Source organism: Symphalangus syndactylus, chromosome 3 (assembly GCF_028878055.3).
Source record: "Symphalangus syndactylus isolate Jambi chromosome 3, NHGRI_mSymSyn1-v2.1_pri, whole genome shotgun sequence".
NCBI lineage: Eukaryota > Metazoa > Chordata > Mammalia > Primates > Hylobatidae > Symphalangus > Symphalangus syndactylus.
In genome coordinates this window covers 8,690,307-8,895,634 of record NC_072425.2, presented here as the reverse complement: position 1 = coordinate 8,895,634, position 205,328 = coordinate 8,690,307, and the positions used below count along the sequence as shown (strand labels likewise).

At 56.6% G+C, this 205,328-nt stretch overlaps 4 protein-coding genes and 1 long non-coding RNA gene across 14 annotated transcripts; 1 reads left to right on the top strand and 4 right to left on the bottom strand.

The window, feature by feature from the left end:
• Positions 1 to 9,389: 9,389 nt before the first annotated feature.
• On the bottom strand, positions 9,390 to 38,444 carry UBAC1 (UBA domain containing 1). 2 transcript variants are annotated; one of them, XM_055270401.2, is made up of 10 exons: positions 38,098 to 38,441; positions 32,400 to 32,520; positions 30,767 to 30,840; positions 24,898 to 25,005; positions 23,381 to 23,483; positions 23,006 to 23,114; positions 22,178 to 22,373; positions 16,852 to 16,938; positions 14,368 to 14,506; positions 9,390 to 9,936 (listed from the first exon to the last, which is right to left on the bottom strand). In XM_055270401.2, exons 1-10 carry the CDS (start codon positions 38,233 to 38,235, stop codon positions 9,821 to 9,823), a joined length of 1,191 nt encoding a protein of 396 aa, XP_055126376.1. In that variant the 5' UTR covers positions 38,236 to 38,441; the 3' UTR covers positions 9,390 to 9,820. The 2 variants fall into 2 exon arrangements, with proteins under 2 accessions (XP_055126376.1, XP_063492838.1); XM_063636768.1 differs by lacking the exon at positions 9,390 to 9,936 and having other exon boundaries at positions 14,373 to 14,506; positions 16,835 to 16,938; positions 38,098 to 38,444.
• A 40,955-nt stretch (positions 38,445 to 79,399) lies between these two features.
• Positions 79,400 to 164,820, bottom strand: NACC2 (NACC family member 2). Of its 6 annotated transcripts, XM_055270400.2 has the most exons (7): positions 164,681 to 164,820; positions 122,271 to 122,695; positions 121,757 to 121,913; positions 89,415 to 89,579; positions 87,008 to 87,113; positions 86,345 to 86,442; positions 79,400 to 85,172 (listed from the first exon to the last, which is right to left on the bottom strand). In XM_055270400.2, the coding sequence occupies exons 2-7, from the start codon at positions 122,634 to 122,636 to the stop codon at positions 84,664 to 84,666; spliced, it is 1,401 nt and encodes a 466-aa protein (XP_055126375.1). In that variant the 5' UTR covers positions 122,637 to 122,695; positions 164,681 to 164,820; the 3' UTR covers positions 79,400 to 84,663. The 6 variants fall into 6 exon arrangements, with proteins under 6 accessions (XP_055126375.1, XP_055126372.1, XP_055126373.1 ...); XM_055270397.2 differs by having other exon boundaries at positions 121,757 to 122,695; XM_055270398.2 differs by lacking the exon at positions 164,681 to 164,820 and adding an exon at positions 123,835 to 123,942 and having other exon boundaries at positions 121,757 to 122,695.
• Positions 164,821 to 175,874: 11,054 nt separating this feature from the next.
• LOC134736276 (uncharacterized) lies at positions 175,875 to 178,229 on the bottom strand. The gene has a single exon (XM_063636769.1). The coding sequence runs from the start codon at positions 178,098 to 178,100 to the stop codon at positions 177,303 to 177,305; it is 798 nt and encodes a 265-aa protein (XP_063492839.1). The 5' UTR covers positions 178,101 to 178,229; the 3' UTR covers positions 175,875 to 177,302.
• Positions 178,230 to 184,176: 5,947 nt separating this feature from the next.
• Positions 184,177 to 193,385, bottom strand: TMEM250 (transmembrane protein 250). Of its 4 annotated transcripts, XR_008656450.2 has the most exons (3): positions 188,070 to 188,461; positions 185,044 to 186,587; positions 184,177 to 184,539 (listed from the first exon to the last, which is right to left on the bottom strand). XR_008656450.2 is itself a non-coding variant. In XM_055270394.2 (2 exons), the coding sequence occupies exon 2, from the start codon at positions 186,470 to 186,472 to the stop codon at positions 186,053 to 186,055; it is 420 nt and encodes a 139-aa protein (XP_055126369.1). In that variant the 5' UTR covers positions 186,473 to 186,587; positions 193,137 to 193,385; the 3' UTR covers positions 184,177 to 186,052. The 4 variants fall into 4 exon arrangements, 3 of the variants coding, with proteins under 3 accessions (XP_055126369.1, XP_055126367.1, XP_055126368.1); XM_055270394.2 differs by lacking the exon at positions 188,070 to 188,461 and adding an exon at positions 193,137 to 193,385 and having other exon boundaries at positions 184,177 to 186,587; XM_055270392.2 differs by having other exon boundaries at positions 184,177 to 186,587.
• LOC134736277 (uncharacterized) lies at positions 188,602 to 189,950 on the top strand. The gene is made up of 2 exons (XR_010120179.1): positions 188,602 to 188,803; positions 189,732 to 189,950. It is a non-coding gene; the product is annotated as an uncharacterized lncRNA (long non-coding RNA).
• Positions 193,386 to 205,328: the final 11,943 nt, after the last annotated feature.

Here is a 205,328-nt window from a genome sequence, read left to right as displayed (position 1 = left end):
GGATAGTCTCCATCTCCTGACCTTGTGATCTGCCCGCCTCGGCCTCCCAAAGTGATGGGATTACAGGCGTGAGCCACTGCACCCGGCCAACTTTTTTTTATTTTTGTAAAGGTAATTTCAACATATTACCACTTCTCCTAATAATAGTGTTTTAACAAATATTAGGCAGTTTCATTTTTGCTTTGAGTTGTGCTTTTAAAAGTACTAAATTAGGTCGCTGGAGATCAAAACATTTACCATTTAGCAGGCAGGGCCTGTCCAGAGCGCCAGTCGGGAAAACGGGCTAAACAGCTGGCTTTAGGACTTCCCTCGTTCCCTCCTCTCCCTCCAGTCCTGGGGACGGAGGTCTGGCGTGGGGGTCAGGGTGGCCTCCGCCCACTCCTGCATGGGAGTGCTGCACAGCCCACTCCCCTGCGACCCCCAGGCTGGGCTCCAGGAGTCAGCGGGGAGCCCCAGGTGGGGGATCTCCACGCCCCAGCCCTTCCAGGTCAGGCTAGTTACCTCCCGCGGCGCAGCATGCATCCCTGTCTCCACTGACTTGCAAGGCTAAAAATGTGCAGAACCCAAACCAAAATGTGCCTGCCCATTATGTTTAAGATACCACTGTTACAGATGTATTACTGTCTGGCACGGTGGCTCACACCTGTAATTCCAGCACTTTGGGAGGCTGAGGCGGGCGGATCACGAGGTCAGGAGATCGAGACCAACATGGTGAAACACCCCCACCCCGTCTCTACTAAAAATACAAAAATTGGCCGGGTGCGGTGGCTCACACCTGTAATCCCAGCACTTTGGGAGGCCGAGGCAGGTGGATCACGAGGTCAGGAGATCGAGACCATCCTGGCTAACACAGTGAAACCCCATCTCCGCTGAAAATACAAAAAATTAGCCGGGTGTGGTGGCCAGCACCTGTAGTCCCAGCTACTCAGGAGGCTGAGGCAGGATAATGGTGGGAACCCAGGAGGCGGAGCTTGCAGTGAGCAGAGATCGCGCCACTGCACTCCAAGCTGTGCAACAGAGTGAGACCTCCATCACAAAAAAAAAAAAAATTAGCTGGGCATGGTGGCGCATGCCTGTAATCTCACCTACTCAGGCGGCTGAGGCAGGAGAATCGCTTGAACCCGGGTGGCAGAGGTTGCGGTGAGCCGAGATCACGCCATTGCACTCTAGCCTGGGTGACAGAACAAGAGACTCTGTCTCAAAAAACAAACAAACAGAAAAAACAAATGTATTACCATATGGAAATTATTTTATGACAAAACATGCATATTGGTTTGCTTCAATAAACCGTTCTGACTCTAACAGTACTTCAGGCCCAGCATGGAAATTTTGAAAAATCACAGATGATAAAAAACATGAGACTAGCTTGGGTCTCAAGTTTTTCTTCCTTGGAGTTTTGGTTTTTCATGAACTTTCTGGGAAATGAAATTTAGTAGTTTGGGGGCATCGATTTAGTTCATAGAGGATGTAAAACGGAGGGATTGGGTTCGACACCTTAAAAATCACAAAAGTTACAGCTGGAAAGAGTTGGAGGCAATTTTTTTTATTTTTTTGTATTGAGGTGAAACTCACATAAACTCAGCCATGTTAAGGTGGACAATTCAGTGTCCTTTGATTCATTCCCGACGCGTCGCAACCACCACCTCCATCTAGTTCCAGAACATTGTCATACCCCCAGAAGGAAACGCCCTCCCATCAGCACTCACTCCCCATTCCTCCCTCCCCCAGCCCCTGGCAACCACCCATCTTTGTGTCTCTATGGATTCGCCTGTTGTGGACGTTTCATAGAAATGAAATCAAGACAACATGTGGACCTTCGTGCCTGGCTTGTCCTGCTCAGCATGATGCCTTCAAGGTTCGTGCGTGTCGCCGCATCGGGACTCACCTCCTCGCGTGCAGAACACCCCGTTGTCTGAGCAACCACACGTGGCCCCCTCACTCCTCCACCAACGGGCTTCGTGTTGTCGCCACCTCTTGGCTGCTGTGAACCCCTTTGACTTTTTGAACTAACTTTCAGATTCACTCTTGTAGTTTCAAGGTGTGAAACACCAAGCCATGTCGAATCTACAGAGGGTGAAAGAAACCCGCAGGCTCAGGAATTGCACAACCAGTGGCCTGGCGGCTGCAGGTCCCCCGTGCTGGGGGTCTTGACTGTGATGCTTTCCCAGGTACTCACTTGTGTCAGCAGCCTCCAACCTGTGAACCTCAAACACACAGCCTGGTGCATGTCAGGTACAGCCCAGTAGAGCTGTTCTTTTTTGGGGGGGTGGGGGATGGAGTTTCACTCTTGTTGCCCAGGCTGGAGTGCAATGGCGTGATCTCGGCTCACTGCAACTTCCGTCTCCCAGGTTTAAGCAATTAATGATGAGAGCAGCCGCATCATGGATGTGGTGGGGACAGCCTGGATAGGAGGGAAGCAGCCAGAGCATCAGCTGTCTGTGAGGGTCACCTTGGCCCCGGACTCACTCCTGGGTAGGGCCTGTGGGGTCAGATCCCCTCCCTCAGCATGGAAAGGATGCATGGGGTCCGACCGCCTCCATCCTAGGACTGAGTTTGGAGGCCTCAGTGCTTGGCTAGCAAGAGCAGCCACCTGGGGACACGGTGATTAATTCAGCATCAGAATGCAAGCGTGGGAGTTTCCAGGAACACTGAGGTTCAGGTCTGGGGGCGGAAGAGAAAAGCAGCTCATTCTCAAAAAGCACTGAGAGGCTGGGCCCTGTGGCTCATGCCTGTAATCCCAGTGCTTTGGGAGACTGAGGCAGGATTGCTTGAGGCCAGACGTTCAAGACCAGCATGGTCAACACACCAAGACCCCGTCTCTAGAGAACATTTAAAAACTAGCTGTGCACAGTGGTGCATACCTGCAGTCCCGGCTACCCTGGAGGCTGAGGCGGGAGGATTGCTTGAGCCCAGGAGTTCTGGGCTGCAATGAGCCGTGATGGCTCCACTGCACTCCAGCCTGGGTGACAGAACGAGACCTCATCTCTAAAGTAAATACATAAAACCTAAAAACAACGGCCGGTTGTGGTGGCTCACGCCTATAATCCCAGCACTTTGGGAGGCTGAGGTGGGCAGATCATGAGATGAGGAGTTCGCGACCAGCCTGGCCAACATGGTGAAACTCCGTCACTACTAAAAATAAAAAAATTAGCTGGGTGTGGTGGTGGGTGCCTGTAGTCCCAGCTACTCAGGAGGCTGAGGCAGGAGAATGGCGTGAACCCAGGACGTGGAAGTTGCAATGAGCCGAGATCCTGCCACTGCACTCCAGCCTGGGCGACAGAGCGAGACTCCTCCTCAAAAAAAAAAAAAAAAAACCAGGAGAGCCCTGCAGGCCCCTCCTTAGGCTGGCCTTAGAGGTCTTCAGTGGCCTGAGGGTGCAAGGAACTGCGGGACGTGCTGATTGGGGCAGCCCCCAATGAGCCTGCAGCCACAGGCTCCTCCAGGACTCGAGCACTGGGGCCGCACAGAGAGCCCTTTCTCTCCTGGGCAGGCCAGGCGGGGATCCCCCAGCGCCCTAACTTGCTCTGTGACCACGGCAATGTGGCCTTGGGGATGTGCCTTGCCTCTCTGGTTTCCAGTGCAGGACTCAGGGCTGGCCACCTGAGAAGCATCTCTAGGACATTCCGAAGCCTGGAACAGAGACAGCATTGTGGCCCTGCTCTGGAAGGCTGCGTGGAAGCCAAGAAGTTGTCCTGGCCTGTCCTGGAGGTGCCTTTGGCCTTGCTTCCTGTCCTTGTCCCCAGGGGCTGCACCCATCCTACTGCCTCCGTCAGCAGTGCCAGCCTGGTCCCAGGCACCCTGGAGCTGCTCCATCCCCATCGGGGGCCAAGAGCTGCCGGTCCACACCAGAGGCCCCGGTCACAGGAGCCACGGGACAGCCGGAAGGGAAGCCAGGAGGCCTTGTTTGGGGAGCTGGGCACATGCCTGGCCTCCCCGTGATGCTCCCCTGGGTGACACACGCACACACACATGCACGCCTGCGCATGCACACAGAGCGCACACGCACACACACGTACGCCTGCGCATGCAGAGCACACATACACACCTGTGCATGCACACAGAGCACACACGCACACCACCCCACCACACACACACCTCAAAAACCACATACAGGCGACGCCACAGCTAGAGTACACCACAGCCCCGTAGCCGCCACCCCTGCCCTCTGGGCGAGTCCGCTTCCGAGCTCACTTCGAGGAGGATCTTTCTGGTGACAGCGGTGGTGCTGTGGGTGGGAAGGCCCCAGGCTCTGGGGCCAAGGCCCCACCTGACCACACCTCCTGCTCTGTGGCACCTGTGTCCCCCCACCCCCCAGCCCGAGTAAAATCGTTTCTCTAGACTCTGCGGCTGGGCCCTGGAAGTCAGGCTTGCCCCAACCTGCCACGGCAGTGCCTGCTGTGGCGGAGCCTGGACGCCGGGTCTCCTGTCTCCATCCATCTCCACTGAAGGACAGGGGGTGCAGGTCCCAGAGCTTTTGTCAGGACTCTGCCAGCTTGCAGAGCCGCTGCGGCCACAGGGCTCATGGTCCCATGCCTGCTCCACCACGGCCCTCAGCAGTGGCCCTGACCCCTGGCTGTGGCCCTGGTGCTCGAGGCTCACACCAGGGCAGGAGCGTGCTCTTGGGTGTCGGTGGGGTCCACTCTGACAGGGACCTGGAAGGGCCCTCACAAGTCTGGGATCCAGGCCCTTGTCATTCAGGAGCCCACGAGGGGTCAGCCAGGTCTCCAGAGGGGAAGGGGACGTGCCTGGGCTGTGCAGTCCACAGCCTCTGGGTGAAGCAGAGACCAGCCCAGGATGGGGCCCACAGTTCTCGGGAGCCCGGGAGGTGGCACTGGGAGGGTGGGCATCCCCACCCACCCACCCCAGAGAGGCCAAGCGCAGGGCAGGAGTGGTGCCACACGGCCCAGGGGGTGCGTGGCTGCTGAGAGGAAGAGCGCAGTTGCCTCAGGGAGGCTGGGCACGATGCAGGGCGGATAGAGACCCCACTGCTGGGGGAGAGCCAGGCTCATGCCCCGCTGGCGCCAGAGCCTGCCCACAGCCCAGGGAGTGCCTGGGAGGCATGGGATGACCACACCTGGGGCCCTACACAGGCTGGGACTCATTTTGAGCCCCTAAGGACAGGTTGCGGGTGAAGGGAGCCCCTCTTGGGAATGTGGAGAAGAGAGTGGGGCACCTGCTGGCCAAAGAAAGCCCTGGGCCCACGCCCAGTTGTATGGGCAGTGACAGTTGGGGAAAGGGCACTCAGCCACGCTCCCCGGCGACTGCTGGGTGATGATCAGCCCAACCGCAGGCCCTGGCCCTGCCAGCCCTGGGCTTAGGCTGAACCCGTCAAAAAGGCCCTGCCTGGCCTCGGAGATCCCACCGCGCCCTGCAGGGTATGAGGCTGGCAGGCCCTTGAGGACCAAGCCAGGAGACATCCCTGGTGGAGACTGGATCCCAGGAAAGTGCCGGGGGCGGGGGAGGGGGGTGCACTGGCAGGGTCCCCTGCAGGGAGCCAGCTCTTGGGAGCCCAGAATGCAGGCACCACCTCCCGCCACCCCACAGGGGGCTCCCACAGGCTCCCTCGTGTGCCAGGCCAGCGAGCCTGCCTGGGAGTGGGGCAAGGGTGGACCTCACTTAAGTGCAGCTGTTCAAGGGGAGACTGTCAGGCGGGAAACCAGAGCGAGCTCTGAGAGAACCTCAAAGAGCCACTCACTGCCTCGGACCCCCGCCCCCAGCCCTGCCCAGTCTGCTGCATCCAAACCCTTGTCCCCCAGAGCCACACGGCTGTGTTCTCTGTCTGGGAGTCAGTCCCCAGCCAGGCACCAGGCATCCTCACCTGGAGGCAGCTGTGCCTCCTAAGCCTCGGTTGGGAACAGAAAGCTGCTTGCAGGTGCCACACCCGACTCCCAGCCCTAACCAGAGAAAGAGCCCCTAGGTGGGCGGGGGCACCGCCGGGCACATGCTGTCTCTGGGCGGTGCTTGCATGGTTAGGACACTCGGCCACATCTGCACATGGGGTTCCTTCTTACCAGCCTGCGCTGGGCCCAGAATGCCGACCGTGCCCTTCCTCTGGCTGAGGCTGTGCCCAGCACATGAATGCTCTGCCCACCCCACACCCTGCAAATGGCAGCTCATCCTCCTGCCTTCCCGTGGGACCGAGCACACCTCCAAGGGCAGCGAAGGGCATGGGGCGAACCCCACGGCTGGGCTGAGGCTGACTCAGGCAGGCCCCACCTGCTCTCTGGATCACCGAGGCCCCTGAGGGTGCTGTCCCCCACCCCCAGCAGGAATGTCCTCTGGGATTCAGGCTCCTGCGGTCTATGGCTCCCACACTCCCTGTCCCGGCCCCACCTCCCACCCGCCTGTTCCAGCCAGTGTTTTCCAAGTGCCTCCACGACCAGCCAGCCCTGAAACAGGACAGAGCAGGGCCCTGACCTCGAGAAGGATGCGGGCCGGTGGACCCCCAGCCTCTCCCACATCCGGTACCTCCTGGAGCCCCCCAGTCCCCAACAGCTGACAGTGAGCCCCACTCCCACCTTCAGACTCCTCACCCGGGGTCCCACCGCCATACCATCTCGCTGCAGTGGCCCAAATGGCTGGGCCACCTCTCTCTATGCCTGGGGGGAGGAATCCCCTGCTTGTGTGGACGGCACCTACAGTCGGCACAGCAATGTCCTGAGCACACGATCTCAGGGGAAGTCACCCCTCCAGCGGCTGACCCACGCTGTCCTGGAATCTCAGCGTGATCCCACTCCACAAAGAAACACGTGTGTCATCGCCGAGCTCGGCCACCGGAGCAGGGGGGAACGCTGGCCAAGTGAGCGATCTAACTCCCTCCACCTTCCCTGGCACACACGCGACCTGCCTCAGCGTCACACCCTGGTCTAGAGCCCTGAGCATGGCCATGGGGGCCTGCCCAGGGGTCCTGCTCCATGGGACCCCAAAAGAAGAAAAACGGCTTAGCAGAAGCTCACAATGACACAGATGGCCCTTATCTCAACAGAACGACGTGCACCGACACATCTGTGTGGAGGCCAGTGTCCCCGACCCAGCACCCACGCCCCCCAGCGCCGGGCAGCCTGGCCCAATGGGCTGAGAAGCCACTTGGCCCTCAGCAGCTGGAACACAACTGCGCTCAGAGCCAGGCTCAGGCAGCTGCCTGCCCCCTAGTTCATGGGCCACTGTAGCAAAGGCACACGCGGACAGCGGCGTTACTGGTCATGGAACTGAAGTCCACGGAAAGGAAGAATTTCTAGAGTTTGCCGGCCATTTCATTTCACCTTCTAAGATACAACCTCAGCCCTAAAATACGCGTGCCGGACACAGGCTGTGTTCACAGGGATGGTCCCTCACCCATGTGTGTGCCGATGGCCTGGCCCAGAGAAGCGGCAGGACTGCGACCAGGCCCAGAGCGCTCCCCACCGCCCCCAGCAGCCGGTGCAGGAGCAGAAACCACATTCACCAGGGCAGCTGTGACGTGCTCCAGAACCCACCTGCGCACGGCCCGCAGCCCCTGGGAAGGCCTCGGCGGCACGTGGTGTTTATTCACTCGGAACTCCACAACTGCATGCAAACTGCGACCAGGTTAAAATGCGGATCCACGCTCACCAGAGGGCAGGGCTGGGTGAGAACGCGCATCCCCGCCAGGGCCTCCGGGGGCTGAAAGGCGGGTGCGGCAGAACACGGGGCTAGCGGAGGAGGCGCACCTGGAGAAGCTGCACGTGCAGGACCAGCCAACGGGAGCGAACTCAGCATCTCCGAGGAAAGGCACCGGCACACGCTTCCCTCCTCATGGCCACATCAGGCAGGTGTTGGTGTGGCCCCTTGCCCACCTCGTGGACGCTCAGGCCACAGCAAGATGAGCCGGGCAGCCAGCGAACCCGTGGAAAGCACGGCTCCACAGCCCGCAGTACCGGGAGTCGCCCTGAGGACACACCTGTCCAGAGGTTCCTCGGAAGGAATTTCCCAACCTCGACTCTTAAACCCGCTGAGGAGAACGTTCTCTTCCGACTCGCAAGTTTGCCAAAAGAGGATGGCAGGCAAGGGGGGCACTGTGGCTGGCTAGACCCTGCTGGCGTGGGGCGGGCCAAGGGCCTGTGGCCTGGCAGCAGGGTAGGGGACAGGCATCTTTCTTTTTTGAGACACGGTCTCAAAAAAAAAAAAAAAAAAAAGAAGTGAGATTCGCTACTTTTTTTTTTTTGAGATGGAGTCTCGCTCTGTCACCCAGGCTGGAGTGCAGTGGCGCGATCTCGGCTCATTGCAAGCTCTGCCTCCCGGGTTCACGCCATTCTCCTGCCTCAGCCTCCCGAGTAGCTGGGACTACAGGCGCCCGCCACCATACCTGGCTAATTTTTTGTATTTTTAGTAGAGACGGGGTTTCACCATGTTAGCCAGGATGGTCTGGATCTCCTGACCTCGTGATCCGCCTGCCTCGGCCTCCCAAAGTGCTGGGATTACAGGTGTGAGCCACTGCGCCCGGCCGAGATTCATTACTTTTGAAAAGCATTTTTAATATTTCTGCCCAAAGAGTTTAAATTAACTTTAGTTTTACATCTAAACCTCAAAAACAATGAAAAGACCTAGATGTGTGGAGAGAAACATTTTCCGAAAACATTCTTACTCAGCTAAAATGCAACTAGAGTTCAGCTAAGGTTCCCACACCAGTGGGCAGGGAAGGGAAGGAGAGGGGCTGGTTCAGAAGAGAAGTTCAAAACAAACAGCTCGGAGCTGACTGCTTCCAACAACAATAATGAGCAGAGTTCACAAAAAACAAAATTCATTTTCTCGGCCGGGCGCGGTGGCTCAAGCCTGTAATCCCAGCACTTTGGGAGGCCGAGGCGGGCAGATCATAAGGTCAGGAGATCGCGACCTTCCTGGCTAACACGGTGAAACCCCGTCTCTACTAAAAATACAAAAAATCAGCCGGGCGTGGTGGCGGGCGCCTGTAGACCCAGCTACTCAGGAGGCTGAGGCAGGAGAATGGCGTGAACCCCGGAGGCGGAGCTTGCAGTGAGCCGAGATCACGCCACTGCACTCCAGCCTGGGCAACAGAGCGAGACTCTGTCTTGGAAAAAAAAAAAAAAAAAAAAAAATGCATTTTCTCATTTTAAGACACAGGTCATGTTTTTTAAAACGAAAAAAAAGGAGGAAGAGGCCAAAGGTAGGTGGGGGCTGCCGTGCTTGGGCCCGGGACCTGTGTCCCGGGAATACGGGCTGAGCTCCAGTCCCTTATACCCAATACAACACGAGGCTCTGCCAACCAAACATGGCCACAAGGCCTCCCACGTGCTGTGGTGGCCCCGGCGCCCACCCCGGGTCAGAGCAGCCAGCACGGAGCCGCGGGGATGCAGACTCTCAGGGACGCACGGGTTTCCCGTGCGGCACCAAGACAAGACCAAGACAGGAAATAGGAAAAGGGACTTTATTAAAGAAAAGCCATCTGTGAGTAACTAGTTAAATTAGCATGCTTGACATTAACACTCTGGGTTGAAACCTACCTCCGTCAAATAACAAGTGGACTCTCCAAGCAAATGTCTACGGGGCAATTCAAGCAGCAACTCGAGAGCCCAGAGGAGCACTGGAGAGGAGGCCATCACTCCACTTCCCAGTGCGACAACCACTTTTTTGTAAACACCTGTCAGATGCTAAAAATACAGCCTTGCACACTACCGTCACCGGAGTTTATAGCAATAGATCAGAGAGCGGGGGCAGCTGCGGCACCTCTAACAGTCCAGGGCTGAGGCGCTGAAGGTGAGTTTCCAGGTGAGGTCCACTCTGCATGGTCTCAGGCCGCGCCAGGGGGCTGCTGTGGCCTGACAGCCGAGTGGAACGGCGCCACCTATGTGCGATTTAGTGTCTGGAAGATTCTAGAGATCTGCAGCATGACAGGCCCCGTTTCTGGATCATTCATCCACTGGGTGCTGTTCAGCGGGTTCTCCAGCATGTCTTCAAATGCTGCAAGGAAAACAGAGCCAGCCTGAGTGCCCACGCCCCCACTCAGCCCACAGGCACAGGTGTGACTTTCCTCTTCGGCAGCTTCCTAATGAAGAGGGTGCGTCTCCAATACAAAGGCCACACAGAGCTCACTGCTAAATGTGCACTCTCAGGCTGAAACCCACCCAACTCCATCGGAGGCGCCCATCAAATCAGATCTGATCACAGAGAATCATGCACTCAATTCTGGCAGGTAGGCAGTGTGCCTGTGCGTGCTCATGGCACCCCCACTCTGGGCAGCTGTCTGGCAGCCGCCAGGGCTCAAAAATCATCTTCCCCAACAACTCCACTTCCAATCCCACCCCGAGAAGGTCAGCAGATGCAGAAAGGACACACACAGACACTGTTGCAAAGTTAACAACAAACTGGAAAAACATAATGCTCAGCCTTCAGAAAATTACTTCTTTAAAAAGCCAGCACATTAAAAATGCAACACAGCACTTCTTCAAAATGAAAACTTGGGTTTTAACAGCTTTACAAAACTCTGCCTCAAACAGGTGGCTTTTAGCAAACAGCTCTCCGCTCCACCCACTGTGAAGGAGCATGCGTTCTGCCGGCTGCCAGCCCCTCTGCCAAGATGGATGGCTCCATGCTGACCTGACACACACGGACGCGCTTCAACATAAGTGGCCTCAGGTCTACAGGCTCCAGGGACAGTGCTCACTACAGAGCTCACAGCCATTCACTGCCCAGTAGCCCGTGGCTTGAGCGCAGAGCTCAAAGTGAACCCGACTTGGCTCTGTTCGTCATTGGACAACCCCCAGGCCCTAAAACAATCCTCTGGTGTTCTGATTAAAAGTCTCCAAAAAACGCTTTAAAATCTCAGAAAAAGCCGGGCACGGTGGCTCACACCTGTAATCCCAGCACTTTGGGAGGCGGAGGCAGGTGGATCACAAGGTCAGGAGATCGAGACCATCCTGGCTAATACGGTGAAACCCCATCTCTACTAAAAATATAAAAAATTAGCCGGGCATGGTGGGAGGCGCCTATAGTCCCAGCTACTCGGGAGACTGAGGAAAGAGAATAGCGTGAACCCGGGAGGCGGAGCTGGCAGTGAGCCGAGATCATGCCACTGCACTCCAGCCTGGGCAACAAAGCGAGACTCCGTCTCAAAAAATAAAAATAAAAATAAAAATAAAAATAAAAATCTCAGAAAAAGACCCAGAAAGAACAAACTATAAGGTACGAAACAGCTGTTTCACACACAGGGCAGGGAACTTAATTTCCCATTTCCTCTCAATAAACAGCAAAATAAATTCTGGAAGGATGAAAGAGTTGAACAAAAAGATAAAGAGTTAAATATGAAAAACCACACAGATGATTATTTATCTGAGGAAGGACTTTCCTTTTTGAATTTAATTTTTTTTTTTTTTGAGACAGCGACTTGCTTTGTTGCCCAGGCTGGAGTGCAGTGGAGTGATCATGGCTCACTGCAGCCTTGAACTCCCAGACTCAATGATCCTCCCACTTCAGTCCCCCGAGTAACAGGGACTACAGGCACGTGTGCCATCACTCCTGGCTGATTTTGTTTTTTTGTTTGTTTGCTTTTTTTAGTAGAGAGGAGGTCCTGCTATGTTACCCAGGCTGGTCTTGATCTTGAACTCCTGAGCTCAAGCAATCCTCTTGCCTCAACCTCCCAAAGTGCTACGATTACAGGCATGAGCCACCATGCCCAACCTGAGGAAGGACTGCCTTCTGTATATCCTAACTTCTGTATGTCAGAAAGTGCCACACAAAATTAGAGAGCAAAAACAGTTTACAAAACGCAACAAAGGCAGATGTGCCTAACATCCAAGAAGCTATTAAGGAGGCTCTAGAATTAATATTGCAATTGAAAAACAGATGTGCCGGGCGCAATGGCTCTTGCCTATAATCCCAGCACTCTAGAAGGCAGAGGTGGGAGGCTTGCTTGAAGCCAGGAGTTCAAGACTAGCCTGAGCAAAAAAAACGAGACCCCATCTCAACAACAACAAAAAAATTAGCTGGGCATGGTCGTGTGTGCCTGTAGTCATAACTACCCATGAGGATGACTTGAGCCCAGGAGGTCAAGGCTGCAGTGAGCTGTGATTGCACCACTGCACTCCAGCCTGGGTGACAGAGCAAGATCCTGTCTCCATAAAAAGAAAGAAAACAAATAGATGACATGCATAGACAATATGTAAAAGAAGAAATGCAATGGCCAAAGAAAGGTATTCAACATTGCTAATAACCAAAAGGAATACAAGTTAAAATAATGGAGGTCTTGTCTATGATACGGAGGTGGGCAAGTGTGTGTGCTGGGGGCAGACCTTGCATGGACAGTGGTGCCATCACTGCACTCTAGCCTGGGTGACAGAGAAAGAGCCTATTTCTATTAGGGAAAAAAAAAAAAAGAAAAAGTTATTGGACAGACCCCAAGGCAGCACACACTAACATCCTAAGGTATACAAACAGCTGGAGAGCTAGGAGGAATATGCTTTCAGTGTGAAATGAGTCACTAAGAATAAAAATAAACTCACAAAAGTCCATTCTCAAGTTTTAGAATTTGAGTACAAAGAAGATCCCTACCTCACACCACACACATACTTCTAGGTAGATTATGGACTTAAATAAGAGAAACTTTTAACATTTTTGGAAAAAAATTAAAAAAAGGAAAACGTGTTTCTGACTTTGGGATAGGAGGGTTTTCTTTTTTCTTTTTTTTTTTTTTTTTGAGGTGGAGTCTTGCTCTGTCGCCAAGGCTGGAGTGCAGTGGCGCCATCTCAGCTCACTGCAAACTCCGCCCCCCAGGTTTAAGCAATTCTCTGCCTCAGCTCTGGAGTAGCTGGGATTACAGGTACATACCACCACGCCCAACTAATTTTTTGTATTTTTAGTAGAGACAGGGTTTCACCATCTTGGCCAGGCTGGTCTTGAACTCCTGACCTCGTGATCCACCTGCCTCGGCCTCCCAAAGTGCTGGGATTACAGGCGTGAGCCACCACGCCCAGCCATGGAGGGTTTTCTTTAAAGGTTCACATCCTAAAATGAAAACAGACACACTGAAGGACATCAAAACACGGGATTCTGCCCATCAGCGTGAGGAAATAAGCCAGAAACTGAACAACGGCATCTGCAACACAAATAATGGGAAAAGGGTCAGCATCCAGGAGGTGAGGACCTTTCTGAATGAATAAAAAAGCAATCCAAGAGAAAAGCAGGCCAAACACTGAGCAGAAGGTCTCTCACGGCCGAGGTTCTACAGGCGGCCAATATGCTTCTGAAAGAAGGCCAGCCTTCAAGATCAGGGCACGGCCATCACAGCACCAGAGACACTTCCAGCCTGCTAGGGTGGCAAAGGCCCTCCCAACATCCAGGAACTCAGCTCCTGGGGACCAACAGGTCTGTAATCCCAGCACTTTGGGAGGCTGAGGCAGGTAGATCACGAGGTCAGGAGTTCGAGACCAGCCTGGCCAACATGGTGGAAGCCGTCTCTACTAAAATACGAAAAATTAGCCAGGCATGGTAGTGCACACCTGTAATCCCAGGTACTCAGGAGGCTGAGGCAGGAGAATTGCTTGAACCCGGGAGGCAGAGGCTGCAGTGAGCCGAGATCGTGCCATTGCACTCCAGCCTGGGTGACAAGGCGAGACTCTGTCTCAAAAAAAAAAAGGACATCAGGAGTGGCACCACATACAGACAACCCAACGAGCGCTGGGTTCCCGGTGCCTTCCATCAACAAAATACTCCACAAGCCCCACAGAGAACGCAGTCAGTCACAGAGGCCTGCTTAAAACCTGATTCTACTTACACAAAGGCAGCAACAAATGAGATTGTTTGAGGAGACACAAATACGGCAAAACTCTACAGGGAAGCAGAGAGGTAAGCTGCGGCCACAGCGACGGCCACACTGGAGGGAGGGATGAGGTGCGCAGAAGAGGGGCACCCCAGGCCCAGAGCTGAATGGTACATAGGTGGCTATTAGTTTTATTCTTCTTTAAAGTTATAACATCATATACACTTTTGTATGTAGGTATCTCATAATAAAAGTAAACAATTGCCATCAAAGACCCTGACGAGTAGTAAGAGCAAAAGCCCAAAGCACACCTTGTCCTCCATGAGTTCCTAAGCTACTGGCACAGTCTCCACCCCGCTGGCCCTCGGAACGCCACTGGCACTGGTTTTCTGAAGCCTGTGTCAGAGTCATCATGCAGGAGACAGTCACACCACGATCAGAACCTGAACTGCAGGCCCCACAGTGACGTAGCAGAGCTACACCCGCAGGATGCCAACCTGCATGGCAGGACATGCTGCCAGCACACGGCGATCCTCAGCACTGGATTCTCCGTGTAACCTCTGCAGCATCTACACGTCCTGCAAGGGAACCAGCCAGCCTCCCCGACCCGCGACTTAGCGTAAAGAAGGCGCACATACCTAGCAATGTTTTCGGGTTGGTCAGGCCCAGCTGCACCACCGGGTTATCCAGGATGGCCTGAAAGAGAGGACTGTCGGGGTCGATGCCCTTGTCCAGCTCCTCCGGAGAGGGCTTCCGGTCCCCCAGCAGCCACTCGCACTGCAAAGCCAAGAGCACCAATGCCACCGTTAGCGCCTTCAGTGCCTCCGCAAGACGCCACCAGCAGCAGGCATGACAGCTCCCGCACCTTTCTGTGAGTTCCTGTTGAGCCCCCAAGGCTGATCTCACTGGAAGGGACCCTACCATGAAGACAAACTCAGTCTGGATTCACTGCTGTGCACATCAGACCAGGCCAGAGAAGGAAGAGCTAGTCTGCTTTTCTCTGCAGACCCTGGCGTTGCAGAGATCACTGACTGCTGCCGCTTGCTGGGTTACCTGAGCCAGCATGGCCCACCCAGGAGTGTTGGGAAGGTAATAACAAATGTACCAAGTGCCCAGCTTGCCTGTGGTCCTGCCATGGGCAGTCAGTAGTGCTGGAGCCATGAGGACACAGGCTCCCCATCTCTGTCTTGGAGGTGTGAGCCACCAACTCCACTGGCATGGGGGATGGTGGGGGGGGTGTGGGCCACCACAGGGCCCTCCCCAGGCACAGCTCCATCAGCCCAGCTGGCACACGGGCATAGGATGGGAATCATTCTTAAGAGTCAGTTTAGGCCGGGCGCGGTGGCTCACGCTTGTAATCCCAGCACTTTGGGAGGCCGAGGCGGGCGGATCACGAGGTCAGGAGATCGAGACCACGGTGAAACCCTGTCTCTACTGAAAAATACAAAAAATTAGCCGGGCGTGTTGGCGGGCACCTGTAGTCCCAGCTACTGGGAGAGGCTGAGGCAGGAGAATGGCGTGAACCCGGGAGGAGGAGCTTGCAGTGAGCCGAGATCGCGCCACTGCACTCCAGCCTGGGTGACAGAGCGAGACTCCGTCTCAAAAAAAAAAAAAAAAAAAAAAAAAAAAAAGAGTCAGTTTAATCAGAAAAATGGGCTGAGTGTGGTGGCTCATGCATGTAATCCCAGCACTATGGAAGCCAAAGCAGGAGGATCAATTGAAGCCAGGAGTTCAAGATCAGCCTGGGCAACAAAGGCAGCTCTCGTCTCTAAAAAACTAATCTAGCCAGGCATGGTGGTGCATGCCTGTGGTCCCAGCTACTCAGGAGGCTGAGGCAGGAGGATCACTTGGGCCCAGGAGGTCGAGGCTACAGTGAGTGTGATCACACCGGTGCACTCCAGCCTGGGGGACAGAGTGAGACCCTGACTCCAAAAAAATTAAAAAAAAAAAAAACAACAACAACAAATTACCCATCCATAAAATATGTACATATAAGGCACCCTTCTAAAAAGACAAAGCCTAGAATTCTGTATTTTTAAATTTTTATACTGTTTGAGCCATCTATCTTATTGTCTCACTTCAAGAGCCACATAGCCGGCTGCATGTCAAAGTAGGCAAACACACGGCCCCCACCATGCACGGGGCACTCATGGGTGAGGCTCCCAACACTCACCACAGCCCGACACACACTCACCACAGCCCGACACACACTCACCACAGCCCGACACACACTCACCACAGCCTGACACTCACTCACCGCAGCCCGACACTCACTGCAGCCCGACACTCACTCACCGCAGCCCGACACTCACTGCAGCCCGACACTCACTCACCGCAGCCCGACACTCACTGCAGCCCGACACTCACTCACCGCAGCCCGACACTCACTGCAGCCTGACACTCACTCACCGCAGCCCGACACTCACTGCAGCCCGACACTCACTCACCGCAGCCCGACACTCACTGCAGCCCGACACTCACTCACTGCAGCCCGACACTCACTCACCGCAGCCCGACACTCACTGCAGCCCGACACTCACTCACCGCAGCCCGACACTCACTGCAGCCCGACACTCACTCACCGCAGCCCGACACTCACTGCGGCCCGACACTCACTCACCGCAGCCCGACACTCACTGCGGCCCGACACTCACTCACCGCAGCCCGACACTCACTGCGGCCCGACACTCACTCACCGCAGCCCGACACTCACTGCGGCCCGACACTCACTCACCGCAGCCCGACACTCACTGCGGCCCGACACTCACTCACCGCAGCCCGACACTCACTGCGGCCCGACACTCACTCACCGCAGCCCGACACTCACTGCAGCCCGACACTCACTCACCGCAGCCCGACACTCACTCACCGCAGCCCGACACTCACTGCGGCCCGACACTCACTCACCGCAGCCTGACACTCACTGCAGCCCGACACTCACTCACCGCAGCCCAACACTCACCGCAGCCCGACACTCACTCACCGCAGCCCGACACTCACTCACCGCAGCCCGACACTCACTCACCGCAGCCCGACACTCACTCACCGCAGCCCGACACTCACTCACTGCAGCCCGACACTCACTCACCGCAGCCCGACACTCACTGCAGCCCGACACTCACTGCAGCGTTCTGCTGGTTGTTGTTCACTCTGAGGGCGTCTATCACCTCCTTCTCGTCGAACCCCATCTCCATCAGGGAAATGACGGCCTAGAGGACAGCACAGCCGTTAGCTCGCTGGAGGCGGCAGGAGGCCAAGGAACCAGCGCCCTGCGTGCAGAGAGGGGCCCCGCTCCCCGGCGCCCTAGCGGAGGGTGCTCCCAACAGCACTGCAGATGCTGTCCGTCCACGTTCTGTCCGCACAGCTCTGGTGAAACAGATCTTGGTTTTCAGCATCCTAAAGCCGCGGAAGCGCAGGGATAACTGTGGTTGGCAGAGCCGGGGGGCAGTGCAGCTCCCAGGCTTGTCTTCAGGGAGCCACAGGTTGTGACAGAAACGCATCACTTATGTGGCCACGAGGCAGTCAGGCCAACTTCAGACCCTTTCAGGTTTGTCCCGATGACTGTGTGGATAAGACTGTCTCGGCAGCCACTGCAGGTTTACCCCAGAGGGCCTTGTTACCCAAGAAGCAGTGGCATTAGAGAAAGGCCACGTCAGTAAGTGCAATCTCAATGGAAACAAAAATGCCATTGTAATCTGTGAAAAAAGGTTTTATTTAGATTTTATCTTAGAAAAAAAAATCCTAGGGCTGGGCGCGGTGGCTCACGCCTGTAATCCCCACACTTTGGGAGGCCGAGGCAGGTGGATCACGAGGTCAAGAGATGGAGACCATCCTGGCTAACACGGTGAAACCCCATCTCTACGAAAAATACAAAAAATTAGCTGGGCATGGCGGTGGGCACCTGTGGTCCCAGTTACTTGGGAGGCTGAGGCAGGAGAATGGCACGAACCCGGGAGGAGGAGCTTGCAGTGAGCCAAGATTGCACCACTGCACTCCAGCCTGGGCAACAGAGTGAGACTCCGTCTCAAAAAAAAAAAAAAAAAAATCCTAAAATTAATTTTTTAACTTTTAATATTGAACAAAACTTAAGCTACAACTAAACATATGCTAATTCGTTTTTGAGGAAGGACGTACATTTTCTGGACACAATTCATGTAAGAAGATAATACATCCTCTACTCTGGAGATTTATAACACGGTGTTTAAACGGGTCTAATTTGAAAAAATATAAATAAATAAGATGAAGCCTTCATCAAAATTTCAAGGGCCTCTCCTAATCCCTGAAAGGTCAGATCCCACTCTCTTGAAGCCCCCAGAGTCCTCTCCTTCTTTGGCAGTTTTCCGGCCACCATAAGGCAGTCTAGGGGTGCCAGCCCCACACAGCTCCCAGCACCACCCAGCACCCCGTGGACCGTGCACGTCCACAGCCAGTCTGGACTGCACTGTCAGATGCTTCCAAGAGAACCTGGCAGAAAAAGACTTCAGCTGGGGTGGAGCTCAGGAAGGATGCTGGCTGGAGCTAAACTGTGTGTATGATCAGGTCAAAGGTCCCGGCCGGGAGCAGTGGCTCACGCTTGTAATCCCGGCACTTTGGGAGGCTGGGGCGGGAGGATCACTTGAGGTCAGGAGTTTAAGACCAGCCTGGCCAACATGGGAAAACCCCGTCTCTACTAAAAATACAAAAAGTAGCTGGGCATGGTGGCAGGCGCCTGTAATCCCAGCTACTTGGGAGGCTGAGGCAGGAGAATCGCTTGAACCTGGGAAGTGGAGGCTGCAGTGAGCCGAGATCGCACCACTGTACTCCAGCCTGGGCAACACAGCGAGATTCCATCTCAAAAAAGAAAAAAACTCCGTATCTTCTATTTATGGTCCATCACAATTGCCTTCCTGAGCCACATCCTAATCCAGGAGCTCCAACAATGAACTCTGGAAGAACCCACCGTACAATATTTTGATATCAAAGTCATACAGAATAGCCTGGAATCTACTGAATTCAAGGATAGGATGCCCTTCTCACTAGCTTCAATAGGAAGCACTGTCCCTCATTTCTACCTCAGCCCAGGAAATGATGCCCCATTACTCCTGAGGCAACACCTGGCAGCCCCCACCCTCCCTCCCAGCCCATGGGGGCAAAGACTTGCTTGTGGGCAAGCAATGGGAGAGGGGCCTTGCACTCACAGGCTGCAGGACCTTGGGCCCTGCCAGTTCTGCCCCCAGACAGCAGGCATCCTGTCCACCAGTGAGAAGGGAGGGGCAGCAGGAAATCTGTTTTGGCTCAAGTCAGAGCTCTCCAATCCTTTCTCGGTAACGAAGCTAATATCTCCATCCCTACTGGACGACTGCCTGATCTCATGACTCGTACAGAAACCAAAGGCTAGCAGGACTGATGGGCTGGCCCCTCAAGCCTTGACCACCTTGTGATGATTTTCATCAAAGAAGACATTCTACGGAATGTTCTGACACAGAGAGATGACAGGAGGGAACGGCAATGGGGAAGATCGTAGGAAAACGAGCATGTTAAGAGTGTTAAGAATGAGCATCTATATTTAACAAAAAGGCTTAAGATGGCAAGAAAGAATATGACTAACAACCTCTAAGAGACTGTGCAGGACCTCAACACAGGAGAGTGCAAAGTCCAACCTCAGTGCACAAGGGACCCAGCTGGAGAGTGACCACTCCACTCAGACAGGCTTCCAGGATCCGATGTGAACTTGGCTCCCTAGGAGACAAGCACAACGAGACAAACTTCCTGCTAAACCTAGAAATGCTAGATGAAAATAAAACAAAAATGCTTTTAGGTTGGGCACAATGGCTCATGCCTGTAATTCCAGCACTTTGGAAGGCCAAGGCAGGAGGATCACTTGAGGACAGGAGTTCAAGAACAGCCTGGACAACACAGGGAGATCCTTATCTGTACAAAATTTAAAAAAAATTAAAAATTAGCCCAGGGTGGTGGTGCGTGCCTGTAAGAGCTACCCAGGAGGCTGAAGTAGCATCATTTGAGCCCAGGAGGTCAAGGCTGCAGTGAGCCATGATTGTACCACCACACTCCAGACTGGGTGACAGAGTGAAACTGTCTCAAAAAAAGAGAAACTTTTAAATGCATAGCTAAACTCACAAGAAAGGGATATCCACAAGTGATAAAAACCAAGAAGGAAGAGACAGAAAGCTAGCCCTGTGAGAGAGTGTGCGCAGGGGCTGCCCTGGGAGGGCGGGGTCTGATGTCTACACACAGACAGAACGTGCGCCTTGGGCCCATGGGAGGTAGGGACTGGGAACTGAGACACTTACTTAAAACCAGGACCCTGAAAAGATGGGAAGATAGACTAGAAAAGCATTTGTCTCAATGGGATCTAACTAAAGAGCTTCTGCACAGCAAAAGAAACTACCCTCAGAGTGAACAGACAACCTACAGAAGGGAACATTTTTGCAATCTATTCACCTGACAAAGATCTAATATCCAGAATCTACATGGAATAAACAAATTTACAAGGAAAAAACAACCCCATTAAAAAGTGGGCAAAGGACATGATCAGACACTTCTCAAAAGAAGACAGTTGGCCGGGCATGGTGGCTCACACCTGTAATCCCAGCACTTTGGGAGGCCGAGGCAGGCAGATCGCTTGAGGTCAGGAGTTTGAGACCAGCCTGGCCAACATGGTGAAACCCTGTCTCCACTAAAAATACAAAAATTAGCTGGGCGTGGTGGGTGTGTGCCTGTAGTCCCAGCTACTCAGGAGGCTGAGGCAGGAAGAATCCAGCCTGGGTGACAGAGCAAGGCTCAACATCACTGATCATTAGAGAAATGCAAATCAAAACCGCAATGAGATACCATCTCATGCCAATCAGAATGATGATTATTAAAAAGTCAAGAAACAACAGCTGCTGGTGAGGCTGTGGAGAAATAGGAACGCTTTTACATTGTTGGTGGGAATGTAAATTAGTTCAACCATTGTGGAAGACGTGGTGATTCCTCAAAGACCCAGAAACAGAAATACCATTTGACCCTGCAACTCCATTACTGGGTATATATCCAAAGGAACAGAAATCATTCTATTACAAAGATACGTGCACACATATGTTCACTGCAGCACTATTCACAATAGCAAAGACATAGAATCAACTCAAATGCCCACAGATAAGAAAAGAAACTGGATAGACTGAATAAAGAAAATGTGGGACATATACACCACGGAATACTATGCAGCCATAAAAAGGAACAAGATCACGTCCTTTGCAGGGTCATGGATGAAGCTGGAAGCCATTGTCCTCGGCAAACTAACACAGGAACAAAAAACCAAGCCCCTCATGTTCTCACTTATAAGTGGGAGCTGAAAAATGAGAACACATGGACACAGGGAAGGGAACATCACACACTGGGGCCCATCGGGGGGTCTGTGGGAGGGAAAGCATCATGAAAAATAGCTCATGCATGCTGGACTTCATACCTAGGTGATGGGCTGACACGTGCAGCAAACCACCATGGCACATATTTGCCTATGTAACAAACCTGCACATCCTGCATATGTATCCCAGAACTTTACATTACATCAAATTTTAAAAGAAACAAAGAAAAGCATTTGTCTCCACGGAACCCTGTGCAAGGAAGACCTGAGCTGCAAAGCCTAGGGTTACACTGCAGGACATGGCGGGGCAGGGGCCCCACTCATCACCGACAGAAGCAAACTCAGAATCACCCCAGGTGGATGTCTACAGCCTGGCCACATGGAACTCCATGGAAAACACGAGCTCCGCAGGTGAGGCCACAGCACAGTGTCACACACCCCAAGGAAACGATCAGTGCCACATGTGAGACGAGAGCATGCAGATGGAGCAGATCTGCCATCTGAGCATGTCAGAGACAGACAGAAACCTCCAAGGAGGAAGTAAAACCTGAATCAAAGAACAGGAAAAAGAAGCAAGAACGGGGAGATGAGGCGCGGGCAAGGAAGGTCCACACACACAGGCGCAGGGACCCTTCAGCCCTGCAGACTGTGCCATGGAGGCGGCTGGCAGCCTGAGCAGCCCCTCGCTCACGGACACCCCCCACGGCAAATGACCCTCCCAGTCTCTGGGCAGGGCCCCCACCCCGCAGAGAGGCCGCCAAACAGGGGCGGCTTGTGGATGAGTGGTCAGCAGGAACTGTAAAATATCAAGTTTTTCAAAAGGTGACGAACGTGGCAACACAGAGGAAACTGGGGCGCCTGGATTCAAGCCAGGACAACCTACAGGTGTGCTCAGAAACTCGGGCCACGGTCCCCAGGCCCACCGCCCCCAGGCTCGCCATTTCCCAGGCCCGCCTGTAAACCCCTTCCCCAGCTTCTCTCTCTCCTGGGACAGGAGCCGGCTCAGCCCAAGGGCAGCCACGCAGCCCCAGCTTCCTTTCCATGGCGCCACCTCAAGGGAAGACACGGCGACTCTGCCTGGAGATAGGTCTAGTAACACATACCCGAGCATCAGCCCGAAACTCCCTTTTCCTCCGGATCTTCTTGAAGATTTCCGTTAGCTCATCTCTGGCCTCCTCATCGGTGGCGGCTGCTGTGGCCCCCTCGGCCCCTGGGGGAGCTTGGCCTGGAAGAGGCGTGTCTATGGTTGGGTCTTCTGCGTGTTCAATTAGCCACTCCATGGCCTGAGGCACCGACATGCTGCAAGGCAAGAGACTCTTTCCAACACTCCAGACTAACGGACCAGGGCCTTCACCTCCTGTCCATTCCCAAGAGCCTCTGCTATGGTAGTGACTTCTCCAGCATCAGCTGGTGACCCTTGTAACAAGAACCTGAATGAACACAGGGGCGACTGAAGCTCTGGTCCTTGCCTCAGACTACCTTGAGACCCTGGGCAGAAACAGAAGCCCATGTCTAAGGAGAGGCAAGCGGACCCAGAGGTCTCTGCTGAGGGCTTAGATAGGGAGCACGGGGAACTGCCCCCGGCTGCCCCTGGATCTCGGATCATTCATTTTAGATCTGAACACAGAAGCAGGGCAAGTAACTCACATGGGAATCCTGAGAAGACTGTTAGAGGCCGTGTCCCTGCTATGAACGGGATTCACCTTGAGTTCTCATACAACGGCCCAAAGAGAATTTACACAGACTGTTCTGTCACATTCACCCCAAAAACACTTTGGAGGCACATATTTAAGGTACCTCTTCAAAACCCCACACGTTAGAAATGATTCAGTCAAAGAGTTTAGGGTAGGAGGATGTCACCCACGGTGGGAGCCCCCCCAAGACCAGGCCCCACATGTCCCCGGAAAGGGAAGGAGGTGGCCCCCACGCACTGGTTCAGCTGAAGGGCCTTGGTGGCTCTGTTCTCCGGAAAGCCCATCTCCGTGAGCTGCCGCAGGGCGGCCTCGTCCACACGCTCATCCTCGTCCTCGTCCAGCATTGCTGCAGGGAGACGACAGGGCCATGAGGGCTCCAGCCTCAGGCTCAAGGGCCTTATCTGAGCACAAACATTTGCAGCAATTATCTGTCTGAGCGCTGCCTGCCGGCCCTCAGGCGTATCAACAGGAGTTGCCAGTGAGGCAGGCCCCAGGCCCTCATCAGCGCTTCCATAAAGCACTGAGCTTCCGGTCAGTGCGTGGAGCTGCAGACGCTCCCCAAGGCCGGCAGTGAACCGCGCCTGGAATGCAAGCATCGGGGTTGACTCATACCATTCGCCTTCTTAAACAATTCCACCGCATCTGGGTTCAGCGCTAACAGCTTCTGCGCCACCTCGATGAGAGACACCAGTATCTTCCGGAGTTCTGTCTGGAACTGTGGTGAAAAAAAGGAGATCAATTCTCTAAATGTCCAGCAAACCTACTTGGATCTATGACTTGCTCCCCTGTCCTAGAACTCTGATTCTGAGAGTCGCGATGACGCTGCTTTCCTGCAAGACAGCAGGAGCAGCTGAGGGCAAGGCAGGGGAGTGGCAGGGCCAAGGGCCTCCCTGCAGGTGGGAGTGAAGCCAGTGGAAAGGGACAGGAATGCCTGGTGATGGTCGCTCAGTGCTGGCCTGATACTCAGCCTGTGCCCAGTGAGGAAACCGTCGGCCCAGCTGGCACAGGTGCAGGGCAAGCTGAAGACCCTCTCTGGCTTCACTGAAGAAAACAGAATCATCTGAGGCTCCACGCCCACGAGTCTGCCAGCCCCCGGTGGAGGCATGGCTGCCACACAGCATCTGCAGCAGCCATCACTGTCCTCCCCAGGCAAGAGGGGCCGTGGGATGGACCGGAGATGCCCTCCAGAACACCTCCTGGCTACAGGGCCTAGAGGTCAGGCATCAGCTGTCCCTACTCTCACACAAGTGTGAGCCTTGGTGTAGACACCACACTAGACAAATACCTCTGAGCTGGACACACACAGGATGGGAGACACACATGCTGGCTGCTGGGGAAAAGCCACCATGCCCTGGTCAGCACAGAACTCTCTGGAAGAGACCCCAAGAGGTTCATTCCTAAAATGAAACAGGGCTTATGGCAGTGCCCTTAGGTCGGACTGGCATCGGATGAAGTTGGAAGCCAGCCGTCCTCCCACCCTGGCACAGCACGTGCCTCCCCTGCCTGCTGTGGCATCCACGTGAGCACTGCAAACACTTTTCTTTTTTAACTCAGAATGTTCTGACCCAAAATAACTCACGGGTTTTTTTTTTTTTTCTTGAGACGGAGTTTCGCTCTTGCTGCCCAGGCTAGAGTACAATGATGCGATCTCGGCTCACTGCAACCTCTGCCTCCCGGGTTCAAGTGATTCTCCTGTCTCAGCCTCCTGAATAGCTGGGATTACAGGTGCCTGCCACTACGCCCAGCTGATTTTTAGTATTTTTAGTAGAGATGGAGTTTCATCACGTTGGCCAGGCTGGTCTCGAACTTCTGACCTCAGATGATCCACCCGCTTCGGGTGCAGAATTCTATCTAAACGGTTTTGCCAAACTCAGGGCCGGGCTGACGTTTTCCCAGGGATATCTATCTTTTCAGTCCTGCCTTCAGATGGCTTTCCAACTCTTACTTGGAAATAATTTTTGATTTACAGAAAAAATGCAAAATAGTGCAGTGCTATAGACCCACCCACCGGCTTCCCCACACACTCCCAGAGAATCTCCTCTTGCTGCCCCGCCCCACGGGAACCCCCCCACGGCAATCCCCTACACGGGGACCCCATGCGCCCGCCGCCGCTCTGGGCTGACACTCACGTCTCTCATGTTGGTCTGGACCGCGGCCCGGTCCATGTTGTAGGAGGGCAGGTTGGCGGTGGCCCGGACTATGGCCTCTTTATCTGGAGCTTTCTGGTCTTGTTTTTTCTACACAGAAAAGGAATCAGAAAGTCCGAGACAAACGTAAGAGCAGCAAAAAGATGATGAAAACTGAATCAGCAGAGCTCTGCCCAGGAAAGACTCCATCTCCTTTAGGAGCCAGAGGTGTAAACTCCTTGATGAGCTGGGGGAGCCTGGAGAATTCTGTGCAAGGCCCAGGGACAGCAAACGTGTCCTCAGCCTCTGCTCCGCCGTAAATAAGAGTGAAGCAGTAGGTGAGGGGCAGAGCAAGAGCAAGGGTCATAGAATGACAACCACACGGGGGCTGTGGCAGGGCTGGGGCAAGGGAGGCGACTCCAGAAGAACCACCCAGGCTGCAGCTGAGCCCTGAGGCCAAAACCACGAACTCATCTCTGCTCCTTCTGGGAAGCTCCTGACGGGCAGTTATGGCAGTAGAAACTCACGAGAACAAAAGTGATGGGAGAGAGACAGAACCGGAAGAGTGACAGCACATTCTCAGAAGACAGCAGAGGACGAGGATGGAGGCATCAGTGGAGCTACAAAGGCTCAGGCCAAGAGCAGAGCATGGACACAAGACCATTCCAGCCTCCTAGAACTGCATCAGTGGCAGGGGACAGGGAGTGAGCCTCAGGAGCTAGCGCTCCACCCCCCGCCACCCTGCCCTGTGCTCCCCTGCCATCCAGTCCTGCCGGCAGCTCCCAGAGAGCTGGGCTTGAGACCCCGGGCCAGGAGCCCTAGGCTCATGAGAGAGAAAGCAGCACCCCCAGCACCCTCAACAGGGAGACCCAGCAGCAGGGGAGCGGGGCAGACACAGCCAAGAGGTGGAAGGGGGCAAAATGGCAGGGTCTGCACCCAAAGGGCAGTGCCCCAGCCAGCCACCCAGTCCCAAAGCGCTGCTAACAAGATCCAGGGCCTCTGGAAGATGGCACATGCCTGCAATCCCAGCACTTTGCAAGGCCGAGGTGGGTGAATTACTTGAGGTCAGGAGTTCGAGACCAGCATGGCCAACATGGTGAAACACCATCTCTACTAAAAATACAAAAATAAGCCCGGTGTCCTCGTGCACACCTGTAATCCCAGCTACCCGGGAGGCTGAGGCAGGAGAATCGCTTGAACCTGGGAGGTGAGCTGAGATCACACCACTGCACTCAAGCCTGGGTGAGTGACAGTGAGACTCCGTCTCAAAAAAAAAGAAGAGGAACAACAGAAAGCAACACAAAGTGAGGAGCCAGCAGGGAAGAGGATAGTGCTTATGAGCCAGGACACACGGCCCGCAGAGGAACACACCGGAATGCTAGAAGACATCATCTGAGGAGGAGAACCGGCTTAGGAATTTAAACATGTTACAGCCAGATCAAAAAGGCTACAGAACGTTTAGAGGATAACGTCAAGGAATCCCTCAGAAAACAGGCCTACCAGTCAACTCATAAGAGTTACAGAAAGAGAAAAGAAAACAAGGAGATCAAAAAACCAATTCAGGACATTTTTCAGGACTAAATTTCCCAGAACTCAAACATCTGCATCTCCAGAGTCAATGTGCCGGGCATAGCAAAGAGAAAAAGACCTGCAGCAGAGACACCATGGAATATTCCAGAACACTAAAGCACAGCAGATGGCAGAAGGTTCCAGAAGGAGCAGAGGAAGGGGAGGCGGCTGGTGCAGGGAGGAACGGCTCAGAGCTGCCTTGCATACCGCACACGGCTGGCGCCCCCTCTACAGCTCCTGCGCTGGAATACAAGGCCTCAAGATGGTTTCCCCTCCCGGGCACTAGAGGAAGTCAGGCTCCACCAGACCAAGGGACAGATCGAGAAGAACAAGACACCTGGTCCTGCGGCAGGCAGAACTCGAGGACGGCCGCATGCTCCCCGGGCCTGGCAGTTGCCCGTGCGTGGCTGCAGAGCATGAGCAGGACACATTCCACTCTGGGGTCAGGTTATATCACGCAGCACAGCCGACTCTGGGGAAAGAGCATGATCCTTGGTGGGCCTCACCTAATCAGGCAGGTCCTTAAAAGGGATGGGTCTCTTTCTGGAAAGAGAGATTCAACACTTCAGAAATCCCGTTGCTGGCTCTGAAGGAGGAGGAGGCTGTGTGGGTAGGAATGCGGACCGTGCCCAGGCCCTGAGAGCAGCCCCCAGCAGCCCCCAGCTGGCCACCAGCAAGAAAATGGGTCGGAACTGGACTCGCCAACCGCCGGAAGACCTCAGAAGCAGAATCTTTCCCAGCCTTGGAAAGGAAAGCAGCCCTTCAGCACCCTGAACGCAGCCCTTCAGCACCCTGATTTCAGCTCGAGACCCTGAGCACGGAAACCAGCTGAGCTCACCCAGCCAGACTTCTGCCCTACAGAACTGCGAGCTACAAGCCAAGTGCTGTTTTAAGCGGCTACGTGTGTGGCAATTTGTTAGGTGGCAACGGAAAACTCGCATAGACTTAGCAAACTCTAACACAGGAAAGAGGCAGGAAAGCCAGGCTGTGCAGCAGGCCTGGAAGGCAGCGACTCAGACAGATGCGCAGGCCAGAGGGATGTGGAGGGAGGGAACGCCCCAGTGACCTAACATCTGTGACCATGTTTCCAGAAGCTTTATTGGCTCTGTGGAAGAGCATGAAAAAATCAGCGATAAGCCTATAAGAAACTCAACAAGCAAACGAAAGGAAGAGGCAAATATTAATTCCAGGAAAAATACAGTTGTGTAAGAAGGATGGATAATCTTAATCAATTTTGCTCACAGCTGAAAACTACACTTCAATTATACTAGTAATGAAAACCCTGAGATCTTCAACATTATGATCTAACCCTCAAGGGAGGAGAGAGGGAGGTACTGTAGCCTCTTCATTAAGAAGTCAGTAGAGACTAAAGCTGGTCATTCAAGGAATAATAATATACACATATGATTTCTAAATCAGGAAGAGAACTGTTAAAGATAACAAGAGTTATGAGTGGTTGGGCCGGGCACGGTGATTCACGCCTGTAATCCCAACACTTGGGGAGACCAAGGTGAACAGACCACCTGAGCCCAGGGGTTCAAGACCAGCCTGGGCAACATGGTGAGACTCCATGTCTACAAAAAATACAAAAATTAGTCAGGGGTGGTGGCACACACCTATAGTACCAGCTGCTTTACTCCTGGTGCTGAGGGAGAAGGATCGCTTAAGCCCAGGAGACAGAGGTGGCAGTGAGGTGAGATCGTACCACACACTCCAGCCTGGTGTGCACTGCCTGGCTTGTGCCAACAGGCCCAACTAATGTTTTATATTTTTTGTAGAGACAGGGTTTCATCATGCTGCCCAGGCTGGTCTCAAATTCCTGGGCTCAAGTGATCCTCCCACTTCAGCCTCCCAAAGTGCTGGGACTACAGGGGTGGGCCACCGCACCCAGCAAAGACTACTAATTTTTATTAAAAGATTTGTAGTATTATTTGACCTTTTAAAAACATACGTCACTTTGACTTAAAAATTAATTCATAAATACAAAAATTAGCTGGATGTGGTGGCACACACCTGCGGTCCCAGCTACTCAGGAGGCTGAGGCAGAAGGACTGCTTGAGCCCAGGAGGTCAAGGTTGCAGTGAGTTATGATTGTACCACTGCACTGTGGCCTGGGCAACAGAGTGAGATCCTGTCTCTAAAACAAAAACAAAAACTAAATTAAAAATTAATTTAGGCCAGGAGCAATGGCTCATGCCTATAATCCTAGCACTTTGGGAGGCCGAGGCAGGTGGATCACCTGAGGTCAGGAGTTCGAGACCAGCCTGGCCAACACGGTGAAACCCCGTCTCTACTAAAAATACAAAAAATTAGCTGGGCGTGGTGGCATGCACCTGTAATCCCAGCTACTTGGGAGGCTGAGGCAGGAGAATCGTTTGAACCTGGAAGGCAGAGGTTTCAGTGAGCCGAGATCGCGCCACTGCACTCTAGCTTGGGTAACAAGAGCGAAACTCTGTCTCAATAATAATAATAATAATAATTAATTCATAAAAATATGAATTGACATCTTACAATGTTTCGGTTTGCAAATATTTGAAGAGAAAAGGTAAGCTCCTCAGGTTAGCTCCAAGCTACCCACCCAAGAGGCTGTGGGGCAATGGCTGTATGGTCAGACCCTGCTGTTTATATTATTTACAGGCCTGTAAGTCTGAACACCAACCGTCAAACTGTAATCTGAGAACTGTGAATGCTGCCTGCAGCAGTTCCCAGAAACAGGCCTGACTCGGGGACAGGCAGAGGCAGGCCCAGATCTGTCCACTGCAGATGGGTGGGGCGGCAGCCTGTGTGTCACTCATGCGTGGCCAGGTGTGACTGAAGATAAGGAGGGGACCCAAGCCCAGGGCGCTCTTCCTGGGGACCCGTGGTCCCAGATGAAACCCAAAAATAGCTTATGCACTACCAGGCATGAGCCTAGCCCAGAAGAGTTTGACCCGCTCTTTCTCTGGGGTGAACACTCTCCTTAGCCTCGCAAAGCACAAGCAAGAACCTCTACCCTTGAGATGAGTAATGCAAAGACAGCAGAGGAAAAGTGGCTGCCCTTCTAGCCAGCAGGCTCCATGCTGGGCGCGGGCGCGGGCCCTGCTGTGGGGTAGGACACACACTTGCAGAACGCATCTTCCTCTGCTTAGTGAGCTTCCCAAAGCATGAGCTTCTGGGGCAGCCAGTAAACACCACACTGCACGGCGTTCCTAAGGTACACACACAAGTGGACTGCACAGACCATGAATCAGTAACATGTGAGTGAATGTAAACACCAATGACATCCAGTTCTGTTTTGCAAGAAATAGACAAGGCGGGCAGAACTCAGCCTCTCTCAGCATTAACAGTGCAGGCTGAGTATCCCTCATCTGAAATGCCTGGGACCACAACTGTTTCGGATTTCGGGTTTTTTCAGATTTGGGAATATTTGCATTCCAAATAATAAACTCAAAAAGCACCAATGAGCACTTCTATTAAGTGTCATTTCGGCACTCAAAAAGTTTCAGACTGCAGTGCATTTCCGCGTTTGGATTTTTGGATGGGGATGCTGAGCCTGTGCGGTGCGAGGCGGAGCTTGTTACGAGTGCTCCCTCACCGGCCGCTCTCTGCATGCGCAGCCCTTATTCTGTGTGGTGGTTGGTTACCCACTTTCCTCCGTTTTTCTGTCAGGACTGACTTGGCTGCTTGGGAAGAGGAGGGAACGGGAGCACACGCAGGTGAAGGTGCACAGCAGTGCGGGAGTGAACCGTCACGCAGGACATGTCCCTACTCTCCTCTCTGTCTCAGAAAACTCAGAGGCAGGTTTTCTGTGCTGGTCCCGTGAGCAGGGACCAGGACTGACATGGATTAAACAGGCTCTGCTGGGAGAGAGAACCCCTTATAACCACATCTACGGTAAATGGCGAATGTGTGGGTTGGTGAACAACTAGTATAGAGAACTTCTTTTTAATTCTTTTTTTTTTAAGTTTTTATTTAATTTTGAGATGGAGTCTCACTCTGTCGCCAGGCTGGAGTGCAGTGGCACGATCTCGGCTCACTGCAACCTCCGCCTCCCAGGTTCAAGAGATTCTCCTGCCTCAGCCTCCTGAGTAGCTGGGATTACAGGCATGCGCCACCAGGCCCAGCTAATTTTTTTTGTATTTTTAGTAGAGACGGGGTTTCACCATATTGGCTAGGATGGTCCTGATCTCTTGACCTCGTAATCCACCCGCCTCAGCCTCCCAAAGTGCTGGGATTACAGGCATGAGCCACCGTGCCCAGCCTATAATTCTTAAATGTAGACTTCCACCAATCAAGGTCCCCAAGTGCAAACTTTGAAATTTACCTTTTCTTCTGCTGAGACATCAGCCATCTTGGGAAGTGGTGATGGAGCACGCTTTTTTATCAATAATAGGACATCTAGAAAAAACAACACGTATATCCATCACACTGGTTATCGTTTCATATCCACAGAATGGCATAAAGGGTGCTGGATGCCCTGAGAACAGAATGGCAGGGGTTCGGCTGGGCGTGGTGGCTCCTGTCTGTAATCCTAGCACTTTGGGAGGCTGAGGCGGACGAATCACCTGAGGTCAGGCGTTCAAGACCCACCTGGCCAACATGGTGAAACCCCGTCTCTACTAAAAATACAAAAATTAGCCAGGCGTGGTGGTGCACGCCTGTAATACCAGCTACTCGGGAGGCTGAGGCAGGAGAATCACTTGAACTCGGGAGGCGGAGATTGCAGTGAACCGAGATTGTACCACTGCACTCCAGCCTGGGCAACAGAGCAAGACTTCATCTTAAAAAAAAAAAAAAAAAAAAAAGAAGAGGAGCAGGGCTTCAGCTGGGTGCAGTGGCTCACTCCTGTAATCCCAGCACTCTGAGAGAACGAGGCAGGTGGATCACTTGAGCCCAGCAGTTCAAGACAAGCCTGGACAACACGGCGAGACCCCATCTCTAGGAAAATACAAAAAATAGTTGCGCATGGTGGCACATGCCCGTAGTCCCAGCCACTTGGGAGACTGAGGTGGGAGGATTGCTTGAGCCCAGGAGGTCAAGGCAGCGGTGAGCCTGACTGTACCTCTGCACTCCAGCCTGGGTGACTGAGCGACACCCTGTCTCAAAAGAGGACCAGGCTTGGTGCCCCCCTAAACCAAGCATCTACACCAGCCTTCCCTCACTTTTGCATGATGTCTGCATGGCCCTAGCTGAGGTACAAGCTCCCAGGCCTGGCACGAACCCCCAGGTGACCCGTGGCCCAGGAGGCGTGCACGGCACTGCCCCAATAATTGTGCAAAGAATTGGTGACAATCCTGCAAAGGGCATTTTAACCGGCTCAGTTCTGAGAAAGTCTGTGAGGCTGGAGAGTTTAGTCTTAACCCTCAGAGGTCAAAACCTGAGATGTGGCTCATCCTCAGCCCACGACGGTGGCCATCCCCCACTGGCTTGGAGCTTGATGGTCATCCCAGTGGGTATCTGTTAGCAATACTTCCAGGATTTTCAAAACAGCTTACTTCAAGGAATTCCATAATTAAACGCATTATTTGAATGACACAGACAAAACTGATGTCTGCTCTTCAAGTGCCTCCAGACACAAAACCATAAGCAATTAAATGGATGTGTGTGTCTAACATTGCACTGGAATGCCAACAACAATCACCACAATGAAGGTGAAACCTGCAGAACCCCTGGAGTCTCTGGCTTTGCTCTGAAACAGAACTAAAAGCGAAATTCACCTTTGGCTTCTCAAATGTCTGCTGCTTGTTCAATTTCAATTTCTGCTGTTTTTCACAAATATTCTATAATGGAACTCTTTTTAATAAAGGAAAAACAGAATGCTTTTAGTCGATCTCGTTTTTGTGCTCGTGTCCAACTCAGAACACTGACTCCTGTGGGTGGACCACCCCCTCCTGGCTCCAGCGCCCCCAGCAGCGCACGATGCCTGATGCCAACCCGCCCGCCCACAGTAGCCTTACCTTGGTCCTGGATATTCTCTTCCAGGATGGTCCTAGCATCACTCAGCACCCTCTCTGAGGCAGCGTGGATTAATTTATGATGGGTTATACTTTTGGGATCTTCTAAGCTCCCATGAGCACACTGGGGAAAAATAGATATTTCAAGATAGAAAATAAGTAAATCGTAATTCTGATAATATAGGACCTGGCATCCCAAGCCACACCAGGAATTTACTGGGTTTTCTTACGAGCTAAGAAATTACACCATGGATGAAATTAAAGAATTCCCACTAACGGTAGATGCCAAATGAAGCATCATAGCGCCAGATCCCCTGGGCCAGTGAGCTGATCCCCAGCCCACGGAGTACTCCTGAAACAAGCTCCCAGCTCTGATATACCACACCCTACTGACAATTCGCAGCCACCAGAATTGCTTCTTTGGTCTAGAAAGATCTGGAAAATAATTTTAGATGAAAATAGCAGATCCATTGTTTCCTGATGACCTAAAGATCTACCTAAGTTTTGGGCAATTGTTTTTCTTTTTTCCACAGACACATGAAAGGGGCCAGAAAGGCTGCCCAGAAAGAAGACTGGCTTGCAGACAGCCCGAGATTGGGATAAGAGGAGCGCTTGGCATGATTGCTCTCAGCTTGGCCAGCTCACTAAGCAACAGCCACGTTGCAGCCCAAGATTGGGATAAGAGGGCCACTTAGCATGACTGCTGTCGGTGTGGCCCAGCTCACGAAGCAACAGCCATGCTGCACCCTGGGCTGCTCAAAGGTGGACCAATGGTCATGCAGGCACCAGGGCCCTGGAAACCCTGCAACACCAGGGCAGGGAACGGGAGGCAACACATGGGCAGCAGTGAGGAGATCCCCCTCACACACACCACAGCCACCTCCGACCAGCGCTCACGGGGGACCTGGGAAGCCATCTTGACAGCTACTGACTGCAAACTCCAAGAGGAAGTTGGAGCAGATGGCCGTGACCCCTTCCAACCCCGCCATTACGAAGACCTCACAGCCAGCTGCTGGCAGGGGTAGATCCTGCTCCTCAATTCAGCCAGCATCCTCTCTGCAAAACAGCGCACAGCTGTCCCTGACTCATGCACATGGCACTGGCTTGCGGGAGTCCTGCTTTCCTTTGGACATGGGGGCTACGCGTGTTGGCTCACCATTTTGTGAAGAACGGCAAACACTGATGGTGCTGTGTGATGAAGACCAAGGTCGGCACATGTGCCTGCATGTTCGTGCCCAAGTTGGTCCAGAGCTCCACGACTCCACCCTATTATCTGCCTCAGCACCACACGGCCCGACACACCCAGCACAGCACACCACACCACAGCACACCACAGCACAGCACAGCACACCACACCAAATGGTGCCCACCTAACCAAATATGGCGCCTCCCCAGCCGGAATCGTGGGGTGAGAGGAGAGGGGCTGCGCTTCTGTGTTTCACAAAATACCCACGTTCCGCAGCCTGGCCTGAAAGCCTTTCAGAACTCAGAGCTGGGCGGAGAGGAGGCTATTTTCTTGCTCTTACAGATCCCCTGAGGTTAGATGGTAGAATTACCTGAAGATCAGAAAAGGATGAAACCCTCACTGGGCACTTTCTAAACCTGGTAGCGGGCTCAGCCTGTGCGTCAGGAGCATGGCCCAGCCTGGAGCGGGGCCGGGGCACCACCCCAGGACAGGCCGTCCTCGGACGTCTCAGGTGGCTGGGCAGACGCCCCGCTGTCAGCTCACTTTCCACCTCCCTTTGCTGCCACAGAGGCTCTGAAACACCCAGCACACACAACTGCTTGCTGGGAAAGAAAATCTAAGCACACACTTCACCTCTCAACACTGGCATTTTAAGAGTAACTGGAATTTTCTGTTGCTCCCAAGACTGAAAACGGTTTTGAAAAAGGGATTGACGGCCTCAGGGGCTGTCACTCCTTCACACAAAACTGGCCAGGCTGAGGGGATGTTGGGGGGACGCAGCTACAGGGAAGACACACTCCTGCCATTTACGACAGGGCAGAGAACCCCTCAAGTGCCTCTGGATTTGACAATGGCTCTGCTCCCTGAAATACTGGGGGTGCTTCTTCATGATCCTAAAGTTTGCAGACTAGTTCATTTGTCAAGTTCAGAATACAGACTATGAAATGCAATTTTCCAAAATAATTCTCATACTGATTCCCAAAAAACCCATAGTCCATGTGTCACCAGCACACCAGGAACAACACGGAAGCACTAGGACGACCATGTCACTCTGCTTCTTTGTTCTCGGCAGAAGCTGGGGTACGGCAGCAAAAAAGCCCCAACCAAGGCCGCTGGAGTAGGGAGGCCCTCACACCCCCAACCCACTACATCCTGCTCCTCCCCAGAAGAGTACTGACTTCGTTTCTGCTTGTACCTGATGCAATCTGTTATCTGAGGACCCATCTTCGTGCGATCTAGGAAATGGAAAATTTAACAGCTATACTAGCAGGTACTGTGTTCTATTCTGGCAATTTCATGAGCTCCCTTTTTTTTTTTTTAAAGACAGGGTCTCATTCTGTCACCCAGGCTGGAGTGCAGTGGCGTGATCTCCACTTATTGCAACCTCCGCTTCCCAGGTTCAAGTGATTCTTGTGCCTCAGCCTCCTGAGTAGGTGGGATTACAGGAGTCCACTACCATGCCAGGCTATTTTTTACATTTTTAGTAGAGAAGGGGTATTGCCATGTGGGTCAGGCTGGAATTTCATGAATGTTTATGACACATACCAAAAACTCTACTGCACCACAGGTATGATTTTCTTTTTCTTTTTTTTTTTTTTTTTTTGAGACAGGGTCTCGCTCTGTCGCCCAGGCTGGAGTGCAGTGGCTTGATCTCGGCTCACTGCAAGCTCCGCCTCCCAGGTTCACGCCATTCTCCTGTCTCAGCCTCCCAAGTAGCTGGGACTACAGGCGACCGCCACCATGCCCGGTGAATTTTTTTGTATTTTTAGGAGAGATGGGGTTTCACCGTGTTAGCCAGAATGGTCTCGATCTCCTGACCTTGTGATCTGCCTGTCTTGGCCTCCCAAAGTGCTGGGATTACAGGCATGAGCCACCGTGCCCAGCCAGGTATAATTTTCTTAAACTAATTAACTACCTGTTGTACAAGACAGGTTCCTCTGCCCCCTTCTCCACTCCAGGGCAATGGAAGCTACAGGCCACCACGGTGATCCCAATTTGCATAAAACAGAAAAGGGAAAGGCAACAGCAAGAGTTGTGATCATAAAACCCCTCCTTGATTCAGGAGTGCACACCCAGGAGCACAGCGGGGAGAAGCCAACATCATTCCCCTCCAGGCAGATGGAAAAGAGGAAGGAAAAATCATGCCAGCGTCAGCACGCACTGGGGACCTGGCGAGGAGGAACGAAGCTAAAACAGACACCAGACCTCACTGCCTACAGCAGGATGACATCCAGGGACCGGCTTCCAGAGAGACATTCAAATACACAACTTGAGGATTCTCTTTTCTGACTAATGCATTCTGGCCCTGCCTGCAGAACCACGCTGGGATGTGGTGGTGGGGAGCCTTTCTGACGCTCAGCTCTAGAGTCCTGAAATTTATGTCGGCTCTTGTGGTGTGAAAATCCCCTGCTAGTCAGATCCTCCACACCTGTGGAAACCGCAGAGTGGAATACAGTCTCAATTTAAAGTAGAATGACAAAAAAAATCCCAAATGATACATCTCAACACCAAATGGAATAATATATATCAGGAATATAATAATTAGCATCACATCGGAACTGGCTGCCTAAGTGACCCCCAGTACTCCTGAAATTCATAAGTAAGTATCTGTGGATCAAACAGCTCTCATTTCCTATTTCCTTTCATAAAAGAATGTCATGATGGCCATGTACGTCGCACCCTGAGTTAAACTAAACGCTGTGGCAACGCAGGGGACATCCCATGTCGATGCAGTGTGGGGTCCACAGGATATTTTTATCTATTCCATTAACCCACAAGTTTGTTTTGGTGCCACTCTGAGCCTGGCCCCTGAGGAGCTTCTGTACTGGCTCAGGGAGGACACAGCACCTCAGAGAAGTTTGTGGTTTTTTTGTCTCTTTTTTTTTTTTTTTTTTTCTGAGATGGAGTCTTGCTCTGTCGCCAGGCTGGAGTGCAGTGGCGCGATCTCATCTCACTGCAACCTCCGCCTCCCGGGTTCAAGCGATTCCCCTGCCTCAGCCTCCCAAGTAGCTGGGATTACAGGCGCACACCACCAGGCCCGGCTAATTTTTTGTATTTTAGTTGAGACAGGGTTTCACCATGTTGGCCAAGATGGTCTTAATCTCCTGACTTCATGATCCGCCCACCTCGGCCTCCCAAAGTGCTGGGATTACAAGTGTGAGCCACCGTGCCCGGCCCAGAGAAGTTTTTTAAAACACACCCAACTAGACAAGCAACAACACCTGGCTCAAACAGCCTGGATGCCCATGGAGTTACCGGCACTGGAGCTTAGTGCTGCCCCGATGGTTGTTCAGACGGTGAAATCATGCGGACTGAGGCAGAAGAAAAGCAAGAAAGCAGCCAAAACATACCGGCCCTTGAACGCAGGAGGCTCAGCCCCCTCCTTGGTGTGAATCCTGAGGCCAGCACCTCCCAGTTATTCACAGCCACTGCGTTCCAGAAGGGGGCTTGCCAAGCTTGCCTCTGACAGTTCCAGAACTCCACAGAACCATGCTCCCAAAAGCAACTCGAAAGTACTCTATGCGAGCAGCTGCTATGGTAAGAACTGAAGTTTATCCTCAGAGACCACACTTAGCTGAAGTCTAACGCGCTCAACCTGTCAACACAGATATGTAACTTATCACGTGGAGTTGCCACTAGAAAGCTGCAGCCTCCTTCAGCCTAAATTCTGCCAAGCCCTCAGATCATGTCAAGTATAGACAGGAGGTCAGTCTGACACACGGACAGGCTTCTTAGTTGACCTTACTGAGTCCTTTCGAGAACTAGTTCCAAAAATCAGCAACCTAAGGAACTAAATACACAGGAGTATTTCAGGTGAATAAACTTTAAACAGTGTCTCAGCGAGGAGACCCTACTCCTGGGCCTTCCCTCTTGACCAATTTTACCTCTGCAGAAAAGCAGGGGCGCAGGGCCTTGTCCCGCAGCGGCACTATTTCAGGGACTCCAGCTAAAAGGCACAGTGGCCTGGGGCCAGCCAGGAAAAGAGCTCCAAGCAGCCGGCTCTGCGGGAAGGGGAGAGGAAGGAGAAGGGGCCTCTTAATGAAGGAGCCTACGTTAATTCTCAGCTCTCAGAGATGCTGCTGAAAAAAGCCTCACCCCAACAGCAAAAAGGTACAACTGCTGGAAAGTCATGAGGCCCTGCTCCGTCGGCGATTTCACTCTCCGGGCCCCGGTTTCCCGATCTGCCCTTACCTCCCTGCGTAGTTGCAGAGTTAACCGAGAGGCTGGCGTGTACAGGGCTCGGCCGGGCGGCTGGCACCGGGCGAGCGCTTAGTGACCGGTGTCCGCCGGCCGGCCGGCCAGGCCCGGGACGAGCGTCCAGAGATGTGGGATCCGAAAGGGGGAGAGCCGGGCAAAAGGGCAGGAGGCGCTGCCTCCACCCCCGGAGGAGAGGGCCTGGGAGCTGCAGACTGGGCGGCGGAACCCAGGTCGGGGCGGTTCGGGGACTGAGGCGGGGTCCGCAGTCGGAGGGGTCCGGGGCGGGTGTTGGGGGCAGGGGACGGGGCCCGGCCTTACGTGCTTGAGGCAGCTCTCCTTCAGCTTCTCCACCGAGGTGTCCTCGGTGGCCTCCTCCAGCCATTCGGCGCCGTCGGACGCGCAGATGTGCAGCCGCAGCACCTTGCCCGCGAAGATCTTCTCCTCCTGCACGAACATCCCGCCGCCGCCGCAGGGGTCTGCGCCCGCCGCCCGGGCCCCTGAAGGTCACCGGGCAGGCAGGCGGGGCGGGGGCGGGGCCAGACCGCCCGCGCTCTCCTTAGCTGGGCCGCCGCCGCCCCGCCCCGGCTCCCGTCGGCCCGGCCGCCGTCACTTGCCCCGGCCTGAGCGGTCGCCTCGCTCCCGCCGCCGCAGCCGCCGGGGGCGCGCTGTAGCCGCCGCACCGGAAGTGCGTCACGGGCGCGCCTGGCGCATGCCGGGAGATGTGGTTCTCGGACAGGCGCCTCGCTCCCGCCGCCGGGGGCGCGCTGTGGCTACCGTAAAGGCAGTGCGTCACGGGCGCGCCCGGAGCATGCCGGGAGCTGTAGTTCTCCGGTCGCTTCGTTCCTCCCCCACACCATTTTGCACACACGTCCTCATTTTTCTCCTATGATAATTCCAACCTCGTCCAGATTCCATGTGTCCAGTTCAGCACTTACTAAAATTACCTGGAGATCCTGAACTTAATTACATCCGCAAAAACCCTTCTCCCCAAATAAGCTCCCACTACAGTTCCAGGGTTGGGACACAGATGTTGTTCAGCAGGGCCAACAATCAGCCACCAGAGAGGCTTCGGGCCCGACCCCCGGGGACAGCTGGAGCCCAGCAGGGGCTCCTCAGTGGCAGGCAGTTCTCACCCTGCCGGAGTCGTCGGCCTCTGCCGTTCTGATGCTGTCCTTTTTGGACAAGGGCTTATGATCCTCCTCCCTCATTGTATATATCAGAAGTGGCTTCTTGCGTCTTGCGCAGCCAAAGCACTCAGGCCGGCCTGGCCTGGCCTGGCCCCTCACCCTCCATCCTGAGTCTCAGTGAAGCCCCTCCCTCCCTCACCCCTGGGTTGCTCACGGCCACGCCAGCGCTCCTGCTTCTCTCCCTACCTCGAAGCCTGTGCCAACCCAGCCCATTCCTCAGAGCCCGTTCCTCAGGCTCAGGCCCTCCTCCTCCAGGAAGCCCGCCTTGGCTGCACCTCCTCTGGGACACCACTCGGCACACCAAGTGTGTCAGCCAGGAGCCTGGAAGTTGCTGGAAGCCGCCTCCCTATTGGTGGCAGCTCTGCCCCAGGCTGAGGTCAGCTGGCAGTACCTCCCCCCAGCCCCTGAACACAGGAGAGGAACAGCAAGTACCAGAGAGGTCTGGGGGGAGTCCCTCTCCAGTGGCCAGGCTGTCCTGAGGCCTCCCCGGCCCCACTCTGTGGGACTCCCTGGGGTGAGGGGCCAGCATGAAGGGAAGATCCCAGAGTCAAATGGTCCAGTCTGGCATCCACACTCTGTCTCTTCCCAGTCGAAAGGCCTAGGCAGGTCCTTTCCTTTCCCTTCCTTTTTCCTTTCCTTTCCTCCCTCCCTTTCTTTCTTTCTTTTTTCTTACAGAGTTTTACTCTGTCACCAAGGCTGGAGTGCAGTGGCGCGATCTCAGCTCATTACAACCTCTGCCTCTTGGGTTCAAGTGATTCTCACGTCTAGGCCTCCTGAGTAGCTGCGATTACAGGTGCCGCCCGCACACCCTGCTAGTTTTTGTATTTTTAGTAGAGACAGGGTTTCGCCATGTTGGCCAGGTTGGTATCAAACTCCTGACCTCGTGTGGTCCACCCGCCTTGGCCTCCCAAAGTGCTGGGATTACAGGCAGGAGCCACCGCGCCCGGCCGGTTCTTTTCTTTCTGAGTCTCCGTTTCCCTTTCCAGGAGGGTTAGGCTTTGGTGTGGACATGGAGACACGACCCAGAGCCCCCTCTGAAAGAGGACTTGCTGCCCCCATCCCTCAGCCTCAGCCTCGGAGGCCACCTTTGAGGTCACACCCCTCCCTGCATGGCAGAGCTGAGTGGGGTGGCAAGACCCAGCCATTTCAGAGGGTCTCCCGGCAGGGAGCCCTCCCCCAGGCCCTCCGCCCCTGCTCCCCGCCCCCCGGCTGGCCAAGGCCTGCATGAAGGTTCAGCTTCTCCCTGTGCCCAACGCTGCCTTCCTGGGCTGACCCAGCAGGTGTGGTCCCCAGTGCACCCCAAACTCCATCTCAGCCTCTGCTTCCAGGGAAGCCGCCAGGCAGGACCCCCTTGGTGCATTGGTCCATTGTGTCTTTAGTGCCTACTGTGTGCTGGGTGCTGCTTTAGGCCTGGGGGTGCAGCAGGAAGAAGATAGAGGAGGCTTCCCGTCTGGTGGAGGGTGAGCCCTGTGCTCCCAGGGTGGGGGAGGGGCCGCTTCGGGGGCCTCTTAGTCGCAGCAACAGACCCTAGCTCTGACCAGTTCAGGCAGAAAAGGAATTCACGGAGGGGTTTCTGGGGCGCTCTCAGAACCTCCTGTGGCCAGGAGGACCAGGCTGGGCCCTAAGACCATGCTGCAGAGGGGTCTCCAGGAGAGCCCACCTCCATGGCCACGCCGGGCACCCTACCCCAGCCCCAACCACAGCTACAGGAGTAGGCGCCGAGGCGGCGGTGTCAGCCCTCGGAACTCCCTGCAGTTCTCAGGAAGGGGCAGGCCAGGTGCGTTCTCCTGGAGCTGCCTGCCAGCTGCCCCTGCCTCATTTGGTCTGGGCGTAGCTGCCCAAGGCCCTGCAGGGAGTCAGCGAGGGCCCAGGGGACAGATTCCCTACGTCTGCAGGGACAGAGCCAGTCCTGGCCTGAGGCCTGGAGTGAGGCCTCCCCAGCCTGCCCTGGCTCCTGCCGTGGCCCTGAGAGTTCCCTGGAGGAGCCCCAGCTGCCCTGGGTGGTGGCAGCTAAGGACATGGCCGTCCTGCCCACGGTCTCCCCAACCCCTGCCTCGACTCAGCTCCCTGGGCAGATGTGGCCAGAGCCCCCAGCCCCCATATGGTGTCAGCACCTGGCTGGGCAGGCCAAGCAGTGTCTCCTGGCAAAGGGGGCTCCAAGTGTGACTGAGGTGGATGGAGTGTGCCGCTCTCATTCACTGCACCCCCGGGTGGCCTGGACCCAACCGGAAACTCAACAAGCAGCAGCCTGGCCGTGGTGCCTCAAGCCAGCCACTAGAGGGTGCAGGTGAACTGTCAGCCTGCCTGGAGGGGCGAGGTGGTGGGGGTGAGTGTGCAGGCGTGTGTGTGTGTGTGTGTGTGTCCGTGCGCGCACGTGCACACGCCTGTGTGTGGCCGTGTATGCATGTGTGCATATGTGTGCAGTGTATATGTGCCATGTGTATGCGTGCATGTGTCCGTGTGTGCATGCATGTGCGTGTGCATGTGTGCCATGTATGCATATGTGTGCATGTTCATGTGTGCGGGAGGGTGTGTGCGCCTGTGTGTGGGCGTGTGGTGTGCATGTGTGCACTGTGCATATGTGCTGTGTGTGTGCGTGCATGTGTCTGTGCATGCGTGTGTGTGCCCTGTATGCATATGTGTGCATGTTTATGTGTGGGGGTGTGTACATGTTGCTGTGTATGTATGTATGGGTGCACGTGTGCCCGTGTGTGTGAATGACTCAGGGCCTCGGGGCCTGGGATTGCCACTTCTGATCCACAAACCCTGCAGGGGGCCATGCCAAAGCCTGGGCTGGGAGCAGGAGCTGGCCTGCAGGGGTGGGGGATGCGTGGAACTCTGAGGACCCAGATAGCTCAGGCCAGCACCCCCAGAGAGGGGCACTGGAAATGGGCCGTAAAGGATGACTAAGAGTTCTCTAGGCAGCAGGAGGGAGGAGGTTGGAGGGGTGGCGCTGAGGCGTTCTGGATCCCAGGCCCCTATGGGTGTGCTGGGGAACCCAGCTTGAAAAGCACAGCTCTGGTTCAACCCCCTGCAGCAGGAGACGCTCAGGTGCAGAGAGAGGAGTGGATGAGCATCTAGTCACTGGTCCTGCTCACTGAAAAAGCAGCATCAGGCCCCACACAGTCAGTCCCTGGGGACTCCAGGGTTCTCGGGACATGGGTCCCCCACCCTGCCCACAAGCCCTCCCTCCGTTGCTCTCCAGCAGCCCCCGAAAGGGACAGCCACTGTAGGAGGGTCCTGGGGCTGCAGGAACAAGGCCCTGCAAACCAGGGTTCTTAAAACAATAGAAACGCATCCTCCCATTTGCAGGTCAGAAGTCCTAAGCCAAGGCCCTGGCTGGCTGGCTCCTTTCGAGGCTCTGAAGGGGGAGGTCTGTCCCAGCTTTCATGGCACTCCCTGGCCTGTGGTCGCATCACTCCAATCCCAGCCTCTGTCCTACATGGCCTCTTCTCTGTGTCCTCTTCTTATACAGATACCAGTCGTTGACTTCAGGGTCCACTCTAAATCCAGGACGATCTCATCTTGAGATTCTTAACTAATGATATTTGCAAAGACTCTGCTTCCAAATAAAGCCACATTCAGAGGCTACAGGTAGACATGAGTTTTGGGGCCCCTACTCAACTCACTGCACCAACGAAGAGGTTATGGGCATTCGCTAGGGCAGGGCATGTCCTCGTCACCCTGCCCTGCCTCAACAGCCCCTCCCCATCCTTGCCCAGGGCAGGCCAAACCCATCTTCACCAGACAAGTCTCCCATGAGCTTTGGCCTCGGCCTCTCAGCCAAGGTCTCAGGCCTCGTGACTTCAGAGGGGGGTCAGTTCCGAGTGTCCCAGCATGCAGAATGGGAATGGGATCAGGGGGCTGGGGGGCAGGAAGGTGGCTACACCCCCACCCTCTAGGAGCCAAGGCATTGGGAGCTTGTGAAATATGAGTGATCCCAAGGTTAATTAATTATTACAGGGGCCCTGCAAACAGGAAAGTATTAATCACCCGTTTCCTCAGACTGACAGGTGCATTTCCCTAAATTCCTTGGCTGCTGACTTAACCGAATGATAATCTTCCTGCTGCTGCCATTTCCCATGAAGTCACAGCTCATGAATATTCTAGCATCGCAATTTGCTTTTTAAAAGGACGGACTTATTATTTCTTTTTCTTTTTTTTTTTTTTTTTTTTTTTTTTTGAGACGGAGTCTCGCTCTGTCGCCCAGGCTGGAGTGCAGTGGCGCGATCTCGGCTCACTGCAAGCTCCGCCTCCCGGGTTCACGCCATTCTCCTGCCTCAGCCTCTCCGAGTAGCTGGGACTACAGGCGCCCGCCACCACGCCCGGCTAATTTTTTTGTATTTTTAGTAGAGACGGGGTTTCACCGTGGTCTCGATCTCCTGACCTCGTGATCCGCCCGCCTCGGCCTCCCAAAGTGCTGGGATTACAAGCGTGAGCCACCGCGCCCGGCCTATTATTTCATTTTTAAGTTTGCTGTCATGAATAGTAATTTTCCAGCCCCTAAATAATGAAATGGCGGTGACCACTCTGGCCAGCCGGGACCCAGGAACTCAATGACACAACAGGGCTAGTCCCTGCCATGTGGGGGACAGGGGATGCCAGGTCGCCCTGCACCAGTTTCCAACTGCAGTCAGCCCATGGAAACAGTAGTTAATGGGTGGCCCTCCGCTTGGCTCTTAACAGTTTATAAGCTGGTCCCCCTCCAGTTCCTATGTCTTTGCAGCCACTCTGCTCATTGGGCCACAGCAGTTTTGCCATAGGTAACTGAGGTTGGGAAGTGTAGCCATGGAGTCAGACAGATGCCAAGTTCAAATCCTGACACTGCTGTTTGCCTGCTGTGTGATCTTGAGCAAATCACTTAACTTCTCTGGGCCTTGATGTCCTCATCTGTACGATGGAATTGCAAACCAGGATGGGACCCCACGCTCACCCAGTGCCAGGGCTGGTGTTTCTTCACCGTCTCTGCTGCCTCGGATCTGGAGAGACCAAGGACCAGGCCCCACTGTCCTGAAGTTTAGATATTCTATTTTGATGGAGCAGAAATGATGGCACTGAGGGCTGGACTGAGGAACAGCCACTACAGCTTCCCTGGGAGCAGCTTCCAGGGTGGTTTCTATTACTTAATGCAATTCCAGGCTCTCCCAAGTTCCCAGGAAGCCGTGGCAGCTCACTGCACACGTTTAAGTGGAAAATCTGATTTCACAACTCCTTTCCATAACTACTCGTGTAAGGAGGAGCTCCCCCTGGCCCCCTTTCCAGAGATGGGTGGTGGCAAGTGGGAAGGGCCCTCCTCATGCCATCCCTCCTCTGGGACTTGGCACCATCACCATGGCTGGCCTCCCTGTGCCCTGGCTGTTGCCAGAGGGAGCTTCCCTCCTGAAACCCCAAAGGCTCCCAGAATGTCAGCCCCTCAGGATGGGAGCACCTCCCCAGCTGGTCCCCAAGAAGACTGGCTCCGGGTCACTGTGGGCTTCCATGCTTTTTGCACCCACGAAGCTTCTCCCCAGGCATCTACAGCCCAGCCCCTTCAGCCCGGCCCTCTCCCCTTCCCCCATCACCTGGCAGGAAGCCCCCACCAGGCTTGAGTTAGGACCCCCGTGTCGTGGTCCCCCACATGCAGGTCCTCTGGGATCAGTGCATTGAGCACCCCAGATCCCCTTGTCTACCTCTGCCCTTTCTTGCCCCTGACAGAACAAGCCCAGGTCTTACCATTTCCCGCACTGCGCTTGCCTGGGTGCAGGTAACAGCTCTGCCTGCGTTTGCGCTGGATTGCTCTGAGTGAGTGAATGAATGAATGAACTCCTATCGGAGGGGCCAGTGATGCAGGTTTCCCCTGAAAATGATACGTGTTTATGGGGTGTGAGCCACTCACACATGGCTCTGTGAATTATGTTTTTATTTGCACGGCCTCCATCACAACTCACTTTTCAGAGCAATGGTAAGAAATGTGACTTTGACCCGTAGGGACCCACAGGGCCACTCCCAGCAACCAGGGTATTGTCATGCAGGTCCCGGGGTTGGGGTAAACCTCCAGCATGCAATTAGTTGATAGCACTGTGTGAACGTAAAGCATCGGCAACCCTTGGGTGAACACTGTTGACTCAGGACCGGGTTTTACTGTAACCGGATGTCTTTACCATCCCTGGGAATCGTGTCACAGAGTCTGAGCGGGCCTACTTTCCGGAAGGCTGCGTGCTCTGGGCTGAAATGGCATTCGTGGAACTTGCAGTAATTTGTCACAGGGGCCAGGTGGGTGGAGGATGCTGGGGGGCAGGGCTGTCTCACACGAGTGATGTTTGGCATCCTAGTTCCCGGGCACTAAACGCCAATAGCACAACTCCTGGCCTCCCTGTGACAAGAACAACAACAGACTCTCCTAGAGGGGAGGGGATGACATCACCCCAGCTGAGAATTTGGTACCAGGAGGTTGCAGGCCAGAGGCATTCAAGAAAAGAAAAGAAACTGGAGCTTCTGTCCTCCCTGTGCTGGCTTCGCCTGGGCCCTTCCTGCTGTGGCTGGGCTGGGAAACCCTGGGCCCCAGAAAGCCCTCGTGGGGTGGGGTTAAGAGGTCCAGAGAGGGCAGGAGCTTTCTCAAGGCCATCAGGGTAGGCAGTGCAGAGCAGGGTGGGACTTGGGCCTCCGAAGCCCCTTCTGGGGCACTGTTGCCTGCTGGGACCTTTCACTGCATCCCTCCCTCTCTTCTGGGCTGGGGCACTCCTCAAGTGCACAGCCTCCGGGAGGAATGTCCGCCTGGCCAGGGGAGTGCTACGAGCATCAGGCCAGAGGGGCAGGGTTCTAGGAAGTCTCCCCAAGCACCTTCCCTGCTTCAGCCAGAGGAAAAGAGCAGGCAGAGAGCTCACAGAGTGTCCCAGGACCTCCTGCTCCTGCACCCAGGTCCAGAGGCACCGCCCAGGCAATCCAGGTGTGGCGGTGTCTCTCTCCAAGGTGCTGAAACGTCCCTTGCCTGGCCACCCTCCTGGCTGGAGTCCTTTCAGCCACAGGCCACTGTGCGTTCCTGTCTCACCAACACTCCCCCGACATGCCAGGGCCCTTCACCAACACTCCTCACCATCCACATCTTTTTATTTAAAAATTCTAGTAAAATACGCATAACATAAAGTTTACCATTTTAACCAGTTTTTAAGTGCGTAGTTCATTGATTTATTTACCTACTTTTTTTTCTTTTTAGATGGAGTCTCACTCTGTCGCCCAGGCTGGAGTGCAGTGGCGCGATCTCGGCTCATTACAACCTCTGCCTCTTGGGTTCAAGCGAAATTCTGTCCCCATTAACACTGACTCTCCATTCCTCCCAGTCCCTGGCACCCACCTTTCTACTTTCGGTCTGTATGTAATTGACTACTCTAGGGACCTTATGTAAATGGAAGCATATAGTGTTTGTTCTTTTGCAACTGGTTGATGTCACTTAGCACAACGTGCTCAAGGTTCATCATCCACATTGTAGCCTGTGTCAGAATTTCCTTCTTTTTTTTTTTTTTTTTTTTTTTTGGTGGAGTCTCACTTTGTCGCCCAGGCTGGAGTGCAGTGGCACGATCTCAGCTCACTGTAACCTCCACCTCCCGGGTTCAAGTGATTCTCCTGCCTTGGCCTCCTGAGTAGCTGGGATTACAGGCGTGCGCCACCATGCCTGGCTAGTTTTTGTATTTTTAGTAGAGATGGGGTTTCACCACGTTGATAAGGCTGGTCTCGAACTCCTGACCTCGTGATCCGCCCGCCTCGGCCTCCCAAAGTGCTGGGATTACAGGCATGAGCCACCGTGCCCGGCCAATTTCCTTCCTTTTTTTTTTTTTTTTTTGAGACGGAGTCTCGCTCTGTCGCCCAGGCCGGAGTGCAGTGGCGCAATCTCGGCTCACTGCAAGCTCCACCTCCCGGGTTCACGCCATTCTCCTGCCTCAGCCTCTCCGAGTAGCTGGGACTACAGGCGCCCAGCTAATTTTTTTGTATTTTTAGTAGAGACGGGGTTTCACCGTGGTCTCGATCTCCTGACCTCGTGATCCACCCACCTCAGCCTCCCAAAGTGCTGGGATTACAGGCGTGAGCCACCGCGCCCGGCCCTTCCTTTTTAAGGCTGAGTAATATTCCATTGTATGAGTGGGCCACAGTGGTTTATCCACTTATCTATCGATGGACACCTGGGTTGCTTCCATCTCTTGGCCATTGTGGCTGCTGCTATGAACACGAGCGTGCAAATATTTCTTCAGGTCCCTGGTTTCAATTCTTTTGGGTGTAGACCCAGCAGTGGAACTGCTGGACTATACGGTAATTCTATCTTGAATTTTGTTGTTGTTGTTGTTGTTGTTACTTTCTGGTTTGGGTCGTGCACCGTCTTAACTGGTGCATCATCACCTTCTTTTCTGACTGCGTTTGCTTTGCTTCGCTTTGTGTTTTTGCAGTGGGAGCTGCTAGAGGCAGGCAGGATGGTGGTGGAGAGCACAGTTTTGGAGCCAAACAGAGCTGGACCCAAAGCGTTGCCTCACCGCTCAGCCACACGTGACCTGAGACCGTCCTCAGAGGGAAGGAGGAAATGCATGTGGGGCGTGCAGCACAGGACAGACGGAAACACAGGGCAGCTGTTTTCATCGTCCTCGTGGCAGGCAGGACTTTGTGTTGAAGGGAAGACTTTAACGCGGAGGGCTGTGCACACAGGTGACTGTCCCACCTGGCTCACTCAGGGGAGGCGGTGGCTGCTACCTGTAGAGGCTTCTCTTTTCCTCTCCTGCTTGTCAGCTAAGCCGCAGGAGGCCCACCGTCTGCGGTGATGATCTAATGCTTCCAGTTCTGTGATAATGGCCTCTGAAGATGCACAAAATAGCTGATGTTTGGGCGCCCCCGATGCAGGAAGCATTCGGCACCATTTCTGGGAACACGAGACATTTAAGTGACTTCCTTGCTGAATATTTCATGATTCACATTAATGGCTTTCTGGTGTTTTTCATAACAAAACTGTCCACATGATGATGGGTTAAAGTGTGGTTATTCCACCCACTCTCGCTGTAAAACACCATCCCCCAGCGCCAGTCCCTGCGGTCCTCCTGCTGGCCCTGTCTCCCCAAGGGCCCACCTCCTCCTAAATGAGGCTCCCTTCCTCTGGCACAGGTGTTACCCATGCACCCGGCAGGCACCTGCGTGCAGTAAGGGCTCCGACATGGGGATGGAGGCATTTGTGACAGCTCCGTGCCACAGGGGAGGACCAAGGCCGGGGACCTGCCACACCAGCCAGCCTGCAAAGTGGCCTGGGGTCTGGGGCTGGAGGGACCCTCCCAAGCCCTGGTCCAGACGTCCTGGTTTTTGAAGCACATGACTTGCACATATCATGACCTTGACGGGTTTGTTTGTGTTTGTTTGTTTGCTTGTTTGTTTGCTTGCTTTTTGAGATGGAGTCTCGATCTGTCGCCAGGCTGGAGTGCAATGGCGCCATCTCGGCTCACTGCAGCCTCTGCCTTCCAGGTTAAAGTAATTCTCCTGCCTCGGCCTCTCAAGTAGCTGGGATTACAGGTGCACATCACCGTGCCTGGCTAATTTTTGTATTTTTAGTAGAGACAAGGTTTCGTCATGTTGGCCATGCTGGTCTCGAACTCGTGACCTCAGGTGATCTGCCCTCCCATCCTTTGCCTCCCAAAGTGCTGGGATTACATGTGTGAGCCACCGCGCCTGGCTGACTGTGACAGTTTTGAGAATTGCTGCTCAGGTGTTTGTCAGGCGTCCCTCAATTGGGCTCTGTCTTTGGTGTTCCTCACGGTTGGACTGGGTGATGGGTTTGGCAGGAAGAGCATGGAGGTGACACACCCTCCCATCCCATCATGTCCACATGAAAGCCTCCCACCACACCGCATGGGGGGACGCCGTCAGCACGGCCTTCACTGCCAGTGTTGACCTCGGTCACCTGGCTGAGGAGGGTTTGCTGGTATTTGCTCTGTCATCAGTGACCGCCCCCCAATACTGTCGTCTCTGGAAGATGCCACTAAGAACAGGCCACACTTCAGGGATGGGGACTCAGGTCCACTTCATTGGGGGGCATCTACATACATTATTTGGAATTCCGCATGAGAGATGCGTCCATTATCTCCCACTACTTGCTTATTTAATCTTTAATTTACAGCAGAACGGACGCATGTGTCCTTATGTTACACGGTGGGTTGTGACCTGGGGTTATGCTATTTTGTCACTCAAGTTGTCCCAGCATTGGCCACCGGGAGCTCTTTCAGGTTGGCTCCTGGGTCCAACAGGTTGACATAATCCCATCTGTGTTTCCCTCCAAGAAATTTTTAAATACATATTTCTAAAATTTTTAATTGTGGTCGAGAGCACATAACATGAAATTTACCTTTTTTTTTTTGAGGAGCAGTCTCACTCTGTTGCTCATGCTGCAGTGCAGCAGTGCGATCTCGGCTCACCGCAACCTCCGCCTCCCAGGTTCAAGCGATTCTCCTGCCTCAGCCTCCTGAGTAGCTGGGATCACAGGCGCATGCCACCATGTCCAGCTAATTTTTGTATTCTTAGTAGAGATGGGGTTTCACCAGGTTGGCCGGGCTGGTCTCGTACTCCTGAACTCAGGTGATCTGCCCACCTCGGCCTCCCAAAGCGCTGGGTTTACAGGCATGAGCCACCATACTCAGCCCATCTTCACCATTCTCAGGCACACACTTCAGCAGCATTAAGCACACTCACACTGCTGTGCAAGCATCCCCATCATCCATCTCCAGAACTTCCCATCTTGCAAAACAAAAACTCTGTCCCCATGAAACACTAACTCCCTGTTCCCTGTTCCCACTTCCCGGCCCCTGGCACCCAGCATTCTACTTTCTGTCGCTAGGGACTTGATGACCCTAGGGACCTCAAATACAGTATTTGTCCTTTTGACAGGCTCCCTTCCCTTAGCATAACGTCTTCCAGGTTCATCCATGGACCTTGGAGTATTGTGTAGGCTGGAGTGTGTGCCAGAATTTCCTACCTTTTTAAAGCTGAATGCCCCCACGAATTCTTTTTTTTTTTTTTTTTTTTTGAGACAGAGTCTCGCTCTGTCGCCCGGGCTGGAGTGCAGTGGCGCAATCTCGGCTCACTGCAAGCTCCGCCTCCCGGGTTCACGCCATTCTCCTGCCTCAGCCTCCGAGTAGCTGGGACTACAGGCGCCCGCCACCGCGCCCGGCTAATTTTTTGTATTTTTTACAAAAAATACAAAAAAATACGAATTCTTAAATAGTGTGATAATAAGTAATATCTATTCCATCTTTGTCCAGGATTCCTGGCACAGATTCCTAAAACCCTTGGAATCCCTGAGTGACAAGCTTACCTTTGGGATGCTGATGAGATGGCTGGTGGCTCGGAGCCCCTAGACAGCTTCAGGGTGGGGGTGGTGCCCTGAAGGACCAACCGCTGGTTAGAGGGTTAAGATCTTCAACCCCACCCTCTGACCCTGGGGAGGGGGAAGGGACTTGAGGTTGAGTCAGCGCCTGGTGGTTGATGGTTTGATCGGTCATGCCTATTTAATAGAACCTCCATAAAGGCCCCTAAATGATGGGGTCCAGGGAGCTTCCGGACTGATGAGCACATCCAGGTGCTAGGAGCGCATGCCCAGAGAGGACCCGGAGGCCCTGGCCACCCCACACCTCACCCTGGACATCTCTTCCATCTGGCTGCTTCGGAGCTGAGCCTTTGTAATAAACTGGGAGCAGTAAGTAAACTGTTTCCTGAGTTTTGTGAGTCATTCTAGCAAATGAGGAGGAGGTTGTGGGAACCCTCGATTTATAGCCAGTCGGTCAGAAGCAGCGGTGGCCCCAACGGGGGACTGGCAGCTGAGGTGAGGGCAGTCCTGTGGGACTGAGCCTGCCTTTGGGGTCTGCACAAACTCTGGGTAGTTGGTGTCGGCATTGAACTGAGTTGTTGAACACCCCGTTTGTGTCTACTGGAGAATTGGTTGGTGTGGAAAATCCACACATTTGGTGTCAGGGTGTGGTGGTGTACAAACACCCCTGCAGCACTTTTATGGAGCACCCCAGAGCCTGCTGGTTCCCGGGAAGTCACCACTAGAGAGGCAGAGGGCAGCAGATGGTGGCAGATGCAGGCACAGGGGCTTCCTACCCAACCCCCGCTCCCCTGTGCAGCCAGCTGGGCCGGGAGGGCGAGGTCCTCCTTGGCTGGAGTATTTCTCTGCACACAGCTGTCATCAGCTCAGTACGATGTCACTGAGAGCTGAGAGAACCTGGGCCCCGGGATGAGGAGGGGTCGCAGAGAGATCGTACGACATCACTGAGAGCTGGGAGAACCTGGGCCCCGGGATGAGGAGGGGTCGCAGAGAGATCGTACGACATCACTGAGAGCTGGGAGAACCTGGGCCCCGGGATGAGGAGGGGTCGCAGAGAGATCGTACGACATCACTGAGAGCTGGGAGAACCTGGGCCCCGGGATGAGGAGGGGTCGCAGAGAGATCTTGCACCTTCTCCCTGGTGCAGGGTGGGGGTGGTGGGCAAAGGTGGGACACAGCAGTGGGGAAACCAGCCAGCCAGGGCCCAGCTCACAGGCTCTGGGGCCTCCATCCCAGCCTCGGGCCCCTCTCACTCTGCAATGGGTTGGCGCCCAGCCCCCATGGTGCCTTAGAGCCTCTGAATATTCCGTAAGTCAAGTTGTAAAATCATAAAAACCAGAACTATCGTGCAGTGCAGGCTGGACTCGAAGAACACAAAATTCACCCTTTCATGGAATGCATAGCCTTTCTGGAGGGTCCTCACCTGTGCCGGCTGCTGGCCCTTCTCGGAAAACATTTGCTGACTACCTGAGAGCAGCCCTGGGACACCCCCATCCTCCTAGGGGTACCCCCCAGACCCCCCCACCAGCAGCCCTGGGACACCCCCATTCCCCCTCAGCAACCCTGGGACACCTCCCTAGACCTCCACCCCCAGCAGCCCTGGGACACCCCCAGGCACCCCCACCAGCAGCCCTGGGGCACCCCCAATTCCCCCTCAGCAGCCCTTGGATGCCCCCTTAGACCTCCACCCCCAGCAGCCCTGGGACACCCCCAGAACCCCCCACCAGCAGCCCTGGGACACCCCCCCTAGACCTTCACCCTCAGCAGCTCTGGGACACCCTGCCTGGCACACCCTCCAGAACCCCTCAGCAGCCCTGGGACACCCCCCATCCCCCTCTCAGCCCTAGGACATCCCCCATCCACCCCCCTCAGCAGCCTGGACACCCCCCATCCCCCCCTCAGCAGCCCTGGGACACCCTCAATCCCCCCTCAGCAGCTCTGGGACAGCCCCCATCACCCCCTCAGCAGCCCTGGGACAGCCCCCATCCCCCCCTCAGCAGCCCTGGGACAGCCCCCATCCCCCCCTCAGCAGCCCTGGGACAGCCCCCATCCCCCCCTCAGCAGCCCTGGGACAGCCCCCATCCCCCCCTCAGCAGCCCTGGGACAGCCCCCATCCCCTCCTCAGCAGCCCTGGGACACCCTCAATCCCCCGTCAGCAGCCCTGAGGCAGCCCCCATCCCCCGCTCAGTAGCCCTGGACACCCTATTAGGGCCACAGCTTCTCTAACTCCCCAGGGGCTCTCCTCTCAGACCCCAGCGACCCCAGGTGAGGGCCTGGGGGTAAGTCCAGGTGTTGGGCCTCCCCGTGTCTACCTCACTCTCTGTGCTTCTCCAGGCATCAGCCCCTCTGCAGGGTCAGGGGACAGGAGCCAGCGGAGGCAGAACCCTGGGCCAGGAGTCAGTTCCCCATCCCAACGCACTGGGCACCGGGGGGCAAACTGCTGTCTCTACCTAGACTCCATCTCCTGTCTATCAACCAGGACTAGCCCTTTGCGGGCTTCCAGCTCCAGCCTGGCACCGGCTTGCGGTTGTCAGGACAGACACCTCCGAGCCTGAGGGCAGAGGCTCCGGGTGGCTCTGGGTGGGGGGGTGCATGGGGCAGGGTGTGGCAGCTGGGGGCCCTGCCACACGTCACTGAACTCTAGCAGAGGGAGGCCAGGAAGCCCAGACACCAGAACCACCCCAGAGCCCTTTGAAGGCATGACAATCGGGGAGGAAAATGAGTCCCCAGACACGGGGGCAGAGCCGAGCTGCCGGGAACCAGCAACAGCAGCGTGGCCAGGGAGGCTGCCAGCCAAGCCCAGGAAACGGGACCCGGTGGGGGCAGCAGCCAGGCAGAGAGCATGGGCCCCTCCCAGGGCCCTCACCCCACTGCCCCGGGGGACGCGGCTGCAGGGAGGAGGAGAGGGGGTGGCCTTCCTTCCTCAGCCAGACCCTGCCAGAGCCTCCCCCACCCCCTTCCCCTGTTCCCTGTCCCCTCCTCTCTCCCACCAGAAGGCTGGCCTGGCATAAGGACACCATTTAATTGTTGGAAACAGGAGTGTGGAATATGAACTACGAGGACACTGGGTTTCAATCTGGCTGCAGGATCCAGGCACACAGCGCTTCGAGCCCGGTCCCCATCTGTGGCATGGGCCTCCTGTTAGGGCGTCTGGGAGAACCTAGACCCTGGGGGCCGGCAGGGACTCAGCTGCAGGCGGTAGTGGCCTGTCCCAACCTTGGGCCATGTGGAGGGCAGTCCTGGGTCTGCAGACCACCCCAGGCAGGGGTAGACATACCTGCCCTTCCTCCAGGGACGCCCAGGGAGGCCCAGTGCCCAGGGAATACCCATGGCTGAACCAGCGTAGCCGGAGCCTCCCAGCAGGCAATGCAGGACCACGGCCCTCACTGCCTCCTCCTCCGGCCCCAAAGCCCAGCTAGTGATGGGGGTCATCCCCATCTGCCTCTCCACGGCTGGCCCCCGTGCTGAGTTCGCGGCCGGCCCCCGTGCTGAGGCTACGCAGGCCTGGCCCAGGAGGGTGGACGTTCCCTTTGTGTTTTTTTGAGACGGAGTCTTGTTCTGTCGCCCAGGCTGGAGTGCAGTGGTGTGATCCCTCACTGCAACCTCTGCCTCCCGGGTTCAAGCGATTCTTCTGCCTCAGCCTCCAGAGTAGCTGGGATTACAGGCTTCTGCCACCACATCCGGCTAATATTTTGTGTATTTTTAGTAGAGATGGGGTTTCGCTGTTGGCCAGGCTGGCCTCCAACTCCTGGCCTCAAGTGATCCGCCTGCCCAGGCTCCCAAAGTGCTGGGATTATAGGGGTAAGCCCCCGCATCAGGCCAGGGTGGGTGTTTCCATCTGCGTTTGTGGATGAGGACTGTCCCGGTCACGCAGTTCCCGTGTCATGGAGGCAGGACGCACACCCGGGTCCCGTACCCCTCTTTAGACAGCATATGGGGCAACCGAGCAAGGCTGGGAAGAGGAGTGGGCTGCAGACTCGGGGAGGGTGCTGGGGGGCGTCCCTAGAGCTGTGGGTGGCCTCACTCCCACAGTGGCTGCAGCACCCGCCCACCTGGCTGTGCTGGCCACTGGGACCCCGCCTCTGGTTGGCAGCACAAGCTCTAGGTAGTCACCACTCCTGCTAAGAGATGGGGAAACTGAGGCTCAGAGAAGGCTGCTGACTGGCTGTGCTGGGTGGTTCCTGGAAATTAATCGGCTCCCTCCTCCCACCTCTACTCCTACCCCCATCCCTCCAGCAAGACCAGAACTTTCCTGAGGAGTAGGGTCTGAGAGGTGCCCCTCAGTCAGCTGACTTTGCTGTGCAGGGCCCCGCAGCACAGTTTTGGGGCTCAGGTTGGGGGTGGTCCTTGAGCCTAGTGCCTCACTCCCACTCCTCCTCTGGCCTCTCCCCTCCCCCCATGGCCAGGCTGGCATCAGCGGCCTGGGCACCACGGCTGGGCCTGGACACACGAGCTGCATTCAGATCTGGTCCCTGACGAGGAGGCGGCGGGAACACAGCGTTCTCTTGGTGCCTGGCCAGACAGCCTGGCCCCTACCCTCCTCCACTCAGGCACTTTCAGCAGTGACAGCGGAGTCTCAGGCCCTGCCCACTCCCAGACACACACTGTCCGCAGCCCAGGGCCCGTGGGTGCCCCCTGCCAGCCTGAGGGACAGTGACACAGGTGAGGGAGGTAATGGGGGAGCCCTGCTGTCCTGGGTGAGGGGGCAAGGACCCCACAGGAGCCAGGCCTGGCCACCACTCGCCCCAGGCCGGAAAACCAGGACGCGACCCTCCCCCACCCTGCTCGCAGGTTGTCGCAGGACACGTGTCCATGCCCATGCGCTGGGAAGGGTCTGGCGGTGCTCCTCTCAGCGCAGGTCCCGAGGAGCTACAGGCACGACGCTGCCTTGAGAACTCCCCACAGCCTGCTCCTTCCCAGCCTCAGCTCCTGAGGCTCCTCCGAGGACCGCCGGCCTTCCACGGCACAGCCCTGCCACGAAGCCTCCCCATGTCTTGCCTCCAGGATCACCTGGCCGAGATGGACCTAGGGCGTCCTTCTAGGGCCGAGGTCATGGCCACATAGCCCCCAGCCAGGAGAGATGACGCCCCCTCCCAGAGGCCAGCAAGGTGGACATGGAGACCCCACTCTGTAGGAGAAAACAGTGTGGATGAGGGTCAGAGCTCGTCCAGGGTCACCAAACCTAGGACGCCAGAGTCAGGATCTGACCCAACTCTCCAGCAGGTGCCTGACCATGGGTTCAGCTGTCCCACCTCTGTGAGGATTCGGGGAGCAGGAGGAGAGAGTCCCTGAAGTGAGGAGACAGTGGGGCCTTGTCATTGAAAGGGCAGGCAGGTGGTGAGAGCCAGTGATGGGAGCATGGCCTGGACTGGCCAGGAAGCGATAGGCCAGGGGAGTGGAGGTAATGGGGCCCACGGATAACAGGGCGTCTTCTCCAGGGCCTCATTTAGTCCCAGACCAAGTTTATACATCATTTCTCCTATTGACAATTGATCAGCCACCCAGGGATGCCTCAGGGCCACCAGCACAGATGGCCGTCAGCTGGGAGGAGCTGGGGGTCCTGGGGGTCTGCACTATTGTGCTGTCATCTCAGAGCCGGAACAGCCAGGGAAGTGAAAAGAAAGATATTTGGGGGCACAGCTGGCTGCCACCGCCCGCTAAGGTGGGTCTACGGCAGGGGCAGGACAGAGAAAGTTCCAGCAAGAAGCAGAACCCCACTGTTGGCCCCAGCCTGCCCCTCACCCACCTGTCCCCCATCTCGGTGAGGACAGCAGGCGTGTTCTGCCACCTTGTTCCTGCCTCTGTCCCGGCTGACCCTCCCCCCTGCTGTAGGCGGGCCCCACGTCACACCTGGTGGCCTCTTGCTGCTCCGTGGCCTCTGAGGCCCCAGGCACACTCTGGGTCCTGTCCGGCCCTCCCCTCTCCTGCGCTCCAGGGGACCCCTCCCTGCCCAGAGGCCAAGGGGGCTGCGTTTCCCAGCTGGCGCCCGAGAGTGGCGCCCGAGTAGTAATTCCTAATTAAATAGAACACAAAACGGGATCGTCTAGCGATTAGCCAAACCGATTGGATTTTGAAGAACAAATATCCCGTTAGCACCACTTCTGCCGAGTCCACATGGCCATGAAGCAGAGACATACGGGAGCTCGGTAATGAATATGGAAACCTTCTTTTCTGGTATTGCTCACTCATAAATGAAGCCGCTTTATGGAGCACAAGCAGAGGGAAAATGACTGCGCCCAGCCTGATTTATCTGCTCAGACGCTTTGTAGTGCTTCAGATTAATAAAAATATTTAATAAAGAATCAAGATGGTTTATCTGTAATGCAAAGAGAATCACATTGCCTATGTTTTTATTACTGAAAAATTGGAAGCAGGAAGAAATAATGATATAAGCTATTGTATAAATGACAAAAATACCCATTCTGGTTATGTGCTTTGCGCTACAATCCCGCGCCGCCCTATAAACATAATCTATTCGCGTGCCTCTTTCAGCTGATTCCAGAGCCTGCTCTGCACTGTGGAGTTTAATATCACCCTGTTCTCAACTGCACAGGGAAGTGATTAAATAAGAAATAAATTCGGCTGTCATTGCATTTAAAATCAAATCAAGGATCATTTGTTACTCCAAATGAAGCAGTTCTCCTTCCCTGCCCGTAAGTGGGCTGCTGTTCGCTGAACCATTTAGGAATGTATATATAGTAAACTCGCCGCATAATGGCTTGTACTCTGATATGGTCTTTATGGAGCTGCCGCTCCGAGTGCCGGGAGCGCCCATAAGCAGCACATGGCTTTTTAAATTTAAAGTTATAGGTACGAGACTTCGCAGTCCATCCGAGTCTTATTGGAGGGGGCCCATGTGAGATGTGGGGGTCACTTCCCGGGACCCCTCCCCCTGCACCCCTGCTCAGCTACAACCAGCCCTCCTGTCCTCAGAGGAGGACAGGGGAGGGGAAGGAGCCAAGTCCGGTCCTCAGTGATGCACCCCTAACCCCAACCCTACCCTAAAGGGCAGGAGGGGCCAGGAAGCCGCTCAGAGGCAGGAACTGGAGGAGAGGGCTCTGCTGGGCTCCGTGGTGGGTGGGGAGTGCTGGGAGATGGGCTGGCACAACGGGCCCCATCCTGTGCATCCTCCTTATCTAGAGTTACCGTCTCCAGGCTCAGGCGCCCCCCGTGCCTGGCAGTGGCCGAGAAACAGAGAGGGGCTGGAGGGGACAAGGAAGCAGAGCAAGTCAACCTGGGGAATTGCCTGGAGGGCATCGTGGGCAGCTGTGTGAGGGGCCAGCCCAGTTGCTGGGCTAGCTTGAGGGCGGCGGGGAGCTGTTCCGTCATGCCCGTGTCCCCATCTATTTTTTGTTTTTTGAAAAAAAACAAGGCTATTTTTTGTTGGAAAGTCTCCTAAAATTCACCTCCCAGTGCCCTGCCTTATCTGGGAGAGCCTGGGAGTTAGTCTGGGAGAGCTTCCTGGAGGTGGCATCGGCCTCCTCTCCCTGCCTTTTCCCCCCTTCTACCAGAAGGAAGGCCACAAGCTGCCATCCGCCACTGGCCCCTGGCCTGGCCTTTCTGGCCAGGGCTCCCATACCCGCCACTGTGTCCCGGGCGTGCGGCCTTGCTGACGCTGTCCCCTCCCCCAGCTGCTGAACTCGGGTGGGTCAGTATCAAGCTTCAAGCTTCTTGACCCCTGTGAAGCGCTCTGCTCACGTGTTGGTTGGGACTCGGCTGAACATGAGGCAGCGGAGGCAATCAGAAAGGACGCACTGAGGGCTGCGCTTACCCCCATCTCTCTTTCCCTGGGGTAGGCCCCTTCCTCCTGCTCCTCCTGGATGCTGGCACCTGCGCAGGCCTCTGCCATGACTCCAGAGCCAACCCATGCTCAAAATCTCCACGTGCTGCCCCCAGCTGGCCTGGGCGCTGGGCCTTCCCCTTTCCCAGGTCCAGAGAACGGGTCTGAAAGCCTGTGGGGGCCAACAGCAGCCTGTCCCCCACCCCGCACCTCCAGCCCGGCTGTCCTCCTCATCCTGCGTTCCCCGGGCCTGATGTGGAGCTGGACACGGCCCGAATGTCCCTGTGTCCCTGCGCTGGCGTCAGGTCTGAAATGCCATCGATGCTTCAGGCTCTCGTGTCCGTGTGGCCTGCAGGACACTTCTTCTAAAGTGGACCAAGAGCCATTCACTCATGCCAAGGGGTGTTTGAGAACGGAGCCAAGTGCAGAGCCTGCAGGAGCGGTGCTGGGGGGTGAGGGGCGCCAAGGGCTGTGGCCAGGCCCCTGCAGCCTCCCTGTCTGCCCTGGGGCCCCCTCAGCTTTGTCCCCTGCCACAGCCAGTGCCAGCAGCAGGCAAGACTGGAGGGGGCCTAGAGGACCCTGACCTGCCCCACTCTCAGGTGGGGAGGTTGAGGCCCAGTGCGGGGAAGGAGCTCTGGCTTCAGGGTGAGATGGGCGGGGCAGGAATGCTGGCCCTGCCCAGCGTGAGCTTGAGCAAAACACCCCACCCTAAACCGTTGCTTCCTTCCGCGGAAAATGAGGGTGTCCATGGCACCCGCCTCGAGGGGTTCCTGGGAGGATGCACCCAGGGCTAGCCTGGGGGCACACGGTGGGGGGTTGGTGCACACACAGGCACTTGGCTCTGACAAGCCTGGAGCAGTGCAGGGGTGCCGTGCCGGGTCCTCAGCACCGGCTCCCAGGCAGCCAGGGACTCCCCAGAGCTCCCTGGTCACCAACCCAGGCTTGATGGAGGCCCTGGCCTCACCTCTGACCCCTGACCCCAGGCTGCATCAAGCCCCACATTTGACTGGAATTTCGCCTGCATCTTTGGCCACATACTCACAGGAGGGTCCAAGCAGCCCACCCTTTCGGACAACCTGGCCAGTGCCTCTGGTGGTCCCGCCCTCCACTGCCATTCCCGGGGCACCTGGGCCCCTGCCCCTCCCCTGGCTGGAGACCTGGGGGTGGAGCCCCTCTGTCCAGGCCCAGCAAGCTGGGATCCCATCCGGCCGGCGTCCACACTGCCTCTGCCAAGTACCTTACAGTTAATGTCATCACCGTGTACACAGCCCGCTGTGTTACAGTGTGTAATATAAACTCAAAAATTAATTGTCTCACCTTCAAAAGCATCTTTAACTGCTCCTGAAAGGAAATATAGCTAAAGCCATAATTTTAATGTCAATTCTTATTAGAAGGTCACGTTTGACCAAATTCTTTTGTTAGCTCATGATTTTGCATTTTCTCCTCCTTAGAAAAAAAATCTCCTTTATCTGCTTTAGCTCTGATTTTAAAAATGCCCGAAGGGGCTGGGTGCGGTGGCTCACGCCTGTAATCCCAGCACTTTGAGAGGCCGAGGTAGGTGGATCACCTGAGGTCAGGAGTTCAGGACCAGCCCAGCTAACATAACAAAACCCCGTCTCTACTAAAAATACAAAAATTAGCTAGGTATGGTGGCACGCACCTGTAATCCCAGCTACTCGGGAAGCCGAGGCAGGAGAATCACTTGAACCTGGGAGGCAGAGGTTGCAGTGAGCTGATATTGTGCCACTGCACTCCAGTGTGAGCAGCAGAGTGAGACTCTGTCTCAAAAAATAATAATAAATAAATAAATAAATAAATAATAAATAAATATGCCCAAAGGAAAATTAAACAGTCCTATCCCCACCCAGTCTTACGTCTGCAGGTGCCAAGCGTGGTTGCAGGATGACCTTGGGTCACTCTGGGATGTAAGGGTTTTCCAGACTCCACGCCGGGTTCCGGCACTGGCCGCCGTGAGCTCAGGCCCCTGTGGTCACAGGCCAGCTGTCAGAGGATCCTTGGTCCCAAGGGAAACTGTGTGGCGTTGCAGAAGGGGGTGCCCCTCTTTCTGCTGTTGGGGACCATAAGCCAGAGGGGACCCCCTCCTCCAGCGTGGGTCCCCCTTGGAGCCCACAGGATCCTGAGGCATGACCCCTAGGTGATCTCTGCCAGGAGCAGCCCCCGTCCTTGGCCCTCGCCCATCCTCTGGCCTCTGGGGTCGGGTGGAGCTCGGGGCCTTGGTGCAGGGGGGCTGGGGTTGCGCATCCTCCAGGACCTGAGCGTCTGCTGGATTTTTCTCAAATGATGAGCATGCCCCTCCCTGGGTGGGGAGTCTCCCTGGGTTGGGAGTGTGTGGCCAGCTTTGGAATTCCCAGAGTCCCTCGGAGCCTCAGGGGCTGCTCCCCAGGGACCCGACTCACAAACCAGGTGTCCCAGGAGGCGACTCCAGGGCACTGCTCGCTGGGAGCAGGTAGGGCCCAGACAGCCAAGAGGTGATGCAGGGACCAGTGAGGTGGCCCCACCCTCATAGTGACAGGCCTGGTGGGGCCCGCTTGGGCCGGGGGCTCCTGGAGGCAGGCTGGCAGGCTGCTGGCTCTACCACCGTTCAGCAGAACCTCATGCGTAAGAAGTAGGGGAAGGCATGGGATCATCATCCCCTCCTGATAAAGAAGCTTAGCCACAAGTGAGACTCTTAAGAGGAGATGCCTGGAGACACCTTTATAGTCTTAATATGTTCCCATGTGTGCATGTGTGTGGGCGCATGTGTCTGTGTGTGTAGGCGCATTGGGGTACGAGAGTGAACACGGCACCCGGGAGCCTTCCGCATCTGCTCACAGTCTCAGCCTGAGGCAGCCAGGCCAGGCTTGCTGGAAAACAAGCCCCGGGGTCGGACCAAGCAGCTGCCCCTCCTCGCACTCTGCCTGGCAGCCCCCAAGGCAGTGGGAGAGTCCCAGAGCTACCTCCAAGTCCCCAGAGTGTTTGGTAAGAAAGCAGAGGCCCAGGGTCCCTAGCCTGAGGCGTGGAGCTGGGCCCCTTCCTCTGGGCCCCTGGGGGAGGTGGGCGCACCGTGTTGCCCTGGCAGCTCTGTCCCAGTGGCTCGCAGGCCCCTCCCTTCAGCAGGTTGATTTTCAGTGCCCAGAGAACAACAAATCACTCTCTGACAATAATGGGGATGAACAGACACTTAATTATGAGGCCACGAGACAGCGCGATTATTAATTTTAAATTGTGCAACCCAGTCCTGAAGGCTGAGCCTGGAGTGCTATCCCAGGGGCTCACGGGAGCCTGGGAGCCACAGGGCTGGCCGGGGCTCAGAGACTCAGCTGGGCACTGGACTTGGGGGGCACAGAGCCCTGAGACTGGGGGACTCCTGGGTGGCCCCCACTTCCCCGTCCTCACAGCAGAAGGCCCAGGGAGGCGGCTCTGCAGAGCCTGGCGTGGTCCGGGCTGCAGGCTACCTCCCGCAGGTTGACGGGGGTGTGGGTGGGGCCAGGACTCTCGACCCCCCCCAGAGGCTGCTCTGCCAACGTGTTCCAGGGCTGATGAGGGTGTGACTGTGCCAGATCCTCACATCCACTGGGGGCCTATTCTGGCAGAGTGGGCCCATGCGGGGGTGGCCTAACCCTTCCCAAAGCAGTGGCAGGGGGCTTTACTCTCTGCCTGGCTGGGACCTAGGCCTACGACCACTCTCCTAGCCAGAGTAGGTGTTGGTGGACAGTGTCTGCCGGGCAAGGAGGGCACCTCAGAGGAGCTGCAGGGACCCCTGGAGGGGATCCCAAAGGCAGATAAGATCCCAGGTCCCTGGAAAGCCAAGACCAGACACGCAGCATCAGCTCCTGTATAGAAGCTCAAGGTGGAAACCTTGGCCGCCGGTGCAGGGCTGACCTTGAAAGGTGATAGGGTGGCTGGTCCCCAAGGCTCGGTGACACTCATGTTCCTTTCTACGGCTCCTCAACTCTTCCCAAATTTGCCATCTCCTAAAGTTCTTTCATCTCTAGCCACGGGGGTTCCAGATTTCCTCCGGGTCTATGGGGACTCAGCGGCTGCAGAGTCAGCTGTGGGGGGTGGCATGGAGGACACAGCCCTGGACAGAATGGGGACACAACAGGGCCTGGAGCCCTGGGGGAGGCTGCAAGGCTGAGCGCATCCAGGGACAGACTCCCGGCTGGCTCCTGTGGGAGGCGGGCGAGCAGCCCGGTGCCAGGCCAGGCAGCTTGTGCGACCGACTGCGCAGCAAGCTGTCGGTGCTGGTGGCACTTGGCAGGCGGCGGCGGGAAGGGGATGTTTGCAGACTGCCGCCGACAGCTTCCCGGCTGAAACCTCCCCGGTTAGACTACCCAGAAGTGAGCAGTGCCCGCGGGCGGGTCTTGGAGGAGCGAGAGGCGGCAGAGGGGCTGCTGGGGCTGTTGGGCCCTTCTGGGGCCTCCCACCGGGCCTGTCCCCCCCCACCCCCCGCGCCCTCCGCTGTGGGCCTGGCCTGGGGCCTGGATCCAAGCCAGCACCCCCACACCCTGCAGGCTCCTGGATTCCGGTCTCTGGGGCAGAGCACCAGGGGAGAATTTGAGGGAGGGCTCTGTGGGGAGGGGGCCTCGGACCCCTGTGATGGGAAGCCCCTTCTTTTTCTGTTATCCCAGGTGGGCTGCAGGGCTGAGGTGGGCAGAACCCCCCCCGCCGTCCATTTTGGGTAAATTCCTTCCCCAGGAGCTGTGGGAGCATCTGCAGGCAAAGACAGGGCAGGCTTGCGGTGGTGGCGTTGCCATTTGTCACTGTTACTGTTTTTTAATTCAGGAAGCACATGCACAAAGCATGCATGGAGCTGTTTCGTGGAGCAGACAGCGCCCCCGGGCACCTCTGGGGGTCGCACAGGGAGCAGGGAGCCAGCCTTGGCCCCTGCAGGTGCAGCAGCTCCCCGACCTGCCTTCCCCACGCCCTCCCCTCTCCACACCCCCCTTTAACCCCTCCCCTCCTGCCCTTTCCCTCCCCTCTCCATGCCCCTCTTTAACCCCTCCCCTCCCGCCCTTTCCCTCCCTCTCCACGCCCCTCCCCTCCCTCTCCACGCCCCTCTTTAACCCCTCCCCCTCCCTTTCCCTCCCCCCCTCCACACCACCCTTTAACTCCCCCCTCCCTTTCCCTCCCCTCTCCCCGCCCCTCTTTAACCCCTCCCCTCCCGCCCTTTCCTTCCCCTCTCTCCCCATCCCTCCTCTCCTCTCCCGTCTTGAAGTCAGACAGTCACATCACAGCCCCATCCTGTTTGATATCCCCAAGAACCCAGAGATGCCATGTACAGACCCCTGCCCTCCTCCCTCGTCCTACCAGTTTCAGGGTGCCCCTATATGTGGGGCCCTCTCTGCCGTGTGCCTCTAGCTGGAAGCAGAGGCCCCAGCAGCTTCCCCAGGCTCCCGTGGCAGGGCACAGACCTCAGCCCTGGGATCCACCTGGGGGTAGAGGCAGGGCCACTGGCACCTCCCAGGGCTTCAGCCCATCCTCCGTGGTGGCCTGCGCCGTGAGTCTGGCGGGGTCTGGCCATGCAGGTCCCTCTGTTCTGGGCGTTCTGGGCCTCCTTCTCCTGTCTCTCCCGTGACTCCATGGGCTGCCCACCATTCCCTGAGAAAAGCAGGCAGAGGTGGCTCCTGCCACTGTCACCAGAAGCCAAGTTTTCAGGCCAGCACCGCCCTCCCCCCCTTAGGAACCAGGAAATGGAGGCTCTGAGAGCCAGTGGCATCCAGCCCTTGGGCTGTGATGGGCAGGGGAGCAGGGGCAGCTTGATGCTCAACCCAGGGGGACGGCAGGGCAGACGCAGTCCTGAGCCCCTGTGTGCAAAGCAAGTGGGGGACACCAATCTAAACACACGAGTTCAGGCCATGGTGGCTCACGCCTGTAATCCCAGCACTTTGGGAGGCTGAGGTGGGCATATCGCTTGAGCTCAGGAGTTCGAGACCAGCCCAGGAAACACGGTGAGACCCCCCCATCTCTGCCAAAAATTAAAAAAAAAATTGGCCGGGTGTGGTGGTGCACACTTGTGGTCCCAGCTACTTAGGAGGCTGAGGTGGGAGAATCGCTTGAGTCCCAGAGAGGGAGGTTGGAGTGAGCTGGGAGATCAAGCCACTGCACTCCTGCCTCGGCGACAGAGCAAGACCGGTCTGGAAAAATAAAATACAAACACGAGTTCTTGGAAAACCAGGATGAGGGCTGTGAACAAGGACATTGTTGGAGTTGCGAGTGTGTTGTCACGTGAACAAGAGGCACCACTCGCCCTGTCCGAAGAGGCTCCCTGCTGGGGCGGCCACGACAAAAGGGAAGGTGTTCTCAGCAGAGGGGTCAGGGTGGCCAAGGCCGCATGGCAGAGACGAGGCAGAGGACCAGACAGGATGGAGCGGGGGTCTGGCGGGGAACAGAGCTGGGGGTCTTGAGCAAGGGGAGACCCCATGGGGTAAGGGAAGCTCTCCAGAAAAGCACAGAACACCCACCTAAGCTTCTATTTTAAATAAACAATGATTTTTTAAAATAGAAATATGCCCCCAAATTGGATGGGTCATATACTAGAGATTGATTTGTTGTTAGTATGAAATGAGAATTTCACAGGGTGTTAAGTATTTTTATGTGTTCCCTGTGGCCACCCTACCCAGAGGGTGAGGGACAGACCCTTGGAGCTCAACTGGCCACAGGGGAGACCCCTGCCACGGCTCACCCCTGCCCTGGGGGTCCTGATGTTCTCACCTAGGGCAGCCACCTCCCTCTGGGATCTCCCAGCTCTTTCATCCCAAGGTCCTTTCTTGGAGGTGACAAAGAGGGGCAGAGGAAAGTGCTGAGCCTGGCCCCATGCCAGGGCCCCCTTCCTGGATGAAGGCAGGGCTTTACCTTGGTTGACCCGGCTCCCAGGTGGCAGGTGGCCCCTGGCTAGACGCTCTGCAGGCCCCTGACACTTCCAGCACCCCAGCCTCCTGCCCAGGCTAGGGGTGTTCCTGCCTTGCTGGGCACCTGCAGGGCCCTGGGCTAGGCACAGAGAGGCCATGGGGCTCCCGGGGCAGCCCAGCCCTCGACCAGGCCACCCGCCCGCGCTGAGGCCTCTCTGCTCCCCGGAGCAGATGATAAATGTCTGCCAAGCAGTGATTACAAACAGCGCAGCTGCCGGTTACAGGAAGTGTGGCCGGGCGGGCGTGGCTCTGCCAGGGGTTGCGAGCACTCAGGCTTCGTCCGGTCTGGAGACTTGACTGCCCCCCTTCTTTTTCTGGAGGGACAAAAAGACCAGATTTATAGTGGCCATAAGAAATCGTCCGAGCACTTGGCAGCTTCCAGCCCCTGGTCTGAGGGGAAGTTGGGGCGGTGGGGGCTGAGATGGGCTGGCCTGCGGGGAGTGGGGGCTGGCCAGCTCCCGGAATCCCCCTTCCCGAGAGGCTGCTCCACCCACCAGGAGCACAGGGAGGCTGCTGCTGGGGGAGGGGCTGTGGCCGGGAAGTGCCCCCGCCCCCTTTCCCCACTGCCCTCGCTCAGCGAGGCTTTTCTCCTGGGAGAGACGGAAGAAGCCCCGACCAGCCAGGACAGGCTGGGGACAACCTTGAGGCCCGGGATGTCCAGCGGCAGCAGGCTCCCCTCCCGGGCCAGCCTCTGCCCTGCAGATGGGTGTCCCCTCTCCCAGCCCGGTCCTGTGAGAGTGGCCTGGGCCACATGGCTTCTTCCCTCTGAGCCTTGGTTTCCTTTCCTGCAAAATGGACAAAACGGGCGACTTCCGGTGGATTCCAGAGCATCTGCCGGGCCGCCGAGGATAGCTCCCGGCCGTGGGGGGCTCACCCCGCAGGAGCCGCTGTGATGTTCTGCCCCTCACTGGCCTCCTGGGCCCTGAGGAAGGAACGGAGGGGCAGGCTCTGGAGCTTGAGGGTGTGGGCTTCGGGGGCTTTGGGTAGACAAGCTGCCACTTCTCCCCACGCCTTCAGTGGAGATCCCAGCCATCGGAGCTGTAGGTGATCAGACTCCAATATTCAAAAATAATCGGTGGGCCTGAATTTCCATACAATAACTGTCTTATTAAATCTGAATTTAATGTGTATTCGGAATCCTTAATTTAAAGTGTTACTGCGCCCACCATCTGCTCCACTCTCTAAATACAAAAGCAGCCAGCACATAACTCAGTGCGGCAGCGGAAAAGCGCGGTCCCGGGAGCAGCGCGCGCCGCTACTGCTGCTGCGGGTCTGCCTGGCCTGGCCGGCTCTCCGAGGGCAGCAGCGACCCAGGCACTGCAGAGCCAGGCGGGAGAGGTGTCTGCTCCTGACCCAGCCTTCAAGGCTGCAGGAGCTCCGTGGCTGCCTGGCCCTCCTCCCCTCCCGGTGGGGCTCTGGCAGGCCTGGGCTCTGAGCATCCTCCCAGGGTTCAGGCCATGCCCGCCCTCCCCTCCTGTGTCCTGGACACCCTGCAGAGCCTGCTCCCGGCCATCTCCAGCACGAAGACTTCCCCTGCCGCCCTGACCACTGCCCTCTCCCTCTTCCCTGATCTGACGTGAGCCGGGCCGCTAGGTGACCCCCTGGGGTTCCTTTCCTGTGAACTCACTGGTACCTATGGCTGCCTCTGCAGAGGCCACCCGCCCTGGACCCTGGACTCCTAGCCGCCAGCCCTGGGTGCTTAGAGAAATGCTCTGAGCCAAAATTGCTTCCCCAGGCGTCAGTACGGCCTGGGACAGCTCCCTTGCCTTCTCTCTGTAAGGGGGCGCGGGGCTGCAAGGGGCTGGGAGGGGTCAGCCCAGCATCTTTGGTAGCTTGAAAGGGCAGGGGTCTGCGGGCTCTGCAGCCGTCTCCTCTCTGCCTGCTGGCTGGCCTCCACCCTCCACCTTCTGTGGCCCCTCCTGGCCAAGACCACCCCTGGCTTGGAAGGGAGGGCAGGTGGCCCTGCCCGAAGCCAGAGTACCCAGGGACAGCCCCTCCTCCACCAGGGAGCCCTCGGCCTTGGGCCAGCCCCTGTCACCCCAGCTCCTCCCTGTGACTAGTAATAACGTCTCGTGGGTTGGACTCCCAGTCCAGGCCAACCCCTCACCATGCCACCCTCTGCAGGATGAAGTCAGATCCCCGGGAGGGGCCAGTGTTGCCCCCAGAGCCTCTTCACCACCGAGGCGAATGGAGTGGGGGCAGAGCCACGTCTCCACGTCTCATCCCTGTGCCCAGGCCGCTGGGGGCGCAACTGTGCAAGGAGCCCACCACTCACCTGCCCATGTGCAAGCCCTGGGCATGCCAGACCCCACTCACGGCCAGCCCTGTGAAGGCACCCGGCCCAGCTGAGCCCCACAGACCCCACTCACGGCCAGCTCTGTGAGGGCACCCAGCCCAGCTGAGCCCCCCAGACCCCACTCACGGCCAGCCCTGTGAAGGCACCCGGCCCAGCTGAGCCCCACAGACCCCACTCACGGCCAGCCCTGTGAAGGCACCCGGCCCAGCTGAGCACCCCAGACCCCACTCACGGCCAGCCCTGTGAGGGCACCCGGCCCAGCTGAGTGCCCCTACAACACCAGCTCCTCACACAGGACAGTGGCGGGTGGAAGGCACAGCTGCACTGACCTGATTCAGATTCCCATCTCAGCTCCACCACTCATTAGCTGTGAGGTGGCTTCTTTTTTAGCTTTTTAAAAATTGTGGTAAAATACACAAAACACATGTTACCATTTTAACCAGCGCAAACTGTATAATTCAGTGGCATTAAGTACATTCATAATGCTATTGTGCAACTAACACCATTATCTAGTTCCAGAACCTTCTCCCACAAAGGAAACCCCGACCCCATTCAGCAGCCACCCCCACACCTCCCTGGCCGCCACCCCCAGGTCCTGGCCACCCCCCTCCACCGTCTGTCTCCACAGAGATGCCTGCTCGGGTCTTTCATATCAATGGAGTCGGGTAACACGCGCCTCTGCGGCTGCCTTCCCTCGCTTAGCAGAGTCTTTTTTTTTCTTTTCTTTTCTATTATTATTACACTTTAAGTTCTAGGGTACATGGGCACAACGTGCAGGTTTGTTACGTATATATACATGTTCCATGTTGGTGTGCTGCACCCTTAACAGAGTCTTTCCAAGGGTCATCCGCGCTGTGGCTGTGAATATTTGTGCACATGTTGTGCCAGGAGGGAGCGGCCGGGTCACGTGGTGATTCTGTGTTTAACTTTTTTTTTTTTTTTTTTTTTTTTTTTGAGACGGAGTCTCACTCTGTTGCCCAGGCTGGAGTTCAGCGGCACCATCTCTGCTCACTGCAATCTCTGCCTCCCAGGTTCACGCCATTCTCCTGCCTCAGCCTCCCGAGTAGCTGGGACTACAGGCGCCCGCCACCACGCCCCGCTAATTTGTTGTATTTTTAGTAGAGATGGAGTTTCACCGTGTTAGTCAGGATGGTCTCGATCTCCTGACCTTGTGATCCACCAGCCTCGGCCTCCCAAAGTGCTGGGATTACAGGCGTGAGCCGCTGCGCCCTGTGTTTAACTTTTTAAGACCCGTTTCTGCTGGGTGTGAGTGTGCCATTTCACATCCTCTCTGACATAAGATTTTGAGCCTCTGGAAGCCACAATGTTCCCGTCTGCTAAATGGGAATCATAATCTCTCTGCAGCACTTGAGGAAGCGATGGGAGAGGATGGGGTCTGCTTTGCCAAGGGTGTGCACCACGGCTCTGTCACCATGGTGACCCACGAGCCTGGCCTTTGGAGGAAGCCCCAGGCCTGTTCCACCATCTGCACATGCTGACGCCAGGTGAGCTGTGGAACTGAACAGAACCAAAGGGACTCCGTTGGAACAGCTGAGGGCACTTCCAGCCCTGAGGCTCTGCTGAGCTGTCGCCAGCCCATGCTGGGCGGTCACGCCTGTCTCATCTTTGCAGCAGCTGATCTGGCCTGATGCTCCAGGTGTGGATGCTTTGTTCGTGGCTCGGCCCATGGAAACCATGAAAACTGGAGGTCCTGTGTGGGGCATCTGCAACGTACCAGCCACGGAGCTCGGGGCACACAGTAGCTTCTCAGTAAATACTGAATGGACACATGGTTTCCAATTTCCGTGACACATCTGTAAGATGGCAATCGTTACCCTATTTTACAAAATCTTAGACAAGTTAAGTGACTCTGAAAGTCCCCCGGCCAGGAGATGGAGCTGGGACCTGGTCTCAGGCTCACCTGGCTCCTGACTGCTAGGCCGCTGTGCACATGTGTGCAGGTTGCTACTGCATATGGACACTCAGCTGAAGGGGAGGAAGGGGCGAGTCTCTAGTCCCCATCCTTTCTCCCTCCCCGCCGTCACGTGCCAGGCACTGCCTCTGCCCAGGGGCTCCTTGTTGTGATCGTAACAGAAGGCCGAGTGGCCTGGTGGGTCCCGGGCCCATTCCGTGCTGCTGGCTCACCCTCCACACAGCAACACCATGGGCACCATTTCCACGGGCACCATTTGCTTCTGTTGCGTGACAAAGGTTGGGCCGGAGAGAGGCCTGCGTCCCTGACCAGAGCCCATGAGGGAGGAAGCAGCACAGGACGGCACCAGGCTCTGTGTGGGGTTCAGGCCGTGGGCTCAGGCCCTCCATGTTCTGGCTTCCAGCGCAGGAGGAACAGAAGGGGACCCTGCGGTGGTCAGTCCTCTCTTGCCAACCCGGGAGGTGGTCATCGTCCCATACAGAGAAGGAGACTGAGGCTCAGGGTGGCCAGGACGTAAGCCCAGGTCCCTTGCCCTTCACGGCCCTCTCCACTCGACCGGCCCATCTGGGGTAATTGTGGTGTTTGGATCCACCTCTTTCTCGGTTTTTGGCACAGAATCCCCCAGCGAAACCCTTCAGGGAGCCTAGCGTGTGTGTCGGGCAGCTGAGCTTCCGCCTGTCCTGAGCAAAGCCCGCCTGACCCCATGTTTCCCAGGGTGTCCTACACACAGGCACTGCCGCGTGCTTTGTAAAAACGGCCACTTTGAGCCCCCTTACCTTGCTGGTAGGCACCAGCATTATGCCATTTTACAGATGTGAACACCGAGGCCGAGAGGAGCTGAGCTACACCCCAAGGCCAAATGGGGAGCACCCCAGGGGCCCCCACACCTCCCAGCCCGAGGCCCGGGCCAGCGCCTCCCTGGGCACAGCCGTGCAGCCTCCCCGTCCCTCAGGCTCCTCTCTGCAGCGTTTCCCCGGGAAGTTGTGCGTATTTTTATAGAGCTGGTTCTCCGCCCGGATCGCAGCCGCGGTCCTAGCAGTAATTGACTGCTCTCTAATCAAATTGATTTCCATTCCAATGAGTCCCGCCGTCCTCACCATTCCAGGAAAGCTGTTTTAGCAGGCGGAGCTCGGTACAAATGCACCATCAAACTGCAGAACGCAGAGCGCACCGCAGTCCTCTCTGCCACCCAGTGACAGCTAAATGGCCTGAGGGCTTAGGCCTGGCCACTCACGGATGCATTCCCACTCAGGAGGGGCACACAGCCTGGGCTCATCTGCATCTGATGGGAGGGCTTGGTGCGTACTCGGAGTGGGTCAGTGATGGGATTTATTTCCCATCGAGTCCCACCGGAGCCTCACCTGTCCCCACTCTGCTGGGGCTGGCCCGGCCGTTGCCTTCCATTCCTGCAGTCCCGGCTGCTCCTCTCAGCTGTGGCCCAGCATGGAGCTGGCCGGCTCTTCCTCTTGCACGCTCCAGCCTGGGACTGAAGGCCCTGGAGTTTCCACATGGGCTGACCCGAGTCGGCTCCGTCTAGGCTGTTTCTGGGTCTGCCTGGACCTCTGCCTTGGGGGCACGAGAAGGTGGGGGGGTGGTCCCGAGGCTGTGATCGCCCAGGGCCCTGTGGTTCCTGGCGCCTGTGTGGAGGGACAGACCCGAAGCCCATCAGGGCTGGCAGGGACATTCATACTCAGCCTACTTCAGGTGGGTGAGGAGACGGGTGGCCTGCCCAGGGCCCCAGGCCCCCTGCTGCCCAGCTCCTGGCCCGGCCCCACCACCTGCACTCTCACGTGGTGCTCCCAGAAGCCGGAGCAACTTAGGGGGGTGCCTTGTGCAGGTGGGGGACCTCCTGGGACTATCCAGGCCTTCCTGGGTGACACCTGTGGGCGGAATGATGGGAGTCTCTGGGTGTCTCCTCCTCTGTCCCATCAGAGGGAGCCTGAGTTTTAAAGGCAATGCAGCAGTCCCTCAAAGCTTCCTGACTGACCACCGTGGTTCCCAAGCCAGGGACTCCGACGGGAGGTGACCCCCATTCCTCCTCCTCTGGGTGCAAGGAGCTGGAGCCTGGTGGGCTGGGCACACAGAGAACCAGGAGGAGCAGGAGGAGCCTCCGTGGGTTCCCCTGGCGCTGTCAGGAACCAAGGCTACCAGCCCTGCTGCTCCAGGGAGGCACAGGCGCCTCTGGGTCGGCTCCAGAATCCTGCCAGCCCCTCTGTGCTCAGGCCTGGGGGCCTCTTTCTGCCACAGCCACTGTTATGATGGAGGAGGGACACTGTCATCAGCTTCCTGCCCCCTGGCCAGCACCTGGGCTAGGTTGGCACTGGAGGTGCGCTCACACGCCAGGTGAGATGCCAGCCGGGAGTAGGGCTCCCCGGCCTCACTCACAAAAAGCGTGGGACGCCCCTGCCGGCCCTCGGCTGTGGCTGCCAGTTCTCACAGCCTCAAGACTCTGATTCCAGAAACTGAAGCCAGAACAGACAGGTGCTGCCCAGGGACCTGCCCCAGCCCTGGGACCTGTGTCATGGGCCCCGTGTCCCTTCTGATGCAGAATCCAGTCACCAAGCTCCGACTCTGTGGTCATGCCTGGCTGTTCTGGGGCGAGCAGACTGCTGGTGCCCCGCAAGGCCTCTGCAGCGTCTGTTGGTGACTTGGCCTCTGGTGACACTGAGATGGGCCTAGAGCAGCCCCTCCCCCCGGCAGTGGGACCCTCTCTCTTTCCACCCCTCCACTGCGGGCAGCTCTGGGTGGATGGAAAATGGTTTTATTTTTATATTTTTTGATGGAGTCTTACTCTGTGGCCAAAGGCTGGAGTGCGGTGGTATGATCTTGGGTTACTATAGCCTCCTCCTCCCGGTTGCCTAACCATGCCCAGCTAATTTTGTATTTTTGGTAGAGATGGGGTTTCACCATGGCTGGTCTCAAACTCCTGACCTCAAGTGATTCGCCCGCCTCGGCCTCCCAAAGTGCTGGGATTACAGGCGTGAGCCACTGGCGGGGAAATGGTTTTAGTGCAAATACCATAAGCAAGGCAGAGGCTGGGAGGCAGTGAGGCCCACACTGTCAGCAGCCAGGCAGGGGCGGCCCAGCCATGCCCCAGGGAGGGGTGTTCCCTAGAGGAAGGGCCCCAGGGTGCTTTATCCTCCCCTGCTCAGCAATCTGACCAGCCAAGGCTTCCAGAACCCCATTATCAGCAGACCCAGATCTCAGGCACCAGCGTCAAAGAGAAAAACGCAAGCGAGTATATCTGGCATGTCGGAGGAGGGTACAAGATGAGTGGATATAAAAACACCGAACTTTAGGCCGGGCACGGTGGCTCACATCTGTAATCCCAGCACTTTGGGAGGCCAAGCGAGCAGATCACCTGAGGTCAGGAGTTCGAGACCAGCCTGGCCAACGTGGTGAAACCCCATCTCTACTAAAAATACAAAAATTAGCTGAGTGTGGTGGCGGGCGCCTGTAATCCCAGCTACTTGGGAGGCTGAGGTGGGAGAATCACTTGAACCTGGGAGGCGGAGGTTGCAATGTGCCGAAATCATGCCACTGCACTCCAGCCTGGGTGAAAGAGCGGAACTCTTGTCTCAAATAAATAAATAAATACATACATACACACATACATAAATACATAAATAAATAAAAAGAGAAACTCGGAACTTCTCTTGGGCCAATGCCCACCCCACAGCAATGTGACAGCCCCAGGGGCCCAGTGAGCTGGGAAGGCCTGCAGGCCCAGGACAGGGCTCCGTGGTGAGCAAGGAGAAGCGTGCACGTGGCTGGGACAGGCACAGGATGGCTGTGGACGTGCGAGTGTGACTGCTGACTGAGATTTGCTACCATACAGGTCAGAGGAAGATGTTTTTTTAACACTCATCCATCTGGTACAAAGGGAAACCATTCGTAAGCCCCGGTGTTGGTAAGGGGGCGGCATACGGGCACATCTCCGGCGAGGACCTCGGATGCCTCTCAGGCGGGCCATGAGGACACCTCCACCCCGGTGTTCCCATGAGCCCAGCAAAGGGAAGCTGAGCAAAGATGCACGGAGCACCCCGATCTGGACGAGGCCTGCAGACCACAAAGCCGGATGCAGCGAGTGTTGCGTGAGGCCGTCCGCACCTGGGTCCGTGTAGTCTCTGCACACGAGTGTGTGCTGTATGAGGAAAAAGCCAGGTCTCTCCACCAGAGAGTGTGGGCCATCCTCTCTGGGCAGGAGGGATGCCCTTATGGCCTCACTCTGTGTGGCCAGAATGTTGAATGCACAGTCCAGGCCCACGCCAGACCCCCAGAGCCAGATCTGCGCACTAACGAGATGCCCAGCGGGTTGGCAGCACAGTAAATGTGAGGAGCCTGATGCAGTTCATGCCCTTGGCTGAACATGTGGGGAAACTGAGGCACCGAACCGGGCGATCTCATGAAAAGGTGGCATCAGACGGGTGTTCCAGTGTTGTTTGGGCATGGTTTTTGCTGCATGGGGCTGCTCCCACAAAAAAGGGGGGCTGCTTGGTCAAAGCTTCAGCAGTGGGGAGGGAAAGGAGTGGGGTGGGCAGCAGTGAGGCCCCTGGGGGAAGGGGCAGGATTCTGAGGGCATCAACTGGGCAGGGCTGGCATGGGAGACAGGTGCAGGCCCCTGCTGGGGAAGTGATGGGTTTCAGGGGGTGGGGGGCTCCCTGCCCTGGTCGGGGGGGCCTGGGGTCAACCCTTCCTCCAAGCTCGTCCGACTCAGGCTACCGGGGAAAGACCCATGGCAGAGGCTTCCAGAAAGAGATGGACTTGGGTCCTCCCTCAGCTACTTGTTTAGAGCAATGAGCCTCCATCTCTCTCAGACTCACTCCCAGCCCCCAGCCCTGGCCGGGTCGCCTAGCCCTCGTCAGCAAGAACCTGGCTTCAGCTTCTAAAGGAGACCTGAAGGCTGACCGGCGTGGCCCGTTCATGGACACTGGCCCCTCCTGGGTGCGGGAGCTGCCTCAGGGTTGCAGTCAGGTTGGCTCGGCTGAGGGCGCCTCTGCTTAATCCTCTCCTCTCCTGCAGGCCCTGAGTGAACCCAAAGCCACTGCTGGGAAACACAGAACGTGCCGGGAAAGGCCTCCCTCTGCAGCTGCTCCTGGCCTCCCTGCACGGGGCCTGAGGCTTGTCACAGGCCACGAGCCACGAGCCACAATCCCTGCCCCACCTGGTCCTCCCGGCAGCCTTTCCTGGGGGACTGGTTTCTCTTCCCCACCCTGTCTTTAAATATATCCACGTACTATATATGTTTTTGTGTTTTGTTTTGTTTTGTTTTGTTTTGTTTGAGACGGAGTCTTGCTCTGTCACCCAGGCTGGAGTGCAGTGGCATGATCTCGGCTCGCTGCAATCTCCGCCTCCTGGGTTCAAGTGATTCTCTTGCCTCAGCCTCCCGAGTAGCTGGGATTGCAGGTGCGTACCACCACGCCCAGCTAATTTTTGTATTTTTAGTAGAGACGGGGTTTCACCATGTTAGCCAGGCTGGTCTCGAACTACTGACCTCAGGTGATCTGCCTGCCTCAGCCTCCCAAAGTGCTGGGATTACAGGCGTGAGCCACCGTGTCCAGCTATATACATATGTTCTAAATCCACCATTTTAGCCATTTTTCAGTGCATGACTCAGTGGCACTGAGCACAGTCACCTTGTCGTGGACCCATCACCCTCCATCTGCAGAAGCCTCCATCTTCCCCAACTGAAGCTCTGCCCCCATGAAACACTGGATCCTGCACCCACAGCCCAGCCCCTCCATCCTACATCCTGTCTCTGTGATTTTGCTGACTGGGTACCTCACAAAGTGGACCCTTGCAGGAGGGAGTTGTCAGCCTGGCTTCTCTCACCAAGCCTCCTTCCCTTGGGGTGCATCCCTGTTTTAGGGCGCATCGTGCTGTACTTGGTGGATGGACCTTGTTTGTGGGTTGTCATCCGTTCATGGGCTCTGGGCGGCTGCACCTCTGGGCAGTGGGGAGGGGCGCTGCCGTGACTGTGGTGTCCTGCAGGGTTTTTGGGGCCACCCAAGTGCTTCTCCCCAGGGACCCCCATCCGGCAGAACTCTACCTGCCCGGCTGCAGCCAGGCTGGTCTGAGGGCGCCCCAGGAAGGATTCTTTGCCTTCAGGATGGCCAGACTGAGCCCAGTGCCCACCCCAGCTCTGGTGCTGACTCCCTCACAAGTGTCCTGAGCTTCCACTGGCCACTGTGCAGGCTCCTGCCACTGCTACTGTCAACCTTCCCAAAGAGCCACCTCCATGTCACCCTGTTCCCTGAGGAACAGGGCCAAACAGCCCAATCTGCCCCTCCTTGGAGAGCAGAGGAAGCCCCTCGTGGTGCGGGTGGGGCGAGGTGAAGGGACAGGTGGCACCTCAATGTGTGGGTGTGGTAGGAAGGAGACCTCAACCCTGTGCTGGGATCCCAGTTCCAGGGCCACCCCTGGGCTGAGGCGCCTGGAAAGACACGTCCCCTCTCACCAGCTCACAGGCCCCAAGCCCAACCTTGAACCAGGTCTTGTCTGTCCCAGAGTCCCTTCGTCACTGGGAAGTGCCTGGTCTCCAGGAAGGGTTCTGGCCGACTGATGAGGGACATGGGACAGCCGGGGAAACAGGGCCCGGTGGGCAGCCAGAGCTGCGGACATTCCTGGGCTGCTGGAGCCTCCCAGCTGGAGGGGAGGGAGGAGCGGGGATGAAGACACGTGCCCAGGGCCTCTGAGGCCGTCCGTCCCTCTGTCCCTCTGTCCCTCCGTCCCTCCATCCCTCTGTCCCTCTGTCCGTCCGTCTGTCCCTCTGTCCCTCCGTCCCTCTGCCTCCTGACTGTCCCGTGTGACCCTCCCTCCCTCCCTCCCGAGTGCAGCCCACAGCGGGGCAGCAGCTGCTTCCTTGAGAGGGAGCCTAGGTTTGCCCTCAAGAGGACTCCAGGAAGAGGGGCTGAGGGGAGTGAAGGTGGGCGTCATGGAACTGGCTCCTCAAGGCCTTGGCTTGGAAGGAGGGAGGGCACCCTGAAGCTCCCGTGCGAGGGAGAGCTGCCTCCTGGTGCCAGCGCAGGCACCCAATGCTGGTGCTCAGGGAGCCCCATTCCAGAACCTGCCCGACTACGGGGGCCGGAGGGACACATAGTGACCTCCCCAGGTGGCCTCATCTTACCTGCTGGAGTCGGGGGCTAGCCACACACCTCAGCCAGCCCTGGCCTCATCTCGAGGCCCTTGCTGCCACCTCAGGACGCCCGCTCTGCCCAGCCTGGGTCTCGAGGGTGGGTGGGAATGGTGCTTGGCAGAGACCCAGTTCCTTTGCTGGCTCAGCCTGGCTGTTTGCCCACTGAGGGGTCCGTGCACCCCACCCAAACTCGTCTATCTCTGGGCCCCCAAGCCTTCCCCAGGCAGCTGAGCCCTGCCTGGGAGAGGGGCCCTGGAGAGGCTGGGTGGGGACTGCCAGTCATCGGGAACCTTCCCACCTCCAGGCCTGCTCAGCACCCTTGGCCCACCCAGAGTCGCCTCCCTCAGCCCGGTGGGGTCCCAGGCAGCCAGGCAGCCCCTCCACAGCGGCTCCCCACTCCCTCTGGAAGCCCAGCCCTCAGCTCACTTCTGCTGCATTTCCAGTGGGGCTACCTGGAATTCCCCCAAACCCCACCCCAGGTCTCCTCTACCTGCTCCCAGCTCCAGCCCTCCAAGGTGGCCACAGATCCCCAGGGAGCCCCAAGGAGAGGGTGTGGCCTTGGGCCCTTGCCCTGAGGGCGGGGATCCAGCCCTCTCCAAGCCTCTCCACCCCACAACTCTGTTACAGCCTGTGGAATCCTGTGGACACCCCACCACTCAATCTACCTCCTGCCCCTCACCCCTGTGTGCTCAGATCTATGTGGGGCCCCTAGTGATCAAGAGGTCATGGGAGCTGGGTTCCTCTGGGCGGCCAGATGACGCCCGTCCTCCCACCACTCGCCCCACCCCCTTTCTGCCCCAGGGATCTTCTCCCAGCCTGAGGTGTCCACTGCCAGACACCTTCCCATCTTTGAGACCAGAGAGAGTCCTGGCCTGAGGGCCACAGTGCCCCGCAGCAGGGTCAGCAACTCCGGCTGTGCAGCTAGGGGCCCTCTGCCCCTGACCTTCTGCCCCCGCCCTTCTTCCTTTTACCAGTGAAAGTCTCCCTGCCCCCACCATGGTTCCTCCCCAAGAGGCCTATGTCCACCACCAAACAGAATGTCTGACCAGCCTACCCCTCACAGGCCACCTGGTGGGACAGGCACAGGGAAGGGCTGGACGTCGCCCAGCCCCTCTGTAACAGCAGAATCAGGCCGGGAGGTGGGTGAAGGCAGGGGTGCTCTCACTGGCAGCCTGATGAGCCTTCATCTCCTCATCAGAGTGGGGTCTGCCCATCCCACGGGTGTCAGAAGGCACGCGAGACCCAAAGCGGCTGAGGGTGGTCACAGGGCCCCAACCCAGCCCCTCGGGCTCCCCGCAGACCCCCTTCCCTCCCCAGACTCTGGGCTCAGCTCCCTCCCGGGCCCCTCCCCCACCCAGGGCTCCTGACCCTTTTGTGCAGAAGCACAAAGGGCCGGGGACAAAGCCGTGGGTCCTGCTGACGCAGCGCCCTCCTCCTGTCCAAACTGACAAAGGGGGTGGGAGGCCCATGCAAGGCTCCTGATGCCTCAGCCGGTTTCTGTCAGGGCTGCAAGGGCGAGGCGGCCACCGGAAGGACAGGGGACGGGGGATGGGGGACAGGGGATGGGATGGGCAGCAGGTGCCTGGCTCCCCCTCCTCCTTGGAAAACCAGGGCCGACTTGGCAGAGAAGGACTGGGCTGGGTAGGCCCCCTCCCAGAGTGGCGGGATTCCTGGGCCGAAGTGGGGCATTCTCCACGACCCTCCCTCCCCTAACTGGGCCGCCCACGCCTCAGCAGTCCTAGCTGCTGCGCGGGGCCTGGGACCCACCTGGGTGGGGCATTTGGGGTCTTGCAGGTGCACATCCAAGCTGTCTTTCCTCACCAAGCTCCTCACCAGCCAGGCAGGTGCCGGCCCTGAGAGCTGGGGGCTCTGCTCCTTCTCCAGGGAAGTTGAGTTGGACACACTTACCGTGGCGGCCTGGGGCTGGGCTTGGTGGTGGGATGGGGACTGCAACACTCCATGTTCCCTGGTTCCCACTGGGGAACAGACCCCTTGGGCATTCCTGGTGCGGACAGTGTGGTGATGTGGCTCCTGTAGGAGGCAATGGCTCAGGGTGACCTCAAGCTGCCATCCCCTTGCCACATGGGCCCTTCCATCCAGGGGGCCCATACGGAAACCACATCCATCCATTTAAGACATCAGGGGCTGCCCTATGCTGGCGCCAGAGGACCCTCTTCTGGGAACACGGCCATGAAGCCCTGCCCAATAAATCCACCACCTCTCTCCAGTACGGCAGGGGCCATGAACCCTGCGAAAGGGGAAGAGAGGCCAGGGAGGGGTGCCCATAAGGTGATCAGGGGTGGTCCCCTGGACAAGACCCTCACAGGACCGCAGGAAGTGAGGAGCCCGCCATGAAGGTATCCAGAGGAAAGTGCTTCCAGACGTAGGAGGCACCCATCAAGGGCCCGGCAGGACCCCAGGTCTGCGGGACACATGATTGCAAAGCACTCGGCCTGTCCTTGTGAATACGCCAGAGGAGCAAAAGGGAGTGGGGCTGGCCACGCAGCCTGAACCCCAGGACACCAGCCCCAGAGCTGGAGAGAAGGCCAACCCCGAGGGCCCAGCTCTGCCCACCTGCACTTGTCTCTCTGTTCACCTGGGGGCAGACGTGGCCCCGGAGGGGGTAGGTGAGGGGGAGGGAAAGAGGGAGCCACACACCTTTTGGGTGGCAGGTGAGGCAGGTGAAGGGGCCGCCCCACTTCTCAGACAATAAAACCAAGGTCCCGAAAAGGAGACCCCCCGACCCTGGCAGGCCGCCTGGGGGTCCGGACAGGGCCCCCCTCTAGCAGGCACACTAATACCTGCAGACATCCTACCCACCTGCCCCTTCCCTTGTAAAACACTGGGGAGAACAAGAGATGGGTCAGGTGGCCTTGAACCCCACAGCCAGATCCCTGCCCTGTTGTGTGGACAGCTGGCCTGGGGACGCCGCTAACAAGGGCAGGGGTCCTGAGGCTGCCCCTGGGGGACCACTGGCCACCCTGCCTTCAACAGCCCAACCTTGGCTCTCTGTGTCTCCCCCAAACCCCACAGGGCCAAGCCAAGTCCAGGAAACTTAGATTTGAACTGACTTTATTATTTTGTAAATGTGAATTTTACAAAGCGCTTTACAATTAATGATCACATCCTTTTGTTCGCTTGTCATGGATTTCCACTGTCTGAAACAGCTCTGAGCACGCTTGAAGCCCTCGGTTTCCCTGTTCGCTTTTGGATGTTTCAGTTTTAGTTATTGATACAATGTCAGCCATGGCTAAAAAGTAACAGTCTTGACTCTATCGAGTAACAGCACAAAAAGAGAGTGAGGGCTCAGGAAAACAAAACAAAGGCTTCCTCCTTAAAAAAAAGACAAAAAAAAAAAAAAAAAGCTAAGCATCTGTGGCTGAAATCTAACTCAGTGGTACTGTGAAACCTTCCTTTACAGCACAGGAAAATTTATTTTTTAACAGTCGTGAGTTACAGTACTTTAACCCCTAAACAGACTCTTTAAAACAACCGTCTCCTTTTTAAAAGTCTCTTTTTTCCAAACATTCCGTCCAAAGGATGGATGTTCTACTTGCACCCAGTGCCATCCAAATGTTCAAGTCAAAAATATTTATACATTTTATACTTAGTTCTTTTTTTTGTCTGCTAAAAATAGTATTGCAAGTTTTGGCTTCTTTTGACATAAAAATCACAATCATGTGTATGATGCTGACAATGGAAGCGACTGATCGGAATGCGAGCAGGTCGTCCGGTCTGAATGCTTTCGATTCTGCATAATTTTCCTTTCCTTTTCTTTTTCCAAAGAAACAAAACAAACAAACACGAAAAACCTTTGCCATTTTAGAAACATCTTGTACCAAACCCTAAATGCTCCGGTGGTGACGTGCACGCACGCACACACGCACACATACGCACATACACAGACGCGCACACACACACAGACGCACACACACACAGATGCATGCACAGACGCACACACAGATGCACACACGTACACAGACGCGCGCAGACGCACACACAGACGCGCGCACACACGCAGACGTGCAGATGCGCACACGCATGCACACACAGATGCACACAGACGCACACACGCACACAGACGCGTGCACAGATGCACACAGACGCGCGCACACACGCGCAGACGCACACACGGACACAGACGCACAAACGCACACAGACGCGCGCACACACACACAGACGTGCGCACACACGCACAGGCACGCACACGCATGCACACACACACAGACGCGCACACGCACACAGACGCACATGTGCACAGACACACACACACAGACACGCGCGTGCACACACACGGAGCTGGCTGGCTGACGTGACAAATGTATGCAGCAGCAACATTCTGAAACAGTAGTTACAGCTGAGGACAGCTACGAGCTCTCGATTCTGCGTTTAGGACTCGCTGCTGGCAGAGGCAGACAGAGGTTTCTTGGAGTTTTCAGTTGGCTCATGGGCCACAGACCTTTTTCCACTTGCTGCCAAGATGTTTCCATAAAAATTTCCCTCCTGAGGGTAACCCAGGCAGTACACAGCTGGGTGGGGTGGGGGGACTGGGCCAGTGCTTACAGTTTCAGCTGTGGAATGAGGACAGGTCAGGGTCAGGAACTAGAGTCCCCTCAGAGGGGGACCAGCCCCGAGGGCCAACCAGCCCTCCCTCCCTCCCTACCTTCCGCTTTCCTCCTGGCTCTAAACACAACTGCCAAAGAATGACTCTTCCTGGAGGAGAAAGGAGGCCAGGCAGCCGGCTCCTATCTTCTAGGAGCCCCGACCCGCAGTCGCCAATGCCGGCACACCCAGGCGGGTCCTGCTGACCTCTTGCCCACAGCTTCGTCCACATTCAGGGGCAAAGTACAACAACCAAATCCAATGCAAAGTTAAGTGACAACAGAGAACTCGGGTAGGCAGACACAGTGCGGAAAACAAGACAGAATTCAAGTACCGAGGCACCCAGCCAGGCGCGGCCCGCCGGGCTCACAGTATCTGTCACACCTCCGGTCCCTCCTGGACCTCTGCATGCAACCCAGCTGCCTCCTGGGCCCATCTCCTTGGGGAAGAGGAGGGCAGGGCAGGAGAGGCGGCTAGGTCCCAGGCCCACCACCTGCCAGGCGGCAGCTCCAACACGGTCCAGTCCCTTCTGTCCTCCTCAAAAGGTGTGGAGATAACGTAGCTCTGTAATAGATTCTATATAGGATATGCGTATTGCTAATAGTCAGGCTTAGGGATAAAGGTGCAGACATCTCATAAATACTGAGTGGCTCGTCTCTCTCTACAGGGTCTGGATGAGTCAGGGTCACACTCACAGGACAGGACAACCCCGGATTCTGGAATTAGTCATCTTGTAAACAAAGGAGGGAAGGGTCCGGCTTTCGTAATTGGTTTCCTTGGGAAAAATGATCAAAGGATGCTAAGGCACTCTGGAAGGCCCCTCCGAGCCCGGGCCGCCGCCCCCGCCCCACGGTACATTCAGGACGCGGAGGGAGCACACGGCAGGTCCGCTCAGCAGCCACGCACGTCCGCAGACACTCCCGACTCACGCCCACCGTGGGACACATTAGTGCAAAATGCTCGGCCTGGCCCGCCCGGGGCGCAGGGAGAGCTCAGAACCCATTCACATTAAATTATTATTATTTTTTATCTATAGCTCTTGCCTTCCTTACCCAGAACAACAAAACAGACGGCGATTACAAACGAGTGAGGAAGGGGCCACGGGACATTGTGCAGGCCTGAGCAGCAGTCAGGCGTCCTCTGTGCAGCTACCACTTCCGGCAGCGGCCAGCGGCTACCTCCCTATCCTGGCCAAGGGTGGGGGGGGCACCCACTTTGGAGTGGAGGGCAGAGAGAGCCCTTCTGTCAGCAGCCAGGCCCCCAGGGATGGTCAAATTAAAGTGCAAATTTGGGTGTGGGGCAGATGAAGGAAACTCCAGAGGGAACTCAAGTGCAGCTCAACCTCCCCTACCCATCCCTGCTCCGCCCCGTGGCCTCCTCCCAGCTCTGAGGAAGGCTTGGTCCAGGTTCCCAGCGGGCCCCATGGGGGCTCCAACCCCACCTGGGCCCAAGACAGGGGAGGAAGAGGCAGAGAGAGGCTCCCTCCAGGCTGGGTGGTTCTTAGTTCAGCAGAAGGTCTGGATGCCTCTGCACCACTGAGCCACCTCTGGCCCTAGGAATGCAGGCCTTGGTCCCCCTGGACTTGGGCCCTGAGGAATGGGTGGAAGGGCCGAGGTTAGTGTACACAGTGCCTGCCCATGGTCCCCCACCTCCTTCTGGAAAGAAACGTATTTTTCTGGAGGGCAGGCACGTGCTGGGCCTGGCTGGAGGCAGCCCAGGAGGCTGAGTGCAGTCTGTAGAGGCGGCCCCACGCAAGGTCTCCTAGGGCCTCGCCACAGGGGTGGGCCGTGGGGCAGAAAGGAGCCGCCCAGTGGGAATGCGTCTAACCCACACCCTGTAGGTCCCCAGGCCAGGGTGCAGCACATGGTCCTCCCCTAGCGGGGGCGGCCTCCGCTTGATGGGTTGTGGAGGTTGGGGGAGTGGGGTGCACTGGTCGGCCGCCGCTCACTGGCCTGTGTGCACACGGGAGGGGGCGGCCTCCGCTTGATGGGTTGTGGGGGTTGGGGGAGTGGGGTGCGCTGATCGGCCGCTGCTCACCGGCCTGTGTGTGCACGAGAGGGGGTGCTGATGGGTGCAAGGCTGCACTTGTTTTGCGTGTGCAGATAGGGAAGCCGAGTTCTGGAGGGACAGAGGTGAGCAACAGACATTTCAAGTCTTGGGATGGGGTGTTCTTCCGGCCACACCTGGGAAGGACGGCTGCCCCTGGACAAGGACACAGGCCCCCAAAACAAAAGGGAGGGACACCTGGGTAGGTGGCCACACCAGCACTTCACACAGGACTTCACACAGTCTGTGAGCCCTACCACTTAAAAAACAGTAATTAAATTTCAAAGGAAGCACTCCAGCCTCAAACCAAACAGCCCCATCTTCCATGGGCCCTTCCTCCACTGTCCCTGGCCCCCCAACATGATCCCTAACCCTCTGTCCCTTACCAGTGCCCACACCTCCAACTGCCCCAGCCCAGGCCTGTCCTGGCCGTCCCCTGCCTGCAGCCTCAGGCACCCTCCATCCATGCACACCCCCCAAGGCAGACGGGGATCCCAGCACCGGGAGGACCCACTCTCGCCCTGGCCCAGCCCTGGCCGCTGCCTCCTGCCCGAGCAGAGTCCCCCCTCCCCAGGTCCGGCCCTGAGCTCAGCTTCACACATACTAGTCACCCACCTGGGACCCCCTTTTTCCCCCAGTGGGAGACGAGTGGTCCCTGGCCCTGGGCGGGGGGCAGGGGGATGCACCCTGACGGCCACAGATGACCTGCCCCAAGCCATGGTGGGCTGGGGACAGGGACACCCATCCCACCCAAAGTTTTTGTTCTATTGAGTCTGAAAGTTTCCAAACCATATATGAAATAGATCTAAATTAACGACAAAACCTACCAAAAACAAGACAAGCATAATCGCAAAGTGGCTGAGGCAGCAGAGGGCGGCGTGAGCTACATCAGCTGTGCAGGTCCCACAGTGGGCCCGGGCAGGACAGTGGGAGGCCAGGCGGGGTCAGCGGTGCCCTGGGGTCAGGGGACCGAGGGGCTGCAGAGCCGAGACGGATCGGGCAGAACAAGGACAGGGTGTGGGGGCAGAGTAAAGTACCCTTTTCTCCACCCACTCAGGGGTGGGCCACAGCCATCACTGCCCCCTCACCACATCCCTGCACACGCACGCACACACACACACTCGTGCACACACCCCACACAGGTGGGCCTGGCCCCGAGTCTCCGAAGAAGGAAAAACGAGGAGTTAGGGCCCTGGGGCCTGAGCCCTGCCCCATCGCCCCAGAGGTGTTCCATGGGTAAGGAAGGAAGGGTCAGTGACGCACACCCCAGCCCCCTCGCCACAGACCACTGCTGGCCCCTGCTTCGTCTTCTGGGCAGAAGGAGCAGGAAGGGCAGGGAGGAAGGGGCAGGGCTGGGCACTAGGGACCTGGCGGCCTCCCATCCTCCCCGAGAAGGGGGAGGGAAGCTACACTTGGAGACTGACCTTGTGAATATCAAAAGGGAGCCCTGGGAGCTTCCTCGCAGGAGGCTGCCAGTGGCCTAATTGTTTACAGTATAATGAATGCATTTGTTTCCTTCATCAATTTTAAATACAAGCAGAATAAAAATCACATTTTTCTCAGGCAACAGTAGCAGTTCAGTAGGTAAGTGGCTTGATCACATTTGTTTGTATTAGTAACGCATGCAAGCAGCTCTAGTACTCGTTCCCTCGCACAGCCACCCAGCTCCGCTTACAAAGTCCCTGCATAGGTGCCCTCCGGCCTCCGGGCCGCGGCCGCCGGCGTCTGGGGCCTGCTGGGGCTGCCCCCGCCCTGCTCAAACGGCTGTGGGGGGCTCTGGCCATCGGCGGGCAGCGGCTCCGGGGCGGCCACCTCCTGGATGACAGAGCCAGCCCCGTCCACCTCCTCGCCGGCGTCGAAGGCGGGGTTGGCGGCAGCGCTCAGGTCAACATTCACGGCGTCAGTTCTCAGAGCCACGATGGTGGCGGCGTCGCTCCGCCGCTCGGCATAGATGCGCTGCTCGAACACCTGTGCCGCAGCAGGCGGGAACTCAGGGTCAAGGGGCACACTGGCGGCGGAGGAGCCCATGACCGTGCGGTACATCTCCACGCCCTCCGGCAGCATGGACTTGATCTTGGGCAGCCAGCGCTTGCGAACGCGGCGGGCGTTGGTGCACATGTCCGCGGCGATCACGTTCATCTCGCTCTCCTTGAAGCTGGGGGCGAAGTTCTGACAGTACACTGTGAGGACGGGGCGGCGTGAGCTCAGCCACCTGCCTGCCGGGAGGCCTGCCCCTCCCCAAGGCCACAGAACCATGATGCCCTGGATGAGCCTCCCTGGCCACTCCTGGGGCCCATGTGACCACCTGGGGCTCTCCTGGGCTCAGCCAGAAGACCAGAGGTCACGTTTCTCACTGCTCGGCCTGGGAGGCCTCCCCACCCCATTCGTCTGGAATAGTCTCTGGCCTGGTCAGGCCCAGCAGCCTTGGCCATCCGCCAGCTGTGAGGCTCAGGCCTGTTTTCAATCTCTCTGGGCTTCCGTAGCCCCACCGGCTAACGGGAACTGGTTGGTCAGAGGGTCCCCCTCTCGGGAATAACAAGACCCCTTCCCGTCCCAGTCCCAGCCTGGAGGAAGGGAGCAACAGAAGCCATCACTGCAGCAACACTCGCCTCCTTTCTCTGGCAGGAGCCCAGGCCAAGGCCGGGCCATTCCTCCCAACGGTATGAAGCCTAGAGGCAGGTCCCAGGGGCCACGTCTGCCTCGGTCCCTCCCAGAATCATCCCAGAGCCTCGGCTGCCACCCCACGTTTTGGGACTGTAACTCCTGGCCGCAAAGGCCCCTTTTTGCTCTAAAACAGAATTTGCCTCACAAGGTTTTTTTTTGTTGTTTTTTTTTAAAGGAAGAAAACAAGATCGTGCTTCTTGGGCCAAGGGCCACAGGGGGCTGTGCTCTTGGCCACCTGGTACGAGCCGGCAGCAGTCAGCATCTTCCACATCTGGGGTGCGGGCCGGGGGCGGCGGTCTGCCCTGGAGATGGACCGGGCTCCGCCCCCACACGCCCAAGAGCGGGAGGCAGAAGCCGGCCGAACAGATGGCAAAGGCTCAAAATAACCGCAAAATGTAAATAAGGGGTTTTGTTCAAAAAGGAAAATTAGATCTATTTCACATATTAAAATAGTTTTGCAGCTGAATTCATCACACTTGGAAACCTACCAAGAACGTTAACACCTCAAGACCTGGCTTCTGAGAGCTGCTCTTTTCTCCTCGTCTTCCCCTCAATCAGACCATGCTCGGCCCCCGGGGACGGAAGCTGCAGGTGGCCAGGAGCACCCCCGGGGCCCACCCAGTCCTCTTCAGGCTGGGATCTGAACCCAGCCCCAGCCCCACCCACCCGAGAGACCCCAAGCTCTTACATTTCACAGCGTTCAGGACCCGGCTGTCCAGCGGCTTCCGGCTGGGGTCGCTGGTGGATGAGCGGATGCCAGTCCCACAGCTGTTGGCCAGCGTGTTCCTGGTGGAGGGACAGGAAAGGTAGGCAGGGTGAGGACGACAGGGAGGGGACCTGGAGGCGACCCGCCCACGAGAATGCCCCGCTGGGAGGCCACTTGGCCTCACCCTTGGCTGGTCTGCGTGTGTCCCAGTGGCAGGAGCCGGCCCAGCCACCCTCTAAGGGACAGGACAAAGGAAAAGCGTCTGGGCTGAGAAGATGACTGGGTGATGGGGCTGCAAGGTGACCCGAGCCTTGTCCTCAGGGACTCCGGGGACGTCTGAGGAAGCTGCTGTGTCCTCAGGAAGGGTTCTGTCGTCCCACCCGCATAACAGAATAAGTGTGGCTCTTCACTTTTTCTGTTGTGGGGGTTGCATCCACAAGCCCCTTTGAGAAAGGCCACGAAAGACAGCCTCTCCCTCCCCCGGGAGCCTCTCCACTGTCCTGGGGCTCACCGGCCACGGCTGAAGTCAGGAATGCGAGAGGGCTTTCAATGCCACAACCCTGGACAATCAGATAGCTCACAGCTAAAGGAGCCAGAACCCTCCGCAGCTCCATTATGCCCTCCAGCACCCCTGCCCCGACCTACCTGTCAAAGAAGGTGGCCAGGAGCCTCCGCAGCAAGACCTTATGCTTCACCCCTGCACACAGGTGGCAGTTCATCAGCTGGCCACGTGTGATGTAGACCCCAGAGCCTGCAGCCGCCAAACAGAAAAAGGGCTCGTGGCCTTCCTGGGACACTAGGGTCCGAAGAGGCACACAGACGGGTGAGGGGGAGGGTGGGGAGGAGCTGGAAGCTTCTAGGACTTTTTTTGGGGAGGAGCAATTTGAGGTCCCACCTGCTGGTCACCAGGAGAGGCCATGGCCAAGGCCAGCCCCAGCAGGTCCCAAATCACACATGGAACTAAGCAGGGGGTGGGGAAAGCCACGGCGCCCCCCACCCTCCCCAACGAGCCCCAAACTCCAAGCTGTCTCCGCTATGCTGCGGCCCCCCAGCCTCAGCTCCCTCCCCGGGAACACACTTTGTTGTTGTTTAGAGACAGGGTCTTGCTCTGTTGCCCAGGCTGGAGAGCAGTGGTGCAATCATGGCTCACTGTAGCCTCAACCTCCCGGGCTCCAGTGATCCTCCCACCTCAGCCTCCTGAGTAGCCGGGACCACAGGCGCCACCACCATGCCCAGTTAATTTTGATGAAGTCTCCCTATGTTGCCCAGGCTGGTCTTGAACACCTGGCCTCAAGCAATCTTCCCACTTCGGCCTCCCAAAGTGCTGGGATTACAGGAGTGGGGCACTGCACCTGGCCTAGGGAACACACTCTGAGGGGCTGGCTCTGGCCCTGGGTTTCGGAAACACTCATGTCTTTGCCTTTCTGCTCCGTCCCAGATACCAAAGAGCCTCAGGCAACGATGAGGGAGACGGAATCCCCTGGCTGGAGGGTCTGGCTGGAGCTTTGCAGGGCCCAGCGCTGACCTCTTCTGGGTATGTGTGAAGAGGAAAACCAGCTAGGGCAGAGGCGTGGCCAGGGAGGTCCATGCTATGCTGTTTACCCTCGGAAACTTGACCACACCCCAGGTGTCCCACCAGGGTCTGGGTGAGCGAGGGCATGGACCAGCAGCAGGACTGACCCCGCTGGGAACAACGGGGAGGGACTGCTTTCTGGGGACAGCCAGGCTCAATGACCACGAGATGCCACGTCCTGAAGGGCACTGATGTCCAGGTGCGCCTGCTTCCAGGAGCCTGGGAGTGCCCATGGCCTCTTCCTGCCATGGCCCGTCTCCTGCCCCACCGTTCCCACAGGCCCTTCCTGCCAGGGTCTGGGCTGGAGGAATCCTCCTGAGGAGCTCATAAACTTGAAGCACGTCTCCAACCCCATCAGCCCCACACCCCAAACACAGGCCACAGCTGCTGGAGGCTGGGGTGACTGACAGTATCTTCCCGGGAACACACCTATGTGAAGCACCAGGACCCACGTAGGCACCTGAGCCCCAGAGCCCAACCCCAGGGGCCCACCCAGCCCCGGCAGCCCAGCACTGCGCTTGCCATCCAGAAGCAGTGCCAGGGCAGGGTGGGAGCTCAGGGCACAGCAAGGTGGGCCCCTACCCCTCCTGGCCAGGGCAGCCCAACACCGCCAGGTGCAGCCCAGGAGGCCACTCTCCCATGAGGACCGAAGTCCCTGGCAGCTGGAAGGCGAGGCCAGCCCAGGCAACCCTCAGGCAGTGGCTCACACCTGAGGCACTCGTCCTGCTAGGAGGGAAGACCCCGAGACGCTGCCTAAGGTGTAGCCTTTGGGGGTGGACAGGAACAGGACAGGGCTGGGCAGAACTGCTCAGGCTGTGGCCAAGGAAAGCACCTGAGGGCCCGAGCTTGGGGCTTCCTGGAAAACTGGGAAGAAATCCCCAGAAAATGGCCCAATAGTCACCAAAGAAGATGCCTATGGCGCAGGTCAGACTGGCTTCAGCCTGCCCCATCTTCTCCTTGAACAGTCGTAAAAATCTACAAGGAACTATGACACCAAAGGAATCCAACACGAAAGGTAAATATTCCGGAGCGAGGCCCGGCCCCCACGGGCTTCTGGACTCGGACGTGTTTGTTCTGCCAGAAGGATCCCGCCTTGACTGCAGCTGCCACTCGGAACCTGGCCGTTACCCTCCCTTGGTTACCCAAAGGCTGCAACTGGACCCTCGTGGGGTGGGGGGACTGGCAACCATACGTGACATGGTTTTATCTGTGACCTAAATTAAAACACGTTGTGATTGCAGCCCCTGCCAATCAGGAGTGCGACCAGCCCAGGGGATTCAATTAAAATGCTAAATTAATTCAATTGAATAACTTCTCTTAATGACACATTCTTCTAAAAGGAAATTAGAGGAAATTTAAGATGTTCTTTTTTTTTTTTTTTGACTGATTGGTGATGAGTACATTGTTCAGAGCTCTGCAATAAATAAATAAATAAATGAGGACATTTGCATACAATAGATGGGTGGGAGGCAGCCTCACCTGCCACCAGCTCCAGCTTCTCCCCAGGGTCCCCCTCCGAGTAGAGCTTGGGATGGCAGCGGTATCCGATCTGGCTGATGAGGCTGGCAGGCAGGGCCACGAGGTCGCGGCGGATGAGGACGCAGGAGCGGCTCTCCAGCGGCACTGGCTCAGGCTTCTCTTGCACTGTGGGCCCAGAACCAACCTGGTCAGATGGGCATCTGGGGGGCTGCTCTGTGTCTGCCCGCCTGCCCTCCATGCTCCCTGGGGCCTGGGTTAGACCCACTCTGCCCACCTGGGCCCAGGTGAGGCCACTCTGTGCCGCTCTCCTGCTGGCCTGGGTCAGACTGGCTTCAGCCTGCCCCATCCCTACTTGGTGCCCTCTTGCCCACCTGGGTCCTGCCCTCACAGGGAAGCTCCTGTGAACGAGTGAGCAGAAGATGTGAGGCAAGGGATGCCCGCCCAGGCCCAGGGAATGAGCTGCTGAGGGCTGACTCCTGGGAGGGTGCTATGCAGAGCCTGCTTGCCGGGCAGCAGCGACAGCTCAGTGCTCGGGGTCCCAAGGGAGAGTACAGCGCACGACAGGATGGAGGACGGCTTAGCGGGGCCAGCAGGGCAGCCATTGCTGGGGCCACAAAAACTGCTGGGTGGAGGAGAGGCGGGTAGCTGGGCGGGGGTGACAGGTACTGTGGCTCCCAACTCTTCTCCCAGCAGCTCCCAGCAAGGGGCAGTGGGGCACGGCCACCCGACTGAGGGGCAAGGACACGGGGGACTCAGTGCATCCAAGAACACAGCCCTGGGACAGTGCTGGCCTGACAAGGAGCAGCTCCATAAACACTTGCCAACAGCCAGGCCAGCAGACACGCCACCGCCACCAGGGGCAGCCCTCCTGCTGTCTGGGACTGTTCCCAATGAACCACTGCTGGGGCAGATGACGGCCAGGGGCCCTGCATCCTCAGGACCTGCAGCTGCGCAGCGCGACCCCGATGGCACCACGCGCCGCAGACGGGCCCCTCGGAGGCTCCTGGGCCACACAGCCCATGGTGCCACCCCGGGGTCCCCGGGCAGGACTCTCTGCTGTCAGGGTCACAGAGCCCCTCTAGAGTGTTCATGGAGGGCCAGGACTGAGACCTTTCATCTGACGACCACCTGCTGGACACCCAGCATGCACCAGGCATGCGGGGCTGAGGAAACACAGCCCTGGCCCCAAATCCTGCCCAGCAATGCCTGGGGCTCCCACTTCCCCACGGGCCCCCCACTTCCCTGTTGCCCCCCACCCCCGCCACCTCGAGTCCCAGGAAGCCTCACAGGGCCCATCCTCACACAGGGGTCCTCACAAGCCCAGCAGGGTTCTCGGGTGAAGGTCAGCTCCTCTGAGCGGGCCCCCAGTGCTCACATGCCACCATGGCCACCAGTCCAGCACTCCTCACACCCCAGCCTGGTAGGCTGCCTGCACAGCCACCCTGCTTAGGTGAGGGTGGAATGCCGCCTCCCTCATTCCTGTGTCCCAGCACAAAAGGCAAGGCCCTGAGAGGGCCACCTGCCCAGTCAGCTGCCTTCACTAGGGAATCCTACTGCCCTGGGCTCCTGCACACCCCACTGAGCTTCAAGGCCCGCAGGGAGGGCCTCACGGCCCAGCCTCCACCTGCCCGATTGCACGAGGGCAGCTTGCAGGTGGGAAAGGCCCTCAGGCCACCCAGGGCTGGACCTTGCTTGCTGAGGGCACGGCGTGGTCCCCTTGGCAGCCTCAGTGTGATGGGAAGTCCCCCGGTGGGGGGCGGGGGGCGGCTTGCAGGACCTGCTGGTCTCAGGTGTGCAGAGGGAGGGGTGGGGTGGAACCTGCACGTCCAGCAGGCTCAGGGCAGGCAGCTCCATGCAGAGCCCACCTGCGGCCGCACCCGAATGCTCAGAGGCAGGTGCACCTGGCCATGCTGTCCCTGTTCCCCGTCCCTCCATGACCCCCACCTTGGAGAGTCACAGAAAAAACTCTGCAGGGGTGGCTGAGCCTCGGGGCGTGGGGGGCTGCCAAGGGGGCTGCTGGGGAGCAGCCTGAGGATAGCAGGAGGCAAGGAGGGTCCCGGAGTCACCGGGAGTCACCTTTACACCCAGCGCTTGTCAGGGAGGGGCAGGCCACCCAGCCCTGGGGGGCTGAAACCTTGGTTACTGAGGACCCCACATCCCGAATCCACAGTGGGCGCCCCACTGAAGGCAGCACGGGTTCCACTCCTGAGAACCATGTGGGGTCTGAAACCACCCACCCTGGAGTCACCCTGACACTCCCTCCCCAGGGACCCACTGGCCCAGGATGAGCATGGTGCACACTGCACCTGTCAGTCCCAGGAGGAGGGGGAGCTTCCCAAGGCCCAGGGACACGCAAGCAGAGGCTGCAGCAGAACAGAGGCCAGAAAGGGGGCCTCGAAGGTGAGTGCACAGCCCCTGCTCGGCCGCTACAGGGGTCAGGCAGCATTTCCCGGGGGGCAGAGCACTGCAGGATAAGCCCAGAATTACTCGAGTGCTCAGGGAACACAGCAAAGCAACCCGGGTGGTATTTTAACACATAATTACGCACCCCCACCCCCGGTGCAGCCTGCTGTGATTACACACGCAGAGAAGCAGCGCGGTGCGTGGCATTTACATAAAGAGTTCACCAACAGAAATAATTCCCCATCCACAACCACCTCGTCTCGAGATGTTTTTCTAAACAGCAGAAGTTGTTTGTGCTTGGAACACCCGCCCCTCCCCAGCCCCTGCCCAGCTCCCCAAGAGCCAGAGACTGTCAGCACCAGAACGGCCAAAACAACCTCTTCTATTTCTGCCTTGCCGTGCACTGGATGCTGCTGGCTAAAAATACCCCGCACCGAGTGGAAGCTCATCTGCAAAAGGTGCCTCAAATGTCTTCACGCAGCCTCCACCTCCCCGGCCCCCAACTCACCCTCTGCAGGAGCTGAGCTTCAAGGTCCAAGCTACAACTGGGCTTTAACGGAGAACCCACAGAGAGACTTGTTCACGGCAGACACAGGACAGCTCATCCCTCGTGGCCCCCGGAAGGGCCATTCAGAGGCCCCATGAGTCGGGGCCAGAGCTGGGTTCCCAGGGTGGCAGAAGGCCCCTCGATGGGCTTGTGAGCAAGGAAGAGGCCCCTGCCGGTCACACCGAGGTCCCTCCTGAGCCTGGGTCTCAGGTACTGGGGGACCTGTGTCCTCCTGTCACCCCAGGACTGGTCGCCGCAGCAGAACTGCCACCTTCACCCTCGACAGCCCTGTGAAGAAACTCAGGTGCCAGGACGGTGCCCTCCAAACCTCTCGGCATGGTGACATCCGGAAACAGCTCATAAAGAGCAATGAGCTGACTGCATGGAGGTGAACAACCGCCCCCCCTGCAGGGAAGGTGCGCCAGGGTCACAAGAAAAGGGCCCGGAGCAGCAGCCTCCCGGGCAGCAGGGCCCAGCTACTGAGGGTAGGCAGGTGGGCAGCCTCCCTGGACCACACGGGGCGAAGCAAACACAAGGACAAACGCAGCCCGGGGCGTGGGGTTGGGGCCTTCAGGGACCTAGAAGGAGCCCCGCTGTACCTTCCAGGCCCTGCTGCTCCCAGCCGGGCGACACCAGAGGAGCCTGAGAGAGGGCGGCTGAGCCTGGACGACACCACTCAGGAAGCGGCCAGACACAGAAGGACACATACCAGGGCTCCACTCGCAGGCAGCCCCCAGAATCGTCAGGTCCACGGAGGCGGGAAACAGAGGGTGGGTGCCAGGGCTGGGTGGGGGAACGGGGAGGGACCGTTTCATGGGGATGAGAGGTTCATCTGGGGAAGATGGGAAGTTCTGGAGCCGACAGCTTGAGGCTCACACAACAGTGGGAACGCACTTAGCACCACTGAACCACACACGTAAAAGTCACCGCAGTGGCCCATCTTATGTCCACTTTACCACAATAACAACGCTCAGAAAGAACGAACGAACGAACGTCAGAAGGAGGGGGCCGTGCAGGTCTGGAGGGAAACCGAGTCTCATTGGCCTCACCCTGACTTTTCTCAACTCCCTGCGTTACTGACTGGGTTCTGAGGTGCTCCACAACCTCCCCAGGCAAAACACCCCGAGATCCCTGCCCACGGGCCAACACCACGGCAGGACGTCCCAGATGGCGAGCCCTGTTCCTGTCCCCAAGGCAGAGTGTGTCATCGGCGACTCGCCCAGGTGACGCCATCAGAGACCGCACAGGCAGCCCCACCAGGGGAGTCTGTGCGGATGTGGGCGGCAGTGGCGAGTGGCAGGGCCGCCCGGTAGAGCCCAGCAGAGCCTCGGCGGGGGTAGGAGGGAGACGGGGAGGCCTACTCCCTAAAAGTGTATACCATTTGTTAAAATGCAGAACAAGAAAATGAGCCCCTAGTCCTTGATGATATAGAAATATACAACTTAAATGCAAATGGACAGAAACAGTGCTGAATCACATTGATTTTAAGACTTCCTGTAAACCTACAGTCATGAAACCTGCATGGTTCAGGTAAGTGGACAGACAGGTCAACAGCACACAATAGGAGACCCACAAACAGACCCACATGGCCATGCTCGATTGGCTTTTGACAAAGGTGCACCAGCCGTTCAACGGAGGAGGAAGCAGCCTTCACAAATGGGGCTTGAGCAACTGGCCGTCCGCACACACACACAGCACCAAAACCACCCTCTTTCTCAGCCTGGCACCCTACACAAAAACTGCAGAAAGTCTTTATGATCTTAGGTTAAGCTAAAGCCTTAGGCAAGACCCCCAAAGCACAATCCACAATGGCCGTCCGCGCACACACACACGGCACCAAAACCACCCTCTTTCTCAGCCTCGCACCCTACACAAAAACTGCAGAAAGTCTTTGTGATCTTAGGTTAAGCTAAAGCCTTAGACAAGACCCCCCAAAGCACAATCCACAATGGAAATGATTGACAAGCTAGAATTCATCAAAATGAAAAACTTCTGATCTGTGAATGAAGATAAAAAAACAAGCTAGCCACAGACTGGAGAAAGATACTTGCAAATCACGTATCTGACAAAGGACTTGTATCTAAAAAATATAAAGAAATCTCAATACTCAACAGTTAAAAACAATCCAGTTTCAAGAATGGGCAAAAGATTTGAACAGACTCTTCCCCAGGGGACTTACAGATGGAAATTAGTACATGAAAAGACGCTCAGCATCCTTAGCCACAGGAGAAATGCAAATCAAGCCACGTTGTGGTCCCACCTCCCAGTGCGGGAAACGTAAAAACACCAACGCCAAGTGCCGGCGAGGATGTGGGGCAGCTGGGACGTCCTGACGACGTGGTCCCACCTCCCAGTGTGGCGAAACATAAAAACACCAACACCACCAAGTGCTGGCGAGGACACGGGGCAGCTGGGACGTCCTGATGACGTGGTCTCACCTCCCAGTGTGGCGAAACATAAAAACACCAACACTACCAAGTGCTGGCGAGGATACGGGGCAACTGGGACATCCTGATGATGTGGTCTCACCTCCCAGTGTGACGAAACATAAAAACACCAACACCACCAAGTGCTGGCGAGGATGCGGGGCAGCTGGGACGTCCTGATGACGTGGTCCCACCTCCCAGTGCGGCGAAACATAAAAATACCGACACCACCAAGTGCCGGCGAGGATGTGGGGCAGCTGGGACGTCCTGATGATGTGGTCTCACCTCCCAGTGCGGCGAAATGTAAAAACACCAACACCCCCAAGTGCCAGCGAGGACGCGGGGCAGCTGGGACGTCCTGACCTCACTGGGGAGAGTGCAAAGTGGCCACTCTGGAAAACTGCTTGGTGGCTTCTTATCAAATTCAACACACGCTCATGACCCAGCAATTATAATTCTAGGTATTTGCCCAAGAAAAATGAGAGTTTATCTCCAAAGACAGCCTGCACAGTAGCGCTTATCCCGTCTCTACTCTTGAATGCCCCAGGCTAGACACAGCCCGGATGTCCTGCAGTGGGCACGCGGACAAAGACACTGTGAACCATCCACATGACGTGTTACTGCTCGGCTGTGAAAAGGAACAAATGACTGGCACACAACCTGGATGGATCTCAAATCGTGCTATTACACAGAAGATGTCAAATGGTTACACACTGGTGATCCCATTTGTATGATATTTTCCAGGAGACAAAACTTGGGGGACAGAGAACAGGTCGGTGGCCACCAGGGGCTGGGGTGTGGACAAGCCTCAAGGGCAGCATGGAGGGGTTTGGCGAGGGAGCCATTGTGAATGAGGAAAGGTCGGGCTACACACCTGTCCCCACGGGGGCAGCCTGCACGACTCTAGGCGGCCTCTGCTCACGGATCTGGAGGCCGACCTGGCACATGCCCTGCACTATCTCTGAAGCTGCCAGCTCAGCACAGACCAGCTCTAGCAACCTGTGAGGGACACTTGTGAACTTGGTGGCATCAGGCGCACAGCAGGTGCACAAGGACCCAGGTGGAAACGGTGAGGGGCAATGTGGGGGCACCACAGACGGGTGACCAGGCCCGGGTGATGAGGTAACAGGTGCCCCACATGCAGTAGGCCTCGGGGAGATGACCCCACTCTCCACATGGGGCCGTGTCCCACCCCCGAAAGCACACAGGTGTGGACTCAACACCCTCCTGCCCGATGCCCAGCCAGGCTGGGACCACAACTTGCTTCCCAGCTCCCCACCCAGGTGCCTCCTGATGGCCAGAGCCCAGGGCCGGCTGTGGGGCCATCTGGTGCAGACCTGGCATTTAGTGTGGTCACTGCAGCTCGGGGAGACTTGCCCTCCCTGCTGTGGCCCCTTCCACCCAGCTTTGGGGGTGGGTCCATGGTCCCAGCTGGCTACCTCCTGGCCAGTGAGCCTGTTCTGGGCTCAGCGCTTCTGGCAGTGAGGGGGGCTCACCCTGCTGGCCAGTGTCCCCAGGGCCTGGCACACAGCATGCACCTAACACACAGGCCCCATCAACTACCAGTGCTGGCTGGGGCAGTGCCTCTGTCATCCTCCAGAAAGACCAGAAATGACTTCCACGCTGTACTTCGTGGAAGCACAGAGGCCACAATTATTAGGCACGCCGTTCTCTCATGTGCCACAGGGCAAAGGTGCCACCAATCTAACCACGCCATGCCATAACTGGGAAGGCAAAACCATCACCAACTACCACGCCATGCCACACCACACCGTGCCTGTAAGACACAGCCCGTTTCACGGATGCTGAGACATGGGGAAATGCAGAAAAGTCCAGTGGGGAATGCCAGGAGGAAGAAAGGGATATTCACGTCAGGAAGGAGGGAGGAAGGACCTGTAGGCATATCCTGGCCTCTCTGGGTCTCCTGGGAACCCAGATGGAAAGGGACTCACTGGTCCCTCGCGTCCCCGTGCCCACGCTCACAGGTGCAGCTGCGGGGGAAGATGTGGGGGCCAGCAAGAAGCAGAATCCTCACTGGCACCCCCAGGGGATTGCACCCGACGCGAGGGTCTGGCATGATCCTGCAGCCCGCCAGGGCACCGGGGCCTGCTCAGCTCTCGGAGCATGTGGGGTCCCCGAGAGAGTGGGGCCCTCTGGGCTTCTCCACCAGCTCAACGGTCCCATCAAACCTGGCCCCTACCCTGCCCCACCCACACTCCTGGCCAATGCCCTCCTTAGAGCTGAGGCTCCCTCCAGGCCTGGCAGGTGCTGTCATTTTATCTCCTGCAAACCCCAGCACCCACTCCTGCCAGCACCAAGCCTGGTCCTGGAGACTCGAGAAGTCCCCAAGTGGTCCAAGCCTCCGACAGGGATCCCAGCGATGATTTTTATTGCTGACCTGACGGCATCCCTTTCCTGCTATACATCCATCCACGCATTTCTCAGACTTGCCCAAGGACGTCCTCGAGACAGCAGGCGGCCCGCCCTGCCTTTGCAACAGCTTCTCCAGCCACGGGCACGGGCTGAATCAATCCCACCTACCACAGCATATGGCACAGGTCACTGTGAAGACACTAGCAGGGTCTGTGTGTGCCGAGAATGACGACCAGGACGCTAAGGACAAATGAAGGGCAATGCACGGGATGGCACCCACACAAGTGTGTACCCACCGCCATACACACGTGCATGCCCCCAACTACACAAATGCACAGTCCCCCCCCCACACACACGTGCACATGCGTCAGACATGGAGGAAGCTCCCAAGATGTGTGCCAGCTGTGAGTTCCTCTGGAAGATAGAGTGTGCGTGTGAGGACACAGTGTGCGTGTGGGGACAGAGTGTGTGTGGGGGGACAGTGTGTTTGAGGACAGAGTGTGTGGTGACAGAGTGTGTGAGGACAGAGTGTGTGTGAGGACAGTGTGTGTGTGGGGACACAGTGTGTGGGGACAGAGTATGCGTGGGGGGACAGAGTGTGTGTGGGGACAGAGTGTGTGAGGACAGTGTGCGTGAGGACAGAGTGTGTGTGAGGACAGTGTATGGGGACAGCGTGTGTGGGGACAGTGTGTGTGTGGGGGGACAGTGTGTGTGTGGGGACAGTGTGTGTGTGGGGACAGTGTGTGTGTGGGGGGGACAGTGTGTGTGTGGGGGGACTGTGTGTGTGTGTGGGGGGGACAGAGTGTGTGTGTGGACAGAGTGTGTGTGTGGACAGAGTGTGTGTGTGTGGGGACAGAGCGTGCGTGTGGGGACCACCAGGGGAGAATGGCTTTCACTCTATGACCTTTTCCGAGTCTTTAAGACAGTGAACACACATTAGCTATGCAAAAATAAATATATTTAACTTTTAAAATGCCCCAGAGATTCCCACTGTGGATATGAGGGAGCAGCCAATATTAGACTAATTCCCTCATCAAAAACAACTATCGAAATTATCAAAAAACCAACTATAACCCTGAGGGGCTGAGATCCTGAGAACAGGGACCTGCCAGCCCTGGGGTGGAGCAGATGGAGACGGCAGGGCCTGGAGGCGGCAGCGGCTGATGGAGCTGGGCGCCTCGGGGGCCAGGATCCTGACAGCCGCCCTCAGGGTGCAATTACGGAACTGTCCCTTGGATATTTGCTGACTACTAAGTAGCCATGCATGCAGGCAGACATGGAGCAAAAACAACTGCCAAGAAACGAAAAAAACAAGGAAACCTAGAATTTGGCATCTTGTGTATTGGAGAGATGAAAATGGACTGATTTCAAGGCCAGCTAAGAGGAGGGGTTCTGGGGAACACCAGGCTTTCAGCTGAGGCCCTGGAAGGGCTACAGGCTAGCGTGTGGGGCAAACCAGAAACACCCCAGCCTTGGAGGATGTGGGCACGGGCGCTGCTGGATGGCACAGATTCCCCTCACTGCAGACCTTCACACAACAGTCCCCAGACCCCTCTTGGAGTAGTGCTGCCTAGGACTCCTCACGTGTTTTCACACAATGTCCAGGGCCAGGAATCCCAGAAAACAGAACCAAATGATAGAAAACTATTTCACAAAGAGGTGTTAGATGTGGACCCATAGACCTAATGATGAAAAAAAAAAAAACAATTTACAAAAGGACATCAGATCAGACAATTAGCAGACACCGGATTTAAAATGACAATTCTTAATGTGTACAAGAAATGCAGGCAACAAGATGGAAAATTTCACCAGAAAACTAGAATCAACAAAAAGGATTAAATCCTATTAAAAAAAAAAAAAAAAACGCAGCCGGGCGCGGTGGCTCATGCCTGTAATCCCAGCACTCTGGGAGGCTGAGGCGGGCCAGTCACTTGAGGTTAGGAGTTCGAGACAGTTTGGCCAAAATGACGAGACCCCGCCTCTACTAAAAATACAAAAAAATTAGCCGGGTGTGGTGGTATGCACTTGTAGTCCCAGCTACTCAGGAAGTGGAGGCAGGAGAATCGCTTGAACCCAGGAGGCGGAGGTTGCAGTGAGCTGAGATTGCACCACTGCACTCCAGCCTGGGTGACAGAGCAAGACCATCTCAAAAAGAAAAAAAAAAAATCCAACAACTAACAATAGGAACTCAAAAGAATTATTTAGGGGAAAATTAAATAGTGCAGATGAGATTTGTGAACTGGAAAATAATTTAATACAAAATATCCAGATTGACGCAGAATAAGAAACAATAGGCCAGGCGTGGTGGCTCACACCTATAACCCCAGCACTTTGGGAGGCCGAGGTGGGCAGATGACTTGAGGTCGGGAGTTCGAGACCAGCCTGGCCAACATGGTGAAACCCCATATCTACTAAAAATACTAAAATTAACTGGGCATAATGGCGGGTGCCTGTAATCCCAGCTACTTGGGAGGCTGAGTGGCAGGAGCCACTCCAGCCTGAGTGACAGAGAGAAACTCCATCTCGAAAAAAAAAAAAAAATTGACACCATCAAGGAACACTCTATTACACAACAGGTTCTACAGAACAGGGTTGGCAAACTTCTGCTGGGAGGGCCAGAGAGTAAATACTTTAGGTAGGCTGACCACACGTACTTTCTGTCACTTGTCCTTTGCTTCTTTTTTTTTTTGAGACAGGGTCTCTCTCTGTCACCCATGCTGGAGTGCAGTGGTGCGATCTCAGCTCACTGCAACTGCCTCCCAGGTTCAAGCAATTTTTCTGCCTCAGCCTCCTGAGTAGCTGTGACTACAGGTGATGGCAGCAGTGGCCCATCTGGACCAGCCACTGCCATGATGCCAGCTGTAGTGGGTGAGGCGTGGACAGGGCTGCACGCTCCACGGAGCTGGCAGAAGCTGGGAACAGGTAGAAACCTTGCCCGCTTCCAAGTTGGAGGGGTGGGAGTTCCACCCTCCAAGGCACAGCTGCAGTTGCCCAGCCGTGGCTGCAGACCTGAGCACCTCGGCACTCTTGGGGGCCTGGGAAGCCCCCCTACCCGCACAGGCTCAGAAGTGCCTGCTCCTGCTGCCTGGCCCTCTCCTTGCTCCCAGGACCTGCTCCGATTTTGGAGCAAAGTTGTGGCTGAGCCCAGGCACTGCCACAACCTGGCCAGGTGTACAGGTGCTCAGGGCAGTGCTGATACGCCAGGCCCCTGCCACCTTGGCCCCCTCTGGATGTTGGGCACCATCGAGCACAAGAGGGAGGCCGAGGTGGGGCTAACAGCCTGGGTGTGTGTGGCCATCATAAGCAGGTTAACGGTGGCAGGAGGCAGACAGGCTCCTGGATGGAAAGGGGTGGGTCCTGGTAAGCCCTACCTTCAAGCCAGGGATGGCCTGAAGCCCAGGCTGTCAGTTCCGCAGACCGGAATGAGAACTTATGGTGCCTTTTCCGGGCCCACTCATGGCTGCCCATGGACAAATCAGCATGCACATCCTCCCCTCTGAAGGTCATAAAAACCCCAGACTCTGCCAGACTTGGGCAGACAACAGGATGGCCTGAGGAGAGGAGCTACCCACTGCGGGTCTCCTCTCAGCTGAGAGCTGAGCAGATGTCGAGGAGACCTGCCTGCAGAGCGGAGCTACCCACTCCAGGGTCTCCCTGAGAGCTGTACTGTCCCTCAATAAAGCATCTCTTCACTTTACTTGCCCTCCAGTTGTCTGTGTACCTCACTCTTCCTGGACGCGGAACAAGAACTCGGGACCTGCCAAATGGCAGGATTAAAAGAGATGAAAGAGCTGTAACACAAACAGGGCTGAAACATGCCCCTTGCTCACCACGTTGTGGGCAATGAGGAGAGAAGAGCTGGGATCCCAAACCCAGGAGGTCCGCGAGCCGGGGCTGTGACACCCTCTTTGGGGCTCTGCAGTTCCTGGCATCTCCAAGCTTCCAGGTGCCACTGTGTTTCCCAGTGTCAGCAGAAGCTGCTTGAGGTATGCCTGGTCCAGATGCAGCCTTGCAGGGAGCCGGCGCCTGTGCCAGTGCCTGCAGCTGCACACCCCACTGGAGCCAGTGTGCCTGGCTGTGCACAGTGGCTGGGCCTGGAGCTTGCTCACTCACACACTCCCTGCTGCTCTGTGCCTGGCTCGCCCTCAGAGGTGTGGGATCCGGGCCGGTAGTGCAAGCCTGGCACAGCCTGCGAGGCCGAATGGGTGGAATGAGCCCAGCAGGCACGAGCAAAACTCGTGTAAAGGTACCACCAGCCACAGAGGTTTCTGGCAGGTGAAGCGACACCCCAAGGATCCCGTGACACACACTGTGCCCGCTTAATTTTTGTAATTTTAGTAGAGATGGAGTTTCACCATGATAGCCAGGCTGGTCTCGAACTCCTGACCTCAAGTGATCCACATGCCTCAGCCTCCCAAAGTGCTGGGATTACAGGTATGAGCCACTGCGCCCGGCCCTTCCTTGCTTTTTAAAAGGAATCCTTTAAAAATATACACCCCATCCTTAGTTTGTGGGCTGTACAAAAACAGGACACGGGACAGATCTGCCATAGTCAGAGGAGGCTCGTCCCTGTTATAGACATTCAGAAGATCTTAAAGAGGGTACTGGAGGCCAGGCGTGGTGGCTCACGCCTGTAATCCCAGCACTTTGCGAGGCCGAGGTGGGCGGATCACAAGGTCAGGAGATCGAGACCATCCTGGCGAACACAGTGAAACCCCGTCTCTACTAAAAATACAAAATTAGCCAGGCATGGTGGTGGGCACCTGTATAGTTCTAGCTACTCGAGAGACTGAGGCAGGAGAATGGCATGAACCCAGGAGGTGGAGCTTGCAGTGAGCCGAGATTGCGCCACTGCACTCCAGCCTGGGCGACAGAGCAAGACTCCGTCTCAAAAAAAAAAAAAAAAAAAAAAAAAAAAAAAAAAAAAAAAAAAAAGGAGGGTACTGGAACAATTTCACGTCAATACATCTGAACTTTAACACTTATTTTGAGATGGGAGTCTCGCTCTGTCACCCAGGTTGGAGTGCAGTGGTGTCATCTCAGCTCACTACAACCTGTGCCTCCCAGGTTCAAGCGATCCTCCCACCTCAGCCTCCCGAGTAGCTGGGACCTCAGGCACACACCTCCATGCCTGGCTAACTTTTTGTATTTTTGGTAGATATGGGGTTTTGCCATGTTGCCCAGGCTGGTCTTGAACTCCTGAGTTCAAGTGATCTGCCCACCTCAGCCTCACAAAGTGCTGGGATTACAGGAGTGAGCCACCGTGCCTGGCCAATACATTTCAACTTTAGATGGAGCCGATGAACTTCTTACCAAAGCTGACACAAGAGGAAATTAGATTATGTGAACTATTCCTGCAGCTACTTGAGAAAATGAAGCTAAATAAATATCTCCCTACAAAGAACTCCAGACCGAAATGACTTTGCCTATGACATTTTTTCAAACATTTAAGAATGAAACAGCACAGCATTATACAAACTGTTCCAGGTCATCAAAGACAAGGAAATAATTCTCAATTCATTTAATGAGGCCAGATAATCTTGATATCAAAACATTGGGAAGGTAAAGAGATGAGAACGTCGGTATCAATGTTAGTGCCCTTCCCTCTCCCTTACTCCACAGCTTCATTTCATTCATTCATTCATTCATTCATTCATTCATTTTGAGATAGAGTCTCGCTCCATCACCCAGGCCGGGGTGCAGTGGCACACTCTTGGCTCACTGCAAACTCTGTCTCCCAAGTTCGAGCAATTCTCATGCTTCAGCCTCCCGAGCAGCTGGGATTACAGGCGTGTGTCACCACGCCAGGTTAATTTTTGTATTTTTAGTAGAGATGGGGTTTCACCATGTTGGCCAGGCTGGTCTCGAACTCCTGAGATCAAGTGATCCACCTGCCTCGGCCTCCCAAAGTGCTAGGATTACAGGTGTGAGCCACTGTGCCCGGCCCACGGCCCCATTTTAAAACAAAGAAAAAAGAACAAGAAAACACAGAACTTTTCCTTAAAGGAAAATTAGAGGGCAATCTCTCTTGTGAACATGGTGACACAAATCCTAAAGAAGTTCTAAAGAAAATATTAGCAAATAAGAAATGTATGATCTCATCCCACACAGCTAGTGGCCACTCATGGAACTGATTTAACCCGCATGGCTTTTACTGCTGCCTCCAGGCCCTGGCTCTGTATTCCCACCTCCTCTAACTGTGAGGTTTTGGCATCTGCACCAATACCCACAGCTGATCTGTATGGGCAGCTGTTAATAGCTTTCCTGATGTTCGGGCCTGGTGCTCTGCATAAATGAACGGGGGGCAAGGGGCGTCCTCTGCAGCATCCCCGGTGATCACTGCCCAGGTTTGACCACAGAAGGGACGATTTCCCTCCCGCCGGACTCCTGGGATCCCACTGGCCTTTTCTGCCTGAGACTCTGTCCAGGACTTTAACACTGAGGAGGATCCATGGCTCTGGAGAGCTGTCCAAAACGAGGGGAAGGAGTATCAGCAAGCTGCATCCAGAGGAATGTATAACAGAAGGCTGCCACAGCACAACTAAGTTGAATTTATTCCAGGAATATGAACTTATTTCAATATTTGGAAAAGCAGTCAATGCAACTAAGCATATTAACAGAGCAGAAGAGGAAAACCACAGGACTGTTACAAATGCTTAGAGAAAGCTTTTGTTACAATGCAACACTTAGGAGGAAAAGAAAACCATCTTAACCTAGGAAATGAAATAAATTTCCTTAATCTGATAAAATGTATCACAGTAAGGCCTAGAGCAAATATCCTACTTAAAGAGTAACAGTGAAAGCTTTTTCTGAGTTTAGAAATGAGACAGGGATATGTAAGAAGTTCTGGCCAGTTCAATGAGGCAAGAAAGGAAACAAAAAGGTTAAAATTAGAAATAAAGAAATTGTGGTTATGAGCAGATGACATGTCTGTATCCAAAACAGGCTGGGCCTGGTGGCTCACGCTGGTAATCCCAGAAATATGGGAGGCAAAGGCGGGCAGATCACTTGAGATCAAGAGTTCCAGACCAGCCCGTCCAACGTGGTGAAACCCCGTCTCTACTAAAAATACAAAAATTAGTCTGGGCATGGTGGCTCATGCCTGTAATCCACCACTCTGGGAGGCTGAGGTGGACGGATCACGAGACTAGCCTGGCCAACATGGCGAAACCCCGTCTCTATTAAAAATACAGGAAAATTACCCAGACATGGTGGCAGGCACCTGTAATCCCAGCTACTTGGGAGGCTGAGGCAGGAGAATCACTAGAACTCTGGAGGCAGAGGTTGCAGTGAGCCGAGATCACACCACTGAACTTCAGCCTGGGCAACAGAGCAAGACTCCATCTCAAAAAAATAAGTTAGGCATGGTGGCACACACCTGTAATTTCAGCTACTTGGGAGGTCGAAGTAGGAGAATCGCTTGAGCCCAGGAGGTGGAGACTGCAGTGAGCCAAGATCATGCCACTGCACTCCAGCCTGGGTGACAGAGTGAGACCCTGTCTCTAAAATAAAATAAAATAAAATAAAAATAAAATAAAATAAATAAAATAACATAATAAAATAAAATAAAATTCAAAATAATCTGCAGGTAGACTCTCAGGGTAAATCAGTGAGTTAGCAAGGTAAGCAGACTTCAAAGATAATCCAATTTGTTTCTATATATTAGTAACGGACATGAAAAAAATAAAGTTAAGTACTATGTAATTCAAATTAAAAAATGAACTTCTGGCTGGGCATGGTGGTTCACGCCTGTAATCCCAGCACTTTGAGAGGCCGATGTAGGCGGATCATCTGAGGTCAGGAGTTCAAGACCAGCCCAGCCAACATGGTGAAACCCCTACTAAACCTCTACTAAAAATACAAAAATTAGCCGGGCGTGGTGGTGGGCGCCTGTAATCCCAGCTACTGAGGAGGCTGAGGCAGGAGAATCACTTGAATTCAGGAGTTGGAGGTTGGAGTGAGCACAGATCCGTCACTGCACTCCAGGCCAGGTGACAGCGAGACTCCATCTCAAAAAAAAAAAAAAAAAAAAAAAAAGAACTTCTAGGAATAAATCTTTTTAAAAAAAGATGTGATGAGAACTACAAAATATTCCTAAGAAAAAATGATTGCTTTGGAGAGGATCAGTATGAACACGATTCCTAATATATAAACAGGATACACCACGTCCATGGACTGGAAGACCCAATATAGTAGAAATGTCAGGTCACCCCCCCTGCATCAATCAACAGAATCAATACAATCCCAATCAAATTCCAGCAGCTGTGTGTGTGTGTGTGTGTGTGTGTGTGTGTGTGAGATATTTGGCAATCTACTTCTGAAAAGCATATGAAAATGCAAAAAATAGCCAACGCAAGGCAAATCATAAGGAACTCAAACCTGAAAGAGTTAGAGAAAATATTTAGCAAGATTTAGAAAAAAATTTTAAAAACATGTACTGCCATAGGGAAAAACAGAGAGATCAAGGGTATAGAACAGAGTTCAATTACAAACACATACAATTTACAGACACCTGATACACAGCAAAGGGCCCCGCAGGCCAGCGGCGGAAAAGACCTTCTCGGGGAGAACGTAGGTCAACTGGAAAGTAAAACGGGAACAAGTGAGTTTTGAGCCCTGGATCCCACCACGCACAAAAATCCATGCCAGACGTACTACAGATCTGAAAGACTTTAATAATAAATCGTAAGAGAGTCTGAATCTTGACTATCAGGAAAGAAAAATAGGAAGAGAAAAAGAAAAAAGGAAAGGAGGACGGTCAGGAAGAACGCTAGAGTGCTGATTGCTTTGGAGAGTATCAGTATGAACACACAATTCTTCAACATATAAACTCCTAGCTGACTGCTAAAAGGCTATAAAAACAAAAACACTTAGTGGCAGCGAACAAATCTAGCACCAAGATCCTGGTTTCTAAATTCCCCACTACAGGAGAAATAACTGATTCCAGGGCTAGGAACCAGAAAGTCTAGGAGAAGCCTGGAATGCTTTGCTGAACAAGACAACAAGAAAATGCTTTAAAACAAAACAAAACAAAAAACTCTACACTGATGATAAATAAATAGTAACAGTAAATGAAGGAATAAAACCAGTGAGTGGGGGATATAGGGGAAGCTCTTTCCCACAAGACTGCTAACTAGTAAGTATGGGAGCTGCAGAGTTAGAAATCAGCATAATGGGGGCCAGGCACAGTGGCTCACACCTGTCATCCCAGCACTTCGGGAGGCCCGGTGGGCGGATCACCTGAGGTCAGGAGTTTAAGATCAGCCTGGCCAACACGCCGAAACCCCATCTCTACAAAAAATACAAAAATTAGCCGGGCGTGGTGGTGGGTGCCTGTAATTCCAGCTACTTGGGAGGCTGAGGCAGGAGACACTTGAACCCAGGAGGCAGAGGTTGCAGTGAGCTGATATCACGCCACTGCACTCCAGCCTGGGTGACAGAGCGAGACTCCATCTCAAAAACAAAACAAAAACCAATGCTGTTTGCACCCATCAGAGAGCAGTACCTGATTCAGGCAGGAATCATCAATAAATACTAGAGTTAATGGATGGAAGGCTGAGGACACGCAGGATATTTACACAGCCTCTTCTCACAAAGGGGAGAACAGTGACCACCTGGCAGAGACCACCTGCACCAAACCATCAAAGGAACATCACCAATATTGAGCCAAAGTGGTGTCACGTGACTCCTATGACGCACTGAGAAGGTTCCGCTGCTGTGAATTACAGCCAAAACACACGACCTGACCCCAATCCTGAGATGAAACCTGACAAACCTAAAGAGAGGGATATTCTACAAAATAATGAACTGCGCTTTTCAGAGGATCAGTGTCAAAAAAGATAGAGGCTGAGAACTATTCTAGAATAAAGAGATGAAAGAGAAGAACCACAAAATGCAATGTGTGATTCTGGATTAAATACCACATCGGGGAAAAAACCACTGCTCTAAAGAACAATATCGAGACAACTGGGAAAAGGTACAGTCTGTAGTTACATGAGGATGATGGATTGAGATAACATTTCTTGAATTTTGCACAGCGAACTGTGATTATGTGACAGAATGTCCTCGTTTGTAAAAAAAAAAAAAAAAAAAAAAAAAAAAAAAAAAAAAAAAAAAAAAGTTCAGCCTTTTGATGTAAAGGGCATAATATCTGCAACTTACTTTCAAATGATTTAGTGAAAAACCTCTATGTGTAAGAAGAATGACAGAGCAGACGTGGTAAATTCCTACCAATTGTGAAGGGGATACAGAAGTTCTCTGTACGTATCTTACAAGTTTTCTGCAAGTTTAAAACGATTTCAAAACAAAGTGTGTTTTTTGTTTTTTTACAAACAGAACATCGTGATCCTGAGGGGGGAACAAATTTCTTTAAATGGGATATAAAAACTGCTATTGTAAAAAAGTTTGAGAAACTTCACTACAAAAAATTATATTAAGAAAACGGAAAGTTGCACGGTGGGAGAAGCTACTTACGTGTCTGACAAAGGATGCCAATTCACAGCGTAGAAAGTGCAAAGTGGCAAGAAAAGGACAGATAACTCACTCTGCGAAGAAGTGGGGCAAAATATTTAAATAGGCACTTCACAAAGGAGGATGTCCAAGTGGCTGATAAGCCTATGAGAATGTGCCCAACGTCATTACTCATTATTGAAATTCTACCTAATACCACCATGAGAGAATCAAGGACGGCAACTTGGAGATGCTCAACAATGTAACAACTACAACGTCCAGCATCTATTAAAAAAAAAAACAAGTGAAAAACCACAGAAAGCTCACCTTAAGGAGAAGAAAAATCAGTAAACAGAAACAGACCAAGAAATGACAAAATGCTAGCATTAGCTGATAAAGGTTATTTTATATATACATACACACACACACATAAATACATATATATACACACATACATCTATACAAATACACACACATATACATATATATATATACACGTATATTAGCTGACAACTGGCTACTATGAACATGATCAGAGCATTATAAAACAAAACAGGGATGAGGGGAGAAATGAAAAGTTTAAAAAAGTATGAAAAAGAACAAAACGGAACTTTAGAAAAGAAAGCCCTTGAGCCTGAAGAAGCCACAGCAGAGATGACTCGGCTGAAAGCCTATAGAAGAAAAAGTCTAAATAATAATCAGAACCTCAGTGACAAAAACATACATTTAGTTTAACTTCTAGAGGGTAAGGGGCAGAAGAATATTTGAAGAAACAATAATTTTTAAAATCCCAAATTTGATTTTTTAAAAAAGTAAAAATGCACATGTTCAGAAAGCTCAACAAATCCTAAGCAGAATAAATACAAAGCAACACAAAGGCATCTAATAGTCAAATTACTGCAAACGTGAGATAAAAGCGGCCTGAAAAGAAGACACAGTAAACACAGAGGAACATAGATAAGGATGACTGTGATTTCCTGGGCAATCCAGAAGACAAAGAATATGACATCCTTAAAGTACTGAAAGCAAAAAAGAACCATCAACCTAGAATCCTATATGCAGCAAAAGCTTCCTTGAAAGATGAAGGTGACAATAAATTACACAAGGAAAGCTGATGCCTTTTATTGTATGTAAGGTTTACCTCACTTAGGCAGATATTTTTATATAAAGTTTTTTCTTTTTTTGAGATGGAATCTCACTCTTGCCCAGGCTGGAATGCAGTGGTGTGATCTCGGCTCACTGCAACGTCTGCCTCCCAGGTCCAAGCGATTCTCCTGCCTCAGCCTCCCGAGTAGCTGGGACTACAGGCACACACCACACCACCATGCCTGGCTAATTTTTGTATTCCACTGTATGCCACACCACAGTTTGTATACTAATTACTCATTAGTAATTATGAACTAAGCTGCCATGAACATGTGCAGATGTGATTTTGTATGCACTCAAGTTTTCTTTTTTTTTTTTTTTTGAGACAGAGTCTGGCTCTGTCACTCAGGCTGGAGTAAAGTGGTGCGATCTCGGCTCATTGCAACCTCTGCCTCCTGGGTTCAATTCTCCTGCCTCAGCCTCCGAAGTAGCTGGGATTAAAGGCACCCGCCACCACACCTGGCTAATTTTTTGTATTTTTAGTAGAGATGGGGTTTCACCATGTTGGCCAGGCTGGTCTCAATCTCCTGACCTCAGGTGATCCTCCCACCCTGGCTTCCCAAAGTGCTAGGATGACAGGCATGAACTACTGTGCTTGGCCAAGTTTTCATTTCTATTGGGTCAATTAACCTAAGAGTAGGATTGAAGGTTATATGGTTAAAAAAAAAAAAAAAGAAAACGCAAGTGCATACAAAATCCGGTATGCACATGTTTATGGCAGCTTAGTTCATAATTATTAAAAACCTAATGTCCTTTAACCAGTGAATGTGTACACAAATTGTGGTGTGGCCATACAATGGAATACTACTCACTCAGCAACACAAAGGAATCAATGCTAATACAACATGAACAAATCTCAAAATGCATTCAGCTCCAGGAGGCCACATACTGTATACAACGCCATCTATAAGCCAGGAAACAGATTAGCAGTGGCCGGGAGTCAGGGGAAGGGGGATGAAATGACCACAAAGGGGCAGGATGAGTTTAGAGTGATGAGATTGTTCTATATCTTGACCGGGGAGGTGACTACATGACTATATGTATTTTTTTAAATGCCAGGCCAGGTGTGGTGGCTCATGCCTATAATCCCAGCACTTTGGGAGGCCAAGGCAGGTGGATTGCTTGAGCCCAGGAGTTCCAGACCAGCCTGGGCAACGTGCTGAAATCCTGTCTCTACAAAAAAAATCCACAAAAATTAGCTGGGTGTGGTGGCATGTGCTTGTAGTCTCAGCCACTCAAGAGGCTGAGATGGGAAGATGGCTTGAGCCCAGGAGGCAGAGGGTATAGTGAGCTGAGATCGTGCCACTGCATTCCAGCCTGGGCGACAGAGTGAGATCCTGTCTCAAAAAGTAATAATAATATAAATTTTTTTTAAACTTCCAAATTGTACATCAGAGTAAATGTTACAATATGTAAAATTTAAAAGTTATTAAAAATGGAAAAAGATTACTTTATGGTAAAAATAACATCAGGCTTATAGCATATGAAGAAGTAAAGTGCAGGACAACATTAGCACAAAGGACTGGAGGAGGAACATGAGAATACACTGTTTTAAGAGTCTTAAGTTATGCATGAGGGGCACTGCACAATTGAGGTGGGCTGAGGAAAGTGAGAGATGCTACCGTGCGGTCTACAGCAACTGCTAAACAACTGAGGCAGAAGCAGGAATAGCTAGTAAGCAATCGTGGAGCTAAAAACGATCATATTCAACAGAGAAACATGCAGGGAAGGAGAAAAGATAAATGAACAAATAGCAAGATGGCAGACGTACACCTAAAGCCACTGAAAGTTACAGCAAATGTAAACGGTCTAAAGATTCCAAATAAAAGGCAGATTGTTAGACTGCACAAAAATGCAAATCCCAACCATATGCCATCTCTAAAAAATACACTTTAAGACACAGGTAAGTTAAAAGTAACAGGACAAAAAGAGCCAAAACCACGCAAATACTAAATATAAGAAAGCTGAAGTGCTATGGTGATAACAAAGTGACTTCAGAGATGGATAAATGACATGAAAGACCATCCTATGACTAGAACAAGCTATGGTGATAACAAAGTGACTTCAGAGATGGATAAATGACATGAAAGACCATTACCATGACTAGAACAAGATGAAAGAGAAAATCCTAGTAGTTCTATGTCTAAAGTAATATTGGTAATTAAAGTCAATTGTAATTGGTAAGAATGCTGCTAATTACAGTAAATTGGTAATTAAAAGCCTTCCCACAATTAACAACAGCAACAAACCCCAGGCCCAAGTGGCTTCACTGGTAAGACAAGTCTATCAAACACTTCAACAACATCAAGCTTACATCAACTGTTGGAAAAAATAAAGGAGAAGGGAATGTAAAGCCAGCATAATGTGGATACCAAAACCAGACAAAGACGTTAGAGGAAAATTATAGATCAATAACCTTCATGAACATAAATACAAAATTCCTTGAGAAAATATCAGCAAGTTGAATCTAGCAATATATGTAAACACTGTAATACAAAATGACCAAGTGAGGTTTATCCCAGGAATGCAAGGGTGGTTCAATACTGGAACACTAACTGATGCAATACACCATATGAACAAAACTAAGAACACCCACAAAATCACTTGCATAGATAGAAACTTCTACAAATTGGTCAAATGCAGCCATGCAAAACCTATAGGTGACATCACACGTAACAAAGAAAGGCTGAATGTTCCCCCCGAGAGAGAGCATAGCAAAGAGACATTTGCTCTCACCACTTCCACTCAGTCTGGAGAGGAGATCCAGAAATACAAGGCATGCAAACTGCAGTAAAACTGTCTTTATTCACAAACAGGATGATGGCCTATGTAGGAAATGCCAAGGAATTTACGGAAAGCTATTAGAACTAAACACTAAAGGTAGCAAGGTTGTAGAATACAAGGTCGACATACAAAAAAACCAACTTTATTCTGGCCAGGTGCAGTGGCTCACGCCTGTAATCCCAGCACTTTGGGAGGCCGAGGCGGGTGGATTACAAGGTCAGGAGATTGAGACCATCCTGGCTAACACAGTGAAACCCCATCTCTACTAAAAATACAAAAAATTAGCCGGGCATGGTGGCAGGCACCTGTATCCCCAGCTACTTGGGAGGCTGAGGCAGGAGAATGGAGTGAACCCAGGAGGCAGAGGTTGCAGTGAGCCGCAATCGCACCACTGCACTCCACCCTGGGCAACAGAGTGAGACTCTGTCTCAAAAAAAAAAATCAACTTTATTCCTATGTACTGAAAATAAACAATTGGAAAATGAAATTATAAACAATATAATTCACAAACACACCAAATTAAAACAAAATAGGAGAACGGAGAAATACATGCAAAAAATATGTAACGTCAGCAATTCTCCTCCTAGGTATGTAGGCAAACATGCAAGACACATGTCTGTAAAACTTGTACGTAAATGCTCACAGCCACATTATTCAAAATAGCCAACAAGCGGAAACATTCCAAAAATCCATCCACTACTGAACTGATAAATAAAATGTGGCGTTATCCACACAATGGAATTTGACTTCACAAGAAAAATGGCTGGGTGCAGTGGCTCACGCCTGTAATCCCAACACTTTGAGATGCCAAGGCAGGTAGATGGTTTGAGCCCAGGAGTTCAAGACCAGCTTGGGCAACACGGTGAAACCCTGTCTCTACAAAAACACAAAAACATTAGCCGGGTGTGGTGGTACATGCCTGTAGTTCCAGCTACTCTGGGGGCTGAGGCTAGAGGACTTCTTGAGTCTGGGAGGCAGAGGCTGCAATGAGTAGAGATTGTGCCACTGCACTCCAGCCCAGGCGACAGAGTGAGAGTGAGACCCTGGAAAGAAAGAAAGAAAAGTAAGGAAAGGAAGGAAAGAAGGAAGGAAGGAAGGAAAGGAAGGAAGCAAGCAAGCATTCTCGGCTGGGCACAGTGGCTCATGCCTGTAATCCCAGCACTTTGGAAGGCCAAGACAGGCAGATCACTTGAGGTCAGGAGTTCGAGACTAGGCTGGCCAATGTGGTGAAACCTCATCTCTACTAAAAATACAAAAAATCAGCTGCCATGGTGGCAGGTACCTGTAATCCCAGCTACTCAGGAGGCTGAGGCAGAAACTGCTTGAACCCAGGAGGCGGAGGCTGCAGTGAGCCGAGATCGCACCACTGCACTCCAGCCTGGGTGACAGAGTGAGACATGATCTGAGAAAAAAGAAAGAAAGAAAGAAAGAAAAACATGAAGCATTGACATATTCTCAACATAGGTGATTCCTGATGCCAAAAGAAAAAAGCCAGTCACAGTATATCACATGATTCCATTGAACTGAAGTGCCCAGAATAGGAATCTACACAGAAAGTAGACTATGCTTGTCTAGGGCCGAAGGGAATACGGGGAAATAGAAATGTCTGCTAAACGGCATGGGGTTTCTTTGGGGCATGACAGAAATATTCCAAAATTGATCGTAGTGATGGCCACACAGCTCTGAATATACAAAAAAACCACTGGATTATTATTTTAAATGGATGAACAGTATGACATGTGAATTATGTCTCAATAAAGCTTACATATATGAATGACATCCATATGCTAAAAGCTGGGGGAAATCACAGTGGCAAGAAATTGAGAGATGTATTTTCTTCATGGATTCGAAGCCTCAATATTGTTAAGAGATCAGTTCTTCTCAAACTGATTTACAGATTCAATGCAACATCGATCAACATTTTAGTCATCTTTTAGTTAGAGATCAGCAAACAGCAAAGGACTACCATAATCCTTCAAAACAATTTTTTTTTTTTTTTTTTTGAGACAGAGTCTCACTCTGTGGCCCAGGCTGGAGTGCACGATCTCGGCTCACTGTAACCTCCGCCTCCTGGGTTCAAGGGATTCTCTCGCCTCAGCCTCCTCAGCAGCTGGGACTATAGGCGCACACCACCACAAGGGCTAATTTTTGTATTTTTAGTAGAGATGGGGTTTCACCATGTTGTCCAGGCTAGTCTCGAACTCCTGACGTCAGGTGATCCACCCACCTCGGCGTCCCAAAGTGCTGGGATTACAGGTGTGAGCCACCGTGTCCAGCCCAAAACAATTTTCAATAAGAAAATGAAGTTGAAGACCTACACCACCTGACTTCAAGACTTAAAGCTACAGTAATCCTGACGGGGCATATTTGGCATAAGCATGGACACACAGATCAATGGAACCGAACAGAATCCAGAAATAGGCCTGCACATACGTATTCGATTGATTCTTGTCAAAGGTGTGAAGGGAATTCAGCGGAGACCTGGTGTTGCAATGACTGGATGTCTACAGGGGAAGGAAATGAACCTTCCCACTACCTGACCCCTTCTGCAAAAATGAGCCCAACATGAACCATCCACTAGAACATCAGAGCAAAAACTGTAAGACTTTCGCAAGAAAACACACAGACACACACAGAGACTCACAGACACACACACAAACACAGACACATACAGAGACACCACACACACAGACACACACACACAGACACACAAACACAGACACACACAGAGACACACAGACACACAGAGACACACACATACAGACACAGACACACAGACACAGTGTTACCCCATCCTGGATGGGCAGGAATTCACACGCAGACACACACACACACACACCGACACACACAGACACAGACACACACACACACAGACACACACAGACACAGACACAGTGTTGCCCCATCCTGGATGGGCAGGAATTCACACACAGACACACACACACACATACATAGACACACACAGACACAGACACAGTGTTGCCCCATCCTGGATGGGCAGGAATTCACACACAGACACACACACACACATACATAGACACACACAGACACAGACACAGTGTTGCCCCATCCTGGATGGGCAGGAATTCACACACAGACACACACACACATACATAGACACACACAGACACAGACACAGTGTTGTCCCATCCTGGATGGGCAGGAATTCACACAGACACACACAGACACACACACAGAGACACACACATACAGACACACAGACACAGTGTTGCCCCATCCTGGATGGGCAGGAATTCACACAGACACACACACACACACAGACACACAGACACAGGACACAGAATTTTAGGTAGACAAGGATTTCTCGAACAGGCTACATAAAGCACTAGCCATAAAATACAACATTAATAAATTGATCTTCATCAAAATTTAAAACTTCTGGTCTTTGAGAGTCACCATTACAATAATGAAAAGGCAGTCAGACTAGGAGAGGGTGCCTGCAGTACACATGTGAACTTACTTGCAAATTATACAGGAAACTCTTAAAATCCAATTTTTAAAAAATGGACAAAAGATCTGAAGAAATACGTCACAATAAAAGTTATAAAGTATTATAAAGTATGGCTTATTCAACCTGTGAAACATGCTCAGCATTACTGACCATCAGGGAAATGCAAATTGAAACTACAATGGGATGTTGCTGATATTTCACCCACTAGGAAGGGCTGAAACGTCATGACTGACAGAGAACACCGGCTGCTGTAAGGCCGTGGGGCGCCTGCTGCTCTCACGGGCTGCTGGTGGGAGCGCGGCCTCATGCAGCTCCTTGGCCTCATGCGTTCAACCATACGACGAACAGAAACCATGACACACGGAAATCTACCGCTGCACGGTCTCACGCACGGGGATCCTATGAGAAGCAAAAGGGCAGCAGGAGGCAGCAGGTTGGTTGTCCCGTGGGGCCAGGGTGGGGTGGACAACTCTGTGCAAAGAATCCCAGGGTAACATTCTACAGGAGGGAACTGTTCTGTATCTTGATTGCAACATTGCACTTAATTGTACAGTGAACTCACTGATGGCACACTTTATAAAGGATACAAATACTTTTGGTTTTTGTTTTTTTTGGGGGGGACAGGGTCTCACTCTGTCACCAGGCTGGAGTGCAGTGGCGCAATCTCAGCTCACTGCAGCCTCTGCCTCCTGGTTCAAGCGATTCTCCTGCCTCAGCCTCCAGAGTAGCTGGGACTACAGGCGTGCATCACCACACCTGGCTAATTTTTGTATTTTCAGTAGAGATGGGGTTTCGCCACGTTGGCCAGGCTGCTCTCAAATTCCTGACCTTAAGAGATCCGCCCACCTCAGCCTCCCAAAGTGCTGGGATTACAGGGATGAGCCACCGTGCCCGGCCAATACAAATACTTTAACAAGCAAAAAAGGCGGGCAGGAGAGAACAATGGCCTAGACCGGCCACAGCACAGATGAGCCACACGTACGGGATGCTGAAGAAAACAGACAGACGATCCAGTGTGGTGGCTCCCACCTGTAATCTCAGCATTTTGGGAGGTTGAGGCGGGAGGATTTCTTTAGCCCAGGAATTCGAGACCACTGGACAATATAGCGAGACCCTGTCTCTATAAATAATCACAAAATTAGCTGGGCATAGCAGCACACAACTGTGGTCTCAGCTCCTCGGAAGGCCTGAGTTACAGGGCTGTTGGCCCTTCAAAGCAGAAGGAACCCTTCACCCCCCACCCCTGCAGCCAACGGCACTCCCCGGTCTGCCCATCTCTGCTTGGGGCTTCCTCTTGGGCCCCACCTTATCCAGGCCAGAGATGAAGGCACCCTCTGCTCCCTGGGTGGTGGTGGTGGGGGGGGGTCTCTAATAGTACGGACGCCCCCTTCCCAGGCCACAAGGCAGCAGAGGGGAGAGGACGGTGTGATTTGCAAACCCAGCAACCCCAAGTTCAGCCCCTCTTCTCGCTTCTCTCTGGAAACCCCAAACAACAGTCCTGAGTTTTGAGCTGCTGGCAGGAGTGGCCACGGACATACAGCCCTGCTCCCCGACCAGGCAGGTGTACCTTCCAGATGGGCAATGGTGGGGGGTGAGTGGCTGCAACGGAGACCACCCTAGCCAGCAGCCCTGGCCACCTGGGTTCTGTGGCCCAGGGCCGGGAGCAGCCCACCCAAGCCTGGGTGTTCAGCCAAGGGATGGACGGCGCCGGTGCTGACCTTGCAGGTCACCCTGAAAAGGGCGGGGCCCGGAGCAGGCCTCTCCTGATGGGCAGAGCCAGGACAGATGTGCTGCTGTGTGCCAGGACCCGCACCCAGTAGCATCTGTCCAGAGTCCAGGATGTGGGCAGCTGGTCTGAGGCTGGATGGGAGGGTCTCCTGGACCCTGAGTAGTTCCAACTTTGCCTGTTTTGCCTGAGTTCAGACCGCCCCATGGAAGTGGGTACCGAGCTTAGGGACGGGTGCCTGACCCCCATGCCCTGCAGAGAGGCACACAGGGGACACTGGGTGGACCCCAGAGAGGTGGGGGTGGGGGGAGCCAGAAGGGAAGGGGAAGCGGACACGCACAGGGCCACCTGCTCACAGGCCCACGGGCCCTGCAGCCAGAGCTGTCCCCTCCCCAGAAAGGGTTACTGTCATGGGTGTACAGGTCCTGCAGCCAAAGCTGTCACCTCCCCAGAAAGGGATACTGTCATGGGTGTACAGGCCCTGCAGCCAGAGCTGTCCCCTCCCCAGAAAGGGTTACTGTCACGGGTGTACAGGTCCTGCAGCCAGAGCTGTCGCCTCCCCAGAAAGGGTTACTGTCACGGGTGTACAGGCCCTGCAGCCAGAGCTGTCGCCTCCCCAGAAAGGGTTACTGTCACGGGTGCACAGGCCCTGTGGCCAGAGCTGTCCCCTGCCAGGAAAGGGTTACCATCACGGGCCCACAGGCACTGTGGCCAGAGCTGTCCCCTCCCCAGAAACGGTTACTGTCACGGGTGCACAGGCCCTGTGGCCAGAGCTGTCCCCTGCTGAGAAAGGGTTACTGTGGAAGTGTGCGGCTGGTGTCAATACCCAGGCGTGGCTTCATCTCCGCCAGCCACACAGAGTGACATCTGCCAGCTGCAATTAAACATCTGCCCGCCTGAAGCCACTGCTGAGGGAGTGAAAGGGATGGCCGGGCGAGCCCCGTCAGGCACAGGAGGGGGTGTGGACACAGGTCCAGGCAGCCCCCTCCCCTTCAGAGGACAGGAGAGAAGCCCCAGCATGGCACTACCCCTTCCCTCGCTGTGCCCTTTGCGAGCTCCATTTCCCTGTCCCTCGACCTCAGCAGTCTGCTATGCCACAGGTGCCCGTCCTCAGCTTGGGTGACAACGGCTACCCCCACTGTGATGAAATAATCGTCAGGGCCCCGTGCTGTCATCTGCCCTAGGGTGAAAGCAGCAGCCATGCCCATCTCAGCTGGTGCTGCAGGGACCTATGGATCCAGATGTGCCAAGGAGACCATGGGAACAGACCCCTGAGCGCAGCTGGGGAGCCCCCACCCCAAGCCCAGCCCCAGCTGGCGCCGCCCACCCAGCCAGCTGCCTTGCCAGGGAAGCCCCGGCTCCTGGTGTCCCTGCTGGACGTTCAGATGCCCCCGAGCCCTGAGCCCCAGCGGAAACGCAGCCGCACCCTGGGGGAATGAAGGCAGGTACTCGAGGAAGGGGGCCTGAAGAGGAAAGGGGCTGCCGCTCAGGCCACAGCACCGCCAATTCCCGAGGCACAGGCTCCCTCTGCCTGGCCCACCTCCCGCTCTCTGAGGGGCTGGCCCCTGACTCATCCCTGTGGGGAGGGGCGGGTAGGGACGGGAGTGCAGGGGAGGCACAGGCAGGCATTTCGCAATCTCTAGCTCAGATGCAAGGCCCCTGACAACGCCAGGCAGGGATGCCTGCACTTCTCTCCGGGAGGTTTCCCCATCAGCCGGAGGGGAACTGCGCTGGGTGTTTCCCTTCCGGTGGATAAGATGTTTTTCTTTCACCCCTGGGTGCACTCCACCCCCAGCTCATCTTGCTCTGGGGTCTCCCATGGCTGCCCGCCACAGGGCCAGGAGGAAGGTCCCCTGCCTGCAGCAGGGGTGATAGCTTAAGGCCCAGGAGGGCGCCCTGAAGTGACTGCTGCAGAGATGAGGACTGGTGGGTGGGAAGCATTGAGCGTCCCGAGCCAGCGTCCACCCGATGGGGACCGAGACGGGGCCTGCCTCGCTGGGGGTGGGGGGCTTGAACTCGGCCCCATCAACCTCACACACCCATGCATGGCGCCTTCTCAGCAGCTTTGCTCCTGACTGCAACAAACTGAAAACAACCTAAATGTCCTTTGACAAGGCACTGGATAAATCAAACGTGGCGGCTCCTTCTGACGGGTGGCGACGCAGGACCTAGAGGGAGGGAGGAGAGGCACGAGACAGACACTGCATGGAGACCCTTGCCGTGAGGCCACACAGACCATGGGGCGGGGGCTGCGCCGGGGACGAAAGGCAATTAACTTTATCTGTAATATTTTGACTTATTTCAAAAACAGGAGAACAGCCCTACAGGACAAGCTGTCCACGGTTCTTAATGCGAGAGAGGGTGGAACAGGCACATGCATTAGCACACGCCGAGGTGCACTCCGGGACCCTCGGCTATCACTCAGGCCTGCCTCTCACTCAACAGGTGGGGAGACTGAGGCCAGAGAGGAGGAGGAGCTCAGCCTGCAGGGACCTTAGAACACGCTAGTCCTACTAGCCCAGAGACAGCTGCCCGGCTCCACTCCTGCACGGCCTGGCGAGGGCAGCAGCCGGCCTCCTGCGTGGGTGTGAGGACACGTTTCCCGGACAAGCCCGGGACACGGGGGGCACGGGGGGCACGGGGGGCACGGGGAGCCAGCACCCAGGGGCAGCTCCAGGTCAGGGGACGGCCCCTCCCTCTACCTGCTCCCCCCATGGCACCGCCAACCCAGCACACCCAGTGACGCCAGCAACGTCACAGCCAGTAACCTAGATTTTAACCAAGAAATCACACACCCCCTTTCTCTGCCCCACTTATGGGCTTGCCGAACAGAAAAACCATGACAAGAAACCCAGACTGTGGCATCCAGAGCCAAACTGTATGGTAGGTGGGCGGGAGCAGGCCTGGCCTCCCAGCCGCCCACTTTCCACCACGCTGGCGTCAGCGACACCCGTGCAAAGGCAGAGACTGCCTCGCAGCACCTGCGGCCTGGACAAGGCCCTGCAGGAACATGGCCTTGAGGGCGTCCCCGCCCCTCAGCCCCAAAGGGACTGTACCTCGTGTGGTCTGAGTACGGGGGAGTTGGAGGGAAGGACTCGCCAGAGCAGCTGCCTCCCGTCCCCACCCAACACACATCCGGGACTCAACAGAGCTGCTTCTTGGCTGCTGTCCTGCCAGCTCCCCGAAAACCCAAGGCAGGTGGGTGTGAGGGCTTCCAGCTCATGAAGTCCAGGTGATGTGAGGGCTTAAGGCTGACCCAGCACCCAGGGGCAGATGCATGGGACAAGTCACGAGGCTTCACCGTGCTCCCAGCAAACTCGACACCCAGACCTGGCTCCCATCACCCCAAACACACCGAGGCCCACTGGAGCAGCAGGGGCTGTGCAGGGAGGACCCTGGGAAGATGTTTTGATACGATGGGTCTGTTTCCATCTCCATGGTGCAGCTCCCTGACCTGTCGGCAACCCGTCGGCAGGGCACTGTCTGGCTGCCATTGTCGGCAGGGCACTGTCTGGCTGCCATCACTGGGGGAAGTCCTCAGGGACTGTAGGGGTGCCCAGACTGTCTGGGGTTCTGCCCTGGGACTGGAGCCCATGGACAGAGCCCCTTCCCAACAGGGGCTCCCCAGCAGCCTCTGGCTGGTCCCCTGCCTTCCCCAGGGCGGCTGTCAGCAGGGGCAGAGGGAAAGCGCACACGGGGCGGATTCCCCGGAGGCCTCAGCCAGCCAGGTCCACAAGCACTGACATCCTGTACAGCCTCCGTGGTGAGCCAGAGCCCGGTGTGCTCTGTCCTCGGGAAGGGCCAATTTGGTAGCTAGCAAAGCTCCCGGTCTCAGGAAAAATCAAGCCCTACCCTCTACCACTAAAAGAAAACAAAAGCTGTGAAGCCCAGATCGACGTGGCCTGGGAGCTGGCATTCTGTGGGATTCATGCAAACACAGCAATATACATTTAAACAAAGTGCGGAATTCTCAGAAAGACACCACGGAGCCCAGAGCACCTGCTGGCAAGCCAGTGGCTTCTCCTGCAGGCGGAGAGGGAGCCAGGTTGGCCAAAGCAGTGGTTACCCTGCTGTCCCGGCTGTGGTGGCAGATGCTGCACAGGGACCCAGCTGGCCTAGGGGTCCAAGCTGGTGGGTGGTCCTGGCCCCCTCTGCCCCCAACCAGCACTGCATGAGGGGAAGGGCGGGGGGGCATCCCATCAGGGCACAAGGATATGTATGGTGGGGTGGAGAGAGTCCCCATGCTGCCCCTCGGGGTCCACCACCTGCCCGTGGCTGGCACTATGTGCCCGCACCCAGGCCCAGGCCGCTGCACACAGGCCCTGCATGCAGACCAGCTGGGTGGCCAGCCCAGACACACAGTCAGGTTGCAGGGACATCCGATCCTGGACACCAACTGTGGGACTCTGCCCAGCAAAGCCTGAACAGTCTCCAGAGGCTGTAACCAGGAATCTCCAATTAGGGCAACCTGGGTTTGCGGGGCCCAGGACGGGGAGCAGCCCTCCTTGAAAGAAAGGAACGGGAAGGAGGGGGGACCACCACTCACTCGGCTCAGCGCACCAGGCACTTCCTGGCCCATCCCTGGTGCGGGGCCTGGAGAGGTGGTGGCAAAGGGGCTGGGTTCAGGGGAATCTCTGGACCTCGCCGGGTAAGGCGCAGGCTGAGGTCAAAGGGGAAGTAGGCGGGTCCTCCCGTACACCGCGTGGTGCCAGGCCCTTCACAGATGGGGAACGTGAACCCTCGGGCAGGTCCCTGGGCCACGGACGCCTGCGTTTCCTCATCTATCCAGTGGAGACAAGACCCTTCCTACAGGCTGGCAGTCTCCCAGTTCTTGTCTCATCCAGGACCAAGTCTGAACCCCGTGGTGAACAGAGCTCTGCCACCTCCTCCAGGCTTGGCGGGGGGCTCCCCTGTGGCCCCACAGGGCTCCGGCCCAGTGACCTCCTGAACCGCCCCGGTCCCAGGCATGCCCCGCTTCCCAGCCAGGTGCTGTCGGGCTCCCCCCAGCCGCGTTACCTGCATAGCTGCCGGAGGCCTTGATGTACATCTGGCCGTACTGCTCCTCCACCATGGTGTCATAGGCCTCGTCGTCCTCCTCGTCTTCCTCGTTGTGGTACGAGGTGGGGCTGTCGGTGGTGGGCAGGCTGCTGGCGCCCGGACTGGTCCGCTCCCCCTGGGGGTAGGGCATCTGCTGGATGCCGGGGATGAGGGTGGCCAGGCTGGGCACCCCATAGTAGGAGACACGGGGCAGTTTGAGAGGGGCTGTGCCCGCCGCCACCGCAGCCCCTGCGGCCACCGCCACGCCGTCCCGGGGCCCCGTCTCCAGTGGGCGCTTGGGGGCCAGGCCTGGGCCGGCCGGCGGCAGCTCCATGGCTTCGTGCTTTACTCGGGTCAGCAGCGGGATGGGCACCGAGGGGGACACGACGTAGGGGGCGGCGGCGGCCGGCTGCAGCTGGTTGCAGGGGCTCTGGGGCTCGGAGCCGGCGTCCTCGATCACAGCGGTCTGCGAGTCGCAGTGGGGCGAGCTCACCTTGAACATGAGGTCGGTGCCGCGCTCCACGATGTGCTGTATCTGCAGGAAGCCGGCCGTGTACATGACCACGAGCTGCTCGCTGGCCGTCATGGTGAGCCTGCCCGTGTAGCAGAAGGACAGGATCTGCTGGAAGCAGGCGGGCGGCACGGAGCCGGGCAGCTCGAAGGCGCTCTTGCTGTTGCCGCTGAACAGGTCGCGGAAGTAGAGGCTGCTGGCGGCCAGCACCGCCCGGTGGGCCTTGAAGGCCTGGCCCTTGACCACGATGGACACATCGCAGTACAGGCCCAGCAGGCGCTGCTCGTTCAGGCAGCCCAGCACTGTGTTCCCGAAGTTAGGGATCTCGATGTGCAGCATCTGAGACATGGCGGGCGGGCAGCGGCGGGGCTGGGCTCTCAGCGCGGGGCGGCCCTAGCGGGGCTCATCTGTGGGGGCAGGAGGCACGTAGTCAGTTCCTCCAGGTCAAAGGCTCCCCGCTCAAGGGGCCATTCCCACCCCCTCCTCCCCCCCGCCACGGGCTTACAAAGAGCGAGCCTTCCCCACGCACCCTCCCCCACCCCTCCTGGCTGGGACACTCCAGAGAAGGGACACGGGGTCTCCCAGACCCCCTGGCACCGAGGCAAGAGGGCCCGGCCAGCAGTGCTGCAGATCCCCAGGGTGCTGCCCGGCAGGAGTGCGCCCACACCACTCCCAGGGGGCTGCTCTTAGCGACTCGGTCTCAGCAGGCGAGGAGCGCAGGCCCGAACCTGCCCCGGGACAGGAGGTGGGGGGCGCCGGGGGAGCCTCTGGGCAAGTCTGCAGCCACTCTCCTCCCCTTAAAAAAGTTCCAGCCCGCACTGGAGCTCCCGGGAGGGGCCGCGCTGGAGCAGTGGGGAAGGAGGGAGGGAGAGGGGTCTCTAGAGCTGTGCAGTTTGCGGTTTGCTTTCCCTCTCTTCCCTCTGAGCAGCCTCGCAGAGGGCCCCTGCGGGGAAGGCGGGCCAGCATCCCCTAGTCCCCTTGAGCCTCCCGGGCAGGTAGGGAATGGCTGGGGGTGCCGGGAAGTCCGCTGAAGCCGCGTCCACCACTCCCCCGCGCAGAGAGACCACCCTGGGCGCGCCCGATCCGTTCTCCCGGCTCAGACCAGACCCAGGTTCCCGAGCCGCCGCCGGAGCAGGAGTTGAGAAGCCTGTCGCAGCCCCACTCGCGGACGCCCCCCACCCCGCTCGCCTCGCTCCCCACGCGGGCCAATCCCGACGGCCCGGCCCCAGCCCAGGTGACTACAGGGGTCCCAGCCCTCGCTGGGCTGCCCGGACCCCGGGGCTGGGAGCTGGGGAGGGCGCCGCTGTTTATCTGGTGCGGACTCCGGAGGGGGCGGGGGCGGCCCAGAAGGCGCCAGCCCAACTCCGCAGGGCCGCACAAAGGCCGCTGTGTCCCGCGGGAGGAAAGTGCGGGCGGCTGCAGAGGCGCCGGGTGGCGGGAGGAGGGCGGAGCCACCGCGCCGGGAGCTGGGCAGGTGGACGCGCGCCGGGGGCGGCCCGCAGTGCCCCCGCTGCGCAGAAGTTGCCGGCCGGTCGGGAAGACCTACCTTCCGCCGCTGCGGCCGCCGGCCGGCACTGCCCGCTCCGCCTGGCAGGACAGGCTCCCCGCACGCAGCCCGCCTGCCCAGCTGCTCCGCGAATGCAGCAAACGGAGCGGGAGCCCTGGGGCGGGGAGGGCGCAGGGAGCCGGCAAGGAGGAGGAGGAGGAGGAGGTGGAAGAGGAGGAGGAGGAGATGGTGGAGGAGGAGGAGGAGGAGGAGGAGGGCAGAGAGCCTGGGCGCTGGGCTCGCGGCCGCAGCTCAGCTGCACCCAGGCCGGCCCTCCCGGGCAGCGCACCGCATCTCAATGAAGGGGCCGGATGCAGACGAACGTTCCGGCGGCTCGGGAATGAATAGCCGCCTTTGATTTGGGAGCCGAAGTAAATGCCAGCTCCCAGCCCCGGCTTTAAAAACAGTGGAGTGTTGGTGCCAGAGGAATGCGCGGCCCCGGGTGCTGGTACGAGACAGACTTTTGATGACTCACTGCAATGCAAACAAAGATGGCAGAAATACTGTACAGTAGTGGAGAAATGCTTCCCGGTGCCACGGCAACTGAGACAGCCTGGAAATTTATGGTGCAGTTTTGCATATGAATTACCCAGTAAACTGCCTCCCGGCCTTCCAGGACAGCCCCAGTGTCAAAGCATTTAAACTATTCCAAACAGTCTGCAGAGCTGGCAGAGCTGAACTCCTCCAGCGAGGGTGGGGAATGGGCAGAGGCGCCGGGGGAGGGGGTGAGGGGGTCAGGACAGCTAGAGGAGCCAGGGAGGGGGAGGGGAGGTACAGCAGGGGGTGAAGAGAGGCACAGAAACGGCAGGCAGTGGGTGGGCGAGGCGGCACCCCAGGTCCTGGGGGCCTTAGAGCTGTGTCCTCTGCCCAAGCGGCAGGCCCGGGAGTCCAGCCCCAGCAGCCCTCCCCATCCCACTCCCAGCGCCCTCCTGGCACTTTAAGAAAAGAGCGACTTTGCGGCCGGGCAACCAGGAGGCGGAAGGGGCAGCCCCGCCTGAGAGGTCCCAGTAGAGGGCAAGGGGGCCGCCCCGCTCCTCCCGCACACTCCTGGCTGTGGCCACACAGGCTCCTGACGGACCCATTTCTCAGCTGACATCAGCTGCACCTGCTGCCCAAGGGGTGTGCAGTGTCTGGCTGTTATTGAGCCTTTTCCTGGGAAGGGGCTGCTGTGCAGGACTTGTGGTGGCCCCAGGACCCCTCCAGAGAATGTACTTCATCCTGGGCTCATAACCACCCTCTCTGCGTGGGGCCCTGAGGCTGACCTCTGGACTGCCCAGCCTCAGTTTCCCTGCCACCGGCTGTGACCCCCAGGAAGAGCACATCCCACCCAAAAGAAGGCGCAGGGTCCAGGCTCGAGGCCTTGAGGTGAGCCCCCTCCTGCCTGGCCAGCTGCCTCCACCACCGTCGGGGTAACCCTGGCAGCAGGATGTGGAGGAGGCCCGAACAGGCCTGGTGGGAAGCAAGGCGACACCGCCCTGCCCCTCACTCCCGGCGTCCCTCTGAGGCATCCGGAGACCAGAGAGAGGGCCATCTGGCTCCTCCCTAGTCACACATCATGGGCTCAGCTTCTCCAGACCAGACAAAAAGCCACTGAATGGGGACGGGAAGAGATCCAGGTGCGGGGAAGCTGCCGGCAAAGGCCCGTGGAGGTGGCTTCGTGCCTAGTGTTTTCTGCCTCCTACAAGGGGCTGGTGACGACTCAGGGAGACTGGGATGGGGGCGTTTACAGAAACATCCCCACTCAGCCATGCTGATGAGCTGGGCTCCACCGGGCCAGGAGACACAGGGCCCAGCTGTCACCCTCCCAGCCACACCCTCCACCCTCAGGTCCCCACTTAGTTTCTGCCTCCTCCAGGAAGTCTGCCAAGTGCCCTCATAAGCTCGGCAAGGGCTGAATGCTGGACACAGCCCAGGCACGGGGGGTACAAGAGAGGGGCCTGTGCAACACAGCACAGAGGGCAGGGGCCCCTAAACAGCTCCCTTCACAGACCCACTGCGCCCACCACCAGGAGCTTCCCAGAGAGCCCATGGCTTCTGTTGTGGACAACTTCACCCCAAGGACAGGGGGGTAGGGATGTCTGAGTCATACAGGGGCTTTTGTACCAAAAGAGGGGACAGGCAGATGCCAGCACAGTGCACAGGTTCCTGGGGGTCCCAAGTGCCTGGGCTGGGCAGGCCAGCAGCCAGGGCTGACACAGAGAGCAAGGGACAATGTAGGTTCTCAGCCTGTCCCTTCCAGCAGCAAGAGGGTCCTGGCCTGTTGGCAAGGCTGAAATCCTAGGTCCCGTGGGCACCAGCCACTTCCTGTAAGGACACCGCAGCCTCAGACGCTGAGCTGTGAACTGGGGTTATAATTTACCCTCAGATGGTTCCTGGGGGTGAATGGAACAATGTTTGTGACGCCCGCGGCTGAAGCCTCACACACAGAAAGCCAGTGATGCCTGCAACCTGCTGTGACCTGGGCGGGAGAGCAGCTCTCAGCTGGGCATTCTGGTGGGCATCTTAGCACCCAGCCCAGTTCGGCCTGCGTCCGCACCTCAGGAGCTGGAGCCCCAGGGCTGGGGGACAGAGCAGCTCTCCCAGAGAAGGGACCATTATTCCCTTTGAAGGTGATGGGGCCGTGTAGTCCCTGGGGATCGAGGACAACTGGAGCTTTTGCTGGCTTGTCCTCAGGCCACCTGCACCGGTGAGGCTGCAGCCCCACGCCCCAGCCTGCTGAGAGCCGGACAGGAGCTGGTTTTAGGTTGCTTTCTTGGAGGCTCAAGAACAAAGCTGAACTTTAGGAGAAAAGAATAAAATAAAGGCTTGGCTCACGCCCCCAGGGCCAGGAAAGCAGACACGCGGGGGCTGACCCTCCTGCTGCAGCCAGAGAGGAGGGGGCCGAGGGCCCAGGTGGGCCCAGGGACATGAGCAGGGCTGTCTGAGGAGGGCAGGGGCCAAGCCTGGTTCTCAGACGTCAGGGCATCCCCACCCTCCCCTGTACATTCTCCAGTGACTCAGTTCCCCCACCACTTTGCTTCCCAAGCAACACCTCCTATCGTTTCCCCTCCTCGGTGAGATTCAACACACTCATTCACATGGAAAGTTCTGCAGAGCCAGGCAAAAAATCAGAGGTCGCCAACTTTGTTTACCCCAGCCATCCTCAGAGTTGTGGGCACCAACGACCCTTGCTCTCAAAACGCCCTTCAGAATGGAACCCACTTTGGAAAACCTCTGCAGATGACCCAAGGCCCGAGTCCAGTCCCTGCAGCTGTGCCAGCCTTCGGTGCCCCACCCCACACAGACACACACAGGAGGCTGGGTTCCTCTGAGCCCACAAGCCACCCCCAGGAATAAGAAAATACAAGTGGCTGCGGTGTTGGTGGGGAGTCTCTTCTCTGCAGAGCCTCACTTGAGGAAGGCTGAGATCCAGGCCTGCCCTGCCCTGGGGTTAGGGGTTGCCGACCATGATGAGCCCCATACCCAGCAACCTGCTGGTGGTGAGAGGAGCCCACGGGGAGGACGGGGGCTCACTGGAACTGCAGCCGAATGCGCACACAGGGGTTGGGGCAGCGTCTCCAGAACGACCCCCCTGCCTGAGTGTCATCCCGGCAGGATTCACACAAGGACACAGGTTACAAGGTTGGTGCCAGGCCAGGGCACCTGGGTCCTGGCATCGAGTACCCAGGAGCAGAGGCTCTGGCAGGTACAAGACCCCTGAAAGCATCCCCCAGGCCAGAGGACTGGGACAGGGACCAGTCAGGCAGCCCAACAGGAGGAACCCCTTTCCTGGGGCCCAGCCACGCAGCTCCATGGTCTGAGGGCCTCGCCCAGAGTCCCCAGAAACCCTGCCCCCTCCACCCCTAGATTGTAAAGCACTTCCTAAGCCCAGCACAGCAAACCAGAGGAATGCAGCACTGAATTTCTGCAGGATCACCACCAGCAAGGGGAAGGGAGGCGAGAAAAATTAAATTAAATTATCTTGCAGGATTTAATTTCACCAATCTAATAAGAGGTTCTGGACCTCGGCAAATGCACAGCCATTAAACACGTGGTAGAGGAAGGAGAGAGGCGGGGCACGGGAGACGTTCTGCGGAGGGGAGAGTCCCTCTACCTCCAGCCCCGGCCCCTGGTGGAGACTGCCTGGCAGTTAGTTAAGTGAGGACATCTCCTAAAAGGTCAATCGAAGGCGCTCCTGGAGCGTGAGAAGGTGTGGGGATGGGGCTTGCTCTGGAGTCAGCAGGGGCACATGGGGTATTAGGAACACGGCCTGGGGGCTGCTTCCCCGTGGACCTTGCCCGCTTCTGAGCGACGCCTTCCCTTTCCCATACAGTGCAGGATCCAGGAGGATATGCTTTGACCCTATACCTTCAGAAGAGGGGCCCTAGGGAGGACAAGGGGGCGGCAGAGGGCCCAGAGGCTAACCCTGGGGAGTAGAGGCTGCCCAGCTCCGGATGTGCCAGGGCCCCAGGGAGCTGGGCGTGGCACCAGCTTAGCCCTCAGGTTTGCATTAAACTTTTAAAACGCCAGAAAGCAGAGCTGGGCTGCCCGGAGGCCTGGCTGCTAATGGAACCACCAGCTCCACGCAGATGAGATGCAGGAGCTCTGGGCCAGGGCCCTCCACGGCCAGAACTCCCCCCAACCCCAAGGCCCCCACACAAGCCAGGATGGCGTGTGCCGTGTGCTCACCTCCCCGCTACTGGACATACAGATGAGAAAACTGAGACCTCACAGTCGGGAGGCAGCTGGGCCAGGCCCCTAGCCATCATCCTTCCTTGGGTGGTCTCTGATCATCAAGTCACAAGAGCCAGAGGGGATGCCTGGCCCTACCCAACACACCCCGGGTAGCTATGACCCTGACCTGCCAGGGCCCCAAGGACTCTGTGGCAGAGAGGAGATTTCCACCCATGAAAGGGGCACAAAGGCCCCCAGCTTCAGGGTCACAGAGGTACGGGGGGTCTCCAGGCTGACGGGCCCCCTCGGACTGTCACTGTCACTCCAGCCCGGGAGGCGGAGGAGAGCCGTGCAGGGCTGGGCCCAGGCGGGGCTCTCTCCGTTCAGCCAGGTCCCTAGGCGGCTTCTACCCCAGACCACAAGCCGGGGCCAGCATCAGCCATAAGAGCCGGCGGTGACTGCACTAAGGAACATCTGCCTGGAAGCTTTCTTCCCAGATGGAGAAGGGCAGTACTCCAGGACCTGCAAATCCACAATTCTGTGTATCAGCCCTTCCTCTCGGCCACCTGTGGGCAGGCCCACAGATAGAGGGGATGAAGCCAGGGACACGGCAGGGGGCCTCTGGACAGCACAGTCCCCAGCCCCCACCCCCAGGGTGGGCCTCCAGCAGCCAGTACCTCGAGGGAGGGCTGGGTGAACGCTCCATCCACGGCAGCAGCAGGCTCTGAGTCTGATAGGGCCTTGTGGGGTGCCCATGGCGTTGGTTCTGCCGGGGGTCTGGTCCAGGGGCCTGTGTGACTAAGCCAAGCCCTGTGCTTATGGGTTATGACCCAAGCAGACACAGCTCACCTGAGGCACGGCCCCTGGCCACCAACACACTCATCTCTAACCTTCACTTGCAGAATATTCTGACCTTCTTATGGGTAAGGACTTGAGAGACAAACAGCACAGACCGGCAACAGGGATGGCTCAGAGGAATAAAATGACTCGAAGGGTGGGGAGGGACAGCTGGGACTGGGGTGGCTCCTGTTGAGCCCCAGACCCGCCCCATGGCCCCGCCCCAGCCAGCAGACCCACTGGGTCCACACACTGTGGGATGCTCCCTTACACCACAAAACATTCTAGAAGGTTTCCAAAGAATTAAGCTGTGTTTTGAAAAGAGCCAACAATCTCCCTCACCCATATTTGTAATTTAAATATCATAAGCTTGAAGAGCGTCTCCCTCGGGCATAGTTTAATAACTTAAAAAGCCAGCGCCAGCTCCAGCGCAGGGTCGCCCTCCTCCCCCGGGGCTGCAGCAGGGTCTCCCGTGCACCGGCTTGGCCGGGTGGAAGCTGAGATTGGGGCTGCCCAGGCAGAGCGGCCGGGAGGGGAAGCGCCCTCCTCGCTCGCTCACCCCCTCTCTTGATGGCCTGGAGCAGCTGTGGCCTGATCATCACCACTGGGGCTGGGGGTTGTGGAAGCAGTGGGATCCCAGGCACCGGCGGTCAGAGGTGGGCAATGGGAGGCGGTCTGGAGCGTGCTGGGCCCCGCCGCTGGTCACCCAGCCCATTAGAGATGACGACTTCGCGGCACACTCTCATGGTTAATATTCATAGCTCTCCTCATCTGCATATCATGCCATAAATAGTCGAGGCGAGGTAAGACACAAAGCTCCCCTGCATTTCTAATTATGCTTAAAACTCTCATGTAAATCAGAGCGACACAGAAACACTACATCAGCCGCTGGGGGCGGGGGTAGGGGGGCCCAATGATGCCTGGAGCCACACGCCTCTGGGCCCTGGCAAGGGGGCTGCTGATGCCACCTCCGCCTGGAGTTGGGCAGTAGGGAACCCAGGCTATGTCCTTGGGGTCACCAACCTCGCCCTGCCTTTGCCCCAAAGGGCGAACTACAGGGTAGACACCTGCAGCACCTCGTGGCCACCTCCATCCCTACCCCACCCCGTCCTGCCCAATCCCCATGGCTCCCAGTGCCTGGCCCAGGCCCTTTCCAGCCAGGGACCCGGGATCCCCTCCTCAGGGGTGTCCAGCGGAAGCAGCAGGCACCTGCTCAGAAGGGGGCTCCGGAGGCTCCCCAGGGCCCTGGCCATCCATATTTCACCCCCTGGACATTCCCGTCTCGGACCTGGGCTTTCTCAGCTCTTCAGAAAGATGGGACGTTGGATACACACGGACATAAACATGGGAATGACAGACTCTAGGGACAACAGGATGAGGGAGGGAAGAGGGCAAAGGCTGAAAACCAACCCACCGGGTACCATGCTCACCACCTGAGTGACGAGCGCAATCGCAACCCACCTCAGCATCGCGCCATGCACCCAGGTGACAAACTTGTACACGTATCTCTGAATCTAAAATAAAAGTTGCAAAAAGGAAAAGATTCACCTCACACAGCACCGGAGACTCGGAATAGCACCCCCTGCACACTTCGGGCAATGCCTCACGCTGGCGCATGGGACTGGACAAAAGTCCTTGGCAGAACCTAAGCCATGGAGGGGACGCAGGGGCCGGGGCAGGATGGTCTCCTGACCACCACCCCACCCCAGTGGGTAGTGCTGCCCCTGGATGGGCAGCAGAGGCCCAGGTGTGGGAGGCGTGACTCTGGCCCCTGGGCCCCGCCCTCCTGTCTGCACAGAGAGGCAGCTGGGGGCTGTAGAGGGAAGGTGCTAGGTCAGGGGTAGGGGAGAAGCGTGATCTGGAACCCACATCAGAGCCTGAGACAGCCCCAACCCCTGCGAGCAGCACAGAAACAATCACAGGGTCCCTGGAGATGAAGCTTCAGCTGGGACATCTGGGGGCAAAACTGCCACCCAGTGAGTCCAGGAGCAGCGCCATTCCCCGGGACTAGGGTCACCCTCAGGGCTAAGGCCAAAGGTGCCCAGGCCAGAGCCACACGCACAGGGGCCCGCAGAGCTAAGCAAGGGGCACAGCTACCCTTGGTGTCCAGATGCATGCACCAGCCCATCCAGAGCAGGGCCCTAGGACATGCCAGGTCAGCACCTCCAGAGAGAAGCCGGCATTGGGGGCTGCGCGAGAGGCCCCAGAGCCCAGACCTGGCGCTCCTGAGGAAGTGGACAGCGGCAGCCCAAGAACCCTGGCTGGGAAAGCCCACCTGGGCCACCTCCTTGGGTGTGTGGTCCACTCAGGGAGCCGGGGGTTGCCGAAGTCAGCTAGACATTAAACAAAAGGCAAGTCCCTCCTCCAGCAATTCGTCCAGGTCAGCAGGCCCAGCAAGGAACCTGAGCAGGCTGCAGGGCCGGAACTTCCAGCCAGCCGCAGGGACACCCTCCATACGGCTGGCCTTGATCCTCTCTACCATGACAAGGACAGGACAGTCTGCCTTGGGCAGGGCCGCTGGCTACATGGGGACTGTTGGGCCTGTGTGTGTGTCTGTGCGGCCCACGAGCATGTCACCCGGCTTCCCCACCCCTCCGCTCGGCCTGGCCTCCGTCATACTCCCCTGGAGAGTCCCTACCTCCCCGTCAAAAGGACCCCAACCCCTCCACCCTAACTCAACTGCAGCCAAGACCCACCCCGATGTCCTGACCAGAAGAGAGGGGCTGCACCCTGTCCCCTCCTCAGGGCGCACGGGGAGCCGCCGCGGGGGACCTGCAGGAGGCACAGGGCCGAGGGACGCAGGGTGACCCCACTCTGCCATGAGACAGGGATGCAGAGATGCCGGCTGCCCGCATCTGCCCTGGCGGCATGCCCAGACCTATTTTTAAGCCCATTTACTAGAAATCCCACAAATTAAAGGAAATACGGATAATGTAGTAAGAATCCTGGGGGCCAAATAAAAGCTGCACATAATTGTCCTCATGCTCCAGTGTGAGAATCTTAACCACAAAACCCAAACTCCCCAAAGCTCTTTTGCAACACCGAAGAACCTTGTGTAAAAGAGGGAAAAAAGTTGGAAGGCGGGGAGGCCCGCACTTGGCTCTGGGATCACGGGGGGGGCCCTGGAGCCGGCTGGGCTGCCTTTAAGCCGGAGCCATAAAAGGTAATCACCGGTATGAAAAATAAAGACCATAAATACAAACACCCAACTTCTACAGCTCAGGAATGGCAATTGTGAAACTGTAGCAGCAGGTGCTTCTTTCCAGAAGACAGGGCCAGACCCAGGCCCCATCCCTCTCCCCTCCCTGAGGGTCAGCTCCACACTGGGACCGGGTGGGGGTTGCCACCCTGCCTTGACTCATCTGGTCCAGTCCCTGGCCCGAGAAAGCCAAGCCCTGCTTGATCCTCCCTGGCCAAGGCTGGACCCCAGCACCACACGCTTAGCCCCATCGGGTCTCAAAGGTGCCAGCTGGGGCGGCAGGACACTCCCAGGTGAAGGGCGTGGGAAACATAGCCGGTGAGCACGGTGCCATCAGGGGGACCCTCAGAGCCCTGGGCACGTCCCCACCAGCCTGTCGGTCTGCAGGCTTCAGCCCTCCCCCTGCTCATCCCTCCCACCAGACATGGTTATCCAGGGATCTGCCAGCTGACTAGAGCCTTCTCCTCTGCATCCAAGAGGCCCCCCAACACAGCCTGTCCCTGAGAGACTGTGGGTACAGGGGTCGGGGGTTGGCCCGGGGAAGGTGAAAGGGGGAGGGGTGGATGTCACCCCAGGATACGCTGGCCTGAGGCCATGGTTTGTTCTGCACCATCACAGGGTGGGGACAAGGGCCCACTGGTTCTATCACATACAGGAACAGACAGATGCCCCCTCAGCGGCTAGGGGAGGAGGAACAATGCCAGGTAAGGGGCTCCTCTTCTGCCTCCTCCCCTTGAACGCCCCTAAACCCCATCAGGGTCTGCATAGCCCCCACCATGAGCTCAGACTGTGCCGGCTACCAGTGTCTCCCACTGCCTGCTTGGGAGGGGCAGGCCAGGACTCCTGACGCCCCAGCTGGAGTGGTCACCAAACCCAGGCTGCCCCCGGCCTCCAGCCATTGGGACCCACAGCAGGCACTGCCCATGGTGGCAGCTCCGTTTCCCGGGCACTCACCACACAGAGGCACAGCCCTCAGATACAGGGGTCCCCTCCCTCCACGCCCAGATGCTGGAGGTCACCAGGCTCAGCTCCCAGGTCGCCCCCTCACCCAGGAACCCTGACCATTGAGGGGTCCATGGCATTTGGCCGCAGGAAGGGGCTGGAGGCAGAGAGAAGGCAGCTGGGGTAGGGGAAGGTGGATGGGTGGGCCATGCTGATCGTACCCAAGTGGATGCATGTTCACGTTCGGGGGCTAAGACCCTGTGCAGCTCACACCTGGACCCAGCAGGGCTACCCCAGCCCCCAGCCTCAGCCCTCACACGGCCAGGTGGCAACACCCTCCTGGTCAGAAAGAGGCAGATCGGAGGTGTAGCAGGCTCAGGAACCAGCGAGAAGCCAGGTGGGTGGGCGGGGACAAGCACATGAAGCAGAGAAAAGCCAGCCCAGGTACAGAGCAGGCCATTAAGAAAAGTTGGTGGCTGGGTGCGGTGGCTCACGCCTGTAATCCCAGCACTTTGGGAGGCCAAGGCGGGCGGATCACCTGAGGTCAGGAGTTCGAGACTAGCCTGGCCAGCATGGCGAAATCTCATCCCTACTAAAAATACAAAAATTAACTGGGCGTGGTGGTGTGCACCTGTAATTCCAGCTACTCAGGAGGCTGAGGCGGGAGAATCGCTTGAAACAGGGAGGTGGAGGTTGCAATGAGCCGAGACTGCACCATTGTACCTGTACTCCAGCCTGGGCAACAGAGCGAGAAAGGACAGGACAGGACAGGACGGGAAAGGAAAGGAAAGAGAGAGAAAAGAAAGAAAAGTTAGCAAGAAATTAGCAACTAAGCAACACGATGACTGCAAATCCTTCCCCCCAACGCCAAGGGACCACCCAGCAGTCACTCGCTTACCTAGGAGGACACACCTTTGACCTGCCATCTACCCGGACCCTGGCAAGTTACAGGTATACGTGTCAACTTTTGTCCAGGAAACATGCAAAGATTTCTCTCTATAGAAAAGACAATCCCAAAGACAGTGAGGTTTTGGCCCGGGGGGCATTAACCAGTTTTAGACCTTGTCTAGCAAGATCTGGTAGCACTTCATCTTCAGTGCCTAGGCCCAGAGGCTCCTCTGGCACTCTTCCAGCCAGCGACCATCCTACCTGCTCCTTCATCAATGAGTTAAATACATAATACATGTTCTCTGTACGTTCACACCAGCCTCATTTGTCACTTTAAAAATTATACAGGCTGGGCACAGTGGCCCGTGCCTGTAATCCCAACATTTTGGGAGGCCAGCAGGGGTGGACTGCTTGAGCCCAGCAGTTCAAGACTAGCCTGGGCAACATGGCGAAACCCCACCTCTACAAAAAAATACAAAGAATTAGCCGAGTATGGTGGTGCATGACTGTAGTCCCAGCTGCTTGGGAGGCTGAGGTGGGAGGATCACCTGAGCCTGGGAGGCCGAGGCCGCAGTGTGTCGTGATCGTGCCACTGCACTCCAGTCTGGGCAATAGGGCAAGACCTTGTCTCTAAGTAAGTAAATAAATAAAATTATACGTTGATAGGACATCCCAGAAACATGAGGTACATGGCCCATGCTCAACCCCATGCCTGTCTTCTCATGCGTCCCCGAAAGAAGAACCCAGACTTTGTCATCACTGTTTTCTTCTGTTTGTTGTTGTTGCTGCTGAACCCTTTTACCCCGGGACTGTTTGTGTCTGGTTGTGGGCCAAGTCTGTCGATCTGTCTCTATCCTGTCAAATGTGTGGTTTGAGCCGCATTCCCATTACGTGGCGGGGACCAGGGATGAGCAGCTCCCAGGACCCCTGGGCTGGTCTCGGCCAGGCTGTGCAGAGCACCTGGGAGCAATGTGCCAGCGAGGGGGCCCTGGAGGCTGGGGTCTGACTCTGTGGGCTGACCCTGTGGAGATGCCTGCAGGGCCAATGAGGGGCTCGCGTCCTGTCCCTATTGGTCATCTTTGTTCTTCAATCCAGGAAAGAGGTCATGTACATTGCAGAAGCAAACACTTCCCTCTGAGATAAGAAGAGGGGCCATTTTCCAGATTTACATTTGACCTGTGGCTGAGCCTGCAAGTTCTCTGCATGTCCATCACCAGGACAAGCCTTTCCCTCCCACAAAGTATAGTTTTTCCTACCTGGGAAGGGTATGCACAAACAAGATTATGAAATCTCTTAAAGAGGCCGAGCACAGTGGCTCACGCCTGTAATCCCAGCACTTTGGGAGGCCGAGGCGGGTGGATCACCTGAGGCCAGGAGTTCTAGACCAGCCTGACCAACAAAGTGAAATCCTGTCTCTACTAAAAATAGAAAAATTAGCCAGGTGTGGTGGTGGGTGCCTATTATCTCAGCTACTCAGGAGGCCGAGGTAGGAGAATCGCTTGAATCCGAGAGGTGGAGGTTGCAGTGAGCCCAGATCATACCACCTGCACCCCAGCCCGGGAAACAGAGCGAGACTTCATCTCAAAAAAAAAAGAAATCACTTAAACAGCTGTGCCCTCATCGGCTAGCAGATACTATGCAACTTTACAAATCTAACACTGTTAGAGCTCCTGGAATATAATGCAACTGTAGGCCAGGTGTGGAAACTCAGGCCTATCATCCCAGCACTTTGGGAGGTCAAGGCTGGAAGACCACTTGAGTCCAGGAGTTTGAGACAAGCCTGGACAACACGGCAAGACCTCATCTCTACAAAAAATTCAAACATGAGCTGGGCGTTGTGTTGTGTACCTGTGGTCCCAGCTACTCAGGAGGCTGAGGCGGGAGAATCACTTGAGCCCAGGAGATCGAGGCTGCAGTGAACTATGACTGCACTACTGCACACTCCAGCCTGCGTGACAGAGTGGGACCCTGTCTCAAAAAAAAGACAAAAGTAAATCCTAATCCTTAAAAACTACTGGAAGAATGAACAAGCACAGCAAGATTGCAAAATATAAACTCAGTATACAAAAATCACAAGTATTTCTCTACACTTGCAATGAACAACCTAAAAATAAAATCAAGTAAACAATTCCATTTACAACGGCATCAAAAAGCATAAAATACATAGGAATACATTTAACAAAAGTAGTGTAAAACTCATACTTTGAAAGCTTCAAAATTTTGTTGAAAGAAATGAAAGATCTAAATAAGTAAAATATCCATATTCATGGGATGGGAAGACCTAACATTATTAAAGTCTTCCTTAATAATGTTAATTAAGGAATATGTCCCAAATTGATCTACAGATTCAATGCAATCTCTATCAAAATTCCAGTTAATTTCTTTGCCAACATTGATGAGCTGATGCTAAAAATTCACAGGGAAATGCAAGGGACCCAGGAGAGCCAAAACAATATTGAAAAAGAGGAGCGAAGTTAGAGCAGTCACACCTCCCAATTTCAAAACCTGCTATAAAGCCACTGTAATCAAGACAGTGTGGTGCTGATCTAAGGATAGACTTAGATCAATGGAACAGATGAGTCTATAAATGTATTCATGTGTCTGAAGCCAATTAATTTAACAAGGGTGCCAAGACCATTCAATGGGGAAAGAGCGGTCTTTTCAAAATATGGTGCTGGGACGACTGGATAGCCACATGCAAAAGAATGAGGCAGGACCCTTCCCTCACACCATATACAAAAATTAAAATATTTCAAAGACCTAAATGTAAGAGCTAAAACTATAAAATTCTTACAAGAAAATACAGGATAAACCTTTGTGGTCTTGGGTTAAACAATGGATTCTTAGATATGACACCAAAGTCCAAAGCAACAAAAGGAAAGAACAAACCAGACCAGGTGTGGTGGCTCACGCCTGTAATCCAACACTTTGGGAGGCTGAGGCAGGAGTATTGCTTGAGCCCAGGAGTTCAACACCAGCCTGGGCAACATAGTGGGACCTTGTATCTACAAAAAATAAAAAATTAGGCTGGGTGTGGTGGCTCACGCCTATAATCCCAGCACTTTGGGAGGCTGAGGCGGGCAGATCACTTGAGGTCAGAAGTTCAAGACCAGCCTGGCCAACATGGTGAGATCTCGTCTCTACTAAAAAATACAAAAGTCAGCCAGATGTGGTGGCACACACCAGTAGTCCCATCTACTCAGGTGGTTGAGGCAGGATAACTGCTTGAACCTGAGAGGCAGAGGTTGCGGTGAGCCAAGATTGCGCCACTGCACTCCAGCCGGGGTGACAAAGCAAGACGCGGTTTCAAATACATAAATAAACAAACAAACAATAAAAAATTAGCCGGGAGTGGTGGCATGTGCCTGTAGTCCCAGCTACCGCTGAGGTGCGAGAATCACTTTAGCCTAGGAGGTTGAGGCTGCAGGAAGGGGCTGGAGCTGTGATCACGCCACTGTCCTCCAGCCTGGGTGACAGAGACCCTGCCTCCAAAAAAAAAAAAAATAAAAAGTAAGAAAAGAAAAGCAAAACCAGATATATTAGACTTCCTCAAAATTTAAAAATCTTGTGCTTCAAAGAATACCATAAAGAAAGTAAAAAGAGGCCGGGCATGGTGGCTCATGCTTGTAATCCTAACACTTTGGGAGGCCAAGGCAGGTGGATAACCTGAGGTCAGGAGTTTGAGACCAGCCTGGCCAACATGATGAAAACCCATCTCTACTAAAAATACAAAACTAGCCGGGTGTGATGGTGGGTGCCTGTAACCCCAGCTACTCGGGAGGCTGAAACAGGAGAATCACCTGAACTCACGAGGCAGAGGTTGCAGTGAGCCACAAACGTGCCACTGCACTCTAGCCTGGGCAATAGAGTGAACCCCATTCCCCCCAAAAATAAAAAGAAACCAAAGAATAGAAGGGAATATCTGCCAACCATACAAGATACTTATATCTAGAATATATAAAGAATTCTGACAACTGAACAATAAAAAGACAAATAACCCAATTTAAAAATAGGCAAGGCATCTGAAAAGATACTTCTCCACATACTATACACAAATATCCAATGTACACACGCAAAAATACTCAGCATCGTTAGCCATCAGGGAAATCCAAATCAAAACCACAAAGAGATACCACTTCATACCCACTAGGATGGCTAACAAAGACAGAAAACAAAGGTTGGTGGAAATGTAAAAAGATGTAGCGATCAGGAACGCAAAATGTTAGGGCCACTTATGGAAAACAGTCTGGAATTTCCTCAAAAGGTCAAATAGAATTCCTACATGACCCAGCAATTCCAACCCTAGGTATGCAGCCAAGAGAAAGGAGAGCACGCATCCACACGGAAACTTGTTCCGAGTATTCCTAGCAGTATCATTTGCAATAGCCAAGAAGTGGAAATACACAAATGTCTATCACGGGCTGAATGGATAAGTAAAATGTGGAATATCCATACAATGTCATTCAGCAATGATAGGAACGAAGTACTGAGAGAGCCCAGATGAGCCCTACGCTAAGCGAAACATTACGCTAAGTGTGAAAAAAATGCTGGTCACAAGAGGGCACGCATTATGAGATTCCGTTTATATAAAATGTCCAGAACAGATCATTTAAAAAGATTTGTTTTTTTAAAAAAAGAAGATTTAGCGGGATGCAGTGGCTCAAGCCTGGAATCCCAGCACTTTGGGAGGTCAAGGCAGGTGGATCACATGAGGTCGGGAGTTCGAGACCACCCTCGGCAACATGGCGAAATCCCGTCTCTCCAAAAAATACAAAATTAGCCAGGTGTGGTGGTACATGCCTGTAATCCCGGCTACTCAGGATACTAAAGGGTGTGGTTTTTGGAGTGATGAAGATGTTCTAAAATTCTTGATGGCAATGGTTGCATAACTCTGAATACAGATGTGTTGATTAACGATGGGGATATATTCTGAGAAATGCATCATTACATGAGGTTGTTGTTGTCTGAACACCATAGGTGATTTTGTTGTTCTGTGAACATCACAGAATGCACTTAAACAACGCTAGATGGGCCGGGTATGGTGGCTCACGCCTGTGATCCCAGCACTTTGGGAGGCCGAGGCGGGTGGATCACGAGGTCAAGAGATCGAGACCATCTGGCCAACATGGTGAAACCCTGTCTCTACTAAAAATACAAAAATTAGCTGAGCGTGGTGTCGGGCACCTGTAGTCCCAGCTACTCGGAAGGCTGAGGCAGGAGAATCACTTGAACCCGGGAGGCAGATGTTGCGGTGAGCCGAGATCGCATCACTGCACTCCAGCCTGGCGACAGAGCGAGACGCCATCTCAAAAAAACAAAAACAAAGCTAGATGGTACAGCCTACTGCACAGTTAGGCCATATGGCATAGCCTAGTGCTCCTGGGCTATAAACCTATAGATCATGTTACTGTACTGAATAGCATAGGCAACTGTAACACAATGGGAAGCATTTGTGTATCAAAACATAGTAAAGGTTCAGTAAGAATACAGGATAAAAGGTTAAAAATGGTATAACTGTATAGGGCACTTACCATGAATGGAACTTGCGGGACTGGGCGTTGCTCTGGGTGAGTGAGTAGTGAGAGAATGTGAAGGTCTGGGACATTACTAGACACTACTAAAGACTGTATAAACACTGTACGTTTAGGCTACACTACATTTATCTTTTTTAAAAAAGTAATTGTGTGGCTGGGCATGGTGGCTCATGCCTGTAACCCCAGCACTTTGGAAGGCCGAGGCGGGCGGATCACCTGAGGTCAGTTCAAGACCAGTCTGGTCAACGTCACAAAACCCTGTCTCTACCAAAAAATACAAAAATTAGTTGGGCATAGTGGTGCGTGCATGGAATCCCAGCTACTCAAGAGGCTGAGGCAGGAGGATCGCTTGAACCCAGCAGGCAGAGGCTGCAGTGAGCCGCGATCACACCATTGCACTCTGGCCTGGGCAACAAGAGTGAAACTCCACCTCAAAAAAAAAAAAAAAAAAAAAAAAGTAATTGTGCAATGACATTATGATGGCTACAATGTCACTAGGCAATAGAATTGTTCAGCTCTGTTATAATCTCATGAGAGCAGCACTGTATATGCTGTCCACTGACTGAACTGTTGTTATGCAGTGACTATATACTAAAAACCACTAAATTGTACAGTGTATGAGTGAATTGTATGACATGTAAGTTGTCTCAATAAAGATGTTATTTCAAAAATAAAAATACAGATAACCCAAAATGAAATTTTAAAAATCGAGTGGCTCACAGGAAGGCAGGAAAAAGAAACAAAAGACAGAACAGAATCAAAAACTAAAATAGGAGACAAGGCCTCAGCACATCAATAATTCCATTAAATATAAATGATCTAAATACACCCATTAAAAGACAGAGATTGCTAGAATACTTTTTTTTTTTTTTTAAAAGATGGAATTTTACTCTTGTTGCCCAGGCTGGAATGCAATGGCATGATCTCAGCTGAGACCTCTGTCTCCTAGGTTCAAGCGATTCTCCTACCTCAGCCTCCCAAGTAGCCAGGATTACAGGTGTGTGCCACCACGCCCAACTAATTTTTTGTGTTTTTAGCAAAGACGGGGTTTCACCATGTTGGCCAGGCTGGTCTCAAACTCCTGACCTTGTGATCCGCCCGCCTCGGCCTCCCAAAGTGCTGGGATTATAGGCGTGAACTGCCATGCCCGGCCTGAAGTGAGTTTCTTTTAGATAGCATATAGCTGAGTCCTATTTTAAAATGTATTATATCAACCAGGCATGGTGGCTCACACCTGTAATCCCAGCACTTTGGGAGGCTGAGCCAGGTAGATCTCACCTGAGGTCAGGAGTTTGAGACCAGCCTGGCCAACATGGTGAAACCCCGTCTCTACTAAAAATACAAAAATTAGCTGGGTGTGGTGGCAGGCACCTATAATCCCAGCTACTTGGGAGGCTGAGGCAGGAGAATTGCTTGAAACCAGAAGGCGGAGGTTGCAGTGAGCTAAGACCATGCCACTGCATTCCAGCCTGGGTGAAAGAGCGAAACTCCGTCAAAAAAAAAAAAAAAAAAAAAAAAACTCACTTCAAATATAATGATATAGGTAGGTTAAAATGAATAGAAAAAGATAAATTATGCAAACATAAAAGAAAGCAAGAGTTGTTTTATTTACATCAAATAAAGCATATTTCAGAGCAAATAAAATTATCACAGATAGAGTAGGACGTGACATAATTAAAGAAAGCATCAATCCACTAAGACACAGCAATCCTAAACGTCCATGTACCAGACAACAGAACTACAAAATACATGAAGCACAAACTGATAGAACTAAAGACAAATCCACAATTCTAGTAGAGACTTCAACAACCTTCTCTAAACAATGATAGAACAACTAGATAGAAAATCAGCAGAGATAGAGTGAATTAAATAACACCAACAGGATCTAATTGACATTACAGAACTCTCCACTCAACAACAGCAGAACATATGTTCTTTTCACGTGCCTGAAACCATGCCACTGCACTCCGGCCTGGATGATACAGTGAGACTCCATCTCCAAAAAAAAAAAAAAAAAAAAACCAGCAAGACCTTTTGTAAATATAGATGAGCTCATTCTTAAATATATATGAAAAGGCAAAGAAATGAAAATAGCTAAGACAATTTTGAGAGAGAATTAAGTGGGAGAAATCAGGCTACCTGATTTCAAGGCTTATTATAAACTATAGTGATCAAGACTGTGTGGTATGGACAGAGGGACAGACATATGGATCAATGGAACAGAATTACAAAAAACCCAAAATAGACCCACACAAAATTTGCCCAACTGATTTTTTTAAAAAGAGGCAAAAACAATTCAGGGGAGAAGAGCCAGCATTTGAAGCCAACGGAGCTGGGGCAACTGAACGTCCAGATGCAAATGTGCTGAACTCCACCCAAGCCTCATACCCCATTCAAAATTACCCAAAGGCCAGGCATGGTGGTTCAAGTCCGTAATCCCAGCACTTCCGGAAGCCCAAGTGGGTGGATCACCTGAGGTCAGGAGTTTGAGACCAGCCTGGCCAACATGGTGAAACCCCGTCTGTACTAAAAATATAAAAATTAGCTGGGCATGGTGATGTGCGCCTATAATCCCAGCCACTCGGGAGGCTGAGGCAGGAGAATTACTTGAAACCGCGAGGCAGAGGTCACGGTGAGCTGAGATTGTGCCATTGCACTCTACCCTGGGCAACAAGAGTGAAACTCTGTCTCAAAAAGAAAAAAAAAAAAATACCCAAAGGCAGGGCATGGTGGCTCATGTCTGTAATCCCAGCGCATTGGGAGGCCATGGTGGGCAGATCACTTGAGGCCAGGAGTTTGAGATCAGAATGGCCAACACAGTGAAACCCTGTCGCTACTGAAAATACAAAATTAGCCGGGCGTGGTGGTGTACACCTATAATCCCAGCTACTTGGGAGGCTGAGGCACAAGAATTGCTTGAACCCAGAAGGCAGAGATTGCAGTGAGCCAAGATCACATCACTGCACTCCAGCCTGCACAACAGAGCAAAACTCTGTCTCAAAGCAGAACAGAAAAGAAAAAAAAAGGCTGGGTGTGATGGCTTATGCCTGTAATCCCAGCACTTTGGGATGCCGAGGTGGGCGGATCACCTGAGGTCAGGAGTTCAAGACCAGCCTGACCAACATGGAGAAACCCTGTTTCTACTAAAAATACAAAAAAATTAGCTGCGTGTGGTACATGCCTATAATCCTAGCTACTTGGGAGGCTGAGGCAGGAGAACCGCTTGAACCCAGGAGACAGAGGTTGTGGTGAGCCTAGATCACGTCATTGCACTCCAGCCTGGGCAACAAGAGTGAAACTCCATCTCAAATAAATAACCCCAAAATGAATTGGAGACTTAAACATAAAACTAGAGGGGAAAGAAAAAGACACACAAGAGAATAAAGTATCTGCAGAATCTGGAGCTAGGCAGAGAGTTATTCCATAAAAGAAAAAACTGATAAACTGGACTTTATCAAAATTTAAAAACTTTTGCTCAGCACAAGACACAGGTAATGGGATGAAAAGACAAGACACAGGCTGGTAGAAAAAACATGCCAGGAACACATTTAACAAAGGACTAATACCTAGGCTACATAAAGAATTAATTGGCCGGGTATGGTGGCACGTGCTTGTAGTCTTAGCTACACGGGAGGCTGGGGTGGGAGGATCACTTGAGCCCAAGAGTCCAAAACCAGCCTAGGCAACATAGGGAGACTTCGTCTGTACAAAAAAAATAAAAATAAACTAGCTGGGCATGGTGGAGCGCACCTGTGGTCCCAGCTACTTGGGAGGCTGAGGTGGGAGGATCGCTTGAGCCTAGGAGGTCAAGGCTGCAGCGAGCTGTGGTCTCACCACTGCACTCCAGCCTGGGCGACAGAGCAAGACTCTGTCGCAAAAAAAAAAAAAATTAGCCAGGCATGGTGGGACACACCTGTCATCCCAGCTACTCGGGAGGCTGAGGGAGGAGGCTCCCTTGAGGCCAGGAATTCGAGGCTGCAGTGAGCTATGATCCTGCCACCGCACTCTAACCTGGGGCCACAAAGCAAGACCCTGTCTCAAAAAAAAGAAAAAAAGAAAACAGGCCGGGCACGGTGGCTCACGCCTGTAATCCCAGCACTTTGGGAGGCCAAGGTGGGTGGATCATGAGGTCAGGAGATCAAGACCATCCTGGCTAACATGGTGAAACCCCATCTCTACTAAAAAAAACAAAAATTAGCCGGGCATGGTGCCGGGCACCTGTAGTCCCAGCTACTTGGGAGGCTGAGGCAGGAGAATGGCGTGAACCCGGGAGGCGGAGCTTGCAGTGAGCCGAGATCGCGCCACTGCACTCCAGCCTGGGCGACAGAGCGAGACTCCGTCTCAAAAAAAAAAAAAAACAAAAACAAACAAAAAAAATTCTTCATTCCAGAAACATTAAGGTTCCTTATAAAGATGTTAATAATTTCTGAGGTTATTTAAAACTATGTATTATCCCTTCAATTAACACAGACAGGCAGGTCAAAACCATTCCTCGTTCTCAGTCACGGCAAGGCTGCCTGCCTTCCTCAAGGACCCCATCTCTGGTTCAATATTGACTCAATAGTGACTGTGCCTCGGCCAAGTCAGACCCTAAACTGCAATGACAGACAAAGCTGGACCTTCCAAACGACCATCCCCTGTGACTCCCAGTGGGCCCATGTGGGTCACATTCTGCTCCCAGCCCACCTGCGGGGCTTGGGATGTGTCACTCAGCTTCAGTGTCTACATATCACACAGAGCGGCAGGAAGCGCGTCTTCCCAGCCGAGGCGGAGTCAGCAGGGCCGGGGGATGATGGACGGAAAGGGTTCTCCCATGGTCTCCTTCTGGGAGCCCGGGACCTCTGTCCCCCACTCACTGTTGCGTATGGGGCTGGGGGAACAGCAATCGGATCCTCACAAAACAGTGACGTGAGGCCCAGTAGAGGACGTGACCTCCTCCAGGCCGACGCTCTTGGTTCTGCGTGAAATGAACCGATTCCACCTTGTCCTTAATGGCGGCTTCTGCTCCCTCAAAGAGGCAGGCCAGGAAGCGGGGAGCCCCAGGTGTGGGTGCATCAAGCTGCAACGCCCCCCACACACAGACTTGGCCTCAGACAGCTGTCACACGGCACCAGGGAGGTGGCCAGGACTCCAGGACACATTCTGGTCCAGTCCGGCACTGACCGGGATGAGGGCGAGCTGGCTGCGGCCGCCTGGCTGGGATACTTGGGGGGAAAGCCCTCCCTAGCTCCCCCGAGGCCGGCTGCTGCAAAGTGACTGAAGCGCTCGTTACAGGGTGTCCACTCTCCCAGGCTTGGAACTCGGAAGCGAATGTCTCCCCGAGCCTGTTTCCCTTTCGTAGCCGTCGGCAGCGGCTCCGTGTGAACCTGCCGTCTCCTACATCACAGTACAGTTTCTCAAACAGACCGTGCAGCTGGGGCCAAGCCCGGGCTGTCGTGCCTGAGGACGCATCTTCTTTTATGGGGCACAAGCCCACATTCAGGGTTCAGGGTGGCAGGTCCTGCGGGAGCAGAGCCTGCAGGGCCCCCCCGGGAAACCTGTGCTGATGCTGTCCTGAGCTCCCTGTGCCCGGCCTTCCACACGCGGGGAGGCCACCCCCGTGCAGACTGCGCCGAGGGGAGGAGACTCACCCAACACCCACAGGCCCTGTCGGTGAAACCTCAGAGACAGGGGTCTTGGGTTTGGGCTCTGAGGCTCAGGACACAAGATTCAATAAGAGCAAAGTCATCTCCTCTAGAGTGAGAGGCTGCTGAAAACGGAACCCAGGCTTTCCTACGAAGCGCCCAGGAGCAGCCCCGCAGCCCTCCATGTGCTCAGTGCCTGTGGCCCTAGCGCCGCTGCCTGTTCCTCTGCTGCGTCTGACAAAACTCGGAGACACCTGCTTCTCAAAGCCCTGCCTGAAGGTTATTTGTGGTCGTAAAGAGATCCTGCAAAGAACAGTCATCAAAAACTTGGAAATAAAGCAAACAGGCACCCTTCGTGGCCTCTGCCTGATTTGCAACTCAGTAGCGATGACACCCTGTACTCCATGACATCCTAAGTCTCATATATGCAACCAAAGGAGAAGCAAATGATTTCCGTCCAGTAGCGAAGAGAACCCCAAGAGGCAGCGTTTCCCGGCCCTGCGGAACTCGAAGAAGTGCTGTAACTAAGCGAACAATCTGTCCAGCCTCCTCTCCTCAGTGACTCTGAACACCCAGTTCCTCAGACGTTCTCTGAGCCAGGTTTCCTGTCCGTACTATGACAAAAATGAAATGAAATTCTGATGCACCCCCCCAGCCCGGTGAACCTCAAAGACATCACGCCGAGTGAAAGCCACCAGGCACACACAGACAACGCCACGGGGTTCCACTCACACGCGGGCCCAGAGCAGGACGGTTCAGAGACAGGAAGCAGAACGGAGGTTTCCAGGGGCTGGGGGACGGCGGAGGGGGGTTGGTGTTCAATGGGTGCAGTTTTGGTCAGGGATGATGAAAAAGTTCTGCAAACAGAGGTGAGGGTTGACAACCATGTGAATGTTCTTACTGCCACTGAACTGTGCACTTAAAAATGGTTAAAATGGTAAATTTCATGTTGTGTATATTTGACTACAATTTTTAAAAAATGTATTGGCCTGGTGGTGGCTCACGCCTGTAATCTTAGCACTTTGGGAGGCTGAGGCGGGCGGATCATGAGGTCAGGAGATCGAGACCATACTGGCTAACACGGTGAAACCCCTTCTCTACTAAAAATACAAAAAAATTAGCCTGGCGTGGTGGTGGGCGCCTATAGTCCCAGCTACTTGGGACTAGGTGGAGAACGGCATGAACCCAGGAGGCGGAACTTGCAGTGAGCCGAGATCGCGCCACCGCACTCCAGCCTGGGCGACAGAGCCAGACTTCGTCTCAAACATAAATAAATAAATAAATAAATAAATTAGCCGGGTGTGGTGGCGGGCGCCTGTAGTCCCAGCCACTTGGGAGGCTGAGGCGGGAGAATCGCTTGAACCCAGAGGTGGAGGTTGCAGTGAGCTGAGATCGCGCCATTGCACTCCAGCCTGGGCAACAGAGCAAGACTCCGTCTCAAAAAACAAAAAACAAAACAAAAAAGCAGAAGAGAAATATTGCCTTTGGCAAAACAAACAAACAAACAACAAAAACCCTAAGAGGGCACAAAGGACATTGTTGATAAATCGCACTTCATTAAAATAGAGAAAAATAAAGACCAACAATAAGAGAAAAAACAAGCCGAGAAGGACAGACCTTTGCAACATGCGCATCTTCAGCAAAGGGTGTGTGGTCAGAGTATGGAAAGAATTCTACAAATTCTACAAATCAATCAAGAAAAGGGAAACGCACAGAGGAGGGAGTGGCAAGAGCCCAGAACAGGCCTTTCACAGAGGAGAAGGTCCCCAGGCGGTGACACCTGAGCAGGGGGCAGCTGTGCGGTCACCCAGGAAATGCGAGGGGACCCCAAGGACTCCGGCCACACCCACACCAGGGAGCAGGCAAGGAGGCAATAAAATTGTGCTTAAAATTATTTATAAAGTAATAAAAGTGAAAGTAGTTTGAAAACTGAGTGAGGAATCAATGATGAACCCTGGCTTGTGCTTCATACACAAAGGTGTGCTTTTAAGAGTGAAAACCACGTAAATGATATTAGTCCAATCACAGTTTTTTTTTTTTTTTGTACTTTTTTTTTTTTTTTAGTAGAGACGGGGTTTCACCATGTTAGCCAGGCTGGTCTCAAACTCCTGACCTCGTGGTCCACCCGCCTCGGCCTCCCAAAGTGCTGGGATTATAGGTGTGAGCCACCACGTCCAGCCCAATCATAGTTTTATAATCACAAGGTTTGCAGTACTATCTTTAAACAATCCATGCACGAGTTTACAGACACAGTGGTAGACAGTGGGATGGACCAGGCACCCACTCAAACCCTCATCCCCAAGGCCGGGTGCACACCCACCACCTAGCAGGGGGTCCCCAGGACCCCCACCCCCCGCAACCTTGTGGCCAGTCCCACTCGCCTGCAGGCCAGAAGACGCCAGAATTCCATGAAGCTCAGTCCCTCGGAATGCAGAATTCACGAGGGGGACGGGCACACCTGGGGGCAGGTTCGCCAAATAATTCCGGCTCTCTCATTTCAGGAACTAAAGGCCCAGGCTTTTCCATTTAATCTTTAAATGGCAATCCTTAATACAGGTTTTTCCATTTAGTCCGTAAAGTAAGCTCAGGACGCACAGATGAGAAAACTGAGGCTTGGAGTTGGGACGTGGCCCGCTCACTGGCCCTGGAACCGCACCTGGATGCATAGACAGGACTCCAGGGGAATGTACTCCTAGGCCATAAACCTGTGCAAGGCCAGAGGGGCCAGCCCAGCGCCGAGAGCGGGACAGAAAGGGGCGTGGGAATGGCCGGGGGACAGGTCAGGTGCCTGAGTCTCAGCCACATCAGAGCTGAGCAAAGTGAGCCCCCCTCAGGCAGGGTGTCATCACGAGTGTGGCACCACAGCCACCGCCGCGTCCTGGTCCCCAGTATGCACCCCCAGCGTGGTCCCCTCCAGGAACTGAGGCTCTCAGGGGCCGGGCCTCTCGCCCCTTGTCCAGGCGACCCTGTGGGCAGCAGGGGAAGCTAAGGCAGACTCAGGAGCACACACCCATCCCCGCGGGGAGCAGGCGCCCTTGGCACCGTCACCGGCATGATGCCGCGCCACCGCCGCCCCTCTCCGATTCCCTAACGGTTCCCGAGGGAGCACTGAAGGTAAATATGTTAATTTGACTTCAATCATAGCTTTTTTTTTTTTTTTTTAAGTGCACGCGGTATTAGTTTAGGGCACATAACCTGAAATCTACTCACGTATGTCTGTGCGTCCCATCCTTAAGAGAAGGCTTGAGCTCCTGCCAAGAGGGCTAGGGGCTGAGAGGCTACAAGGGGCAGACATCCCCCCAGGATGGGCACTGCACTCTCCGAGCTGACGGGGAGACCAGGGAGAGGCAGGGCACTTGCCCAGAGTCCCACACCCAGGAAGGGCTGCCTGGCACCCAGCCACCTTCAGGCCTGATGCAATGGGGTGCCATCCTCTGGCTTCCAGGCAGGAGACACTCCTACAAGCACAAGATGCCAACTGCAGAAGCCAATGTGTGGACTCCGGGGGCCCTGCAGGTGCAGCCGAGGAACCAGGATCTCCAGACAGGCCCCAGGATGCAAAGGCTGGAAGCCAGCAGGTGGGGCAGCAAGCCCCTCCTCACCCACAGGCATGGGCACCCCACGGCCTGCTGAGAATGACAGGAAGGAACAGGCTGACTGAGTGGAAAGGCCATTTGGCCCTCAACCGAGGGCAGAAGAGAGGCCAGAGGCCCCCCAGAGCTCCTTCCTGGGGCCCTGCCGTGGCCAGCACTCTCTGAATGCCCTCCAGGGTCACCAGAGCCCTGGAGTGTGGCTGCAGAAGCCAGATGGGTCTCAGGCCTCCCACTACCCATTCTGCTACTAGGAATAGAAAAGTTACTGAAATCTTGAAGCCTGTAAGATTTCAGGCCACCAGGACAGGCGGCAGCCGGGGAAGTCTCAACTTTCCAGGACCCCAAGGCCCCAGGGGCCAGGCCACAGCCGTGCTGTGGAAGGAGCCGCTAGCCCTGCCACCTGTTCCCCAGGGAAAGCTTTTAGAGCTGTTCCCCATGGAGAGGGGGCCCTCCTGGAGAGCGACAGATGGGCTCTGCTGGCCATGTGGCTGCCTGCACCAGGCCTGGGGCTGATCTGATAGCCCACACCCTTGGCCACCCACTGTAGTCACGGCCCAGCTGGCAGAGACACACAGTCCCTACCCAGGGCATGGCTGCCAGCCAAAGCCCATGCCACTGTGCGCCACAAAAGCCAACGGTTTGACCACAAGGGCCTCCTAGCAGGGCCCTGTAGCCACGCCACACCAGGGATGGTGCTAGAGCGGCACTGCACCCCCAGCCTGTACAGCCTCATCCCAGCAGGGCCCCCGCACCCATCTCTGTGCTCTTCTCCTCTGAGCCCAGGCCCCTTCGCTGCCCCTACATGGGATGCCACCTCTCAGGGCATCCAAAACCCAACCCAGGTTCTAGGAAAATCCGCCCAGCAGCCCACTGCAGTGGGATATTAAAAAGTCTCTATTAAAAATACAAAATTAGCTGGGCATGGTGGCGCACGCCTGTAATCCCAGCTACTCGGGAGGCTGAGACAGGAGAATTGCTTCAACCTGGGAGGCAGAGGTTGCGTGCTGAGATCGTGCCACTGCACTCCAGCCTGGGTAACAAGAGCGAAACTCCATCTCCCTACTCCCCCGCTCCAAAAAAAAAAACTCCAACGCTACTGCCAGCACACCGTCCCCCACCCCACAGACCGCACAGAATCAGCCCGGGAAGGATGCTCCGTGGAGCTCTTGCTTATCTGATTCGGAGGCTGTGGAGTGTGGGGTAGCTGGGGGTCTCCTGGAGACAGGGGGCCATGACACACACCCAGACCCCAGCGGAGTCACTGCAGAGGATGCAGGGAGAGCAGGCGGCAGATGACCACAGGCCGGCCTGTGCCCGGCGCAAACTCCAGCCAGCTGCATCAGGCCCTTGGCAGAGCCGCCCCTGCGTGCTAGGGTGCCAGGACCCAGCCGCTCGAGAGTAGGTCGGGGGGACACAGGCCTGGGACAGGCCCAAGGTGGCAGCCCCTCCCGCTGTCTCCCACCCCAAGCGCATTCGGATTAACGGAGGTGACAGAGGAGGAAGTTTTCATCCCAGAACACCCCAGGCCCAGGGTCACGGATCACAAACGGCTGTGGGGTGAAGAAACGCGCGTTTCCCATATTCTCGTAACACGGGAAACCGTTCCCAGAGGAGGAAGGCCAGACCAAAGGGACCCTCAGTGGCCACCCCGGGACTCTCCAGTCGCCCAGGCCGCTGGAAACCCAGGGGAAGGAGCCAGGTGGACTCAGGCCCGACGGGCGCTGGGGGCTCCGCAGGACAGGGCAGGGGTCAGCATGCCTGGGCTTGGCCTGCAGAGTGACCGGAACGACCTGCACGCCACAATCCCCCAACCAAGGTGAAGCCAGCCACCCGCTGGGCTCCCCATGGCCCGGCCCCGCCCGCTCACACCATGGTTCCCAACCTCCACGCGTCCTCCCAGCTGGGAACTCGGCATTCGGACCTGCTCTCTGAGCACGGGGTGCCCAGGAAGGCGGTGCCAGGCGTCCGCTTCCACCTCGGGCTGTAACAGAATTCCCTCGTGACGTTTCTTGGAAATCAGTGGCTGTAATCACAGCTGCCGAATCGCTGCAAAGGCCTCTCAGCTGCTGGGTTTTGGTGTAATTATTACGAAAGCGCAGTTAAAGTGAGGATGAGCCGAAGCCTCTGGGAAAACCCAAGGGCCCAGGGAGGGCAGCTGCAGCCCCCAGGCCAGGAACACACACAGCCCGTCCCGGCTCGGGCCCCGGGGCACCATCCCCACCAAGTGGCGACAGCAGCTGGCCCCTGACCAAGCTCCCTCTACCTGGATGGCACCTGGCCCAGGTAACCAGGCAACACCAGGCCGAGGGCAAGGCGGGGAGGGCAGCCAGCCCCCACCCCCGCCCACCGGACCCCCTGCTGTCTTTGCACCGCTTCTCCCAGTCCAGCCCGCCTGCAGCAGCACCCCGAAACCCCAGGGCCCCTGCAGAACTCAGAGGTCAGGGTGGAGCTGACACGAGAGCCAGGCTGCAGCAAGGCCGACCTGCCCTGGCCAGGGCCTCCCAACCTCCCTGGGCCCATTTCTCCTTTCACAAAATGGGGGCACCAGTCATTCTCCAAAGACTCTCCACCCGAACACGACCTGCTGGGGACTGCCCAGGACTCCCAGCAGAAGGGGGAGGTGGGGCTGAGGGATGCCCCCTCTGCCTGTCTCCCCAGGGTCTTCACCCTCAGGACCATCGGTGTGGCCATGCCACAGCCTGACGGAGGGGGCGGGGAGCCTCAGGTCCCACACAGGCCCGGGAAGCAGAGGCCACCCCAAGGCCCGTTCCGGGCTCTGCCCCGCCTGTGCCACGTGCTGAGCCGGGGGCTGGGCCTCCGGGATGCTCAGGTTCACCTGCCTCCCCACCATGCCTGTGAGAGGTCTGGGCAGGTGTGCACAGTGCCGAGCTGATGGTGGCCCTCACCTGTGAGAGGTCTGGGCAGGTGTGCATAGGGCGGAGCTGATGGTGGCCCTCACCTGTGAGAGGTCTGGGAAGGTGTGCACAGGGCGGAGGTGACAGTGGCCCGCATCTCAACGGGGTCACCATCCATGAAGCACTGTGCTGCTGGGCTGATGAAGACCCTCCACCCGCCAGGCCCACGCTGCCTCCACGGACCTGCCTCCCACGAAGCACCCCCTCCTGCCAGCACCCAACCCCAACAGGGGCGCAGCCCTCAATCCCACGTGTGCACCATCAGATCACAGCCGCCTCTCGCCGGCGGGTGGGGCTGGCTCTTGGCCAGCGGATCCCACGGACGCCCCGTTCTCTGGTGTTGACTGCCTTCCCTCTCCCCAGAAGGAAAGACAGACGCCATCTTCTACAAGCAGCTGAGTGTATTTCTGCTCATTTCCCACTGTGCATGGCCCTCTCTATGCCTAGGATTTTGTGCTGCCTGCCTCACTCCTGCCAGATTTCAGGGTGAGGGGGAAGACGCCGTGTTTTACGACTGCCATAACTTCTGCCCCATTAGACATCTACACTCACGTGAAAGTGACCAGATTGATCTCCTGACGACCGAGCACTTCACATGGCAGAACCTTTCTGGCACCGCAACAGAAACCTGAGGGCCCTCTTCCTCGATGCCAGAAACGGGGCCACTCTGCTGGAGCAGACGCTATGGGCATCACACACTCCCAACAGAAGAGCCAGTGGCCACAGGGCTCAGGGGAGCTGGTGGGGGTCAGAGCCCGTGGGGAGCTGCTCTCCTGAGTCCAGGCACGTTCAGCACTTCACCTCAACCTGAGCCTAGGCACGCGGAGGTCATCTCCTTGCTCAGGGAGGCAGCACCGCCCTCCCTTCCTTCCCAGGCTGGGTTGGGGAGAGGAGGCAGCCGCAGAGAAGAGGGAGTGGGGCAGGTGGGCACTTTGGCCTTCACCCCTGTACTAGGAATAGCATCTCCCCAAAATCCACATGCACCCCAAACTCGAATGTGACTATATTTGGAACCAGGGTCTTTGCAGATGTAAGATCAAGTTCACATGAGAGCTTCCCAGATTTAGGGCAGGTCCGGAGGTGTCTTCTGAGAAGAGAAAACGCGGACACCTGTGAAGAGTGCCGTGCAGAGACCAGGCCGAGACGGGCACGAGCCCAGGGCACCACAGGCAGCCGGCACCACGCTGCGGAGGCAGGTGGGGGCCCCGAGACACTGGCCTCCGGCTTCTGGCCTCCACAGCTGTGCAAGAAGAAATTCCTGCTGTTTCAAGCCTCCCCACCCTTCCACCTGTTAGTGGTGCCATGTTCCGGCGGCCCATGACATTCACCTCGACTGCTGCTGAGGGGACCCTGGGCCCGGCTGGGTTGAGGGCAGATCTTCCCAGACAGACGATGTCCACCAAGAACCTGGCTGGCCCAGGCAGCTGTGGGGCCCAGAGACAGATGCAGTCAAAGCTGAAAAAGCCTCTCAGCCTCACCCCAACTTCTCCCTCATCATTGGGCGTGGAGACCCAAGACCTGGCCACAACCCCATCTCCTAGTTCCTCTACAGCCCCACAGCCCGAGGAAGAGCAGGGAGGTGGGGAAGGCGGTGCCTGCCGGGGGTGTCCCTCACTCGCAGTGGCTCCAGGGACGACTGAGGGACAAGGATCCAGCCAGGAGGTGACCCGTCTTTCCAGGAGCAGTGGGTTCCGATGAAACCCTCAACACCCACTCACCAACCTGCAGCCTCCCCGTTCCCAGGCCAAAGACCTCCACACCCAGAACTGGTCCTGGGTAGCCAACCCCTCCCCTGCTGCACGCCCCAGCCCCTCCTGTGCCCAGCCCTGCCCCCATGCACACCTGGGGCCTTCACCAAAGGTGGGGTTGCTGGAGGGTTGCTTCTGAGACTCATCCATCGCACAGACACTTCCTATGCAATGTCCGGTCTCCAGCTGGTGGGGCAACGTCCAAGGAGGCGGTATCTCTGGCGTCCCCGCCCAAGACGCGAATCACCAGGAGGCCACAGACAAACCTACCTCGAGGGTCCATCTATCAAATCTGTCAAACTGGCCCAGACCCCAGAGTCAGGGTCATGAAGGCCACAGAAAGGCCACAGAATACACCAGGCTGGAAGAGCCCAGAGACACAGCAAGACTCAAACAGACGCGCACGCCACGTCCATAGCAGCAGCACCCGACAGCCAAGAGGCAAGTGGCCCCAGGGTCTCCCAATGGGTGACAGTCAAAGGAAATGGCGGCGGGCGCACACACACACATACATCACGCAGCCTGGAGGAGGGACGGGCTCCGCCACTCCCTGCAACCTGGAGGAGCCGTGGGGACAGGGTGCGGAGCAAATGAGCCAGTCACACGAGGACACCCCCTGTGGGACTCCACTCCCATGCAGTCCCGGAAGCAGGCCCACAGAGACAGGAAGTAGAAAGGTGCCTGCCAGGGGCTGGGGCAAAGATGGGGAGTTTGTGTCTAATGGGGAAAGAGGTTCAGTTTGGGAAGATTAAACAGTATTAGAGATAGTGCTGAGGGCAGTGCAAAAATGTGCATGCTTCATTCCACTGAAAAAGCTAAAACAGTAAATTTTACGTGTAATTAATTAGAAAATTTTTTAAAATTTGAATTTATATCCTGGGCAACATAGGAAGACTCCATTTCTACAATTTTTTTTTTTTTTTTTTGGCGAGACTGAGTTTCGCTCTTCTTGCCCAGGCTGGAATGCAGTGGTGCCATCTCAGCTCACTGCAACCTCTGCCTCCAGGGTTCAAGTGATTCTTGTGCCTCAGCCTCCTGTGTAGCTGGATTACAGGTGTGAACCACTGTGCCCGGCCCAAAAAAATTTCTTTTAATTAGCTAGATGTGGTGATGATGCACAAAATTTTTTTAAATCAGCCATGTGTGGGGATCCACACCTATAGTCCCAGCTACTCCAGAGGCTGAGGCGGGGAGATCACCTGAGCCCAAGAGTTTGAGGCTGCGATTGCACCACTGCACTCCAGCATGGGCAACAGAGCAAGACTCTCAAAAAAAAAAAAAGTTTTTAATTAAATTTAAAGAGACTCAACAAGTAACTGTACTGAGGGGTCTACACTGGATCTGCTGGTGTAAGGCCAGGAGGGGCCTGGGGGGCGGCTGCTAGGGGTGGGTACAGGCGGGTGGCGGGCAGCCCTCAGCCCACACTGGAACAAGACACACAGGTATGCAGGGGAGGTTTACTCTCAAATTGTTTGGGAAAATGTTCTTTGTACAATATGTGCCATTTTTCTGTAAGTTTAATTACTTATCTTTCACCTTTTTTCTTAAACATCTGAAGCAAAGTCCCCACCTGCCAATGCTGGGTAGCCAGGTGGGGTAGGTCCCTCCACAATCCTGGACTCACTGTGGAAGCAAGGGGTTGGCAGAGCCCAGAAGCCGGGCGCCGTGCAGGACAGCTCCAATGGGAGGGGTTAGCAGAGCCCGGAGGCTGGGTGCCATGCAGAACGGCTCTGATGGGAGGGGCTGGCAGAGCCCAGAGGCTGGGCACCACGCAGGGCAGCTCCGATGGGAGGGGTTGGCAGAGCCCGGAGTCCGGGCACCACGCAGGGCAGCTCCGACGGGCAGGAGCCGCCTCCAGGCCCTTCACCTCGGGCTGGAGAAAACCAAATCACCCCTGGGGACCCTTGTTGGACATTCTAAAAACCTTCAGAAGCCACTCCCTGAATGTGGCCAGGACCCTCCATGGGCCTTCAGAGCAGCAAAGCGCAGTGCCTGCCTTCCCATGAGAGAACCCCCACGCCATGCAGCTGGGGAGAGGACAAAGGGCACACGCCCCCCCGAGGCCTCCCACTCAGAGCTGGGAGGGGTTTGGGGGTGGGGGTGCCTCTGTTTTCCTGCATCATCAGGAGCCTGGCGAGGCCTAGGGCTGAGCCCTGGGGCAGCTGCTGGTCTGGATGGCACCGGGCCTGGCTCTTGAGGTCCCAGGTCTGGGAACGGCTGGGCTTCCCTGACGTCTGGCTTGGTGTGGGCCCCAGGGACGTCGCATGCCCCCAGCTTCCCGACAGCCGTCTGCCTGCCAGCACCCAGCCACAGCCCCACCCCGGGCTCCACTGTGACCCACACGCTGTCATTTCCAGGCCACTTCCTATGACATGGACTCACCACCTAAACTGGGTTACAATAATTAACACGAATCCTGTTCCCAAACTTACATAACCGCAGACGACAACGCCGACTCCTAGGAAAACCCTCCCCCACCAGTGGCCCGGTTTCCCTCCCACGACCCCCGCTCAGCTTGGGCCTGGAGCTGGCCAGCTGCACTGGCTTCACGCCCGTCCAGGTGCTGTCCCAGGAGCGGCTGCTGTCTGTGTCTGGCTCCTCCCACTGTCCTGGGCAAGCGCAGAGCCAGCCCCCCAGTGCCCTCTACACACTAAAGGCTTTCTGCCCCTCCCACACCACAACACCGGGGGTTCGCATCTACCTGACCCTTTGAATGTGGCCTTATTTGGAAACAGGGTCTTTACAGATACCATTAGTGAAAGGAGGTAAGATGAGATCATCCTGGATTTAGGGTGGACCCTAACACGCATCCTTAATAGAAGGGAGCAGTTTGGACACAGATGCACAGAAGGAAGGTGGCCCTGTGAGGACGGAGGCAGAGACTGGGCCGATGCTCCCACATGCCAAGAAAGGCCCAGGACAGCGGCAGCCTCGGGAGCTGGAGGGCAGCGTGGGACAGAGTGTCCCTCAAAGCTTCTGGAGGAACCAGCCCTGAAGATGCACAGAGTGTCGACTCCGGGCCTGCACAACTGGGACAGGAGCACTCTCTGAGGCTTCCTACCACCAAACCTGTGGCCTCTGTCGTGGTGGCCCCAGGAGATGGATACTCTGCCCCCCTCCAACACACCCCAGGGTGCTGGAAAAGCCCCTTCCCTCCTCCTGGCCTCTCACCTGGCACAGCTGCAAATAGACACCCTGCCCTCCTGGCGCTGGCAGACCCCCACGGGGACCCCCAGAGCGGCATTCGAAGGGGTCGGGCCAGCCCCACAGGAAGGGAGGGTGACCGAGCCAGCCCTCACAGGGCCCGGCTGGGGAAGGGCCCTGCCGCTTCTGGGGCCGCCTGGGAGCCCTCTCTAGGTCTGCCTTGGGCTGGCCCAAGACCTTCCTGGTGACCAGAAAGCAGGGTACTGTACCCCATTCGGAGCTCACAGTGGGAAAACTGAGACCCAGGGAGGCCATGGTGTTTGCCCAGCTTCCACCGCAGCACGGGGGAAATGGGGCTCGAATCCCAAGAGAACACTTGCTCTGCAACCCTGTTAGTGGCTGCTCAGCTGAGGACAGCCCAGGACGGCACCGGCAAGATCCCCAACGAGACCCCAAGCGCCCTGTCCTCCCCGGTCTGAGCTGCTCGAGGGAGGGCAAGCCCTCCCCGTCCCTCGTCTGCGGCCCAAGGCCGGCCATGGCCCAGGCAGGCCCAGTTTCCCACCCTGGGGAGTCTGCTGGGAAGTTCCGGGAGGTGACCTGGGGACTCTGCTGAGAAGTTCCGGAGGCGACCTGGAAGATGGGCACCCCCAGTGGCTGTCATCTCATGCACGGAGGTGAGCGGTATTCGGGGACTGTTGGGCTTGTACAGTCTCCAGGTGGACACTGGTTCAGAGAGAGCATCAGCAGCCCCTTGGCTGTGCAGGGTCAGGGGAATTTTGCTCTAAACATGCTCTGTCGGGCTCCCTTACAGTGGGACGGAGCCTCTGGGGAGAATCTTCAAGCTGGGAACTGTACCACTGCCCACATCAGGCCCAGTTGGAAGGGATGATGGGGGCAGGAGACACACTGTACTCATCAGGGTGGGAGGGACCCTCAGACCCCACTCCCTGCCTCTCTCCCCTAGGGCACAAATTTGAGTCCACACAGCAATGCTGAATCCAAGCCACCGTCCACATCTTTCCCAGTAGCTGCCCCTGAGCCCCTGGAAGCTGCAAAGCCACAATGGTCAGTCAGCAGGACGCGCCACTGCGCATGGACATGGCCCAGTCTGTGGCCAGGGACTTTCTCGGGGGCACTTGGGGCTCGTGAGGACCCAGGTCCGGTGACCACCGCAGTCAGCCATGGTTAACCATCAGCAGGGGCCTCACTGCCATCCCAACCACGATGGCCTTGTTGAGGCCCCCACCCAGCCGGCCAGCAGGCACCATGGTCTGGGGTCACTGAGACACAGGGAGGCAAAGGACTTGATCTTTCCTGACCCACTGCTTCATGCCTCCTAGGGTCCCCTCGACACAGATGAGGGCTCAGGCCTGGGCGTGGAGGGTGGGATGGGCAGAAAGGACAAAGGCTGGGCTGTCCCACAAAGGGACCTACGCAAGCCCTGAGGGGAGCCAGCCCAGCCCCCAGCATCCTGGGAGAAGGTTTCCCGGAGGAGACAGCAGGCAATTTGCATAATATTCTTTGCAAGTTAATATCAGCCTCTGATAATGATCTCGGCATCGCGTGGAGCGGCTGAGGCGGCTGTTACAACACTAAGTAATCATATTTTAAATTATGTTTCCCTTTATAGAAAGGTGTTGCAAAAACACACAGACACGAAATCTGTCTGTTGCAGCCCCGCTGCCAACCACCTGACCAGCTTTCGGTTACGCGGTTACGTTTGCAGCACTGCAGCCCGGGAGAACCAGCGGGGCAGCAGCCACAGGCTACCCCCAGGCCCCCACCCAGAGCCTCCCCCTGCCTGGGGACCCTCCCAGCTGGGGACCCCACCCAGATCTGAGCCAGGCTCTGGCCAGGGCCCAGGGCCTCAAAGTACCCACAGCCCACGTCTTCCTGAGGTCCCCACGGCCCTAGGAGGGAGAGAAGTGGGCTCCCCCTCCCCATAGCCAACCCCCCTTGCTGGAAACCTAGCACCCACAAAGGCCTGACTTCCAGGTGAAGGGTAGCGGGGTACAGATTTCAGAGAACTCAAGGCCCTTCAGGTTCTGCTCTGCCTGAGCCTCCATGTCACCCCCCCAACCCCGCCTGGTGGGGGGCTCCTGTTAGCCCCTCCCCCAGCACTGGGGGCCTCTCCCCAAGAAGGTGAACCCAGCCTCGGGGTGCCCTCCCTCCTCTGAGGCTCCCCCAACTCATGTACCTCTACACCAGTTGGCACATCCACAGTTGGGGGAGGCCCTGGGCGACCCTTGTCCCCATTCAGAACGGGGGACCCCAGCCCCAACAAAGTGAGTCATGTTCTTCTACCATCCCTCTTCATTTAGGAGCCACGGCCGACCACTCAACCTCTATTTTCTTAAAAGCTTTTTTTTTTCCTTTTTTATTAAAAAAAAATCCAATTATAGCACAAATCTCTCAGCAGGGGTCAGTGTGGAATAAGAATAGCCAAAGTTAATGGACATGACACAGGCAAGATTAATGCCTAAAGGGTTTCAAAAGTTGTGTGATGCGGATTTCATTAACATTTTAATTGTAATGTATCTTTTTAATCTTCTCTCACCCTAATGGCTTTATATCCAAAAAAAAAACCCAGAAAAAACTGCTGACAATAACAAAAAGTATCAATATACAAAATTTAACAAAGGCGCTTAGCTGTGCAATGGAAATGAAATTAAATGAGCAAATCTCTGTTAAAGCTGATTTTTTAACAGCACAAAAGTCAAGAATTCAGCAAAGATGGTAATTCCCCTTTCTTGGCACAGACACCAACTGGGTGGTAGAAGGGAGACAGGCACAGCCCCTGGGGCAGATGCCCAGGCCCTGGGTAGGGGCCCTGGCCAGAGGTGATACCTTAGGGGTCCCTGGGAGGAGAAAGATGCGGGACAACTTCCTTCTGCTCCGATCCAAAGGCGGGGCCAACACTGACTCCCTCAAAGACCGCCCCAGAAGAACCAAGGAAGGTCCACAGCTGCCCCCCGAGTCCAGGCAGTGCCCAGGAGTGAGGGGGTAACTCCTCCAGAAAACACCAGCCCACTGGAGGAGGCCCCAGGACAGTAGGGGTGGGGAGGGAGAATCTAAAGTGTCACTGTAATGAAGGGGGCACTAGCATTTTGTGGGGTGGGGGCTGGGTTGCTAGCAAGTCTCCTCTCAGCAGGCCCCCAGCTCCCAACGCCCTCCGTGAGGGACCCCAGGCAGCTCTGGCCAACAGCACAGCCCGGATTCCAGCCTCCAGCTTCCAACATCAGCTCCTGAAATGTACTCAAGCCTGACTATGGAGGGCTGGGGGGACTTTTATTTTCAATCAACAAGCATTTCTTGAGGCATGACTTTGCTGAGGTTGATGCTCTACCCCTTCACAGACTACCAGGGAGGCCACCCCCAGCCCAGGGCCAGGCTGCCCTCGGGGCCCCGGTGGCTGGGCTGGGGCTGGCCAGCCCTAGGCTTGGGAGACATCCCTGCAGCGTGGCTTGCTGTTCACCCCAGTGACTATATATGGGCACTTTCAGGCCCCTTTGTTCCCCGCCCCCAGCCCTGCCTGCTTCCCAGGCACAGGGGCAGGAGCTGGGCGGGCCCAGGAGCTCGCGGCCATCCATGGCCCTGTGCCCTCCTGGATGCCAGGGCCCCGCACTGGGGGAGGGGAGATTCCTTTAGAGAGACCCGGAGCCAGCCTCTCCTCCCCGTGGGTCCCTGCAAACAACGTCTGGAGAAAAGCCTGCCTCTCGTTCTCCCGGGAGACTCCATGGCGGCCTCCTCTTAAAGGGTAATGAGCCTCACATGGGATTCAGCGGCTTCACCGGCCTAACAGCCCCCAGGCCAGCCCCAGCCGGCGTGAAGGCGGAAAGGCCGGGCTGCCCACATTCAGCCTCCAGCTCCTTGGAGGAGGCAGAGGATGCTACTCTGTAGCAGGATGGCCTCAGGGAGGGCGGGTTCCTCACTCAAGGTCACACAGCCTGGGTTGGGCGTTCTCCCAGGAGACCTGAGCCCAGGGTTCTGGCTGCCAAGTGCTCCAATGAGGACCCAGGCCCAGCAAGCAGACACTGGGGATGTGGTGGGGCCCCAGGAGCCCTAGGTCAGGGTCCCAAACGCCCTCCCCTACTCCGACTAGCTCCCAGACTGATCCTCTGTGTGGACAGGGGTGAGTGCCAGTCCCGGAGTTCATGTCCCCGAATGACAAGCATCCAATACTTCCAGACAGATGCCTTCACACCCCTCCACTGCGCTCTGCTGAGACCCTATACAAGGGTGTGTGCTTCCAAAACCCAAACTGTAAACAGCAAACGCAGGAAAGCCACAGCTGAGGGAGCTGGGGCTCCCAGCAAATGGGCAGCTGCAGGTGACACAGTAAGGGAGCCCCAGCCAGCCAGGAAGCATATTTTACAAATGATCTCATCTCACCAAGAGCCAGGGCTGGTGACAGCAAGGATTTGCTAAAAAAAACAAACAAAAAACGAAAAAACAGAGGTCGCCAGGATCCCTGCCCTGTGAGAGGCGGGGGCAGGCGTGGAGCAGCAGCCCCTGGCCTGGGTAACCCCGCTCCCCGGCCCCCAGAGCCAAGGCCCAAACAACCTTCCAGTCACATCTCCTCGGTGACTCTGGACAGGCTGAAAGGGAAACGAGATCCACCTGGGGATTAGGGGGCGCCTCAGGGAGGCCGGCGTGGGGGCCACACACAGCTCTGAACTGGGGCCCAGTGGGGAGACAAGAGTAGACAAACACTGGCCAAGCTCCCCCACCCAAGGCCCGACTGCCCACCTCTGGCAGGACCAAGGGCGTGCCCAGAGAGGGTGCCAGGAAAGGAACAAAATGCTGGGGAGAGGGCACTTCGGGGAAGGCCCAGGACCCAGGGAGCTGGGTCTGCAGACACTCACCGTTGGGGAGCCTGACCGGAGATGGGGTGAGAGGCCCCAGTGAGCCAGCTCCACACAGGTTCCCAAGCCCCCCCATCAGCCCCCAGTCAGACCAGACCCAGTCAGACCTCACAAACTCCCGCACCTGCCCACACGCATCAGACGGCGGCTCAGGTCCAGCATCCAGACGGGCTAGCGCTACTTCTCCCCTGCCTTGGAGGACGCTCCACGGCCTCACGCCACGGGGGCTTTGCTTCTCCTTCGAGCCAGGCCTGGAAGCCCAGCCCCAGGTTTCCTCAGCCCAGGCGCGAAACGTCACCCTGAAGTGGAAGGTGGCCTACCTTGTCCTTAGAACCACAATGGGAGGCTGGTCAGCCTGGGCCACTGAGGCAGGGACATGTGCTACCAAGGTGAAGGTGGACTGGGCCGGAGGAGCAGCAGAGTCAGGGGGCCCCATAGTCAAGTTCCCAAATGTGTTCGTTACACTGGGGTCTGCAGAAGGCCTTGGTTCTCCGGAGAAACATGCTGGTGTATCCTGGGGTAAGAGGTGCCACCTGCTGCCCCCCCTGTGGACTCGGACCCTCATCCCACCGGCCACAGTCCAACTGGATCTCGGAACTCATTGTGTGACCCTGCAAAGGGGATGGAGTGACCCCAAGGGGCTGTGAGATGCAGAGAGGCAGCCTGGGGACAGTGTGTGGAGGTGGCCAGGACAGGGCTGGCTGAGGAAGGAACATGGGCTCTGCCCCACTGATGGTGGCCGGGGCCCCTGGGCACTTGGTGCCGTGTGCGTTCCAGGGACACAGGTCAGAGACACAGACCTCAGAGGAAGGGGCACCGGGTGGAACCCTGGGAACTCAACATCCCGGAACACCTTGGTTCCCCGTTCCATCCCTCAGGCCTGGGCAACCACACTGCCCACAAACCAGGAAAGCAGGACTCCGGAGGCAGAGGCCAAGAGGAGCGCAGGCCTGGAAGAACCGCTCAGCACCAAGATCGTCACTGTTGTTTCATGAAGAACGCAGCCTCGTGCTTTAATTGGAAAACACGGGGAGGATTGAAGAATTTTTTAAAAGTCACCACTAGCCCCCGGCCCAGGGCAGAGCAGCCCTGCGCACCCTTCCAGCAGCCGGTGGTAAAGAACAGAGCCTGTTGTCGCAGCCTGTAGCAGCCCAGCTCCCACTGCTCCCAGCATGAGAGCCTCCCGGGTGGCTCCTCCGCCGCAGCGGCCGCCTTCCCGCCAGGCCAGGGCCAGCACCATCGAGCCCTGGGTGTGACCACTGCGAAAGGATCCCTGGCCACTAAGAGGTGACAAGTGATATCTTGTTGCACTTTCTGTGCCCATTCCAAGTGGCTTTGCAGAAAGGACAGGGGGCCACCACCTTGGGTGGCACCTCCTTTTATTTCCTCCCCTTGGACTCTGGCCCAGCTACCACTCAACGGTGACCCCAGGGGAAAATGCCAAAAGGCCTCTTGAAGGGAGGGGCTGGGAAAGGCCCCACAGAGGACCAGAGGGGTGCTCCAACGGTGGCCGGGAGAAGAAGGGGTGGGTGGCTGAGAGGTGGCGGGTAGGGGGGGTGCTGCCTGAATCTTGACCTAACTCTAGGCGCCCCTGCTGGGGGTGCTACAGGCTTAAACACCCTGCAGAACGGTGAGCTAAGTGTCCCACTGGAGAACAGGAGGGAAGGAGGTCAGGAGCCTGCCAGACGAAAAGAGGAGTGGGTGAGAAGAAGGGGCGACCTGGAAGGACACGGACTCTGGCAGGAGAGGGCGGCCGCGCTGGCGGGCGGGAACACCAAGGTGCACGCGCTCCCGGAGGCAGCTCCACGGGATGGGAGTCTGGGCTGCCTTGGGCACCCCCGGGTCAGCACCCCCGCCACACACAGAAAGGAACGCGCAGCAGAGAACACAGCTCAGGGCACCCAGGGACCCAGGGAGACGGGCCCACCAGCACGTGGGTGAAACACCTCCAATCCGGAGGCCCCGCGCGGGGGTTGGGGGAGGGAGTGGAACGGCCTGGGAGGCCAACTCCAGGGACCGGGCCTCACGGCCTTCAGACCCACAGGTTTAAACGGCTCCACGACGAGAGTCCAAGACCAAACTTCCCCCAGAGCCTGGCAGAAGGGCTGGGAGGTGACCTCTGACCTCCGACCCCACACGATCCCAGCAAGAGAAGCAGGAAACTCCGTCGGAAGGCCTCGGTCCGCCCTGGCCGTGCAGGGTGCGCGGCCGGCCCCGGGCTCCGCTGAGTTTCTTAGAGAAGGGGCTGCGGCCCCCCGACCTCAGGTCCGCAGAAGCACAAAAGCTGGCAAGAGGCGGCGCCCCCTCCCCCTGCGGCCGGACCCCAGTTTCTCCCCAGGCTGGGGCCCGCGTGGGGGAGGAGCGGGAGGCGGTGACGACCCACGAACGGGCCCACCTGGACCGGGAGGGCGAGGCGCGGGCCCGGCTGGGCCAGGCAGCTGCGCAGATGCGCCGGGAGGGGTGGGTCCCTCCGCCCTGGCCCCGGGCCAGTCCTGCCCAGGCTTCCCCGCCCGGAGGGCTGGATCGGCCAGTCGGGTCCCTGGGGAGGCCGCGTGGGTCCCCAGAAATCCAGGGAAACGCAGCAGGCGGCAGGGAGCGCCCCGGGACGCCCGGAGCCGGGGTCTCCCCGAACGCGCGGCGCGGCGTCCCGGCCCGGGGTCGCGGGCGCCTCCGCCGGGACCCCCCCGGCCCCCCTCTGCGGGCTCCCGAGGCCGGTTCCCGCGCGCACGCCCGGGCCGGGGGTGGAACTCGGCCGCACCCGCCCCGCGCGGCCGGCACTGCGGCAGGGGGCCCGCGCCAAGTTGGGCGGCCGCGGAGTTTGCGGGAAGTGCGGGCCCGGCCCGCGGGACGACCCCGCCCGGCGGCGTAACCCGGGGGCGGCCAAGCGCGCCAAGTTGGCGGTACCTGCGGGCGCCCGGCCCGGTCCGGCCTGGGCAGCTGCGGCGCGCCGCCCGCGGCAGGAAGTGCTCGGCGTCCCGGCGCTCCGGCTCCCATGGACTTTCTCCGACCTCGCCCAGCACCGGCGGCCGCACCGCGGCGGGGGCGGGGCGGCGGCGGGGGAGGTGCCCGCGGGCCGTTAAAGGGACAGCGCGCCGGCCGCGCGCGCGCGCATTGGCAGCCAGGTGGGCGCCCGGGGTCGGGGCTGGGGTCCGGGGGCCGGGAGGGTCCCGAGTGGGGGCTGGCGGGGCGTGGGGAACCCCGAGCGCGGGGGAGGGAAGGCGGCAGCTCCTCGCCCCTCGCGCGTCCTCCTTCCGGAGCTGCCGGCGGTAGACCCTGCGCGGGACACCCGGCAGGAGCCGGACGCCGCGGCGCAGAGGACGGGGCTCGGCGGACGGGCCGGGAAAGGACCTGGAGCACCGCCCTCCGCCTCCCCGGGCCCCAGCCTCGGCCGGACTCGCTAAGCCCGGGAGAGCCCCCGGGCCCCCCTACGCCACCCCCGGCGCGCGCCCTGCCCGCGGCGGCCGCGTCCGCACGGTGCAGCCTCCGGGATCCGGGCGGGGGAAGTGCGCGCATCCGCAGCCGCCCTGGACGCTCAGGCGGGCCGTGGAAGACACGGGTGCGGAAGCGCCCTTGGGCGAACCTCTGCGGGGCTCCGGCGCCCGTCCCTGCGGCCCGGGAACTGCAAGCTGCCTGGACTGGGCCTGGTGCTGCCTTCAGGCCTGGTATGATCCGGGCGCACTGGCGCGTTGACAGTCATTCCGGCACCGGCCACGCAGCTCTCCATCTGCCCAAGGCCACGCTCCTGAGGACAGAGGTGCAGTTTTAAAACAAGGGCACGGAAATAAAGCCGGCTACACACCCGAAAGGACCCAGAGACCCCTCCTCAGCTGCCTCCTAACCTGGGGCCTGAGGTCAGGACAGGCTGCAGTGGTCCTCAGAGGCTGAGCCAGCCTCACTCCCGTAGCACGCTCACGGGTCCTTGCAGGAGAATGGAGTGATACCACCTCCGTGGTCCCGAGTGAAGGCGCTGGGAGAAGGGATGAGAAGGAGATGGCCACCAGCGTCCCAGAGAACGCCTTTGGGGCTCTGGGGATCAGAAACCTGGGGCTACAGCCCTCCTGGCACAGTCAGCCAAGGTCATGCCCTGGACAAATCATCAGAAGCTTGGCCAGGTTCTTGTCACTCCGACCTCAAGCTAGGCCTCTGATCTTGGCCACAGACTGGCCCTTGAACCTAACTTTAGGTTCTACTCAGCTCTGCGTCCAGAACACACACACACACACACACACACACACACACACACACACACAGCTCACTCCCTGGCTTGCCTTCTATGGGGGTGAGTATGGAACCCCGCAGGGACTCTGGGCTCTCCCCACAGAGTCTCACCTAGACCTAAATGCAGTCCGAGGTCCCACACCCCAACCCCCCTCCGCCACCACCACTGCCACTTCCAAACCCGCCCTGCAGTCTACTATGGGAAGGAGGCATGACTCTACAGGCTGGAGATACTTGGCCACACGTGGCTTGGTGTGTGGGCTTGTGGTCCTGGCCCACGAGGGGCAGAGTGAGAGGGACAGGTGGAAAGACAGCAGCTGTGCAGTGGTGTCACCTGCTTAGCACAGGTGAAGGCAGAAGACCCTGGGCACCAAGTGGGGGAGGAGGGTTCCGAGCACCTCTCACACCCAGGGCATGAGCTCAGCAGCCTCAGGGTTCCCGTGGTTCCTAAGCCTGACTTGACAATCTCTGCAGGATCTCCTAGTGAGCACATCTACCCCAAGCCCCTGAGAATCGTGAATCCCAGAGACAGATGCCTGGAGCTGCTTCCAGCCCTGGGGCAGGCCTCAAGGGGCTACCCACTAGGACCTCTGGCCCTCCAGGGATGGGACTGATTGTTTTAATCACTTTTATTTTCTAAATATTGAAGACATTCTTCTTTAGTGAGGGATATTTGGAGAGCATTGAAAAGTGTTTAGAAGATAGCGGATACCCAGAAATCAATTCCCCAATTTCTGTGTGTCTATACGTATGTATACCAACATATATTTGCACCGTTTAAAGCAAACCCTGCATCCCTGCTGAATTCCAGGCCCATGCTACTGAGTATGTATGCCTTACCGCATTTAATGTTCACAACAGTACCATGAGGTGAGCTCTCAGTTTATTCCTTTTTTTTTTTTTTTTTTTTTTTTGAGACAGAGTCTCACACTGTTGCCCAGGCTGGGGTGCAGAGGCGCGATCTCAGCTCACTGCAACCTCCACCTCCCAGGTTCAAGCGATTCTCCTGCCTCAGCCTCCAAAGTAGCTGGGATTACAGGCATGCGCCACCACACCCAGCTAATTTTTGTATTTTTAGTAGAGACGGGGTTTCACCATGTTGGCCAGGCTGGTCTTGAACTCCTGACCTCAGGCAATCCACCTGCCTCGACCTCCCAAGGTGCTGGGATTACAGGCGTGAGCCACCGCGCCCAGCCTTATTCCTGTTTTACAGCGTAGCCTGGGGCTCACTCAGGGGTCCCCAGCAGGGCCTGGGCTGAGTGGGGCTCACCCCGGGTGCATCCTCCACATCTCCTCCCTACGTTTGATCTTGTTGGTTCCTGGCTGGTACGAGGGCCTGGTGGCCACAGTCTCAACTGAACATAGCAGCACCGCTATGGGTCTGCAGCCCAGGGAGGGCCTGTCCGGGACCCGGGCCTGAGTTCTGACGGCCTTGTTGTTTGATTTTTCCCCTTCCATCCAGAAAGCACTGGGCAGGGGGTAAGGGGAGGTCACAAGCCACATCCGCCGACACTGCAGAGCCCCTGGGGGCACTCAGCCATACACAGAGGACCAACCTGTTGGCCTGGACACCTGCGTGTCCTCCCCTGGATGGCAGAAGCCTTTGGTGGCTCTCCAGATGCTGCTGCCATTGTGCGGGTGGTGACACCCCACTCCAGTCTCACGCCAGATCCAGTCTGTGCCCATCCTAACAGCTCTGTGTGAAAGTCATGTCAGAGCCACCCTCCTGGTCCGAAACTGCCCTGTTCTCCAGTGATTGCCACAGCCCCCTTCCCCACCCCGGTCTCTAGCCTCCCCTCCAGCCCTGCCCCAGCCTGTCACCACACAGCAGCACAGGGCTGCTTCTAAACCTGTTGGATTACCCCCACCCGCTCAGAACCCCCAAGAGCTCCCCAGTGTGCTTCTTGCTCAGAGCACAAGCCCGGGTGATTGGGTGACCAGGACCCAGCTCCCCACCCCCGCCTCATACCCCACCCCACCCACGCCCCACATTCTTCCCCACCCCACGTTCCACCCCCGTGGTACCCTTGCGCATGCCAGTGCCTGCTCGGCTGTAGCCAGGCTGGCTTCTGCTGCACCTTCTGCCCCAGGGCCCTTGCACCCGCTGTTCTCACTGCCTGAACCTTCTGCCCCTGTGTCTCCAAGGCTTGCTCTGTCACTTTCTTTGAGTCTCCACCCCAATATCCCTGGCTTACGAAGCCTTCCCTGACCCTTCCTTATGAAAGAGCCACATGACCATCGGCAACGGGCACCCGGACCCCATCCTGACGCTGGTCCGCCCTTGGCTTCCATCGGCACAGTCTCCCACTTTGTCCACTGTCTCATCACTGGCTCAGTGTGGTGCCTGGCACAGAGCAGGTGCCCTGAGGACTCTCAGAATTGGAGCCTAGGCTCCATCTGTCTCCACCCTGTTTCCTGCGGCTGCTGGGGGATGCTGTGCCCCCTCCCCCACACCTGCCCGAGTTCTGGCGCCTCTTCCGGGTCCTCAGAGCGTCCAGGGAGCTCGGTCAGCAGAAAGGGAAGTAGCAGGCGGGGGGGCCTCAGGTGCCTCCCTGGTGCTGCTGCTCGGGTCAGCCCTTGGCCAGGGCTGTTGGGCTAAGAAGACCCCAGGAGGACCTGGAGCCTCTCACCAGCCGAGCACAGGCTCTCTCGGCTTTGCTTCCGGGACAGCTGCCCAGAGCCAGAGTGCGCCCCTGCACCCCTGCGGCAGGAGGACAGCCAGAGGGCTTCTCTGCCCACTCTCTCGCTTGCATCTCACCTGTCAACACAGAAGAGAGGTGCAGAACAGCCTTTGGTGAGACGGCCAGTGGTGCCGCTGTCTCGGGAGGAAGCCGCTTTCATTGTCTGAAGAGCAGTTCACGGGGGGCAAGAGAAACCATCTGATTTCAGTCCGGTCCTCTGCCTTCCTGGGGCAGGGCTTGCCTGTGGGGGAGGACTTTCCTGTTCACTGGGAGCCTCCGTGGTCCCCCACAGACACCCCAGTCCCAACAGTGGGGTTGGAGAAGACGTGGCCAGGCCCCTGGCTTGTAGCTTATGTGCAGCAGATGATAAACGCCCCGTGAAGACACATGCGCTCAGTGAGACAGCCGGAGAAGGCTGCTCCTACTCGACGGATGGGCTGAGAAGGAAACGAGGGAGTGGGGGGACCCTCAGGGGTCGGGGGGTGACAGGAAGCCGGGCCTGCCAGGGCCTGCACCCTCACCTCCACCCAAGGGGGCCCTGTCCTGTGAAGCTGCCCCAACGCCTGGCCTCAGAGGGCTTGTGGTCCAGCAGGCAGCACAGGGAAGATGTGGCAGAGTTGATGAAAAGCGGTGGTGTGTGTGCGGGTGGCGGGGTGGGGGGGGGGGGCGGGTGCGTGGGGCGCCGGGGGGCTGATTGTGCCGGGCGGCGGGTAGGGGATGTGCGGGGCGGCGGGGGGGATGTGCGGGGCGGCGGGGGGGATGTGCGGGGCGGCGGGAGGGGGGTGTGCGGGGCGGCGGGGGTTGTGTACGGGGGGAGGGGGGTGCGGGTTGGCGGGGGTTGTGTACAGGGCGCCGGGGGTGGGGGCTGCGGGGCGGCGGGGGCCGGCCCAGGGCCATGGCCTCCGGACCAGAAAGACAGGGACTGACTTGGGGTGGGCTCTTTCCTTCTTTTTTTTTTTTTTTTTGCCTTTTTTTCTAAATCGAGGTGAGATTCACCTAACTGACAGCAACCACTATCAACCGAACAACTCCGTGGCATTTAGCACATTCCCGGGGCTGTGCGTCGGCTGCGCCCAGCTCCCAAGCAGCCTTCATCCCCGCGCCGTCTCCCCTGCTTCCCAGTGCTCAGTATTTTACCGGCAGCGCCGCCTCCATGCCCTGCGCGAGGTCCCCTTTTTGTTTTCTGAGTGCTCGTTCCTTTCTTCCATCATAATACGTGGTTACATATCAGTGTATTGATTTCGCTCCCATCCACCCTAGAGAGAGGCTCCAGGAAAGCCCTGGCTGCTCCCACAGCCCCCTTGTCAGGGCCCCGCTCTGTGCCAGCCTGAGGGGGCCGAGAGTGGAGCGGCTGAGCCGGCCCTTGCAACTGGGGGCTAAGCTGGGCCTACCAGCCTCACCCTGGGCCCTGGATGCAGCCCCCATACTTGTAGTAGAAGCCAGGCCCTGTGTTTCTGCAGTTGGGGTTTTAGCTGGTACCTCCAGCGTGGGGTTCAAATTGAGCCCATTGCCCCCTTTTTTTTTACTAAAACATTCCCAGTCCTGTAGCCCCCAGGCTGCTCCGGGGACAGCCTCCTCCCACTGTAGGAAGTCAGCCCAGGAGCCCAGGGTGGTGCCTGCTGAGTTCTGGAGGAGAGTGAGGGGCCAGGGGCCCCCAGAGCCCAGGGTACGAGGGCTGTGCACAGCAGAGTGGCCCAGGACACTGGACAGGGCCTCACCCACCTGTCCACCCAGGGACCGAGGCCACACTCCAGTCAAAGCCCCACTCAGAACATCAGGCCTTGGCAGGCCCCCGGGGGGTCCACCTTGAACACCACCCCCTCGGGGTCCTGAGGCAGCTCCAGGGAAACCACCTCCGCTCTGGTTCTGGAGCCAGCTCCTAGGAGATGTGCAGTTTGCAAGACCAAGCCCAGCTGGCCCCGCCCCCACCACCGGCTGCACTGGGTGCGGTTCCGCCCATCTGCAGGACAATGGGAGATGCAGGCAGGTGTTTGTGACTCTGCAAGGCCCTGCATCTCCCGCAGAGCTGGCCCGGGCCCTGGTCACTCCCCTACTGCCATTTCTTTCTTTAGGACGGTTATTCTAGTGAATGGGTTCAAAGCCTGGGCCGGACCACCCTGGGCCCTCCACCCCTTGGGGGGTCCCCATCCTGTCTACGATCCTGCTGGGCAAAGGGCACTTCTATGGGCCTCAGATGCCAAGGACACTTGCCATCCTGGCAGCTTTTTCAGGTGTCCTTGCTATGACCACCACAAAGCCCAGCGTGCTGATCCCAGCAGCTCCCGCCTCTGCCTGCTGGGCTGACCCTTTGAGGCCTGTGTCCACACCAGGCACTGGGCTGCGTGGAGGGGACAGGGCTAGCTCCAGGAGGCCAGAAGGACCCATCTTGCCCTGTAGTGAAACTGTCCCTCTGTGCTCAGAGATGTCCCTCCCAGCCTGAGCTGCTGATCTCGCCCACTCCTCAGCCTTGGTCCCCCCACCCACGCTGTCCCTTGCGGCACACTGGGCTCTCCCTGAGCTGCTGACACAGGGCCCTTGCACCCACTGACAGACACAGGGCCCTTGCACCCACTGACAGACACAGGGCCCTTGCACCCACTGACAGACACAGGGCCCTTGCACCCACTGACAGACACAGGACCTTTGCACCCACTGACAGACACAGGACCTTTGCACCCGCAGCTCCTCTGCCACGACCCCTTCTCCCTGCAGCGGCAGGTGAGCTCCGGCTCATCCCCAGGGCCCAACTCAGGACTTCAGGAAAGCTGTCTCTGAGCTCCGGTGGCTCTCCCAGCACCAGGCTCCCTGCTCAGGGCCCTTGATGCAGCTGAATTTACATCCCCCCGTACCCCAGACGAGGAGGCACCATTTGCTGGAGGAGCCAGGAACCCGGTAGACACAGCAGAGGCCTCTGTGGGTTCCCTGAAGGGCCAGATTTGGGGTCCAGCTGGCCCAGAGGGAAAGTGGCCAGCAGGGCGGCAGGTGAGGCCCTCCATCCCTCTGGGCTACGTGGGCCGGCCAGCACCCCTGACTCCCAGGAGTGACAGGAAGGCATTTGGCCCCCTTGAGAACAAAGTCACAGGCCCCTGCTCATCTGGGGCTTCTGTTCTAGTAGCAGGGGTGGCAGGCTGGTTAAAAAAGAAATCCAGGTCTGCCATGGAGGAGGCAGGAGGCGGCGAAGGAAGAGCCTGGGCCAGGACTCTGCCTCATTGGAGCTGGCAGCTGGAGGGGAGCCTCCTGAGGTCTGGCTGCCGGGGAGAGGGCTCTATGAGACCTGCTGGGTTCCCTCCCTGGGGTCCAGCAAGGGTGGGCCTGGTGGTGCAGGGGCTGTGAAGGTGGAACCAGGAGGAATGAGGAGGGCTGGGAGAGAAGGAGAGGTGGGGAGCGTTCGGACTGAGGCCGGGCAGGTGGACCCGTGAAGGCCACGCCGTGTCCTGGGATAGGGAAGATCGGGACGAATGGGCCGATGTGGCCACCCAAGTAGGGACAGGCAGTTGCTGCTGGATTCTCAAGTGTCCAGGGAGTGAGGGCCAGACTGGGCTGGGGTCAATGATGCAGGGATGGTCTCTATGGCTGGACAAGGTCACTAGGGGCTGGAGGTCACTCGGAGTAACCATTGCTCCAAATCCGCCCCCAGTTCCTGGTCCAGTCTTTTTTTTTGAGACGGAGTCTCGCTCTGTCACCCAGGCTGGAGTGCAGTGACGCGATCTCGACTCACTGCAAGCTCCGCCTTAGCCTCCCGAGTAGCTGGGACCACAGGCGCCCACCACCACGCCCGGCTAATTTTTTTTTTTTTCATTTTTAGTAGAGACGGGGTTTCACCATTCACAGGATGGTCTCGATCTCCTGATCTTGTGATCCACCCACCTTGGCCTCCCAAAGTGCTGGGATTACAGGCTGAGCCACCGTGCTCAGCCATTTTTTTGTATTTTTAGTAGAGATGGGGTTTCACCGTGTTAGCCAGGATGGTCTCGATCTCCTGACCTCATGATCCGCCTGCCTCGGCCTCCCAAAGTCCTGGGATTATAGGCATGAGCCACCGCGCCCAGCCCTGGTCCTGTCTTAATCTCTTGCATCTGGCCACAGCTGCCTCGCCCTCCTCCACCTTCTTCTAGTGGCTCTGGAGCCTCGCTGCTCTCCTGGGCTTTCGTGCCTCCTGGATGCTCTGCCCACCCTCTGTCCCTCAAGATCCCCAGGGCAGAGCAGCTGCCTCTAAGAGAGGTGGAGCCCTTGGAATCACAAGGTCCCGGGGCCAGACCTGCTGAATCCGAATCTCAGGCAACCAGTGTGCACGCTGGAGTCCACGATGGAATCTGGGGGGCAGCCCCTGAGCCCAGCCCATCCTCTGCTCCAAGCTGCAGGTCCTGGGACCTGCTGGTGCCTGTGGAGCTGGCTCAGCATCTGGCCCTGGGAGGAAAGGGAGGCTCTTGGTCATCCGAAGGTGCCATGGTTTGAGGGTGAATGAGGGAGAAGAGCATCCCAGGGCGGCAGAGGTGGCAGGAAGGTCCCCACCATGAGAAGAGGAACATGGCACGTGGCGCCCCTCCGGGCCAGGGGTGCAGACGGTGCAGCACGGGTGCCAGCACAGCCCTTTCCTCCAGGTGCCCACAGTCAGGCCACACTCCGCCTGTCCACCCTGGCGCACCCCAGTGGGATGAATGCCGCCCCCACACCCCGTGCATAGGGGCCTCCGGGGTGGGGAGGAAGCCCCGAGGTGTCCACGCTGCACCCCTGGCCTCCTGCCAGCCAGCTTCATGGCCATGTGTCTGCCGGGGTTCAGGGAGCTCGGAAGGGCTGGAGGGGAGGCCAAGGTCCTAGGAATGCATCCCAGAGCAATCCGGAGCATCTTGCAAAGGAGCTGGTGCCTCGGTGCAGTGGAGGGATGGGGAAGCGGGGCGTCGCCAGGGACTTGGGCTTCAATTCCCTAGTAACAACGTAGGGCCAGGAAGCCACCCTGCTGAGCGCCTGCCCGGACGCTGGGCTCGGGGCACTGCCCTGCTGCTGCTAGAGCAGCCCCTGAGCCCCCAGCAAGTGCAGCCGAACACTGCCCGTTTCTGTGACCTTCGTGCCGGATGCCCAGGAATGTGGTCTCAGGACAGAGTGAGCACTGGTGTCCCACCCCACCCTGCAGCTCGCCCCCCTCCACCCTTGCAGTCTGCCCATGCAAGCCCAGGGCTTCTTCAGGTACAGGGCGCTCACCTGGCTCCGGGCAGGGCGTGCCAGCAGGTGTGCAGGTGCACAGCCATCTGGAGGTGGCTGCTCCGTGACAGAACAGCCCCTGCTTTAGTGTCCATGGGGGAGGGTGTTTTCCGGTACTTCTTACATACAAAACTGAAGGACGGAACAGGCAGCTAAAGATCACATAAACCACCTCACTTCCAAAAACCCTGGGCAGAGCACGTTTGCTTTTATGATGCTAATTCACCTTACCAGGACCAGGGCAGGAATGTCTGTGTGTTTCAAGTCCTGCTAATCTGCTCAAGCACTACTCTGTAATTGAAGCATTCATTTGCTTCAGAGATTCCTAAATTCCTCCAAGAAAGCAGCATCTGGGTGGGCCTGCAGCTCTGCCCCACTGAGACAGTCTCACTTTCCTCAGTTTCTCCGGCCCGCGTCTGTTGTCATCTGGTAGACCCTGCTCCACTGGAGGCTAAGCCAGGGACTGGTACAGTGGATCTGGCCGATGGTGCCAGCACACCTGCACTGCGGGGGTCAAAGGGGACCCTGGCAGCTCAGATGCTGGGTGCATGGTGGGGTGGGTGGGGAGTGCTCACTGGCTTACAGACCAACCCGGCAGGCAGGCCCAGTGTGCTCCTGAGGGCAGAGCCAGGGTCCCCAAACCACTGGCCTGCCTTGTTTTGCTTTTCCCCTCTTCTCTGTGGTCCTGTGGTTAAAGTGAGGACCGGGTGTCCTCATCTCGCAGCTGGAAGTTGCTGAAGGCTGGTCTGGAGATAGAGACCTGCTCATCTGGTCCCACACTGAAAGCCCCACATGGAAAGCCCCCGTCTCTGGGCAGCCTCTGCTTCCCTGGGACCATCTTCTCCAGCGGACAGCAAGAGCCAAGGGGTATGGCAGAGCTGAGCAGCCAAGGGGGCCGCAGCCCTGTCCCCAGGAGGAAGCACCATTGCAGATGCTGACCCGAAAGCAAGAGTGTTGTGACCCAGGCCCAGGAAGGTTGGGGTCAGACCCCGCTGTCCAGGCCCTGCACGGCCTTAGGCTGGGCCAGTTGGTCCAGGGAGAGCAGAGAGCAGGGATGGAGCTGGGGGGAGCTGCCTGCACAGTTGGATGTGGCTCCTTCCCTGCCAGTTCTCAGCCTTGCTCTGGCCTGCCACAGCGGTGCCCACAGAGTCTTGGCGGAAAGAACAGAACATCCCACGGCTCTGAGCCAGGTCCCTGGAAGGATGGTGACCTGGGGCATCTGCTGTGCCCTGGGCCAGCTGGCATGGGCACGGAGCGGGCTGCATCATCCCCTGGGGAGGAGGTCGGCTCCCGCAGGGCCTGGGACATCTGTGGGCGCCTTGTCAGGCGAGTTTGGGTCTCTTTCGCAGAAGAAAACTGGGTGAGTATTTTGGTTCTTGTCAGCGGTTGCAGAGCCCGTGCCTCCCTCTGCTCCTGAATTAGGGCAGTGCCGTTTTGGGTTGCGTATGCCCTCCCTCGGTTTAAATTGGATGCTCTAATCGTCTTCCTCTTTTGTCCTAAATTTCCCTCTAATGTTTTATGCAGCTGTAAAGCAGCTGCTGCCTCCTGCTCCAGAGAAGCCTGAGGGTCGGGCGACTGCAGTGACTCACCTCCTCCCGGGAGGCACTGCAGAGCCCCTTGGCCAAGTCAGGCTCAGGGGACAGCCACTGTCCTTTGCAGGATACGTGTGAGAGCTGGGCTTGGGAAAGCCTTCGGCAGCAGATAGAGGCTTCCAGGTAGGACAGACAGAAGGACTTTAAGGGGTCAGGTCCCAAACAGCAGGGCTGCCTTTCCGGGGTGTCTTGTTGGGGGGCAGGGGGTAGTTGGCTTTTTTGTTTGTTTTTGAGACGGAGTCTTGCTCTGTCCCCTGGGCTGGAATGCAGTGGCGAGATCTCGGCTCACTGCAACCTACACCTCCCAGATTCAAGCGATTCTCCTGCCTCAGCCTCCCAAGTAGCTGGGATTACAGGCGCCTGCCACCACGCCCAGCTAATTTTTGTATTTTTAGTAGACTCGGGGTTTCCCCATGTTGGCCAGGCTGGTCTCGAACTCTTGACCTCAGGTGATCCGCCCGCCTCGGCCTCCCAAAGTGCTGGGATTACAGGTGTGAGCCACCGTGCCTGGCCTGGGGGTGGGGTTAGTTGTAAGTTGGTGAGAGGCAAGCACAGCTCTCGAGGGACATTGGAAGACATACTTCCGGGGGCCTCAGCTGGCCCTTGGCACAGTCATTCAGCAAGTGTGAAGGCCTGCTCTGCACCCGGCCCCAGGAACCTGTGGGGCAGCAACCTGTTCTTTCGTTTGCTCGTGTTAGGCTCAGAGCTCCCAGAGAGGGTCTAGCATCCTTCTACAGACCGACCCCTGGAGACACCCCCCACCAGGATACATCCTTGAGAATAAGCCCCAGGAAAGGGTCTGGGCCATAGATGGCCTTGCTGCCCTGGCCCAAGGTCATCAGATCTGCCTCAGGCAGGGCCTGCAGCCAGCCCCTGGCACCTTCCCTTGAGGAGAGGTCTGCCCAGTCTCGGTGGAAGGAACAGGGCACCAGCCTCCAGTGCTGCTTCTGCGATCCCATGGCCCCGACCCAGGCCCTAACCTAGGCCCTGGTAAGATGGTGACCCAGGGAATCTGGAGCTCCTGGCCCACTGCAGCAGCCGCGCCAGAGGTGACATCGTGAGCCCCGCCCCCCACCCCGAGTCCAGCCCCAGCCGTGGTTCCTTCTCCCTGAACTTCCCACCTGGGGACAGAATGCAGGCCTAGGGCTTTCCCTGGGGGTGACCTGGGAACAGCTAGTCCAGTGCCTCACCCTACTGCAGGCTGTAGGCCCAGCCTCCCTGGGTTCCCGCCCCCTTATCTCACAGGAAGAGCTGGGCCCGGAGAGGGGCAGATGGCTGCACAGCCCCACGAGGGGCCGGGGAGCTGCACCTCTTCCTGCCAATCAACCCAGCAACTGGTGACCCCAAGTGCGGCGACCACAAAGGGAGTGCTTGCCCGTCTTGAAAGCAGACTTTTTCTCGGCAGGAACACGGGACTCACCTGCCAGTGGCTACCCAGGCAGGGGCTTCCCTGTTCCTCAAGGGGCCGGAGTCCCTCCATTCTTTGGGGGAACATCTGAGGGAGCACGGGAAGGAGCCGTGGATGTGGAGGGTGGCAGGGCCAGGACGTGAGACACAACAGCAGAAAACACTCGGGCACACAAATGCCACACACCCACACGCACATACGTGCACACATACATGTACCAGGCACGCACCCCAGCTAGGTGGAGGAGGGTGGGGTTCAAAGCAGGCTGCACTGAGCACAGGTGGTGGCTGAGCTACGGCTGGCCCAGCTCCAGGCTGTGGGGAGAAGGGAGATGGCAGCATTCTTTCAGACACTTTTATCCACTATGGGAGCAGGAAGACAGCCAGGGTTATCACAGCACAATTTGAAAAACATACAAATAATTCATGTCAGCATGATGTCATGGTGTTGTCAATAATGAATCCACACTTAAAACCCAGATTGATAGCTTCAAAGGGCAGCCCCCACCCCTGGACAGGTAGGCAGGGCGCAGAGCCAGCCCCTCTTGGTTCTGAGAAGGAAACTCGGAAGCAGTTCAGGTCAGAGGAGCCCAGGAACGACCCTCGCTGGGAGGAAATGGGTGCAGCGCGGCCCAGCACAGTGAGCAGGGCCAAGGGTCTAGCAGCACTCGAGTTTTGCCTAAAGGCAAGGGAGAGGGTGCTGGCCTGCGTGCGCCCACTGGGAAGAACTGGAAAGGGAGAGGGTGCTGGCCTGCGTGCGCCCGCTGGGAAGAACTGGAAAGGGAGAGGGTGCTGGCCTGCGTGCGCCCGCTGGGAAGAACTGGAAAGGGAGAGGGTGCTGGCCTGCGTGCGCCCGCTGGGAAGAACTGGAAATCCACGTGCTCCCGTTCCGCGAATCCCTTCACCAGGGCGTCGGACAGTGGCGTGGGAAGAAACCTCTCCTGCCATGAGAGCTGGGGGCAGGCCCAAGGTGCTAGGGGCTCCCGGGAGGACTGGCCGTGGCCACCCAGCATCCCTGTGCCTGGCCTGGGCCTCGGTGGCCAGTCCTTGGCTGCAGACCCCAGTGAGGACAGGGACGTCACCGCCCACTGCCCAGCGTCTGAGGCAGCAGGTGCCCCCGCTAAACTTGATACAAACTTCTCTGGGTCTCTCCAGAAAGAGCCCCGCCCCAGCCTCTGGGCTCCCAGGATGAGGGCAGTCACTAAGTGGTGATGTCATGTCAGCCATCGGCCTCTTCTGCCTGTGGCCATACAACAGGCCCAGGCCTGTCCCATCCTGAGGGAGGCAGATCCTGGCTGGAGCTGGCGGAGACTTATACGGCCACACCCTGCCAAGGTGTGCCCGCTGGGATCTGGGCCCAGCCCGTCACGGCCCCTCTCCCTGTGCCATCCGCCAGCCCAGGCTTGATTGATCTCCATATGAATATTCGTACAGCATTCTGCAGGGACCGTCATTAATATTCTGAGGAAGCGGCACGAATGCCCATCCCCACGTCGTGAGCCATGGTCACCATGTTGCTGACACGATGGTGGCTATGGATTTTTTGGATGCAATTGTCAGGCCTCCAGGCTCGGGAGGGTGGAGGCAGCACCTCCATCTCCAGGCCCCACCCACACCCGTCCTCTGACCACGGACCTCCCAGACACCCCACCTGCCCCCTGGCCTTTGCCTACCACCGTGTCCCTACCTGACCCAATCTTGACCAACTGCCCCTCTTCCTCACCGATCCTGCCCCTGCTTCTCCTGCTCAGTCCTGACCCCTCTCCCCTCCTTGCCCTGCATTTACCCCACACCCACAGCCCTCACAGGACGGGGACACCGAGGTCCTCGCATAAATTAACCAAGCCCCTTTACAAAGCCCACTTCCCAAACGGAGCTGGCACCCTCCTTCCCTGGGCCCTGGGGCTGGGTCAGAGCCTACCAGCTCCCCAGGCCTGCCCCATGCCCTCTGCTAGAGGCAAACCCAAGCGCATGGGCGCGGTGAAGCTGGCAGGAGGGGCCCTGGGGACTGTGGCTCACCCCTGCCAGGCCCTCCTGCTGCCCTGAGAGCCCCTTGGCCCCGGCTGTCCCCATTGGTCGGGCGGGACTCTGGGGCCCTGCCCCACCTGCCCCTTGCAGTCTCCACCCAGGTCAGGATGGCAGGTGGCCCCAGCAGGGCTGGCCTGAGATGGAGGAATGCGGCTCTGACTTGGGCTATGGGGAGACTCTGGATGTGGCAGTGGATCCGCTGATGGGGCTTCGGATGTGACTGTTTCCTGGGGGGGCTGACGGTAGCCCAGGAGCACCAAGACCCAGCTCTGCCTTCCACCTCCCACGGGGCCTCTCCTTTGCAGGAGGCCATACAAGGACTGCACGGAAGGGGAGCGGCCCCGCAGGGAGGGGGCGCCTGGCAGCCCGCCCGCCGCAGCAGCCTGCCACCCCGCCCCCATGCACAGTGCGGGCCACACACCTCGCGCCACAGCAGCCCTGCCAGAGCCCGTGTGACACAGCTGCCGGCATGCCCGGGCACGCTGCCCAGCTGGGCTGGGGGAGGGGCGCCAGGCCAGGAGCCGCTGAATCAGCTGCACCCGGACGGCCCCGCCTGGGCAAGGATGCTGGTGCGGCGGGGCGCTCTCTCTTTTGGGAACTGTCAGGAGGCGCGCCAGGCGGTGGTGGGGGGTGGGGGTGTTTCTGGACTGCGGTCTCTGCAGCCTGCTGCATGAGAAGTGCGGCTCACCGGGGCTGGGTGCAGGGCAGCCCCCGCCTCCGAGGGAATGAGTGGAGGCCTGCAGGGAGGGCCTGGGCAGAGACGGGCCCGGGCAGAGACGGGCCCTTTCCAAAGGAGACCCATAAGGAAGAAGAGAAACGCACTGGCCTCTGCAGATCGAAGCACGTTTGTCTCCCCCAGAAAATGCTGAATCAGCACTCACAGCACTGCCAGGGCCGGCGCCCTCCTCTGATTGCACGCTGGAGGGGACAGGCCCTTCCAAGGTCACAGAGCATCAATATCACCATCGACACCGAGGCATCGGTGCGGGGGGGGCGTGCTCTGGTCCAGAGTGGGGGCCGTGCCTGGCCCTGCCATCCTTTCCGCTGGGGGCTGTGTCTGGAGCTCGGCACCTTCCCCCTCAGCCCCTGCTGTCCTGTCCTGCCCCCTGGGGAGGGGCGGGAGGTGGAGGACATTCCTGTGTGTGTGCATTTGGGGTGGTTTTGCCTGTGGAGGCTGCACAGGGGGGCTCTGCCAGGGCAGCCTTCCGAGGCCACCTGGTCCACCCTGCACTGGGGACAGGACAGCACGTGGCCCATCTTGACAGAGCATCTTAGATCTTGAAATCCCCAGCACCACCCCCTTCCAGCCATCGCCTGCCCTCTGCTGGCTCCTCGGCTTGGATTCCACTTTTCAGCAACAGAGACCCCCGGTCTGGTGCCCAAGCTGGTGTCCCCACGTGGTGGACGACGGGGAAAGGGGGGCTCTGGGAGGCACTCGGCACAATCCCCCTGGGCCAGGCACAGACTGAAAATCAGACCCCACTAAGTCAACAGCCCCGGGCTGGCTTTGGTGGCTTCCTCCACACCCTATGCCTGGCTGTGACTTCCTGACTCAGCACTGTTCAGCCTGAGATGGAGCCGCCCCCCACCTCCAGGCCTCCCTCCCACCCGTCTCTACCCAGGGGCTGCCCTCCCCAGAGCCCCCCGACTCCTCCCTCCCCGGCCTGCCCAGCTCCCCCTCAGCTTCGCCCCTGCCTTGGGCTGGAGACCTTCTCTGTGGTCCAGACTCAGGGATTGGTCCAGGGCCACCCACCCTCCCCCATCCTCCAGGCTGAACACTGAGCTCTGGTGCCAGGCTCCTTACTCCCAAACCCATGACTCTCAAGCCCACTGCTGTCACTGGGGGCCTCTCATCCAGCCAGTGCCAGGCAGCTCTGATTCCAGAAACTTCCCAGCACGATCCTGACCTCCAGGCTGGGCTGCAGCTACCTCCACTTCCCACCGTCCCCAGGAGCAGCCAGCAGCCCTCCCTGCCCACACCTGTCCTTCCCAGCTCACTCAGGTCCGGCTGCCACCCAGAGTCCCTGGGGCCACTTCCTTCCTTCACAGGCAACCGAGGCCACTTGCAGCGGGAGGGGAGCCACCGTATGGACCAGCCGCCTCATAAGGATAGATCCTGTCTCCTAACCAGCTCCCAACTCCCTCCAAAGCAGCTGCGCACCGCCTGAGATCTCTGCAGGAAGCCGCAGCGGCCACGTGCTTAGGTTCTGTCTCAACACCTTCCCAGTCCTCGACTCCTCACCACTGCTGGAAGCCCCTGGAAGCCTCCAGGCATGCAGGTCACTCCTACGTTTTCAGACATGTGGAGCCCACCGCCAGCAAATCAGGTTGCTCTAAATGTGACGTTTCCTGGAATGCGCTGGTCCCCCAGCAGTGGTCCTGGCATGTCTCCCCAACCCAGCAGAAACACAGCTGCTGCCGGGAGGGCCCAGGCTGCCCAGGAGAGACAGCCCCAGACATACAGCACCATCGGCGGTCCCTGGAGATCCCTGTCTGGGTGGCACCCTTACCAGTCACTGCAGCATGGTCTGGTCTGGGTGTCTGTCACTGCGGACAAAGGACCTGGGGACAACCTCCAAGGTTGTCCTGGGGACAAGCTCCAAGGAGCTCCGGCCTTCCTTGGAGCCGTGGCCCTTGCACAGCTCAGCCGGTCATCTGGGACCTCAAGGGGAGAACAGCTTTGAAAACAGAACCTGTCAAACAGGGGAAATGCCTGGTTAACATAGCCCGAGGATGGCAGGTCTGCTGGGGAGCGGTCGTAAGCAGCTCCACCGCCCCTCAGATCCCTCACAGGGCTCTTCAGCCACCCAGAGGAGCCAGGTTAGCGGGGCTCCCGCAAGACACACACTGTGGCCGTGGGGAAGCTCCTTGGCTCTTGGAGCCTGTGACATGCCCCTGCCCGGGGAATGGCCTGAGCCTAGGAGGTCAAGGCTGCAGTGAGCTGTGATTGTGGCCACTGCAGCCTTGGCAACAGAGCGAGACCCCCATCTCTGGAAAAAAAAAAAAAAAAAAATGGAAAAACGGAAAAAAAAAAAAAAAAAAAGCCCTTGTTATAATCCAGCTATGAGTGGCTCCTTCTGTGGGAACTGCTTCCTTGGGTCTGATGAGACATTCAGTGGTCACGGTGGCACCTGTCCCTGTACTCAGTGGTCCCATGGGCTGGTGGCTCTTGTGCACGGCAGTGTGGATGAGGCGTCGCCACTGTCGCAGCGAGTTCTATCAGATGGAGATGGCCCAGGCAGGGAACAATGGAAAACATGCCAAATCCACGGAAGACCAGGGTGAAGCCGGGCGGGGAGGGCCACGGAAGCCCTCAGGGAAGGCAGGAGCCCTTGTACAGCCTCTCTGGTGTGGTGCGTGGCCGGGCGTGACCACAGTCAAGGGCATAGCCCACACCTGGCAAAGCAAGACCAGGCCGCTCTCCCAGGCCGAGCCTCAGACAGCCCGTCTGCTAACTGCCCCAGCTTTGTGTGCACAGGTAAGGCTGCATGTCCAGGCCCTGCGCCCACCTCAGGACTCGGCTGTGGCCTGGCATCCCCTGTGGGGCACACAGAGCCCCCAGACCTTCGGATCAGAAGCACTGCTCCACACCCAGCTTCAGCCCTGGGTTTGGTAAAACAAGTGTCACCCTCCTAAGCTTTTCAGGGGCAAACATTTTTGTAAGGATTTCACAAACTCTGCCATCAAAAAGAAAACCGCGGAAGTTTGGAGAAACAGTTCCACAAAACTCTATAATGGATAGGTTGTTACACAATGGAATCTAAAGTTTTCCTTTATTTTCTTGAGAAGGGGTTTTGCTCTGTCACCGAGGCTGGAGAGCAGTGACAAAATCATGGTTCACTGTAGCCTCAACCCCTCCCCGGCCTGGGATCAAACAATCCTCCCCACTCAGCCTCCAGAGTAGCTGGAACTAGAGGTGAGCACCACTATGCCCGACTCATTTAAAAATATTTTTCTGTAGAGATGGGGTCTCCCTGCTGCCCAGGCTGATCTGGAACTCCTGGGTTCAAGCGACCCTCCCGCCTTGGCCTCCCAAAGTGTTGGAATTACAGGTGTGAGCCACTGCACCCGGCTGGTTTCCCTTTAAGTGACACTTTCTGGCCATAATGACTGCCTGGGAGGAAATCGTTGTCATCTTCATCTTGTTCGAAGGCTTTGCGAGTGAAAAAATGAGAAACGTGAACTTCCTCCCTTCACAGAAGCTAAGGAAGCCTTTACAAAGCAAAGATCCTACTACAGTATGAAAAGTACGTCTCTCAATCTTCAAACTGTGTGTTTTTTTTTTTTTAAGACAGAGTCTCACTCTGTCACCAGGCTGGAGTGCAGTGGTGCAATCATGGCTCACTGCAGCTTCGATCTCGTAGGCGCACACCACCACGGCCAGCTCATTTAAAAATTTTCTGTAGAGATGGGGGTCTCACTATGTTGCCCAGGCTGGTCTTGAACTCCTGGCTCAAGTGATCCTCCTGCCTTGGCCTCCCAAAGTGCTGGGATTACAGGTGTGAGCCACTGCACCTGGCCTCAAACGGTTTTTTTGGATAAATAAGAACTTTGGTTTTATTTTTCTTCCAATCTTTTTTTATGTGTGTGCATCCTCCCGAGGTGGATGGCACTGTGCTTGCTCACAGCCCTGAGGCCTCTTTCCTCTCAGCAGCGTCGGAAACACCACCCCAGCTTTAAGACTGAACGAGGCTGGGTTGGAGGGGCTCACACCTGGAATCTCAGCACTTTGGGAGGCTGAGGCAGGTGAATCACCTGAGATCAGGAGTTCCAGACCAGCCCGGCCAACATGGTGAAACTCCATCTCTACTACAAATACAAAAATTAGCCAGGCGTGGTGGCGGGCGCCTGTAATCCCAGCTACTTGGGAGGCTGAGGCACGAGAGTCACTTGAACCCGGGAGGTGGAGGTTGCAGTGAGCCGAGACCGTGTCAATGCACTCCAGCCCGGGTGACAAAACCAAAACTCCGTCTAAAAAAAAAAAAAAAAAAGACTCTGAACGGGCCAGTGAGCCAAATGCAACCTCCACTGGCCTGCACAGCAGTGTCCCGGTGACTGCCCTGCTGACAAATCCTTGCCTGTCAGCTGGGCCACCTCCCCAGGGCAGCTTCCCACAAGGGGAACCCTGGCCTCAGGGGCTCCTTCCCCAGCATCACAGGTGTCTGTGAAAACTTTCCCACCTTACAGGAAGAGATGGTTTCTATGGTGCTCTAGGTGATTATTATGTCCTTCAAAAAGGAATAGAACAATTGAGCTTTAAGCAATCACTCCATCAACACATTAAAAAAATAGGTTTAATGCAGGTGGGTCATCACATGACGAATTTCACGGGCACCAGGGACAGCAGGCGGCCAGGTGCTCAGAGGGCACCAAGGTGCCACAACTCCCTGCAGCATTGACACCGCACGAGTGGCACCACCAGCCCCCTCCAGCCTCCCGTCCCACCTTCACCCTCAGCCAAGAGGCCTGGGTGACTCTGAGTAACACGTTAACAAAAAACAAAGCTTCTTTGAGGAAACAGCGTGACTTAGTGCAAAAGATTCTCTGCAGCAAGAAATGAGGCCCACGCAGGGAAGCTCCCGCCCGCCTGTCCGGGGCCTGGACGCAGCCTGGGCTCATCAGAGGTCATCCACAGAAGCTGCCGATAAATTAGAGAGCACGGTTTACGGCCAAAGATTTTTTGCTTTCTCTACCTGATTTAGGGTTTTTCAGAAAATTTCTCTTCCAGTGGCACACAACTGTCCTCATGGCTCCTGGGCCACTGGTCCGCCTGACAGGGCAGAGTCACAAGTCCCACCCATGCCCGGAGTGTGGGGACGTGGACTTGAGGTGACGCTAGGGTTGTCAGTACTGCACCCTGTGTCCTGCCCTAGGGCAGCCTCTGCCTGTTGTCCTTGCAATCATTACTCAGGGCGCCCTCCCACTCGGCCCCAAGTCACACGGCCATGGGCAGTCCACCACAGTGTTGCCTTGACTGCAAGGCCAAGGAGCAGAGCAAGGGGTCCTGGGTGAGACCTCGGCCCATGGTGGCTGCCCTCCCTGAACACAGGCATCTGCGCCCCTCCAGCCCACCTGCCCCTGTGCCATCATTTGGGCCCCCCAGTCACTGGAGGACAGCGTGGGATAGGATCTCAGCATATACCTGGGGCTCTAAGATGCTGCTGGTGCCACACAGGCTCTGGGGCTGTGTTTGCTGCACTGAGGCCTCTGCCGCCTGCTCCGGACACTTGGGACACGCAAAGTCTCCATCCCAGTTCACTGCAGCCTCGATGTCCCAGGCTTTCTTTGAGGGTGTTCCCTCAAAGAAAGAGGCCCAAAGCCCTCCCCCGCAAAAAAAGCCAGAAAGGAATGGAGGTGCCGCTGCAGAAATCCAGAGCATCTGCAGGACATCCTCACAGCCCTCCCAGAACAGGCAGACAGGCCAGTGGAGTCAGCACCTGGCTCCCAGGGCTCCCCCAGGCCAGCCCCTGAGCTGGGAGCCTGCTGAGGCCCCTCCCACCTGAGCCCCTCTCCGCCCCCTGCTAGACTGCATCTACGCAATCCAAGGAGACCCTGAAGGCTGGCTGGGGACTCAGGACCCACACAACCCCTCAGGGTGACACACACAGGGTGGTCCGCAGGCAGTGCCAGGCCTCAGGCGGCCCAGGGCAGAGTAAGCAGCTTTGTGGCAGTGTGGTGTGTCAGCGAGGGGAGCCTTCCGTGTCCTGTTGGCTGGGGCTGGGACCAGGGCACGCAGAAGGGGCTATGCAGCCAGGAGGGCCCCCCCTCCGGATTTGCTCCTGGGCACACAGCCCTCTGTGTCCAGGGGCCTCCCAGGGTGATGTCTAAAGTCCCTGGCAGCTGTGGTCCTGGAGAGAGGCGAACAGAGGGCCCACCCCACAGTATGACCTGAAGACGTGTGAGCAGGTACCACCGGCAGGTGGGCGCTGCCCCCGAGAGTGCACACGGGGAGGGTGGGCACAGGAAGCCAGCCTAGGGGCGGTGTCCGCAACCCCATCCGGGAAGTCTCAGCCCTTTCTTTTCTCTCCGTGGGCGCCGGGCAGCAGCGACTGCCTGGGGGATGGGCAGAAGGGAAGGCGCTGGCCGACCCCACCCATGGAGAGAACACAGCCACAGGCCGGGACGATACATCAAGCTCGCGCACAGAGCCCTCACATGTCCACGAAGACCATGAAGCACCAGCCCAGGCCCCCGACCAGCAGCATGGTGACGTGGATGCCGTAGATGAGCAGCTCGTTCACTAGGCGGAAGTCCACGCGCCGGCGGCCCAGCAGCAGCAGCAGCACCGACAGCTTGCGCTGGAAGCGCAGCAGGACGCGAACGCCCAGGTACTGTAGGCAGAAGAGGGCGGCCAGCGCACCCCAGAGCGCCGCGGTGAACAGGCTGCAGCTGAAGTAGAGTAGGAAGCGGATGAAGCCGTACAGCCAGCGCGTCTTGATATACACGTCGAAGTTGTTGTACTTGGTGCGGGCCAGGTGGGAGGCGCGCACGGGCCCGCAGGCTGCATGCAGGCAGGTGGTGTGCGGGCCGTGGAAGGAGCGCACCCGCCGCGGAATGGGCATGACCGGCATTGGGCCCCGGTGGCGGCGGTAGCTCGCAGTGGCGGCGTCCAGGCGGCGATCAGCGTAGGGGTCATGGGCACCTAGGCCTGGGAGCCCGCAGCTGAGCCTGGGGGGAGGCGTCGGCCTGCGGGAAGAGCCGCAAAACCCACGTCAGTGTGAGGACACCATGCGGATCCCTCCCCAGGCAATCAGCCGGCGAAAGCGGACACAAACTCCAGCGCCAGTACTACGGATAGATGGAGTCCGGGGGGGGATCTGCGGGCACTCCTGGGCTTACTCTTTTCACAAACCCTCCCAAGGATACTGCCAACGGGCCCACCACCTGGGGAAGCCAAACTGCTTGTTCTAGGGCAGCACTGGGGAAGGGGGGCCTTCGGGGCAGTGGCCAGGGGAGGCCCCCGGAGGTGGTCAATGCCAAAACGGATGGAAGGGGCAAGAGTGGCTCTTTCCTGCAGGATCCTCGCAGCCCCCCACTAGCTGGACCACACTCTGCTCTTAGGCAGTTTGCCCGTTACTGCCCTGGTCTTCTGCGGCTGCCTGACCCAAGGCTGACGCAAGCCCTTAAATGTCATCTGCAAGAAGCCACTGCAAGAAGCCACCACAAGGCCGCGAAAAGGGACTCGAGGGCTCGCAGGTGAACTGAGAACGAGCCCGGCGGGAGCAGGTGACTCCAGCAACCTGACAAGTGCTGGGTGCCAGACGGACGGCTCGGGGGCCCTGGGGTCACCTTGCTGGGCCTGAACCCTGGCACTGTCCTTCCCTAGCAGTGACTTTGGGCAGGTTACCTGACCCCAAGTCGGCTCCTGCCCTGTCCAATGGGGGTGCCAATAACACTGCCCTTGTGGGTAGCTGTGAGAGGGAAGGGGCTGGGCCTGGTGTGCACAGTGGGGTGGGCCCGGGGCCTGGCAGCGGCCCTACAGACTGGGCTGCAAAGAGCAGACGCGGCATTTGGCTCTCTAGCTTCACCTAGTAAATGCCGTTTATGGCTTGCCTAAATAATCTGTAGACGGAATGAACTCAAAGGTCAGGAAATAAAATCGGAGCAGGAAAATTGGTAACACTACAGGCGACTGCTGCGAAGAGCTTCGCCTGCCGTCAGATTCAGCCTGGGGCCCTGCCGTGGGGACCTGGCCGGGGCGGAGGCGGGAGGGGCCGGGGCCGCCTGACCCTCCGGTGCCCGCAGGGGCCCGGCCTCGCCCTCTCCCTCCGCCCGGCTCCTCCACGCGCTGCAGGGGCCAGAGCGGCCCTATTTAAGCCCAGCCTCGGCCTGGAGCTCGCCCCGGCCGGGACACCAGCCATGCCGCTGCCACTCAAACGCGGCTGGGCGGAGTTGTGTCCCCGCGGGGTCTCGCGGCCCGCGGCTCCATCCGGGTCCCCGTCTTTCTGCAGACGCCCGCTCGGCCCGGCCCATGGACCCAGGACTGTCTCCTCCGGGCCTCAGAGCGCGACGGGCCCCGGGCCCCGACCAACGCCTCGTGAGCACCAGGCCTGCGCCGCGCCGGGCCCCCAGGCTGCAGACCCCCTGCAGGAGCCACTTCCGGGTCCCGCGCCGCGCGTTGCCCTGGAGACGGCCCCCGCCGAGGCCGGGTCCCCGCCCGCAGCTCACCCAGTGCCCTCTCCGCGGCGGCGCCGGCGTCCCGGACCTCGGGGCCGGCCGGCGGTGCTAGGGGCCGGACCTGCGGGCGCCCCTGTCCCTCGGGGCTCCGTGCGCAGGGCGGCCGCATGGTGCCGGGGCGCGCAGCTGGGGACGCTGGCAGGGCGGCTGAGGGCGTGGTTCACGCGTCCCCGGCCGGGGTCGCCCTGCAGGTGACGGGGCTCCCGGGCGCGGCCGCCGGAGGCGTTTGGCCCAGCGTGGGAGCCGTAGCGCCGTCCCTCGACGGCCACCGTAGGGTGGCCTCGCGCCCCCTCCACCCGCGCCGACCGAGCCGCGCTTCCCTTCCCCCTGCTCCGGGCCCGCGCTGGGCGTCCCGGACTCGACGCTTCCCGAGAGCGTGCGTGCGTGCGTGCGTGCGCGCGCACGCTGCGAGCAGTCCGTAGCGTTCCCTCCCCCGAACGCCCGCGGTGCCGGGCCTGGTCTTGCGCAGGCGCAGATGGCTGTCCTGCGCAAGCCGTTCCTGGGTCGCGCCTCCGCGCACGCGCCACCGGGCCCCGAGGAGGGGCGGTGCGCAGGCGCGCTCCCGTGGAGTAGTCGTTTGGCCCCAGAGGAGGGCTTGACCCTGGTCCTGGCCCCGGACTGAGGTGTCTGCGACCCAGCGCGCTGCTGCCATCGCTGGGGTGGGGCCGGGCCCCCGAGGAAGCCGCCTTACCGGCGGGGGCGGGCGGTCCAGGGACCAGGAGCAGGTGTGGTCCTCGCGGGGCCGTGTGCGAAGGCGCCCTGCGTGGCCCGGGCCTGGGGCTGGGAGGACCGGGCGGCGGCGGGAATGGGGGCGCCCTCCAGCCTTCAGGAGGGCGGGGAAGGGTGAGGCGGCCGACGCCACGCGGACCCGGGCGGCACGGAGCGGGTGGGTAGCTGCGAGGCCCGGTGGGCCGGCGGCGACGTCGGCAGCCGAAGTAGGGACAGCCCCGGAGAACGAGCAGGCCCAGCAGCAGCAGCCCCAGGCCCCCTCCCCAGTGAAGGAAGGGGACTTGTGTTAGTGTTCTCACGCCTGGTTCGTACAGGCTGGCGGTTGTCCTGGGTTTCCAGCGAGGAGTGTGTTGGGGAGCGCTCCTGGGTGTGGCTGCTGGGTAGGAGGGGAAGGCAGGGTCAGCAGCCCTTGGGGCGACCGGAAAGTGGGTGGCCCTTCAGATTCATGGCAGTGGAACAAGGGGGCTGGGCTCTCCTGCCCACCAGGCCCGTCATTGGCTGCAGGCCTCCCAGGACGGCGAACTGGCTCCTGGGCCCACGTCCTTTGGACCAGGGCCGCCCTGAGGTCTGGCGCCGCTACCTTCTCCACTGTGGCCCGGTCCCCACCACAGGAGAGAGAGCCGCCTTTATCCGACATGAGCAGGAGTTCGAGAAACATCTGGGCGAGCAAAGGCCACCAGGAGGTAGCACAGCAAAAGGCCAAGAGCCTGTTTTCTTTACCGATGGCTGGCGGCAAATATTCCGAAAGAAACAGGTGTCAGGCAAGAAGTGTTGGTTCGCACCTGTCATTCCACTGCTTTGGGAGGCCAAGGCAGGGGGATCACTTGCCCCAGAAGTTTGAGACCAGCCTGGGCAACATAGTGAGGCCCCTGTCTCTACAAAAAATTTAAAATCAATAAACAGGTCTCCTTCCTTCCTCAATAGCCCTGTTGCTGGCTCACCTCTCTGCCTCTCCAGATGTGAGGCAGATCCACACGTCTAGCTATTGAGATAAGGCTGGGCGTGGTGGCTCACACCTGTCATTCCGGCCTGAGATCTCATGCCCGGGAGTTTGAAGACTAGCCTGGGCGACCTGGCTGGCAACATGGCCTCCACAAAAATAAATAAAACATTTTTAATATATAAACATTAAGATAATGGAAAGCATCTTGATGCCTGCCTTCATTTTTTGTTTTCTGTTTTAAGGACCATTAGAGAAACTAACCAAAGAGAATTCTCCCGTCCCACGCGGCTCATGCTGGGACACTGACACCGTGAGACGGCGCCCGTGGCCAGAAAGAGGGTGGTGTGTAAACCAGGTGGTCACCCGTCACTTGGCTTCTCGCGTGCTGGTGAGGGTGGTCACGTGTCCATAGATCAGGGCTCACACCTGGCCCATCTGGTGGCTGCACAACGGGAGGAGCAGATCCACAGCCCCCCTCCTTGCTGTGGGTTTCCTGTGTCCTCCCTGCCCTGCAGTCCCCTGGCTCCAGCTCTGGATTAGATGCCCTCTGCTTCCCACTGCACCCACCCACAGAAGCGCAGCGTGAGTACCTGCACTTGCCCCCACGCTGCTACCCTGCTCTGGGTACCAAGGACACAGGCACAGCAGAGCCCCCACCCTCAAGGCACCTGCCATCTTGTGACAGGGACAGGCTGGGGGCAAATGCCATGTCAGACATACGGTCTTCATACAGGGGATGTCCCAGGACTGCTGGGCCAGAGACCCCTCCATGTGGGTCAGCGTCACCCAAGCCAAAGGCCAAGGAGGTCCCTTGGGGGGTGTGGCCATCAGAACAAAGCTGCCAATGAGCATACCCTTAAAGGAGCTGCCAGCTAGTGAGGCTGTGGCTGGCCCCGGCTGCATCCAGACCCTGGGGTGTCCTGCAGCCGGGGGCGGACGCAGCTTTTGTGGGGCCTGAGGCTTCTGTGGTTTAAGGGACCTTCCTTAAGAATAATACAGAATTAGGAACAGACCTTGAAGCTTCTGCTGCTAAACTTAGGGTCAGGTGAACCCACTGCCAACTGTGCCCAGAAGACAGCCCCCCAGGCTGAGTCAAAAGTGGTTCGTGGCCGGGCGCGGTGGCTCACGCTTGTAATCCCAGCACTTTGGGAGGCCGAGGCGGGCGGATCACGAGGTCAGGAGATCGAGACCATGGTGAAACCCCGTCTCTACTAAAAATACAAAAAATTAGCCGGGCGTGGTGGCGGGCGCCTGTAGTCCCAGCTACTCGGAGAGGCTGAGGCAGGAGAATGGCGTGAACCTGGGAGGCGGAGCTTGCAGTGAGCCGAGATCGCGCCACCGCACTCCAGCCTGGGTGACAGAGCGAGACTCCGTCTCAAAAAAAAAAAAAAAAAAAAAGTGGTTCGTAGGCCGGGCGCGGTGGCTCACGCCTGTAATCCCAGCACTTTGGGAGGCCAAGGTGGGCGGATCATGAGGTCAGGAGATCAAGACCATCCTGGCTAACAACGGTGAAACCCCATCTCTACTAAAAAAATAAAAATAAAAAAAAATTAGCCGAGTGTGCTGGCGGGCGCCTGTAGTCTCAACTAGTGGGGAGGCTGAGGCAGGAGAATGGCATGAACCCGGGAGGCGGAGCTTGCAGTGAGCAGAGATCGCACCACTGCACTCCAGCCTGGGTGACCGAGCAAGACTCCGTCTCAGAAAAAAAAAAAAGTGGTTCACAAAGTCACGTCTAGTGTGACCCCTCATCAGCACAAACATATTCTTAGATGTCCGTTTCTGGGTGAAGTCCTGGAAGCAGATAAATGTTTGCAGAGGTGATCTGTGTGTGGTGAGATTAAAGAGATGAATATATTTTACTTTCTTTTTTAACATTTCTGTACTTTCTGATTTTGTTTTTTCAGCATGAAACCAAAAAAAAAAAAAAAGCTGGATTTGGACAAATAAAAAGAAGTGCATGTCAGCCCGAGTGGCCTCAGACACGTTCCTGTATAGAATCTCCAGGAAAGCTGGGGCCCTCACTCACCACTGCCTCAGGCTGGGCCCGCAGTCACGTGCTTCTCCCTGCGGGAGGGTTCTGTGTCCTGAATTCCCAAAGGGTGCAGCTGTCCCCTTGTCACGTTGTCTGTGTTGATGGTTCCACACTCTCTGGTCGGCCATCTGCCCCGCCAGTCTCTGCTCGCCCACGGATGGGGATGGCCACTCTAGCTGTGAGGGTGGCTTCCCGGGCTGACCCTGCTGCCTGCTGCCCATTGCTTCCAAGGTTGGGATATCACTTGGGGTTTGGGGTGAGGGGACAGTAAGGGGGAGCCCTGGTTGCCCTTTCCAGGAGAATGAGAATTTCAGTGCGGAGTTGTTTATTATTTGACTTCAACAGAGGCGCCACGGTCGGGGAAACGCTTCACGCGCCTTGGGTTATAGGGCAAGTCCCGTCTGTCTGCCTCGAATTTCGGTTTGGAGAATCTGCAAGCTCCACACACGTGGAAGCGTCTGTGCCCCGGGTGTGGGTTCTGGTCTTGATTGTGTTCGCGGCTGGACGCTGTCCTTGAGGCCGCCCCTTGGCACGCTTTACAGAAGACAGTGGGGGTCGCCCTTCCCTGGCTGACCCTCCAGAACCACCAGCCTCCCCTAACTCCCTGTGAAACCAGGGTGCAGGGCAGAAGCCTGGACCCCTTTACAGTTGCCTTTTCTCTCTCTCTGTCCCTTCTCCATCTTCCGAGCTCCTACTCGCCCTTCAGGACCCAGCTCGAATACCCCATCTCTGGGAGGCACCTTCAATCTTGGGCTGTCCCTTCCGTCACACCCCCTGTCCCTGGGCGGTGGGGGACATCTGATAGTCTCCTGCCTCTCCCTCCACACGCAAAGCCGCCCCTGCCTGTTGGTGGCCTGTGTCTCCGCTGGCCCCCCCAGGGCTCTCTTGCTGTGGCCACCGTGGGTTTTGGCCTCGTGACCCAGTCCATGCGTGCACAGCGCAAGTAGCTTCCCAGGACACCGATTTCCTCCCCGGCCGTAGCTGCTTCTGGTCCTCTGCCCACTCCCTGAGTTCTGCGCCCTCCTGCGCCCCCAGCCTGGCCACAGCTCAGTCACCCCAGGACCACCAGTGCTGGGCATTTGCCGCGGGTTTGCCCCAGCACGTGAGGCCCAGCCAGGGTCCCCATCAGCCTCCCTGTCCCCGTCAGGTCTCCAGCTGCGCTGTGGGCAGTGGCCTGGCGCCATCTGCTGGGCTGGTGCCTGTGGTGCCGCCAAGCGCAGGAGGGACCCCGCGGCTCCAGGTCTGTGGGAGATTTTAAGTTGGGGCCGAATGTGGTGCTCGCTGCTGACGCAGAGCCCCCAAGCTGGACGGGACCCCCTAGCCGCGCGGCTAAGAACACTTGGGGTTGTCCTACCTTTGCAGGTGTGTCCGGAATTGGTGGGTTCTCGGTTTCACTGACTTCAAGAATGAAGCCGCGGACCCTTGCGGTGTGTGTTACAGCTCTTAAGGCGGCGCGTCTGGAGTTGTTCGTTCCTCCTGGTGGGCTCATGGTCTCGCTGGCTTCAAGTGTGAAGCTGCAGACCTTCGTGGTGACTGTTACAGCTCTTAATGCAGCGTGGACCCAAAGAGCGAAAGAACAAAGCTGCCACAGTGTGGAAGGGGACCTGCGTGGGTTGCCACTGCTAGCTCAGGCAGCCTGCTTTTATTCTCTTATCTGGCCCCACCCACATCCTGCTGATTGGTAGAGCCAGGTGGTCTGTTTTGACAGGACGCTGATTGGTGTGTGTAAAATCCCTGAGCTAGATACAGAGTGCTGATTGGTGTATTCACAATCCCTGAGCTAGACATAAAGGTTCTCCAAGGCCCCACCAGAGCAGACAGATGCAGTGTCGATTGGTGCACTCACAAACCCTGAGCTAGACACAGGGTGCTGATTGGTGTGTTTACAAACCTTGAGCTAGACACAGGGTGCTGATTGGTGTATTTACAATCCCTGAGCTAGACATAAAGGTTCTCCACATCTCCACCAGACTCAGGAGCCCAGCTGGGTTCACCCAGTGGATCCCGCACCCGGGCTGCAGGTGGAGCTGCCTGCCAGTCCCGCGTGGTGTGCTCGCACTCCTCAGCCCTTGGGTGGTCGATGGGACTGGGCACCATTCAGCAGGGGGTGGCGCTCGTCTGGGAGGCTCCGGCCGCACAGGAGCCCATGGAGGGGGTGGGAGGCTCAGGCATGGCGGGCTGCAGGTCCCGAGCCCTGCCCCATGGGAAGGCAGCTAAGGTCCAGTGAGAAATCGAGCGCAGTGCCTGTGGGTCAGCACTGCTGGGGGGACCCAGTACACCCTCCACAGCCGCTGGCCCAGGTGCTAAGCCCCTCATTGCCCGGGGCCGGCAGGGCTGGCTGGCTGCTCCAAGTGCGGGGCCCGCCAAGCCCACACCCACCCGGAACTCCCGCTGGCCCGCAAGCGCCGCGTGCAGCCCGGTTCCCGCTTGCGCCTCCCCCTCCACACCTCCCTGCAAGCTGAGGGAGCCGGCTCCAGTCTTGGCCAGCCCAGAAAGGGGCTCCCACAGTGCAGCGGTGGGCTGAAGGGCTTCTCAAGTGCTGCCAAAGTGGGAGCCCAGGCAGAGGAGGCGCCGAGAGCGAGCGAGGGCTGTGAGGACTGTCAGCACGCTGTCACCTCTCACAGGGACAGCAAGCCAACCCCTGCTTGGAAGGAGCGCTTTCCCCACAGAGGCCGGCCCAGGGCGCGTGCTGAGCAGGTGTGTTGAGTGGGTGGAAAGAATGCAACCCCTGCTTGTGGGACATGTTGAAGCCCACCCCTAACCCCTCCAGTACCGTCCCTCTCTCCCTCCACTTGCTGGGACTGGGGGCCGAGGATGGGGTCACTGTGAGGACTTTATCCAGCTGGTTGACTTCAGGATCCTGGCAGGGAGTGGCTCTTGCTGCCAGGACAGTAGAGGCCTAGAGAGTCCTATCTCTGACAGCAGCCACCTTGCAGGGTTCGGGCCAGGGAAGGGGAAGGGATGGGAGAGAATGGAAGCCTCCAGGGTCATTTTAACTGGTCGTTGGACAGAGCCAGTGTGACTTCAAGTTCAATGACAAACCCCCTCTCCATGTCTCTGGGGTGGGGTGGGGCCTGTGGCCCCACAGAGCTGAGCCACCCAGGAGGCCAGAGGAGACGCAGTACACAGGAGCCCAGCATCCTCTCGGCTGCATGGACATCTCTACCCAGACCCTTCTGCAGCCACCTCCCCACTTACCCAGCAGGAGACCAAGCCAATTCTTTTTTTTTTTTTTTTTTTTTTTTTGAGATGGAGTCTCGCTCTGTTGCCCAGGCTGTAGTGCAGTGGCACCATCTCGGCTCACTGCAAGCTCCGCCTCCCGGGTTCACACCATTCTCCTGCCTCAGCCTCCTGAGTAGCTGGGACTACAGGCGCCCGCCACCACGCCCGGCTAATTTTTTGTATTTTTAGTAGAGACGGGGTTTCACTGTGTTAGCCAGGATGGTCTCAATCTCCCGACCTCGTGATCCACCTGCCTCGGCCTCCCAAAGTGCTGGGATTACAGGCGTAAGCCACCGTGCCTGGCCAAGCCAATTCTATCCTGCGAAACTGGGCTGGCCTCTGTGACTGTCCTGCAACCAGACAGAGGCCTGAGGGACTCTGCACTGTTTCTGGGCTGAGGCAGAAGAAGCCCTATGGCTTCCCCTCCACCTCCTGCATGCTGCCTCCTCTTAGCTCTTAGCGCCTGCTGGGAGAAGCTGGCCTCAGCATGGACAAGCCTCCAGGAGACCGGAGCACCCACCACCCTGTGCCTTCCCAGCTGAGCCCCAGACAGCGTGGAGCAGAGAAGTCCTGCCTGTCCCTTCCCTGCAGACTCCTTGAGTGTAACCAAATGGCTGCTGTTTTGTGCCACTGAGTCTGCGGTGGTCTGTGATGTGCCCAGATGGCTTGAGTGGAAGAATGTGTCACTTCAAATCCTCATAGCCACCTTCAGGGGAAATGGCTTTGCCTCCCCTGGCAGATGTTCCCATGTCAGGCAGATGTTTTATTTGCCGAAGAAAGAGCAGACTGTATTAATGGAGGGCTGTGCAGAGTGACCCAGAGCAAATATTCCAGACCCAGCCTGCCATTGCAACTTCCACCATGGCTACACCACTTCCTCACCGTGGGCAAAATCTCAGCCTCTCTGGGCCTCATCCCTTCATCTGTAAAGTGGGGATAAGGACACATAAGCCTCAGAGGGATGTTGTGGGAACCAGCTTTGCCAGCCTGCACAGAGCCTGCAGAAGAGGACCTGTCCCCAGCTTATGGGGAGGCAGCCCCCAAGGTGGCCCACGACGGCTCCCTGCCCTGTGTGAGCCACAGGGCAAGGCAGGAGGGTGGTGTGACTTCGAGGCCGGGTCACACAATCCCTCAAGGCTTCCATCTTGCTGTCTCGGATCACCCATGGGAGAAGCCGAGTGAGTGCACTACAGCCGCCATGTTGTAATGATGCTCAAGCATCCCTGGGGGAGGCCCTCTTGGGAGGAACTGAGGCTCCCGCCAGCGGCCAGTGCCAACTCACTGGCCGTGTGGGCGAGCACCTCGGAAACAGACTCTCCAGTTCCTGCTGGGCCTCTACAGGGCTGCAGCCCTGGGGACATCCTTTCTGCAACCTCATAAGTGACCCTGAGCCAGACCCTTAGCTTGGCCATGGCTTGGTCCTGACCTACAGACCTGGGCAAGATATGAAGTGTTAGGGTTTGAGTTGTGGGACCCCAAAATCTTATGTTGAAATCCTAATCCCCCAGCACCTCAGAATATGACTATATTTGGAGACAGTGTCTTTAAAGAGGTTACTAAGGAAGGCCAGGAGCAGCTCATGCCTGTAATCCCAGCACTTTGGGAGGCTAGGGCCGGAGGATCACTTGAGTCCAGGAGTTCTGAATCAACCTGGCAACATAGCCAGAGCTTGTCTCTACAAAAGAAAAACAAAGAGTGAAAGAAAAAGAGACAGGGAGGTGATGGTGTGGGGCTGGGCGGGGAGGGGGGAGAAGAGAAAGGAAGGAAGGGAGGGAGGGTGGGAGGAAGGGCCATGGAGGTAAAATGAAGTTATTAGGGTGGGCCCAAATCTGACTGGTGTCCGTATACAAAGGGGAGATTAGAACACAGACATACACAGAGGGATGACACTGTGAGGACACACGGAGAAGACGGCATCTACAAGCCCAGAAGAGAGGCCTTGGGAGGACTCAACCCTGCCCACACCTTGATCTTGGACTTCCGGTCTCCATGACTGTGAGAGGGTAAATAAATGCATGCTGTTAAGGCCACGGAATCGGTGGTCCTTTGTTACGGCCACGGGGCAAGGCAATCCAAGGGGTACTTACTGTTTGAAGGCGTCCCATTCTGGATGTTCTCTGATGGGGAGTGATGGGGAACTGTGTACCAGGCACTCCACTGAGCATGGCCGGGGCCTTGGTCACAGCGACCTGGGAAAGTGTGCTGTGGCTGTCCCTGTTTACAGGGGTCAGGGGGTACAGCAACTTGCTCAAGGTCACTTGGGCCATCAGATGGGGGCTGGGGGGCAGCACTTGGACCAGGGCTTTCTGTACCCTGTTGGTCTGGACACAAGCTCCCCATGGTGTCCTCTTCGGAAGGATGGGGAGCAGCGGGCCCCTCAGAGCCCCTGCGGGAGAATCCTCTTCCCTGACGGAGGCAGACACTCAGGTTAGGGAGAGAGTGGGCAGCCGCAGAGCCCAGGTCATCCCCTCCCTGCAGTCCCCTCAGCCTGCCGGCACTGTCCAGATCTTTCCAAGCCCGGCTACATCACTCAGTCTCAGTGCTGAGTGCTGGGTGCAGAGGCCCCGCTGCCTTTGCCATCTCAGGGTCTTTGTTACTTTCATGCTTGCGCTTTCTTGTCCGGCCTCTCTGGAGCTCAAGCTCTGAAAGGAGGCGCCCTCCTCTGTTTCCCTGAGTTCCTGGTACCTGGCAGGCAGTAGGGCCCAGGGTGTACTTGCTTGGTTGGTTGGATGGTTGGTTGGTTGGATGGTTAGTTGGATGATTGGTTGGTCGGATGATTGCTTGGTTGGTTGGTTGGTTGGTTGGATATGACTGGTTGGTTGGATGGATGGCTGGTTGGTTGGATGGTTGGATGGTTGGTTGGTTGGTGGGTTGGATGGTTGGTTGGTTAGATGGTTGTCTGGTTGGCTTGTTGGATGGTTGATTGTTTGGTTAGATGGTTGGTAGGCTGGATGGTTGGTTGGATGGATGGTTGGTTGGTTGTTTGGATGGTTGGTTGGTTGGTTGGTTGGTTGGATGGTTGGTTGGTTGGTTGGATGATTGGTTGGTAGGTTGGATGGTTGGTTGGTTGGATGGTTGGTTGGTTGGTTGGATAGTTGGTTGATTAGATGGATGGTTGGTTGGTTGGTTGAATGGTTGGTTGGTTAGTTGGGTGGTTGGTTAGTTGGTTGGATGGTTGGTTGGTTGGATGGTTGGCTGGCTGGTTGGTTGGTTGGCTTGTTGAATGGTTGGTTTTTTTGTATGGCTGGTTGTTTGGTTAGATGGTTGGTTGTTTGGATGGATGGTTGGTTTGGTTGGTTGGATGGTTGGCTGGTTGGTTGGTTTGTTGTATGGTTGGTTTGTTGTATGGTTGGTTGTTTGGTTAGATGGTTGGTTGGTTGGATGGATGGTTGGTTGGTAGGTTGGATGGATGATTGGTTGGTTGGATGATTGGTTGGTTGGATGATTGGTTGGTTGGATGGCTGGCTGATTAAAGTGCCTGGCTTGTGCTGGGTTTTCAAAAATGGAGGCCCAAGGACTTCGGAGGGCCACAGGCCTCAGCCTGGCATGGCCCACTGGCATCTACAGGCATGTAACTCACCCGGGGTAGCCCTGGCACCATGTGCCCAGTAGCCTGTTGGTGCCATGCAGGGGTGAGGGAGACAGTGGGCACAGATCTGCATCTGGGGGCCTTGTGAGTGGTGTCAGGGGTCATCAGGGAGGCATGGATCACAGATGTGCTTGATTTCAGAAGTGTCCCTGTCCCACCATCCCAAGCTGCAAGAGAAGATTCCATGGTTGGGTGAATGACTTCAGATTCCTCAGCGTGCACATCTATGAGCTGGGCTTATCATTGGTGGCCATTAATGAAGATTTAATGATGCGAAGGCCTTAGCTGAGGCTGGGGCAGAATAAGTGCTTAATAAACATGACCATTGGAAAGCAGTGATTTCATGGAATGCAGGTCATTGGCTAAGCTCATGGACAGAGACCCCAGCCTCTCACCATGGGGAGGACGGGGCTGCTTGCCCATCTTCTTGGTGGTCCTGGTCTTCTCCTGGCAGCAGGCCCTTGGCCGCCTAATGCAAGTGGCCTCATAAAACCCAGATTCAGATTACAAAGGGGGCTTAGGAAGCCTGCATTCAAGGTTAGCACTCACCCTGGGCCCTCCTCCCAGGGCCACAATGTCCCTAGACCCAAGCCTGGGCTGTATTTTCTCCTGTGCTAATTTCACAAAACACACAACTCATATTCCTGTTGATTGAACAGTTTTGCGTTGACAGCAGTGAAGATTTGTGACCAAGTTTATCATTACCCCAGAGCATGGACGATTTGTATGGCTCTGAGGAGCTCACAGGGGGGATATATTTTATGGCACGCCTGGAAGACAAACATACGCATTTATATGTCACTTGTTGCAATATAAATGCTAACTTGTACTTCTTTCAAAACTTTTAATGAATTGTATACATTCTGGAAGATTTACAGGGTGAATGGGATGGCTCAAAATGTTACTTTAAACATATTTGTCACTTTGGTAATAGCATCAAAAAAATCTGGAAGATATTGCATTCAGAAATAAATCATAAAAAGATGCATCTTAAAAGAGGTTTATTTTGGTCGTTAATGGTTGATGAGCCCCCCCATGCAGGATTTAAAGTTAAATTATGCAAAATCAAAAACAAACCTTATAATACTTAATCAAACATGCATAAAACTGTCAGGCCCAAATAAATTCTCTCAATTAACTTGCTTCAGATTGTGATTGCATTCACTAATTTAATCAGCCCCAGAGTAATCTAGAGGCTGGGAAATGATGAATTCCTGTGAACACGAGCCCAAGGGGGGCCAGGGCGGGACACCAAGGCTGGGGCCGAAGGCATTCCGAGGTGGGGACCGAGAACCAGCTGTCTTTCCACCTGGGGAGCTGTTTCGGTCACTCCCTGATGTGGAGGTAGATTCTGTCAACCAGGCACAGGGCTCGACTTCACTGCTGTCTGGGAACGGTCTGGGGCAGCCTCCTTCCCACACCTGAATCAGCCAGACTGGGAAGCAACGTCTGGAAAAAGCTCCACTCCGGTTTTGTTTGGCTCCACCAACCTCGGCCTGGGTCCCTCTGTGTCTTTTCCCAAACAATGAGACCCCAAATGTGCTCAGAATGGCTGTTTCCATCCACATCACCCCTTCAGAGCCCACTTGTGCCTACCGAAGATTCCCGATTAAATCAGGATTACGACCTTTTCCGGGGAAAGGGGGCCTGTTTCAAACACCATGGGCTGGAGGTGGCGCCTGCACTGTGACGCGGAGCCTCTCGAGTGTCCACGGCTCTGCCCCAGGCTTGCTCCGCCACTGCAGGAGGTCGCCTCACCCAGCAGGAACCCCAAACCCAGGCAAACTGCACCGACACCCCAAGATCCATGCAGGTGTTTGTGCTTAAAAATGGGACCAAAGTTTTGTGGGTGTTTATTTTTGTAAAATTTAGTGAAGCTAATTCAGCCAGAGCCAAACCTGCTTATTGTATCATTCCAGTGGATAAGGAAGAGACAGTGGAGAGAGAGAGAGACAAAGACACAGAAAGAAACAGAGAGACAGAGAGAGGGGAGAGGAGGAGGCGGAGGAGGCTGGTGCATGCCGTTTCTGAGCTGACCGTGAGCTGAATCACTTTGGTGCAGTCCAAGGCCTTGACTGCTGCCTAAACCCACATTGGGACCCCACCTCGGGACCCCACCTCATTCCCCCAAGGCCCCCTTCCCCCCACCTCTTGGTGGAGGACCTCTGTGAAGCCCTCCGCACTCTTCCCTGTGGGGCCCTGCACAGATGGGGCTCCAGCCCAGCCTGGGACGTTTGACGGCCCCTGCTCTCCATCTGGCTAAATGCTTTATTTTATTGAATTTCAAAATAGGGGTGACGGGACATACACGGGCTTGCATTCTGCTTTTTCCCTGCTTGACCTTATGGAATGAACATTTTTTCAAGTCCAAGTACCCCTCATAAATCTCATGTTCAGTGGCCATGGTGTATTCCAGAGCTCAGATGCGCCATCATTCACCTCACCTTTCTTCTCTGATTGGACGTGTGAGTTGGTGCCAATTTTTTGTTATTATAAATAATGCTGTGATGAACATCCCCGCACATAAATCTGTGCACACGCACATTTCAAATGCCGCTCTCTGGTTGGACCCGCTGATGGGGCTGACCTTTCTGAGGCTGCTGACGTGCCCTGGAAAGCTCCGTGCTGCCCACCAGCTGGCCGGGCTGAGGGCTCCCCGCCTGAGTCCCGCCATCGCCACCCTCACTCGCCCTCCTTGGGGTCTTCTGAGAGATGATGAGGCTGTTTCCTGCCAAGGAAACCAGGCCTGGCATTGGCCACTTCCAATGCAGGCAGCTGAAAGCGCCCCTTGCAGGGAGGAGCTGGGGGGCTGAGGGGCTCAGGAGAGTCTGTCTCGGGAAGGGAAGGCCCGAAGCCCCTAGGGAGCTGCTGAGCTGTGACCTGGCTGGAAGCTGGGAGGGTGACGTCCCTGGAAGGGAGACACTGGCATGCCGCAGCCAGGTGCAGGCAGCCAAAGGACAAACCTGGGTGTGAGTCTTCACGCCCAGAGACTGGAGGTGGAAAGGTGGGTGCCAGGGGCTGGGGCGGGGGTGTGAGTGTTCCATGGGGACAGAGCTTCAGTGGGGAAGATGGAGAGTTCCGTGGATGGAGGGAGGTGACGGCTGCACCATCAGGTGAATGTGCTCAGGGCCACTGAACTGTGCGCTTAAAAATGGTAAGATGGTGAATTATGTGTATTTTACCACAATAAAAAGAAAGCAAAAAGCAAAAAAAAAAAAAGGCTATCAAAAGTGACAGGGAGCCCAGGCAGAGGGTGGGTAAAGTGAGGAGGGCTGGAAGGTAACAGCGAGAGCCGTTTTCATCCAAACTCCCAATTCCAGCATCGCTGGGCAGCTTCTGTTTGAAGAGAATGGAAATAAACGCTCTGCCAGGAGAGCAGGTCATGCAGGACAAGCTCTGGGACAAACAGAGGCCGGGGACGCACCCGGAGGGGCATCCCCACGCCTGCCTTTGGGGCCCCCCGGACTGCGAGGGCGACGGGGTCCAGGCTGGGCACTCACAGTGGACCAAGCAGGGCCACCATTGATGGACCCCTGAGCCGTGGGCGGCATGACAGGCTGTTCCCAGCACTTCTAAGGCCGTGGAGCTCTCACCAGAAACAGCCTCCCATCCCGCTCAGGCATCTGGGGCTCTGGAGACCACTCATCCCCAGGCTGGGGACAAGGGGTGTCCTAGATTCTCCTCCTCACTGTCACTCCTGTCGGCCAATCTTGCTGTCATTACCTGTTTTTTGTTTTTGTTTTTGTTTTCAGACAGAGTTTCGCTCTGTCACCAGCCTGGAATACAGTGACACGATCTCGGCTCACTGCAACCTCTGCCTTCCGGGTTCAAGTGATTCTCCTGCCTCAACCTCCCGAGTAGCTGAGATTACAGGCATGTGCCACCACGCCCAGCTAATTTTTGTATTTTTAGTAGAGATGGGGTTTCACCACATTGGCCAGGCTGGTCTCGAACTCCTGACCTCAGGCAATCCACCCACCTCACCTCCCAAAGTGCTGGGATTATAGGCATGAGCCACTGTGCCTGGCCCCATTACCATTTTTTAAATGTAATTTTTTAGTAGATATGACATTTCCACGATTAAAGATGAAACCACATCCTGGCTGTGATTAGGAATGTATCTTTTCATTCCCTTTTTATTTCTTTTTTTGTAATTGTAGCAAAAGACACATAACAAAATGTATAATCTTAACCATTTCCAAGTGCACGATACTGTGTCATTGAGCACATTCACAGTCCTGCAGCCGCCACCACCCTCCATCTCCAGAACTCACCATCTTCCCAAACTGAAGTTCTGTCTCCATGAAACACTCACCCCCGTCCCCTCCCAGCCCCGGGACCCTCCATTCGACTTTCTGTCTCTGTGGCTCTGAGGGCCCTGAGCAGAATCACAGGGTTTGTCCTTACTCATCCTGCCTCTCTTGCATTCAGGCCGGAAGCACGCCATGCCTCTGTGGTCAGGTACCTGAGGCCTGGAGCTCCTTCCACAGCAGGGCACAGACGTCCTCACCCACCTGCACAGCTGCATGGCTCTCCCTCGGGGGATGGACAGGGAGGCTCTGGCGTCCCTGCTTGGCTGTTCAGGTACCTGCAAGTGTCAACGCCTTTCCAACTATGATCTGTCCCCTCCCCACATCACACCCCACAGCGCTGGCCCAGTCCTCCCAGATGTTTCCACAGGTCCTCCAGCAGTTGCCTCCCACTCAGAGGGAGCCTTCTCAAAGGCAAGCCTGACCCACAGGTAGGAGTCTGAGCTCCTTTCTGAGCATCTGGAGACTCTAGCTCGGCCCAGTCATGGCTGAGGCCACCCTGTCCTGAGGACACCAGGCTCTCTGTGGCCAGGGACCACACCCCCGACGCCCCTGAAACTTTGCCCACGTGGCCCCCCGCCCCCCATTCTTGGCAGTCTCACATCCCCTTGAGAACTCTTCCTTTCTCATCCTTCAAAATTCAGCTCAAGGCCTCCTCTTCCAGGAAGGCTTCCTGATTGTGGGCCGGACTCACCCCAGTGCCTGTCCCAGAACCGGCTCCAGGGAGGGAGGGGCTGTCTGTTTGCACATCTGTCACCCGCGGCATCACGCGCTCTCTTCAGGCAGGGCTGACCTGGTTGGAATGAGAGAAACGCTCTCCAGGCATCTCTGACAAAAGGTTCTTGGCAGCCGTGCTGTCCTGGTTGTCCTGGTGCAGGTCCTTGTGTCTGATTGCTGTGTCCTCTGTCCTGGCAGCAGTCCTGGACACCAAGGCCAGGCTGGACCTACCTCTAGGAGTTCTCTAGTAGGGAGTGGGGCGGGTGGGGGTCTACGAGGAGGCCAAACAGGGATCAGGAGGGCGGAGGGCGGAGGGCGGGCCCAGGAGAGAGCTCTCCCTGCAACCTGGGGTGTGGGCCAGGGTTCTGTGTGAGAGCAAAACCTCGGGCAGGGCTAGTGGCCTTCTAGGCAGGGGTTTGGGAAGCACCACACTTGGGTGCAGGGGGAGGGGAGCATGGGGGTGGTGCCGGGATGTGGCACTGAGAACGTGGATATGAAGTGCTGGGTCTCGGAGGTGAATGCCGGTGGCCCAGACGGGCTGCAGCGTAGACTGAGCCCTCAGGGAGGCATCAGTTCATGCTGCTGGCAAAGTTGGTGGTTGCAAGAGCAAGGACAGGGAATGTCAGGGCTGCCCCACACTGCACGAAGCCCCCCGGCCGCTGTTCCTGCTGGCGCCACTGTCTCCCTCTAGGTGGGAGTCCCCCAGCCCTGGGGCTGGCTCATGGTGTCCTCTTCTGGGGGCATTTGGGCTGCAGCTTGGACACAGCCTGATCATCTTCCCCCCAGCAGGCCCACCCTGCCACCTGCATACCCAGCATCCGACTCAGCAACTGGGCAGGAAAACACACTGAAAGAGTGTTTGTCTTCGGCGTCTTCCCAGGCACAGAACGGGGTGGGCAGGCCAGCGATGGCCTCCCATGTTCTGGGGTTTTTGGAAAGATCATTCCATTAGGTCTGCGGGGCAGGACGGACAAGTTCAGACAGGAGATGGTCCCATAAAAGCATGGCCCGTGTGAGCACAGTGAACACTGATTCCAGACACTCTCAACCTCGTCACTAGGCACCGACCCTTCAGATCACGGCGCCCCGTGTGCTGGAGGCCATTGCTGGAGCGCAGCTCTCCTCTGTGCAGTGTGTGTGGGGAGTGGTGATCGTGTCTCTGATGGGCACGAGCTAAACACAACCCAGGCAGGTGCCCCGTCATCATGGGAGGGGCAGCAGTGGCACACCCTGCTGTCCTAAAGCCTAGTCCTCTAAAGTGTCAGTTCTCATCGGTGGCTGGGTCTCCTGCCTCCCTGGGTGACACTGGGGACCAAATAACTCCTTCCCTTCCGTGGCCTCCTACCCATGCCCCCTGGGAAGGCCCAGGCGCAGGGCTAGGGTCTGTGTTTTGGGGAGCGCACGGCTAAGCCCTCCTGTGCACTCCGGACACTCAGGCCTCAGGTAGGGGGTGGGCAGATGGCCAGTGCTGCCCCTTCCCGGTGGGCTGTCTCGGTCAGGCCCCTCGCCCCAGCCTTCTCCCTGTTTGAGGGGTGAAGCCGGTTGGATGCCTGCAGGGCCGCCTCGGCCTCTCTGCGCGACTCCCGGAGACTGAGACGGTGAGAGAGCTCCCCTCCCCACTGCGCCCCCGCATCTCTGCAGCCAGGGGTGCTGGGAAACGCCCGCTGCGGGTGCCTGGGACCCTCGAAGGCGTCGGGAGTTAGGGGGA

Coding starts and splice junctions, on each gene's coding strand:
- UBAC1 (XM_055270401.2), bottom strand. CDS start 38,235: ATGTTCGTGCAGGAGGAGAAGATCTTCGCGGGCAAGGTGCTGCGGCTG. Junction 30,841..32,399: donor AGAGAATATCCAGGACCAAG/GTAAGGCTACTG, acceptor TGTTTTTTCTAG/ATGTCCTATTATTGATAAAA. Junction 23,484..24,897: donor TCCAGACCAACATGAGAGAC/GTGAGTGTCAGC, acceptor TTTTCACCACAG/TTCCAGACAGAACTCCGGAA.
- NACC2 (XM_055270397.2), bottom strand. CDS start 122,636: ATGTCTCAGATGCTGCACATCGAGATCCCTAACTTCGGGAACACAGTG. Junction 87,114..89,414: donor GAAGCTGGAGCTGGTGGCAG/GTGAGGCTGCCT, acceptor TGGCGGCTGCAG/GCTCTGGGGTCTACATCACA. Junction 86,443..87,007: donor CTGGCCACCTTCTTTGACAG/GTAGGTCGGGGC, acceptor TCCCTCCACCAG/GAACACGCTGGCCAACAGCT.
- LOC134736276 (XM_063636769.1), bottom strand. CDS start 178,100: ATGGCTGACATGACATCACCACTTAGTGACTGCCCTCATCCTGGGAGC.
- TMEM250 (XM_055270394.2), bottom strand. CDS start 186,472: ATGCCGGTCATGCCCATTCCGCGGCGGGTGCGCTCCTTCCACGGCCCG.